We start from the raw sequence: 251,181 nt of genomic DNA, 5'->3' as shown, positions 1-251,181 counted from the left end.
CACCACACCAGGCTAATTTTTATATTTTTAGTAGAGACAGAGTTTCACCATGTCGGTCAGGTTGGTCTTGAACTCCTGACCTCAGGTGATCCACCCACCCCGCCCTCCCAAAGTGCTGGGATTACAGGCGTGAGCTACCATGTTCAGCCCGCAGTTGTCATTTTAACAGATATTGACAAATTGCTCTTTATTTTCTGTAAGCTTTCTGTTCATATTCTTTAAAAAACAAAAATAGTTCAAATTTTTGCGTGTGTGTGTGTGTGTGTGTTAGGGGATTGCTCTTGTTTGCTTTTTTTTTCATTTTTGATTTGTAGAAACTCTACTTAGTAAGGAATTTAGCTCTTTGTCTGAGATGTGGGTAGTAAATATTTTACCCAATTTGTCAGTTCTCTTAACTAGGTTTACAATGCATGAAGAAAACGTTTATTGTCTTGTGGTTCAATTAAACAATCTTTCTATGGCTTCATAATTTTTTTAATCTACAACATTTTCTTCTAGTACTTTCACAGTTAGTCTTTAACACTTATGTGCTTAATTCATCTGAAATTCATTCTGTATGAGGTGTGAGGCATGGCTCCTGATATGGTTTGGCTCTGTGTCCCCACCCAAACCTCATCTGGTATTGTAATCCCCATGTGTTGAGGGAAGGACCTGGTGGGAGGTGACTGTATCATGGGGGCAGTTTTCCCCATGCAGTTCTCGTGATAATGAAGGAGTTTTCATGAGATATTGCGAGGTTACAGCGTGCTGGCAGCCCTTGCAGCCCTCGCTCACTCTGGGTGCCTCCTTGGCCTTGGCGCCCACTCTGGCCACGCTTGAGGAACCCTTCAGCCTGCCGCTGCACCTTGGGAGCCCTTCTCTGGGCTGGCCGAAGCCAGAGCCCGCTCCCTCAGCTTGCAAGGAGGTGTGGAGGGAAAGGCATGGGCGGGAACCAGGGCCCCACACGGTGCTTGCCGGCCAGCTAGAGTTCCGGGTGGGCATAGGCTTGGTGGGCCCTGCACTCTGAGCGGCTGGCTGGCCCTGCCAGCCCCAGGCAGTGAGGGGCTTAGCACCCGAGCCAGCAGCTGCAGAGGGTGCACCAGGTCCCCCAGCAGTGCTGGCCCACCGACCCTGCGCTCGATTTATCGCCAGCCTTAGCTGCCTCCTTGCAGGGCAGGGCTCGGGACCTGCAGCCCACCATGTCTGAGTGTCCCCCCACCCCCAACGCCATGGGCTCCTGTGCTGCCTGAGCCTCCCCGAGGAACACTGCCCCTGCTCCACAGCGCCGGTCCCATTGACCACCCAAGGGCTGAGGAGTGCGGACACACTGTGACAGACTGGCAGGCAGCTCCACCTGCAGTCTCGATGCGGGATCCACTGGATGAAGCCAGCTGGGCTCCTGATTTTAGTGGGGACTTGGAGAACCTTTATGTCTAGCTAAGGGATTGTTAATACACCAATGTGCACTCTGTGTCTAGTTCAAGGTTTGTAAATGCACCAATTAGTGCTCTGTGTCTAGCTGATCTGGTGGGGACTTGGGAGAATCTTTATGTCTAGCTAAGGGATTGTGAATACACCAATCGGTACTCTGTGTCTACCTCAGGGTTTGTAAATGCACCAATCAGCACTCTGTATCTAGCTAATCTAGTGGGGAGGTGGAGAACTTTTTTGTCTAGCTCAGGGATTGTAAATGCACCAATCAGTACCCTGTCAAAAAGGACCAATCAGCTCTCTGTAAAACAGACCAATCAGCTCTCTGTAAAATGAACCAATCAGCAGGATGTGGGTGGGGCCAGACAAGGGAATAAAAGCAGGCTGCCCGAGCTAGCAGTGGCAACCTGCTCTGGTTTCCTTTCACACTGTGGAAGCATTGTTTTTTCACTCTTTGCAGTAAATCTTGCTGCTGCTCACTCTTTGGGTCCACACTGCCTTTATGAGCTATAACACTCACCGCGAAGGTCTGCAGCTTCACTCCTGAAGCCAGTGAGACCACGAACCCACCGGGAGGAATGAACAACTCCAGACGTGCTGCCTTAAGAGCTGTGACATTCACTGCCAAGGTCTGCAGCTTCACTCTTGAAGCCAGTGAGACCACGAACCCACCAGAAGGAAGAAACTCCGAACACATCCGAGCAGTAGAAGGAACAAACTCCAGACACGCTGCCTTTAAGAACTGTAACACTCACCGCAAGGGTCGGCAGCTTCATTCTTTAAGTCAGTGAGACCAAGAACCCACCAACTCCGGACACAATATGATGGTTTTAAAACTGGCAGTTTTTCCTGCTCACTCACTCTCCTGTCTCCAGGTAAGACGTACCCTGTTTCCCCTTCACCTTCTGCCATGATTTTAAGTTTCCTGAGGTCTCTCCAGCCATGCGGAACTGTAAGTCAATTAAACCTCTTTTATTTATACATTACCAAGTTTCAGGTAGTATCTTTATAGCAGTGTGAGAATGGAATAATACAGCTCCAATTTTTTTTTTTCCAACTGCTACCCAGTTGTCCCAACCCGATTTATAGAACAATTTATCTTTTCTCTACAATTTTGAAGTCCTACTTTTTTCATCTGCCAAATTCCAATAAGCATTTTGGTCCAATTTGGACTTTTTATTTAACTCTATTGATATGACTACTCAGTTATGCAACAAATATGTATTAAATGTGTCAGGCATTGTTCTATACATTATTAGTACCACATTTTGCAATGTTTTAGCTTGTAAAACATATTTTACTGTGTGGTAGAGAAATGCATCTCGTTTTATTTATTTTTAAAGACTTTTCCTGGCTCTTCTTTGTTTTCCGTTTGAACTTTAGAATCGGTTTGTCTGGTTCCCAGATAATTTGGTATTTTTATTGGGATTACACTACATTTATAGATTGATTTAGGGAGATTGACATCTTTGTCATGCTAAAATTTCCTGAACGAGAACAATATGGGTCATTTGAAACATCTTTTTTGTGTTTCCTTCAGTAGTGTTTTAATTTTCTTCACACGAATCTTTCACATTTACTATTTTATTTTTTTCAGTTTTTGGTTTTTTTTTTTTTTGAGACAGGGTCTCACTTGTCACCAGCCTGTGCAATGGCGTGATTTCGGCTCACTGCAACCTCCGCCTCCCTGGTTCAAGTGATTCTCCTGCCTCAGCCTCCCAAGTAGCTGGGATTACAGGCGTGTGCACCACTGTGGCCAGCTAATTTTTGTATTTTTATTATTTATTTATTTATTTTGAGACAGAGTCTCACTCTGTCACCAGGTGGGAGTGCAGTGGCACAATCTTGGCTCACTGCAACCTTTGCCTCCTGGGTTCCAGCAATTCTCCTGCCTCAGCCTCCCGAGTAGCTGGGACTATAGGCTTGCACCACCATGCTCAAGCTAATTTCTGTCTTTTTAGTAGAGACAGCGTTTCACCATGTTGGCCAGGATGGTATCGATCTCTTGACCTCGTGGTCTGCCCACCTTGGCCTCCCAAAGTACTGGAATTACAGGCGTGAGCCGCTGCACCTGGCCTTTTTGTATTTTTAATAGAGACGGTGTTTTGCCATGTTGGCCAGGCTGGTCTCAAACTCCTAGCCTCAAGTGATCTGAAGTCCTCGGCTTCCCAAGGTGCTGGGATTACAGGGATGAGCCACCATGCTCAGCCCTTTTTTTCAGCTTTTTAAAAATTATTTTATTGTTTCTGACAGTTTTTCATTTGATTCTTTTTAGTTTTCCAGATAATCATAGCATCAGCAAATGACAATTTTGCTTTACTTTTTCCAATTTCAATTTTATTTATTTCTGTTATCTAATTGTGTTGGCTGAATAACAATAAGGAAGCTCCTTTGCTTATTATTGATATTAATGGGAATGCTACTCTGCTACAAGCTTCTTTGTTGTAGTTAGAAACAAAAGTCTCTGGCCAGGTGCCATGCCTGTAATCCCAACACTTTGGGAGGCTGAGATGGGAGGACTGCTTAGCTCAGGAGTTCAAGACCCACCTGGGCAACATAGAAAGATCTCATCTCTACTAGAAATTAAAAAAAAAAAATAGCCAGACATGGTGGCATGCACTTGTAGTCCCAGCAACTTGGGAGGCTGAGGTGGGAGAATTGCTTGAGCCCAGGAAGTTGAGGCTGCAGTGAGCTGTGATCATGCCACTGTTACTCCAGCTTGGGCAACAGAGTGAGACCCTGTCCAGAGAAAGAGAGAGAGGGAGAAATCTCCAATGAAAAGTTAAGTCGTCAAACGTGGGGTGCTTATCAAGGACCAAAGTCTTTCAACATGAAAAGGTTTATATATAGGCATTTTCTGGTGATGGGGATTTATTATAAGAACGTTTGGGAAAGTGAGGGGGATAAAAAGCCTTGGCAGCATAATTGCTAATTACTCTTCATCTCACTCTTTTTTGCCATCCTAACACTACAGTATCCTCACATTTTTACACACATAAGGTAGTCTGAAATACACTTCCTCAAGGGTTACAGGAAAGGAAACTTAATTGATAGAAATTACACTTTCTTGCTTTGAAATTACTCATTCCTGAATCAATGTACCGGTGAATAATGAAATTCCCGGACAACAAGAATAGGAAAGCACTACGAGATCCAAGTGACCTGGTAGTACCCTAACTCATCAGTCTTTAATTAGCCAAAATTTGGCCTTGGAGACTTTTTCCTCAAACATACAAAAATTTGCCCCCACTTGTCTAATCTATCAATACTCAAGATTTCTTGTCTAATTATATATGGCAGTAGCCAGTGTGCAAAGCTCTTTCAGGTTGCCAGGGAGAGCTTTATACTCAGGGTCTGTCTGTATGGTGATGGAGATTTATTGAAAGGATATGAGAAAGGAAGAAAAGAAACCATGGTAGCAATTGAAAGAATAGGCCTCGGGAACCAAAGCCTAGTGTAAAATATAACAGTGGATTCAGTAATCTTCCATTCTCATGACTTACCAGCTCCTCTCTTTCTCTCTCCACTTTTCCATCCTAGTTCACTACTCCCTGTCTCCTGGTATATATTGTATTAAAAATCCAGAAGGAAAATATTCGATTGATTCAATTGTCACAATATAGAATCACTTTCCTTCATAGGTTAATTCTCACCTCAGATTCCTGGCTATTCTGGGGATCAACATTTATCAGGTATTTTGACCACAACCTGCAGCAATAAATATATTTTACATGTGATCTTATGCATGCATGCATATACTTTTTTTTTTTTTTTTCCATTCTGGAGTGCAGTGGCACGATCTTAGCTCACTGCAACCTCTGCCTCCCAGATTCAAGCAATGCTCCTATCTCAGCCTCCCAAGTATCTGGGACTACAGGCGCATGCCACCGCGCTTGGCTAATTTTTGTGTTTTTAGTAGAGATGGAGTTTCACCATGTTGGCCAGGCTTGTCTCAACCTCCTGACCTCCGGTGATCCACCTGCCTCGGCTTCCCAAAATGCTGGGATTACTGGCATGAGCCACCATGCCTAGCCATTTATACTTTCTTAAGGTGATACTTAGCCAAACTATGTTTTACACTCTGATAATTTCTGTTCTTAATCAGTTCTATCCTGTCCCATTCTACTCTATTCATTTAGCTAGTTATGCCATGCTGAATTGATTTCATAACTGCAAGCTTGTACAACAATGCTATAGATCAGTGTTTCTCAAACTTTAACGTATACACAAGTCACCTGGGGATCTCATTAAAGATGCACATTCTGATTCAGTAAGTCTGAGATACTGCGTTTCTAACAGACCTCAGTGATGCTGACATTGCCAGTCTGTGTCCCACACTTTGAGAAGTAAGCCTTTAGGGAGTTTGTCTTTGGTTCTTGTGGCCCAATCCCTGGTTTAATCAGCCAAGGCCAGAGGCTTAGAATCTCATCATAAAGTGGCTGGGCGCGGTGGCTCACGCCTGTAATCCCAACACTTTGGGAGGCCGAAGCAGGTGGATCACCTGAGGTCAGGAGTTTGAGATTAGCCTGGCCAACATGATGAAACCCCATCTCTACTAAAAATACAAAAATTAGCTGGGCGTGGTGGTGCGCGCCTATAATCCGAGCTACTCAGAAGGCTGAAGCAGGAGAACCACTTGAACCTGGGAGGTGGAGGTTGCAGTGAGCCAAGATCATGCCACTGCACTCCAGCCTGCGCAACAAGAGCAAAACTCTGTCTCAAATAATAATAATAATCTTAGTATAAAGTATGGAGATCTATGCACAAAGATCCTTGGCCATTCTGTTGAGAAAGAGCTGTGGCCATGATAGGCATTCAGAACAGCAGAGACTCTTACCAAGTACAGTGACATTTAGTTCAGATCTTAAAAGTGATCATGTTCATTTAATGAGTATTTATTTATAGAAAATTTACTATGTGCCAGGCCCAGTTCCAGGATAAGACAAAGTATTTCTTTTGTATTTTACATGTTAATGGAGTGAACAATTACATCTGTAATTTCAGGTTATGGTAAGTGAAATGAAGAGAAATGAAGCAGGGTGAAGGGAAAGATCATGGCAATGTGAAGTGTTTGAAGTGTTAGATTAGGTGTTTAGGCAATGCCTTACAAGGCCAGTGACATTTGACAGAGACCCAAATGAAGAAAGACAACCTTGGGAAGATCTAGAGGAAGGACAGCCCAGGCAGAGAGAACAGCAAGGGCACAGGTACTCAGGTGGGAAAAAAGTGATGTTGGAGGGTTCAGCAAGAAGGTGGGGCTGACTAGAGAGGAGTAAGACAGGAAAGATGAGGTCAGTTAGGGAAGCAGCCCTGATCAGGGAGGACGTTACAGGCTGAGCTAAGTTTGGATTTTATTCTGAAGGTGACTGGAAACACTGAAGGGTTTTGAGCAGGGAAATGACATGAAATTGCAGTTTTAAATGACCACTCTGGTGAATTTGTGGAGAATACTCTATAGAACAAGCTTGTCCAGCCCACAGCCCACATGTGGCTCAGGATGGCTTTGAATGTGGCCCAACACAAATTTGTAAACTTTCTTAAAATATTATGATTTTTTGTGATTTTTTTTAGCTCATCTGCTGTCATTGGTGTTAACTTATTTTATGTGTGGCCCAAGACAATTCTTCTTCCAATGTGGCCCAGGGAAGCCAAAAGATTGGACACCTCTGCTTAGGTCAGGAGTAGAAGTATGAAGACTAGTTAAAGCGTTATAGTAATAGATCATATTGACTCATTGTGTCCACTGATTGGATTGTGCCAATTTGTTTTTTTAGAATTGGGGATAGATTGAAGTATTTAGCACTGCTGAAAGACTATAAGATTGAAAATGTAAAGATACTCATTTATATTAAGAGCTTTGTTGATAACTGACATCTAGCAATGCAGGATGCAAAATTCAACAAAGGATAGTAAAAAAATATAATAGATTTCCCTATTTTTCCATAAACCCAGATTTCTAGGTAAGCTCCAAGCCTGCACAGCATCAGCCTGACCTCCATTCCCCAATGTCCAGATACCAGAGTAGAAAATTTCATCTGCCTAGAATAATCAAGTGTTCAATGTCCTGAGACTGACTTATATAACAGGAAATGATATGGTTTTTGTTTTACATAATAAAGTAATGAATATTGGTTAAAGGCACCATCACCCTCATCTCTCATCGGTGGTAACCTTCTCCCTCTGGGCCGTCTTGTTCAAAACTGATTTTGCTGCTCTTATTTCTCATACTAAATCTAAGATGTCATCATGTGGAGAATGATGTGCCATTATTTAGTATAACACAGAGAAAGAAAAAGATACCAACACTGCCAATTAAGTAGACATACTATCACATATAAGATGAACTTCAATTTCAGAGGTGTCAAAATGTGAAAAATATGTCCTTCTTAAAAGTTATGAGGTATGTATTTTTATCATTATCCAGCTACTCAGAAACCTAGAGGTCATTGTAGGCTACCCTCTCTCAACCCCCATATCCTATCAATAACCAGGCACTAGAATTTCTACTTCCCAAATCTCACAAATTCTTGCCTTATCTTTCACCTTGGAAAGCTCTTATCTGTTCTAGCCTGAACAACTTTATTAACTACCAAGTCACTCTCCACATTAAAAGCAGAATGATAATCCAAAATACAGATCTGATAGTTACACTACTAGATTAAAAACTTCATTATTCTCTAGTTTGCTTCTGGGTCAAGTCTAATCTTTTCATAATCTAAACATACTTTGTGACCTTGATCTTGTCTCTACCTTTTTTTTTTTTTTTTTGAGATGGAGTTTTGCTGCTATTGCACAGGCTGGAGTGCAATGGCGCAATCTCGGCTCACTGTAACCTCTGCCTCCTGGGTTCAAGTGATTCTCCTGCCTCAGCCTCCCAAGTAGCTGGGATTACAGGCGCCCACACCACACCCAGCTAATTTTTGTATTTTTAGTAGAGACAGGGTTTCATCACGTTGGCCACACTGGTCTTGAACTCCTGACCTCAGGTGATCTGCCTGCCTTGGCCTCCCAAAGTGCTGGGATACCAGGCATGAGCCACCGCACCCGGCCTCTACCTCCTTTTTAAGTAGGTTCAGGAACATACAAACAAACTAGCATGTAAAAAATGTATTACCACCTTCTGTAGTGGCTTCCCCTTCTCCTTTAATTTTTTCCTTCCTTGAGACAGGGCCTCAATCTGTCACTCAGGCTGGAGTGTAGTGGTGCAATTATGGTTCACTGTGGCCTCGACTTCCCAGGCTCAAGCAATCCTCCCAGCTCAGTCTCCCAAGTAGCTGAGACTACAAGTGCATGCCACCACACCTGGCTAATTTTTGTATTTTTTGTAGAGATGGGGTTTTGCCCTGTTGCTAAGGCTGGTCTCAAACTCCTGAGCTCAAGTGATCCTCCTACCTCGGCCTCCCAAAGTGTTGGGATTACAAGTATGAGCCACCTTGCCTAGCCCCTTCTGCCTTTTCTGCCTTAAGAATGTGTACTTATCCTTCAATAATTGGTTTAAATGTTGCCTCCTTAGTAAACGTTTTTGGTGCCCTCTGTACCTACTCTCCAAGGATCTGTTTTTTTCTTCTATAGTAGTTGACTTATAGGCCCCACTTTAGCCTCTATCCAATGTTATAATTGCTGGCCCTTCTGCACTGTGAGCCCCTTAAGGTCAACAAACATAATCTGTATATCATTACATCCTCAACACACAGCATTGGTCCTGGCACACAAGTAGGCCCTTACCAAATGTTTGCCATTAATAAGGAAATGGTGTGGCCATGCATGGTGGCTCACGCCTGTAATCCCAGCACTTTGGGAGGCCGAGGCGGGCGGATCACCTGAGGTTGGTAGTTCGAGACCAGCCCGACCAACATGGAGAAACCCTGTCTCTACTAAAAACACAAAATTAGCCAGGCATGGTGGCACATGCCTGTAATCCCAGCTGCTCGGGAGGTGGGGGTTGCAGTGAGCTGAGATCGTGCCATTGCACTCCAGCCTGGGCAACAAGAGCAAAACTCCGTCTCAAAAAAAAAAAAAAAAAAAAAAAGGAAATTATGTGAAGCTGAAAAAAAAAATCACCCTTAATAAATAATATGAGGTCTAAAGCTTAAAAATATCAATTACTCCAACTTTGAAGGGGGGGTCAGGGCTAAAGGAAAGACATGGTCCCTCTTGCCTTTCTCAGTCCCCATTGTAAAGTCCACTGCTCTTGCATGGAATCCAGAGTACTATGGGGCCCTGATCCTGGAACCCTGTGTGGCTACAGTGGTCCCTGAAGTAAGTTTGTGAGGCAAAGCAACCTGGGTGACCATAGAATGTAGGGGTGCCTTTTTGTCAGCCACCATTGCATTCAACAAAAGTAGTTTAGATTTATAATCAGTTGATCCATGTGGCTTATCACTAGAAATTATGAAATGAATCAATCAACATTTCAAAAAATCATAATTGGTAATTTTCAAAGTTATTCACCCATATTGTGAAAGGGCAATAGCCCCTGTAAACCTTTTCTCTATAACTCTGCCTTAAGAATAGTTGTCAAAAATCAGAAAATTCCAAGGAAAACTGAATAGTTCAATGGATAAATTGTTCTTTAAATTCTTCTAAGGCCAAGGTGATGATTTTCTTTCCATTTCACATCTTTCTACACCATAGCACTTCATAGAGTGCCAGTACCTTGTGAGTACTTAATACATGTTGATTGAAAAATGTTGAAAGAAAAATCTTACTTTGAAAAATTTTGTAACTTTAATTTTGCCTTGGGCTTGTTTCTTTCAAACTTGGATAAATAACAGGAAAAAACATAATCAGTCTCTAAACCACTAAAATCAGGACTGGCTTCCTTATACCCCTATATTACTACAATATAAATATCACAATAAATATTCAAAGTGATGTTCAAGCAGTAGAAGGTCAGAAAGCAGTAGGACTATACTACAGGGAAGGCATGAGGACCCAAATTTCTTCTTATGTGGTATTACTCTAATTGTGTGGTCTACAGAGTTGTGAGAGGTTTGAACAATAAGAGGGAGTATAAGGACTATTCAGGAAGTAAAGGGAGGAATAAGAAAATAATTATTTTGAGAAAGACAATTTATATTACATCAAGCCATTTTAAAAATGCCATTTTGTAGTAAAAAGTGGCTGAAGGTGTGAACCTGTAATTCCAGCTACTCAGGAGGTTGAGGTGGGAGGATTGAGTGAGCTCCAGACTTCAACCCTGTCTCACACACACAACAAAAAAAGGTGAAAAGAAAGTATATATTTTTTTTCTTTTTGAGATGGAGTCTTCCTCTGTCGCCCAGGCTGGAGTGCAGTGGCGCGATCTCGGCTCACTGCAAGCTCTGCCTTCTGTGTTCACGCCATTCTCCTGCCCCAGCCTCCCGAGTAGCTGGGACTACAGGCGCCCGTCACCACACCCAGCTAATTTTTTGTATTTTTAGTAGAGACAGGGTTTCACCGTGTTAGCCAGGATGGTCTTGATCTCCTGACCTGATAATCCACTTGCCTCGGCCTCCCAAAGTGTTGGGATTACAGGCATGAGCCACCGCATCTGGCCGCCAAAAGTATTTTTTAAAATAAGAGATGCGTTCATGCAATGTTAGTGCCCTGAAGGCCTCAAAAGAAATGAAAACAGCCCTTCAGCATCTGTATCAGCCAGAGACTATGTAGCATACTGGTTAAGATATGAATTTTTTAAGCTGTTGGTTCTTTTCTCGAGAGTTTAAAATATTTTTTAATTAACAAAAATTGTATATATTTATCACATGCAACATGTTTGAAACATGTACACACTGTGGAATGACTACATTGAGCTACTTAATATATGCATTGCCGAACATACTTATCATTTTATATGAGAACACTTAAAATCCACTCTCTTAGCAACTTTCAAGACTATAATACATTGTTATTTACTATGGTCTCCATGTGGTACAATAGATCTCTTGAACTTATTCCTCCTACCTAACTGAAATTTTGTCTCCTTTGACCAATATTTCCCTGACACCCGCGCCCCCCCATCTCTCTCCAGCCCCTGGTAACCAGCATGCTACTCTCTACTTTTATGATTCTGACTTCTGACTTTTTAAAATTCCACAAATGGGTGAGATCTTCCTCTGCCTGGCTTATTTCACTTAACATAATGTTCTCCAGGTTCATCCATGTAGTTCCAAATGACAACCCGGTCGTCCCTCCTTTTTAAGGATGGATTTTCTTGCTTTTAAGGCTGAATTTTATTCCATTGTGTGTACATTTTCTTTATTCATTCATCTGTTGATAGACACTTAGGTTGATTCCATATCTTGGCTATTGTGAAAAATGCTGCAATGAACATGGGAGTGCAGATATCTCTTCGACATACAAATTTCATTTCTTTTGTATAAATATCCAGTAATGCGATTGCTAGATCATGTGGTAATTCTTTTAAGATATGAGTTTTAAGGTCAGACTTCCTTTAATTGAATCTTGCCTATACTACTTACTGTATGATCTTTGTCAAATTCCTTCATTTCTACTGCCTCAGTTTCTTCACCTGCAAAAGAGGAAAATAATATTATTTACTTTATTAGATTTTTATAAAGTTTAAATCGGATAAAGCTATAATGAACTTAGAATGGTGCCTGGCACATACCAAGTTTCTACTAGATGAATGATGTTACTTCAATCAGTCCTCTTCAGTCAGAAAGGAAACTATGAAGTTAGCATTTATATGGGGGCAAATAAGAATTTTGAGTTCCTAATTATTTTTATAGACTATTAGGAGAGATGAAGCTTTGGGATCAAACACATCTGGGTTTCTCTTTGGGGAAATTTATTTACCTTTTCTAACATCATCTTTTTCATTTGTAAAATACGCAAAAGATTATAACTAAGTCATATATTTGTTGTGAAAAGTAAATGAAATTAGTTATGTAAAATCCTCAACAGAAAGCTCACAGAGTGCTTAATAAGTGGCAGCTCTTGCTATCAGTAATAATTAATTACATTGACCTGTATTTTACAGATATATCTTCTTAGTTTCCTAAAATTACCCAATTCAAAAAAGAGCTTAAAATGTTTATTACACAAACGTATTCTTGAATATTCTGTAATAACCATTGCCTACTTAATTTTTAGAGCTAATTAAAATTATTAAAAATATATACATTTTGAAGGTATACTCTATTTTATAATATATGAACAATGTTGAGATTTCAAAATGAGGATCACATAGGAACATTAAAACAATTATATTACTTAACTTGTTTAAAAAAAATCACAGTTTCTAGTTGTGAAGTTCTATGTGCAAAAATGAAAAAGAAAAAAAATCAAAACAAAAATACTGGTAAACAGGCCAGGCATGGTAGCTCACACGTGTAATCCTAGCACTTTGGGAAGTCAAGGCAGAAGGCTCACTTGAGGCCAGGTGTTCGAGACCTGCCTGGCCAACATGATGAAACCCCATTTCTACTAAAAGTACAAAAATTAGCTGGACATGGTGGCACACACCTGTAATCCCAACTACTTGGGAGGTTGAGGCATGAGAATCGCTTGAACCTGGGAGACGGGGGTGGCAGTGATCCAAGATCATGCCACCATACTCCAGACTGGGTGACAGAGTGAGACTCTGTCTCAAAAACAAACAAACAAAAACAACAAACTGGTACACAAAGGCATATTTTGTTGATCAGTGCAATGAAGAGGAGGCAACACAAGGTTGATAGAAGCCTAGTAAAGGGGGTGCAATACATTTGAAGGGATAGGTCGTGTTTTATTTCCCTTTTCATAACCCTATATGGCCTTGACACAGTGGTGTTCTGATTCATAGGCCTCAATTCTAAGGAGATATTCTTCCAACCAGCGTATTCTTATAAATGATATAATTTAAATGATGGTAATAAAAAATCAATGGTAGTTGCTGAAATCGACTTGGAAGATTTGGGAGAGAAGCAGATAGAACATGAACAAGAAAAGATCAGCTCAGATTGAGTCTTCAAATAATTTTAAGAGGCATTTGTTTAGAAAGACACTCCTAGGGATCTATATGTTCAAAGAGAAAAAGAATGAATTTAAAGATGATGTCATGGCTATGCATTAGTTTAATGGAAGGGACAACATTAATGGTTATAGAAAATGTGCTTTTATATAACTTGAAAAGTTAGAAATTGATACACAACCTCAAAACACTTCATTGACTAGGAATGTATTTTCCCCTGAGGCTCGAGAACTTTAAAGCCACATGAAATATTTCATTGTCTTGTGATTCATAATGCTGGCACATCTTACATCACACTCAATTAAAGAACAGGACCTGTTTTTATACATCATCTTCCCAGAGAGAAACTAAGGAACATGAAGGCAAGTTACATTGTCAGAAATAAGATCTTCACTCCTATATTAGACATTTTTGTTCATTTCTTCTATGATATCTCCATACCTGACTTTTAAGTTTCTGCTTCCAATATATCATATGCTCATGTGTTTTTCAATTTCTACCAGTCTGCAACAGTTTCATTTTGGTTGAAATTAGGCAGGTGGTACCTGAAGGCCTTCTACATACATTTGTTCTGATTTCAAAAGGAATGAGTCAGTATAGCGAAGTGGTTAAAATTCGTTATTAGGTTTCAGACAGACCCAGTTCAAATCCAGATCTGACTTATGTACTTCGAGTCTCTAAGCTTCAGTTTTCTCATTTGTAAAAAAAGTATAATAATAATAATATTGATTCCACTTGATTGTTGAGAGCATTAATTGTATGGAAGGAACTACAGTAAAAACTAAAGGCATGATAATTATTTTTGAGCTCTTTATTATATAATGTTTAGAGAATTATAGGACTTAGAGGATGGCATTTACTTATTAAGATGGGAACTCAAGTCTTTCTTGCTTCATGGAGTATCCTTAAGCAATAACAGTCTCTTCGGCATTTAATATTAATTGTATACTTTGAAATACCTTTATTATTATTTTCTATGGCAGATTATTATCTCAATGAATGGAATAAAAAGACTTGAAATGCAACTTCTGCTTCTGGTAAGATGGAGTAGATGTAATTTTCCCTATTCCTTCCATTAAGTACAACTTAAAATTCTAGATATTATCTATAAAACAAACATAAATAGACTATGAAAGGTGGAGGGAAGAAGGCAGACCAGCTAGGGACCTTGGAACCCAAGGAATGACATGGTAGTGAATTATTTAGGTTTTCTTTTTGTTTCATATATCCTGGATTGGGTGCCGGAGAAGGCTATAATCCAAATCCCAACAAGCACAGACCAAAAAGTTAAAGCCCCTCAAGAAGCCTGCTTTCTCTAACTAAAAACCAGGAATAGGGTGACCTAAAAGGACAGAAAACTTTGAGATAATAACCAATCTATTTCAACCAAACACTATAGAAAAAACTGGCCCCATCCTTCTCCACACCAGGAAAGGCCAAATGGGAGGCTTAGACCTCCATCCTTTCCAGGCTGAAATAAAGCACCCCAACTACCCCACCAGTGTGGTGTCAGAGAAGACTAAGTAGGGAGCTGGAACTTTTGTGCCCGTAGGCAGCAGTGAGCCCCCAGCTGCCATGCTTCATAATGACAGTATAAACCATGTGGGGGGCCTGGCCTTCCACTCCCACCAAGTAATAATGAGATGTCCTCCCTCCCTACTGTGGTGGTGTAGAGGAGGGTAGGTGGAGAGACAGGACTTCCGCTACTGCCCAGCAGTAATGAGACCACACTCCTCCATCCCTCTGTGATGTCAGTAGAAACATACAAAGAGGAGTGTTGAGACACTCCTACTCCTCTAAGCCAAGGAGGCCTAGGGTGAAGCCAGAACACATAGCCTTTCCCAGAAAGAACAAGGAGTCCCTGACCTGAGCTGTCAATGAAGGCTGAGTACTGAACTCACCACCCCACTTTCCCTGCTAGAGTGGTATCAGAGAAAGCCAGCTGAAACAGAAAGTTTAAATAAGATTCAGAGTCTCATAACATAATGCTTCAAAAATCCCCATTTCAATAGTAAATCACTTGTCATGCCAAGAACTAGGAAGATCTCAAACTGAATGAAAAAAGATGATATCAACTCCTAGATGACAAGAGAGTTTAGAATTATCTGGAAAATATTGTAAATGAGCCACCAGAAAGATGTTTAAATGAGCAATTACAAACATGCCTGAAATAAATTTTAAAAAATAGAAAGTTTCAGCAAATAGAAAGTCTCAGTAAAGAAATAGAAGACATGAAGAAGAATCAAAGGGAAATTTTACAACAAAAAATATATCTGGTGTAAAAATGAAAAAGCAGAATAGAGAAGACAAAACAAAGAATCAGTAAACTAGAAGACAGAGCAATAGAAATTACCCAATCTGAACAACAGAGTTAAAAACAGACTGGGAAAAAGAAAAATGAACATAGCCTTAGCAACCTAAGGAACTATAACAAAAGATCTAACTTTTATGTTATTAGAGTGCCAGAAGGAGAGGATAAAGAGGTACTAAAAGAAAGAAGACTGAAAACTTCCCAAGTTTTACAAAAGACATAAACCTACAGATTCTAGAAACTGAGTGAATGTGATAAACCTAAAGAAATCTGTAACAAGACATATGATAATCAAACTTATAAAAATTGAAGACAATCTTGAAAGCAATGACAAAAAAATGACACTTTACCCAACATTACTGGGGATAAACAATTCAAATAACAGTGGATTTCTCACTATAAAGCATGGAAGCAGAAGGAAGTGGCACAACATTTTTCAAGTGATGAAAGCAAAGAATCATCAGCTCAGAATTCAGCAAAAATATCCTTCAGGAATGAAAGAACAATAAAGACATTCTCAGATGAAGGAATATCAAGAGAACTTGTTGCCAGCTGACTTACCCTTAAAAAATGGCTAATAAAAATGTTCTAAACAAAAAGAAAATTATAAAAGAAGGAATCTTGGAACATCAGAAAAGAAGAAAGAACAATACAAGAAAGATAAGCAAAAATATGGGTAAATAAAATAGATTTCTTTCTCTTTTTGAGTTTTCTAAATTATGTTTGATGGTTGAATTAAAAAGTTACTGTATGATGTGGTTTTAAATGCAGTTAGAGAAAATATTTAAGGTAATATAATATAAATGGGGGATATGTAAAAGGATATAAAGGGAGATAAATTTCCATATTTTACTCTAACTGTTAAAGCAACACCACCAGTACACTGCGATAAGTTATGTATGTGTAGTGTAATACCTAGAGCAACCAGTACAAAAATAAACATTTTCATTTTAAAACAGTGTAGATAAATAAGAATGGAATTCTAAAAAATGTTAAGTAACCTACAGAAAGAAAGGAAAAAAACAGAGAAATTAAAAGGAGAGAACAAACAAGAAAAGTAAAACAAAATAGCATACTTATGCCCCCAAATAACAATAATTACATTGAATATAAATGGTCTAAACACACCAATTAAAAGACAGATATTATGTAGAATGGATTAAAAACATGACCCAAATATATACTTTCACAAGAAATTCATTTCAAATATAATATAGGTAGATTGTAAGTGAAGAATAGAAAAAGATATATCATGTAGACATTAGTGAAAAACAATCAGTGGTAGCTATATTAATATCAGATAAGGTCGACTTCAGAACAAAGAAAATTACCAGACAGAGAAGGACAACATAAATGAAAAAATGTCAGTTCACCAAGAAGACTTAGCAATCCTAGATGATAATGCACTCTACAACAAAGCTGCAAAATATGTGAAGAAAAAACTGATAGATCAGAAAGAAGAAACAGGCAAATTCATGATTATAGTTGTGGAGAATACAACACCCTTCTCAATAATGGACAGAAAAACTGGACAGAAAATCAGCAAAGATATAGAAGAACTCAACAACAGCATTGACGGACAGTATCTGATCAACATTTATAGAACATTCTATCAGACAACAACAAAATACCCATTCTTTCCAAGTGCCCATGGAACTTGATACCAAAACAGATGATATCCTGAGCCACAAAACAAACTTCAATAATTTAAAATAGTTGAAATTATATGGAATATGTTCTGTGACCACAGTGGAATCAAACTAGAAATAAACAATGGAAGGATAACAGGAAAATCTTCAAACACTTGAAAACTAAACAATGCATTTCTAAATTCAGTGAGTCAATGGGGAAGTCACAAAAGCATTTTATTTTATTTTTATATTTATTTATTTATTTATTTATTTATTTATTTATTTTTGAGACAGGGTCTCTTTATCACTCAGGCTGGAGTGCAGTGGTGCGATCTTGGCTCACTGCAAACTTCACCTCCCAGTTCAAGAGACTCTCCTGCCTCAGCCTCCCAAGTAGCTGGGATTACAGGCACCTGCCACCACGCCTGGCTAATTTTTGCATTTTTAGTAGAGACAGGGTTTCACCATTTTGGCCAGGCTGGTGTTGAACTCCTGGCCTCCCAGTGATCTGCCCGCCTTGGCCTCCCAAAGTGCTGGGATTACAGGTGTGAGCCACCGTGCCTTGTTTTTCAAGGAATTCTTTTATTTCATCTAAGCTGTGGAGTTTATATGTGTAGAGAAAATTAAAAAAAAATTTTTTTTTAACTTTTGAAAAAATAAGCTGAGCAGAATGAAAATTTTTTTAAAAATAAGCTGAGCAGAATGAAAATGACAATATATCAAAATGTGTATGACACAGCTAAAGCAGTACTAAAAAAATTTTAAGCACTAAGTGCATACATTATGAAACAGAAAAAGCCTAAAATCAATAATTGAATCTCTTGAGAGCTTAGAAAGAAAGCAAAATAAAACCAAAGCAAGCAGAAGGAAATAATAAAGATAAAAACAGAAATCAATAAAATCAAAAGTAGTAAAACTGGAGGGCCATATGCGGTGGGCGGATCTCTTGAGCTCAGAAGTTAGAAACCAGGTTGGGCAACATGGTGAAACCTCATTTCTACAAAAAAAAAAAAAAAATACAAAAATTGGCCAAGTGTGGTGGTGCACGCCTGTGGTGCCAACTACTCAGGAGGCTGAGGTAGAAGGATGGCTTGAGCCATCACTGCGGTGGTTGCAGTGAGCTGAGATTGTGCCACTGCACTCCAGCCTGGACAACAGAGTGAGACCTTGTCTCAAAAACAAACAAGCAAACAAACAAACACCTGGAAACAGTTTAGATGTTCTTCAATCCTTCAATGGGTGAATGCTTAAAAATCTGTGACACAGGCCGAGTGTGGTGGCTCATGCCTGTAATCTCAGCACTTTGGGAGGCCGAGGCGGGCGGATCACTTGAGGTTGGGAGTTCAAGACCAGCCTGACCAACATGGAGAAACCCCTTCTAAAATACAAAATTAGCCAGGCGTGGTGGTGCATGCCTGTAATCCCAGCTACTCGGGAGACTGAGGCAGGAGAATCACTTGAATCCAGAAGGTGGAGGTTGTGGTGAGCCGAGATCGCACCATTGCACTCCAGCCTGGGCAACAAGAGCAAAACACTTGTCTCCAAAAAAAAAAAAATCTGTGACATATCCACACCATGAACTTCTCCTTAGCAATAAAAAGGAATGCATTATTGATACATGCAGCAACCTGAATGAATCTTCAGAGAACTATGCCTAATGAAAAAATAAATCCTGAAAGCTTACATACATACGATTTCATTTACATAACATTCTTGAAATAACAAAAATCATAGAAATGGAGAACAAATTAGAGGTTTCCAGGGGCTAAGTAAAGAGTCAAGGTAGGAGTAAAATGTGTGCAGCTATAAATGGGAAACACAGGGATTCTTGTGGTGTTGGAATTGTTCTGTATGTTGACTGTATTGATGTGAATATCCTAGTTGTGATATTATACTATAATTTTGGAAAATGTTACCATTAGAGGAAACTGGGTAAATTTTACATGGGATTTCTGCTTGTTTTTCTTTTTTCTTTTTTTTTTTTTTTTTTTTTACAACTGCAAGTGAATCTCAAAGGAGACTTTTAGAAAACTATTAAATTACCTATCCTTAGTTTACTATTTATTTGTAAAATGGAGAAAATAATAGCTATACTATATCCTGGAATTGGGCCACTAAAGTTGGAAAATGCTTAAGAACTTGGACATAGTGCTACATACTTGGATTTACAGACTTCTGGATCACAGAGTTATTAGTAATTTTCTATTTCATTGGTATCCAAATTATTTTTTTTCTGGACCACAGGCTGGACGCTGAGGAGACTGGTGGGAAGCAGAGCAAAAGGCGCTTCTTATACCTTCTTCTCTTTGCAACATCCAACCACACTTCCCTCCCTTCTCAGTCTTGCTTTCGTCTGTTTTCCATATTAGAATTCTGAGGGATTTTGTAGAAGAAAAGAGGCTTTTACTTACATTTTGAAACCAACTCATCTAGTCCCAGTCTTTCACTTTACTGATCAGGAGATAGAAACCAGAGGGGTTTAGTGACTACTCAAGACACTGAGGTAGTTGGTGGTGAAGCTGAGAACAGAACAAGGACTATTGACCCTCACTCCAGTGTTTTTTCCACTAAATCATGGTGACTTGTATTTTGATTGCTTTCTCAATATTTTTGTCAACGATCAAATAGCAACACCATTTATTGTTGTCTAGAGGCATCACTTTGTGCAGTAATTCTCAAGTATATGGGTAGAATTTTTAAGCATTTTGGTAGTCGTGGTATGGGATATTGTTCAAGGAGTGCCTTAAACATAGGTACATTTATTGTACATATCAGAAAAGCTTATTGGTGCCACCTAGTGGTTTGAGTGACAGGTATTGTAGCAATTAAGAAGACATTTCAATGCCCCACCCCGCTTTTGTTTATGCTTTATCAATAGATATACTAAAAGTCATTGCCAACTACCTCAGCCGCTTTTTTTTTTCTATAACATTTTAGGTGAAAAATGCTTTTCAGAATACAAAAGAAGAGACTTGGTTTTGGGTTAGCTGTAAAGTTTATCTCTGCTAATTAAAAACTTTCTTCTTAATAGAGCAAATTATTTAGATAAATTATTTTCAAACTCAAATTACCTGCTAATTACAGTTCATTCTTAAATCAGAAAAACAGACACTTAGCACAGATCCTTAGGGTTCCTGTAAAATGAACAGTTGGGTTCAGTAGGTGCTTAGAAGTACTAAATTTTTTTTAAATTCTGTGATTCAGATTTTTTCCTAAATCAGGTATTTTTCTGTGTTTAAAAAAAATCTTGTGACCATATAAAGACTATTGTCATAAGGGCTACAATTAGAATTAAGTACTCAATTTAATCATTAGAAGGTTTTAACCATGTGAAGTTTTCTAATGAGCATATATTTCTTTCAATGAAAACTTACACTGAACAGATACAATCCTTGTCCTAACATCAAAGCAATTATTTGCAGATCAAACCCATCAGTAAAACTATCGAATACCTAAAACACTTAATTACATCTTTATTCTCACCATACAATTTTTTTCTCTTATGAGGGGTCATGAAAGGAGTGAATCATGAAATAATTTGTTTGCCCAAGGTGTTATTAACTTTAGAAATTGCTGGTCTTCTGGGCTGGCCCACTTATCAAAGCCATTTTCAGAACAATTATGACAATGATGACTAAATACTTAAGTAGACAAAAGATGTTTGGCAGACAAGGAAAAGGGATGTTGTTAACTAGTCTGTAAAAGGAACCTGAATAAACCCAAGGATTGTAGGGTACAAAGGTGACCACTGAGAGGAATGGGACCAGTGACAGGAAGAGAACAGAAAACGGTTTTAAGAAAAAAATGGCCAGGAGTGGTGGCTCACACCTGTAATTCCAGCACTTTAGGAGGCTGAGGTGGGCAGATCATTTGAGGTCAGGAGTTTGAGACCAGCCTGGCCAACATGGTGGAACCCCGTCTCTACTAAAAATACAAAACATAGCTGGGCATGGTGGCGGGTGCCTGTAATCCCAGCTACTCGGGAGGCTGAGGCAGGAGAATCACTTGAGCCTGGGAGGCGGAGGTTGCAGTGAGCCAAAAGGTTGCAGTGAGCCAGTCTGGGTGACAGAGCAAGGCTCTGTCTCAAAAAAAAAAAAAACAAGAAAAAGAAAAAAGAAAAACATGAGATACCACCATCACCACCAGAAAAGAGAAAAAGGTCTGAGATAATACTTAACAGGGCTGAAAAAGTTTAACTAATGGGAAGAATTTGGAAAACATATTTAAGTGTCCATTTAAAACTCTCAACCCGTGCAAATTATGCTTTCAGGTGTCTGAGACTTTTTTTTTTTCTTTTTTTTTTTTTGAGACAGAGTCTCACTCTGTAGCCCAGGCTCTGGAGTGCAGTGGCGTGATCACAGCTCACTGCAGCCTTGACCTCCTGTGCTTAAGCCATCCTCCCACGTCAGCCTCCTGAGTACCTTGGACCACAGGCGCATACCATCACACCCAGGTAATTTTTGTATTTTTTTGTAGAGACGGGGTTTCGCCATGTTGCCTGGGCTGGTGTCCCAATTCCTGGGCTCAAGCGATCCTCCTGCTTCAACCTCCCAAAGTGGCCTAAGCCGCTGTGCCTGGCTAGATATATTTTAATAATTGAGAAGTTTTAAACCATTGACTAGATTCATATTTTCAGACTAACAATTCAAAAAGATTTACTAAGAAAACATGATGCAAATGTAGTCCACTTTCAAGGGCAAGGATCAGACATGAAGTTTGTGGGTAGCAGTCATCACTCATGTCAGAAAATACTCCTTAAAGAAAATCTGAACATTGGAACACAGTCAGAATTCTTTAGTTCAGTGGTTTAGATTGAACGTTGAAGACATAGGAGAAAACGGCAGGTTTTGAAGGAAAAGTACATGAGAACTTTGGTGTTGACTTGAAATTACATGAAGTAGAATGGGTATTAAGTAAGATATTGTTCAGCTCCTGGCTTCATTGCTCATGCCTTAAGCTCATGAATTCAATTTCTTCCTCTTACCTCAGTCAACTGAAAAATCAGACTGCCTCTTATGGTTGTTGTGAGGATTAAATGATATACTGTGCATAAAGTGCTTATCAATGCTTGGTACATGGTAAGGTATCCAGAAATGTTAATTTCCTTTTTTATTTATGACTAAACATACCAGATAATATTTAGCAAAGCAATCAGCAAAGCCTTCAAAGTTCTTTCCCATAGTTTTTTGGTTTCACTGGTTGCATAGACTTGCAATGGCAAAAAGTCACAAGTTTTTAACAATACTCACATAAAATTCTTAATACCCAAAAAATCTGTTACCACACATAATTATAACAAGTAGATTTTGTGCCTAGTGACACATATTTTTAAATTTTTGAATAATACAAGTTGGAAAACTAACATGTTCCATTTTGACTTGAGGTTGCAAATTTCTTAGTCTGGAGCCAACATGGAACTTCTTAAAGAAGGCAATAATAAGCATGTAGGCTACAAAAAGAACATTTTTATTTTTAGGATCAGTTTCAAATAAATGTGAAATATTGGTGATTTCTTTTTTCTTTTCTTTTCTTTTTTTTTTTTTTTTTAGATGGAGTCTCGCTCTGTCACCAGGCTGGAGTGCAATGGCGTGATCTCGGCTCACTGCAACCTCCGCCTCCTGGGTTCAAGCAATTCTTCTGCCTCAGCCTCCCAAGTAGCTGCGACTACAGGTGCACACCACCATACCCAGCTAATTTTTGTATTTTTAGTAGAGACAGGGTTTCACCATGTTTAACCTTAGCTATTAACATAATTTTTGTCAGATTCCATGAGTATCTTGTTCTATATTGCTGGACTAGTTGTGCTGCGTGTTATACATATTGTTCTTTTGTACTGAAAATGGCCTCTAAAATGGATTTAATTTGTACAAGGATAAAGGGGAAAATATGACTCATTTCAGGGCCTTAGACAAAAATAAGATGTGCTGACTTATGGTCTTGTGGGAGGAACTGATTGATGTACTCGAAGCCAATTATAATCACTATGGCAGAGGCACAAAGTAGTGCCATGAGAATCCAAAGAAAACCCAGCGTCACAAAAGGGGTGCCATGTTAGCTGGCTCTTGACAGCTGCATTGGAAACAAGGTAGATTATAGGTAAAGGCATGGAAAGTTAGAGGCCTGCTCTGAGAGTGAAATATGGATGGAGCATAGAGGGGGGCAAATCAAAGTGTGATTGATTTTAAGAAACAGACCTGGCACAGTGCCTGGCTTATAAGAAATGCCCAGTCGATGTTGAAAGAAAAGAAGATGGATTATGTGACTCTTCTGCTCAAAATCTTCCCACCACATTTGGAATAAAACCTTATGACCATATCCTGGTTCATAAGCCCCTATAATCCCTGCCCCCTTCCCCTCTCACCTTATGTCTTACTATTCTTCACCCTAGTTAGTTCTGCTCTGGCCCACTGTCTGGTGAAACCTATTTCTGCCTCAGAAAGTGCATCTGCAGTTCCCTCTGCTAATCTCATTCTCCTTTCAGATATACACGCAGCTCCACCTCTCACCTCCCTCAGGTTCCTGGTCAAATATCTCCTCCTCAAAGATGTCTTTTTTTCTGTCCAACCTACCTGGAATAGTCACCTTCTGTTATATACTAAATGTTTATGTCCCCCCGCCCCTAAATTCATATGTTGAAATCCTACCCACCCCCCAAAGTGATAGTAGTAGGACGTAGGGGCTTTGGTAGGTGATTGGGTCGTGAGGACAGAGCCCTCATGAATGGGATTCATGCTCTTATAAAAGAGAATCTGAAGGGCTCCTGCATCAGTGGTTGTCTGTGAACCAGGAAACAGGCTCTCACCAGACACTGAATTTGCTAGTGCCTTGATCTTGGGCTTCTCAGCCAAGAACTGTGAGAAATAAATTTCTGTTGCTTCTAAGCCACCCAGTGGCTATGGCAATTTGTTATAGCAGCCTGAACTGACTAACACATCCTCATACCCAGTTATTACCCCTTTCCTCTACTTTGATTTTTTTTTTTTTTTTTTTTTTTTTTTTGTAATGGAGTCTACCTCTGTCACCCAGGCTGAAGTACAGTGGCACCATCTCAGCTCACTGTACCCTCCACCTCCTGGGTTCAAGCAATTCTCCTGCCTCAGCCTCTGGAGTAGCTGGGATGATAGGCATGCACCACCAAGCCTGGCTATTTTTTTTTTTTTTTTTTTGAAACGGAGTTTCACTCTTGCTGCCCAGGCTGGAGTGCAATGGCGTGATCTTGGCTCATCGCAACCTCCACCTCCCAGGTTCAAATGATTCTCCTGCCTCAGCCTCCCGAGTAGCTGGGATACAGGCATGCAGCACCATGCCTGGCTAATTTTGTATTTTTAGTAGAAATGAGGTTTCTCCATGTTGGTCAGGCTGGTCTCAAACTCCCAATCTCCGGTGACCCGCCCGCTTTGGCCTCCCAAAGTGCTGGGATTACAGCTTTGAGCCACTGTGCCTGGCCTAGCCCTGCTAACTTTTGTATTTTTAGTAGAGACAGGGTTTCAACATGTTGGCCAGGCTGGTCTCGAACTCCTGACCTCAGGTGATACACCTGACTCAGCCTCCTAAAGTGCTGGGATTACAGGAGTGAGCCACCATGCCTGGCTTACTTTGATTTTTTAATAGCACTTATCACTGCCCAATATTGCATCCTTTATTGATTTGTCAATATTCTATCTCCTTCACTAGGCTATATGTTAAGTCATCAAGCATAGGGATTTCACTTAGCTTACCACTGTTATCTCCAGTGCCTAGTACATAGTAGGTCTCAATAAATTATTTGGAAAAGGAAAGGAGAGAGCAAGGGGCTAGTTGGTGGGCTTTGAATTCAATGTCCAATTATTCTGAAGGACACTGTCTTCCAGTCACACCTGTTTACTCATTTCCCAGCTTACAAATAAACACTTCATGAATCATCTTTTGCTTGATTCAATGGGACTATATTAAGTACTTAGCATGTAGATAGTATACTATTATGCATGAAGTAGAGACAAAAGAAATAAGTAGATATTCTTTCAGTCAACAAACATTTGTTGGGTACATCTTATTGCCAGGTGCTAGTCTAGGTGCTGGGAATATGGCAATGAATAGGACAGATATACTGTCACAGAGCTTATAGTTCAACAGGGAGAGTTAGAATGAAGCATGATGAGCATATTATATAAGGGAAAAGAGTAGGTACTCTAGTAGATGAAAGTTTATTAGCGGAAAGGCTGCTCAAACTCAGGCCTGAGAGATGAGATGGCCAAACAGAAGAGGAAAGATGAAGAGTATCTCGGAACAAGGAAACAGAATGTGCAAAAGGAAATGTGAGGAAATCAGAGAAGTTGTATATGGTGGAAAGCTGAAGTTCTCAGTCTTCCAGATGCTTACAATCCAGGTGGGGAGATAAGACATGGACATGTGAAACAGTTAGATAAGAATGCAAGCAACACGGATGGAACTGAACATCATTTTCTTAAGTGAAATAAGCCAGGTACAAAAAGACAAATATTGCATGTTCTCATTTATATGTAGCAGCAAAAAAATTGGATGAGATGGAGGTAGAAAGTGGAAAGAGAGACAACAGAGACTGGAAAGGATGAGAAGGGTTGGGGAGGAGGATGAAGGGACGTGTGTTAAAGGGTACAAACATGGTAAGATGGAATAAATTTAATGTTTGATAGCAAAGTGACTATAATCAACAAAAATGTATTGAACTCGGGTGACAGACACCCCTAAATACCCTGACTTGATCACTATGTATTACATACATGTAACAAAATTTCACATGTACCCCATAAATTCGTACAAATAATAAATAAGTAAATATGGGCCAGGCACAGTGGCTCACGCCTATAATCCCAGCACTTCGGGAGGCTGAAGTAGAAGGACTGCTTAAGTCTAGGAGTCCAAGACCAGTCTCACAAAACTCCATCTCTACAAAAAAATACAAAAATTAGCCGGGTGTGGTGGTGCACTTGTAGTCCTAGCTACTCAGGAGGGTGAGGCAATGGAATCACTTGAGCCCGGGAGGCAGAGGTTGCAGTGAGCCAAGATCATATGCCTCTGCACTCCAGCCTGGGTGACAGAGTGAAACCCCATCTCAAAAAAATAAAAATAAGTAAATATGAATGCAAGTACCTGTAAGAAAAAGATCACTGGTTATAGTACTGAGTGAAACAGATTGTGAGTCCTGTAGAAGAGACAAGAGAGGACAGTGTGGGCTGAAGCTGCCTACATGTCCACAAGAAGCAGATAACATGCAGGCAGAATATGGAAAAGGTATCTGGAACGTGGCTAGATAAACAGAGGTAAGAAGCCTTCTAATCAGGAGAATCGGTATTTTGGAGAATAGGATGGGCTAGGACTGCTTAGAGTGTTAACATGGGAATGGAGGGAATAATAAAGTTTGGTAGCAAGGTTACAAAAGGCGGCCCTTGAAAATAAGCCTGAAGAATTTAGACTGTCTTGAGGAGGATTAGGAGAGAGTGAAAGTAAAATGTCAGTGAATAACTGACTCCATAACAAATGCTTATTGAGTACCTATTATATGCCAGGTACTACACTGTGCCAATACAGCAGTGAAAAAAACACATCCCTGCCTTCATGGAGGTTATAAAGAAAACACATTAGATGATAAAGATATGTAGGATAAACTGGGCAGGAAGATATGCCCTTACCAAGAGAAAGGGATGCACATGGAATACATTTGCAAAATAGGAAAAAAAGGAATTGGACAATGGATGAATACAGAGAACAAAGGCAAGACAAGAGTTTTGGGTCTTTCGCTTTACTTTCCTACCTGCCATTCTGTTTATCCTCACAATTGAGAAATTAGCCTGAATTTAAGACTTTTAAAGAACTGAGTGTTGACTGACACCTACTAGATTATTAAAATTTTTGATTTTTACAAACAGCTTTACAATAATCTAAATTATTTAAAATACAGATTCTCTCAGTCTTTCTGTTGTCTTATATGGGTGGCTTACCTAAACCAGTCAGAAACTGTGTAATAAGTAATTTGCAATAATGGTTGAAATACAAATGGTGTATTGCACATAGTAGGCATTCAGTATCTGTAAATGAATGAATGAAGTTTTCTAATTATTTACTTTAATAAGTTAGAGCAGAATCAGGGTTTTCTGATAAGAATGTTTTTCTTACTTACCTGAGTTCTAATATACTTCCCTGATTGTGTAGAGAAAAAGAAGGGTGGTGAGTAACATATTGTAGTCAGAAGGGGAATCTCCCATAATCTCCAGTTTGTCTTATCTATGCCAGAGGCCACCATTTAGTAGAAAACAATGGAATGTGATAGTCATCCAGTATGTGTGTCCCAGGGGGAAAAAGTATTTGAGATCTTCTGCCTTAAAAATCATCCTCAAATGTCATCATTCTACAAATTAGTTGTTTTCCTTTTTTCATATCCCTTTCTGATTTGCTCTAATGCATGCATATTAGTTGTATATGTATAGTATATTCATTTTTATTTAATATTAAGCTAGAAATTTAAAATGAAACATTAAAGGTCATCTACGGCAGATTCTTCTACTATGTAAGGAAATCCGGTAGATTTATAACCCAGGCATTTGGCAATGAGTTGCGGCTAATTGCCTTTGTATATGGTAGAGTTTCCTTGCTGCTGCTTTTATTTCTTTTTTCTTTTTTTCTTTTGAGATGGAGTCTCACTCTGTTGCCCAGGCTGGAGTGCAGTGGTGTGCTCTCGGCTCACTGCAACCTCTGCCTCCTGGGTTCAAGCAACTGTCTGCCTCAGCCTCCAGAGGATCTGGGGTTACAGGCGCCTGCCACCACACCTGGCTATTTTTTTTTGTATTTTTAGTAGAGACAGGGTTTCACCATCTTGGCCAGGTTGGTCTTGAACTCCTGACCTTGTGATCCACCTGCCTCGGCCTCCCAAAGTGCTGGGATTACAGGTGTGAGCCACTGTGCCTGGCCAGTTTCCTTGCTTCTTTAAACTTCTCCACCCCTGCAAAACCACCTCTCTCACCCAACAGATAACCCGAAGATGACTCATGTTCTTCACACACAAACGCACCTTTTACTTTAACTTACACACTTTCTACTCTCTGGGCTGCCTTCGCAGCCCAGAGAGTAGAAAGTGTGTAAGTTAATTTTCAATGCAGATTTCATTCATTGAGAAAAGTTTAATGAAAAAAAAAATCGCTGGCTGTGGTGGCTAACGCTTGTAATCTCAACACTTTGGGAAGCTGAAGTAGGCAGATTGCTGGAGTCCAGGAGTTCAAGGCCAGCCTGGGCAACACGGTGAAACCCCATCTCTACAAAAAACACTAAAGTTAGCCAGGCATGGTTGTGCATGCCTGTAGTCTCAGCTACTTGGGAGGCTGAGGCAGGAGCATCATTTGAGCCTGGGATGCGGAGGTGCAGTGAGCCGAGATCACACCATTCCATTCCAGCCTAGGTGACAGAGAGAGACCCTGTCTCCAAAAAAAAAAAAAAAAAACCCCAAACCAATTACATTACAGAAAATTTGGAATATAAAGAAAAAAATTACCTATAAAGCTAATCATTAATATAAAAGATTGATTTTTAGTCCATCTGTTTTAGCCCTTTGTAAAGCTAGTTTTTAAATTATAAAAGGAATAAAGTAATACAGACGTTTTGTTTTCAGTAATGGCACAGTAGCTTATACTGGACTGTATTCCACAGATAACAATTTTGGACCCTGGACAAAATTTTTTAGAAAACCAAAACACTGGAAAGTTACCAAAAGTAGTCACAAAGTGAAAAAGACTCCACCCTGGTACTGTGGTTTGAATGTGTCCCCCAGATTTCATGCTTTGTAAACTTAATCCCCTAATTTATATGTTGATAGTATTTGAAGGTGAGGCTTTTGGGAGCCAATTAGGATTAGATAAAGTCATCAGGATGGGGCCCCTGTGATGGGAGAAGAGGAAGGGAGACCTGGGCTGGCACACTCCTGCCCTCTCGCCATGTGATGCCCTCTGCCATGTTATGACACAGTATGAGGTCACAGCCAGATGTGGCTGCCTGATCTTGAATTTTCCAGCCTCTAGAACGATGAGTTAAATCAACCTCTTTTCTTTATAAATTACCTAGTCTCAGGTATTCTGTTATAGCAACAGAAAATGGACTAATACACCTGAAAAGAAGGGAACACCACTTAGTAAAATCCATGTTTAAACAGATTAATCCCCGAAGGCATTTTCCAGTTAGTGCTGTGGAAGCTAGAACTCAAGCTGAAGTCTGATTGGCTTTAAGTATGAGAGGACAGAGTTTGGGGCTGCCACAACAGCTGGCAATTGAGGAGGAAAGTTCTGAAAATGAGAGCCATGAAGATGGGATTTCCAAACCTGTGTATTAATTTTCCATCAAATCCTTGGATGATCTCTGAATTGCACATGCATGGTCTCAAAAAAAGTTCATTGTAAAGTAATAGCTTAAAAATGCTCAGCAGAGGCCAAGCGCAGTGGCTTATGTTTGTAATCCCGGCACTTTGGGAGGTTTAGGTGGGTGGATCACCTGAGGTCAGAAGTTCAAGATCAGCCTGGCCAACATGGTGCAACCCTGTCTCTACTACAAATACAAAAAATCAGATGGGTGTGGTGGCACATGCCTGTAATCCCACCTACTTGGGAGGCTGAGGCAAGAGAATCGCTTGAACCCAGGAGGCAGAGGTTGCATTGAGCTGAGATCATGCCATTGCACTCCAGCCTGGGTGACAAGAGTGAGACTCTGTCTCAAAAACAAACAAAAATGCTGAGCAGAGATTTCAGTTGTTGCTCACCATAAGAGAGAGAGATTTTGGAGTTTGAAGGCTACAAAGTCAAAAAGGGGCTTAGTAAACACCTCAAGCTTTCAATAGAAACTTGAGAGGAGCCGCACCTTGGAGTAAAGACTTTCCTAGGACAAAGGATTTATTCTAAAACTAAGGATAAAATTGAAATAGATATATCTTAAAATTATAAAAGCCAAGCTTACACAAGTTCAAAGTCATTAGCCAAAAACTTGGCTGCCTGCTAGAATGAAAACCAGCATTCTTCAGAGGAAGATAATGTTTTATCCACAATATCTAGTATAAAAAAATTAAACGTAATGAAACAGAAAAATGAGACTCAAGATCAAGAGAAAGAGTAGTCAACACAAATAAATCCTGACATGACCTACATTAGCAAGAATTTTAAAGCAGTTATAAATCTTTTCAAAGACTTAAAGGAAAATGTAGCCATAGTGAGTGAACAGGTGAAGGAATCTCAGGAGATACAATATACTATTAAAAAAAGAACTAAAATGAAATTCTAGAACTGAAAAGTATAATATCTGAAATTTAAAAAAATCTCTGCATGGGTCTACCACCAGAGTGAAGGTGGCAAAAGGGTCAGTGAATGTGAAGAGAAATCAACAGAAAATGTCTAATCTGAAGAACAGAAAAGAACAGGATGAAGAAAAAATGAATAGAGCTTTAGTGAGCATTTGGGCAATATTAAGTGTTCGAATTAGATGTGCATGCAGTTGAAGTCTAAGGAGAAGAGAGAAATAATGTAATGGAGAAGAAGGAAAATTTGAAAAAAGTAATGACTGAAATTTTCTCAAATTTGGTGAAAATGTCAACTGAAAATCCAAAAATCTCAGCTTTTGCCTAGCAGCAAAAAGACAAAGAAAACCACACTATGTGCTACCAAAAATAAAGAGATGGTCTTAAAACAATGAAAGGAAAAAATTACATATAGGAAAACAATTAATTATAACTGAATTCTCATCAAAAACAATGGAGACCAGAAGACAGTGGTATGACAAGTTTAAAAGGCCGAATACAAAAAGGGATACAAAAAGATGTCGAAGGCAAATGACATGGTATGACAATTTGGATCTACAGGAGCAAAAGGTAAATAGAAAAGACCATCTATATTAGTTTCTTGTTGCTGCTGTAACAAATTACTACAAAGTTAGTGGCTTAAAACAAGACAAATTCATCCTATGACTCTGGAGGTCAGAATTCTGAAATGGGTCTTACTTGGGCTAAAATTAAGGGGTTAGCAGAGCAGTGTTACTTCTGGAGGCTTTAGGGTGAAATAAATGTCCTTGCTTTTTCCAACTTTTAGAGGCCACCTGCATTCCTTGCTCATAGTTCCATTTCTCTATCTTCAAAGCCACCAATGGCTTTGAAGTCAAGCCCTTTTCATGTTAACCATTTCTATTGGTCCTCTGCTGCATCCTTCTTTTCATTTTAAGGATCCTTATGATTACATTGAGACCTTCTGGGTAATTCAGAATGTCCTCCCTATCCTAACAGCAGTTGATTAGCAAGTGTAATTCTATCTGCTACCTTAATTTCCCTTTACCATAGGACCTAACATATTGAGAAATTCTAGAGATTAGGACCCGGACTTCTTATTGCACAGGGAGGGCATAATTCTGCCTACTACACCAACTTTTTTTCCTCTTAATTTCTTAAGTATAACTGTTATTGCACAAATCATAACATAGTATTTTGGCATAATAAATAAGTATATATAAAATGTATGATAGCAATAGCACAAGGGGTGAAGGGTGGTAAATAGGATAAACTGCTGTAAGTTTACATGAAGTGGTATCATACTAACTTGTAGTAGACTATATTAGGGATGCATACTATCATCCCTAGAGCAAAGTTTCTTAAATAGAGTTCTATGGAATCTAGGTTTCTGCAAGATGTTGCTAGTTTTGAATTACCTCTTGAATTACCTTCTCTAATCTTCTATTTCATGCCACACACTGACTTACATTAGTGAACAAGCTCTGTCAGTGAAATAGCAAATAGGAAATTTTCCTTCTAAAAAAGGAATTTTATTTGATAAGATTTACTTGCACTGTGGCCACTCCACTGTTATAAATGTTGAAAACATAAATTATGTAGGCTAGAAGTAAATTGCATTGTGAAAATTTTGGCTTTTTTTGTGATTTACACACTTAGTTATCATACCCTTTTGTTATGTATTTTATTAGAGTTTATGCTTTATAGAAATGCCTGATGATCTAGTATGGTGACTTTTGAAGAAGAGGTGTGATAAGGATGAGAAGTATTTTAGGCCAACACTTATTTAAAATTCTAATATGTTAGTAATGAATAATTATAATCTTCAGAGTCATTTCATTACACAAGTGCAACAAAGGACATAAAGTCTGTCTTTACAATAATGTTCTTTATCAGTAGGTTTTACATGAACTAGGAATCCAAGTTTTCCTATTCCATTGTGTATCATTGGCATTCGCCAATTTCTAAATGTAACAGTAGTTCCACCAAAAATGAAAAGACACTTAAAAATTACTACCATTTGACGACCAGAGATGCTGATTATTTTATATGGCAAGTTCAACCTCAAAACATAATGAAACTTTTACTTTTGAAAAAAAGTCACATTCTTTGAAGTCTCAGCAAGTTATTTAATAAGAGAACTTATTGCTCAGAAAAGGAAAAGTCACACATTTGGTGAGAACATAATAATGCATCATTCAAAATTGTAGTGAGTTAAATGCTAGAACAAGATGCAGCATAAGAAATTGAAAAGTTCCATTCTCAAATAGTACAATAAGTTGACATATTGATAACATGTCTCATGATGGTAAAGAAATGTTCTATAATAAATTGAAAATTAATAACTTCTCTATCTAGGTTTATGAGGCAACAGATGTCATTAATATACGTCATACTGTACCATTTGTAAGATTTGTAATTAATGGTAAAATATTAAACTTTTTTTTCTGCTGCAAAGAGCTGCCTGAAATAAGCAAAGCCCAAGATACATTTAATGTTTTGTCCTCATAACTGGAAACGAATGGCCAGTCTTATAGAAACTATTGGTATCTGTACTAATGATGCCCCATCAGTGGTTGGCTGTAGCCTCTTGTTAAAACAAAACAAAAAACAAAAAACACACACACACACAAAAAGGAAAGAAAATCCTGTTTTTGATGTCACAGTACTCTGTTTTCTTCACAGATAGATGCTAGTCTTAGAGATGAACGCGGTGGCTCATGCCTGTAATCCCAGCACATTGGGAGGCTGAGGCAGGCAGATCACGAGGTCAGGAGATCAAGACCATCCTGGACAACATGATGAAACCCCGTCTCTACTAAAAATACAAAAATTAGCCAGCTGTAGTGGTGCGTGCCTGCAGTTTCAGCTACTTGGGAGCTGAGGCAGGAGAATTGTTTGAACCTGGGAGGCGGAGGTTGCAGTGGGCCGAGCTCGCACCGCTGCACTCCAGCCTGGCGACAGAGCAAGACTCCATCTCAAAAAAAAAAAAAAGAAATTTGAAAATTCAGATGATGCTACCAAAAAATGGTTAACTGTGTTAAACAAAGATCAAGTCACTCAAGAATGTTTTTAAAAACTGCATGAAAATCTGGAAAATCAGTGAGTAAATCACTTGCTACATACAGAAATCTAGGGGCTTAGTAGAGGAAGAGTTCTCAATAGAGTGCTTGAACTTAAAACCTTGCAGGAGGTTTTTTTGTTTGTTTTTGAGGCAGGGTCTCACTCTGTCACCCAGTCTGGCATGAAGTGGCACAATCTCAGCTCACTGCAACGTCCACTTCCCAGGCTTAAGCATTCCTCCAGCCTCAGCCTCCTGAATAGCTGGGACTACACGCATGAGCCACCAAGCCCAGCAAATTTTTTTTTTTTTTTTAGAGATGGGGTTTAGTCATGTTGCCCAGGCAGGTCTTGAACTCCTGAGCTCAAAGGGATCAGCCTGACTCAGCCTCCCAAAGTACTGGGATTACAGACATGAGCCACTGTACCCGGCCGCAGAAGTACTTTTAAGAAAATAAACTGCCAGAGTTTGCTCAGTGCTTTGAAATGCAGAATAGCTGCAGAAATGAACCTGCTTAGCAAACATCTTTTATCGCATGAAACAGTTGACCAAATCTCTACAAGACCTTGTAGAAAAGGTTTTTATTTCAATTGACAAAATTCTTAGACTTTCAAGGGAATTGAATCTTTGGGAAAATCATGTTGCAGAAGGAAATTTTGAACTGTTTCCACTACTGCTTGATTATGTAAGTGAGGTGAGATATCACTAAGTAGGCTTTTTATTGAAACCACCTGGAAGAACTTCAGTATACAGCTAAACAGTATTCTCCCTCCCTTCTAATACAGGAGGAGGGTCCCTTTAAGATCTGCTCAGGTTGAGAACTCTGAGCTGCAGTCTGATTGTACACTCAAGATGAGAGCTACTGATATGCCTCTAGACAACTTCTGGCTTTCTATTTAAAAGAGAGAGAGAGAGAATATCCTGTCATTCATAGAAAAATAATGAATATCTGGCCAGGCGCAGTGGCTTGCACCTATAATCACAGCACTTTAGGAGGCTGAGGTGGGTGGATCACCTGAGGTCAGGAGTTCAAGACCAGCCTGAGCAACATGGTGAAACCCCATCTCTACTAAAAATACAAAAAAATAGCCAGGCCTGGTGACATGTGCCTGTAGTCCCGGCTACTTAGGAGGCTGAGACAGGACAATCGTTTGAACCCAGGAGGCAGAGGTTGCAGTGAGCCGAGATTGCACCACTGCACTCTAGCCTGGGCGACAGTGTGAGACTCCGTCTCAAAAAACAGAAAGAAAAATAATGAATATCTTGCTGGAGTTTTCATTTCCTTGTATGTGTGAATAGGCTTTTTTACTTCTGGTGAAAATGAAGTCTGTTTACTTTCCCTAACCTATACCCAGAATTGAGCACCCATTAAAGCACATTATAACCAATATAGGCATAGTCTAACAATGATATGCTTTCAATTCTTCCCTTCAATCTTCTGTGCTATTGTTGTTATACAGTTACATTTAAATATGTTATACTCTCAGTATACTGTTCCTATTTTTTATTTAGCCATTTATTTTAAGAGCTATTAAGTATGCAAAAAGTCCTTTATATTTACCTATATCTTAAGCATTTCCACAAAGCTTCTCTTCTTTGCATAGTTCCAAATTAGTTTGATCTCCTATTCCTTCTGCCTAACTTCTTTTAACATTTTTTTGTAGCATATATCTGCTGCTATTGAATTTCCCATTTTTCTCTTAAAAAACATTTGTCATTCATTTTTCAAAAATACTTTCCTGGCTGGGCACGGTGGCTCATGCCTGTAATCTCAGCACTTTGGGAGGCCGAGGCGGGTGGATCACCTGAGGTCAGGAATTCGAGACCAGCCTGGCCAACATGGCTAAACCCCGTCTCTACTAAAAATACAAAAATTAGCCAGGTGTGGTGATGGGTGCCTGTAATCCCAGCTACTCAGGAGGCTGAGGCAGGAGAATCACTTGAACCTGGGAGGCGGAGGTTGCAGTGAGCTGAGAACGTGCCACTGCACTCCAGCCTGGGTGACGGGGCGGGACTCTGTCTCAAAAAAAAAAAAAAAAAAAAAATTTTGCTGTGTATATTATTCAGAGCCAACAGTTCTTTTTTCTTTAAAGATGCCATCCCACAGTTCTTTGGCTTGCGTAGTTTCTGAAGAGGAGTCTGCTATATTCTTACCATCTTTTTCTGTATGTAATGTCTTCTTTTTTTTCTCCACTGATTATCTACAAGATTTTATCTGTATCTTTGGTTTTCAGCAGTTTGAACATGGTGAATCTAGTTTTTTGTTTTTAAATTCTTCTTGGCATTTTCTGAGCTTTTTGAAACTCTTTCATCATTTTTGAAAAATTCTCAAAAATTGTCTTTTTCTAGGATTAAAATTACACGTTAGACCATATGATATTGTTCAACAGCTCTTGAATCCTATTTGTTTTCTTTTGCTTTTGCCACTTATTTTTCTTTTTGATCATTTCATTGACCTATCTTTAACTTCACTGTTTCTTTCCTTGATTGTGTCAAATGATGCATGGATGTGTCTGTATAAGTCACTTTTTATATCTGTTACCATGATTTTAAATTCTACCACTTGACTATCTTTTACCTTCTATCTCTCTGCCGATTTTCCTTATCTGTCCATGCATGTTCTCCCTCTGTTCCATTAAAGGCTAACAATTTAATCATAATTATTTAAAATTTCATATCTGATAGTTCCAACATCAATGTCATCTCCAAATCTGGTTCTGTTGATTGCTTTGTCTCTTGAAAATGGGTTTAAACTTTTTTTGTTGTTTTTTTTGTATCTTGTACTTTTAAATTTCTTGCTGCACAGAGTAGGTAGAACGGTAGAAATTGAGATAAATAGTAGTAAATACTATTTATTACTGGAAATGACATTTCTCCTGTTGGCTTCTAGAGGGTTGAGTCCGTATAGTCAGGAATTGAGCTGGGTTTATCTTTTGCTGTTGCTATGTTTATGTTCCATGTACCACCAGTTTTAGATTTCACTAGATATACCTTGTGCATAGGGTGGGATTTGGTTCCCAGAGGCTTTTTCCTCAATGTCCTGCTTCTTCCTTAACTTTATACCTTCTCTATAAATGTGTGCCTCAGAGTTCTCCATGTTCTTGCCTCTTCCCCAAAAGTAGACTTCAGTTGCTTGTTACCTGGTGCTTGTTAGTTGGCACTTGCTAGAGGGTAGGATGGGGAGAGAGAGGGCAGGATAACTTTCTGTGGTCCTTCTCCAGCCTCAGTCTTAGTCAGACCCTATATCTCTGGGTCTAGGAGTGGAGTTTTCTCAGTGATTGTATCCCTCACCCAAAGGCAGGAAACCTCTCTTGGACTGGATCCAGAATAGTTTCTTTCCCCTCCTCCAGAGTTGCAGGGTTTTGTTCTTGGTATTTCTCCCAGATAAAATGGTATGTCACCTGTGCTCTGGGGGAGATAAGTTTACTGCCCTTACCCTAACAACATAAGTATTTTGTTTCTTAGGGGAGAAGGGTCTGGGTGGAGCTTTGTGTGTTTACCACAGAACTGGCCCTTCTCCTCTCCAGGCCTATACTACAAAAGGAGGCTTCTTATGAAATCCCACCCTGACTCCTGTCTTTCTCATCTGTATCCAGTGAAGTTGGTGAAAACAAACCAGCAAAAGGATGCAAACCATCTTTGGGTCTATGGCTCTCAAGGGTTCCATGATTTCATGCTAGAACAAACTCAGCCTTTAGCAATTTGTTAAATATTTTAGCTTCTTACCTGCTTGTATGGTGGGCTTGCCTTCCTCTTATGCTCTGCCACAGGTAAATCAATGCTTTCATCTTCTCTCCTCTTGAAGGTGCCTATTTTTCCTTAGAATGTCAGGCTATTTTGGTGCCTTACCTCAGTTCTTGAGTGGGGGTGGTTCAAGACAAATTATGATTTTGTACATTATTTTTTCTTGTTGTTAGCAAAATTAAAAATTATTTCCAGCTTTCTAGATCTTAGGCAGAAGCTATAAGCATTCCTAAGGATTTGAAATGTCATGTTTATCATATTCTAAATTCTCATATGTATTTGGATTCATTTCTCAACTTTTTATTCTATTTCATTAATCTGTCAATCTATGCATGTACCAGTTACATGAATTGTAGCTTTATTGTAAACAATGATGAGGGACATTTCATCCATCCTCATTATTGTTATTTTTCAAAAATTTCTTAGATATTCTTGCTAAGTTAATTTTTAAATATAAAGTGTAACATAATTTTCACTTTAGAGCACTGAACTTAAAATAGCCTATGATTAGGACAGCATTCTACAGCTATAGCTCTAAAAGAGACCCTATTTCTAATTCTTTTAACAATTTAATAATGTTTTTCTCTTATTAAATCAAACTTATTCACTATAACAAAATAAAAAATAATAGATAGTTAAATTAAAAGAGTAAAATTACCTGCAATTCCACCATCCAACTATACCACTGTAGCTTTGGACTACAAAGTTCTTGTAACCTTGTTACAGAACTTTTACTACATAAGCAGACACATGTTACACCTATTACGTATAAATGGTTTCACACAGCATTATAATCTGCTTTTAAACTTAAAATTAAAAAAATTTAAATATTATTAAAATTATATATTAGTATATTATCAAAATATTTAATATTAATATTCTTATTAACAATATTTTACAAATAGATACCCTTCTAGAACAGTGATTTTCAAATGTGCTGCTGGGAACTCTAAGGATTTAGAGCTCTAGATTTCTAGAACTCTAGAAAACTTTTCATGGGCTATTCTGTATGAGGTTGGAGAATAGAGATTGCCAAGCTGAACTTAACTCTGGCCCACTATTCTCTCTTCTAGTAGAACATTTACTTGTCTCTTTTAGTTCTTAGGATTCTACATAAGTTTTAATTTTAAAAAGGGCTCTGAAAAGAAAAGCAAGTTTAAAAATCACCATTTTGCACCATCAATTTACTATGAACTACTTCAGGCATACAAAAAATAGAGTATAATATAAAACTTGAACATATATCACTAACCTCAAGAAATGGACATAATATTATTGAAGCTTTCTGGATGCCTCTTTTTCATTCTTCAGAAGCAAGCAATCACTATCCTTTGTTTTATCGTTCTCCTACAAGTTCTTTTATATTTTTGCTACGTATGTTTCTATAAGTAAAATATGATATTATTTTGGGCCAGGAGTGGTGGCTCACGCCTGTAATCCCAGCACTTTGGGAGGCCCAGGCAGGCGGATTACCCGAGGTCAGGAGTTCGAGACCAGCCTGGCCAACATGGTGAAACCCCGTGTCTACTAAAAACATACAAAAAATTAGCCAGGCATGGTGGCAGGCACATGTAATCCCAGCTACTCAGGAGGCTGAGGCAGGAGAATCACTTGAACCCAGGAGGCAGAGGTTGCAGTGAGCCGAGATCCTGCCACTGCACTCCAGCCTGGGCAACAGAGCAAGACTCCATCTCAAAAAAAAAAAAAACCCAACAACAAAAAAAGCCAGATTCCTTTCCAAAGAAGCGGGGGCAGTTTATATGCACATTAAGAATATATGAAGCCAGGCGTGGTGGCTCACACCTGTAATCCCAACACTTGGAGAGGCCGAGGCAGGTGGATCATGAGGTCAGGAGATCGAGACCATCCTGGCTAACACAGTGAAACCCCGTCTCTATTAAAAATACAAAAAAATAGCCAGGCATGGTGGCGGGCACCTGTGGTCCCAGCTACTTGGGAGGCTGAGGCAGGAGAATGTCGTGAACCCGGGAGGCAGAGCTTGCAGTGAGCCGAGGTCGCACCACTGCACTCCAGCCTGGGCGACAGAGTGAGACTCCATCTCCTAAAAAAAAAAAAAAAAAGAATATATGAAAGTTCCAGTTGCTTCACAGCCTCACAGTTATATCCTTTGTGGAAATTCCGTTTTTTTTAAATTATACTTTAAGTTCTAGGTTGCATGTGCACAACGTGCAGGTTTGTTACATATGTATATATGTGCTATGTTGGTGTGCTGCACCCATTAACTCGTCATTTACATTAGGTATATCTCCTAATGCTTTCCCTCCCCACTCTCCCCACCCCACAACAGGCCCCAGTATGTGATGTTCCCCACCCTGTGTCCAAGTGTTCTCATTGTTCAATTCCCACCTATGAGTGAGAGCATGCAGTGTTTGGTTTTCTGTCCTTGCGAAAGTTTGCTCAGAATGATGGTTTCCAGCTTCATCCTTGTCCCTAAAAAGGACATGAACTCATCCTTTTTATGGCTGTGTAGTATTCCATTGTGTATATGTGCCACATTTTCTTAATCCAGTCTATCACTGATGGAGATTTGGTTTGGTTCCAAGTCTTTGCTATTGTGAGTAGTGCCACAATAAACATACGTGTGCATGTGTCTTTATAGCAGCATGATTTATAGTCCTTTGGGTATATACCCAGTAATGGGATGGCTGGGATAAATGGTATTTCTAGTTCTATATCCTTGAGGAATCGCCACACTGTCTTCCACAATGGTTGAACTAGTTTACACTCCCACCAACAGTGTAAAAGTGTTCCTATTTCTCCACATCCTCTCCAGCACCTGTTGTTTCCTGACTTTTTAATAATCGCCATTCTAATTGGTGTGAGATGGTATCTCATTGTGGTTTTGATTTGCATTTCTCTGACAGCCAGTGATGAAGAGTATTTTTTCACGTGTCTGTTGGCTGCATAAATGTCTTCTTTTGAGAAGTGTCTGTTCATATCCTTTGCCCACTTTTTGATGGAGTTGTTTGATTTTTTCTTGTAAATTTAAGTTCTTTGTAGATTCTGGATATTAGCCTTTTATCAGATGGGTAGATTGCAAAAATTTTCTCCCATTCTGTAGGTTGCCTGTTCACTCTGATGGTAGTTTCTTTTGTTGTGCAGAAGCTCTTTAGTTTAATTAGATGCCATTTGTCAATTTTGGCTTTTGTTGCCATTGCTTTTGGTGTTTTAGACATGAAGTCCTTGCCCACGCCTATGTCCTGAATGGTATTGCCTAGGTTTTTTTCTAGGGTTTTTATGGTTTTAGGTCTAACATTTAAGTCTTTAATCCATCTTGAATTAATTTTTGTATAAGGTGTAAGGAAGGGATCCAGTTTCAGCTTTCTACATATGGCTAGCCAGTTTTCCCAGCACCATTTATTAAATAGGGAATCCTTTCCCCATTTCTTGTTTTTGTCAGGTTTGTCAAAGATCAGATGGTTGTGGATGTGTGGTATTATTTCTGAGGGCTCCGTTCTGGTTTTTTTGTTGTTGTTTTTGTTGTTGTTGAGATGGAGTTTCACTCTTGTCACCGAGGCTGGAGTGCAGTGGGGTAATCTTGACTCACTGTAACCTCCGCCTCCCAGGTTCAAGCGATTCTCCTGTCTCAGCCTCCCAGGTAGCTGGGATTACAGGCATGTGCCACCATGCCTAGCTAATTTTTGTATTTTTAGTAGAGACGGTGTTTCACCATGTTGGCCAAGCTGGTGATGAACTCATGACCTCAGGTGATCCACCCGTCTCGGCCTCCCAGAGTGCTGGGATTACAGACATGAGCTACCGTGCTCAGCCAATATTAGCATATTTATAGCTCATATTTTAGGACTAATCTTGGAACTAATCAGTACTATGTATTTCAAATATCTTCTCCCATTATGTGACTTGTTTCATTTTTGTGTATGTTTCTTATGCAGAAAATTTTTAAAGTTGAATATAATATACTGTATCAGTATTTTCCTTTATGGCCATCTTTGTGTTTTACTTAAATTTTTTTTACCTTACCATTAGATCAAAAAGATAGCCTCCCACATTCTATTAAAATGTTAAGGTTTTGCTTTTATTTGGGCTTGTAATTTGCCTGAAATTTATGTTGTGTGTGGTGAGATAGAGATCCAATTTGTTATTTTATTTAGATAACCAACCGTTCCAACCATTCTTTCTCTAATCATTTATGTTACATCTGCTACTTATTAAGTTCTCATAAGTTTGAGTCTATTTTGGAGTTCTGTATGTATTGTTTATTTTTCTGTTATTGAGTTCAACATTGTTTAAAATACTATGATTTTATAATGTCTTGATAGTTTTTAGGGTAAAACTTCACTTTATCCTTAGTCTTCAAAATTGTCTTGGCTATTTTTGGCACTTAGCTCACTCATATAAACTCAAATTCTTCATTTCTAAGCAATAATGTTGTCCCTAAATCATTTAATTTTCCATTTTTGTAAGTATATAGAAATGCAATTGATTTTTGAAATTGACCTGAGACCTTGATGAATTCATTCTTAGTTCTAGTAGTTGTTTTGTGGATTCCTTAGGATTTTTTGTGCAAACGATATGTCATCTGAAAATACAGTTATACTTTTTCCTTTCAGATATTTATTTTTTGTTTTTCTTAATACACTAGCTAGGACTGCCAATACCATGCTGAATGGAATGAGTAAGGGACTAAGAGGGGACCATCCATTACTTGTTTCTGATCTCAGGAAGAAAGCAATTAATATTTCACCATTATGTTGGGTGTAGGTTTTTAATGGAGGACATTATCAGATTGAGAAAGTTTTTTATATTTCTAGTTTGCTGAGAGTTTTACATTACGAATGGGTATTATATCTGTTAAATGCTTTTTCTGGGCCTATTGAAATGCTCATATTTTATTTCCTTTACTATGTTAATATGAATTACATTGATTATCAAATGTTAAATCAACCTCTCAATTCTAGTATAAACGACATTTAATTATGGTGATTTATCCTTTTTATATATTGGTTAATAGTGTTGAAGACTTTTGCATTTATGTTATTGAGGGATATTGGTTTGTAATTTTCTTGTAATGTCTCCCATTAGGTCTTGGTATCAGGCTAATGCTGACCTTACAAAATGAACTGGAAAGTTCTGCCTCCTCCTTAATTTTTTGAAGAGTTTGCATGTAAAATGTTTTATTTCTTCCTTAATTTTGGGTAGAATTCAATATAGAAACCATCTGGACCTTTAGTTTTCTGTGAATCACAGCTATTTTAAAGTTTGTTTCTGATAAAACAGTTGTACTGTCAACTTGGACAAGCTGCAACTACATTTCTTTTTTTTTTTTTTTTTTTTTTGAGATGGAGTCTTGCTCTGTCGCCCAGGCTGGAGTACAGTGGCATGATCTCAGCTCACTGCAAGCTCCACCTCCCGGGTTCACACCATTCTCCTGCCTCAGCCTCCTGAGTAGCTGGGACTACAGGCGCCCGCCACCACACCCGGCTAATTTTTTGTATTTTTTTTTTTTAGTAGAGACGGGGTTTCACCATGTTAGCCAGGATGGTCTTGATCTCCTGACCTCGTGATCCACCCACCTCGGCCTCCCAATTTGCTGGGATTACAGGCTTGAGCCACCGCACCCGGGCCAAGCTGCAACTATATTTCAAAGAATCTCATTCCCTGTTTAGTTTTGGATTAGTTGGCCAAAATCAAAATATGCATGAGATTTGGAAGGTAGAGTGAAATAGTAGCTAATATACTCTGATGGTCTTTGTGGTGAGAAGTGGTGAGATACAACTGCAGAGGTGCTGGTGGGTTCCAATTTGTCCTTGTTCTTCCCTGCTCCATGTCCAACTTTTATTTCTAACTGCAGACCCTGTTGACCAATTATGACCCAAGACTCACTACCAAATGAAGTGACAATATCCTTAAACAACTCATCCAGCTTTCTTTTGCAGGCTCACTTCAGCAACTGGATATGCCTGGCTTCTCAATTTCCCTGACAAGCTCCAATTTGGCCAGCTATACCTGTGCTTCAGAAGGGCTGGTTCATGACTTTTCTCTTATCCACCAACTCACCCTTTCAGATCCTTACTTCTTCAGTTTCTTCCACAATTGTGTCAAATCTTGTTGCTATAAATTCCTTATTTCATAATACTCACACTGGTTCTGCTTCCCTGATTGAACTTTAATAGAGATAACTTAAAAATTAAAATTTTCTATGGGTCTGTTTTAATTATCCTTTTTCCTTTCTGTTTTTACAGTTAGTTGGTTTTATCTCCTTGAATGCCTTGTCATTTTTTGATTGAATGCTGGACACTGTGTATCAAAATTATAATAATTTTAGGCTCTGGATGATGTTATCTTCTTCCAAAATGATGGACTTTAACATCCGACAGTGAGTTAGGGTAAGAACAGATCATCTTAATCTTGTTCAGGATTGAGCAATTTCAGACTTTGTGATGGCTTACTTATTTTGGGTTTATGCTTTTCTTTTAGGGAATAGCCCTTCAAGGATCCCCACTTTAAAAAAAAAGCTGGTATTTAATGCAGTTCCTCCCATTTGGCAGGCAGGCCATGAGCTAAATATTTTGAATCCCCTACCCTGTGTGAGTGATAATATAGCTGCTCAGGTTTTCAGTCTCTTGGCCACTAGTTATAAATTGTCTTTGGGGAAAAGTGGTGCTGAATGTGTGGTTCACTTTTTTTGTGCTCCTCTTCTTTTTAGGATCCTGGTCCCGCAAGGCCTTGCTGCAAAACATTGGAAAAAATTATCTATATTAAACCCAGTTATTTCCCTCTCATTCTCATCTAAACAGGATTTCACCCCTATCACTGTAGTTAAATTGCTTATATTGCAATATCCAGTTGACAGTTCTCAGTGCTTATCTGGTAACAGCAATCATTGCTTCCTAGAAACATTTTCTTCACTCTCTAGGGCCTCAGTCTCCTTATTTTATTCCTATTTCATTGGCTAACCTTCATTATTTTTTGTTGGGTTCCTCTCTTCCTGATCTCTTAACATTAGACGACCCAGGCCCCAATCCTGGGACTTTTTTTTTTTTTTGAGATGGGGTCTCACTCTGTCGCCAGGCTGGAGTGCAGTGGCACGATCTCAGCTCACTGCAACCTCCACCTCCCAGGTTCAAGCGATTATCCTGCCTCAGCCTCCAGAGTAGCTGGGACTACAGGTGCGCACCACCACACCCAGCTAATTTTTGTATTTTTAGTAAAGACAGGGTTTCACCATGTTGGCCAGGATGGTCTTGATCTCTTGACCCCGTGATCCACCCACCTTGGCCTCCCAAAGTGCTGGGATTACAGGCGTGAGCCACCGTGCCCAGCCCTTTACTCTCCTTCAGTCTCATGAATTTCCCTATCATGCATATGCTCAAGGCTCCAGATTTCTATCTCTGGCTTCTCTCTTCTGAACTCAACATCTTGACTTGGATGTTTAACAAATATGCACGCTGATAAGCATCTCAAACTTAACACGTCCAAAACATAACTTCACAGTTTCTACCACAAACTTGTTCTACTGTCTTCTAAGCTAATTGCAATTCCATCCTAGTTACCAGGGCTATACTCCTGAACTCTCCTACTTCAAATCCAATCGTGTGGGCTCTACCTGCAAAATAGATTTAGAATCCTACCACTTCTCAGCACCTTCACTGTTATCTCCCTGGGCCAAGACACTATTATCTCCCATATGGATTACAGTAATAGTCTCCTAAGTAGTCTAAGGGATTCCTTAAAAACCTAAGTCAGATTATATTATTTTCTCAAATCCTTCAAATGGCTTCCAGTCTCAGACTAAAAACTTCAAGTACTTACGATGGTTTATAAGACCATACATAATCTTGCCTCCAAGTATTCCTCTGGCCTCATCTCTCATACACTTGTCCTTGTTTACTTGGCTTCAGCTACATTGGCTTTCTTGCTATTTCTTAAAAATGCTTCTGCCCCCTGCCTTTGGGCGTGCTGTTCCAAACAGACATACTTGGAATGCTTTTTCCCAGAAATCTTGATGGATCACACTACCATTTCCTTCAGTCATATCAGTGATGCTTTCCTTAACCTATTTAAAACCAAAACCCTCCTCCCTAATATGCCTTTCCCCAACATTCCTTAGGCTTTTTCTTATCCCTCCTTTTTCTCCAAGGACTTGTAATTCTCTCTATAATTATTTTGTTTTTCTGCCTACATCCAATAGCATATAAGCTTCATTATGGTGGAGTTTTGTCAATTTTGTTCACTGCTTTATCCCTTGCACCTAGAATAGCACCTGACACATAGTAGCACTCAATATTTGAATAACTCATCAATTTTCAATGGATTCTGATTAAATTTACAAGTCAATTCTAAACAAGTGGTGACATTTCAAGGTTTAAACTTCAGTGATCAGGTTCCTCTTAGGTGCTATTCCTGTCATTGATTTTTTGCTTGCTTTTTGTCCTTCTTCTGGTTATAGCCCCCTTCTTTTTTGGGCGGGACTGTACATCCTTTATATCTTCTGGTAATGCTGCTAACCATAAAACTTTACTTCTCCCTTGCTTAGAGTGGTAAATAGAGATCCAGGACTGATCAATCAGTACTCCATCTCCATGGAAAAACAGATTCGTTCAAGGGATGAAAATGGCTCATTTCCTGGGATTTCATATATTAGGTGTTGGGGTAAGAAATTACTTCTTTCCTCTGCAGTTGTTAGTCATTCATAATCATAAGTTTTCTCCATTTTAGTAGGACAGATGAGGTCACTGCACAGAAGAGAGGTGACACCCAATGGATTCTGTCTTGTCTAAGGACAGCTAGACCTCAACTTCCTGGTAACTTGAGCCAATATATTTTATCTATCCTCCCACCCCTAAATTTCTAGGCAATTTGAGTTTCTTCACTTGTAACTTGATAAGCACTGAATAATATACTCCTCATTTTAATAGTATAACCTTATCTCCCCCCAAACAAAAATCTCTTGTTCGGTTTCTTCTGCAGGGATTCCCTAAAAAAGATTTTTGAAGTGAATCTGCTCAACTTAAAATGAATTCATCTGATTAGGAACTTCTCCAATCCAGTTTTAGAGATTTAAGGTCTTCCCTAGCATTTTTCAGATGGTGGGAGTGGTATCAGCAGTACATTCCAATATAGCTAGAGATTTTTTACCCCACTGATAATTCTTTTCACTCCTCACTAAAAGCCTTGAGAATTTTTTTTTTTTCAACCCTTAGTTCTACTTCAGCCTAGGTGATCTAGATTTGAAACCTATAGGCAAGTAGTTCTCAAACTTTAGCTTGCATCATAATCCCTTGGCAAGGTTGCTGAAAAAGACTGTTGGGGCCAGGTACAGAGGCTTATGCCTGTAATCCCAGCACTTTGGGAGGGAGTCCTCAAGCAAGAGGACTGCTTGAGCCCAGGAGTTCGAGACCAGTCTAGGCAACATAGGGAGACCCTGTCTCTACAAAAAATAAAAAATTAGCTGGGTGTGATGATGTACGCCTGGTAGTCCCAGCTACTCGGGAGGTTGAGACCTGGGTGGAGGATCCCTTGAGCCCAGGAGGCCAAGGCTGCAGTGAGCCATGTTCACACCATTGCACACTACTTCAGCCTGGTAGAGGAAGACTCCATCTCAAAAACAAACAAACAAACAAAAAACAGTTGTGCTTCATCCTCAGTTTTTGATTCTGTAGGTTTGGGGTGTGGTCTGATAATTTGTATTTCTAACAAATTCCCAGATTGATGCTGATACTATTGGTCCCAAGATGACATTTTGAGAATTACTGATAGATTCATATGTTAATAATAAAGTAGTTATTTTCCTTGATCACAAGGTCAGGAAATCGAGACCATCCTGGCTAACACGGTGAAACCCCGTCTTTACTAAAAATACAAAAAATTAGCTGGATGTGGTGGTGGGCACCTGTAGTCCCAGCTACTCGGGAGGCTGAGGCAGGAGAATGGCGTGAACCTGGGAGGTGGAGCTTGCAGTGAGCCAAGATCACTGGACTCCAGCCTGGGCGACAGAGTGAGAACTCTGTCTCAAAAAAGAAAAAAAAAAAAAATCAAGAAATGCCATCCTCAAAGATAATCAAATATTTCAAGCCTAAGTATATAGACTCAAGAAACTTATGCAATTACATGAAAATAAACTATGCAACTAACTGGTATATGAAAAAGAAGTCCTGGATTCAGAGTTGGGAAAAACCACCACCACAAAGTATCAGTTAAGAGTTTTGTGTTGTACCAGGCTTTGGATGCTGAACCAATAAAAGAATCCATAAACCTCAGCTTTCTCACCTGTAAAATGGAGCACTTTAAGGATCAAATGAGATATCCTATTGAAACAGACCTGTAAGAAAAACTGAGAGTGAGAAAGGGGGGAGAAAACAAATCTCTTCTTTTCCACTATCACTCTTCCAGACCTACAACCACCAAGTACATGTTCTATTAGTTATATATTGTTGAGGACAGAATCTGCTAATATCCTTCATTTCTTCAAACTTTTCCCCTTTTCCTTCAGCTTTTTAAAAATGAAAATGCAGTTGGTTTATGAGACCCAGACATTTACTGGAATTTAAGCAGGGACGTGTTGGGATAGCTTGGCTCAAAAGATCTTATTTCTAATAACCTTTAGACAACTTTTAATAATAAAACTTTGAAGTTACAGTAATAAGGCAGAATCCACTATTTATGTTACCTTATTATAGAAATAAATCTCACACTTCTGACTCCTGTATTTTAATTTTAAATTTGGTACTTTTGTAATCTGGTTATTTTATAGGCAAGGAACAGCAATATGATATTCTCCACATCACTTACCTAAGAGAAGGAACACTCGTTTGTATGACAACGCCAGAGAACCTTTCCAAAATCAAAGTCAAGAAATGGATTTAGTTAAAAAGATTAATAAAATATGAAAATAATCAATATTTCACTCTAAACCCAATACTTTGAGAGTTCTCATGTACATTATCCCTGCTGAACATCATATTCAGATACAGAGACCACACACATACAGTGTAAACATGGAACATCAAAGCAGACTTCATCAGCCAGCTTTCATCTTTGCAAACAAAGGTTATCATTACCAAGATACAGCTAATGAATAGTTAATAATTTTTAGTGGAGTTTGCTCTGTGTTCTGCTTATAATGTCAAAGTGAAGGACAATCTACAAAGCCATTTATTATGGCCTATGGGAAATGTGTTGGGATTGGGAGTCATGACTGTCTCAGATTAGCCAGGGAAGATTAAATAGTAATATATTTTTAAGCAAAAGAATAAAGTTAGCATAATGGATTAGAAAATATCTACTTTACTTTTTTATATGAATACTCCTCTAGAGTTCTATAGTAGCTTTTATTTGGCTTTCAAGTATTTGCATGTAAAATGCTTGTTTTTTTTTTTATGGAGGACAAATAACAGTAAAACCTACCATTCTGAGCATGAATAGGTGAAGTACTGGAAATAGAAATAATAGAATCAATCCTTGTTGTATTAGTCAATATTAATTTAGTCAATTGTATTAATTTAGGCGTACTACCAGTCCTCTATCAAAGTTCCAAAATCAAAAGTGCCTTTTTTGTTTTTGTTTTTTTGAGACGGAGTCTCACTCTGTAGCCCAGGCTAAAGTGCAGTGGCACGATCTTGGCTCACTGCAACCTCTGCCTCCCTGGTTCAAGTGATTCTCCTGTCTCAGCCTCCTGAGTAGCTGGGACTACAGGCGAGTGCCATCATACCTGGCTAATTTTTTATTTTTAGTAGAAACGGGGTTTCGCCATGTTGGCCAGGCTGGTCTCAAACTCCTGACCTCAGGTGATCCTCCTGCCTGGGCCTCCCAACCATGCCTGGCTAAAAGTGCCTCTTATTTATAGATGTGTTAGCAGGTTGAACCTTGGACAAATCTAAATTGGAAAATGATCTAATACTAAAGTAAATTGTATGTTTCAATGGAATATTACCTTTATATGTATCACTAAGCCTATGTTTGCAGATAAGAAAAAGCACAGGTTTACTTTAAAAAAAAAAAAAGCGTTTATGGAAGCAAAATCTTGTGCTACAAAGCAACTACCCTGAAACTCACTGTTATTATTTTTTACCCACTTATTATCATAAAAAAACTAGTTCTCAGATTCTGCATACAGACAGCTTTATGTAAAATATATAAACATTTGTCCAAATTGGTACACAGATTGCATAAATATGGCAATTAAGATTGCATTTACAGATGTGCATGTACAATGCTGTGCAAATTATCACAATATTACAATTTCAGAAATTATTCAAATTGGTATCCAAGTAAAGCAATTAGTGAAAAAATACCCATGCAGAATTTAAATATCTCAGAACAAAATTTAAAATGTCTTCATTAAAAGTTCACACATTTAAAATAGTTTTATTCATTTTATTTGTATATGTCAAAATACATTTTTATTTCCAAAATAGTGGGTTTTGCAACTAGTTTCATGCAGAAACAAGGTCTGCTCAATACTACCAATAAAATCAATATAGCACAGTAGCTGTTCAGTTTTAGATACAAAGAATAAATAACCTAAATACAAAACACTAAAATATTAGAAACATGTATTTAATCATTCTTCACAGGCATCCAAACTTCACAAATATAAACCATAGCATGCCTAACTGTTGTGCAACCAGAACATGTTGCGGTCACTCAAACTGATCAGTTATCTGTATATTTTACCTCCACATAAGACCATGGAAATTCTCAATATTCAGACCTACCATTCATACAGTTCAAATATAACCAAAAATAAAACTCCCACAACTATCCTTGTACCTTTAAAATCAAGAATCCTGAGCTTGGTAGTAAGAGCATAACCTTATATCTTCATAAAACCAATCAAGAGAGAGAGAGGACTTAAAATCCTGCTTACCAAAACACCCTTCCCCAACCCCAAAGTAATCTAAAATAGGCAGTAGAACACAATGACCTTTTAAAATGATGGGGTACAAATTCACATTTAATATAGTATACAATACAATCAATAATACAATCAGCTACTATAAGCTTTACAATGTACAATTTATTCAAATGGCTGAACTGTTCAGTGGTTAAGGAGACAGTTATGTGCCAGAAAGATGTAGTATTTTTTGCATGGTTTAATGAAAATATAAAAGTTATTTGTCCAAATAAAAGCCATCTTCACTATGTACTTGGTTTTGCGCTTTTTTTTCCTTAAAAAAAAGGCCACTGAAATGTATAAAATGGTCTGAACATGATGGTGGTATCAAAGTCGATGCCTCTTCACATGGCAATAACAGTGCATTTAACATTAACTCACGTTAATTCTGCAAATGATTTCATAGCATTACTTTGGCTAGCACAACAGTTTTAGACAGCACTCAGATAAATATAGGTATGTGAAATGTAAAGCAATGATCTTATGCAACTTTAATTATGGTTGAGTACTATCAAATGAAAACTGAAAATAAAAGCACTTTACAGTAGGAAACTTTTGTAAAGATAGGGCTCCACATAATGTGTAACTTTTAAAGTCTTTATATCACATTGTTAGCAAATTTTGTTTTTTAACACTATCATGGAGTAGCCTACTCTGCATCAGCAGACATTTGAAATAAGAAATAGTCAAGCATGCCATGTGGTGGTCTAAAAATCAAAACAATACACTTAATTTGTATATACAGCATCACTCAGTACCTGCTAAAATGAATGTGAAGATTACAGAATCTAACATCTTATACTACAATAAAAAAAAGTGACCAATGAAGCAGAAAATAGGAATTAAAAGATCTAATCTCAAATGACTTTAAAGCATTCATATAAGAAATAAATGCATATTGCACAAACAGTGAAAGCATATGTTCCACCAAGCAATTCAGTTCCAGGTGGGAGACAACACGGCATTAGCCTAATACATGACAATAATCACAGAAGAGCACGTGTTCTTTTCTGTAATGAAAAAGCTGTGAAAACATAGAAGACTCTGCCACATGAAGAGTTTAGAAGGAAAAAATACAAACCCAAACTTAGATGAAAAGCCAAAAAATTTAAATATCGAAAAACTGGAAACTGTGGCACATCAAAAAATGTTGAGTAACTGTCTTCTGTGAGAGCTGAAAGTTTTTGTTGACACAAAAGTATTTATGTACAACTAAGGCTTACTGGTTAAATATCTGAGGCATATCTGGCCTTGAACACTTTCCTTATATGCTGGAGCTGTAAACAAGTTTTCTCAGTCATTAAAAAAAAATCTTCTCAGCAGCTGCATTAACATGAAACAATGGTCTTGATTAAAAAAAAAAAAAAAAACCAACAACAAAAACACCCCAGAAAATTAAACAAAATGAAACAAAAATTCTAGATAAGAGGGCATTTGGCAGGATATCCGAAAATGACAGTCTCCAAGGATTCTTCCCAGACTTCCAGTGACTGCCAATTCTGGTCCACTGGGTTACTAATATGTGCAATTCCATTACTTGCTGCTTTTTTTTTTTCTTTTTTTTATTTGGAAAGTTTGCTTATAACTCTGATCAAGGCCCCATTTTCATCCTTTAGCCTCTGGTTGTCTGCTTTTAGGTCTGGTAACATCTATAAAGAGAAAAATTGAAGATCAAGTTTTACCTTCAACAGAAAGATAAAACATTATTCTTAATGTTATATTTTCACCACAAAACACATGATCATCAAGCTTTGTCAGTTATATATATTTCTAGTATCTAAAACATGTATCAGGAAGAAGGGAAAAAACCACACCTGGATTTGTAAAGCTAATTAATTTCATAAATGCTGGAATGAAAGGTTTATTCTCTCCAAATTTTCCATTGAAATTTACTAAAGGATTTTATGACTCATGAGCACACCACATTCCAGCAGCCAAGACAATGAAGCCTGTTTTTGTTAGGATAGGCTCTTAAAAGAGGTTCCTGTCAGCACCTAAACCAAAGACTTTTGCTTTATGTATGTCAGACCTAAAATCATAATACTTAATGTTGTTCCACAAGAAAGCCAAACTACCTAGGAAAACATTGAGGAAGTTAGACTTGTTCTAAATTATTAAAATTCCTTAAAGGATTCACCTATAATACCTCAGTTTAAGATGCCTAAACAATGTCCGATCCCAGATAGATGCTTATTAAATGGTAACAAGCAATTACTATTATTAGAATAGTGTATCATGTTTAAGCTAAAGTAGTAAGTCTGTATCTATGATCCAACTATTACAAAAATAACCAATTTTGATGCAAATAGCCTCATATCTTCAAACAATGCATCTCAATTTTCTGTTGATTTACAGACAAATTGATGAAGGGGGTGAAAATATTACAAGTTAACTGAATATTCTACTAAGGATGATTAGAACTGTATGTTCTTTGCCAGTTTCACTAGGAAATGAAATAGCTCATATTTTTGGTCCTTAAACCATACTTTCCAAAATAGTCCTCTTTCCTCAGTTTTCAAAATGTATTACATTATCTAACTTGATAAAAGTAAAACTTCTATTTGCAAAACTACCTTAAGCAAAATCTTTAGGAAGATTTAATTTTACATGGAACCAATATATTCTTATCTGTGTTCAGAATCTTTAAGATATAAAAAAATAGTAATCTTAAGTTTATTCATTTGAACATTTGTAATAGAAAACTGAATGATTATAAACTAATGTGGTTCTGACTTCAAATGACATTATTTTGAAAAACAGATAATGTATGCTTAATCTTCAGCTTCAAAATATATGTAAAATGTTATATACTGTTTGTTTTCTCTCTAGTTAAGAACTGTAAATAACAGTCATATTTTAAGTCCTAAAATATCTGTATAGCTAAAAAATGTGCAAAAGCTTTACAAAAGTACAGATAAGTCTTTAACTTAAATTCCAAAATCATCCCTAATTTTACTGTAGCTCATCAATTGCCATATACAATTAGTGACAATTTCTAACATTCTAAGAAGCCATGCATAATTAGTTATATGATATGCTCCAGACACAATGGCATTAATTTGTAAAAGTGAGCTCTTACAAAACACGCCTACTAATATAAAAACACCTGCCTGGCTCTACCAAGAAGAAATGATGAAACTAAAAATTATAGGTTCACAGACTGCAGTTGCCTATAGAACCCTGAGCGCTTGGCTACCACTCTTGTCAAGGCCCTATTCTCAGTCAGCAGTCGCTCATTTAACTCCCTCAGAGATTGAATTTGCTTTATTTGGTGCAGGTTCTGCAGGAATCAGAACATAAAGAAATAAGAATAAAAAATAAGAAAATGGAAAAGAGTACAATAAGAATATAGAGAATCACAGGTAATAATTTTTTTAAAATATTACGTCTTAGAAGAATAAGATTCAGAAAGGTAAACACTGTATTCCTAAAATTCTATTTCAAACTAAATAATACATAAGCAAACAAAATACAAAAGATTTGTCTCCAATCTTCAAAGCCATTCAATAATAATGGTCTAATAATAAACCAAACAATTTAATAATGAAACATCTAAATCTTGAACTTCTAATTCTATAGGTACAATATACTATGCATTGGTTCATTAATTCACAATGTGATATTTTATGAAGGACAGTGTGGTAAGAGGTAATCAATTAACTATGCTACTTTTCTTGTGAAGACATTCAAAACATAATTATTTCTATAGGTAGTATGGAGTTTGATAAAATACAGCTCTGCCTGTTCACTCCCCTAATGTCCTTTACTTTCAAAGGAGAACATTTTATAGTAACCCCCTCTACTACTACTTACTCGCCAAAAAACATGAAAGTATACAGAAACATAAAGAATAAATAATAAATCCTACATCCTATTATTATTGTCTAACTTCTTCTATACCTGAACAGCAAAAGTGCTACACAAATTGATTATCAAAATAATTCGGGTTTTATTTTTTATTTTTGCTCCTTCTTTTCATAGGTGTTAAGATTTGGGTTTTAGACCCTCTTCTTGCTCACTAAAACCTGGATTCAGGAAGAAGAGAAGCACCAGATATAGACGGCTCACAAATTGGGTAATCAGCTTTGAGAACAATTAATGTAAACCATATCTATAATAGTATTTTAAACATTAATACATAAACAGCACTCTCTCTCATAAATAACATAGTTTACTTACTTTGAGCTCTTCTTCCATTTCAGATATTCTTCTTTCTAGAGCTCTTCGTTCCTAGATCGATTTAAGGTACCAACGTTATATAATTATTATATTCTTAAGTCTTCTTCTATACTGTGAAATTGTGATACTTCAGAATTAAAGGTCCAATCAGGAGCAGTGTAGAAAAGATGTGATGCCAGTGATATGTAAAGAGCTTTCCAAAATTTGACAAAAATAAAGATCTTTATCCTTAAGAGTACAAGCTCTTAATTTAAAGCTTTGACTTTCTGGGAAGATGCTATATAACATGTTCAAACTACTTTTTTAGTTCATGTAAAACTTAGAGTTAATCAATACTCAAGACTGAAGACTGTACAGAAAAGAAAAACAAAACTCACACAAAGATGCAATCATATTATAGTGACAGAAGCAGAAAAGCAAGAAGCAAACATGCCTAAAACGTGTACTTTGCAATTTCAGAGGAATGTAAGAGAAGCTCATTTCCTCCACTCACAATGTGTACTAGCTATTGTTTATCCAACTGACTTTATAGCTTTGTATTTAGGTTGACATTATGTGTAGCATTAATGCGGTGAATGTAACAGAGAAGCAACTGCAGCATTTATTTTAAACTTGTTTCAAAGAGTGACAGGCAAAGCCAACACAACACATTATTGCAGTGTACTGTTTTATTCTCCCTTAAATGATAAGCATTCTGGGGTGTTATGCAAAAAGCAAGCAGCAGTAATTGATGAGCTGTAAAACTGGTTAGGTCATACCGCCCAGAAGATACTGACTCTTGCCGGTCACCTTTCAGATACAAACCATTTAAATTTAGTTTAATCACACTGAAACTATTTCCAAGACATTCTTTCCCAGATTAATAACAAATGCTGGTATTTAGTCAAGCAGTACATTTACTGTAAATGTTAATGTTTTTAGGGTATGTGATTTTAAAAAGTAGACAGAATCCTACTGATCGTCTTTTAAGTACCATGTTATTCTAACATCGGCATGCCTAAACATTATTGTATAGACAAAAACATTATTTTCAATCATAGATCTTCTACTAAATAATACAGTCATGACAAATTCATACAAATCATCACACTTCTCAAAATACTAGCACATGAAGTGTCATATTTGATCTTTACCACTTTGCAAAATATCAGAAATAGAATATTTCTTCTGAGAGGTAATCTCCCTATGAGCCTCAATTTTATTAGGTGTCTTCAAGATTTTAACTTTGTGGTAAAGTAAGACAAGAAAACTACACCCAACTGCCTGATTCTATTAGCTCAATGAAATTGACATCTGTAAAATGGTATGAAATTTCTTCTGTTTGACAAACATATTAACATTAAAAAATAATTGGCCAGGCACAATGGCTCAAGCCTGTAATCCCAGCACTTTGGGAGGCCTAGGTGGAAGGATGGCATACAGCTAAGAGTTCAAGACCGGCCTGGGCAACAAAGTGAGACCTTGTCTCCAAAAAGAAATTAAAAAAATAGCTAGGTGTGGAGGCATGCACCTGTAGTGCCAGCTATTCTGGAGGCTGATGTGGGAGGATTGCTTGAACCCAGGAATTGGAGGATGCAGTGATCCGTGATTGTGCCACTGTACTCCAGCCTGGGTGACAGGGCAATATCCTGTCTCTTTAAAAAACAAACAGACAAACAAAAAAAAAACACAAGGAAAAAAATATGGTTGAGAGAAAATGCATGTGAAGTGTTTAATTTTGTGCCTGCTTGATATACAGAGAATGATGAATAAATGTTAGCAGTTACTATTAATACCATGATTATAGAGAGTGGATTAGCTACTTTGTAATTTATCTGCATTTGACAAGCAGAAAAAGGTCAGGTGAGCTTGTCAGAGTATGAATGTGTCTGCACCATGTGTATGTTAGAAAAAAAAAATAAGTATCAAAATATCAGCTATCTCTGCATGACAGATTACAGATAATTTAATATTTTCTTCTTTTGCTGAAGTTTCTATAATAAACATGTATTACTTTCATAAGAAAAATTAAATATTTAAAATTGTGATTGTATTTGCAAAATAAATATTACTTTAAGTACAGTTTGTTATCCATGCCTTTCATCTCAACCGTTAGTGTAACAGAGAACTGATTTTATTATTTCTGCCTATCCTGGAGATAAAATTCAGTAACGGTTAAATATTCTAACAGGATATAATAATATTAAATTTATTAAAACAATATTTTAGCAATTATTATGTCCATTTTGAAAACATGACTCAGAACACTAATTTTTAAAACTTGCAGAAAGCATAATAAAATGGTAGCTATTGCAAGGTGCAACTAGCAAATGACACAGACATTAAAAGACTTTTTATATTCTTTTTTTTCAACCATTTCTTTTTTTGGTGAAAAAGGCAAATTGGTTATTTTAAAATAGAATGGAAGAAAAATGTTTTTATATCAATAGCTCCTAAGTATTTACTCTTTGATCATAGCTACCAGCATGTCATTTCTTCTCTGGTCGAAACCCTACCAAGTCTAGCTACCGCTCAGCTACACTGTAAACAATCTTTGGGCACTTTTCCTTTAACTTCTGGATCATTTATACATTCTCAACTGATCAGGCTAAACTTGCACAGTTATTACTATGACTACTCCTAGACCTTTGAGCAACAATAAGTGAAGAGAAATACAAGTGAATGTATTAATCAATAAAAACTTGCAGAAAGACATCAAGTGGCATAAGGATTTTCTTGTAATCATTTTTTTTGTTTAAAATATCCTACTTAAGTTAAATATTTAAACTCAAAATTTAAAAAAATTATTAAATTAACTTTAAAAAGAATTTGAAAATTTGATGTTCCAGATTTAAAAACTTAAGTAATTTTAGGTTTATAAAGAATTAAAATAAATGTATTTATGATTAAAACGTTTTAGGTACAGACCATAAGGCATTTCAAAAATATCAAATTCACTATCAAAATGTGTATAGTACATTTCAGAATCAAGGCAAGATAGTTTTTTTAAATTCATTAAAAGAATTATGTGGTAAATTAAATTTTATTTAACAAGGTCATTTCATACCTAGAGAAACCCCACAGAATTCTATAAAGAAGTTGCTGTAAAATACATTGACTCAATAAATATTTAAACTAATTAAAACTGTCATCCATAATAACAAAACAAAAACGAAAAACCTACCACTGTTTACCTAAAACAAGAAAGAAAAAAAATTATTTAATAAGTGGGACACTTACCCTTTTTTCCATTTCCAACAGTGACCTATCAGCAAATCTTTCTTGTCTCTGCAACAAAGTAAGAAATTATAAGAGATAAGTGCAAAAAAGATTGAGGGGCGACCACAGTAATTCTCTTTTAATGGGTATTAAATCACAATATTCAAGTGGAGTAAAACACAGGTTCGTGAGTAAAGCAAAGAGAAAACAGGATTTGTATTAAAATAATAAAGAGTGAAATGAATGTTTAGAAATAGAATGGTAACCAGAGCTCTCATTTTATGTTCTCTATCACTTTTCCCCAGGAACTTTCGTAGTTTAGTTGGGCGTGAGGGTGAGTGAGTGAGTATGTAGAAGAAAAACAAAACTGTAGCTTTCCTTCTGAAGCCGAAATTCTTTCCTTTCCTACACCATCAGGAGTGGCTAATCAGAATGGTCAGATTCCAGGACCTTGATTGAAATATATTCATTAGCAGGTTGAATGACTCTGTATCCATGCAGCCAGACCAGTAAACTGGCCTTTTTATCTTCTCCCAAAGCTATCTTGGTCTTGGCTCACACTGTAGGTTTCTTTTCCAATCATCCATGCTCCACAATTGGTTCACATCCACTTTCACTTATAAGAAATTCTAGCTGTACAGCTTTCTTCTGCTGGTGAGCTCAGGCCTTTCATTTTTTCCACTTCCTTTACTATCTGACCAGCTCAAAGTTGATAAAATCCTGAGATTTAAGCTTGGCTTTAAGGGATGGAAAAGCACCTTGGGTTTTAGCCACATGTTGTATCCTGTACTGGAGAGCTCTGGACATTGAGCACTGGCACCGTTTAAGAACAAAAAGAAAAAGAAAAAAACAGTGGCATCTTAGATTTTATTTACATTGATCTCTGTACAAACATCTCCCTTGGAATTCCTGGTCAATTTGGAAAATGAATTCCTCAAAAGCCAACTTGCTGAATAACCAATTTTACTAATTTACCAAAAATGGTTTTTGACCACTTTAACAAAAATGCTTTATGAGTACTAACCACAAAATATGCTTTAAAAACATATTGATTAAACACAATTTCACTGTTCAATGTGGTAATTTTAAAAATATTTCTTTACATAATTTTCTTTTATGCCAACCCTTTCAGTATTCATGTTTTAGTATCTCTAGGACTTGTAACCAAGTCACTTTTTGATCCCTCTTTCACAATTTTTACAGTTATGGTGTATAACATTTAAAGAACTAATCATGGCGAGGTTTTCTTACTTCTTCTCTTATTTTAAATGGCTTCAAGCTTTTGTGCTTACTCTTTCTGGAAACATAAAAGTCAATATTCCAATTGGTTCTTGTGAGAAATTCAGTTCAGAGTTTCAAATATGAGGCTGGATGTAGTGGCTCACACCTGTAATTCTAACACTTTGTGAGGCTGAGATGGGCGGACCACTTGAGCCCAGGAGTTCAAGACCAGCCTGGGCAACACGGTGAAACTCCATCTCCATAAAAAAAAAAAAAAAAAAAAAGAAAAGAAAAGAAAAGAAAGAAGAATTAAACAGGTGTGGTGGCACTGCCTGTAGTCCTAACTATCCGGGAGGCTAAGGTGGGATGATTGCTTGAGCCAGGGATATTGAGGCTGCAGTGAGCCCTGATTGCACCACTGCACTCCAGCTTGAGTTACACAGTGAGATGCTGTATCCATTAAAAAAAATAATAATTCAAATATGAGACTGTTTAGTTAATTCTCATTTATTTTTGGTTTTGAATTTAAACATTTAATTGCTAGAAATATAAAACAAAGGCTGATACACCACTTGAGGATTTAAAAATAAATCATAGAAACTCTTTACAAGACCAAAAAAATTTTAAGTAACATTCAAAAGCACCTGAAAAAAATCAAATAGCCAAAATAGTAACAACACATGTAAACTAACAAAACATAGAAAAATAGCATTTCATTGGAGATTTTTTCATATGGGAACATTTTAGCAATTATATGTGGTTTGCCAATTTCATTGATTAGAAAACATCAACATCAGTATAGATAGTATTTTTACTTAGTTAACTTTCTTGTTAAACAATCCAGTTAAAGCTGTTAAACTCACAATGACTAAATCTGGTGAAAATGGTCATTTGGCAAAGTGGTATTCAGCAAACTGGTTCTGGTAAGTTGGCATATTTTTTCCCTTCCTTGGAGATATGGGAAGGAGGGTACCTGGGCTAGGGCAAGAGTCAAGGATTCCAGAGTCTCTTGGCTAAATACTATCAAACAGACCTAAACTTCAAGATTAATTTCATGCAACTATCAAAACTGCCACTGCTATTTGTGGCAAATATCTGATGCAAATATTTGTATATTTGTGAACAGTTATGAAGTCAATCAATGCCCAAAAGAAAAAAAAAAGGTGCAAAAGTTCACAGTAGATTCGGGATAAATACCTGAAAGTTGAACCCCAAAAGTTACTTTAATGCTTATCGGTTTTACTTTTATGAATTATACTTCTCATTATTAACTCAGCATACTGGACGTGATACTCAGAGTACCTGCCAAGGCAGAAGCTGTGATATTTTTTAATCCTATTTCTCTTGCCAGGTAACAGAAATTGGTACCCGACCCACAGGCAACTTTCTGTCCAGTGACCTATGAAATGGTCACTAACAAAACAGGCTGCTCCTGGGTAGTAACAGGCTAATTCTATCAATTCCCCTCTCTCGCAGGGTTTGACAGAGAGACATACAGGAAGAATTACATGACAATGAAGTAGGCAGCAAAGCAGAACACAGAGAAGGCATTAAGTAGTGGAGACACATATGAGGTGAGTCACCATGACAGAACACTATAGTAGGGAGCAGTGGATATTTATTTATCTATTTATTTGAGATGGAGTCTTGCTCTGTCACCCAGGCTGGAGTGCAGTGGCACGATCTTGGCTCACTGCAACCTCCACCTCCCGGGTTCAAGCAATTCTCCTGCCTCAGCTCCCGAGTAGCTGGGACTACAGGCGCCCACCACCACACCCAGCTATTTTTTCTGTATTTTTAGTAGAGATGAGGTTTCACTATGTTGGCCAGGCTGGTCTCGAGCTCCTGACCTCAGGTGATCTGCCCAACTTGGACTCCCAAAGTGCTGGAATTACAGGCGTGAGCCACCGCGCCCGGCTGCAGTGGACATCTTTACTTAGAACATTATAATGAAATCCCTAGATCTGAAGCTATGCTCAGAGAACTCATTATATTTTTATGTATGCAGGCTCACTAAGCTACTAATACAACCTGAAGGATGATGACAAGTTCACTGATTAAAAAACATCAACTTCGGTTTAGGTATTTTTACTTAGTTAACTTTTCTGCTAAACATTCCAGTTTACCATGAAGCCTAAATATAAGTCAGTAGTTTTAATGTGTATGACACTGTAAGTTTTTATGACATCTCACTATGAAACGTATTCCTGTTCTGTTTCACTTTTCTGTTTATCTTTACAAAAACCTCCACTAACATGAAGGAATCTGAGGAGTGGTGAGGTTAGGCTGAACCATGGAAGTTTGGCACAGTATCTACTGTGTACAGACAATCGCTTTACAACACAACAATGGTTAAAAAAAGGATCTGCTAACAAGTTTAAGTTCAACAAACAGTATGAACTTTTTTGGTTTTTGTTTTGTTGTTGTTTTTTTAGAATTAATTTTTAAAAATTAAGAAAAAGATGAGTGTAAAGACTGACCAAAAAAAGTACGTAGTCCCATTCACAGATCTGGATATGCTGTTTTTAGATCCATGCTTTCAGCTGGATTCTAAGAGTTGTGCTGCAAAAATATGTTTATGCTAGAAAGTCCCAGGTTAAAATTGAACACATTTGTTTTCTTAAAAATTACAAGATGCCTTAGAGCCTTTAGCATATAAATAGACCCTGTAAAGTCTCTAACATGTAAAATATGTAGTATTTCCCTAGTTTCTTTGATCACAAAGCTTTTTTTGTTTTTTGAAAGGAGGGAAATGAGGAGAAGATGTACCTATTCCTGTCTCCCAGAACTAATGTTCCATGGAAATGGAAAAGTGGCTTGTGAAACAATTGCTAGATCATATGTACAAGGTTGTGAGTTTTGCTTGGCTGTCCCAATTTTATTGTCACAATTTATCTTCTCTAGACTGCTGCATAGAAGGAACTTACAAAAGGAGTTATGACTAAAATTATCTTCTTCCAGCACTCTAATATAAAATAACCTTTACTTGAATAAACAGAAAATATTTGTAATAAACTAAACAGAAAATATTTGTAATAAACAAAAACTATTATAAAAATTTTTATATGGCTATAAGATGATTCTGTATAGATGCTTTTAATGTTTTAATGACTTGCTACATTTGGTATTCTGGAAATAAACATTTAAAACCTTGACATATCACAACATTGGTATTAAAAGGCTTTTTATATGTTGACTTTTGACTATAAGACTATTTTTTAAATTTACTCCAGAAAAAGTAAACGATCCATAAACAGCATTATCTTCTATTATCAATTATCAAACTTCTATTTAGAGCATTAGAAAAAATTTTAATACCATTTTTAGATGGGATAAATCACAACCATTACCTTGAGAGTAACAAAAAGAAAAGGGTACAAACCTGGGTGGCCTTTTCCAACTGTAATTTAAGATCTGTTAGTTCCATATTTGTATCATGTAGCTGTGCCTTCAGCTTTTCATTTTCAGCTAGAATTTGTTCATAAAGCTATAAAAATTAGGGTAAAAGAACAAATTACTTTTCTGCTCTCCTATTACTTTAAAATTTCTCATTGATTACTCTGCAATTTAAAACAGCTTAATGTAGCATATGAGCTATAAAGGATACATTTAAAAAATCCTTCATGGTTGCAAAGCACAGACTGTTGGTTATGCAAGTGTGTTTGTCCCATATAAAGTCTTAAAATTAGTTCCAGCATTCAAAAATCAAGACTTGACAGAAAAATCGGACTTTTCAGGTTACCTTAAAAAAGATTCAGTTATCTGATAAAGAGGGACCACATACCTGCACAGCAACTGCAGCTAGGGCTAAGGAGTCACTGTGATCTTTATTTGGAGTCCGTGAGATTTTCTGCCCATCACTCTCTCTTGAATTCCCAAAAATGAGATGGAGTACCAGCTGTATTTATCATTATACTTCTACATTGCTTATAGTAAAGTTAAAAGGCAAATGACTTATTTCCTGAAATATTTCAAATCCAGGATAAAATCCAAGACCTTCCCCTTTTCTAATGCTTTTTGTCTTTCTTAACACTGCTTCTTCCTTACCCCTGCTTTACTACTTCCACCATAATTCTGGCTATGATCTTCTCTTACCTAAACTATTCTAATTCCCTGATCGCCCTCCAATCTGTTTTATATATAGGAGCTAAAATTAACTTTTCAAAATGAAAATCTCGTAATTTTCATAGGCCAACCATTCCATTTCCACCCACAAATTAAAAACTCTTGAATGGCTTCCCAATGTTCTTAGCATACAAAAAATCTTACAATGGCCTATAAGGCACTGCATTATCTGGTCTCAGCCTACACAACTTCTGCCTCAAATGAATATTTCTTCCACTCTACTAGCCATAATTAAAATTTAATTATTCCAATGCATCATGTATTCTCCCCCCACCAGGTCTATGTGCTTGTAGTTCCACTCTATTTGGAGTAATTTTCTCACCCATTTTTGCCCGTTAACCATTAGTAATCCTTCCGTTTTTGGCTGAAACCACACTTCCTTTGGAAATCAATCCACTTTCTTTTTTTTTTTGAGGCAGTTTTCCTCTTGTTGCCCAGGCTGGAGTGCAATGGCATGATCTCAGTTCACTGCAACTTCTGCCTCCCGGGTTCAAGTGATTCTCCTGCCTCAGCCTCCCGAGTAGCTGGGATTATAGGCATGCGCCACCACACCTGGGGTAATTTTGTGTTTTTAGTAGAGACAGGGTTTCTTCATGTTGGTCAGGCTGGTCTCGAACTCCCGACCTCAGGTGATGGCCTGCCGCAGCCTCCCAAAGTGCTGAGATTACAGGCGTGAGCCACTGCGCCCAGCCAAGGAAATCAATCTACTTTCTTTTGTTATATACTTTTATAAAATTGCTTTACTACTTCAGGTTAACTGTCTCCATTATTTATTATACAGTCATTAGTATGACTGTGTAATAAGGTCTCTCTCCCCCACTCCATGGAAGATGCCCACGAGAGCAAGATAGTATCTTCATCTCCATTTGCCCATGAGTAGAATCTCTCTACTTAGCATAGTTCAGTTCTTTATTGAATAAATGATGAATCTTATTCATAATGTAAAATGATTCTTTCCCTCAGCCGTTCCCCTAACTTGGCTTTTAAAGAAGTGTGTAATTCAAATAGCTGCCAGATAACTGGGGACATGTACAAATGCCATAAGCTTTCTCCTTCTCCAACAGACTTTATGTTTACCATAAGCACAAAATAAGAAGATACAGTTTCCGGGATTTATTTATTAATTACTTCAATCCTTAATAGCACTTGAGCTGCCCCAAGTTTTTCAGTTACCTATGAAAAACTATCAATATATTCTCTTAGGAAAAGCCATCTTCTCTGTTTGGCTGCTTCCTAGTAACAAAGAAACAAAGTGTATATACATTTGTGTGCACCCATTTACTGAATGCTCCTTTCCAGCTCAGTCATAGCAATGACTTGAGATACTTCAATGTAAAATCATCTTGGATGATTTTCTCTTCCCTTTAATAAACAAACAGCTATTTACATTCTACTTAACCATCACTTGCTGAAAACTGAAAATGAAAATAAGTTATTTCAAAATACTCATTTCATTATGAGTTTTTAAAATATTTGAATATCTCAACATAAAAGATAACTTATTTTTTATTAAATATAACTGAATAACCCAAGTACCTTTTTAAAGTCAGTTGAGTCGTCCTTTTCTAGCCTGCTGCTGTAAGGTTTTCTTTCTTCTAAGTAACTGTATGATCCAGAGCGACCCAGCAAGGAATCGTATCGATCACCAGCTGATGTAGAACTGGTTTCATATCTTCAAAAGATTAATTTAAATAAAAAACCTTGTTATAGGCTTTTACAATTATAATAACATACATCCTAGTACACATATAACTTGACAGTTCAAAAGAGTAGGTCACAGTCTCCCTCTATTATCTGATTAATTTTTGTGATATATAATAAGTAGGAAGTTATTTTATTTTTTGAAATAGGGTCTCACTCTGCTGCCCAGGTTGGAGTGCAGTGGCATGATCTCAGCTCACTGCAGACTTGACTTCTCGGGCTCAAGTGATTCTTCTACCTCAGCCTCCTGGGTTGCTGGGACTACAGGCATATGCCACCAGGCCTAATTCTGTACTTTTGGTAGGGATGGGGTTTCACCATGTTGCCCAGGCTGGTCTTGAACTCCTGGGCTCAAGCAGTTCACATGCCTCAGCCTCCCAAAGTGCTGGGAGACTACAGGAATGAGCCACTGCACCTAGCCTATTTTTTTAATACTACTAATTTCCATTAATTGAGGAAGAGAGTCAAAATTTCAATGTTTAAAAGCCAAAACTGGTTTCACATAATGATTAATATTTTAAATTGTACATCTCCTCCCACATTTTAGTATTTCCAAAACCAGAAAACGGCTTACAATTGATGATGCATTACAGTTTAATTGGTAGCACCTTTCCTTTTTTTCAGTAGTAGGTAACACAATGGTGTTTTAAAATGAGTAATGTCTTAGATTTGATGAAATAAAGTATATCCAAAGTGACAGGTAATGGGTTTGTCCTAAGCAGGAAAAACATATCTTATTGGTAAAGGAGAATTCTGTTATTATCTGGTTCTGAAATTCAGGTTACCTTTTCTGATAGATGCCATTGGCTCTGCATTTCAATTCAATAGAATCATCAGTAGACAAATTTATTATTGGTCTTACAGGGCTGTGGTTAACAATGATAAGAGAAATGGAATGGAGATCAAAATCAAGGATATAGTGGAGGTTCTCTGAAAAGATGGATAATTTTGAATTAGGTGACACTTTCTTTTTTTTAAAGACACAGGGTCTCACTGTGTCCAGTGAGGAGTGCAGGCTGGAGTGCAGTGGCACAACCATAGCTCACTATAACCTTGAACTCCTGGGAGCTCAAGTGATCCTTCTGACTCAGCCTCCCCAGCAGCTAGGAATAGAGGAGCATGCAGTCATGCCTGGATAATTAAGAAATTTTTTTTTTTTTGGTAGAGATGGAGTCTTGATGTTGTCCATGCTGGTCTTCAACTCCTGGACTCAAGTGATGCTCCTGCCTCAGCCTCCCCAAGTGCTAGGATTACAGGGTTGAGCTAGATGACACTTTTTTTTAAAGTGTCTTCATTGGTTCTCTTTTGTCTAAAGCAGGGCTACAAAAGAAGATTCTGAATACTTAATCAAATACATTTCTGGCCAAGTGTGGGTTTTATCAGTCCCTGATGTTAATAATGAGATAGTTGAACTAACTTAAGAAACTTTGGAATACCTTTGTTGTAGAGATTTCGGAAAAAAATCTTACTTGCTCTGACTAGTGATCTTGAAGTAAAGCCTTTAACAAAGAAAGCTAGTAACAATGATAAGGCCATTAAAATTTCTGTTATTTTTTTATTATCAAATAATTCTATAAACTTACAAAATCCATAAATTCCTAGCAACACATTTTTAACAAAGATAAAAATAAGAAAAAATGTCAGTTAAAAAATAAATAAAACATACCTAGAAATGGAATCCGTCTGTAAAGAAAGAGAAAAACATAGGCATACTAAATTTTTATGCTTTCATTGAACTATTAACCTATAAGTAAATTTAATGTAGTATCAATAGCATTTTCACACTATTAAACTAACATCTATTTTCTACATATGCTTTAATTTTACTGAGGTTTTTATGAAGAGGTTCTAGAATACAGAGTCACTGTATATTTTCACAGGCATATCATCATGCAATTACATGTGGCAATTTATGGATATCTCCTCTGACTTCCTACAATAACTACTTACAATATTTTTAATTAAAATAAAAAAGACTAAGAAACATATCTATTACATATACCCACTGAGCAGGAGGAGGTAATATATTTAGATTAAGAAATGTCAAGTTTACTATGATATCTCAAAGCAGTCATTTTACTCATTTTTGTTTCTGAGGCAACAAGAAGCAAATGAATGAACACCTAAGGTTCTTTATGCATAACAGTATATACATATTTTGTTTAAAATTTACTTTCTCGAAATCTAGCTATATACCTTTAAGGTCAGCAATTAGGTGATAGGAAATTTAATTTTCTCAAGCAAGTGGTATGCTACCCTGAAGTTCCAGAAAGTCTTATCTAAATCATGAAATGATTAATAAGATAAAACAGTCTTACTGGGGGCCAAAGTAGTCTTTTTCAGTAGTCAAATTTAGCCTTTTCTTTTTCTATTGAAATATTCACTGATTCTATAATTTATTCAGAATGGTTTGTTAAACTTCTTAAATATTAGTGATTTCCCATTATATTTATCTTTGGAGATACTGTAAAATTACTAGGTCACTTTTGGGATTGTTTAAAGTCTATTTTGGACTAAAAATGTTTTACTAAAGTCTATGTAAATGTCCTCTGCAAAACCAATTTTAACTTTGCTCCTTACATTGTTTTTTAAGGTAATGTTTTATTTTATTGATTTATTCTTTGGTTTAACAACCACTAACTAACAATTTTAAAGAATAAATTTCAATTTTCAAGATAATCGAATTCAGTAAAATGGCCATTCATGAACTAAAATGTCTATATATCAAACAAAAATAATACATCTCACCTTATAGTCTGCACTTATATTCACTGATTTAAATTTTAAAAATAAAAAGTCTAGTCACAGAAATCACTCAAATTCCGTTTGTCTTTAAAAATCATGGTGTTATCACTGATTACTATTACTGTTTTTGAGATGAGGTGTCGCTCTGTTTCCCAGGCTGGAGTGCAGTGATATGATCACAACTCACTACAGCCTCGACCTCCTGGCCCAAGTGATCTTTCTGCCTCAGCCTCCTAGTTAGCTGGCACTACAGGCATGCACCATCAAATCTGACTAATTTCTTAAATTTACTGTGGAGACAGTGTCTCCCTATGTTGCCCAGGTTGCTCTTGAACTCCTGGGCTCAAGCAGTCCTCCCACCTCAGCCTCCCAGAGTGTTGGGATTATAGGTGTGAGCCACCATGCCCGGCCTAGCATTATTTAAAAACTTTTAAGAATTGTGGTAAAAACCACATAATATAAAATTTACCATGGAAACCATTTTTTAGAGTATATAGTTCAGTATTTTTAACTATATTCATATTGTTGTGCAAAAGATCTCTAGAACTTTTTCATCTTGCAAAAATAAAACTCTATATCCACTGAACAAATTCCTTTGTCCTCCTCTTCCTAGCTCTGGCAACAAAGGTTCTACTTTCTGTTTCTATGATACCCAAATAAAATAAGTGGAATCACAGTTCTTGTCTTTTTGTAACTTGCTTATTTCATTTAGCATAATGCCCTTGTTCCGCAAATTTTAAGATTAATTTTCCAAAGTAAAAATATCTTTTTAAAGATAAAAAAGATTAAAACATATAGAAAGATATTCAGAAATATCTTTCTGGCTATGGTATTGAAAAGTTCATATAATGGTATACAAAGTTCCTGTGTAATTCCTTATATCTCCATTCTCTAGATAACCACTGTTACCTAACCAACCTTTTCTGGACACATAATATGTATGTGAATACAGAAAATATTGATCTATGCACATACATTGCACCTTATTTATCTACATCCATTCATTCTTCCTTTTTCTCATGGTGTAGCAGTTACTAGGTTTAGGTGAGATGACACATGGCCCATGTTGGTAGCAAAATGGCTGCAACAGTTCAGTGATAGGCCCTGTCTATCTTAAGCCAACTATAATCCCATCCCTATGAGGTACATCAGCCTGAGGATGAAGCTGACACAAAGGACTGCAGAATATAACTGGAGTACAATACATTCTCTTTGTTTAATCCAGTTTGACTTAGGTTTCATATTGTTATTTGTATTTGTTATATTTATTTATATGTTCATTACTTATAACTAAAAGAACTCTAAACAATCTGAAGTAAAAACTACTTAAATCGAAAATAAAAAAACTTTTCTTCTTAGAAACAATGTTCCTCTTCATCTTAACGTATCTCATATATAATTTTAACAGTAAAACTTAAAATACAATATACATCAATATGCTTCAAAATTACAATTTTAAAAGCCAGACAATCTCCCTTCCACTCCGGCCTGGTGGGGGTTGGAGTCTGCATGATAAGGCAATGAGAGGTGTCAGATGGGGATGGTTTACTAATTTCCTCCCCTCTTGTTTAATAAAGAAGGGACATAGGTAAATTGGAGAGTTCTGATAACTGATAAGCAAAATATTTAGGTAACAGTTAAAGCTTTAGGCCTGCAAATAATTTAACCTCAGAACCAATGTACTCCTCAATGTCTGGCCACCTAAAGATAAAATAAAATTTTGGGGTCAAAATAGGCAAACTTGGCCCTAAAATAATGTTCACAGTCACCTAGCACAGGTAGCCAACTTTTGTTCACTTCACATTGCTGTAGATCCTTGCTGATTAAAAAGAAATGTAATAGCTCTATTAAGGAACTTCAACTCAAAATGAAGAAAATAATATTAATATGACCAGAATGCTATTTCAGGCTAGACAGTGCCAGGTTTAGACTCGTGTTGTTCAGCTCTATCCTCATATGAACAGAAATATTTTAAATATTTTTTAGCTTTCTACACAGCCAAACAATCAGGAAGGGGGTGGGGAGAACTTTCAACCCTTGCTGGCTATGCAGCCTTGTCATTCAAACTTGCTTTAGGTCCTTCATCAGTACTGAGAGGAAAAAAATGTCTTTTAGATTCTCAACATAAAAATCTGTTGGAGACTCTAAATTTCTAAATATATGTAAAAGAAAGTTAAAAGATGCCTATCTTCTCTAGAACATAACTTGAAATAAAATCTATAGAAATAAAATCTGAGCCTACTACTTCTGGATTTCCACTACTTCTGATTATCCTTTAGATATTTTCCTTTGGCCAAGGGTACTATTTCTTTTTTTGCTTTTTCTTTTAACTCTGAAGGTTAAATGACATACAATAAATTACATCCACTTAGAGTGTACAATTTGGTGAGTTTTGGCAGTTCTGTATATCCATAAAACCACAGCTAGGATCAAGACCCAGAACATTTTCATCACCTCCAAAACATTATTTTGTGACCCTTCCCAGTCCTTTTAATCCTGATCCCCAGGCAAACACTGATAATGCATACCTAGCATGTAGGGAGAGTATGCAATAACTGCTTTGCATGAATAAATATAATAAAACACAATTTAAAAGTAATTATTAAAAAATATGAATACTCTTCAATACAAAAGTAATGGTATTTACCTGAGTTTCTTTCTTATTGGATCCCTCTTCTGTGTCTGATTGTTGTTCTTGTTCATTTTCATCACTCTAAAAATAGATTGCCAATTTATATTTTAGGAAATTTTACTAATAATTTCAAAAATTATTTTTTAAAATTATTTTTGGGAGTTCTTCTCTCTCAGAATATACATTGAGACATTTGTAGATAAAATGAGATGTCTCGGATTTTCTTCTAAATAATATGGGAGTTGGGGGATGGGGTGGGAATTTAGCTGAAAAAATGAATACTTGGGGTAGGGCTCATTATACAATTATGTTACTTCTATAAAGTATATGTTTAACTTTTCTATATTAAAAATCAAAAGAAAAATAGAAAACCATTTTCGATTTCCCCATCTCTTCTTCCCTTCTTTGTCATTTATGTATGATTTTCCCTTTTTAAACTTTTTTAAATGGACATATGCACTCTTGATTCATCAAGTTGAATATATATTTTGTCCACAGCATGGACAATGCAAAGATATTAAAACTCTTCAATTCCATTTAATACTTTCCCATATTTTTGTGCTATTGTTTTCATATGCCTTAGCTCTTTATATATTTTAAACTGCATATGACGTTGTTTCATGTAATTAGGTAATTAGTAATTAAGTAAAATTAAAATGGACTAAAACACTGCAATTAAAAAAAAGTTCAGAAAAGGTTGACCTAAATATGTTGTTTATTTAAAAAAACACAAATAAATTGAAAATAACAGAAAAGATATGTTATACAAAGATAATCAAAAGAAAGCTTTTCAAAAAAGCAGAATTTAAGGTCAGATATAATATTAGAGATAAAGAGGAACATATAGTGAGAGATGGGTCAGTTTAACAGGAAGACATGATTCCATGTTCTTTCAGTGAAAGAACAGATAGAAATTTTCTTTAAAAAAAATATTTTTATAACAATAGAAGTAAATGTACTGCTACATACAATAGCATAGATATATCTTATAAACATAACACTGAGTTATAAAATTTATAGTTCTAGTCATATGCTCTTCAAAAACAGGCATAGTTAACTACGGTGTTAGAAATCAGGATACTAGCTGACTTTGAAAATGAAGATGATAGGGATTGAGAGGGAGAACATGGCCGCAATCTACACTGCTGTTTTTATTCATGATTCTGAGTAGTGATTACATAGATATGCTACTATTGTGCTAATCCATTAAGCTATATATGTATGAATTATGTTTCTAAACATGCCATACTTCAATAAAAGGTTTATTTTTTAGAAAATGGAAACAAAATCAATGAATAGCAATGTCAGGCCTACAATCAAGGACCAGGAAAACACTAATTTTTACAAGACTGTTGTAATTTGATAAGCAAAGCACTGTCTCTATTTAGCATGCCTTGAGATGGAAGTAATCTGTAATGTAGATCTTATAATGATATTTATGAAAATGAAATTAAATAGACTCCTTAGAAATTCTTAAAAGATGTTCTTACAAGTACAGAAGCAGTTTACCTATTATAAAATAATCAATATATGCACTCTTGAGCTTCAGACACTATTATTTCTATTCCATAATTAGGTCAGAACCACTCCTTTTAAGTAGTACCAACAATCTAAGTAGTTAACTATCCTTAAAAATAATTTTTCTTATTTAACAACTCAACTCAGAAAACACAGTGATAATTTAAGGAATATAAAATCTAAGGCATGTAAGAAATTATTAGTATGTATTTTTGGACACATTAAGAATACTATCAAGAATACTATCAAATAATGTATTTTAATAGGTTCTCACATCTTGTGTCCAAAATGAAACTCCTGTAGATCTTCTTTTCTCTCTTGGTCGTCGTCGTTCTCTGATTGATTTAGGTTGTGATTTATCTTCTCCTTCTTTCTCCTCTTCTCTTTTTTCTCCCTCTGTTAAGGATTGCAGTGAACGACAATATAGCAATATATCTTGACAATATTTTGCAAGGTAATTATAAAAACAATGGGTAAAATGGGCCAGGGGACTATCTAGAGGGATGGAAGGTAGGCATCTGCTACAACTTAGCTCCAGCCAATTATTGGTATGTGAGAATTCAGATCCAGTGTTGCCAGATCTGCCAACTTTTCAAGAAATGGCAAAAATCTGAAGTTTGAAGTGAGTATCTCTAATTTTAAATGTTGGTTCAACATTTTTACAAACACGATGCAGGCCTCACACATAGCAGTTTAAAGAACTGAAATATCTCAATGATCAACATGAGAAAATATATAGCTGGAAATTGGGAAGAAACTTTATTTTCTGGTGTTTATTCTACATTACTACTGATACTATCATGACTAATACCGTAAGATTTAGTCTTTAAAACATGAAATGCCTATATTTAGTACTTATATCTGATTTAAAGTAGGAATTACTCAGAATTTAAATAGAAAGTTTATATAAAATAGGAAATGGTAATAATGAGTATCAATATGCCAATACATAGTTGAGAAAGAAATGTATTTTTTAATAAGCATAAAAATGTGTTTTAGTGAGAGCATTACATGTATTTAGTAATTTTAGTTTACAACAATTTCACAAAAAACATTTAAATGATATGATCTACACAGTAGGCAAGAAATAGCTTTAAAGCATCTGAGAAGTACTACACTAGTCAACTGCTTCTAGAAATAGTCACCCACCAGTTCAATATTAACTTTTCTTTGTAGGTGGACATGAAGATTTTTGTGAAGTATTAGGTTATAAAAATATTAGTATCAACTGCAGGCCATATTATTTTCTATTTCTGTTTTCTACTTTTCTCATTCTCAACCTTCATATTCTTTCTGTTTAGGTTCAGTGAATCACAAGTTAGGATGCTGTTCCTTTTCTGTTGAATTATTATTTAGGAAACCCTAATCCAAAGGATTATATGAAGAAAGCAAAGTGTTTTCAAAATTTGGTATTCTTACCTCTTTCATTTTCTTTTGTTATTCCTCTGGAGTAAGCAGAAGTTATGCCCACAAGACTATTTGGCCTGTTTAGTTGACTTGAAGCATAGAGTGAACCGCTCATAGTAGAAAGTGAAGAGGATGGAGTGGTTGAACTTGAAGTTGATACTGGCCTATAACGCTGGTAAGTCTGTGAAACATTAAGATCAAAACCCATTTGAAACATTAAAAACAATTAAAAACATATAAAATACTTAAAAATTCATTTCAGAGAAAAGGTAGTGTACTAATCACACCAAAGTAACTCAAATTTCCAGCTAAAATCCTTTACGGTATTTTGTATATGGTTTGTTGGTATATAAATCTCTTGTATGTTCAGGATCATAAAGACCATTCGTACCATTTGACTTAAATGTGTTTTTGATATATTGTTACCTCATCGTATGTTCTGGAGTACTTCTGTTTATATTCGTCTTCTCTAGATGTTTCTGACTCCTTCTTTTCTTCTTGTTTCTCTTTATCTTGTTTTTCTTTTTCCTCTTTTTCTTTTTCTTCATTTTCTTGTTCTCTGGTTCGGGTAGAACGACTTCTTCCTATTGTTTTCTCAGCTTCTTGAAGATCAGTTAATGTCACTCCCTGCACACACAAAAAGATCAATATAATTATGAGATGCATTAAAGCTTGTTTCAAGGAATATTTTAGAAATAGATATATTACATACAAATGCATTAAAAGTCAACTATGCATGTTTAAATTGGTTTGCAAATGGAAACAGCAAGTTACATTCATTCTATGAAGAATCACCATTAGCAAGCACGATAGGTACTGGATACTCTATGCATATAAATGTTCCCCACAAGTTCAAAGTAGAGAAGAATAGCCAATATATGTACTGTTTGTATATTATAAATATTTATGTTTATACATATGTCTGTGTGTGTATATGTATGTGTATATGTATCTATATACACATGCATGATGATTGTTAAGGCTTAAAAGAGATTTTGATAAATTTTTCAAGATTTGACCTTGAAGAACAGGTTAGATTTCAAGAAGTGAAAAGTATAAAGACAGAAAAAGTATATTAAGGCCCTAGCAAATAGTTCAGCTTGAAAGCTAAGTAATGGTAAGGACAGACAGCTGAATCTGGACTGTGGAGCTTCTTAACTGTGGGAAAGCAGAAAGACACAAAAGTATACATCATATACAGCATAATTAGAATGACAAAACAGAGGTAAGGAGATCACCAGCCTGAATGACATTTTTTTCATACTTGCACATTAGTTGTTTATACCTAATATAATATAAGAGCCTATTCTCTGCCCCCCACTTCCAAATATTCATAGAACTTTTAAATAGTTATTAGACATCATATATGATTAATTTATTCTAACCAAATACTCTGTGCCAGACACTGTATTAGGAATAAGGATTTTAAAAATACTCAAAAAGACACAAAGGCATATGTTAATTAGATGAAATACAATAGTAACAGTGTAACCATATAAAAGGCTATAAGCAACCTTTACCTTTTAAGGATTTACTCACACTAGAATTACTAGAATAACTACAGCAACTTTTACCTTTTAAGGATTTACTCACACTATATACTGACATCAATATTTTCACAACAAAATGAAAAAGAGAAAGGTAACTTGTTTTATGTCTGTGTGTATATTTTATATGCTACTTATGTAAGTTTTATATATTAATTACATTAACTATACCTGTGTTGATCTTCTAGATTGTCTTGCTTGTCTAGATCTTGCTTTTCTTTGGGATTCAGACTCTTCATCCCTAACAGGAGTGAGGTATGATCTACAGTAGTAAATTGAAAAATCGTTAGTTGTAAATGCAATACCTGTTAATGTAAATATCTATCAATGTATATGAATAAAACATACAGGTTTAATATCTTAGTAAGTTTTAAGGAAAAGTCTTCAGAAAATGGTCTTTGAAATTCAATAATGCAATCTGATAATTTCTTTTCAGATTGGAACTAGTTATATTTTAACAATTATATTTTCACATCACATTTTAACTTCCTAACTACATTTTTAAAAATAATGTAATTTAATTTTAAGATGGAACCACATTTTTAAAAAGGATTTAGAGAACTGAAGATTAAAAATTTTAGCTCTATTGAAAAAAATAGAAGGATTTCATTTAGCCCAATTAGGCAGAATGGATGAGGAGTAAATTTTTTGTTTGTCTGTTTTTAACTGAGGAAGGTCCTCTTCTCCAGCCTGAAAACATCCCCCAAAAGTGATAATCTAAGCATCTTATTAAATGACCTACTAAAAGGGGCTTTAAATTCTTCTCTACCTACAGTATTTTCAAATATTGGAAGACAGGTATCAAATTCCTTTCTAAATCTTTTTTTTTTTTTTTGAGACAAAGTCTCACTCTGTCACCCAGGCTGGAGTGCAGTGGTGTGATCTCAGCTCACCATAACCTCTGCCTCCCGGGTTCAAGTGATTCTCTCACCTCAGCCTCCTGAGTAGCTGGGACTACCTGCGCATACCACCATGCCCGACTAATTTTTTTATTTTTAGTGGAGACGGGGTTTCAACCATGTTGGCCAGGTTGGTCTTGAACCCTGACCTTAAGTGATCTGCCTGCCTCGGCCTCACAGAGTGTTGGGATAAAAGGCGTGGGCCACCGCACCCAGTCTCCCTGCATTCTTGTCAGTGTGCTTTTACTAATGACACGTCAGACAACATATTATTGTTCATACTTTTGAGTGCTCTAAAAAATTCCAGTGTTTTTTTATATATAAACAGCTTCTAAATCCGCATGTTACTCCTGAGTAACTGATTTTCTGATATAAAGAACAGGACTTGGCATTTATCTTCACTAAATTTCTTCTTATAAATTTAAGCCTATGTTTCCTCTTGTCACGAGGTATGCACCTTTTCAATAGCATGTAATCTGTGTCAAAAGTTAAGTAAGGCTGGGTGTGGTGGGTCATGCCTGTAATTCCAGCACATTGGAAGGCTGAAGCAGGCTGACTGCTTGAGCCCAGGAATTCGAGCCCAGCCTGGGAAACACGAGGAAACCTGTCGCTACAAAAAAATAGAAAAATTAGCCAGGCATGTGGTACATTGCCTGTAGTTACTCAGGAGGCTGAGATGAGAGGATCACCTGAGCCTAGAGATCAAGGCTGCAGTGAGCTGAGATTGTACCACCCCGCAGCCTGGGTGACAGAGTTGAGACTCAAAAAAAAAAAGGTAAATAATTAAAGAGTCAAACAAGCAAAGATATGACAGAGCCCTGCAACACAACATAAAGACTTTCCTCTGATAATCAATATTTCTTGGGAAGTTCAATCATTAACGCTTCATTGAATTACACCACCTAGCTCACATTTCTCAGAGAACACTTACAGAAGTAGAGTACAGTTGACTGCTGAACAACACAAGTTTGAACTGTGCAGGTCCACTTATATGAAAGTTACACCAAGTGTGCCTCTGCCTCCTTCCACCTCCACCACCTCTGAGATAGTAAGCCCAATCCCTCCTCTTCCTCTTCAATGTGAGGACAAAGAGAATTCTGATCTTAATGATGACCCACTTCCACTTAATGAGTAGTAAATATATTTTTCTTCCTTATGATTATCTTAATAACATTCTTTTCTCTAGCTAGCTTTATAGTAAGAATACAGTATATAATATATGTAACATACAATAGATGTGCTAATCAACTGTTTATGTTATTGGTAAGGCTTGCAGTCAATGGTAGGCTATTAATTTAGACTTGGGGAACTCAAAAGTTATATGCAAATTTTTGACTAAACAGGGAGTTAGCACCCCTAACCCTTGCATTGTTCAAGGGTCAACTGCATCTCTATCTTCTATGCTGTTTAAATTTATTAAGTTTATTCCATGTATCCCCCTCTCAAAACCCCAGGCAATGATCTAGTGAGTTTTCTTTTTTCAAATGCTATTTTTTTTTTTTTTTTTTTTTTTTGAGACGGAGTCTCGCTCTGTCGCCTAGGCTAGAGTGCAGTGGCGCGATCTCGGCTCACTGCAAGCTCTGCCTCCTGGGTTCACGCCATTCTCCTGCCTCAGCCTCCCGAGTAGTTGGGACTACAGGTGCCTGCCACCACACCTGGCTAATTTTTTGTATTTTTAGTAGAGACGGGGTTTCACCCTGTTAGCCAGGATGGTCTCGATCTCCTGACCTCGTGATCCGCCCACCTCAGCCTCCCAAAGTGCTGGGATTACAGGCATGAGCCACCGCGCCCGGCTCAAATGCTACTTTTAAAAAAGGCTCTTTCTTGGCTGGGCACGGTGGCTCATGCCTGTAATCTCAGTAGTTTGGGAGGCCGAGGCAGGTGGATCACCTGAGGTCAGGAGTTTGAGACCAGCCTGACCAACATGGAGAAACCCTATCTCTCTTAAAAATACAAAATTAGCCGGGCGTGGAGGCGCATGCCTGTAATCCTAGCTACTCAGGAGGCTGAGGCAGGAGAACTGCTTGAACCCGGGAGGTGGAGGTTGCAGTGAGCTGAGATTGCGCCATTGCACTCCAGCCTGGGCAACTAGAGCAAAACCCTGTCTCAAAAAAAAAAAAAAAAAAGGCTCTTTCTTTTGTTAGCTTTAACATTCTTCTCAATTTGTAATTCATTTTTTTAGCCTAACACTATTCATACAATCATAACAAACCTCTGAATTTACTGTGAGTTTTATGCCTTTTCTCTGTGTCCTTTAAAGCTCTCAGTTCAGCGGGTATAGCACATCTTCAAACATCCTTAGAATCATCTACCATTTTTTCAAAACTGTTTTAAGAGAGCCCTCATTCCTTTTATATATATAAGGAAATCATATTTCTTTCTACAACCCTGAAGTTTTTGGAATCTGTTTCTCTAAAACTAGAATATATGACACTATTCTCAGCATTCACCTCCTTAGATAATTAACCCTAAGATGACCAGGTAATTTCTCATGCAAGATCTTAGTTGCCTCAATTTCATCAATTAACTCTTACTTATTGCTTAAAATTAGTTCAGAAAACTGGTTCTTCTTGCTGTTTCTACATAATTACATTTGTAGCTAAGTCAAGAAATTCACAAGAGGGAGTTTTACTTGAATGGGACATCCAACATACTTATATTAAGATGAAAATTCCATCACTATTATACTTTGACTTTAATTTTATTTAGATATAACAAATACCATGTTTTTGTAACTATTATAGTGAGTTTCCTGGGACAAGTAATTCAAAAGGAATAAGAGAATAACTAATAATCTTATTAAAATTTAAGAAACATTAATTCTGGGATAAAAGAGGGGCTTGTTATAGAAAATGATTGCATAAATTAGGGAAATGCTACACATTCTAACCTTCTCTAGGAAAATCACAACAACATATTGAAAGGTCTGTGATACAATGAGAGATGTAACCTGTATTAACTTGGCTTAACTCAGTACTTCCTAAGACCATTTAAATAGAGAATCCTCCACCCCGACCCATTTTGTGGCATATCCAGTAAATACAGAAAAGTGCTCCTAAGAATATCAGCCTGGAAAATGTCCAATGGCTATTTTTTCCATTCATTCATTTAATTTATGTACCTACTGGCCCTATGCAAGTTATTACTTTTTGGACTTCTACCAAAGGAAGAGAAGAAAAAATAAAAGGAGATGAAACCTAAATGTGATAGTTAATCTGGTTAAACAAAGCTTATAGCAGGCTGGGAACAGTAGCTCATGCCTGTATTCCAGCACGTTGGGAGGTCAAGGTGGGAGGACTGCTTGAGGCCAGGATTTTGAGACCAGCCTAGGCAACATAGCGAGACTCCATCTCTACAAAAATTTAAAAAATTAGCTGGGTGTGATGGCACACCTGTAGTCCCAGCTACTCAGGAGGCTGAGGTGAGAGGATCACTTGAGCCCAGGAGGTCATGGCTGCAGAAGCTATCATCACACCACCACACTACAGCCTGGGTGACAGAGATCCTGTCTTGGAAAAAAGAAGTTCATAGCAAGACAGATAGGGTGCATGCTATCACTTTAGCATTTCATGAGCTGCTCTGAAACTAAATATGAACGTGAACTACTGTCAAATTTGACTACAGTCAAATGTTTCATATTTAGTGTCTAACAGAGAAACTTGCATTGACACTTGGCTCTTTTTTAGTACCATGGCAAATAGTACTATCAACCGTTACACTCTCTCCCAATGAGCCTGGATTCCTTTTCAATAGTTTGAAATTTCCACGAAAGTCAATAAATCTATCATATCTGGTTTCACATATGAAGGTTAGGGGGATAAAAGTTACTAACTAAAAGACATAAAGTCTGCACCTGCAGATAATTTTAATTTTCCATATGACATTCATCCCAAATTAGCATAAAAATAAAGCTTATCAATTTGTAATATAAACACATTTCCTTTATTTGATAATTACCATCTAATATTCAGTTCCTTTCTCCTCCTTTGGGGTACCTATCTAGAGCAGACCTCTAAGAATACGATGTAGAGAAGAAAAATAACTTATATTATTTTATGTACTTTTAATTGCAAAGAGCTGATCATTAAAAGATGATAGAATATACCCACCTAACCCCATTGTTGCCTTTATCATTGCTGTATCACACTGACCTACTGCATTTCTTTCTTAGAACTATACAGGGTATATAATTTTATTCCTTATATGCTTACCATTTTCTGAGCAACCCAAAGGGTATACCTGTGTTGACTTTTTTTGTTTTAGCTACAGTATATTCTCAAATCACCATTTATACATTTTTTAGGCAAATTTTAAATCATACACATTTCAGAACCATTGACAAAATTTAAATAAAAGACAAAGAGGCCAACAATGTATTCAAGATTGCAAACAATTATTTCACATGAACAAAACACAAACATTAATATCACTGCAAACATCATTGAAACAAGGTAAGACAAACAAAAAACCTCTATAATACAGACCAGAAAAAATGTCGCCAGACACATTTTTTTCTTATGCAATTAGAATCTGTTGTGTTTAAAAATATATCCAAGCATTTAATTTTCAATCTTCAGTGTCTTCCATTAAAACTAATTAGGACTAATTCTAAAAGTCAAAACTCAATTCTCTTTAGCAGAATAAACAATCTGTGGGTTAAGAATCATAATTTGTTCTGAAACAACTGAGGATTCTGGGGAGACATTTATTAGGTTTTGTCACTGGAGAAATTTTCAAAAGCACTGAATCTCTATGCTAGAGATAGAAAAGATTCTAGAAGTTAAAAATAATATAAATCAAACACCTGATTTAACAGGAGAGTTTCTGACTCAAAGATAATTCTAACCTTAAGAATCAAGGCAGAGTAAGGAGTAAGAAACCAAGAACTTCTGATCCTTCTTCCTTTCAATAATCCCTCTCAACCCCACCACCAAAAAAAGCAAAGCCCTCAAACTTATTTAAGTTTGATTAAATGATGGATACTAATTTCTGTTGGCTCTGTGGTCTTACTGAGAAGCACTACAACAACCTAAAACTGACTTAAGTTTATAGGAAAAAAGGGAAGATAATTAAAATATAGTATGACCTATACTGGTACTCAAATCACAAAACACTAACCACTTGCAGTGGCATTATAAAAGTACCACTAAATTTCACCATAGAAATAGAAACAAAACCTAAATATAGGCAAAAACTAAAGATGCAATAATAGAAGAAAAAGTTAACACTAACTTATTACTTTTCATATATTCAAACACAAATATTACTGTGAGGCCATTACTACTACAGGCCAGGCACTTCACTAGGCAACAGAGAAAAAGAACTCTGTATGTAACTACTACGTGACAGAAAGAAAACAAAGTTAATCTGGTCAGTATTTTAGTAAAAAAAAAAAATTAGTTACATAGTTAATTTAATTTTGCAAGAATAAAATATAAAAATCAAGCTGACATTTGGTTTCCTAAGGTTTTATTTTTTTTTAAGAGGGAAAAAAAAAGCTAGGGATTATGCATAATATAGCAGAAAGAACTGAACTTCTTTTTCTGCAATCTTGGGGCTAGCCTCAGCCCTCACACCAATAAACCATACAAAAGTAAAATAGTCACATATTATCTCTGGGTCTCAGTTTCCTTCGGTAAAGCAAGGAAATCCCAAAAGATAGTTAGTAAGCTCCTTTGTACATCTATGATTCCATGCCAATAGGCGGCAACAGAAAGAAGTGAGCAATCTTTTAAAAATATTTAAGCACACAAAATAAATTCAGACTCTTTGAAAAAATCTAAATAATAAGTGCTTTCTATGTATCAGAGATAAAACTAAATGAATGTATTCAACATACTCAAAATTATTTGGCTTACACTTATGCACAGAAGTCTTTCCTTACCAAGAGAAGAAATTCTCCAAATCAACAGGAACAAAACAGTTCAACATCCTTCAAATTTCTTAATAATGGGAGGAAACAATGAGAAGAATGATAAAACCTGTTTTGTCATGTTTCATCTAATTTTCCCTAAGTATGTGGTGTTTTCAGTTCTTCATCAAAAAAATTTTTTTGAAATAAAACCACCTTAGAAACTAAAATGTTTAAGAAAACTGTCTTGCTCACTGACTTTAAACAAAAAAACATTAATTCTGTCAGAGGTGAGTCACAAAGCCTAAATATAAATAATTGCTAGTTATATCAATTTACATAGTTCTGAGCTGACAGGGTATTTCATTTATTAGTCTACTGGAGAGATGGGCATCAACCTCACAAGAGCTTTTTTAAAACAAAAAACAACTTTGATCACTGGGCAAGATATATCAGCAGTACTGTTATGACCTTTACACACCTGCGTCTCTCCCTGACCTCTGTTGTGGAGGAGACAGTGCCAGCAGTAGTTGTAGTCAGGGTTGTGGTAGAAGCTGCAGCATTCACAACAGTTGGAGCAACAGGAATGGTCACTGCTGTAGGAATACTGTCCTTTTCTTTTTCAGTACTATCCTCAGCCCACAAACGATTTGAGGTACTATAGCATCATAAGCAGCAACACAAAAAAGAGAAAAGGAAAACAGCTAAACAATGAAAGCACTTTCTAGCAGCTGAAAACACATGACTACAGGGATGGATTTTTTTAAAACGCAAGGTGAGACATCCTTAAATTATGAACCAAAAAGCTCACCCAGAGTTGTCAAAGAGAGAAATTTACATTTTAAGCAGTCTAATTCAAGGAAAGTTCATAGTTCAGGAACTTAAAATTTCCCCCAGACATGCATAATTGCCTCATTTTGGAACCAATTTTTGTCTGCAAATAAATTTAACAAGATAAATGAAAAAATCCAGAGCCCCACAATCTTCTAAACAAAAACGCATGCACATACATAAGCACACAGTAGACCTGAGCACAAAATGTATCTGTGACTTACCTGCTTTGTGTGCCTGCTGAGGAAGAACCCGTTGTAATCTTTGTAGTAGTGCTTGTGCTGGAAAGCAGGCTTTTCTGAAGCCCAGCTGCAGAGGTAACTGTTGGTGTTGATGTGGTGCTTGGAACACTAGAACTAATCAAATCATCTTGTCTTCTACCAAAGGAGCAACTAAACAAAAGAGTCATATCTATATAGGATGTGTTTGTATGTGTATTCTATAGTTAATGTCTATACATTATACAAATTACAAGGCTAGAAAAAAAATTTAAAAACTGTGTTCCTAAATACACCACCAGCTCCAGCACCAAGAGTTGCATCTACAACTTGCTAGAGTTTAGACGATTTCACTAATTCGGTAGTGTATCATTTTAGTGCCTCCTCCCAACTTTCTCAACAAGACAAAGATGATCTGATATTTCACATTTTTGAAACTATTCCACACCATATGGTCATGCCAGGCTGAGCCTGAAAAACACACTTTGGTTTTGTATTACCCAGGGAAAACAAGACGTTGACATTTTTTTGAAGAAAATTATTTCAGCAATGGGTCAGATACCTCGGAAGTAAGCAATGCCTACATGATACTTGTTCACATCTTATTCTTCTTTTTGGTTGCTTTTAGTAAAGAAATTGTTTATAGGGCTTTTTTTCCTCTTCAATATTATATTACCAACATTCCAATTGAAGGCATTTCCATAGCTCTGAGTTGTAGGGCAAGGCAAATCTTTCCAGATCAACAATGACAACTAGATCCATTAAGACACCGGCCTGTTTAAGTTGTTCTAGTCAAGGAGTTCCTTCTAAAGGAGTTCCTTTTAAATATGTAACGATCTAAAAAATATTTCATAATATTTGAAGCTTAATTATATAATAGGCATAAGAACAAATTATCACCTATCTTTAAATATATATCCTGTGTTTAGAGTAAGTTTTAAACAACAAAAACTCATACGTAATAAAAACATATTTGTTTAAAATGATGTTAAACTGAGGGCTCCAAACAAATTGCCTCATATTTTTATAAATGAATACACAGAAAACACTTAAGAATAATATTATTACCTTTTATGATAAGTTGATCCTTCATTAATTGAGCTATTTTTTTTAAGATCATCTTCCCATTTTCTCCTTGTATATGAACTACTTGTTCGCAAACTTGAAGAATCTCTGTTAAAAGAACACCCTTCAGATTCTGGTAGATAATTTTAAAATAGGATTAAGAAAGCTGTACACTAGTAAATATTAGTATAAGCTGAAACTAGAAAAAACCTTTGGGAGGACACTTGGGAATACTTATCAAGAAGATAAAGTAATTTCAGTACTAAGATTATACCCTAAGGTGTAATTTTTCCCCTAAGTATGGGGGAAAATTCAGATATTTATAGAAATATGCTTTTGGATCACAAAATATAAAGTAGGGGAGACGCTTAACCGCAGAAGATCTACTTTATAGTATGTTATGTGCCGATAAAAAAACAATGCTTATTAAAAATATATATTAACATATAAGACTGCTTATGAGAGCTTAGGGGAAAAAAATAAAAAATTAGATATTATAACATGATTACAAGTATATTAAAAAGTTATTGGCCGGGCGCAGTGGCTCACACCTGTAACCCAGCACTTTGAGATGCTGAGGCGGGTGGGTCACGAGGTCAGAAGTTCAAGACCAGCCTGGCCAAGATGGTGAAACCCCGTCTCTACTAAAAATAAAAAAATTAGCCAGGCATGGTGGCAGGTGCCTGTAATCCCAGCTACTCGAGAGGCTGAGGCAGAGAACTACTTGAACCCAAGAGGTGGAGGTTGCAGTGAGCCGAGATTGCGCCACTGCACTCCAGCATGGGTGACAGAGCGAGACGCTGTCTCAAAAAAAAAAAAAATCAAATTCTATAAGCTGAAAAACAGGAAGAAACAAACGAAAATATTTAAACAATATTTAAACAAAAATATTTAAAACAAACTAAAATGATTAAGTAAGGGCTTTCCTTCCCTTCTTCTTTCCCCTTTCCTAAATGTTCCAAATATTTAGAGAACTCGTACTAGTTCGTGACCTTATCTCCTCCCACTTTCCCCTTACTCTGTTCCAGCCACATATTCTTTGCTATTATTTCATGAACATACCAAGCCTGCACCTCCTCAGGACTATGTACCTGGTATTTACTCCTTCAGGAATATCCTCCATCTCTTCCCACAATACATATCCGCACATAATTACAATGCTCATGTATTAACTCTAATGCTAGATAATAAAGATTTTATGGTGAATGCATAAAGGAAATCAAAATAAACTCACCTGTTTTCTTTCTCTTCAATGTCAGATGTACTGGCTAGTCGTCTTGGTATTGTAGGTGCAACATATGCAAGCCTAGTTCCTTTACTATCCTTCTCCTACACAACAGGGAAAAAAATAAGTAAAAATTAATTTGTGTACTAACTATAGGCAATGCTAAAAGTATTAAGAAAAGGTTATTCAATAATGTATAATTACATAGCTATCATAGTTTACAGTATTTCAACAATTCCTAGCTAAACTCTAAAATTAATGTCAATCAATAATCAGCCTGTTGAAATTAGTTTTTTTCCCCTTTTAGCCCAGAATCAGATAATATTCTCCTAAGAAAGGAAAAAAATTTCTCCAGATTTTAATGACTTTTTCTAAAACTTCCATAACAGATTAAATACTGTGTCATAAGCTGAAATATCTTTATTTCTTTCAGAGAAATAAACTTTCAAATATGGTTCACTGAGAGGTCTCAAGCATTTATATTATACAAGCTATTTAGAACCTTGATGATCAATGCTCTCAAATAAATCAAAATAGTCAAAACAAATATTATTTAAATTATATTTATCCAAATATGGCTAAGAGTGTGTAGTGACAATGACACTCTGATACATTCCTAGTAAGCTGGCATAAAATACCTGGAAACCAACTGCACAATAAATTGATAAAAAAGCAAAAATATTAGAATTACTTGATGAGAAATTTCATCTGAATTTCTGATACAAGGAAACATTTCTAAGTAGAGAAAGAAAACTGTATAGGCAAAAAACAGTCCAAGCACTGAATATGCTGTAGAAACACTGGTATTGAATAAACGTGGTACATCCTATATAATGCAGTATTAATACCACCTCTCAAAATAGAGTTATTAAATTTACTCATTAAGACAAAGTTGCTTGTAATATGGTAGATGAAAAATCTGGCATTTTTTTTCAGATACTGAATAAATGTAACTTATGAGTATACTAACATTCTAGAATAAATGTGTTCCTATGTTTTTTAAACTTCAGAAAGCTTCTTGAATCATAATAAACAAAATAAGCCTGCTCCTTAATACAGTTCTATTATAAATTCTCAAGTAAGATAATAGATTCCTTTAACGGAGTATAGTCCCATAATTTATGTTTTAGGCAAATACATCTGATCTTTCCAGTATTTATAATTCTGTATAAATTACATTTGTCTTACATAATTCATTAAGGTTAATTAACTTGATACCTAGATCTAAAGATAACTAGCAGAAAATCTACCAGATTTAATGTTCCTGGAAAAGAAACCATAAGAGTCTTCATAGAAACCAGACTGTGAAATAGATTACCTTTTCTTTATTATCCAAAGAGGAGGAAAGTCTGGGACTTGAAGCTGAACGTGTAACACCTGCAGTATCTTTTTCTTTCTGACCCTCTTTAGATGCTGTGATTTCAGCAAGTGCACCATAGCTGCCCGTCTTTCTAAGTCCTAACCTCCAAGTTGCAGGAGACTCATCTTTCCTCTCTTCTTCTTTGGGAGAAATTTTTGTAGCTGTGGTTGGAAACTGTGTTTATTTTGTTTTTTAGGAAAAGAAAAAAGAATTTTTAAAGCTGATCAGTCCTTAAATTGGAAACAATAATGTTACAGATAATATATTTAAAATTATGGTTTACAGTTTCAGGATAAAACACTTACTAAATAGGTTAATGTCTTAGTAAAAAATGTAAATATCTAAAAATTTTAAAGAAATAGACTACCTTCCTAGGGGTTAGACTTGAGAAAACACACTACACACTTTATATCACACAGAAAAATTATGATGCAAATACAGAAAACAGAAATGAGCACACCATAAGGACTTAAAACCATGCATCTTTGGAACCAATTTATATTAAACTTGTTATGTTGTAACCTAATATAAATTCTTGCACATAGAAATGCCTCACCATAGATTTTTCACCCTTACTGGGCACAAGAACAATGCCAGTTTTGCGCAAGCCCTGCCTCCATGATGCAGGATCTACTGATTCCACGACAGGCATGATAGGAGCAATGAAATCATACTAAAGCCAATTAAAATAAGACAGGTAAAGAGATAAAGATTGAAAGCATGAAAACAGAAAAGGGAAGTTATGAACAAAAAATATTTTCTTCATTTTAAAATAATTTTATAATAAATTAAACCCCAATAATTGGGTAATGATCCAATCTTTAAAAGTCACTGGGAACAAGTTCTAGTTTTAGCATGAGATAATCTGAAAAAAATCTAATAAACTTCTAAAGCAATTAAAGGCATATAGAGTAGATAATATAGCATGTGACTGAACAAACTACTGCACATGAATTTTGTTTTTAATCCATGTATACACTCTGGTTAAAAAATTTTATGTCCAATATAATCAACAAACACTAGTAACTGATATTTTTCCAATTATAATACATTTTTTAACATCACAGCCTTAAATTTACTGATTTCCCCACCAAACATTAACTATTTCAACTGTAATAAAAACTAATTTTACGTACAAATATTTATGCTGTTTTAAGGGCTTTCCAACAACCCTAAAAATGCAACCTCTGTTATCTTTAGATCACTTCATCAACTTCACTTCTAGAATTTCTATACTCAACCACAGTTAACTATATAGATTGGTGAATACAGCAACTAACTAGTTGCCACAAGCATAGGGTATTAATAATTTTTTAAAAATCATTTCTTTCATATCTATTGCCAACATTTGCTATAATAAGCAGGTTAACAGGGCTTGTTAAAGCTCCCATGATGATGCTCGAGGGCCACTTCATGGACAAAACTGTTATAAAGATATACCTCTGGTACTTCCAGTAATGAATTGCTATCAATAGGGTCTAAGCATTCCTCAGTTCCTAAAATGTGCACCAAAGTGCTCCAGAGTGTCACAACAAAATCACGGGGGGCTCTGTAGAATATTTTAGTTTTGAGAGAAGCACAGTGACATCTCACAGACACTGCACAAACTGCCATTTTGATCACACTTGCATCGAACTACTTAATGAGACAAACAGGCAATTCCTTTCGCCAGTGGCACTGTGAAAAAAACCTACCAAACACTAGGGGTTCCAATGACCAAGAAAGTTTGCGAACTCTAATATTCTGTGCAATATGATAGGTACTGAGACAGCTGCTTATTGATTGGTGAGTTTATAGGGCTACACTGTAAATGCTAGGCTTTGTGGAACACAGATAATATTAATACGCAAATGATTGAGTGTGGCTGTAACCAATAAAACTTTAGGGACAATGACTTTTTTTAAATTTTTTTCTCCAACCAGTTTGCTATACAAAAACAGGTAATAGGCCAGGTTTGCCTCACCAGCCATAGTTTGCCAACACCCACATTAGGTCTCCCACCTCCTCAAAAAACAGAAACAAAAACAAACAAAAAACCTGGAAACAAACATTTTTCCCCCATTATAAAACAGCCAGAGATCAGATAACATTTATTGTTATAACTGAAGCTAACATTTAACAAATATTTACTAGTGTGTGACCCTCAGCTAAGTGCTTCACATGGGTTATCCTGTTTCAACCTTATAATTACCCAATGAAATACTACTATTACTGTTATTTTAGAGTTGAGAAAAATGAGGCAGTACTATCAATTTTGAAATGGGCATTTGTTACACTGTAATGGCTGATATACCTCCACTCTGCCCAACATGAATTTGGATTTAAGTACTGCTTTATATGTCTAAAGGCAACTTTTAATTTTACTTGATACATAAATAAACCCTTCCTGAAATACTTAACTATACCTCCTCCTCCATTAAACTCTCTTCTTTGGCTTTTTTTAACTGGATGCTATCTTGACCTTTGTCTTTTTACTCTGACCATTCCTTTTCTTGACTGACTGACTCTGTGTGTGTGTGTGTGTGTGTGTGTGTGTGTGTGTGTGTGTGTGTGTGTGTGTATACAATATTCCTTATACAGGCTCTGTGTGTGTGTGTGTGTGTTTGTGTACAACTTTCCTTGTGCTAGCCCTTCCAGAGCCTGCTCTTGGATCTCTCATATTCTCTTTCTACTTTCTTCTCCTGGGGAATTAGGAGGAGGGTCTTTACTTCCTCAGGCTAAATATTAATTGTGGTCAGCTTATTCTCAAATGTGTTATTCTCCAGTCCAGTCTCCTAAATTTCCAGTCCTAATTTTACCTGTAGAGTGGACAATCTAGAACTATAACTGAAAACTTGAAACTCAGTATGTCTAAAATAAAACACCTTTACTTCCAAACCATCTCTTCTTCAGTTCCCTAATTCTGTTAATGGCACTAAGGTTATCTCTTCAATCTCCTATGTTTCAAACTTCACAATTATGTTAGACCTTCTCTGTCATTTTCCTCCATCCATAAATTAGAGGTCAAGTCTCTAAATCTCCTCTCCTTTATAAGCCCAGAGTCACTTCTCTAGTTCATATTCTTAACATTGTGGGCAACTTCAATGACTTTCTAATAAACTTTTTCTCAATAAGCCTCTCATCTTCAAATCTGTACAGTGCTGTCAGAATAATATTCTATAAAGAATAATTCTCTCATGGCATTGTTCAAACATCTTCCATGACTCTCTACTACTTATCAAATAAATTATAAAAGTGTTACCCTACAGTTGAAGACATCCTGCAATATGCCTCTACTTTTCCTGTTTACTTTGTATATATGCACCCTATAAATCAATCAAATGGAACAATTCATTTTTCCTGCAAAAGTATTCTATATTATCCCCACTTGCTCATATTGTTTTTCTTCTCTCCCTTTCAACAAGTTTTATAAGCTCTTCTTCTCTCAGGTGGAGTACTACCTACTTTAAGATTTATCTAAAATGTCCTGATTCTATTACCTTAAGTCAATTATAATTTCTTCTCCTTTTAAATCATGCTACATCTGTACATTTCGATTGGAATACTTTATATACCCACAGCACATAGCAGTCTTTTGTTAAATTATTAGCTATTACATTGAATTCAATTAACCAGAACACTTAATTCCATAAAAATTCTGAATTTTTACCATCAAGTAAAGAAAATACCATTTACATTTTATTGGAATGTACACCCATATAGAAGAATAGACAATCTGCTTTAGAGATTCCCAAGAATATTTATTTTGACTAGAGAGGCTTATATAAACTTATTGTTAGTTAACAATTTTAAGCACAAAATCAAACTGATGGTTTTATAGATAACATCTCCACAAATCATCAGCTTGATATTGCTACAGAAACAGTTCTTTAATTTCAGTGGAAGGGTTAAGGAATTAAGGAAAGATCATTTAAAGTAAACACATCTACCTTTCACCATAGTTACCCCAAGTTATTAAAATAAATTAAGTGTGTAAAACTGTTTCGTGTGCTTCCATTTTTGTGATCTATCTTGCCATGAACACAAGTGCACACACACATAGTGTAGGAAGCTGGAGAACTTGATAACTTTGTCTAAATATTAGAAGTGAAGTCATGACTGGGAACCTAAAAACAGATAATTGCAAAACCTTTTAAGATGCAATTAGAAATTGATCTGTTTAAGGGAATTTGTATGTTAGGTCACTAAAGTTACAGATAAACTTGAAAAAATTTTTAAAAATACTAATATGCTAAATTAAAGCAGATACAGGAGTATAAGAATCACTGAATATAACACGTTTTAAAAGTCATACAATATTGATAAGACTCCCTCTTTGGCTGGGCACGGTGGCTCACGCCTGTAATCCCAGCACCTTGGGAGGCCGAGGCGGGTGGATCACAACGTCAGGAGATTGAGACCATCCTGGCTAACACAGTGAAACCCCATCTCTACTAAAAATACAAAAAATTAGCCAGGTGTGGTGGTGGGTGCCTGTAGTCCCAGCTACTCGGGAGGCTGAGGCAGGAGAATGGCGTGAACCCTGGAGGCGGAGCTTGCAGTGAGCCTAGATGGAGCTACTGCACTCCAGCCTGGGCAACAGAGCAAGACTCCATCTCAAAAAAAAAAAAAAAAAAAAAAAAAAAAGACGACTCCCTCTTCATTAAAAAAAAATTTTTCAGGCCAGGCACGGTGGCTCATGCCTGTAATCCTAGCACTTTGGGAGGCCGAGACGGGTGAATCACCTGAGGTCAGGAGTTTGAGACCAACCTGGCCAACATGATGAAACCCCGTCTCTATTGAAAATACAAAAATTAGCTAGGTGTGGTGGCAGGTGTCTGTAATTCAGCTACTCAGGAGGCTGAGGCAGGAGAATCGCTTGAATCCGGGAGGTGGAGGTTGCAGTGAGCCGAGATTGCGCCACTGCACTCCAACCTGGGTGACAAGAGTGAAACTGTCTCCAAAAAAAATGCAAAATTTTTACACGATTGTTTTGAATAAAATTTGGTTACAAAACTTTAAGAACAAAGAAACGATATATCTTCAAAGTAAGTTATGGTGCTTGAAACTGAGAATAAAATAGTTTCTAAATATACAAATTTAGAAGATGTTATTATATTAGCTTAATTACAGAATCAAGAGTGATTTTGAATAAGAACTTTTACAGCAAAGAGATTACTGGCCCACTATACTAACAGAGGTTATAAAGTATTTCTTTTCAGTTAGGGCATTAGGTATAAATTGAGAACTAAATTGCCATAAATGTTGGCTATATGTGAGAAAAAGAAAATTGAACACAGGAAGTTTACCGTAATCATTTGACTGTAGTAGGAAAGGGATTACTTAGCCAAATACCCAAAACATAGAGAGCCAGTGCTGGGTGCAGTGGCTCATGCCTGTAACCCCAGTACTTTGGGTGGGCGGATCACAAGATCAGGAGTTTCACCATGGCTAACATGGTGAAAATCCATCTCTAACTAAAAATATAATTAGCCAGGTGTGGTGGAGGTGCCTGTGATCCCTGCTACTCAACAGGCTGAGACAGGAGACTCGCTTAAACCTGGGAGGCAGATGTTGCAATGAGCCAAGATTTTGCCATTGCACTGCAGCCTGGGTGACAGAGCAAGATTCTGTCTCAAAAAGAAAGAAAAAAAAAAAAAAAAAAAGATAGCCAGTTTCTTGCCTAGGTATTCCAGGGAGATGGAATTTCTGATAACCTTATAGTCTAAACAGATCAAAAGATGCAGGCATGAATTTAGTATTCACTGAAGAAGTACATGGGGGTTGTTCTAGAAGTAAAATATACTTTAAAGCAGTTTATAGTGACGCTAGTTATAGGATGATTAACAGTCTTCAAAATTTTGCAGACACACTGCTTTTAGAGAATTTCTTATTAAAGCATACATAATTATTATATGAACATGAGTTCTAACTGAATTCAAGAAGCCCTCAGTTTTGGAATATATAAGGTAAGATAAGTCATTCATACAGTTTCTCAATATTCAAACTATGTACCAATGAAACCAACACATTTCTACCACTAATAATTTACATTACTACCTTGCTTGGGAAATTTGACAGAAGGATTATTACTAACAGCAGGGATTTTTTTTTTTTATTCTGTAGTTTATGATTTCAGAAAGATCTATATTTTGACCACCTAAAGCCAAATCCAAATATTGGCAAGACTAACAACACAACAGAAATGCTGTGAGGATTTAAAAACCAATCAGTTCTTAAACTCATGCAAATAATGTCAAACGAGCAACAAAATAAGAAGTTCAAAGGCAACTAAACACAATTTACAATACAAGTGGACCCCTGATTTTAAAAAACAAACAGACTCAAAGGACAAATGGGAAAATCTGGGTATGTATATTAGTTATTAGTGACATAAATAACAGTATTATACCAAAGTTAAATTTCCTAAGTGTGATTACTTTGAGAATGAAGGATAACAGCCTTGTACTAGGAAATACATACTGACATATTTAGGCATGAAGTGTTATGATTACTGCAATCAATTTTTCAAGGGTTTAGTTAAAAAAAAAAGATGTGTGGACAGAGAGGGAAATGATTTAAAAAAGATTAAAGAAAGGATGGGTGAAGAGAAATTTTTGAAAAGAGACTAGTAGGTAAAACATAAACAAACAAAAACTCTTAATCGTTAATTTGGGTTAAAAGAAAGATAGGTTCCAGAGAAGCAGGAAAATGTGAAGTCTTAAAAAGATCAACACACTAACTGGGAAACACTGCTTTGGTGGAGAGAAGAGACAAGAGGGATGGAGAACAGAAAGAGACAAGAGAAAGAAATGAAACTAACATTTTGAAAACACATTCAGTTTACTGGCTAGGCTATCTCAACCAATCCTTACAATATTAACTGTATTTCTCTTTATTTTATTTTGTTATACAAAAGGAAGATAGTAAGTAACTTGCTCAAGGTCATAACAACTAATAAGGTAGAGTCAGGAGCTCATCTCTGGTTTATCTGACCTCAGAGATCATGCTCCTACTGGCATACCGAAGTTGCCTGCCTAGTGCTTTGTACTATGAGTTTAAAAAATTTAGATTCTAGTTCTCTCATTGATTTGTGGTAGTAGTTTTTGCAACTTACCCATGTGTGAAATTATCAACATGCACACCTCTACTTAATAGAGATAAAGGATATAAAACCTGAGCTTCTCAAAATAAAAGTTCAATAGAAAAAAAAAACTAATACAATCATTGATTTTAATATTACAAAAATCTTTATCTTTCTGCCATTTATTAACTATCAACTGTATGTAATATTTGTTAACTACCAACTATAATATCAACAGTAATACCAATTGCAAAAAGGATAAAAAAACATGATTCAGAAGAAATCTCATTCAACTTAGAAACATAAATACATATTTATATTCTGAAATCTTACATATTTTTGGAAGAGACTATAAAAATTTAGAATTAATGAGTTAGTCCAAGTGGTATATAAATAGAATACATGTATTTTGAGCAAATACAATTTTGGCTTACCTTTTTAACAGGTGATGTAGGTGTTGCTTGACCTGATGACACAGTAGGTGTTGTAACAGCTACAGGAGCTGCTTGTGTACTAGAAGTGTTGGCATTAGTTACAGAAGCCAGGGGTTTTGTCTTATCTATTAAAGACAAACAATTAAGAGTCAAGATTCCATATAAATTTGTTCTCAATGGCTGGGAAAAAATCATTTTATATTCCATTTCTGTTTAAGGTTTTGTTAACTAAAAGTCTTTCCCCACTGTGATTCCTTTATGCAAGTCAGTTTTTCAGGGAGCTTCTAGACTTGTCTCTATATATATGCTGAAATAAATAGTTAAGATAATAAAGATATACAACAAAACTTCTGACAATAAAACACACAAATAGAATCTGACTTCTGTACTTTTAAAATGAAGAAAATAAAAAGAAATTTAAGATTTAAAATTTGAATGCATGAATGCAATGTAACTAAAAACTTAACAATAGCTATGCAATTTTCTAATGGATAAACAACTATTATTACTGATGTAAAACTGATGGTTCCTCTTTAATCAAGGAAATCTAAAAGTGCTTTTGTCAATAATTACCTTACATTCCTGTCAAACAGTACAGTTAAATGTCCCAAAGAGCATGTCTTTCCACTCCTAAAAAGTCTAAAGTTAAATGGGCACAATATCATCTTCTTGGAAAATAATCCACCTAACTGTATAGAGAATCAATCAACAAATAGTAAGTGTCCCCATTCTTCAAGTAGTGCCCTAGGTACTAGGGATATATCAGCCAATGAAAAGACAAAATACCTTCACTTACAGTCTAGTAGGAGATATAAATAAGATAAACCCCATGTACCACCATCCAACTTATTTATTTACTTTGAGACAGGGTCTTGTTCTGTTGCCCAGGTTGGGGTACAGTGGCATGATCTTGGCTCACTGAAGCCTGTTACCCAGGCTCAAGCGATCTTCCCACCTCAGCCTCTTGAGTAGCTGGGAACTATAGGTGTGCGCTACCACACCTACTAATTTTTGTATTTTTTGTAAAGACAGGGCTTCCTCATGTTGCCCAGACTGGTCTTGAGCTCGTGAGCTTAAGCAATCCTCCAGACTTGGACTCCCAAACTGCTGAGATTACTAGCATGATCCACAGCACCCAGCCCCACCATCCAACTTATTTTATAAATGTTATTAATATTGCTATAGTCTTTCTATCCATTTGATTTCAACAAAGAACAAAAAAATCCTAGAAGAAAGAACCCTAAAAGCAAAAAAATGGACTTCTCTTTCTCATTTTCTCAACTACCTTTCACATTTGTAAATTGTTTGAAAGGTAACTAAAACTTATGGTTGCACTCTCATTTTTATCTGCTTTATGAGAAGAGAAAGAACACTGAAGAAAAACTGTTTTGGCAAATAATTTATTTTACAAAATCCAGCAAAATAGTTATTTTACGTCAAATAGTTTCCCAAGGAAATAACCTTACAAAAAGTAGAAAGAACAAATGGTTTACAAATTGTCAAATTAAGCTGTAGCTCTACAGGGAAATGGCTGCTTTCTCAAGCTTTCCAAATAAAGTATGATACAGCCTAGCTGATATTAAAAGAGTGAGAGGAAAGGAACCACACAGCGTTTACATGGATTAATTCTTGAGACAGAGTCAAATTTTCCTGGCACAACTGACCACTAGCAACAGGAAGAACAAAATTATCATAGTACAATGCTTCAGAGGAACATTTAAGGTTAGCTCAGTGAGAAACTGAGAGCAATTAGTACGTTTCAATTCCAAACTGGGAACAAATACAATGCAATTTGATGGTAATTAGTTATATTTAATAGAATACTAGAGTTTTAAGAACGATCCAGGTCATATAGCCCTATTTTTCTCATTTTATAGTCAAGGAAATTCAACCAAAAGATAGCGGAAGATTTGCTGGTTAGTGGTAAAACTGGCCTAAGGTCTCTTGTTTGTTTTAAATACTTTCTTGGTGTCTAACATTGAACAGTGACTTGTATACAAACAAGGGCTAATGAAGAAAAAATTTAGTGAATAAAAACCTAGAAATCTTTGAAAGAGATGCCTGGACTTCTAGTTCTTGAATTATACTACATAAGTAGTAAAGACTTAAAATACAAGTTAGGAGGTCTGGGTGCAAGTCTTGACGCTCTTGTGCACATAGTTTAATTTGTAATGATATACTTGACTACAGACTGAGAGCTAAGTAATGTCTCCCAGGGAAGAGATTAACTGCATAAAAATAACTTTAGGCTATAGGTTGAGCACAGTGGCTCATGCCTGTAATCCCAGCACTTTGGGAGGCTGAGGTGGGAGAATTGCTTGAGGACAGGAGTTCAAGACTAGCCTCAGCAAAATAGTTAACCCTACAAAAAACAAAAATAAAATTAGGTGTGCATGGTGACATGTGCCTGTTGTCCCAGCTACTGGAGAAGCTGAGGAGAATCACTTGAACCCAGGAGTTTGAGAATAAGGTAAATGTTCATCAGAATGGAAACAGACATATTTAATATAACATACACAATAGCTAAAAAAAAATGCAGATAAAGTTATAGAAATAGATTTATGGACAAATATAAAAAACAGAACTTTTGAGTAAAAAAACAAGATGTATAATAATTCCTACCATATTAAAAAAAAATATTATAACTGTTATATGTTACATATGAATACACATATGTAAGAGTATAAAAATGAACTAGAAGATTACAGGAAAAAACTCATGATAGTGATTGCCTTTGAAGGAAGGAAAGGGAAGCAGACTAGGGTGGGTGACTAAAAAAGACATCTATAATGTTTTAACTTTATTTTAAAAATTGAAGTAAATATGATTAAATGTCACAGTAGTTAAAGTCTTAAGTCTAGGTTGTTGGAATATGAATATTTGTTTATTATATTATACTTTTCTGTATCTTTAAAATTTCTCAAAACAAAGCAAATTCCCCCACACCCTCACAGGAACGAGTTTTTACTCCATTCCTACTTTACTATTTCTTAGGGAAAATTTGGGATGCTGTTGGGACTGGCATCCTGGACGTTTGGACCTCAGAAGGAACAGGAGCATTTCTGAATTGCTGAGAACCCACTCACAACCTATCTGTACCTAAGGAGTCTTAGAAGCCTCTGCAACTTCTTTAAATATAGGTCCGCAAAATGCAGAGGTGAACAACAGCCTCCAGATAATTAAATAATAATAAATTCACAACTATATTTAAGTTCTAGCATTCACTGAAAGATAATTTAGTAGCGTGGCAGGTATCTAAACAAGTAGCAAATCAGTCTGAAAAATTTAAAAATTATGTCTGATCTTGTCTTATTTTACACTCCCACAAAATTCAACGAAAATGCATTTATCTTTTAACTTTACCTGTTTCAGCTTCTGATTCCGAGTCATCTTCCTCATCTTCTTCACTAGAGCAGCTAGACTCATCCTTCTTTCCTTCTTCTTCTTCATCGACCTTTTCTTGTTCCAGAGATTCAATACGGGATGCGTTTTTCTCTGGTTCAATAATCAACGTCTCTTTGCTGTTAAAGGAAAACAGTGTTCAAATGATTAGAAACACAAAAGGTTAAAATATATTCATTCTTCCCAGATCCACAATAATCATGCCTGTGGCCACTATGCCAGCTCATTCACAAAAGTAACAAATGTACTTCAATATTTTACTCACTTTTTAAAGGTCTTCTGTGACTGATTATTGTCCATATTTGCTGTTGATTCAATTAGTGGAGATTTCTTGTCCCGTTTTTCACTATGGAGCTTTATACAAAGTTATGCAAAGGAAAATAAGAAAACTATTAAAATACTATTACTAAGATGCAGAGTTTAAAATAATAACAAAGTAGTTTTTCAGACATTAAATAAGACAAAACAAAGAAATAAATAAATTAAGTTTTACCTGAAAAGGAAAGAGCTTGAATAAAGAATGAAATAGACCAGACAATTAAAAAGCTCCATGCAGGACTAAGATGGATTTTTTACATCCCTCCAACTTTACTGAAAAAGTTGAGATAACCACTTAGGCTGGCTGAGGATATTTTACTTAAAAAACCGTTTCTGGCTGGGCGCAGTGGCTCACGCCTGTAATCCTAGCACTTTGGGAGGCCGAGGCGGGAGGATTGCATGAGCTCAGGAGTTCAAGACCAGCCTGGGCAACACGGTGAAACCCCATCTCTACTAAAACACAAAAAATTAGCCGGGCATGGTGGCGTGTACCTGTAGTCCAAGCTACTCAGGAGGCTGAGGCAGAAGAATTGCCCAGACCCGGGAGGTGGAGGTTGCAGTGAGTTGAGGTCACGCCACTGTACTCTACCCTGGGACAGAGTGAGACTCCATCTCCAAAAAAAAAAAAAAAAAAAAAAAAAAAACTGTTTTCTAGTGACGTAACTCCTTGCTTATCTAGGATCTGCTATTGGATATATGAGATTTTATAGATTCTATCTTTTAAGTAAAACCCTCTAATGAAATTATAAAAACATGTTATTCTTGAGGACATATGTAAGTATTCATTTTGAGAAGGGGAGGAAATAAAAATGGGGATAAGCAACACAAAAGGCTAAATATCACCACCCTTTATTCTCTTTCACTATCATCTAGTGAAACTTAAGGATAACTTAAAACCAAAAAGTACAAAACATCACAAGAATACTTTTGTAATTGTCTCAAATTCAAAGTTATTGAGATAAGTAATATAGGCAATTATTAGACAGTCATCAAACATACCAGATTTTGTTTCTTTTGCAACTCTTCTAAATATCCTAAAATGTCTTCATCTGCTACATCAAAGGCTGTTTGGCCCTACGTAGGAAACAAGGGGGGATGGTGATGGTCAAAAGTCAATAAATCATAAAATGCCTTCAGTAATTCTGTATAATTTTATATAAAGAAGTTGGATAACATTTTTTACAGTGGTTATGATACAATAACTACGGTAAAAACATACAACTCTAAGGCAATGTATGTGAAATTTATGTGAGACAGAAGCTGAGAATATTTCCCCTTTTTTTTTGGTAATAGCTTTATTGAGATATAATTCATATATCATACAAATCACTCATTTAAAGTGTACAATTCAATGGTTTTATGGATATTCAGAGTTGTACAACTATCAAAATAATCAATTTCAAATATTTTTATCACCCTAAGAAGTAGGAACATACCCTTTAGTAGTCACTGTCTGCATCCAGCCCAAGGCAACCACTAATCTACTTTCTGTCTCTATAAATCTGCCTATGCTAGACATTTCATATAAATGGAATCATACAATATATGGTTCTTTGTGACTGGCTTTCACTCTACATGTTTTCAAGGTTCATCTATGTTATAGCATGTATCACTTCATTTCTTTTGATGAATAATATTCCATTGCATGATATATACAGTTTGCTAATCTAGTCATCAGGTGGACATCTGCATTTTTTTTTTTTTTTTTTTTTTTGCCTATGATGAATAATGCTATGAGCATTCATATACAACTTTTTGTGTGGACACCTGTTTTCATTTTCTTCAACATCCAGTTAAGGGCGAAATTACTGGGTAATTTAACCTTTTGAGGCCTTTTTCTTTTTGATGACTTCCTAAAACTAAATTCTTGGTAGAGTAATAAAATTAAAAATATATATATATATAAGCTGTTTAACATTCAGCCAGCCACAGGTATGGCTTAATTTTTAAAATTAGTCCAGATGAACATGTGTCAATCCATTTTAATTCACTATGAAAGAGAAAATTTCAAAGAGCTGTTGACTAAACATAGTAAGAATGTTTCCTGCTGCCTGCATTAGTCCTTATAATAGCCCTACTGTACAAGTTTCCAGGATGCTCACAAGTTCATTATTTGGAATATAGTCTTCTTTGTATGTTATCCAGTATATAATCCTTTCACAGAAAAAAAAATGTTTCTAGCAACAAAAAATATAATTCTGAAAGAAAGTTAAAATTTCTTAATAGTATTCCTATATCCACAGCAAGATCAGAATGGATAAGAAATAATAGCTTCTAAAATCACATTAATTTTTCCGTTTAGAAACAACAACCCTCGTTTCTATACCAATATCAGGATGTAAACATCTATTCAGAAAGGAGCTAATTTCCAAACACTATAAAACAAACTATAAGCTAGCCAATATCTGAGCTAGTTTTCCCATTGTCTGTTAATAAAATAAAAAGCCATTGTCTATGAAAGACACCTTTTTTTTTTTTTTTTTTAAAGATAGGATCTCGCCCTGTCACCAAGGTTGGAGTGCACCAGCACGATCGTGGCTCACTGCAGCCTCAACCTCCTGGGGCTCAGGTGATCCTCTCACTTCAGCCTCCTGAGTAGCTGGGACTACAGGTGCACACCTCCATGCCTGACTAGTTTTTGTATTTTTCTGTAGAGATGGAGTTTCACCATGTTGCCCAGGCTGGTTTTGAACTCCAGGGCTCAGGCCCACCTCCACCTCCCAAAGTGCTGGGATTATAGGTATGAGCCACTGTGCCCAGCCCTATGAAGTATATATCTTCAAAGTATATAAAATACTGCTTTTTCAAAATAGGTGAGTATGTATATAAATTTACAAGATTCAAAAATACTTATCATACTTGCCTTTTCTTGCTAGAAAGTCTTTCCAGTACGAATTTAAGAGACAATCTATCCTTTCCCACTCAGTCCAAGATAAAAAGTTTTAGTTTTAATAAACTTTCCTCCCATTTCAATCTTGGGAAATAGAAGCCAAGATTTAAATTCCTGAAGAATAAATAGTTCTGAAATCAAATAACTGGCTCAAAACTTAAGGTGCCCTTTAAAGTAGAAATACATATTAATTCTAGTTTTGCTATATCATATGCTTTATATAATCAGTTATAAAATGATAATAATGCTATACATTTAACGTAAAGTTTAAGATTATGTTATGTGGAAATAATTCAGTGACTTCTTTTTAAATATCATTTTAAGCATTATCAACCCTTCTCATGAATGAACTACTCCACCTTGAAAATGTTTGAACTGTAATTAAATTTTTGTAGCAGTTAAATGCAATGGAGTCACTTTAATAATCAAGGAACTCTCCCCTTTAAGCATAAGAAATTGGATCACCCTAATAATCTTTATTTTCACTTTCTCCCTTGATAAATGAATCTACTTTGCAAACAGCAGCTGATACAGAATCAAACTAGAGTAAAATGTGGGCTATTAGAATTTCTAATTTCAAAAAAAGCACACTCATCAACTTAACTCAGCAACTAAAACATGCTCTTTAAACAATCTGCAGCACAATTATAAAGCTAACGGTCGTGAAGTTATAAACATTATTTGGTTCTTAACTACTATAAGGCTACTATGCTTCACTGATAAAACACATTATAGTATATAAGCAGTGTCACTTAAAGCAACCAGGCAACAAATGAGGACACAATGCTGAGGTATGAGAACATAAGAACTCTATCAAGAGAACTATCTTAAAAATAACTGCTTAAAAGAAAAATCAGTCCAATACATCTACTGAGTCACAAACACACTAGAGACATTATAAGTCTAACTTCATAGTTTCTTCATTTTTCTTTATTCACTTATTCTAACCAAATTTTTTTTTAGGTACAACCTCTTCATCTTCACAACAACGAATAACGTAGCTGGGACAAGTATTAGAATGATTCTCACTGTACAGATGAAGAAACTCAGTCTGAGTGCATGATATTTGCCCAGGGTCATACAGGTCATTAAGAGAAAGTGGGAATACAATCTACGTCTCTACTAGTGTGTCATTCTGTCTTTATCAAAAATAAAAATAAATTCAGATGGAATTAGGGTAAAAAAAATTCTTGTGTCCATTAATAGCAGAAATAGCTTTGTTATTCATTTAAATCTTTATAATGACAGTTATATTAATCTAAAAACTTGTCTGCTAACCACTGTATTAATTCGGTAAGAGAAATTCCAACCAGAAAAGCATTCTAGTCAATATTTAAAGAAAGAACAATATTTAGATACATTCTAGTAAAGCGATTATTTTAATAAAGAAAGCAAATAAAAACCTTTATATTTAAGGTCTGTATCATGTAATTTATAATAATGAATTAAAATGACAGTAAATATGTATTACAGTTTGCAAATAAAGAAATGAGACTGAAATCTCAAAATATTTTTAGACCATTTCTCCCATTTCCATGTAGAAAGAGTTTCAGATTTTCCATATATTTGTTACACTTACTATATTATACATTATTTTCCCAAATCATGTTTTCTATTACTAAATAATTCATCTAAACTCTGGTAGTACCTTAAGTGCACATCTTTAGTATCATTTTTAAAACAATTTAGTAATAATCTTCAATCTGTAAGTACTAAGGAAGGTATCAAATGACAATGTAAATTCACATAGGCAGGCTTACATAATTAAAGTAATTTATTTTGATTGAACATGATGTATGACATTTTTAAATGTAGACAATAAAAACAGTCTAATTCATACATGCAGTTATGAAATTAAAATTTTAAAAATCAAGGTCTTAAAATAGAACTTCTCAAATGAAAAAAAAGGCTTGTATTTGGATATATTTATGACACAAAGTCCTTTAGAATGCTGTAGACATTATGTAGCTCCTCACTATAAAAAGCAGTCTTTAAAATCTTGATTTTTAAAAGAAAAATAATATTTTGATTAAAATTTATATTTTTATAGCTTAATAGTATCTTGAAAAATAAAAGATGAAGAAACTAAAACGAAAAGAAGTTATAGAGGAACTTAGCAGAAAAAAAAGAAAAAACAATTATCAGGGCTTTAGGAAAATATACTTGACTTCTCTGATCATGTTCCTGAACCCAAAAAACTTAATTTCACAGGGTCGTTAAAAGAATTGCATTAGGTAATATGTGTAAAAAAGGTTGAAAACCTTTAAATTCTATGTAAATATGCGGCACAACTGTTTCAGGTTTTTTTTTTTTTTTTTGAGCAGGGTCTCCTTCTGTTGCCCACTGCTATGCAGTGGCACATCCATGACTCACTGCAGCCTTGAACTCCGATCCTTCTACCTCAGCCTCCCACGTAGCTGGGATTACAGGCGCACACCACAAGGCCTGGCTCACAATTCTTTTAAGATCACATAAAGATCTACTGAAATATCGAATGACAGATAAGAGAATAAATAAAATTTAGAGTGACATAAGGAGCTGCTACTATAGTAATGTTTTAAAAAACGATATAAGGCAAAATAATTTTACATGCACTCCTTCTCTGATAGCAAAATTATGATAAATTGTATGGCACAGGAATTAGACAACTGTTGGCCAGATGCAAATAAAATAATTTTTCTCATACATACTATATATTGTGTATGTTTCACTAGAATACTGATTCAGTAGGGGAAACATACCATGTTTAAACTTGTAAGTGAAATAATCCTTTTTGGAAACCATTTCAATTAATAAGCTTCTCTCACCTAGTTCTTATCTGGAGGCTACTGTTACTAAATGAACCAATTATCAGCACTGCCCATATGAATGGACACGTGGTAAAAGGCTCTCCCACTGTTTGGGAGAGAAGAATGCAGACCAGAGTTCAGAGGCTAATAGATATCCGCTAATCTTTTCAGAAAAAAATTTCTGAAGGGGAATTTCTACATTGAAAGAGAGGTAACACGACTTGTGAAGCTAAAATTAGCTGGCCTTTTACTCAAATAGTATCAATATTTATTTGTCTTCTAATGCTGATTACAAAACAACTATTATGATGAAAAACAACAGAGAAAGTAAATTACTGAAAGTTTTAACTAAAAATTCAACCCAAAAAGATTTTTGTATTTGTATATAAGTGCAAACCAATCATTCCCCCAAATTTTTTTACTTTCCTTAAGACTTTTACCAATTCCTATGATTTTCATGCCTGCACATTTCTTATATAAAATATATTTTTAAATCAGTTAATGAAAATAAGATATTTAGAACTCTACTCCAAAAACAGCAAAAGAATTAGATAGCCCTATTTCGAATAAAGATGAGATCATTTTATGAATCTCTGCTACATAACCTATGATATTATCCTATAAAATGCAATATACAAGGAACATTCTATGGAAAGGTAATTAAACTCACTAGCGGAGACATGTTTTGAGTTCTCCATGATATTTATTATCTACCAACACAGAGCAGGAAGAGACTAGCAGGAATACTGGTGACTGGCTATTGACTGATAGTGTATCTAAAAAGGAGTAGAAGAGAGAAGTCTAGTTTAACAAGAAACTTGATAACTTGAATCTTTTCATGATTTTGTGAAAAACGCTTTTATGACATTTTCTCCCCCCCTCCTTCTACATAATTGTGGTATTAAGTATATCATTTACCTCACTCAACTGAACTATTTTCTCATCTACAAAACTAGAAGACTAGATGATGTTGCATCTCAATGATCCCCTTTGGCATAAAACTTTATAGTTATATTCACTGTCATCACCTGCTGTAAGACCTCATTATTCATGTCACTTAAAGAATTCTATAAGCAAACTAAAAGACCATCAGCTAAACAATTAGAAACACACTTCTACATGTGTTCCAACTCAAAGGGGTGGCAGAAAACATTCACATAGGAATTCAACATTTTCTTAGCTTCTGAATTCCTAAGAACATAGTATCAATGCAAGTATCCAAATCTACTCTACATGTATGGCAATCTGATTACTGAAAGAGTAATACTTCTTTCTTTGCAGTACAAGGCCAGAAGTACCTCATACAGTAGCTGAAAAGACTTAAACCATTAATTATTAAGTCAGTTGGCTGAAAAAATGTTTTACACAGTTGATAAAAATACAATTATATAATGTAATCCTTATAACCTTTTGAGACTATATTTCTAAATATAGTTTCTAAAACTATTATTTCTAAAAGTTAAAGTATTAAAATACATTTAAAAGGCCTACCACTTTGTTGACCATCTCCATATCACACAGATTGTCCACTAAAATTCGACATGCTTCTTCTTTACCCCAATGAGCTGCAGCATGAAGAGGTGTCCAGCCATCATAGTCTTTAATATTAACATCATAGCCTGCCTGTATTAAAAGTCTAAAGAAATTACAGTGAATTAGATAATCATTAAAATCTAGAAATAAACGATCATGATCAAAAGCTATCTACCATGCAATTTAACTACAATTTTCAATTAATTTATTTTCAGAATTCACATCCTTCCCCCTCAATGAATTAACTATGGCAAATACAAAGTAGTTCTCAGAAAAAACTCGGAAAAAGAGGATCTTGAGTCATTGCCATAATAATGCAGTTTTAATTAATTCCTAATGACTCTAAGTCTTATGGTTTGGTGTGACACTGATTAATTCTCGTTAATATGACTTGTAAGTGAAATTTTCACAGAACAGCCCATAATTTTTCAAATTAAAATCGAAAAGTGATGAATCACTTTGTATGTAAAACTGATTTATTGCGGGAACTATCATCTTCAGGTTTCCATATAATATACAATCGTGGGCTAAATGTGTTCTAAGAATATACTGGAATCAAAGAAACTTGTTTTGTAATGTTTCTGTTGCCTTGAAATTAAGGAGCTGAAAATTTTCAAAGGAAAATGACAATCTTTAAGAACAAAACAAAGTAAAAAACATATTCCAAGGAGTTGGATCTATTTTTCTGAGCAGTAGAAAGCAGATACTCCAATCATCAACAAACTAAAACAGAAACACATTTTAATACAATGCAAAGAGTTGCATAAATTATGTTAGTATGCCCTTCTAACTACACATTGACAACAACCTTTATTTTATTTAGACATTAAGCTCACAGAGAGCAAGGATGGGTCTATAAATTGCACATAGCATAGCCCCACACAAACAGGTGAACGAACACTAAATACAACTCATGAAATCTAGTTAACCTTTACCTTACTTTCCAAGATGTTGAGCTTGAGAAGGACCTTCTTTTTACCTACAGGAGGTGGTAGTGACAGCTAATGTATAATCCCCCTTTATTTATTTCAGAACAAATCTGGTGTTTCCTAACAATAATACAGCTGTTTCTAATCTCGCCTCCATAACGGAACCATCTGAAGGGCTTGTTTTTTAAAAATAGATTCCCCAGCTCACCCCAGTACTACTCAATCAGCATATGGGGAGATGGGCTCTGCTGACCTATATTCTTAATAAGTTCCCCACCCATATGATTTTCATATCATTGCCTGTCACCTGCCTGCAGACCAACATTTAAGAGCCATTATCTAAAGAAAAGCTGAAAGATATAAGTCCAAAGAAATATCTCCACTGACATATATTATCAGAAACCTTATTAATAGAGGCAGAAACAATACTGGAATATAAGAGAAAAATGCTATTCCCCATTAGGAAATATGAACTATAATAATGTTAAATATGCTGAGCAACATTTTTAAGTACTTAGAAGTCTGTGTGGAGAGAAAAAAGAGGTAAATTTTTTCAACATAAAGACAGTATCTATATTCAAGGAGCTTTTACTGGAAGTGAAACAACAACCAACTCTCAAGGATAGGTTCTGTGAATAGACATGCAATGGGAGTACAAAACTGAAAAGCATCAAAATCAAATTGAAAGGAGTTGCGTGTGTTTGGGAGGGAGAGAAAATGTGAAGAAGGTTACATTTGAAACAGATCTTTTCTATTGATTTTTATTTCATATATGTTTTAATTAACTTTCATAAGTAATATGTTCACAAAGTTTAAAAAAAAAAAGAATGAAAGGATACATAGGGACATCACTCTCTCACTGCTGACCTTTAGCCAACTAGTTTGCCCTTCCTCAAAATAACCATACTATTAATTTTTATTGGATCCTTACACAACGATTTCATGCATATATAAGCAAATACAATTTTAATTTTTTTTACAATAAATACAAATGATACATACTTGGATCCTTGACTTTGACACTTCATAATATATCCTAGTGTTCTTTCTATAACAGTATGTAAGGAGATTTCTCATTCTTGTTTTAATTGTTGCAGAATATGCCAGTGAAAGCGTATACCGTAATTTATTAAACCATTCTCTTATTCCTATTATAAAACAATGCTGCTAGCATGTATCTTACTTCCTATGTGAGTGGGAGTATCTGTAAAAAACCAAATTCCTAGAGGTAGAATCAGGGAACTAAAGAATAACTGTTACTTTGACTGATTTTGCTCAATTGTCATTTCTACTAATAAGAGTGCCTTTTCCTACAACCTGCCAACAGGACGTCAAATGTTTTGATCTTTGCCACTTGACAGACGTAAAAGTGTAACTCATTGTAGCTTTATTTGCACTTAATTATGAATGAAGTTGAGCATTTTTTTTTCACATGCTTAAGGGCCTTTAACTGATTCAAAGGACTGAGCAGAATTTGCCTCAAAGTTGAAGAGATGGTGCATAAAAGCATCTAGACAGAAACAAGGGAGGGCATTAAGACATCATGACAGAACTTCAATAGATATATATAACTGGCACAATTCATGCTTTAGGGGCAATGGTGGTAGCTTAGCTTAAAAGGGAAGACAGTGGCCAGATAATGAAGAATCTATGTGCTAAGTTGAGGAGTTTAAAATTTATCCTGATCCCCACTAAGAACTAATAAAGGATTTTGGGAGCTTGGATAACCTAATTACAAAGATCATTTGGAAGCCATCCAGAAACCTATTTTGCAATATAACCCAGTACTCATATACATGTTTACAGAAACAAGCGCTTTAAGAAACAATTCTTACCTTTATGTAATACTCTTTAATACCTTCTATTCTCAAAAAAAAAAAAAATGCTGTTTGCAACTCACAAAAGTTTTGGATTAGAGAGAAACAGGTGGACAAGAAAACTAATAAAAAGGCAACACTGCCATATTATTCTTAGGAAAAAGGCCTAAATTATTGAGGTTGAATAGAGATTGAAAAGAGGAGGCTGGGCGGTGATGGCTCACGTCTATAATCCCAACACTTTGGGAGGCTGCGGCAGGCAGATCACTTGAGCCCAGGAGTTCAAGACCAGCCTGGGAAACATGGTAGAACCCTGTCTCTACAAAAAATATGAAAATTAAGTGGGCGTAGTGGCACATGCTTGTAGTCCCAGCTACTAGAGAGGCTGAGGTGGGAGGACTGCCTGAGCCTCTGTCACCCAAGAGGAGGAAACTTGGGAAAGGTGACTCATATATTCTTTACTATTTTTACTAATGAGTGTGAATAAGAAAGATTGATATTAGAAGCTCAAGTGAATTAGAAGCAATATATTAATAAAAGGTGCAGTAGATTTTGCTAACTGCTGGTCTTCCTTTCACATACATACAAGAATAATTTTATATATTGAATAATACACAGAATAATTTTCTTCATATAGTTGCCAACGTTTGCATTGCAGAAGTAAAAATATTATTGCAACATAAAGAAGTTTTGTTCCAAGCAAATTTGCTAAACAATATACAGCCCTGTAGAGTCAAAGTTGCTTATGGCTTAATATTTTATAGTGTGCTGATAGTACTAAGTTCCAGTGTTCATGTAGTAAAAAACAAAATTGTATTTAAGATAAGTTACATGTAAATAAATATTCTGCAGGAATCAAGCTCTCAAAATTGATAGTATGTTCACAGGACATTGTTCTTAGACTCACGAACCAGTTATCAATCTGGAACCTCAAAATGACTCTGTAGTGATTTATTAGGCCAAAAGGTAACAGAGAATAGGTAACTGACACTTAAATTCAACTTACTGGAAAATCACAACTGATTAAAAAAATAGTAATAATTAGAGAGTTGAAAGAATTTTAGAACAAAAGCAATCATATTCAAAGTAGTTTTTCTTCCTGAAAACAGGCATTAAAGAACTCTTTTATGTTGCTTCAAAATAACGTTTGCAGGTATTTTAAGAAAAGGAACAATGAATAAAGAAGACAAACTAAAATAGAAAAACAACTCTATAAAAAACAATACTTACTTTAAAACTTCCGTATAGCCTTTCGCAGCTGCAACGTGAAGTGCTGTACCTCCAGATTTTGCATGCCGGACATCATTTATATGACCACTATTTAGCCACTGCCTGGCATCTCTAAGCATGATCCGTTCTTCTTCCTTTCGAGCTGCTTCTATATCAACCCCTGATAAAATAAAAATAATTGTTATTTTTGCTTAAAAATTGTTCTATGTTGGGAAATAAAATTATCCAAAACATGTCAAGTCTAAATAAAATTAAAAATGAAAGTATGTCTTTTTAAAATGGGCTGCTTATAACAAGTCGGTTAAACTAAAAAATGTGGGGATAATGTAGACATTGTATTAACTTTCTCTACTTATTACTTGGTTTTTGCTCCACAATACTATTTTGATCTTATTTTTCCTTTCTGATTATTCTTCTTGTTTTTTAAAAATTTGAACATTTCCTAAGGTATAAGCACCCTTTGGGCTAAATTTTTTTTTAACAATTATAATGAATAAGTCTCAAATTTCTATCTATTGTTTTGATCTGTTCTATGAAATCTAGCCTAGCAGGTACAAATGTTTACTGAATGCTTCAACTTGGAGGTCCTGTCTTCATCTAAAATATATCATACCTTAAAATAGATTATTTCTCTAGCAAACTCCCTTCATTTCCTTTTCCAACATAGTACATTCTTCATACCATTAAAGTTATTTTCACAATTTTAGTAAGTTATATAAATGTTCATTCATTTAAAAGCACTTACTCTAAGCACTACCCTAGGTTGAGGTGATAAAAGTGGAAAGAGGCCAGGAGAGGTGGCTCACACCTATAATCCCAGCTACTTGGGAGGCTGACGTGGAAGGATCACTTGATCCAGGAGGTCAAGGCTGCAGCGAGCCATGATCATGCCACTGCATTCCAGCCTGGGTGAGAGCAAAACCCTGTCTCAAAAAACAAACAAAAAAAGGGAAGAATACAAAAATGAACAGGATCCTCTAATTCCTACCTTCAAAGAGCTCAACACCTTGGAAAAAAAATTAAAGAAAGATACTCTTGAAATTCCTGAATGATTTCATGTGGTCTTATGGCTTTGACTACTTGCTATTTAATAAACAGCACACACCACAATGCATTTACAATCTGCCTTACTCCACAAGTCTATGAGCCTTTTTATCTTTTATCCCCACTGTCTGGTAGAACACCTGATACAAAGCAAAGGGAGATCAGAGCCAGGTGCGTTGGCTCACACTTGTAATCCCAGCACTTTGAGAGGGTGAGATGGGCAGATCATTTGAGGTCAAGACCAGCCTGGCCAACATGGTGAAACCCCGTCTCTACTAAAAATACAAAGAAAAAAAAAATTAGCCGGGCATAGTGGCAGGTGCCCGTAGTCTCAGCTACTTGGGAGGCTGAGTCAGGAGAACTACTTAAGTCCAGGAGATGGAGGATGCAGTGAGCCAAGATCACGCCACTGCACTCCAGCCTGGGCAACGGAGTGAGACTTTGCCTCAAAGAAAAGGGAAAAAAAAAAAAAAAAAAAAAAAAAGCGAAGTACAGGGAGATCAGTAAATGTTCAGTAAATGAACAATGAATGAACAAATATAAAACAAGAACACACACACACACACACACACAAACACACACACTTCCTCAGCTAAGATTCTCCTATAATCCATATCCATGTATACAACTGTTTGGTCAAGATTTTTCATTCATCCATCCATACATTTAATATATACTGAGCACCTACTATTTTGCCAGGTATATCATTAGATGCTACAGGTATAGATGTGAACTTATTATATGGCAGAAGATGATTCATTTGTGAAGAAAAAGCAAGGAAAGGAAACAGAAAGGGTAATGAGAAGGGGTGTTATTTTATATAGGTTGGTAAAAAATAGTTTCTTTGATGACATTACAACAAGAAATAAAGTGAGTGATAGCCATACTACTGGGAGAACATTCCAGGCAGAGGGAAGTACCAGTAGGCTCTAAAGTGGGAGCCTGCTAGGAATGTTCTGTTTAGAAGGACAGGGTCTCTACAGAGTAGTAAGGACAATGAGCGTGGTGACACGATCTGACTTAAGAGGATCACTTAGGATGAAAAGTTGAGTAGATATTGAGATACCCACTTGGAGGCTACTGCAATAATCTAGGCAAGCAATTATGGTAACTTGAACAAGGGTGGTAGCAGTGAAGACAGTAAAGTGGTTGAATTCTGGGTTTTTCAAGGCTTACCAAGAGAATTTGCTGTTAGTTTAGATACAGAAGAAAAAGAGAGGTCGAGAATCAATCAGAGGTTTTCAGTCTCAGCAACTGAAAAAATTAAAGCTTCAATTTCGGAAATGTGAAGTTTAAGATGCCTAACAAATATCTAGTCAGAGATATCAAGTAATCAGTTGGATATCTAAGCCTGTAGGAGAGAGAACTAGGGAAATAATAAAATAATATGCCATGGGCATCTCAAACTCAATGCTAAAATCTTAACCAAATTTTTCCCCAACCATTCTATTTGCTGCCTGTTTTGTTTTCCTATACTAAGTGCCCTCACTTACCTAGCAACCTGAAAGTCATCTGAATTTCTCCCTTTACCTTACTCTCACCCCATCTGTGATTGTTAATTGTGTCAACTTAACTAGACTGAGAGATGCCTAGATGGCTGGTGAAGCACTGTCTCTGGGTGCAGTTGAGGATGTTTCCAGAGGAGACTGACACGGGAGTCAGTGGCCTGGGAGAGGAAGACCCACCCTCAATGTACACAGGCAAAATCCAATCACCTGGGAGAAATGGGCTGAAAAAGGAGGATTTGCTCTTTCTGCTTGCTCTCTCCCTTCAGGAGGAGGATACCTTTTTTCCTCCTGCTTTTGGATATCAGACTACAGGTTCTTCAACTTTTGGACTCTGGGACTTGCACCAGTGGCTCCTTGGGGGGCTGTCAGGCCTGACAGGGACTGCGGTGTCAGTTTCCCAGCTTCTAGGGCTTTGAACTTGGACAGAGACACGCTACTGGCTTTCAGCCAGCCAGATAACCAGCTTCTCTGGTTCTTCATTTTGCAGGTGACCTATTGTGGGACTTTGCAGTGATTCTGTGTCAGTTGCTCCTAATAAATCCCCTTCCATATATCCTACAGGTTCTGTCTCTATGGAGAAGCCTGACTAATACACCATCCTATTAGTTACCAGATTTGGAGTTGCCACTTCTAGACTGTCTTCTAAATGGCCCCCATCACTATCCTAGTTCATAGCTTATGTCTCACACTTTGACTACTACTACCAGCCCTTAACTCATTCAGTCTTTAGTCCCTTCTAATTCATCCCTCAATCGACTGCTGAACTCGAAAAAATAAAATATGATGTCATTTCTTTATATAAAATTTGTCAATGACTGCTTCTGTAAGACAAAGCTCAAGCTCTTTAGTATACAAGATAAAGCCTTTTATGACTTGGTCTCAGTGCATTTTTAACTTCATCTATAGTCTTTCTCTCTTACCATCATCTAGTGTTCTAACCATCTAGACCTCCACATAGGTCCCCAAGTACATCATGGTCTGTGCTGTCGTGCCAGCTACTATCTTCTACCTGAACTGTGTCTTTATTTTGCCTGCTTATTAGCACATTATCATTTTTTCCAAGACAACTAAACTGCTCATTACTCAACTGAAGCTCAGCTTTTAAAAAGCAGGCAATATTTCAGAAATATTTTTAAAACTCCAAGATTACACATGTATAGAAAAAGTCATCTTCAAACTAGAGATTATAATATCCCATTACTGCATTTGAAGGAAACTTGCAATAAGATTTTCCAAATAGACCTTATGAAAACAATAAATTGTATAAACTATATATGTAATGAACACAAACTATAATTTGTATAAAAATCAAATGCCACCATTTCTATAGTAAATCAGTTTTACATGTATCAAAAATTTCCTACCAAAAGATAATCAGCCCATTTTATTTAAGATATGCCTAACGTTAATAACCTTTCTATTAAGTGATTTATCTTAGATTTGCTTTTTTAATGTTATTCTCTTACTGTCTTTTAAAACAGGTAGATTTTCATTATTTTTATCCCTCCTTTCATTACAATCTTAAACATTCTGATTTTTATTGTCTTTTACTATTGTTTCCTTTGAATTTCAAGTTAAAAAAAAAACCTACTTCTTTTGTATTTATCTAATTTCATGCTATCTTTATCTAATGACAAAGCAATTACCCTCTTTAGCTTCCAAATCGTGCTCACATCTGATTCATATATAAAAACAATCCAAGTGTAAAGTTAACGTGAACGGCAATTCCTTATGCTTAAGAAAATTAAATTAGAAAAGAAAAACCTTTCTTTTGTTCTTAAATTTTAAAAATACTACCGATTAGAGTATGTAGACCGTGCTTAGCTCATCAAAAACTTGAGGAAAAGAAATCTAATTGTACTATGTATTAGGAGACTTGCTTTCTAATTTCAGTGCTTTGATTAACTACCAGTGATCCTGAGAAAGCCATAGCTTCTTTGGATATTAGTAAGATAGGTTAAGAAAACAGATACTGAACCGAGACTGGCTGGATTTGAATCTCTGATCCACCACTTACTAGCTGTACTACCTCAGGGTAGACAATCTATGCTATGCTCTGGTTTCATTTGTAAGATGGGAGTGATGACAGTATCTATCCTATATGGTTGTTCTGAAAACTAAATTAATTAATACATATAAAGTGTTTAGATCAGGGATAAACACTAAGGTGTTAATTATCACTATCAGTTTGAAAAGTCTATGATTCTGCTTCTCTTTTCTTGATTTCTGTTTTAAATGAAAAAAAATCTAATAATGCATTTAACTGGTCCTTAACCCACCTACTATACCTGCAAGGTTTTTAAACAATGAAAATAGTACATAATAAAACTAAATTGGATATAATAAAGTGATTAGACTAACATCTGTCACTATGATTTAAGAGCAGTAAATATTAGATTAAAATATAACCAAATCTCTTAGATTAAAATAAATAAAATTAGATTGGAATTTAGTCAGCAACAGATTCAAAAATTAATTTGTCCCCAGATAAAGAAAATAATTACAGCTACTGTTCAATTATTACTACTTTCAAAGGCAATTTACTTAAGCATAACTAGTTACTGATCAAATGTACTAGAATAAGAAAAGCCAAAAGAATGATTAAAAAACTTAAAAATATTAAACAATAATTTTCATACCTAGATAATTTGAGAAATGTTACCACTACTAATGATATGGTTTGGCTGTGTTCTCACCCAAATCTCATCTTGAATTGTAGTTCCCATAATCCCTACATGTGGTGGGAAGGACCCAGTGGGAGGCAACTAAATCATGGGGACAGTTACCCCCATGCTACTGTTCTTGTGATAGTGACGGAGTTCTCACAAGATCTTATGGTTTAGGGGCTTTTTCCTCTTTGTTTGGCACGTCTCTCTCCAGCCGCCATGTGAAGAAGGATGTGTTTGCTTCTCCTTCCACTATGATTGTGCTTCCCCTTCCACTGTGATTGTAAGTTTCCTGAGGACCCCCAGCCATGTGGAACTGTGAGTCAAACCTCTTTCCTTTATAAATTACCCACTCTCAGGTACTTTTTCATAGCAGCATGAGAATGGACTAATACAGTAATTTGGTATCGGGTAGTGGGGCACAGTTGTAAAGACACCCAAAAAATGTGGAAGCAATTTTGAAACTGGGTAACAGGTAGAGACTGGAACAATTTAGAGGGCTCAGAGGAAGATAGGAAGATGTAGGAAAGTTTCGAACTTCCTAGAGACTTATTGAATGGCTTTGACCAAAATGCTGATAGTGATATGGACAATGAAGTCCAGGCTGAGTTGGTCTCAGATGGAGATGAGAAACTTGTTGGGAACTGAAGCAAAGGTCACTCTTGTTATGCTTTGGCAAAGAGACTAGCGCCATTCTGCCCCCTGCCCTAGAGATCTGTGGAACTCTGAACTTGAGGGAGGTAATTTAGGGTATCTGATGAAAGAAATTTAAGCAGCAAAGTGTTCAAAAGGAAGCAGAGCATAAAAGTATGAAAAATTTGCAGCCTGATAATGTGAAAGAAAACCCAATTTTCTGGGGAGAAATTCAAGCTGGCTGCAGAAATCTGCGTAAGTAATGAGTAACCAAATGTTAATCGCCAAGACAAAGGGGAAAAGGTCCCCAGGGCATGTCAAAGACTTTCAAGGCAGCCCTTCCCATCACAGGCCTGGAGGCCTGGGAGGGAAAAATGGTTTCATGGGCCGGGTCCAGGGCCCCCTTGCTGCGTGCAGCCTTGGGACTTGGTGCTCTGTGTCCCAGCTACTCCAGCCCTGGCTAAAGGGGGTCAATGTACAGCTCAGGCCATCGCTTCAGAGGATGCAAGCCCCAAGCCTTTGTGGCTTCCATGTGGTGTTGGGACTGTGGGTGTGCAGAAGTCAAGAACTGAGGTTTGGGAACCTCTGCCTAGATTTCAGAGGATGAATGGAAAGGCCTGGATGTCCAGGCAGAAGTCTGCTGCAGAGGTGGAGCCCTCATGGAGAACTTCAGCTAGGGCAGTGTGGAAGGGAAATGTGAGGTCAGAGACTCCACACAGAGTCCCCACTGGGGTACTGCCTAGTGCAGCCACGAGAAGAGGGCCACCATCTTCCAGAGCCCAGAATGATAGATCCACTGACAGCTTGCACTGTGTGCCTAGAAAAGCCAGAGACACTCAACACTGGCCCATGAAAGAAGCCAGGAGTGGGGCTGTACCCTGCAAAGCTGTCCTGCAAAGGGGCAGAGCTGTCCAAGGCTGTGGGAGCCCACCTCTTGCATCAGCATGACCCGGATGTGAGACATGAAGTCCAAGAAGATCATTTTGGAACTTTAATGTTTAATAACAGCCCTATTGGATTTCAGACTTGCATGGGGCTTATAGCCTCTTTGTTTTGGCCAATTTCTCCCATCTGGAACAGGTATATTTACCCAATGCCTGTACCCCCACTGTGTCTAGGAAGTAATTAACTTGCTTTCGATTTTACAGGCTCACAGGCAGAAGGGACTTACCTTGTCTCAGATGAGACTTTGGACTTGGACTTTTGGGTTAATGTTGGAATGAGTTAAGACTCTGGGGGACTGTTGGGAAGGTATGATTGTGTTTTGAAATGTGAGGACGTGAGATTTGGAAGGGGCCAGGAGTGGGATGATATGACTTGGCTGTGTTCCCACCCAAATCTCATCATGAATTGTAGTTCCCACAATCCCCACAAGTCGCGGGAGGGACTCCGTGTGAGGTAACTGAATCATGGGGGCAGTTACCCCCAGTGCTGCTGTTCTTGTGATAGTGAGTTCCCACGAGATCCGATGGTTTTAAAAGGGACTTTGCTTGGCACTTCTCTCTCCTGCCACCGTGTGAAGGATGTGTTTGCTTTCCCATCTGTCATGACTGCATGATTGTAAGTTTCCTGATGTGTTTGCTTTCTCTTCTGTCATGACTGAGGCCTCCCCAGCCCTATGGAACTATAAGTCAATTAAACCTCTTTCCTTTACAAATTACCCAGTCTTGGGTATTTCTTCATAGCATCATGAGAATGGACTAATACAACTAGAGATATATTTAGGGTGCTTTTTTATAATTATTAAAATCTGTTAGAGATGCCCCTATACTTTTGTTTCTTTGGAATTAAGATATGCTATATAAATTTATGCATTCCCATTATATGTATCAAATGAACATCATGAAGTATTTTCTAGGAGACATTTTAAATAAAATGCAGTATGGTACAGTGGTACAGAATGTGAGCTCAAGATATCTGTCATACTGTTTAGGACAGACCTATAGCACTACCACTTCCTACCTGTACGATCTTGGGTAAATCACTAAGCCTCAATTTTCTCATCTGGAAATGGGGTAACAGTAGTATAAACCTCAGAGAATTGCTATGAGGATGAAATGAAGAAATGCATGTGAAGCTCTTGGCTCAATGCCTGGCATATAATAAGCATTTAATAATAGTTAGCTATTGTCATTACTACTATTATCAGTGTTAGCACTTAGCTTTTCATCTCCAGGGTCATCTCATCTACTAGTTCCCAGAATTCCCCCTCCTTATGGTTCTCCTAGATTTACTTTTCACATCTTTACATATCCTAAGTTCTAACAATGCACCAACCACTGTCATCTAGATGTCCTTTAGTACTACAAACCCAACATATACTCATGTAGTCCCTCAGTCTGTTTCTGTCTCATCTCACACTTTCCTACATGAACTCATCTAATCATCACCTATTCAACTGGAAACTTTAGTGAGTTAGCCTTAATTCTTCCTTCATATCTGCATTCAATTCTTTACCAAACTGTTCTAATTTTACTTCAACATTTCCTCAAGACAGCCTTGTTCTTCATTTCAAATGTAACAGGTTTTGGCTCTTATCATCTTTCACCTGGACTAATTTGAGAATCTTCTTCAAAGAATGCGTGTCACCATATATCCTACATTCTATTTCATCCTCCAAGTTGCCATCAGCTTTATACTAAAAACCAAATCCAATCAAATTAATTTATTGCTTGGAGATATTTGTTGCATCTATCCAATGCCTACAAAAATAGATATCCTTCACTATCTGGCTCTGACCTATCTTTTCAGGCCTCATCTCCTACAAATCCCGCCCTGACTTTGCATCTCAATTCCAGTCCAAAGGAATGTGTCTGTCTTCCAGTCCACATATGCTATGTATGTCTCCAAATCCTTTTTTTTTTTAAGTGATTTAAAAAAAAAAAGAGAGAGAGAGAGACAAGGTCTCACTCTGTTGTCCAGGCTGGAGTGCAGTGATGCAATCGTAGCTCACAGTAACCTTGTACTCCTGGCCTCAAGCAAGCCTCTTATCTCAGCCCCCCAAAGCAATGGAATTATAGGCATGAGCCACTGTGCTTGGCCTTCCAACAACTTCTTTTCTTTGCACGTTTTGTTACCCCGCCTTTTCTGTCCACCAGTTCCCTTCTTTGCCAAGCCAACTCCCTCTAAATGTCATCACTCTGAAACCTTTCCTCACCACAGCTTTTTCTATTCTCACAACATTCTGTTCCTATATATTTTAATACATAGCACACTGTATTGTGAAGCTCTCTTCGTTTGACACTTCTGCTAGACTGTGAAATCCTTAAGAAGGATTGTCTTGCTTTTTTTTATTGTTAACACCCAGCACATAGAACATTTGCTGGCACATTAACCAGTACTAAATGAATCATTAAAACTAAAATCAGCCCTGCTTATAGTTATGCTAACAATTTCCCTTATACAGAAGGAAACCAAACGCAAGAAATTTTCAGTACAACTCCATGCCTTTTCTAGTTTATAACAATTGCTAATATCAGATAAAAAACAGGAGCCTTAAACTTTTACTTTAAAGAGTTACCATTGTTTGACAGGAAACTGTTATCTGAGCTATCTGAGCACTCATCACAGCAAAATGGGCAGGGAAGTTCTTCTTGCTAGGTTGTGATGCTTTATACCTATTCTTTAGTTTACTCAACTCTAGAAGATCCCATGACTCTAAAACACTTGTCTGGAACATGGCTGTTGAAAGCTCTTCTATGTGCTTATTCAGGCTTCAGTTTATAACCACTTTTATACTGCATTTCTTGTTTTTCTTAGGCTCTAATTATCTTCAATCACTTTTTATAACACCTCAATTCTATTTTAGGTATTTATTTTCTCAGTTTTCATGCTTAAGATAGTTTTTTTTTAAAACAAACCCACAGTTGGCTAGATGCGGTCGCTCATGCCTGTAATATCAGAACTTTGGGAGACCAAGATAGGTGGACCGCTTGAGTTCAGGAGTTCAAGATCAGCCTGACCAACACAGTAAAACCCCATCTCTACTTAAATACAAAAATTAGCCAGGTGAGGTGGCATGCGCCTACAGTCCCAGCTCCTCAAGAGGCTAAGGTGGGAGGATCACTTGGGTCTGGGAGGTTGAGGCTGTAGTGAGCCATGATTGTGTCACTGCACTCCAGTCTGTCTCAAAACAAACAAAAACAAAACAAAACAAACCCGCAGTCATTAGGAGTTTTCCTAATCCCAAGGAATAAAAATCTCCTTTCATGGAATTTATTTACCTTCTATTCCTTTCTAATCCTTAGTTTCTATTTTCTGATGAAGCACATTTCAGCAGGAGTCAGCCCTCTACATCAATATTTCATACCATTCCTCTATCATCTGACCTCAGTAAAACACAGCTCTAATAATACCTGTTTGGTCACTGCCTAATGGACTATAACAAAAATCACATGTGGCATTTTGTGTGTGTGTGTGTGTGTGTGTGTGTGTGTGAGTCCTGCCCAAAGGTACTGCAGAAGTAATCCACATATATACATTAATTTTTAATTGTAGTAAAATAAACATAAAAATAAAATTTACCATCTTAACTTTTTTTTGGTTTCAGAAAGGGTCTCACTCTGTCATGCAGGCTGGAGCACAGTGATGTGATCAGATCACTGCAGCCTGGAACACCCAGGCTAAAGCGATCCTCCCCCCTTAGCTGGGATTACAGGTCTTAACTATTTTTAAGTGTATAGTTCTTAAGTACATTCACATTGTTGTGTAACACATCTACAGAGCTTTTTTCATCTTGCAAAAGAAAAACTCTGCCAATTAAACAACTCCCTTTTCTCTCCTCCTTCCAGACCCTGGCAGCCATCATTCTATTTTCTCTATGAATTTGACTATTCTAGGTACCTCATATATGTAGAATCATTTGTTTTTGTTTTTTTTTTTTATCACTGGCTTATGTCACTTACCATAAAGTCCTCCATGCTGTAGCATATGTTTGATTTCCTTCCTTAAGGCTGAATAATATTTCACTGTATATATATTCCACATTTTGTTTATTTATTCATCTATCAATGGACACTTGGTTTGCTTTCATCTTTTGCCTAACATGAATAATCTGTACACCCATGTTTGTAAAAATTATTCAATTTCAAAGAGTTGAGTCGTTTTAAATTCTTTTGGGTAGGCTGGGAGTGCTGGCTCATGCCTGTAATCCCAGCACTTTGGGAGGCCCAGGCAGGAGGATCACCTGAGGTCAGGAGGTGGAGACCAGCCTGGCCAACACGGTGAAACCCCATCTCTACTAAAAATACAAAAATATTAGCCAGGCACAGTGGCAGGCGCCTGTAATCCTAGCTACTCGGGAGGCTGAGGCAAGGAGAATCGCTTGAACCCGAGAGGCAGAGGTTGCAGTGAACCCAGATTGCAGAGGTTGCAGCGAACCCAGATTGCGCCACTGCACTCCAGTCTGGGTGACAGAGCAAGACTCTGTCTCAAAAAAAAAAAAAAAAAAAAATATATATATATATATATATATATATTTTGGGTAAATTTCTAGAAGAGGAGTTGCTGGATTTTTTTTTTTTTTAGACGGAGTCTCACTCTGTTGCCAAGGCTGGAGTGCAGTGGTGCAATCTCGGCTTACTGCGACCTCCGCCTCTCGGATTCCAGCAATTCTCCTGCCTCAGCCTCCTGAGTAGCTGGGTTACAGGTGCCCGACACCACGCCCGGCTAATTTTTGTATTTTTAGTAGAGACAGGGTTTCACCATGTTGGTCAGGCTGGTCTCAAACTCCTGACCTCGTGATCCACCCGCCTTGGCCTCCCAAAGTGCTGGGATTACAGGCATGAGCCACCGTGCCCAGCCTGGATCATATTTTATATATACACACGTATATACGGGCACACAGCCTTATTAAGATATAATTCACAGCATTTACATAGCATTTAAAGTGTAGAATTCAATGATTTTTTTAGTAAATGTGAGGAGTGGTGTAACCATCATCACAATCAACTTTAGAATACTCATCACTCTTGAGTAATGAAACTCTGTGCCCATTAGCAATCACTCTTATCTATAAATGAACACCTTCCAAATTTACATATCCATTTTGTAACTGCAGACTCGCATATTCAACAGTTTGGATATCTAACATGCAAAACAAATTTAACATGCCTGAAAAAGCCCTAATATTTCCCTATAAAACCTACTCTTCTTACAATCTTCACATCTCAAACAGGAACTTCATCTATACATTTGTTCAAACCAAAAACCTTAGAATCTTCTTTTTTTCACACCTTCTAGCTAATGAATGACTCAATAATCCTCTTGGCCAAACCTTCAAAATATATCCATAATCCAATCTCTTCTCATCACTTCATCTACTACCAGTCAAAAATAAATCACCTTATTTTGTCTGGATTATGGCAATTATTTCCTAACCCTTCTCCTACTTCTGTCCTTGTCTCCCTACAATCTATTTTCAACACAAGAGCCAGAGAGATCCTTTCTAAAAGTACATCAAATCATGTCAATCCTCTGCCTCAATCCCTCCATTGGCTTCCTATTTCACTCAGGTTAAAAGCCAAAGTCTTCCCAATGGCTCACAAGGCCTTATGTGATATGACCTCCTGCTACTTCTGTGACCTCATCTCCTTTCTGCCTCTTCCTCTGCTCTGCCTCTCGCTGCTTCTCTGCATATACAGGACACCCTCCCATTCCTGTATTCATTGCTCCCCTTGTCTGGAATGCTCTTTCCCCAGATCAACATGACTCATTCCCTCATTGTATTCACATCTCAGCTTAAATGACCCCCTATCAGTGAGCCTTCTTGACCACACTATTTAACTTTGCAATGTGCCACTTACCCTGTGCACTTTCTATCCCCTTTGCCTGCTTTATTTTGCTCCAAAACTTTTACTTCCACATAATTTTATGCCTGATCCTGCTGCTTCTAACATTTCTTTTAACTTTAAAAATACTTATAGAGTGGAGAATATTTTAGAAAACAGAATCATACTGTACTATTGTTTTGCAAGCTGAATTCATTTTTTTCATTAAATTATGATTGTCCTTCGATGTCAACAAATATTTTTGCTGGAAAAGTATCATATTCTTTCTAAAACATTTTTTCCATTTAGGTTGCTTTTTATTTTACCTTGCCGATTAACTTCATTTTGAAGTAGCTCTTCCATTGCCTCTTCCTCCGCAATATCTAAAGGTGTATCTCCTTCACTGTTGACAGCCCCTACATGTGCCCCTTGACCAATCAAAAACCTGTAAAACCAAAGGGAAAATAGTTAAGCAAAAGCTATTATCATCGAAATAAAACTAAATGCATAACCAATGAAGAAAGTTCCTATATAAAGCAGAAATAAAGGACAGTATACACATTATTTAAATTTTAAAAAACTATCAGGCCAGGCGCAGTGGCTCATGCCTGTAATCCCAGCACTTTGGAAGGCCAAGGCGGGCAGATCACGAGGTCAGATCAAGACCATCCTAACAAGGTGAAACCCTGTCTCTACTAAAAATACAAAAAATTAGCCAGGTGTGGTGGTGGGCGCCTGTAGTCCCAGCTACTCAGGAGGCTGAGGCAGGAGAATGGCGAGAACCCGGGAGGTGGAGCTTGCAGTGAGCTGAGATCAAGCCAAAAAAAAAAACAAAAAAACAAAAAACAAAACTATCTAGAGCATGTTTCTTTTTTAAATTTATATTTCCTAATTTTTCTATAATGTACACGTGTTGCTTTACCAATACAAAAATTTTAATTTTTAATAATTAGAAAGTATTTCATAAAAATGCTAATTTTTAATAATAATTAGAAAGTCTCATAGGATCCACCTCCACTGAGACTTCTCATTATCTCCATATGGACTGGTTTCCTTACTGGTCTCTGTGCTCCCAATCTCATCCCACAAGCAAGAGTTCTTAAGCTGGGGTTCATGGGTAAAATTCAGAAGGTTCATAAAAAATTCAATTGACACAGATACATTAAATTATTGCTTATCATTATTTTAAAATTAGAGTAGTTATTAAACCCACCACTAGGTCTTTTTATTTAATATTTTACTAAAGAAGCAGACAGATAATTATACTACAAATATATTTTTTAAATATTTTGATAAGTGCATTCCAATATAATTGGCTTCTGTGTACTCTGTATTTATTTTAAGCATCCAAAACACAATTCTAAGAAAGTATCTATAGGCTTCATCAAACCTGCCAAAGGTATTCAGATACAAAAAGGTTATTCATCTCTTTAATCATGTCAACAGCACATCTCCCAGAGTCATCTACTGAACGATGTAACTAACCATCTATTACCCAAGTCAATTTCTTTTTTCTCTCTTTTTGTTTTTTTTTGAGACAGTCTCACTTTGTCACCCAGGCTAGAGTGCAGTGGCGTGATCTCTGCTCACTGCAAGCTCCGCCTCCCGGGTTCATGCCATTCTCCTGCCTCAGCCTCCCGAGTAGCTGGGACTACAGGCACCCGCCACTGCGCCTGGCTCTTTTTTTTTTTTTTTTTTTTTTTTTTTTTTTTTTTGTATTCTTAGTAGAGATGAGGTTTCACCGTGGTCTCAATCTCCTGACCTCGTGATCCGCCTGCCTCGGCCTCCCAAAGTGCTGGGATTATAGGAGTGAGCCACCATGCCCGGCCTACCCAAGTCAATTTCTAACTTAAAAAATGTTTGGATGGCTCTACCATGCTAGGAGAAAAGATAACGTACAGCCCTCAGTGATCTGGCCTTGTCTTCTTTTTCAGCCTCCTTCTTCTTCTGGCATCACACTTTAGGCGCCAACAATTTAGAACTACTTGTAGTTCTAGATTAAACCATTTTCTTTGGGTATCCCTGGTTTTATTTTTCCATATATAAAGAATGGGTCTTTTTCTTTATGTTCCTAACCAATTTAGCTCCTTCATATTTAGACTACATAAAAATATTATAATTATAAAATATTTTTTTTTAAAAAGTACACATTCACAGAGGGAAAAAGGAACTCCTTTATTCCTCTCCTACTATTATGTTCCCTCCCCCCAGAGATAAAAACACTATCAACAGTAGGGCAAAAATCTTTCCAGTACCTCTGCCATAAATTTATATGTGTGTAAACATATATACACCATCACTTTTGGGGTTCTTTTTGTAAAGCACAAATTAATGAGATTATTCTAAATGAAGTATAATGTAACTCTTCCCTTCTAACACCTGAAAAATATTCCGTAGTATGTCTGGTTTATACCTTCATTTAATACTATTCTCTTAATAGATGTGCACTTAAATAGACAGTTGAAATTAACAATTTTTAAAAAATTTTCCCAACATCATGAAGATAAAATATGTTGTCATTGCTTTAATTTATATTTCCTGATTACACATGAGACTGAAAATATTTAGATATATTTACTGGCATTTGTATTTCTCCTTTTGTGAACTGCTTATGTACATTCTTTGCTGGTATTTCAAACGTATTCATTAATTCAACCAATATTTATGGAGTGTCTAGTATGCATCTGGCACTACGTTACATACCAGGAATACAAAGGTAAACAAAAAGAAACACAGAACTTCCCTTCAAAAAGTTTATAGTCTAGTAAGACAGTCAGATTAAATGTAAAGCTGTGGTAGGTCCTGAAACAGAATTAGGTGGTGTCTAGGATTAACAGGAAAAATGGACTTAGAGAAGTCAGAAAAGGATTCTCTGATGATTATGTAGGTGCTAACAGAAGAGAACAGAAGGGCAATGTGCTGTAGGTGAGAAAGAACAAAATAAAGTCCTGTGATAGGAAGTATGTATAGCTAGATGGAGGCCCAGTTCATTTTCCTTAGAATAAACGAAATAATTGATCAATCTCTATATCTTTTACACACACACACACACACCCCCTCTCTCTAACAGTGGTTACCTCTAAGAGATAGAGGAAGAGAGATTTGTATTGGTTGTTTTGTGCGTTAACCAAGTTTTCTGTCATAAGTTTGTTCTGGACATGTGTATCTCATCATAAAAATGGCTACTGTATCATTTTGTAGTTTCATGTTTTATATTTAAAAATATGTTGTAAAAGTTTTATCATCTTTATGAAAATTCTACAAACAGAAGTTAGACTTGAGGTAATTTTTTCTGTTTTCTTAGTTTTGAAAATGTATATAAAACTAAAAAAATATTTCCTCATATACTACAAATAAATAAATGAGTCTAAAGCAGAAAGGTAAGATATAGTGGAGTCTTGCTGTGCTATGCTCTGAGAGAGTATGTAATTATTCTCCTAGGCAAAATTCCAAACAATTAGGAATATTTACATAAAAATACATCTATTCTGCTTGGGTATCACAAATCATTCAAAGGACACAAAGATTGAGAATAAAAGGAGTATCTCAGACTAGCTGCAGCTTGAAGTACAGGAAGCAGAGTTTCAAGGAAATACCAGGTCAAAGCCAAATACAGACAATACAGAATTTATATAAACAGGAAGGATGTTAAGAGAAACTAACAGAGTAAAGTACCAAAACTGCTGGCAGGAAGCAGGGCCCAAAGCAATCCTTGAGCCAAAAGATTAGGTATGTGTGTATGTACGTATGTATGTATGTATTTATGCATGCAAACACACAATTCACAAACTTCTCCTGCACTCTAGAACTATTACTTGCAAATGTAAATGTTACAAAGGCACATTTGAAAAAATAATAATAAATAATAATAAACAAAATCTCACGGATTGATTAATCCTATGGTGGATTAATTCTTAGCTACCATAAATAGTCTCCAAAAGCAATTCAAAGGTTGGCTGGGTGAAAAAAGCAGAAACTTTTATGCTCTGCAGACTTCGGGTTCAGTTCCCACCTCTGCCTGTTGACACCTGTATGACATTCAAAGATATAGTTGAGTATAATACATTGTAGTTATATATTATTTAGTTATAAGTTATATATATATATAACTTAAACAACTAAAATCTAATTTATAAAATAACTTTACAGGGCAATGTGGTTTAAATGAGTTAAAAATAAAATTAAAGTACTATCTGTTGTCATATGCAAAATTATCACATTTAGAAAGCAATGTTTCACTCTGGTAGGCCAAGGTGGGCAGATCACCTGAGGTCAGAAGTTCGAGACCAGCCTGGCCAGCATAGCAAAACCCCAACTCTACCAAAAAAATACAAAAAAATTAGCTGGGTGTGGTGGTGCATGCCTGTAATCCCAGCTACTTGGAGGCTAAGACAGGAGAATCACTTGAACCCAGAAGGTAGAAGTTGTAGTGAGCTGAGATTGTGTGAGCTGAGATTGTGCCATTGCATTCCAGCCTGCGTGACACGGCTAGACTCCATTTAAAAGGGGGGGAAAAAAGAAAGAAAGCAATGTTTAAGATAATGTGAAACAAACTACAGGCTATCTGGAATATGAGAATTTCACTTTGAAAGACCCTGGAGATAATGAAAACAGACATCTAGATTTCCTTCAGAACAAAAGCTGGGGTATTAGAAGCTACTTGTGTGGCTGTTAATTAGGAAAAATATGCCATACTTATTCTAAGATTCCTTGGAAGAAAAAAAAAAAACAGATTTTTCACATAGGCGTTCCAAACTGAAAGTTAGAAGATTGGGCTACTTTTCAAATGCACAACCCTATTGAGTGCTTCAGGGTAAAGAAAATCAGGCCTATATTTTCTTAACAATAGTTAACAATTTCCTTAAGCAATTCAAAGATAGTCAACATAAGAGATGCCACCTAGTACAGGATGAAATTCTTTTTTATCTTTATTTTTGAAGAGACAGTCTCATTCTGTTGCCCAGGCTGGAGTGCAGTAGTGCAATCATAGTTCATTGTAACCTTGAACTCTTAGGCTCAAGCCATCCTAACTGCCTCAGCCTCCCTAGTTGCTAGGAATACAGGAACATACTACGACACCCAGCTAAATTAAAAAAAAAAAATTTTAGGGATGGGGTCTCCCTATGTTGCCCAGGCTGTTCCCAAACTCCTGGCATTATGCAATCCTCCTACCTTGGCCTCTCAAAGTGCTGGGATTACAGGTGTGAGCCACCGGGCCCAGCCATGAAATTCTTAACAGATTGTAGAAACGAACAACGGTAATCTGACAGATTTAATTGAGATTTGTAATACTCTAGAAACTCTGATTTGATAATTTTAGATAGATAAATGAGTAAGCTTCCAAATCAAGACATGATCCAAAAGGATTTTTACAAAATTATTTGTGTGCTAACTGGAAAATCTAACAAAAGGTGTAAAGTTAACAAAGCTATTGGTTGCAATGTGAATATGGCATATTAGATAAACGGTGAGATTCTGGGTTAACTGACTTTGGAAGACAAATTTTGATAGTCTCCACTATCTTCTGAGTTTTGTCAAAAACCAAACCACAGAAGCAAATATTTAAGAAAAGGAAACAGCTCATTTAAAAATTTTGATCTTTTAAGAAAAAATTTAAGAAAAACTTTGTCTTTAAATTAGAAGCTAATGAGAACTTAGTGAAGAGAGACAAAGAAAGCAATTATCAGCAAGAGCTAAATATATTTAGTGTCCAAATTTAATGTATATTTTCTTATTCAGTTGATATGGTTTGGCTCTATGTCCCCACCCAAATCTGATACTGAATTGCAATTCTCAGTGTTGCAGGTGGGACCTGGTGGGAGGTGATTGGATCATGAGGGTGGTTTCTAATGGTTTAGCACCATCCTCTTAGTGCTGTCTTTGTGCTGATAGAGTTCTCACGAGATACGGCTGTTTGAAGTGTGTAGCACCTCCCTCTTTGCTGTCTTTCTCTCTTCTTGCTGGCCATATGAAGATGTGCACACTTCCCCTTTGCCTTCTGCCATAATTCTAAGTTTCCTGAGGCTTCCCCTGCCATGCTTCCTGTACAGCCTGTGGAACTGTGAGTCAATTATATCTCTTTTCTTCATAAATTACCCAGTCTCAGGTAGTTCTTCATAGCAGTGTGAGACTGGATTAATACATTATTGTAGAAAAAGTAGTATCAAAAAGTTATTTTAACCAATATACAAAGTTTTAAAAATCAGAAGGTCAGCAAAATAGCATTGTAATAGTTATGCTTCTTGAAAATCTGAATAAATTACTCAAAGCCATCCTAGGAGAAATTATGAAAACTAAACTATCTAAACTATTCAAAGATTAAGCAGAACATTATACTATTCAGAAATAAATGCTATTTTCATTAGCAAGTCTCTGAGCAACAAAATGCAAAATAGTAAATAATCTTATGATTATTTCTCATTAGTAGAAATGCACTTTCCCATTTTCTTTTGAAAGTTCTATATCCCAATGAAAGATACTATGTAACATTATGAATACAAACAAAAGTTCTGACCTCAGACCTTTGAAAGTTTTCTTAAAAATAACAGTTCTTTTCTATCAGTACTTAACAAATGTGGTATGTGGTCTCCATGATTTCTGATGAGAAATCTGCTGTCATTCAAACTATTTATCCCCCCTCTGGTATAGTTTCTAATTTCTTTCAAGATTTTTTAATCTTCAATTTTCAAAAGTCTGCATATGGCATATCTTGGTGTGGACTGCTTTGGTTTACCCTGTTAGGAGTTTGCTAGGTTTCTTAAGCCTGCAGGTTTATGTCTTTTGCCAAATTTGGGAAAAGTTTTCAATGATCATTTCTTTTAATACTTTTCCAGCCATACCCTCTTTCTCCACTTCTTCCGAGAGATCTCATGGCATAGATGTTTGCTCTTTAGTTACAGTCCCTAAGGCTCTGTTCATTTTTAGCCTATTTTCTCTCTGCTGTTCAGATTTGGCAGTTTCTATTGTTCTATCAGTTTACTGATTCATTCTTCTATTTCCTCCATTCTGCTAGTGAGCCTATCATCCATTGAAGTTTTTAATTTAGTTACTGGATTTTTCAGCTCTAAAATTTCTATTTGGTTCTTCTATTTATTTCTTTGCTAAGACTTTCTATTTTTTCATTTGTTTCAGGCATGCTCATTCATAATTGCTTGTTGAGGCATTTTAAGATAGCTGGCTTTATAATCTTCGTCAGATAATTTTAATATCTGTTATCCTGGTGTTCACCTCTATGAATTGTCTTTTTTCACTCAATTTGAGATCTTCTGGGTTCCTAGTATGACAATTTTTTTTTTTTTTTTTTGAGACAGGGTCTCACTCTGTTGCCCAGGTTGGAGTGCAGTGGCATGATCACAGCTCACTACAGCCATGACCTCCCCAGCTCAAGTGATCCTCCCACCTAAGCCTTCCGAGTAGCTGGCATTACAGGCATGTGCCATCACGCCTGCCTAATTTTTTTTTTTTTTTTTTTTTGGTAGAGATGAGGTTTTGCCATGTTGCGCAGGCTGGTCTCAAACTCCTAGACTCAGGCGATCCACGCACCTTGGCCTCCCAAAGTGCTAGGATTATAGTTGTGAGCCACCACACTCAGCCAGACAATTTTTAATTAAAATCTGCACACTTTGGGTATTATAAGACTCTAGATCTTACTTAAATTTTCCGTGTTAGTTGGCTTTGTTTGATCTTGCTCCAGCAGATGAAGATAGGGAGGTGCCATCTCATTTCAGCAAGTTGGGGGTAGATGTTCAGGTTCCCCACTTGTCCTCCATTTACACTACAGATGGGGCAGCTTCTTGATTCCCCTGGGCTGGGTGGGAATCCTGACTCTCCACTCTGCCTCCACTGACATGTCTCTGGCTGAGAAGCTACTGCTCCCATGTAGCCTCTACTAATACCCCTGGGTGCTGGGGGTTGGGGTGCGTAGGTAGAGAAAGGCTTTTTTAGTGCTTAGAAGTGGTGGAAGTATTCATTCTCCAATAGGACTCCTCTGATGCCACTTAGCAGGGAAGGATAGAAGCTCCTCTTTACTCCCAAATAATCGTAGAAGTTTTGGCTTCCCACATGGTCTCCAGTAACACTACAAGTTGGGGAAAGGCTAGTTAACCATTCTATGGGAATTAAAGTCCCAACTCTGTACCTGGCCTAATCTGACACAATTCCAGTGGAGGAGGTGTTAGGGTGCCTCATAACAGCTTGGTGAGGATGGAAATCTAGGATCCCTACTTGGCCTTTGCAGGTATGAGTGTGACCAAGGTTTTTTTCCGTGGTGTTTGGTTGAAGTAGAATGGTTATTCTCAAAAAGTTTTCTGTCTTGCTAGGGTGTCCCTCTACTAGTATTTAAAAGATTGGGCTTTTGCTGGTGCTTTCTTTGTCTGTGGCCATCGCACTTCTGGGTTATCAGCTTCTTCAGCTCTAATTATGGAATACATAAGGCTAAAAGAAAAGGCAGGGAACTACTGCTGTGTCATTATTTGGGTCCTGAGATCCCAAGCTCCTCTGCCTTATTCTCTCCACCTTGCAGTGTCTTCTTGTGTTTTACATATAATATTCAGAGTTTTTAGTTGTACTCAGCATACAGTATAATTAATTTTACCAGTAACAAAGACCAGGCTAACACTTATGAGAGAAATTAATCTATTTGTAATATGTAGCACCCAGATTGTCATTTATAAAAGACAAATTCACAATTAGGGGAAGTATTTACATTTTCTTCATAAAGTAACTCTTAAACATAGGAAACGCTCAAGACAGAATCTTTCTCTCAGTTTTTCCCTAGAGAATTGATTCTAAACCTTTTCAATCATGTATTAACCTTGAAAACCACGTATTTATTAAAAACATTTACATGCCTTAGCATCTTACTTTATTACTGCAACTTCCAATTCTCAGAGGCAAAAGTACTACTTATTGTTTAACAATTCTAAGATGCACATTTCCTACACATTTTAATGTCACTGAAATCTTCTATAATCAATGAATCTTAAAATCAATGACTTTGTATAATTGATGTTGGCCAGGTGGCAGACATGACTGGGTTGTCACTATCATCCACATGTGACACCAGTCACAGCTATTTATATTGTTTTCACTTCAGTTGAGTTATGTGTGTTGTTGGAATCGTATTTGTTGACCTTAACTATTATACAAAATTTCTTCTGGATGTTGTCTGAAAACTTTATGTTGATACTTTATGGTAAGATCAATAAAGTGCCAAAATCAAAGCTTGCAGAATGCCTATCAGTGATGCAGAAGAAAATCCCAAGCAAGCAATGTTATATACTCTAAGCAGCACAGAGAATGACACTGTGTGTGTGTGGCTGGGGGAGGGGGCAGGGGAAACTTATGGGATAAAAATAAATACTGCATCATAATTTTATTTAATTTTTAAAATCGGTATTTATGATGTTACAACGATGGCACCTTAGATCTGCTGAAATCCAATATGTGCATTATAAATATATCCAAAATATTTCTGGCTTCCTACTGTACTTTTTCCATTGATAGCTCAAATTAGACCAATCTAAATTAATATTCTACTACACTGTCTCCCTCTTCTTCAGCTTCCCCTAATTCTGCTCTTTAGATCCCTTAATAAGTTTAATGGTATCATTTTCCCAATGACAAAGGCTAGAAAGAGAGGCAGAATAGTGTAGTGTCTAAAATGCACAATTGAAAAGTTAAGACTGTGTAGGTTCAAACCCTAGCTCTGACACATATTTTGTGTGATTTCTCTCTATGACTCAGTCTCTTCATCTATAATTTTATTTTATTTTATTTTATTTTATTTTATTTTATTTTATTTTAGAGATGGGGTCTCATTCTGTAGCTCAGGCTAAAGTGAACAGGTGCAATCATAGTTTACTGCAGCCCCAAACTCCTGGGCTCAAACGATCCTCCCACCTCAGCCTCCCAAGTAAGTAGGCCTACTGGCATGCACCCCCAGGCCCAGCTGATTTTTTTGTTGTTGTTGGTAGAGATGGGGTAGTTATGTTGCTGAAGCTGGTCTACAACTCTTGGCCTCAAGCAATCCTCCCACCTAGGCCTCTCAAGGTGTTGGGATTATAGGTGTTGGCCATTGTGCCCAGCCAAATAACAATTATTATTATTATTATTATTATTATTATTATTTTGAGATGGACTCTTGCTCTGTCGCCCAGGCTAGAGTGCAGTGGCACGATCTCTGCTCACTGTAAGCTCTGCCTCCCGGGTTCACGCCATTCTCCTGCTTCAGCTTCCCGAGTAGCTGGGACTACAGGCACCCACCACCACGCCCAGCTAATTTTTTGTATTTTTAGTAGAGACGGGGTTTCACCGTGTTAGCCAGGATGGCCTCGATCTCCTGACCTCTTGATCCACCAGCCTCGGCCTCCCAAAGTGCTGGGATTACATGTGTGAGCCACCGCGCCTGGCCCCCAAATAACAATTATTAATACAGGTCTATTATCTCTCGCCTAAACCCAAATTTCAAAATTGTTCATATTTTTTTTCACTCTAAGAGGTCTGAGAAAAACAAACAGAAAGAAAATTCCATGTCTTTGTTACTGTGAATAGTGCTGCGATGAACATATATGTGCATGTATCTTTATGGTACAAATTTATTTTCCTTTGGGTATATAACCAATAATGGGATTGCTGGGTCAAATGGTAATTGTTTTAAGGTTTTCAGAAATCACCAAATTGCTTTCCACAATGGCTGATCTAACTTACATTTCCACCAGCAGAAGAAAAGTAAAAGTTTTTCATATTTTAGAAAGATAATATTATGGATTATGTAACACTCCCACCAGGTCTGGGGCAGCACTCCATAACCAAACACAAAAATATTTCTGGGAAAAAAAAAAAAAAAAAAACGCATTTACAGTTAAGTGAGATAAAGACTACAAATAGCCTCCCATCAGTGCAGGTCATGATCTGTTGCCAAGTGTGCCTATAACAAACTTAAAATTTATGTTTTCATTTTTTGCAGTTTTGGAGGTTTATGCATAAGGACCTGTGGGTAGTAGTACATTTTTATGTGACTGTTAGGATGACTGAAATTATGTTATTTAAAGGACTTAGAACGGTAAAAAAAAAACAAAAAACAAAAAACAAAAAAAAACACACAGTAAGCACTTGGGGTAAATGTTAGCTATTTATCATCATTAGCACCACCTTTGATTTTTCTTCCTACCTTAGTACTTAGATCCAGTAAATCACACCAAGACTTATCAATTCTATTCTCCAAATTTCTTTCAGATCTGCTATACTTCCAATCTCACTGCCACTGCCCTAGTTTTCTTGCCCAACCTCTCTAATTTGTCAAGAATCTTCCAAAGAAAACAGTCTGAAAGGTCATCACTTCCCTAAAACTGCATCACCATCAAAGGACAAACTCAGCCTGGCATACAAATCCTTTACGTTGTAACCCCAGCTCACTTTCCCAGTCTTATCTGCTACCCTCTCCATATTCCACTAATGCCTTCTCTCCAAGAAATTATGGCTCCAATAAGGCCCTTTTGTTTAATGCAATCAGAACCAGTATTTGCTTGGTTAACCAAAAAGGCTGACTGAAATAGGTAATCATAAAATATAACAAATACGCATAAATAATGCATTTATTTAATCATACAAGACATAAATGCATATTTATTTATCCATCCTTTAGTGAAGACTAGTCTATGTCTTCATGACTATAAATCCATGCTGTCTTTCTTGCATAAATGATATCCGTGATGTGTTATCTAAGACTTCAAACTGTCTTTAGAGTGAACCAAAAACTTGAAGTCAAAAACAAAGCAATTTGAGTACACAATCCTTTTAGTTTTTTTTTTTCTTTCAGTCTTTGAGTTGTCTCACCCCCATCTAATTAAACAGCAACCATCCTTTTAGGGCATTGCTATTGAGTCTTTCCAAAGTATTCAACTTTGTTATCTTAGCAACAATATTCTGGTTTTGATAGGTAGAAAACACATACAAATAACTTTCGATAGGTCTGCAATTCAACGTTGGAAACAGAACTGTGAGCTTAGTAGAAGTGGCCTATTAGCTGCAATGTTTAGGTATATGGATATCAGTCAATAAGTTTTAACAAAGAAATGGTAAGTATAAATACAGTGGTAGCCAGTTAAAAGAACTTTATCGTATATTATTTCTCATTCGTGAATGACATGACTTTCCTCAGGCAGCTCAACTCGCAGAAGCAAAAATTATGCTCATCATTTAAAATAAACGAATGTTACCTCCTCCAGAATCTTTCTTTAATTGGCCTAGACAGAATTAAGCACTTCTTCCTCAGAGTTCCTTATATACTGGTCCATTTAGTCTACCAAGTACTGTATACGTGAAGTATACAAGTGACTTCATGTGTATCGATCTATAAGCCTGAAGATGAGAATCTATGTTGCAGTCATTTTCAAATCTCACAGTGCCCAATGCTACTATCAGTTATGATATAATGGAAAAAATATCATCAGAATTTAAGTCTCAAGAATGAGAGTTCAGTTCTGACTGTGAAATAGGAGTAACAGTGAACATTCCCATAAATTTCCATGAAAAACCGAGTTAAGAATGTATATGGGAACATCTATAGCTTTTAGCAAATGTATCTCATTATCATTATACAAGGATATAAATACCCCAAATAAAATTTTAATATTTTCCTAAGATCTTAATTTCTCCAAGACTTCTAATCAAAATACATGATATGCTTTGTACTAATAAAGTATTCTTGACAAGAAATATATAATAAAATTGAAATTCATGGATTTGCCAACTTTCCTATGGCCCACATAACAACATATGAATGAAAATATGACAAATTACTACTTCATTCTCCTCTGCTCCTCTTCTAGATAAGTTTGCCCTAAAACCAAGAGACAAAATGATAGTTTCCTTTGTTAAATAATCTGGGAAACCCAAGAGCTTACCTGTTTTTCACTGAAAAGTGGTAACCAAAAATTGTATTATAAACAATAACAACTAATTCAGCTAATATTTACTGAATAGAAATACTTGCCACATATTGTGTCAAGTGTCTTATACACATGATCTCATTTAATCTTCACAATCTTACGAATTAGGTACAAGTATTAATATTTCCATTTTATGGATGAAGAAATGGAGGCTTAGGGAAGCTGGTAATTCATTCAAAGTTGATGAGAATTACTTAACAGAATTAAGATTTAAACAGAGTTGCCTAACTCCTGAGCCTGAGCTCTTAACTCCTATACTATAATATTTCTTGCTGTGGGGAGGTAAGGTTTATTTTCTTAGATTTGGCAAGAATTTCTGAAATTCCTGAAATTTCTGTTTTCAAAGCACCGAAAATAACAGCATTATTGAATTCCAGACAGAGGAACCTGCAAATAGATGGAAAGGCCGTGAGGCAAGATGCCTAGTCTGTTTAAAGGCTCAACCAAGGGACAGTGTAGGTTTAGCACAAAGCCTAGAAAAGAGTGGAGGATGGAGTCAGAGAGGTGACAAGGCACCAAAGCATACTTCTGTAGGCCACCAGAACTCTGGCTTCTACCCTGAATGCAGCATAAACCCACTGATAGGCTTTCAATAAAACTGTCATGTTACCCAACACAAAATAATTTAAAACGATCATTATGGCTACAACGCAAAATAATTTAAAACGATCATTACGGCTACTGTGAAAAAAATAGATGTGGGAAAGATGACAGTTATGCCTACAAGGAGGCAACTGCAATAATTCCAGTGAAAAACAACAGTGGGAGGCCAAGGCGGGCAGATCACAAGGTCAGGAGACTGAGACCATCCTGGCTAACACAGTGGAATCCTGCCTCTACTAAAAATACAAAAAACATCAGCTGGGCATGATGGCACATGCCTGTAGTCCCAGCTACTTGGGAGGCAGAGGCAGGAGAATGGCATGAAACCGGCAGGTGGAGCCTGCGGTGAGCCAAGATCGCGCCACTGCACTCCAGCCTGGGCGACAGGGTGAGATTCTGTCTTAAAAAAAAAAGAAAAAGAAAAAAAGAAAAACAACAGTGCTCAGGATCAAAGAGAGATGGAGAAAGGTAATGAGAAATAGATATTGGATATATTTTAAAGCTGAGCCAACAGAAATCTTAGGATTCTGTTGGATTTTTATAAAATAAAGGCTATAATGCAGAAGAAAAGCCAAGCCATAAGTAAGTCGCCACACATATTTCAAAGTTATATCCTTAAATAGCTAATTATTTAATGATCAAGTGACAAAGCTAATGAATTTTTTTCCATACTGAAAATGTCACTGGGCCAGGCCTCATGGTTGATTCCTATAATCCCAACACTTAAGGAGGCCGAAGCAGAAGGATTACTTGAGGTCAGGAGTTTGAGACCACCCTGGAAAACACAGCGAGCCTCTGTCTCTACAAAAATAAAAAATAAAAATAAAAAAATTAGCTAGAAGCAGTGGTGCAAGTCTACAGTCCTAGCTACCCCTGCTGAGGCAGGAGGATTGCTTAAGCCCAGGAAGTCCAGGCTGCAGTATGTTATGATCACCCCACTGCACTCCAGCCTGGGCGGACGGAGCAAGACGCTGTCTCAAACAAACCAACAAAATTCTATGAGTATTTTATAATAAGATATGAAATCTCCAACAGCAATGTCTTTAAAATTACTTTAAACAAGAAGAAAAATGTGTTAAGTGCACCAATTAGTAGTCTACTCCATGAACTGTGAAGCCACATAATGCTAGGCTAATATAGGGCTAATTTCCCTCTTACATTGGAAAACTGAACACTAAAGCTATTCAAGATAAAAGTGTGCCTTAAGTATTTGTAGTGGAAGCCTAAAAAACAAATGTGGTGACAAAATTAAATAACAGAAAAGATTATATCCAAATAATTACACCAGAAACCAAAATGTTAATTAATCATTAGATTTTCTTATTCATATACAAAATATTTTACAGATAAACATAAAATTCCTATAACTTACAAGAATACAAAAAAAGGGACAACTCCAAGACTAAAATTACAGTCATTCAATTAACCAACATTCATTGGTCAATTAAGAGGGACACACCAAATAAATGATAAACTATAATGAATACTACACAGTGGAGTACTACAACTGAAAAGAACAATGACGAGTATCTCTATACTCCACTAGATAGTGATCTCCAGAATAGACTGTTAAGTGAAAAAAGCAAAGTGGAGAAATACGTGTGTGATATTCTATCATTTATTACAAAAGATGGGGGGGGTTAATACTTTAATAAAAATAATAATTTTATTAGCAAACTAGAAGATAGTTTTTTAAACTTTTTTTATAGGGTATGGGATGAAATAGGGTGGTAGAGCAGGTATTGCCATTGGAACTAGTATTTTACATAAATTATAAAACAAAATTAAAATTTTTAAAAGTAAACTCAAGTGAATTCAACACATAGTAACCTGATGGTATATCCCAAGTTGAATATATTAAGGACAAAAAGATATGCCAACAAAACAAAACCCTCAAAAACAAAACTTTGAATGATTTCAGTAATCATACTGGTGGTGGTGGTGGTGGCATTATTATACTCAGTGTAATGTATGTGTAATACATGATGAGGCAAATTAGTAATTATGCGTTACTTTAATCCTGTGCTTCCCAGCAATGTATGAGAGGAAAAACAGTGACACAGGTTAGAAGTTAAAGAAAAAAACACTTTGGTGCTGATTTCGACCTGGAAACAATGATCAACCCAATAGCAATGAGCACTCTCAGTAGCCATCCTAAGGAACAGGGTTTCTTGGAGAAATGAGGACTCCAGGCCTTGGGCAGGAATATAAAAGATTAGTCTGGAAAATCTTGCAATACCAGAGAGTAAGGGAACTTTTAAAGACCACTTTATTTGGTCATGTCCCAAGGTCTTAGGAAGCCAACTTCAAGAGCCTCTCAATGATCAAAGATGGTTCAATTTGCCAACTGATAAGGATAATAGCTACAATGGACTGAAACACATCAATATGTTCAAATGGGAGTCACTTCCAAGATGTCCAAATAGGAATAGTTCCAGTCTGCAGCTCCCAGCAAGATCGACGCAGAAGACGGGTGATTTCTGCATTTCCAACTGAGGTACCTGCTTCATCTCGCTGGGACTGGTTGGACAGTGGGTGCAGCCCACAGACAGCGAGCTGAAGCAGGGCGGGGTGTCTCCTCACCCAGGAAGCGCAAGGGGTCGTGGGATTTCCCTTTCCTAGCCAAGGGAAGCCGTGAGTGACCGTACCTGGAGGAGCAGTATACTCCTGCCCAAATACTGCACTTTTCCCATGGTTTTTGCAACCAGCAGACCAAAAGATCCCCCCACCGTGCTTGGCTCGGCAGGTCTCATGCCCTTGCCCGCTGCTAGCACAGCAGTCTGAGATCAATCTGCAATGCGGGAGCTTGGCGGGGGGAATGGGCATCTGCCATTGCTGAGGCTTGAGTAGGTGGTTCTAGGCTCACAGTGTAAACAAAGCGGCAGGGAAGCTAGAACTGGGCAGAGCTCAGCAAGGCCTACTGACTCTCTAGAATCCACTCTGGGGGCAGGGCATATTGGAACAAAAGGCAGCAGACAGCTTCTCCAGACTTAAACGTCCCTGCCTAACAGTTCTGAAGAGAGCAGTGGTTCTCCCAGCACAGCATTCAATCTCCGATAATGGACAGACTGCCTCCTCAACAGGGTCCCTGACCCCTGTGTAGCCTGGCTGGGAGACACCTCCCAGGAGAAGTCAACAGACACCTCATACAGGGGGGTGCCCTTCTGGGACAAAGCTTCCAGAGGAAGGATCAGGCAGCAATATTTGCTGTTCTGCAGCCTCCACTGGTGATGCCCAGGCAAACAGGGTCTGGAGTGGACCTCCAGCAAACTCCAACAGGCCTGCATCTGAGGGGCCTGTTAGAAGGAAAACTAACAAACAAAAAGGAATAGCATCAACATCAACAAAAAGGACATCCACACCAAAACCCCATCTATAGGTCACCAACGTTAAAGACCAAAGGTAGATAAAACCACAAAGATGGGGGAAAACCAGAGCAGAAAGGCTGAAAATTCCAAAGACCAGAGCACCTCTATTCCTCCAAAGGAACACAACTCACCAGCAAGGGAACAAAACTGGGCAGAGAATGAGTTCGACAAGTTGACGGAAGTCGGCTTCAGAAGCTCGGTAATAACAAACTTCTCCGAGCTAAAAGAGCATGTTCTAACCCATAGCAAGAAAGCTAAAAACCTTGAAGAAAGGTTAGACAAATGACTAGCTAGAATAACCAGTGTAAAGAAGAGCTAAATAACCTGATGGAGCTGAAAACCACAATACGAGAACTTCGTGAAGCATGCACAAGCTTTAATAGCCAATTCGATCAAGCAGAAGAAAGGATATCAGTGATGGAAGATCAAATTAATGAAATAAAGGAAGAAGAGAAGTTTAGAGAAAAACCACTAAAAAGAAACGAATAAAGCCTCCAAGAAATACGGGACTATGTGAAAAAACAAAATCAACGTTTGATTGGTATACCTGAAAGTGACAGGGAGAATGCAACCAAGCTGGAAAACACTCTTCAGGATATTATCCAGGAGAACTTCCCCAATCTAGCAAGGCAGGCCAACATTCAAATTCAGGAAATACAGAAAACACCACAAAGATACTCCTCGAGAAGAGCAACCCCAAGACACACAATTGTCAGATTCACCAAGGTTGAAGTGAAGGAAAAAATGTTAAGGGCAGCCAGAGAGAAAGGCTGGATTACCCACAAAGGGAGGCCCATCAGACTAACAGCAGATCTCTTGGCAGAAACCCTACAAGCCAGAAGAGAGTGGGGGCCAATATTCAACATTCTTAAAGAAAAGAATTTTCAACCCAGAATTTCATATCCAGCCAAACTAAGTTTCATAAGTGAAGGAGAAACAAAATCCTTTACAGACAAGCAAATGCTGAGAGATTTTGTTACCACCAGGCCTGCCTTACAAGAGCTCCTGAAGGAAGCACCAAACATGGAAAGGAACAACTGGTAGCAGCCACTGCAAAAACATGCCAAACCGTAAAGACCATCAACACTATGAAGAAACTGCATCAATTAATGGGCAAAATAACCAGCTGGCATCATGACAGGATTGAATTCACACCTAACAATATTAACCTTAAATGTAAATGGGCTAAATGCCCCAATTAAAGGACACAGACTGGCAAATTGGATAAAGACTCAAGACCTATCAGTGTGCTGTATTCAGGAGACCCATCTCACATGCAAAGACACACATAGGCTCAAAATAGAGGGATGGAGGAAGATCTACCAAGCAAATTGAAAGCCAAAAAAAAAAAGAGCAGGGGTTGCAATCCTGGTCTCTGATAAAACAGACTTTAAACCAACAAAGATCAAAAGAGACAAAGAAGGTGACTACATAATGGTAAAGGGATCAATTCAACAAGAAGAGCTAACTATCTTAAATATATATGCACCCAATACTGGAGCACCCAGATACATAAAGCAAGTTCTTAGAGACCAACAAAGAGACTTAGACTTCCACATAATAATGGTGGGAGACTTTAACACTCCACTGTCAATATTAAATGGATCAACGAGACAGAAAATTAACAAGGATATCCAGGACTTGAACTCAGCTCTGGACCAAGAAGACCTAATAGACATCTACAGAACTCTCCACCCCAAATCAACAGAATATACATTCTTCTCAGCACCACACGGCCCTTATTCTAAAACTGACCACATAACTGGAAGTAAAACACTTCTCAGCAAATGTAAAAGAACAGAAATCACAACAAACTGTCTCTCTGATCACAGTGCAATCAAATTAGAACTCAGGATTAAGAAACTCACTCAAAACCACACAACTACACGGAAACTGAACAACCTGCTCCTGAGTAACTACTGGGTAAATAACGAAATGAAGGCAGAAATAAAGATGTTCTTTGAAACCAATGAGAACAAAGACACAACGTACCAGAATCTCTAGGACACATTTAAAGCAGTGTATAGAGGGAAATTTATAGCACTAAATGCCCACAAGAGAAAGCAGGGGTGATCTAAAACTGACACCCTAACATCACAATTAAAAGAACTAGAGAAACAAGAGCAAACAAATTCAAAAGCTAGCAGAAGACAAGAAATAACTAAGACCAGAGCAGAACTGAAGAAGACAGAGACAGAAAAAAAACCCTTCAAAAAAATCAATGGCTTTTCGAAAAGATCAACAAAATAGACAGCTAGCAAGACTAATAAAGAGAGAAGACTCCAATAGACACAATAAAAAATGATGAAGTGGTCATCACCACCAATCCCATAGAAATACAAACTACCATCAGAGAATACTATAAACACTTGTATGCAAATAAACTAGAAAATCTAGAAGAAATAGATAAATTCCTCGACACATACACCCTCCCAAGATTAAACTTGGAAGAAGTTCAATCTCTGAACAGGACAATCACAGGTTCTGAAATTGAGGCAATAATAGCCTACCAACCAAAAAAAGTCCAGGAACAGATGGATTCACAGCCGAATTCTACCACAGGTACAAAGAGGAGCTGGTACCATTCCTTCTGAAACTATTCTGATCAACACAAAAAGAGGCAATCCTCCCTAACTCATTTTATGAGGCCAGCATCATCCTGATACCAAAGCCTGGCAGAGACACAACAAAAAAAGAATTTCAGGCCAACATTCCTGATGAACATCGATGTGAAAATCCTCAATAAAATCCTGGCAAACCGAATCCAGCAGCACATCAAAAAGCTTATCCAACACGATCAAGTCGGCTTCAGCCCTGGGACGCAAGGCTGGTTCAACATACGCAAATCAATAAACACAATCCATCACATAAACAGAACCAACGACAAAAACCACATGATTATCTCAATAGATGCAGAAAAGGCCTTCGATAAAATTCAACAGCCTTTCATGCCAAAAACTCTCAATAAACTAGGTATCGATGGGATGTATCTCAAAATAATAAAAGCTATTTATGACAAATCCACAGCCAATATCATATTGAATGGGCAAAAACTGGAAGCATTCCATTTGAAAACCGGCACAAGACAAGGATCCCCTCTCTCATCACTCCTTTTCAACAAAGTATTGGAAGTTCTGGCCAGGGCAATCAGGCAAGAGAAAGCAATAAAACGTATTCAAATAGGAAGAGAGGAAGTCAAATTGTCACTGTTTACAGATAATAAGATTGTATATTTACAAAACCCCATCGTCTCAGCCCAGAATCTCCTTAACCTGATAAGCAACTTCAGCAAATTCTCAGGATACAAAATCAATGTACAAAAATCACAAGCATCCCTATACACCAAAACAGACAAACAGGAGCCAGATCATGAGTGAACTCCCATTCACAGTTGCTACTAAGAGAATAAAATATCTAGGAATACAACTTATAAGGGATGTGAAGGACCTCTTCAAGGAGAACTACAAACCACTGCTCAAGGAAATAAGAGAGGACACAAACAAATGGAAAAACATTCCATGCTCATGGACAGAAAGAATCAATATCGTGAAAATGGCCTTACTACCCAAAGTAATTTATAGATTCAATGCTATCCCCATCAAGCTACCACTGACTTTCTTCACAGAATTGGAAAAAATTACTTTAAACTTCATATGGAACCAAAAAAGAGCCAGCATAGCCAAGACAATCCTGGGCAAGAAGAACAAAGCTGGAAGCATCACACTACCTGACTTCAAACTTTACTAGAAGGCTACAGTAACCAAAACAGCATGGTACTGGTACCAAAACAGATATACAGACCAGTGGAACAGAACAGAGGCCTCAGAAATAACACCACACATCTGTCAACATCTGATCTTTGACAAACCTGACACACACAAGCAATGGGGAAAAAGATTCCCTATTTAATAAATGGTGTTGGGAAAACTGGCTAGCCTTATGCAGAAAACTGAAACTAGACCCCTTCTTTACAACTTATACAAAAATCAACTCAAGATGGATCAAAGACTTAAATGTAAGACCTAAAACCATTAAAATTCTAGAAGAAAACCTGGGTAATACCATTCAGGACATAGGCATGGGCAAAGACTCCATGACTAAAACACCAAAAGCAATGGCAACAAAGGCCAAAATTGACAAATGGGATCTAATTAAACTAAAGATATTCTGCACAGCAAAAGAAACTATCATCAGAGTAAACAGACAACCTACAGAATGGGAGAAAATTTTTGCAATCTATCCATCTGACAAAGGGCTAATACCCAGAATCTACAAAGAACTTAAACAAATTTAAACAAAAAAGTAAACAACCCCATCAAAAAATGGGCAAAGGATATGAACAGACACTTCTCAAAAGAAGACATTTATGCAGCCAACAGACCTATGAAAAAATGCTCATCATCACTGGTCATTAGAGAAATGCAAATCAAAACCATAATGAGACACCATCTCACGCCAGTTAGAATGGCGATCACTAAAAAGTTAGGAAACAACAGATGCTGGAGAGGTTGTGGAAAAATAGGAATGCTTTTACACTGTTGGTGGGAGTGTAAATTAGTTCAACCACTATGGAAGACAGTGTGGCGATTCCTCAAGGATCTAGAACCAGAAATATCATTAGACCCAGCAATCTCATTACTGGGTAGATACCCAAAGGATTATAAATCATCCTGCAATAAAGACACAGGTACACATGTTTATTGCAGCACTATTCACAATAGAAAAGACTTGCAACCAACCAAAATGCCCATCAATGATAGACTGGATTAAGAAAATGTGGCACATATACACCATGGAATATTGTGCAGCCATAAAAAAGGATGAGTTCACGTCCTTTCAGGGACATGGATGAAGCTGGAAACCATCATTCTCAGCAAACTATCGCAAGATGAAAAAACCAAACACCGCATGTTCTCACTCATAAGTGGGAGTTGAACAATAAGAACACATGGACACAGGGATGGGAACATCACACACCAGGGCCTGTGGGGGGTGGGGTGTCAGGGGAAGGGTAACATTAGGAGAAATACCTAATGTAGGTGACTGGTTGATGGGTGCGGCACACCATCATGGCATCTGTATTCCTATGTAACAAAACTGTATGTTCTGCACATGTAACCCAGAACTTAAAGTATAATACAAATAAAATAAAATAGAAAATATGTTCAAATGCATGAGCTCCTAGTATTATTTAAACTAGAAAAAAAAATTAGTCCTTACTGAAGGTAGATAGCAAGGAAATTCATTATTTAAAAAGCCAGTACATAAGGAGAAATAATAAAGAATATATTCGGTCTCCCCTATAAAAATTGTACGAGGTAATATGGTTTGGCTGTGTCCTTACCCAAATCTCATCTTGAATTGTAGTTTCCATAATCCCCACGTGTTGTAGGAGGAACCCAGAGGGAGGTAACTGAATCATGCGGTGGTTACCCCTATGCTTCTGTTCTTGTGACAGTGAGTGAGTTCTCATGAGAGTTGATGATTTTATAAGGGGCCTTTCCCCCTTTGCTTGGCACTTCTTCCTGCCGCCATGTGAAGAAGAATGTGTTTGCTTCCCCTTCCACCATGACTGTAAGTTTCCTGAGGCCTCCCCAGCCCTGTGGAACTGTGAGTCAATTAAACCTTGTTCCTTTATAAATTACCCAGTCTTGGGCAGTTTTTTACAACAGCGTGAGAATGGACTAATACAAAGGGTAACCAAATAGTAGACATGAGAAAGTTTCTTTTACAAAAATATTCCAACTAATAAATAAAAAAGAATGACAATTAAAATGTTACCATTGTATAGTTCCTATGTGTTCATCTAATTATTTCTTCAGTCAGAGAACTTGGTTTTCAATGCTTTGCACGTAGTAATTCAATTATAATTTATGCCACAGATGTATAACGAATTGATAATTCAAGATTGGAACAATAAATTGCATACATGGGTTCTTGGGCTCTAAAATCATTTGCCTTTTCTAGTATGTCCAAAGTTATACTGTTCCATTTTATTTTTGATCCATAGCCAATGACATTAACACTGTAAGTTTTAAGGAAGAGTATGCCTTGATGTGATAGTGGAAAGTTTATACTGCTTGTATTAGTTTGCTAGGACTACCATAATAAAATGCCACATACTGGGCGGCTTAAACAATAGAAATATTATTTTCTCACAGTTCTGGTGCCTAGAAGTCCAAGATCAATGTGTTAGCAGCTTTGGTTTCTTCATAGGCCTCTCTCCTTGGTTGGTAGATGGCTGTCTTCTTGTTTCTTCACATGGTTTCTTTCCTCTCTATGAGAGGGGCCCTGGTGTCTGTCTTCTTGTTTCTTCACATGGTTTCTTTCCTCTCTATGAGAGGGGCCCTGGTGTCTCTTTTTGTGTCCAAATGTCTTCCTCTTATAAGAAAACCAGCCAGACTGGATGAGAAACAACTCCATCAGCCTCATTTTAACTTAATCATCCCTTTAAAGGCCCCTTCTCCAAATAGAGTCACATTCTGAAGTACTGGAGGTTAGGGTTTCAACTAAGAATTTTGGGTGACACTATTCTGCCCATAATAGTGATTCAGCACCCCAAAGGAAAAGAATGATGTTAATGCATACATTTTAGTATCTGACCTGATATATACAGTAGGGGCTTAAATACTGACTGCATAATTTTTAAAACATGTTAATCAAAGTAATAATATTCTTAAGAATTAAAAACTCAAGGCAGTGAGTATTTATTAAAACAATGCATATGCTGAGCATAAAATCAGGCTCCACAAACTTACCTCATTTATTTGTCCTCCATTCCATTCTGGAGAAAGGACATTACTAAACAATCTTTATTTTTAGTTTACCCTAGGACTTCTACCTTGTTAAGAATAAGCAAAAGTTGAGGGTAATTATTTTGGTGAAAAGGTGAGATAATTGAGCCAGTGTATGAAGAGCCATCATTCATCTACCTATTCGCTTGGCTTCTATTACGCTACAGACCAAATGCAAAATTGTTAAATGCCTAGAAATGAAACTGTAATCTGACATTCTTTGTTCTACTATTTCCAAAAGAGGTTAAAAATTTAGAACTCAATGTATCCTAATCATCCTCAAATCCTCAGAGTAAACTAATCTAGTCTTCACTGTACATATCAATAGGCATGAATTACTACTATTCTGTGCATAAATGCAGTTAGTAAAGAAGCATATAAACAAACAACTGATGTGTTAGAGATGATGATGAATTTGCCAAGAACATCAGAAACACTTCCTGGAAGAAATGACCCTTATACAAACTGCATCTTGAGAGTTTGGTAGAAGCTGTTCAAGTAATGCAACAGCAGGCAAATAAATTATTATGAAGAAAGACACACTGATGTAAACCAGCAGGGAATGTTGGGGAACTAAAAGTAGTCCAGTATTGACAGAGTGAAAAATGTGAAGTGGAATGCAATATGAGAAAAAAGACTTAGGAAGAAACTAGATCTTTCCAATTTTATAAATAATCTTAAGTTACTGAGACTAAGTAGATTGGTCAAGCACGCAAAGCTAGTGAATGGCAGAACTAGGATTTGCAACAAATTTAACTCCAAAATACTTCAGTTACCACAGTGACCATATGCTCCAGTTTCCTATCCCCTGGTTTATAACTATTGTGTCCATTATTATTATTATTAAGTGCTTTCTTTCATGCCTATAAAACATTGATCTGTGGACTATCTTCACCCTATCAATTAGGCCACCAGACTATTATTTTTCTATACCCAAGAAAACTAGGGTTTCATTAATTTCACTTAATCATTAGTGAAATTAACTGCTGAAAGAGGTGTTTTTAATGTATTTCTTTTTTTTTATTATTATTATACTTTAGGTTTTAGGGTACATGTGCACAATGTGCAGGTTTGTTACATATGTATCCATGTGCCATGTTGTTTTGCTGGACCCATGAACTCGTCATTTAGCATTAGGTATATCTCCTAATGCTGTCCCTCCCCCCTCCCCCCACCCCACAACAGTCCCTGGAGTGTGATGTTCCCCTTCCTGTGTCCATGAGTTCTCATTGTTCAGTTCCTACCTATGAGCGAGAACATGCGGTGTTTGGTTTTTTGTCCTTGCGATAGTTTACTGAGAATGATGGTTTCCAGCTTCATCCATGTCCCTACAAAGGACATGAACTCATCATTTTTCATGGCTGCATAGTATTCCATGGTGTATATGTGCCACATTTTCTTAATCCAGTCTATCATTGATGGGGATTTGGGTTGGTTCCAACTCTTTGCTATTGTGAATACTGCCGCAATAAACATACGTGTGCATGTGTCTTTATAGCAGCATGATTTATAGTCCTTTGGGTATATACCCAGTAATGGGATGGCTGGGTCAAATGGTATTTCTAGTTCTAGATCCCTGAGGAATCACCACACTAACTTCCACAATGGTTGAACTAGTTTACAGTCCCACCAACAGTGTAAAAGTGTTCCTATTTCTCCACATCCTCTCCAGCACCTGTTGTTTCCTGATTTTTTAATGATGGCCATTCTAACTGGTGTGAGATGGTATCTCACTGTGGTTTTGATTTGCATTTCTCTGATGGCCAGTGATGATGAGCATTTCTTCATGTGTTTTTTGGCTGCATAAATGTCTTCTTTTGAGAAGTGTCTGTTCATGTCCTTCACCCACTTTTTGATGGGGTTGTTTTTTTCTTGTAAATTTGTTTGAGTTCACTGTAGATTCTGGGTATTAGCCCTTTGTCAGATGAGTAGGTTGCAAAAATTTTCTCCCATTCTGTAGGTTGTATTTTTTTCTTTTTTTGAAACAGGGTTTCACTCGTCACCCAGGCTTAAGTGCAATGGTGCTATCTCAGCTCACTGCAACCTCTGCCTCCCAGGCTCAGGAAATTCTCTTGCCTTAGCCTCCAGAGTAGTTGGGACACATCATTGTGCCTGGCTAATTTTTTTGTATGTTTTGCAGATATGGGGTTTTGTCATGTTGCCCAGGCTGGTCTCGAACTCCTGAGCTCAAGTGAGGCCTCCCAAAGTGCTGGGATTACAGGCATGAGCCACCATGCCCAACCTGCTAAAAGAGATTATGCTGAATAACTGGGCATTTGGAAGGATTTTGGGCTATCATCACCTTAACAAATTATCCAGTACATGCTAGAGTTAAACTGCCTTTTATAAAAATAGTCATTATTTTAAAAAAGAATCTCGTGGCAGAAAGAATAAAAAGGAAAACTTATTCTTCTAATTTTAATCTGGTTCAAGGAAACTCCATAGTTTACAGCACAGTCATAAATCCAAACTAAAGTAATTAGATTAGCAACTATAGTCAACCTTGGCCAAAAAAGGTCACTTTTGTTTGCACAAGTCCTGTAAAGCATATATTCCATATCCCACCCTCCAAAAACTGAAGTCACCCTACTGATAACACTAGCAACTGCAACAAACGGCTTACCTCATACTTCTTATATACCAGCATGTAAAAGCTGAATATGCCAAGATATTTACTTTTCCTAGCTACAACATGGACAAATGACCAGGACCAGGCCAAAAGAAGTCCCACTGTAGGATATCTTCAGAAACTGGAGGGCTCTCTGGGAAAGGTTTTCCTCTTTGATGTACACAGAATACAGAGAGGATATTTTCTACTTGCAATCCATATTTTTATTTGCTTTTGGATGTGGATATGTAAAACACAATTCTAAAGTTGTGGCAATCATCTTGTAACCAAGAGGGGAGAAGGCTAAGAATAAAGTCCATTTTTGGGAAATTCAGAAGAAAAAACTGAAAGATCCCAGGTCCTTGCTGACATCACTGAGTGGCTTAATAAACCTAAATGTCCTTCCTCTAAATGATATTTTATCCTGTATAACAAGTACCATTATTCTTTGGGTCATTTTAAATTGGGTTTTCTATTACTTGCAGCTAAAAGCATTCCAACTGACACAATAGGTCTGTGACCTAATCAAGTCTATGCAAAGAAATTATTCAAGACAATTAATATTGTCTTTTCAAACTCAGAAACATGAATACAAAAAGGAAACATAAGAATTAAACATCTGAAGAAAGAGGTTGAGTTTTCATTTTCCCAGTGTAGACACAAAAGGTAATGGTCAAAAGTTAATATGTACTATTTCCTATGAGCCAGGTCCTACGTTTGATGAATTACTGCAGTTAATCCTCACAACAAACCTAGGAAATACTACTTTATAGAGGAGAAAACCAAAGCCTAGAAAAGTTAAACAACTTGTCAAGGTTATACTCCTTGATAGTGATTGAGGCAGCATTCATATTCCATATCAATTAACTCCAGAGCCTAATCATTAAGTATAGTTAAAGATAAATGCACAATTATCTGTTTTTTTTTTTCTATGAAGAGATCTAAGTCTTCTGTTGAGCAGGAAAAGTCCAAAAAGGAAGTAAAGAACTTGAGCATCATGATTGTTAGGTTTGAACAACCACTGCTGTTTTGCAATGGGAAAAAGACTTCCTCAGTTTATATACAAAGAAATCATGGCAAACAAAGAGGAAACAAATTATGGAAAGATGTCATATAATTAGTGGCAGAGTCAGTAATAAAATTCAGGTAATTCAGACCTTATCGTTCCCAGGCCGGAGCACTTTCCATCTCACCATACAGTTTCTGCCTTGAAATTGAGATATTGTATCTCCAGCACAAGTGGGGAAAAAAAGCAAAATGTATAGAGATAAAACCATGAAGGCTTACTAAGATATTTACAGAGTAGAATTCCCATATTCAATATTTATTCATTGATAAGCTTTCATATATAAGCAGAGAGACAACAAAACTGTTTACTGTGTGGATAGATAGTAGTAAGAAAAATAATTTAATGAAAAAATTATTTTTCAAGATATCTATACTTCCATTGTTAAATGCTTTAAAAAAATCAGAGGTTCTTAGTATGTAACCACACATTAAAGGTAGTAGAGAATACAATGACTATTTCTCATTGAATTTTCTAAAAAATGTATTTTTTAAAAAAGACAATCTTCAGAAAAACTAAGTAAACAGGCTCACTGAAGAACTATGTATCATATTCTCCCTATAGCAATGTAAGCCAGTTGCCAAATTTATGATTATAAAGGAATGAGTTAGGCTGCTAAGTATTGACCCTCAATCATTTGACAATGCTCTAGCTCTAGCTGTACTCAAAAGAAAAAACATGGAGACAGAGAATGTGTACAATTACTAATGTTAATACAAAGTACCAAAGGCCAAAGAGGGCGGGGAGACAGAAAGAAGATCTGATTCTGAAAATATATGGATTCCCAATAACCACTTATTTTCTTTCTTGGAAAGAATAATTTTCATGAATTAAAGTAATGTAAGAGTTCACTCATTTATCTTTATCATTTCAATAAACACTCAGGTCTGTCAAACAGTATTAGAATAAAATTAAAACGCAGAACTGGCTTACTCTGCAATATCAAGATATCCACAGGAAGCTGCTGCATGTAGTGGTATCCAGCCTTCATTATCAGGTTGATTAATATTTGCTCCATTTTCTACCAGAAACTTCACCATATCAACATTGTCATCAATGCAAGCCTAGAAACAAAACAGAAAGCCAGATTGGAAAAAATACGAATTAACACTCCAAATTATACATCAATAGAATAAAATTCCTACTTTGTGGCTTTTATAATATAAATATTCTCTGTAAATAAATCTGCTGCTATCTTGACTATACTCCATCAAACACACTAATGACACTAAATTGTAAGGGTCCTTGCTTAGGTACACATATAACAGTAGTGTATGTGCCTAGACTCTTTATGGCAACCCAATTTGAATAACAAGTACCTATTGAAATGAAGACATTATAACTAAGTACTAATAATAATCTCTACAGCAGTGGTTCCCAAAAATGTTGTCTGCTGGGGGAAGGGGGAGTAGATTCTTTTAGGGAGTTGATTAGGGTAAAACTGTTTTCAAGATAAAACTAAGATGTCATTTCCCTTTTTTACTTTGTTGACATGTACACTTGACGGTATAAAAGTACCAGCTGTAAAACTGCATGCACTTTAGCACAAATAACGGCAGTGGCCAAAAAAAAACCCGCCTCTATTAACAGTCACTGTTTTGACCACTTTGTACTCATAATTAAAAAAAAAAAAAAATTGCCAAGCACAGTGGCTCATGCTTGTAATCCCATCTACTTGGGAGGCTGAGGCAGGAGGATCCCTTGAGCTTCAGTTCAAGGCTGCAATGAGCTACGATCACACCACTGCACTCCAACCTGGGCAACAGAGTGAGACCCTATCTCCAAAAAAAGTGGTGGTTGGGGGGCAGCAATTTTTACTCATACATGTCTTTGACAAAGCAGTACGTATTAAATCTTGGCCCTTGTATACAGGTCTTTTTTATATTCTCTGGAACAAGATGGGAAGTGTATGTTAAAGCACCTCTTCCAAGTATGATGGTTGTCTTGATGAAAAGCACTTGTGACATTGAGATGCAAGCTGACTTAGCCACTTTCCCATGCAACATTATGTCTACTTAAATGACAAACTACAGTTAAACTTTGATTTGTGGTAGATCTTTTCTTGCAAATGAACAAAATGAGCCTGTCACTTCAAGAAAAGCAATTAACGCCACGCACGGTGGCTCACGCCTGTAATCCCAGCACTTTGGGAGGCCGAGGCGGGCAGATCACCTGAGGTCAGGAGTTCAAGACCATCCTGGCCAACATGGTGAAACCCCATCTCTACTAAAAGTACAAAAATTAGCCAGGTGTGGTGGAGCACGCCTAGTCCCAGCTACTTGGGAGGCCGAGGCAGGAGAACTGCCTGAACCCAGGAGGTAGAGGTTGCAGTGAGCCAAGATCACGCCATTGCCCTCCAGCATGGGCAACAGAGCAAGACTCCGTCTCCAAAAAAAAAAAAAAAAAAAAAAAAAAAAAAAAAAAAGAAAAGCAATTAACAGTATATTTGTTGCCAATGATAAACTTTCAAGAAAAAATGAATTAGTTATTTTAATTAAAAAATGTTATTTGGTAACATGGGTAAATCGCTATTATTTTTAAATAGTGTTTTAAATCCTCAGTTTTAAACTCTAAGACTGTAAATATTAATACATACAACCAAGAAAAAATGAATTAGTTATTTTAATTAAAAAATGTCATTTGGTAACAGGGGTAAATCATTGTTATTTTTAAATGAATTAATAGCATTTTAAATTCCTGGTTTTAAACTCTAAGACTACAAATATTAATACATATAACCTACAGAAACAAAAGCTCATGGAATCTTCAATAATTCTTAAGAGTATCAAGAAAATAAAAAAAGTGTATCAATAAAATAAAAAAAAATTTGAGAACTACAGTCCTAAAGTAAATAAGAAGGAACTTTTATCAAATGCTTGCTTTGTGCCAGGTAGTATGAGAGGTGATTTACATACATTATTCTCACAAAAACCCACTCCAAGGTACTCATTGTTCCCCACAACTGTTCCTAAAATCACTGTGTTCCAGCCACAATAGGGACCTTACTATTCCTTGACCAGGTACCTCAGAGCCTTTGTTCTTGCAGTTCTCACTGTCAGGAATGCTCTGCCCCCAGATCTAAGCATGCTGATTCCTTCTCATCAAACAAATCTCAATGCAGATGTTTCTTCTTCAGGAAGGCCCTCCTGGACATCCTTTTAAAGTAATTCCTAGTACTCTATCACATTATCAATAATATCGATAGCCACAATTTTCTTATTTATACCTATGTTCTACCCCTACTAGAATGTAAACTCCATAATTTTCAGATTAGGGATGTATCTGTACATGAATATAAGTACTTTATACCTGTCCTATGAGACAGGCTGTATTCATAAACACACTCCATTTACCCTGGGGAGGCTTTCTGGAATTGGCACTATTCATAATCATCATCATATTGTCCCTCCTGCAATGCAATCCCCATGTATTACCAGGACCCCTGCCCAAGAATGTAAAGTCTGTGCCATGTATTTGACTTGGGGGATTGGGAAGGTGGGATGAAATCCACTCAAGGAGCCTTTAACTTGGTGAAAGGTTTTTTCCCTCCTAATTCACACAAAGCCATTATTTGCCCAGAGGGCAAGTGACCTTTTTTTTCTAATGTGGGTAAAACTCAGTAAATGAACTAATTAGCTCCTATTTCCTATCTATGATAAACAACTAATACACAACTAGGAGTATGTGGGCTGATGACTATTATCTCTGTACTCTAAAAGTGTTTCTAATAAACTGATCAGTAGACATATTAATTTACACTGTCATCTTTGGTTTATTGCCAAAAGATCTTTGTTGGAAAATTCATGTGCTACTCATTTAAATGTATAAAAATCCCAAGTTTATTAAGAATCCAGAAGGATATTTTAAGTAGCTGTTGAAAGTAATAAATATTGATGTATCATTTAAAAAGTGGTTCTAATACATTTTGCTATACATAGACCATTACCTTTATCTACCCATCCCCTTAAAAGAGGCTTAAACACCAAGACAGTACTTAACCACCAAAGGAAGTTCCTGTTTGTTCATATTTGGGGAAAAAAACTATTTTTCAGGACTGAAAACACATCAACAACAACAAAAAAGGATATTAATGTCAAACTATAACTCATGGAGAAAACGAAAGAGCTTCTTAAATGCCACTTCAACCTAAGAAAGAGCAGTTTGGGGCTGGCTGATGAGATATAATGGATCAGCATTATACATAAGCAATGAATAAATAAGGTATGACTGTATCCACATTTCATAAATGAAGTCTTTGCTCAACTCTCACCTTTTTGGTATCGCCTTTCTTGGACAGCATACTAAAATTACAACCCCTTCCCTACCATTTTATATCCTGGGTATCTACTTTATTTTTCTCCATACCATTTATTATAACATATTATATATACTTTGCTTATTTACCATCTGTTTACCCCACTCCCAGCATAAGCGTTTACTGAGAGCAGGAATTCTGCTGCATCCTCAATACCATGCACAGTTCTTGACATGCAGAATTCGGCTGCTTCCACAATACCTTAGTTCTTGGGCTCAATAAATGAATTAATGAATGTAGGAGGAAGCTAAGATTCAAAGAGATTAAGTAGCTTGAATAAGTCACACAGACAGGAAATGATAGGGCTGGGAATCTCACAGAGATGCTCAGGTTCCAGAAACTAAGCTTTTTCCACACTTAACACACTGCTTTCCACAGATGTTCCTAGTTTATCAACACATTTCTCACCTGCAACAGGATATCATGCATTCTAAGGGCTAAGTATTACTTGTATAAATGAAATAAATTTTCCTTAACTACCACAGAAACAAAAGAAATGCTTTTAGCAGCATTTCCCTAAGGAAGAAAATGACAAAGTTTCTATCAAGAAAAGCACTATACAGTGTACCTAAAAAGTTTTAAAGCAGGAGGCTGAGGCAGGTGAATCATGAGATCAGGAGATCAAGACCATCCTGAGAAACACGGTGAAACCCTGTCTCTACTAAAAATACAAAAAACTAGCCAGGCATGGTAGCACACACCTGTAGTCCCAGCTACTCGGGAGACTGAGACAGGAGAACCGCTTGACCCCGGGAGGTGGAGGTTGCAGTGAGCCAAGATCGTGCCACTGCACTTCAGCCTGGGCAACACAGCAAGACTTCATCTCAGAAAAAAAAAAGTGTAAAAGCATTGAGAGGGAATCACAGCTTTTGGTTTTAGGTTCTAGTTCTGGCTCTGCCACAAATTTTGTGGCTGTGAACAAGTAATTTAATCTTTTTGGACGTTGGTGTCTTCATATTTCAAGTAGAGGGAAGAAGTGTGAGGGGGTATTTATCTTAAAAATTCCCTATCATATTTAAAATTATTATGTATCTTCCCTCTAGAACAAGTTATAAGCAAGCTGACAGCAGTTTTCCAAAGTGCCTAGAACATATCTTACATATAAGAGATGATACAAGAATACATAGGCAATGTTGATATAGATATTGCTCAAGAAAAGAACTATTTTTCATAGAGCAGTGGTTAAAAGAGGTTTGAGAATCACAGCTATTTAATGACAAAGAAACATAAAAAGTGTATTGTATTAGAAAGTAGTTTATAGAATGCTGAGATAAGAGAGTGACTTACTGTGACTTGCATAATCATTCACTTTCCTTGAGAAATCATACTGATTAAATTCTTTCTTTTCAGACAGAGTCTTGCTCTGTTGCCCAGGCTGGAGTGCAGTAGCACGATCTCGGCTCAATGCAACCTCCGCCTTCCGGGTTCCACCGATCCTCTTGCATCAGCCTCCTGGGTAGCTGGAACTACAGGTGTGTGCCACCATGCCCAGCTAATTCTTGTATTTTTAGTAGAAATGGGGTTTCAACATGCTGACCTGGCTGGTCTCAAACTCCTGACCTCAAGTGATCCACTCAACTTGGCTTCTCAAAGTGCTGGGATCACAGGTGTGAGCCACCACACCTAGCTGATACTCATTAAATTCTATTCACCTTTTTTCCTCAACCTCTTTTAAATCCCATAGGCTCCAAAACTGTATCCTGATTTTTATCCTCAGTATAAAAATATAAAACCCTACTTGATAATTATATGTAATACAAATATGATTATTCTTTTAAACTGAAAAATATCAACAAGCAAATAAGAAATGATTCTTTATAAAAGAATATGGGGAAATGCCCAAAATATATTAAGAGGGTTTTTTTTTTTTTTAAGCCTACAACACTACAAAATTACACATCTTTGTTGGGGTGTTTTTTACAAAGGGATATACATATGTGAAATTTCATTGAATTGTATACTTAAGAGTTGTATACTTTACCAATGTAAATTATGCCTCAAGTTAAAAAGTTAAAAAAAAAAAAGGCTACCATTTGAGACTACTATGTATCACTTAAAATATGTATTCCTTTAACTTCTATGCCTTGCCTCCTCAAGCTCCACATACCAAATGCAGTTGGTATTCCTAGTAGTCTCCCATCCAAGTACTAACCAGATCCAACCCTGCTTAGCTTCCTAGATGAGACGAGACCAGGTGTTTTCAAGGTGGTATAGCAAGTTAAAAAGGATGCAAATATGGAAATGGAAAAGGATAAAAGAATATAGGAGAAAACACACAATGTATTTTTTTAATGCCTAATATGATTTAAAGTTTTATATTAGTCCATTCTTATGCTGCTAATAAAGACATACCAGAGACTGAGTAATTTATAAAGGAAAGAGGTTTAATTGACACAGTTCCACACAGCTGGGGTGGCCTCACGAAACTTACCATCATGGTGGAAGGAGAAGCAAACACCTCCTCCTTCACATGGCAGTGGCAAGGAGAAGCGCCGAGCAAAACAGGAAAAGTCCCTTATAAAACCATCAGATCTTGTGAGAACTCACTCACTATCATGAGAACAGCAGCATGGGGGTAACTGCCCCCATGATTCATTCAATTACCTCCCACTGGGTCCCTCCCATAATACATGGGGATTATGGGAACTACAATTCAAGATGAGAGTTGGGTGGGAACACAGCCAAAACATACCAACTTTACTAAAAAAAAATTCACTCAAGACTAAAAGAATACATCCTGAAGGTTAAAAATAATGGTTGTGAGACCCACTTTTATTTTCTTCCTTAATTTTTCCTTTCTTTTCAAAATGTCTACAATGAATAGACAGTGTTTCAAGAAAAAAATTCAAGAAGTTATTTCTTAAATAAAAAGCATTAAATGGTAATGTGGAAAAACAACCAAGGCTGGGTGTGGCAGCTCATGCCTATAACCCCAACACTTTGGGAGGCTGAGGTAGGAGGATCACTTGAGGTCAGGAGTTCAAGACCAGCCTGGCCAACATGGCAAAACCCCGTCTCTACTAAAAATACAAAAATTAGCCAGGCACGGCGGCACATGCTACTTGAGAGGCTGAAGCATGAGAATTGCTTGAACCTGGGAGGTGGAGGTTGCAGTGAGCCAAGATCACGCTACTGAGCTCCAAGCCTGAGCAACAGAGCAAGACTGTCTCAAAAAAAAGAAAACAACCGAATTGCTGGTGAAAGTATGAAATTCACACAACCAATTCCTATTCACATAACAGAATTCTATAAATTGATAAAAAAAAAAAGAACATTGAACAAAAAGAACAAAATACTGCTATCTTCAACAACATGAATGAAATACATAAATGAGTAAAGAAGGCAGGTACAAAAGGATACATACTGCAGGTTTCCCGATAAAATAAGATCTGGTGATAAGACTCAGAACCAGGGTTAAATCTGTGGGAGAATGACAGGAGGGGCATAAGGGGGCTTTCTGGACAGTTGGAAATGTCCCTATCTTTGTTGAGGTGATTTTTACATAGAGATATACATATGTGAAATTTCACTGAATTGTCTACTTAAGAGTTGTATACTTTACCACTGTAAATTATACTTCAAGTTAAAAAGTTAAAAAAAAAAAAGCAGGCTACCATTTGAGACTACTATGTATCACTTAAAATACGTATTCCTTTAACTTCTATGTCTTGCCTCCTCAAGCTCCACATACCAAATGCAATCCGTCTTTTAACTGATAACCTCTAAATACTCTGAAAACATTTCTTCCCCAAGAATTCTAGCATATTCTCTGTTTATGGCTAAATATCACTAATTCCTTTAGCTACTCTTCATATTATATATACTAAAAAGTATATATGCCAAGATCGCATGAAAAAGATCACATTAAAATATACTTGGATAGTCCATAAATAACAATGATCACATAAGGGCCATAATAGCAGTGGTTAGAAAGTACTAAAATATCACTGAGAACATAAAGAGATCTTTTTGTGACTAAGAGGGTCCATACGGGTCCCTACATATTTGAGCATAGTTTTGAAGATTCTGTAAGAGTTCAAGTACCAAATCAACTGGCAGGAACCTCACTGAGCAAAGACACTGCTGATTTTAAAAGTTCATGGAATAAACAAACAGTAAGTCAACCAGTGGTAGACAGTATCTGTAAGTTATAAAACAGGATAAGGCTAAGTAAAAGATCGGAATATAATGCAAAGACTGTAGTTGTACTGCAGATGATTTTCAAACTCTTTTTACTTCAACACACGAACAGAATCTGCTATGTTCCCATCAGTAATGGTGGCTCAAGTAAGCAGCAGGAGAAACTAGAAAAAAACACTTTAGAATTTCAAGATGATGCTTGAAAAAGCTATTTAGAGTTTTTAGGAAGAGGGGTGACATGATCAGATCAGTATTTCAGAAAGATCATAGAAGCAATAAGAAGAGGAAAGAGCCTGAACTAAACAACAGCAGATATCGGCATACCTAGTTTTACTGTGCCTCGTGGATACTGCATTTTTTTGTTTGTTTGTTTGTTTACAATTTGAAGGTGTGTGGCAACCCCGTGTCAGGCAAGTGTATTGGTGCTACTTTTCTAAACACGTGCTTACTTCATGTCTGTGTCACATTTTGGTAATTCTCACAATATTTTAAATTTTTTCATTATTACTAGATCTGTTATGGTGATTCGTGATCAGTGATCTCTGATGTTACTATTGTTTTGGGGCGCCATGAACCATATTCATAGAAGACGGTGAACTTAATTGATAAATGTTATATATATGCTTTGACCACTCCACAAACCGGCAGTTCCCCATCTCTCTCCCTTTCCTGAGGCCTCCCTATTTCCTTAGAAATAACAATATTAAAATTAGACCAATGAATAACCCTACAATCACCTCTAAGTACTCAAGTGAAAGGAAGAGTCATGTGTCTCTCATTTTAAATCAACAGCTAGAAATGATTAAGCTTGGTGAGAAAGGTACGCTGAAAGCCGAGGTAAGCCAAAAGCTAGGCCTCTCGTGCCAAACAGCCAAGTTGTTAATGCAAAGGAAAAGTTCTTGAAGGAAATTAAAAGTGCTACTCCGGTGAACACACAAATGGTAAGAAAGCAAAGCAGCCTTACTGCGGACATGGAGAAAGTGTTAGTGACCTGGACAGGTCAAACTAGCTGCAACATTCCCTTAAGTCAAATCCTAATCCAGAGTAAGGCCCCAACTCTCCTGAATTCTACAAAGCCGAAGAGAGGTGAGGAAGCTGGAGAAGAAAAGTCTGAAGCTAACAGGAAGTTGATTCATGAGGTTTAAGGTAAGAAGCCATCTCCATATCATACAAGTGCAAGGTGAAGCAGCAAGTGCTGATGGAGAAACTGCATCTGGAAGATGCAGCTAAAATCACTGATGAAGGTGGCTACAACTAAACAATAGCGTTTCACTGCAGACAAGGCAGCCTTCTACTGGAAGAAGATGACATGTAGCACTTTTATAGCTTGAAAAGAGAAATCAATGCCTGGCTTCAAAGTTTCCACGGACAGGTTGAATCTCTTTTCAGGGGCTAATGCAGCTGGTGACCTTAAGTTTGAAGCCAGTGCTCATTACCCATTCCAAAAATCCTAGGTCCCTTAAGAATTACACTAAATCTACTCTGCCAGTGCTCTATAAATGGAACAACAAAGCCTGGATGGCAGCACATCTGTTTATAGCATGGTTTACTAAGTATTTTAAGCTCACTATTGAGACCTATTACTCAGAAAAAAAAGATTCCTTTCAAAATATTGCTGCTAACAACAATGAACCTGGTCACCCAAGGGGTCTGATGGGAGATGTACAGGATTAATGTTGTTTTCATGCCTGCTAACAAAACATCCATTCTGCAGCTCAAGGAGTAATCTCCACTTTTATGTCTTATTTAAAAAATACATTTTGTAATGCTATAGTTGCCACAGATAGTGATTCCTCTGATGGATCTGGGCAAAGTAAATTGAAACTTTTTGGAAAGAATTCACTATTCTACATGCTATTAAGAACATTGGTGATTCAGGGAAGGAGGTCAAAATATCAACATCAATGGGAGTCTGAAAGTTGATTCCAACCCTCATGGATGACTTTGAGGGATTCAAGACTTCAGTGAAGGAAGTAACTGCAGATGTGGTATAAACGGCAAGAGAACAAGAATTAGAAGTGGAGCCTGAGGATGTGACTGAATTGCTGCAATCTCATGATAAAACTTGAATAGATAAGGAGTTATTTCTCAATGACAAGCAAAGCAAGTGGTTTCTTGAGAGGGAATCTACTCCTGGTGAAGACGCTGTGAACATTGTTGAAATAGCAATAAAAGGTTTAGAAAATGACATAAACTTGGTTGATACAGTGGCAGGGTCTGAGAGGATCGACTCCAATTCTGAAAGAAGTTCTACTGGGGGTAAAATGCTATCAAATAGCATCACATACTACAGAGAGATCTTTCATGAGAGGAAGAGTCAGTTGATGAGGCAAACTTGTCTTATTTTATGAAATTGTCACAGCCACTCCAACCTTCAGCAACCACGGCCCTGATTAATCAGCAGCCAACATCAAGTCAAGACCCTCCACCAGGCCAGGTGCGGTGGCTCACGCCTGTAATCCTGGCACTTTGAGAGGCCAAGGCGGGCGGATCATGAGGTCAGGAGTATGGGACCAGCCTGACCAACATGGTGAAACCCTGTCTCTACTAAAAATACAAAAATTAGTTGGGTATGGTGGCGCACACCTATAATCCCAGCTACTCGGGAGGTGGAGGCAGGAGAATTGCTTGAATCTGGGAGGTGGAGTTTATAGTGAGCCAAGATTGTGCCACGGCACTCCAGTCTCAGCGACAGAGCAAGACTCCATCAAAACAAAAACAAAAACAAAAACAAACAAAAAAACAAACCAAAAAAAACCCTCCACCAGCAAAAAGACTATGACTGGCTGATGGCTCATATAATCACTAGCATTTGTTTTTAGCAATAAAGCATTTTTAAATTAAGGTATGTACTACAGCATTATGATTTTTTAAAGATATAATGCTACATTATATTTAATAGACTGGTATAGCATAAACACAACTTTTATATGCACTGAGAAACCAAAAAAATTTGTGTGACTCGCTTTTTTGTGGTAGTCTGGAACCAAACCCACAATATCTCCAAGGTATGCCTGTACTCATGAAACTGTATTAAGGAAGCTTAGGAGGAAATATGCAAGGTTTAATGAAAGACATGAAGAGTGAAGATGCAGGAAGAAGCCATTCATGAAGATAAACACCACAGCTTTAAGGAGCAGATTGGGAATAGAAAGATGACGATTTTATTTGTTTTGGATATGCTGAATTTATAGGTGTCTGTACATCTATCTAACCATATAGATTTGGAGCTGTGAAAATAAATGTGGGAAGAAAATGTCAATTTGGGAATTATCTGCATTGAGGTAATAAAACAATGGGACTTGAAATCATTCAGGGAAAGAGTGTAGAGAAGTGATTTTGAAAACAGTAAGGAAAGGGGTAAGATTAAATTATGATTAGGATATTCTGCTTGGAAAACAAACATCTGTGATACCTTAGTCGGTAAACAGCTAGAAATAGAAAGTTCAAGACACCATCTAGTACAGAAGACAAATACAAAAATAGATGATTATATCAAAAGGAATATGGTAAGACAATTTCAGATTATGTCCATTGGTTTTTATGAGAGCTGAGAAAAGGAGAATTAAGAAGGAATGGTGGTCGTCAGGGAATATTTCCTGGAGGTGACTCATATACTTGAGTTTAACGTACGCACAAGTGAAAAACAGGTCTGGTATATAAAGATGCAAAGCCAAATACGGTGAGGTAAGCAAGATCCAGAATAGGGTCTTATCTGCCATCTGTTGAGCAATCCTTTGACACTTAAGATAAAAGACTTTCATGACAAATTGGTAATTTTTAAAGTTTCTCCATTTGAAGAAGGTGATTACACTGGCTCTTTGAAAGACATTAACACACAGAAATAGCTATTCTCCAATAAATGAAACACTGCTAATTTTGATTTTAAATGTATATACTTTTAAGTCGACACAAGAAACACCAACAAAATATCAATACCAAAAGCAATTAATGTTAAATCTGCTTGTTCTTTTATGTTTTTGAAATATTTTAATATAAATTAAATGCTAAAAGCATTGCCACAAAATATACATCATGTATCAATCTCAAGTTAGTGGTGTAAATTGTTCAAACTGTTGTCCTCAACATTTATAAAGTACATACAAGAAACTGGCAAAGCATGCCCATAAACATATTGTTGCTAAGAGAATCAAAAGCTAACACATGTAGCACATTAAGAAAAGCAAGACTTGCTGACTTAAATTTCTGACTAAATTTGGTCAGTTTATTGAACCATGTAAGGAAAGAAGCAGAACGGCTCAAATACACTTTCAATATCTTATCTGACATGGTTTACCTTCAAGTTTTTCTTGAACGTAAATGCAGAAGAATTACCAATAATAAATGGCTGTGTGAAGACACTTTTGTCATTTAATTCTAGGTACAGGCAGCTTTGTCAACTTGAGTTGTAAACTAATTCAAGTACATAAAACTTCTGTTTTTATTGTTCCACACATGTTCATAAGGAAAAAATTGAGAAGCCTGCTAACAAAGAGTTAACAAGGTGTTTATACAATGCTCAAAGCAGACAGAGTCCATGACTTCAAGACAGATCTTGAGACATGTGTAGCTTGAAAAAACATTACATTTCATTCCTAAAATAGAACAACTATGTTTAAACAAACATAATTAAATTGAGTAAACTTGCCATCACAAAACAAGTAGCATTTGAAATAAATTCTAACATTGTTATATTCCTTTTCTTGAAAGTATTTTTGTTAAAAGTACAAACTCTAGAGTCAGACTGTCTGAAATTAATCCAGTTCTGCCATTTACTGGTTGGGTGTTCTTGGGTAAACTCCCATCTTGTGTGCCACAGTCTCCTCCTGAAAATGAGGATAATAATAGAACCCACTGCCTCAAAAGTTTACTATGAAAAATACATAAATATATACAGCGCATAAAGTAGTACATGTCAAAAAGTTAAACACTATTGTTTATATAGTCCATGCTAATTCTTCCCCATTTAAATTATTTTCTCCTTTTTATATTATTATTCTAGAATGCATTTTTATCCCACTATGAATTATGAAACAGTTAAATGGCAAAGAATTGTCAAATATTCCTTTTAGTGCCACTTTTGGTAAGAGTCCTACCTGCCAAAAGTTTCTAAGAGGATGGTTAAGTTTTAAAAGATGCCCTAAGAAAATCTTAGGGATTACAAACATCCTTCAAACAAACTTTTCTGCAAACTCATTCATGAGTTTATATACGATTCAGAAGAGCAAAGCAAAAGAAAAGAGTTGCATAAATGTAATTATAACAATTTAGGTGAAAATGAAATTACAGTCAATAACCCGAAATGCTTGCAATTTGTGCCTAATCATTAGGAACAGCTAATTATTGATAGGTAATAGGCAAATTAGTTTGAATTACTTTGAATACAGAAGTTCTCTTAGCCAATTTCCTCTTCACAGAAACAATTCCTTTTTGTTTGTTTGTTTGTTTGTTTGTTTTTTGTTAGAGATAGTGTCTCACTATGTTGCCCAGGCTGGTCTAGAACTCCTGGCCTCAAGCAATCCTCTTGCTTTGGCCTCCCAAAGTGCTGGCATTACAGGTGTGAGCCACCACATTCAGCCAAACAGAAACAATTCTTTATGACTCTTAGGACAAGCTCAACTGGTACAAGCAGAAATTTGTGTATATACTAGAAAATATTTCATGCCCCAAGCATTCAGGGCGACATAAACGTCAGTATGTTTAAAGAGGAACTGAACTGGATACTGTCCAAGCAATGTTTTTGTTCTATTTTAAAGAAAACTGAAGCGAGACATTTCAAAGGAGGAATTATGGGTGTGGTTTACACAAGAAAGACAAAGAAAAACTCCAAGCAGTACTCCTATACTAAATAATAAAAAAGAAAATCCTAGCTCTTGCATTAAAATACTGGCAAATGAAAAGCAAGTACAATTTTAGGAGGCCATCTATATTTAGTTATGAAAACAAAGAGTCCAGCATTGCATTTAAATTGACCTTTTCTCACCTTTCTACTATCTCAGGTGTGAAAATCTAGATGTAAAAACAGAAATCTATCCACATAATAATTAAATATTCAAATGAAATTCAAATGACAAGATGACTAGAACAAGAAATCCAAAACATACACAATGGCTAGACCATAGCGAACTCTTCATTTGGAAAAACAAAAGTTGAGGCTTATATATAGTATCTTAGAGTAATTATAGAAGAACAGTGTCTGACAAAGAGAGATCACAATATATATTTGTTGACTGAATGAACTAGACATAGCAAATACAGGATATAAAAAATCTGACAAAAACAATTCAAGACAAAAACCCACAAAAGTTTCTGAAGAAAAAGTAATTTAATTACTGTATAAATATTCATTCAACAAATACTATATATTTGAATGAGAATGCCAAAAACTAGAACCACAAATATCCAAAGATTAAAATATGCTCTTTATCTATTCTTGTTACATAGCTCTGTTATTTCCTTCACTGACAAAAATCTATAAAGTAGTACATTGAACCTAGATTTTTAGAAGCCAACACTTTCATTTGGGGACTTAGTAAGGGAACAGCATTTCTTCTGGAGTTTAGTCATTAGGGATACAAAATAAATTGAACTTCAAGGTCATTCTTTCATGAATAATTTTTACTGATTGCCTACCACACACAACGTAATGCAGTTAAGTCATGCATTTTGGTAGATACAAAGACCAACACTAGAGGGCATATTTTCCTTGCTTCCTTTGTGCACAATGCCTAGCATACAGCAAATACATAATACATACGTAGTGAACCAAAATACTAACTTCTTAATAAGGAGTAGGCATTTATGACCTACTGTATGTATGTATACATAAAACTGTATTAAGTACCGTGTAAGCCATGCTGACTTTATTAGTATTTTATGTATTTCCACTCTTCTCCTGGCTAGATTATAGTTCCTTAAGAATAGAAACTGCCTTACACATTCCATAATTCCTAACAGTGCTATTTCAATAAATTTTTGTTGATGAACTAAAATAAACAATCTTGTCCACAGGATGCCCAATTAAGAAAAAAAGATAAGCAAGTAAGTAGAAAAATGCTATGAAATTTAACAGTGATATAGCAAAATAAAGGAAAACTCAGTATGTGAATGGAAATAAGTTAAAGAAAACTTTTTGGAGAAAATAAATGTTATGCAGGTCTCATTACTGTCTGAGCTCTGGAGATAGGGTGGAAGGCAGATACAGAGAAAGGTTTCCTTGCTGAATTCTGTCATTTATCAGATGCGGTTCACAAACTGAGCTAGAGGGGTTTAATCAATAAATACACTCAATAAATATACTAATGTGAAAATTTTAGTTTCAGGGAAACAAAAGCTTCTACTTACTATTTACTTAAAAAACAAGTTACAAAAGAATACTCATAAAATGACACAATTCTTGCTGTTGCAATGTCTAATGAAAAGTGTGGAAGAATACACACCAAAGCGTTAATTAACACTAAGTCATTAACATCTTAAAGTCACTGAGTTATTTCCCAAAAACATCTCTATAGTAAGGATATAAAATTGTTAGTCTTCCAAAACAAAACATTAACATAGTTAATACACATAGTTGTTAACTAACTGTTTCTTGATGAAACAGTGTTCAACAAAACAACTGGGCCATAAAGAGAACAGATTAATAATTCAACAATTATTTACTGAGTGTCTGCTACAGCTAGACACTACGCTGGCTGGTAGGAATACAATGTTGAAGTATACAGACCAGATATCTGAATTCACACAGCTTAGAGTCCAGCACAAGACAGGTTAACTAAACACACAAGAACAAAAAGAGCTATGATAAACACTATGGATTTAACTACTTAACCAGTATTTGGGGGAGAAGGGAAATCAAAATCTCTGAAGATGGTGCCCAGAAATTTCCTCTTTAAAGAAGTTGCCCATCTAACTTGTAAAATACATTAGATTGTGAACCACTGATACTCACAGTAACCAAAGCTAGAGGAATAAATAACAAGGCACAAGCAGCATATGTAAAAAGTGATCAGAGAAAGCTGTGTCAGAACCCAGAGGGCATGAGTATTTATGAAAGGGGAAACAACAGAGGGTTGAGAAGCAGTAACTTGAAGAGGCAGGAGGGAAAGAAATAAAGTGCAGTTACATAGAAGCAAGGGGAAAATGGAAAATAGAATTATAAGGAGTTAAGTTCTTCCTAGTAAAAATGGCAGAGTGAAGCCACATTTTACAGAATCCATGTCCTAAATAAACACTAGCCCTTACTTACATAGCACTTTTATATGTGCCAGGGAACTGTTCCAGGTAGTTTACCTATACTAATTCATTTAATCTTCACAACAACCCAGTATGTAAGAACTATTACTACCATTTAACAGATGATAACTGGCAAAATTCAAGATTTTAACCCAGCAGTCTGGCTCCAGCATCTGTACCCCTAACCAACAGGCTACACAACTAAACAGCAGCAGCAAAAGGTAAAATAACACCCCAAAACAATTTGGTCCTATCAAAATTTCAAAGGCACATATCCCTTGATACTGCAATTTCATTCTAGGAATTTATTCTGCAGATACAATCACACATGTGCAAAATGACATGTACAGAATTATTTGCTAAGTTCTGGTAAGTGTAAAACTGGAAACAATTTAAATGTCCATCAATAAAGAACTAATTTATGGACGAATATGAAACAAATTCCTGGATATTTTGCAAAGTGAAAAGAACAAATGTAAAACATGAGTAGTCTCTGACCAATGTGTTATATTTTGTGTGTGTATTTGTTCACATATGGATTATCTCTAAAAAGATACAGAATAAACACTATGGCAATTGTGACAGAACATGTCCAGTTCAACTGAAGGCCCTGTAAGGTAGTAGGAAATAGAGCCCTAGTAAATGAATGTCACAGCAAGGAATGGCCTACGTAGTAACATGCAGAAGAGGAAGCTGATGGGCTCTCCCTTTGCTTCTTTCTCCACCAACCTAGTGATAGAAAAGACAACAACATCTAGGCTCTGAGCTGCTCCCCACTGGGTTCCTCACGCCAAGTGAGCCACGATGACCACCAACACATGAGGTAGGAAGACACTGACTGGGAAATAATATCTCCCATATCCCTGTATCTTTATCTGGTTTACAACATTTGTACTGTTCACTTGCTATTTCGATACAATTCTGTACTGGGTCTAAACTTTTCTTGCCAATCCCTGAATACAAATCAGCCCTCTGTAGTCTAACCTAATTCAGCAACTATGAACAACACATACTACAGGAAGAAAAAATAAAAAAGAAATGGTGGGGTGGGGGTTAATGTGCCTTGGTCTGTTTGAGCTGCTACTATTTTTAAAATATCATAAACTGGGGGACTTATAAGCAGCAAACATTTATTTCATAATTTTGGAGTCAGAAGTCCAAGATCAAGGCACTGGCAGATTCCACGTCCAGTGAAGGTCTGCTTCCTGACTCATATATGTATCCTCACATGGTGGAAGGGCAAGTAGCTCCCTTGGGCCTCTTTTATAAGAGCACTAATTTCAATTTAAAAGGATTCTGCCCTCATGACCTAACCACCTCCCAAAGGTCCCATCTTCTAATACCATCACCTTGGGGTAAGGAATCCAAGATATGAATTTTTAGGCATGACAGAAATATTCAAACCATAGCAGTACATAAGCATGTAAAACTTCAGATAGAGACAGCAGTGTGGAAGAGGACATAACTTGAAAAACCAAAGGAAATGCCCTACATTTTGAGGCTACTTAATAACATTGAATAAAATAAGAGATCAAAGGTGGATGATAAATCTTATTTAACAATAAAATCCAGTCAAAAGAACAAAATAAACTCAGAATTCAAAACAGGATGGTTGAAAAACTCATACAAAGTCAATTAGAAAGGATTTAAATATCATACACTCTAATAAGGTAGAAATAGTAACATGGCTAACAAAATGAGATGAAGATTAAAATGGATGAGTGCTGACTTCCTCATCTTCCCCAGTAAGCAACAAATTGAGTACGTCTAAAATTGAAATGTAGTTAAAAATTATCCTACGCAAAAATATCCACTGAAATGTTTTCAGGCTTATCTTCTAAATCTTAAAGAAATCCTTAAGAAAATACTCTCTCTAGTTGTAAAGGAAAATTTACCCAAATTTGAATCGTTACTTCAATCTTCTAACATTTTTTAATTAAAATAAGCATATGTAATATGCATCCTTTTTAACAAAAGTATATCAAAGGATTTGTATAAAGAGATTCTGAAAAGATGCTTTCTAATTAAACAATGGTTTGTTACGGACAATCAACATTCATTGAACAACTTACTTTTTAACATAAAGCACGGAGGCCTAGCTCAAAACCTTTTTAAAAGAGAGCCAAACCTTGCCTGCAATAAACTCATAGGCCATCAGACATAAGCATACACATAGATAAATTTCTAATATTAACTCTCTAATCTCAAATTCTCCTTACTCCAGTATACATGGGTAACTTCAGAAACCTCAAGAATACACACACACACACACACACACACACTCTGTCTCTCTCTCTCTCTCTCTCTCTCTCTCTCTCTCTCTTTCTCTCTCTCTCTGAGAAAAAGGGGAAAGGTTTTGGAAGGGGAATTTTTTTTGTCATGCCATGACATGGAAAGAAAAAAAAAGTTGGAGGGCGGGGGGGGAACTATATTCCTGAATCCTTTTCAGAAAGAAAGAGCAAAGATATGTCTAAGAGAGACTGAGAACCTAGTAATTGTTCAGCTATATTCAGATATGTTTTTAAAAAAATAAATAATGAAGTTAAGAATATATAATTCTAGGTCCTGGGGATGATGAAGGATTGAAAAAATCTTATATGGTTATCTTAACTAAATAATATTTTCCATTTTAGACAACCAAGTTACTCGCATTTCTGGGACCACTGATAAGGGGAGTTGAGGAAACAGGAGTTAATACTTCGAAGTCACAAAATAAGAGGGGCACTGAACATTTAGATGGAGGGCAGAGGGGAAAGAAGCAAAGATAAAATTGATTCAAGTATCTTGTTGAATAGCGAGAAAGGGAGATAACAAGCAGCTCTTAAGGCATAATAAATAGGAACCAACTGCTAAGTACATGGCAATATAAATTGAAGAATGTAAAATACCACAAATATCATATTAGTTTGCTTATAGTAGGTAGCCTCTAAGGTGGCAATGATCACTACCTCATGGTAGTCACACACTTGTGTAATTGCTTCCCCTAGACTGGGTGACTTGTTTCTTACAAACTTAATGAGACAGAAGTAATAAGATGTCACTTCTGAGATTACGTTATAAAAAGACCATGGCTTCCATCTTGGCATGCACCCTCCTCTCTTGCTCTCTCCTGGATCACTCACAACCTGGGATAAGCCAAACGTCATGCTGGAAGGCAGCCATGTTGAGAGACACATGTGGCAAGGAAGCAAGGCCTGCTAATAACTTAAGTGAACTTGGAAGCAGATCCCCACCCTACCCTACCCAAGCCTTCAGATGAGATGGCAGTCCCAGCCAATAGCTCGAGGAAAATATCATGAGAAACCTTTAGTCAGAAGCACCCAGCTAAGTCATATCCATTCCTGACCCACAGAAAGTGTGAGCTAATGTTTGGTATTTTAAGTTTGGGGGTAATCTACTATGTAGTGATAACTAATGGCCACACTATTGGATTTTGATGAAGGTATAAAGTATTCATACCAGTCTTCACTGCTTAAGCTTATGTGTATCCAAACATTATGTTCTCTTCTGCAACTTAAAATATCTGTCTTTTCTCCTGTATTTTCATCCTTCTTAAATGTCATCAAGTAAGAATTACCTAAACTTAGTCCTCTCTCTCCACTTCCACAAATTCAAAGCTCTAATAACACTAGACCACCCTCCATTTCTTAAACATGCCCAATCTGAAATTATAACTTGAGAACCAATAAATAATAATTGTCTGATGTGGCAGTACTCATGATTAACAAGTAAAAACTGTACAAAACAACAGTCTAACCAGAGTTATTCTAATAAGTAATAAAAATTATTATTCCTTTAATATTTACTTTTGAGGAGACAGGGCAAATAGCAATAATTTTTTTAAAAAAGAAATGTCAACTTTTATACATTTGCATTGAGGGAAATATAAATTTTCTATTGCATAATTCATTCATTCAATCGTTTTCTTCAATGCTAGTACTTTATATTTAAAATTTTAACACCTCTTCAAAGCAGATCACTATCCTGTCAAAAGGGGAAGTAATAGGGCAGAAATAAGAACACCTAAATTTTTAATCTGCCTCCTGAAACAACTGTCAGTATGGAGCCCTTCTGAGACTAAAGTTATTTAAAAAAAAAATTATCACAGTATTTCCCAAACTGTTTCCATGAAACTACTGAACGAAAAATGTTAATAAATGCTCTTTGAGGTCAGGCACAGTGGCTCATCCCTATAATCCCAGTACTTTGGAAGGCCAAGGCGGGCGGATCACTTGAGGTTAAGAGTTCGAGACCAGCCTGACCAACGTGGTGAAACCCCGTCTCTACTAAAAATACAAAAATTAGCTGGGAGTGGTGGCGAGTGCCTGTAATTCCAGCTATTCAGGAGGCTGAAGCAGGAGAACTGCTTGAACCTGGGAGGTGGGGTTGCCGTGAGCCAAGATTGCGCCACTGTACTCCCAGCCTGGGCGACAAGGGCAAGACTCCGTCTCAAAAAAAAAAAAAAAAAAAAAAAAAAAGTAATTAACTACAGTAATTTAGGACTTTTAACTTCTCTGGAGGAAAATAAGGGGTGCCCTGAGTAATGGATGACACACTGTTAGACCCTACAGATTTCTCCTCAATGTAGTCTTTTACACCTTAAGCGTTTATTTCTAATGTCTTCTCCAGCCTATGTTAATGTAGCTAAGGTTAAATAACTGCCTCCCACCATTTTCTGTGATATTATAACATACCTGTCCTAACATACTTTAAAAATTGTATAATTATCTACTCATATGTACTATCTTTACATTCATCCCTTTTTCTCCCCCTTCTGCCTCCACTATACTATGGGCTCTCAAAAGCAAGAACCCATCTTAGTTGTTACTGTATGTACAGTATCTAGAACACATTAGACAGTAATCAAATGCTGAAGGAAAGAAACCTTGTCTACAAGGATGATTTAGCTTCATTAGTAGGACTAGGAAATAGTTTGCCAGTACTTTGTCACCTGTAAATCACTGTGATCAAAGAAATTTTTCTGTATCATAGCTGACTTACTACAGAACGGATACATTATAAAAACCTTTTCCAATTTTCTTTTGTTAAACAGGAAAATAACACCTTCCTTTTTCCTACATGAAAAATGTGTAATTGATACTAAAAATTTTCTACAAACTATTAAACCATCTTGGAGTTAAATGTATAAATAAGGGATACTCATGACCACTCAGAAAAATCATATCCTTCAAGGCAAAAAGATAACTGTACTTAGAGCTAAATAAGAACATACCAGAGTAGAAGTAAGTTATCCTAGCATCGCTTTGTCACTTATCATTGCTGCTCCTGAATGTTCACCTCATTATCATCTGTGCCCTCTATTCAGATAGCAGGAGTTCCATGGCAGAAAGAGGCCAAGGAAGTAATAATTTTGCTTTCACCTTCCCTAGTATCTACCATCAATGAAACCTACACTTCCTAGTTACACCACATGAAGATCTAACCCCTCTCTACCCTTATAGTGACATAAAATAATGAGACTGCTTTTAAGTTTCCTTTAAAAAATTACATAACCAATAGCATATAATGTTCTGTTAAAATAACAGCACTGTAGCATAAAACTACTGCCACAAAAGGAATTCCTCCCTCTAGTAAGACAGACTACCAATGCACAGAAGGTTCTTAGTAATTTAACTACTGTGGTAATAAAGGCAGGCAAAAAGACAGAACTGAAGACTGAGTAAAAGCCAGCTAGTTCGTTTTTTTTCTTTTCTTTCTTTTTTGGAGTGGTGCCTTGCATTTCACTAGAAATCTAAAAGCTAAGTCTTGACCATATAAGGCTTTGGGATTCCCATGGATGGAAAGATGAAGGAAAAAGTCAAATCTAATAATCTTAAAATACACACACACAGGTACTAAGCTGTCACCCGAGAATTCATATTTTTAAATTCTAGTTTCACTTAAACATACTGTCATAGATCCCAAAAATGTTTCTATAAAATATTATGATCAAATTCACAAAAGGGAGTATGCATAAATCGTTGACACTGCCTTAAAAAAAGTCTTTTATTGGAAATCTTCCTAAAATCTATCACACACTCCTTTGTCATTTTAAACAAACACAAAAAATGTAATTTAACTTTTTTCTATTAACTCATTATTGCATCAGTTATTACACTCTGCTGTTACACAACAATGTCCTTATAACCAATAGTTTTATGCAGCTAAAATACCTAATACGCTTTTTGGGAATTATGTTTGCTTTTAACAAGTTGTCTGCCTTTTGTCTTGCTTTCAGCTGTCTCCTCTTAAAACTATCTGACAACTTTTTATCTTCCATACTAATTTGCAGCTCTTAATTTGCCAAAATTTTTTTTTAAAGAGCCTAAAATAAGAGTACAAAAAAATCATGTGAGGACTTCTCCTTAGTAAAATAAAAGTCCTTATGCTTACGTTTGTGGATTCTACAACTTCTGTGTCAGTTCTATGAGTAATGATTATTTCCCAGATATTTTTAAGTCATAAAGTTTCCAATACGGGGGGAAAAGTTTATTAGAGAAATTATGCCCTGTAAAATGTAGAGGACTAGCCCATAAGCCAGTAATGTCGAAACTGACTACTGCTGAGAAAAAGAAAGCTAACATTATTGGCAATGTTTTCTTCACGTGGAGATAATTAAAAAGAGCAATCACATGAAGCAACTCCTGCAGATAATTTCAGGGCTCCTGGAAAAAAAAACAGGAGCAACTCTAAGAAAATGTAGAAAGATTATATGCTAATACTTTATCTTTGTATTATTTACATTTTATTTACAACTCTGCCTACTCATGACTTCAAAATTAAAATATACTAGTAAATCAGTGTATGATGTAATTTTTAAGTACTATAGAACCAAAAAAGGGGAGGGAAATAGAAGCAGCTCAGCTTACAAAATAGCAATATATAAAGCTCAATGGAATAGTTATGTCTGATCCAAATGGAACACTATTTTCTGATACAGCTATTTCATGTTAAGAGAACAGACTGTATACATAAGACATAAAGGTATACCCCAAGCCTCTATTTTATTATAATAATAAACTTCCTCTTCCAGGGAATAGCTTTCAGAAAACCACAGTTTGACTTCAATGCCCTTCACCAGCACTGCTACACTGTTCAGATTTTGTCAACAATTACTATCATCTGTAAGGTACTATATGCTGGGAATACAAAAAAATGAATCATGACGAATACCGAGCCTTATTAAATATATGATTTTAACAGACTCAATGTGAAAACAAAATAATACAGCAAACGCTGTATTTTGTAGGAGCTCAGAGATTAGGGAGTAGCCTAAGTAGGAGCAAGGCTTCTAGGAGAAACCCGATCTATGTCATTAAGGATAAAGAAATGGTGAAGGTTAAAACAATTTTTTTTTAAAAAAGAGGAGTAGTATATCAGATGGAGAACATTTAATATTGCTGAAGGGTCATAAAGTACAAGAAAGAATGGTAGGTGATTAGAGAGAATTAAGGAGAGAGAAGAAGGAGGGGTTGTGACTGGCCTTACAAACCACACTAGGAGGACCTAAATTTATTCCGGTACAACAGAATTTTTCAAATATGAGTAACACAAGACCTTTCTAAAACGACATCCCTAATATTGACTAGAATTATTTTTGTTACAAAGTTACTTAAATAGCTAATAACATAAACCTAGGCCTTTATATATGTTTCAGGTGCATATCTAAACCAAAATAAATTTAATTTATTTATTTATTTATTTTTGAGACAGGGTCTCACTTTTGTCACCCAGGCTGGAGTGCAGTGGCTCAAACATAGCTCACTGCAGCCTCAACTTCCCAGGCTCAGGTGATTCTTCCACCTCAGCCTCCCAAGCAGCTGCGACCACAGACGTGCCACCTTTCCCAGCTGATTTTTGTATTTTTTTGTAGAGACAAGTGTTTGCCACATTGCCCAGGCTGGTCTCAAACTCCTGGGCTTAAGTGATGCTCTCGTCTCAGCCTCCCAAAGTGCTGAGATTAGGCGTAAGCCACTGAGGCCAGCGCAAAATATATTTAGACATTTTCTTGCCATTTTCTCTTTAGTTCGTAAAGGGGTGAGTGATGCCATTTCACTGGGAATTGGCCCCCACTTATTGCAAAGATGATTTAAATCCATCTTGATCTTTCCTCATTTGTGTATGACAATAAACCTATCTGGCACCAACTCACAGCATAAATGCAATTGTATGCAACTGAAATTAAGAAGGAGTGTATCAGTTCTAAAATAGTAATTTATCTTGTTCATCTATCTAGCTATCCATGCTCATATAGTTTAGATTATCCTCACAGCAAAAATTCAAAAATTAAAACAATCTTGTTGAGGTGGAGATGAAGAGAATAAGTTTCAAGAAGGCTTCCTAAAGACTTTCCAAGAACGATCCAGCAATCCCATTGCTGGATCTATACCCCAAAGAAAACAAATTGTTCTACCAAAAAGACACAAGTACTTGCATGTCCATTGCTGCGCTATGTGCAACAGCAAAAACATGGAATCAACCTAGGTGCCCATTAATGATGGACTGGATAAAGAAAACGTGGTATGAAACATACACACCATGGAATTTTAGAGAGCCATAAAAAAATAACGAAATCATGTCTTCTGCAATAACATGGATGCAAGATGCAGGTGAAGGCCATTATCCTAATTGAATTAACGCAGGAACAGAAAACCAAATACCGTATGTTCTAACTTGTAAGCGTGAGCTAAATATTGGGCACTGTATTCATGGACATAAAGATGGTAACAACAGTGGGGAGTGGGGGAGGGAACAAGGGAGAGTGGGAAGAGTTGAAAAACTGTTGGGTACTTTGCTCAGTACCTGGGTAATAGATACATCACATAATATACCCAGGTAACAAACCTGCACATGTACCCTCTAAATCTAAAATAAAAGTTGAAAAAGAGAAAAAATAAAATCAGGTTACCAAAAAGCAAAACAAAGCAAAAGAAAAAAAACAACAAGCCTCCTAAGTTCTAGGTTTATGTGATCAAGTGGAGGATGATGCCAATACTTCCAAATGTTTCACTGTGAAGACCTTAGAACTCTGAAATTCAGCAGAGAAGAACGTGGTACCATATTCTGCATCTCCTCCACCCTTTTTAAACTGAATCTTCTTTTGTCCTCATTGTGAATTCCTGACTCTTGACTCATTCCAACTCTTCCAGTCTACCACCATTCACAGGCTTTACTTGCCTCCTCTTTACTTCAACTACACATTCACTGCACCTCAGGATTCTTGGTGACCCTTGCCAATCTCTAGGACTGGGTAATACCATTAATTTGCTCTGTTCTCCCCCACAGATGCTGTCAAACAATGCTAGGAGAATTTAGAAACTATGTGGATTTGGTCCTCAATGACTTCACACTAAACTCAGCGTAATACTCTACCAGCAGGTATTTTTTAAATGTCTACTGCCAGAATTCCTAACACATTCTATTTATCACCTCAAATCTCTGACAGTTGCCTTAAGATCTCATTGGTATCAAATCCCACTGATCCACAATCCCACTTATAATAAATATCCAATAGCTGGCCAGGCATGGTGGCTCACACCTGTAATCCTAGCACTTTGGGAGGCAGAGGTGGGCAGACTGCCCGAGCTCAGGAGTTCAAGACCAGCCTGGGCAACATGGTGAAACCCTGTCTCTACTAAAATACAGAAAGAAAAAATTAGCCAGGTGTGGCAGTGTACACCTGTAGTCCCAGCTACTTGGGAGGCTGAGGCAGGAGAACTGCTTGAACCCGGGACGCAGAGGTTGCAGTGAGCCGAGATGGTGCCACAGCACTCCAGCCTGATGACAGAGTGAGACTCCACCTCAAAAAACAAATATCCACTAGCTATACCCTTACACTACCAAGAAAATGGAAATGGTCAATGGCTATTATCTAAAGATTTCATTCTTTCCACATAAGTTTTTACAGTTTCACACTCCTCATCTTCCTTCCCCTTTGGTGCAAAGGAAGAAATAGTCTACCACTCACAAAATGAATTTCTAATGATTTCTTACACAAATGCCTTCTACTTTTCCATCTTCATGTTGCAGTATTTTGCCCTGTACTTTAGCCAAACAAAACTAATCACTAGTCCAATTCTTAACCTGGTATTTCTCCTATTGCTACTCCCTCCTCCTATAATGCCTTTCCGACATCTCTCCCTATACCAACTCACACCCTCCCTCAACCAAAACAAATCTCTTCCATCCCTCTACATCCTAAGATCTACTTAAATAAAAACATTTTTAAAATTTCCTTATGCTACCTTCCATATATATACTATTCCTCTTTTCCTTCACATTTTATTGTATGAAAATGTTCAAACATACAGCAAAGTTGAAAGAATTTTACAGTGAACACCTATATAATCACCATCTAGATTCTACTATTAACATGCAACTACTTGCTCAGCACACTTATCTATCCACAGTCATTTATTTACACATTAATACAGCTACTTTGAAAGTACCAAAAAAGTAAAACTGTAGAGTACATGTCTCCCTAAATAATTCAGCATGTTTGTCATTAAGTAGAGTTCAATATATTTCATTTTCTTTTGATGCAAAATTTAGATACAATGAAATGCAGAGATCTTAAATATATATATATATATATATATATATATACACATATTCATGTGTCTTACCCATGCATAAACCAGTACACACAACCTAACCTGTATCAAGATTCAGAACATACCATTACTACAGAAAGTTTTCCCATGTCCCTTTCTGGTCTATCTCTCCCATTCAGAGTCAACTACTGTTCTGGGTTTTTTTTTCCACCACAATAAATAAGACGAGTGGCCATTCTAAAACTTCATGTAAATGGAATCTTAGAACATATCTTTATTCTGTGAAAGGCTTCTTTTAGCAAAATGTTTATGAGATTCATTCATGTTGTGGTTATCAAGTAGTTCATTCCCTTTTATTGCTGCATAAATATTCCCTTATATATCTATACCATACATCATACACTCCACCACTGATAAATACCTAGGCTACTTCTATTTTTTGACTACTAAGAATGAGTTGCTAAGTTGCTATGAATAAGACTTCTTAGAATATATGTTTTCTTTTTCTCTTGGGTAAACATAAGGAGTGGAATTTCTCAGCAGGTATATGCTGACTTTTATAAGAAAATATCAAACATCTTTACAAAGCAATTGTACCAATTTACATCACCAACAATGAGAGTTCCAATTGTGCCACATCATCGCAGGCATTTCATGATGCTCACATGAAAGGTTTTTTCATTTTGGCCTTTCTGATTAGTGTAACATCTCCCCTTTTCAAATACAATAGGCATTGTGTTGTACCATTCATGTTATTTTGCATATTATTCATGTATTTGTCTTGTATCTATTAAACTATATGCTTCCTGAAGTTATGAACTGTGTATTAGCCATCCTTTCCACCCTGCAATATTTACAGCAGAATGCTCTGCACCTGCTAGAACAATAAATACAACTTTCATTCAATTGTTTAATAAAACTTCTTTGCCTTTCCTGTTTGGATAAGCCAGGGCAAAAAAATTCAAAACGCAGATCTGTGAAATAAGGTAACAGATAATGAAGAGTTAGTAATGGCCCTCCAATTTTATCCTAGTCCTCCACTAAAATACAAAACATCCTTAAAACAATTTATTATGCTGCCTATCCTATAAGGATGTCATATCTACACGCACGCATACAGAAACATACAGAGGCAGCAAATAAGCTCCATGTAAACCCTACCAGTGCAAGGATTTTTGTCTGCTTTGTGAATTCATTGATGGATTCTAGGGTTCACCACATAATAGGCACACAAATATTTGCTGAATAAATACACAGAAAATACACATTTCCATAAATGTGCCTTTGAAACAAATGGCAGGGAACTTAAATCATGAATAAACTTTTCAAGGCTATAACTTTAACATCCTTAAACCTAATACCCATGAAGATATATCCTTCGGATATACATTTCAGTTTCTGTCCAGGATTTTAAAGTATTTCCCAAGGTGTATCTTCACACCATCAGAATGGTAATTCTCTGTAATGTAATTACATGACTTTGGGGTGTATACACAATGAATTTTAAGAGAAGAAGGCTCCTAAATAGTCACCCCAGATGTACCAAAATCAATGCAACAATCAATGACGTCATAAACCATAGTATAGAAGGATTGTCCATCTATTAAAAATCTCAGTTTAACTATTCATCTGGGTATCTATGCACCAAATAAATCAGGAGGAGAATTTCCAAGTGTCCATTCTCTTCAAGGCCCGAAGATGAAGTCCTTGAAACAGGTTACTGTGAAGAGAATCCTTCATACCATTAAACATTTCCTGAATATCTAGCAATCAATGTTCTAGGTACTATGTTAGGTGAGAAGGCTATAAAGACAAAATCAAGAAACTTCTATTTTGGGTGGAAGGAACGTTAAGTAAATAAACAATTACAGAACCCTTACAGAAATATGTAAGAATGTAAGAACACACAATAGAGAGCTCTAACCAATTAGGATAAGCTTTTTGGCAGAAGTAACTGTTTGAGATGCCTGATTACATGAGCCAGCAAAGTAAGGATCAATTCCAAAGGAAAATTTTAGTAGTAATCACGCTCAAACACCAGCTTGCTCCAGACCAGCTGATCCCTTTCAGGAGGGCTCCTTTGATTACTGAAGGGCAGCTGAAGGACATTTGGGTGGTTGACATGACAGCTGAAGGGCATCTGAGTTGTTTTTGGTTCTTGGTTATTATAAATAAAGCCACTATAAAAATGTACATAAAACTTTTTCTGTGAACATGTTTTCATTTCTCTGGATGTAAAAAAGTAAGCTTACTGCAACTTAACTTGGTCCTTGTTTGTGAATGGTGTCATTACAAAAAAAAAAGTATGTAACAAGTGCACAGCTTCCTTAAAGGTAAACATTACCATGCAATAATCACAACCGTTATTAACTGAATATGCACCCCAAAAAGATAATGAAGGAAGCAAAAGCAAAGCAAAAATTACATTAAGATCCAAAGAGAAGTTACTCAATATTTTAACTTAATTGCTCAACAATTATTTACTGAGAACTCACTATGCGCCAGGCACTAGGATAATGCTTGGGTTCACTGCTAGACAAATAAACAAACAAATAAATACATAATTACACCCTACGAGAAGAGGCATCAAAGAACAGGGTCCTAATAGGAAAAGACAGGTTTCTGGAGAATAAGACATGGAGTCAGGGAAAACTTTCCCTGTTTCCCTGTTACAAAACTTAAAGAACGAATAGGAGTTAACAGAAGGTGAGGATAAGGGATGGAAAGCCTGTTCCAGGCAAAGGGAAAATATAAGAGCTGGAGATATGAATGGGCTCAGGATATTTAAGGGTCTGAAGGGAAGTGTAGCTAGAATACAGATGAACAAGAGAAGAGACTATAAAAGTTAGCAGATCCTGATAAGTCTTGTTAAAGATATGAGATCTTATTCCCTAACAGCTTGGTTCAACTTAGAGTGTCAACTACTTCATATATCTCCAATTATTTTGAGAGATGTAGAATTCCGAAGCAGATTTCAGTATCAAATCTATAATAAGTGTTTCTAACAAACAACACCATTTCCTCTAAGCCTCAGGTGTTACTAATAATATCAGTACCGATGCTTAACCTGAAAATATGACATTTCTTCTTAAGCCCTTTCATTAGTACTGCATTTTATATATTATTTTATACATACAGTATTTCATCTAATCCCCACAATAAATTGGTCCAATTTTTCTAGCAATTTTATGCTAGAGTCTTGAAATCTTTGACACCTCAAATTGAAAAAAAGTGATATTTTTATTTTAAAATTAAATGAGATTCAGTTCAACAAACATTTACCTGATAGACAAGTTACCAGTTTTCAAAGAGATTTTTTAAATGGATATTGGCCTTTCAAACTTCAAAAAAATTTCAAACTTCAACAAACATTTACCTGATAGACAAGTTACCAGTTTTCAAAGAGATTTTTTAAATGGATATTGGCCTTTCAAACTTCAAAAAAATTTTTTTTCATTTTAATTTTTACAGGTACCTAGATATATATATTAAACTCACTCCTTTTTAAAAGAAATTTCCTGCTTCCATGCTGTTTACCTCATAAAGTCATTTTTAACTAATTCTACCAAAAATAACAATCAAGGAGAAACCTACATTTTTATATTACAGGTTGAGCATCACTAATCTGAATCCCCAAAATACTCCCAAATCCAAAAATTTTTGAGCACCAACATGATGCCACAAGTGGAAAATTCCACACCTGACCTTATGTGACAGATCAAAGTTAAAATGTAGGTACACAACATATAATTTATATAGGATCCCCCTTTCTTTAGATGCAATTATCATTCCCGTGCATGCCCCAATTCCCCCATGCAGGCATACCCACAAAAGGTTAAAAAAAAAAAATTCAACTACACACTGTCCACATGAGTGACTGAAATAGCGACATCTTTGCTTTCTGATGGTTCAAGGTACACAAACTTTGTTTCATGCACAAAATTATTAAAAACATCATATAGGCCGGGCATGGTGGCTCATGCCTGTAATCCCAACATTTTGGGAGGCCGAGGCGGGTGGATCACAAAGTCAAGAGTTCGAGCCCAGTCTGGCCAACATTGTGAAACCCCATCTCTACTAAAAATACAAAAATTAGCCAGGTGTGGTGGCGTGTGCCTCTAATCCCAGCTACTCGGGAGGCTGAGGCAGGAGAATTGCTTGAACCTGGGAGGCAGAGGTTGCAGTGAGCTGAGATCATGCCACTGCACTCCAGCCTAGGCGATAGAGCAAGACTCCATCTCAAAAAAAAAAAAAAATCATATAAAATTACCTTCAGGCTATGTGTATAAGGTACACATGAAGCATAAATTAATTTCTTATTTAGACCTGGGACCCATCCCCAAGATACCTCATTAAATACATGCAAATATTCCAAAATTAGAAAAAAGGTGAAATCTGAAACTCTTCTGGTCCCAAGTATCTTGGATGAGGGACACTCAATCTGTATTCTATATAGCACAATCTGGATCTTGATACTGTAAGTCCATGTCTTGCTTTCTAGTTTCATGCATAAATGCTATCTTTTATCTATTTTGCTTATTACAATTAATTCTTTGAGAAAATAAAGGTAAATATAAATACAATCATGAATTCACAGCTCTTCAAAAAAAGAAATATATGTAAAACCACATTATACAACTATTACTGTCTAGCTGACCCATTTTTCCCCCTACTCAATAACTCTACCACTCCCTCCCAACACATTAGATATTTTCCTTGAAAATCTGCCTGTTGACATCATCTACAATCAAGAAAGTTTACTTTTATGTAAGAGTGTATCCCTTTTTCACCTGAGGTCAGGAGTTTGAGACCAGCCTGGCCAACATGGTGAAATCTCGTTTCTACTAAAAATACAAAAATTAGCCAGGCATGGTGATGTGCACCTGTAATCCCAGCTACTTGGGAGGCTGAAGCAGGAGAATCGCTTGAACGCAGGAGGTGGAGGTTGTGGTGAGCCAAGACTGCACCACTGCACTCCAACCTGGGCAACAGAGTAAGACTCAGTCTCCAAAAACAAAAAAAAACAAAAAAAAGGAGTGTACCCCCTTTTTTCTCCCAATTCTGCTTGACCGGAATAAAATGATGGCACTTATATGTGGTGCTTAATTAAACAGAAAAAAATGTTCTAAATGACTAAAGTCATTTCAGATCCATTCATTTTGTATCCCCGAACAGACTGGAAACTCAAAGGCAGATATTTTCTGTATGTGCCACACTACCTAACAAAAAATTTTGAATGGAGTGGTAACTCAAATATTACCTCCCTTTTCCCTATAGTGGGAAAGGCTATGCTAGGTACTTTCACATATCCCTCTCATTTCATCCTCACGACGAAAACCTTGCTGCAGAATATTATTATCATTTAACAAGCTCTGAAGAGGAAAAGACTCTTATATAAAGAGTAGAAAGTAGCTCATTCCAGTGGTACAAGTTCCCTCTGCATTTTTTACTTGCTCTCTATTTCTTTGATACCTATAACACCCTACAATATAATGTTTTATTAAGCAATTGGCTGCTTAATATACGTGAAAGTATCTGCAGATTTCACTTGCTCCATATTCAACTCTGAAAGGCAACAGCAATAGGTGACTGCTTACAAGGGCCAAAAGGTGATCTATTCTCAGTGAAGGTGTGTGTGGTGTAGAAGTAAAGTGGAGACCAAGAGGGGAAAAGAACTGTTGTTCAATTATTCAAAACACACTAAAGCATGTTCAACTCGGAAGAGAATACCAAAACCACACAAAGGTAAATTTAAATATAAATACAAAAACATTTCTAAAACCTAAAATAGTGAAATTCATGTCTGAAAATCTATTTTAACACGTTATATTGTAATTCAATTCACCCATGGCTTGGTTACTCTTTCTTCCAGCTGCTATGTTACTAAAATACCTTTCTTCACTAATTCTATTCACGTTTTACTATAGCTATTATTTTCCTTCTTAGTATACCTAACAGCCTTCAAACAACTTTGTAAAGTCTATTCTGCAAAATTCTGTGTAAACATTCTAACAAAATAAAATTGAAAAGCCCATTAAACGTAAAAATAGCACTACTAGAGCTTAACAACAAATTAATTAAATTAAATCTAATTAAATTAGAGCGTGAACCACATAAAGAAAAGTTGTTCAAATATCCTATTCTAGAATGTTTTGTTTTGCCCCCCCCACCCCCTTTTTTGAAGGAGAGGCATCCAAATCTGTTTCCCTGTCATTTCTGGCAATCATTTTACACTCTTATGCCATTCACATTTCACAAAAGAGTAAACAAACTCAAAGGGGTTAATAAAAACAGCGAACTAGTAAGTGGCACAGAAGGATTTAAACCTAAGACACAGAACCAGTGTTCTTTTCAGTTGCCTTCCTGCTGAAGGCAGGATGCTGCAGATACTTTCTAATTTAAGGCTACCTATATATATAGCCTTAAATTTGAGTCATTTATTTGGTATCATAACTATCTTTCCAATTAGGCATATTTTTATTTGTACATTTGATAGTCTTTGCTTCACTCTTAACCCATGTATGTATTTTTAATTATGATTTTGAATCAAGCATCTCCTGTAGAAGAAATCATTGAACTGTGGAACAAACTGACACGTATTTTTAAAATTAAATTTTAAAATTAAAATTTATATAATCCACCTGTAATACATTAAATGTGGAAAACTGTCCATATCTGTAATAAACTGAAAGAAGTAAATGATTGTGTACAGTGCAGGTGAGGACAGAGTAAAACAGACTCACATTCTTAGTGGTCAAACTGGTGTGAAACTTTGAAAACAATTTGGTAATGCTTATAATGAGTGGATTAATACATTCCTTCATTTTCACCCAAAGAGTCAGTTTGGAGATGCTCAGCTAAGGAAATCATCCTACTTTCACTGAAAAAAATCTTATGCATCAAAATATTCATCAAAATATTAGCACCAAAGCAAGCATACAATAAATATTTACTATTTGAATGAATAAACGAATGAATGAGTGAACTGCAAATAATAAAAACCTAGAAACAGAATTGGAATGGTTAATAAAATTATAAACATCCAAATTAATATTAATGATAAAAACTTTAAAAATCAGCTATATGATAAGTGGGATTAAAAAAACTGTATAGTACAATCACAAGAATGTTTTTAACCCACAAATATACAAAATACATTTAGAATACATACAAAGTGTATAAAAATACACACAAACACATAAAAATTAGGCAAAAGGAGTATACCAATATATTAACATTGAGTAAAGGGCTGATAGTAATTTTTTCTCTTATTTCTTGTTTTCTAAATGTTCTATACGGCAGATATATTACCATTAATATTTTTTAAAAAGCTAAAACACATCAATTTTATCAATATTTAGCCAGTATCAGGAAAAAAGGCGGCTTGCTTTAAATTGCTTATTGTATACAAAGTGCTGGTTTATTTATCCATTTATTTACTTATTTATTTATTTATTTATTTATTTTTGAGACAGAGTCCCACTTTGTCATCCAGGCTGGACAGGCTGGAGTGCAGTGGCACGATCTCGGCTCACTGCAACCTCCGCCTCCCAGGTTCAGGCAATTCTCCTGCTTCAGCTTCCCAAGTAGCTGGGACTACAGGCGCCCACCACCACGCCCAGCTAATTTTTTGTATTTTTAGTAGAGAAAGGATTTCGCCATGTTGACCAGGCTGGTCTCGAACTCCTGACCTCAGGTGATTTGCCTGCCTCGGCCTCCCAAGGCAGGCAAATTACAGTGCCAGGATTACAGGTGTGAGCCACCGCATCCGGCCTACAAATTGCCTATTGTACTGATTCTACATAAATTATCTCAGTAAATCTGTTTACATCCATGCATAAATTTTTTAATGTACTTCATTAATATATAAATACAGATTATAATAACTCTATCTCCCCTCACTCAAAAGGTCTCTTAGGTATATTAGTATGAGAGAGAGGCAGGTGGGAAAGGTACAGCTGTCATCTACAAGAAAGTCCCTGTGAAAAAGATTATAAGAAAATTAAAATGTCTTTTAATATATTTTCCAATCATCCTAAGATTATTAAGAAGAGGCAGACCCTGTCCTTCTTTTAGCTCTACTAAAACTCATCTGCTCATGATTTCAATTTACAATAAACATATTTTAGCTTTCAAAGACAACTAGAAAGATACAACGGAATTCTGGAACTTCTTTAAAAATTGGGGGGGGGAAAACTTCTGAGTGTCCAAAGAGATTTAGCCTATACTATCATCAAGGTTAAAACATAGAAAAGTTAAACAAAATAAAAATTAAAGATCAAGTGGTATATTTTCTTGGTAGGGAACGAAAATTAAGAAATTGATAAACAGAGAAAGTGCCTACAAAGATGAAAGTTCACTCTACTATTGCCTACTTTCACTATCTGGGCTTAACCTAACTTTATTACTGTTTATAAAAATAACTCTGTTCAGGCATGGTGGCTCATGCCTGTAATCCCAGTGCTTTGGGAGGCCAAGGCAGGAGGATCACTTGAGGCCAGCAGTTCAAGACCTGCCTGGGCAACACAGCAAGACTCTTATCTCTACAAAAAATTTAAAAATTAGCCGAGGTGGTAGTGTGTGCCAGTAGTCCCAGCTACTCAGGAGGCTGAGGCAGGAGGGTTGCTTGAGCCAAGGTGTTCAAGATTATATTGAATTATGATCCTGCCGCTGTACTCCAGGCTGGGAGACAAAGCAAGACCTAGCCTCTATATATTAATCTATGTATCTATCTTTCTTTAAAAATTGGAAGACTGCTATACTGTATTCTGTGGTATATAATAGTGGTTCATAGTACTTTTAATGCAGTGACCTCCATTATTAGCCTAAGGAACAATCAGATGGCTTGCTACACACACTAAATTTCTGAAGAATAGATTTCTTCATAAGAATGGGTATCTGGGGTTGAAAACTTTTAGTTAGGATACTAACAATTGATCTTTCCCATATAAAGCTTTCTTTAAACAATGTTAACTCTTACAGTGTCTTGCACAGTAATTAAAGAGTAGAATCCTTTCTGAAAATTCACTTCTATTTAAAACAGGGTGAGGATCCAAAGCATTGTATTTAATTATTTCAGATCTTCAAAGAACACACTGTAGTAGTGGAAGCATCTATGATAACTACCATACCTAAACTAGACTCTAGCTTTACTTTTATTCCAAAATAGGAAGAGAGTAGTTAATAATAGAAGACCCAAATGCCTTTGAATTTTTTGCTGAAACTAGGAACTGCTTTTCTTGTAGTCTTTTCATTTTTTATCTCCCTGTCATCCACAGTCCTTTAAAACACAGAAGTTCTAAACTTGGAATCAGATTATCCAACAAAAACAAACAAGATTTCAGTAATGGAAGAAATGACTTAATATGAAAGCAGAAGCTAGGAGAAAAGCAGGTATATAATCTCATATAGTTAAATTGAAAATGAAACAGAAGCATTTAATAAGGCTTTTACACAATGTCTTCTGATATAGGAACATTTTAAAGAAGTTAATGGAAATATAAAATACTAACAGAAGACCTGTGACCAGCTAGTTTGGTGTTAGATTTTAGTCATTATATGTTAACAGTGTTCAGATAAAGGTATTCAAAATCAAAGGCTGATTAAATAACCATATGCCAACAGGATCCTCAATTTCTTGTTATTATAAACAGTGAGCCCTGGAGCAACAGAACACATTAGCTGGCAAGAGTAAGACCTTGGTGTACCCTGGATGCATCCAAGAAGTTTCTGGAACACCCCATTGGGGTAGCTTTAGGAGATAACTGACCTACCAGATTTGTTCTGGCCTATTAATTGTCCTATAATTAAGACCCAGGGATTCTTAAGGATACCATGAGGATGGAACCTGGTGATTCAAGTAGTCCAGAGGCACTATGGCATAGTGTTTGTGAGAACAGTGTTCAGTCAAACTTCTCAAGTTCAACTCCCAGCTCTGTAATTTATAAGCTTTGTTGTGATCTTGCAGTCACATCTGTACCTCATTTTCTTCACAGGTCTAATGGAATAATAAAATGAATAATACCTCAAATGATTAATGTGATAATGTAACCGCCTAAGGCATGTCTGTTATATCCTTAAATACTATTATGTAAGTGTTTACTATTTACTATTCCAACCAAATAGGTCCCTCTGAAGTCTCAAAGACGTTAATTCCCAAATAGGTCCTTCTGAAGACTCAGATATTAATTCCCACAACTGTTACTAGAATCTGTTACAGTATGAACTTAAAAGTTCTGCACCCCAGCTGGGCATGGTGGCTCATGCCTGTAATCCCAGCACTTTGGGAGGCCAAGGTGAGCGGATCTAGAGGTCAAGAGATGGAGACCATCCTGACCAACAAATACAGTGAAACCCCGTCTCTACTAAAAATACAAAAATTAGCTGGGTGTGTTGGTGGGTGCCTGTAGTCCCAGCTACTCAGGAGGCTGAGGCAGGAGAATCGTTGAACCCGGGAGGTGGAGGTTGCAGTGAGCTGAGATCGCGCCACTGTACTCCAGCCTGGTGACAGAGCTCCGTCTTAACAACAAAAAAATCTGCATCCCAACTACAGCCTCTGCTTAATGTCATATTGGTTTGTTGTTGTTGTTGTTGTTGACGATGTTTTGAGACGGAGTCTCACCCTGTCGCCCAGGCACCGTATCCGGCTAATTTTTGTATTTTTGTAGAGACAAAGTTTCACCACGTTGGCTACGCTTTTTTAACTCCTGACCTCAGGTGATCCGCCCGCCTTAGCCTCCCAAAGTGCTGCTGGGATTACAGGCCTGAGCCACCCCACCCAGCCTGTCATATTATTTTTATAATAAAAAAGGGGAAGAATCATTTTGTAAACTGACAACAAATAACATTTATCATTTGGATGGGGATAAAGAAGAAAGCAGTTTACTGGGTGAGAAAAGAGCCAATCTGAATTAGTCTAAAAGACCTAATTCAAACATAATGGGATGGGATAACTACAACATCTAATTAAAACCAGGCACAGTGGCTCACGCCTGTAATCCCAGCACTTTAGGAGGATGAGGCGGGAGGATCACCTGAGGTCAGGACTTCGAAACCAGCCTGGCGAACATGGAGAAACCTTGACTCCACTAAAAATACAAAAATTAGCTGGGCTTGGTGCTAGGCGCTTGTAATCCCAGCTACTCGGGAGGCTGAGGCACAAGAATCGCTTGAACCTGGGAGGCGGAGGTTGCAGTGAGCCGACATGGCGCCACTGCCCGGGCAACAGAGGACGACTCCATCAAATAAATAAATAAATAAATAGAACCTTAAAAAGTATACTTCAAAGTATAATCCCCATGACTTTATTCTAAAAAAAAAAAAAAAAACAAAAAAAACAAAAAACTTTTCCAATCTTATAAGAGCTATATTAAATTAAAATGTTCTAAATCTGGTTTATTCTACTATGATTTCACTCCTTAAAGTTAATGCATTATTAGAACATGCATGTATATATGTATACAAACACACATAAACACATCTAATTTCAAAGCCTAGTCATAACATAAAGATGAATACTAACAGTTCAAATCATTTAGTAATTTACTAGTTTAGTGTTAAGTATATGTAGCTATTAAAATACAGAATATAGCTAGTGGCTAGAAAGTTAGTATTACTGATTTAAAAAGGGAAAGTAGAAAGTAAAAAGCCCTAAATTCTTAATTTCTAACACAAATCACTTGAAACTTAAGCACAGAATTCTGAAGATTAATATAAATTAATGACCAAAAAACCCCCATAACTTCTTCGGTAAACAGAACACTTACAGCATCAAATAAAATCAGAGAATGGAAGGGATATTTTTATCTCTAAGGTGAACTACTGAAATGGCTTGCTAGCAGCCATGTCCTAACCTATTTACCCCTACTACCAAATTAATCTTTCTGCAGTAGCCCTTAGTTCATTTAATTTACTGTTAGAAATTCACAATTTATGAATTAAGTCTACACCTCCAGGCTTGCTACAATCCATCCTCCCACTCTTTTTTCACACAGCTTTTTTCCATTTCCTAAAACCAACAACCCTCCAGGCGCAACACCCTGAGATTCCATTTCTATCACTCGGCTTCAGCTCCTTCCTCAGCCTCTCTCCTCTTCAGTGCATTTTATCCTAAGCGAACTAACACAGGAACAACAAACCAAATACTGCATGTTCTCACGAGTGGAAGCTAAACAACAAAAACACATGGACACAAAGAGGGCAACAAGAGACACTGGGGCCTACCTGAGGGTGAAGGGTGGGAGAAGGGAGAAGATCAGAAAAAATACCTATCGAGTACTAGCTTATTACCTGGATGACAAAATAATCTGAACACCAAACCCCCATGACACACAGTTTTAACTATATAACAAACCTGCTCATGTACCCTGAAACCTGAAATAAAAGGTTTTTTTTTAAAGACTATTAAAAATTCTAGCAAAATCTGTTTTACCTTGTTTAATGGAGCATCTCCCAAACATATCATAATTTTTTTTTACTTAGCATGCCTTTTAACATCTTGTAAAGCACCAGCTTTCGACTGAAAAACCATCTGAGAAAGAGCTCTTGACTCTACTCCTGTATTAGCCTCTGGAACTGGCCTCCAGGCACAACTCTCCTCTCCATCTCCCATTCCCCCCACCCAATCTGTTCTACAGCCAGCAGCTGTCTCTTAAAAATGCAAATCTGATTAGCACTAAAGCAATTAAAACACTTTAATGCATTTCTAGGGGTCTAGTGTGAAAATGAGCTTATCAAGGTCTCCTGGATCCTGCTAGATCTGACCTCAACCTATCTCTATACTGTTTGCTGTACCATTCTTCTCACCCACTGTGCTCCAGTCACACTGGCCTTCTAGTTCCTCAAAGGGCTCTGCTCTGACCAGAACCTATTTCTCCACCTTTCACCAAGACTCTATCTCTCCACCCTCAACCATCAACTCTTTACCAAGTTACAACTACTGGTCTTTCAGTTCTCACTTCGATCATGACTTTCACAGAGACTCCATCCAAACTCTCAAAACCTTCTGTTCTTGTATAACACTTTATACTTTTCCTTCAAAATACTTAATACAACTTCCATTGATACATTTAATGAGAAGAGGGTCTTGTTTTGCCAATCTCTGTATTCCCTAGCTCCCAGTATTATGACTGGGAGCACACACAAGGCAGGCAAACATTTTTTAAATTAATGAAACACTGCCAGGCATGGTGACTCACACTGGTAATCCCCGCATTTTGGAAGGCCAAGGCGGGAGGATTGCTTGAGCCCAGTTCAGGACCAGCCTGGGCAACACAGCGAGACCCCCAACTACAAAAAGAAAAAAAAATTAGCTAGGCATGATGGCATGCACCTGTAGTCCCAACTACTCAGGTGGCTGAGGTGGGAGGATTGCTTGAGCTCAGGAGGTCAAGGCTGCAGTGAGCCATGATTGTGCCATTGCACTCTAGCCTGGGTGACAGAGGAAAGCCTGACTTAAAAAAAAAAAAAAGAAAAAAGAAAATGAAAGAATCTCTGATAATATAATTATCACCTAATCATAATAAGAGAATCCCTACTAACTATAAACATTTTTATAACCAATCACTTTAACAAAAACCTTCAGCAATCTCCTGTGGAATTTTAGCTTTAAAATGTGTATTTATCCATAGAGTACGTTTCCATTGCTACTGCATATGTACAACCAAGAAAGAGATAAACAAATTTTAAATATATTTGAATATATTTGAAACCTCACATACTTCTTACACTACCAGTGTATGAGAATTCTAGTTTCTCCACATCTCTTCCCAGCATTTGATATTATCAATCTTTTGTAATTTTAGCCATTCCAGTGGATATGTGCTGATATCTACTGTGCTCTTAATTTGCATTTCTCTGGTGAATGAGATTGAATAACTTTTTGTATGTTTATTACCAATGGAATATTTTCTTTTGTGATGCATCTGTGTATTTTTGTTGTTTAAAACACACATGTGCACACACCCGTGCACACACAATCTTTTCCTTTATGGGTAATAATCTTTTTATGTCCTGTTTAAAAATCTTTTCCCTACCTGAAAGTTATGAAGATATTCTCATAGTTACCTTCTAGAGTATCTATTACTTTTGTATTTCACATTTAGATCTACAATCCACCTGGAATTTATTTTTGTGTATGGTATAAGGTACAGGGAGAGATCAAGATGAACTTTTTCCCCATATAGACAGGTTGACAAGACTCTCTTTTCCCCACTTTTCTGAAATGCCACCTTTATCATAAACCAAGTGTCCATATCTGTCTGGATCTTTTTCCAGACTCTATTCTGATCCATTAGTTTGTTGTCTAATTTTGCACTAACACCACGGTGTCTTAATTACTGTGGCTTTATAAGTCTTAATGTCCATCAGAGTCGGTCAGTCCTCTCACTTTCTTGTTCCTAAAGACTGACTTGGCTGTGCCTGGTCTTTTTCATTTTTATATCAATTTGCCATTTTTCACACATGCACACACAAACACACAATGCACACATATCTGGGATTTTGTTTGGACTTGTATTGAATCTGTGATTGGTTTCGGAAGAACATCTTTACAATATTCACAGTCTTTCAAGCCATGAACATAGTATATCCCCTCAATTATTTAGCTCAGTGTTTCTCTTAGCCCCTTACAGAAGTCTACAAGGTTAATGCTCTCATTCTCTTACAAGCATATGGTGGAGTTTTCCAGGAGCTTGTATGTGACATCACAATAGGCTAGATGCAGAAGTGGATATGAGAATCCAGCTGTCTTAATTAAGACATTTTTAAAAATTTCCAAAAATGTAAAACGATGCCACTCTTTGTTTTGTAAAATACATCTATTTTTCATAAGCATAATATTTATGTTGGAATGTAATGGGTTATTATTTTAAAATAAATATTTAAAAGTTTTTTCAACTTTATTTTGTAATTTGGTAAATACAGACAGCCAACATAAACAAAAACTTCTTTTTTTAGCATTAAAATAACAGACAAAAAATTAAAAATAGTATTTTATTGCAGTAATGTGCATTCACATGAAGTTTTAAGAAATAATACCAAGATATCCCTTTGTCTAGTTTCTAATGGTAAAACTTTGCAAAACTATAATATAATATAATCAGAATATTAACATTGATATAATATACCAATATTCATATTTACCCAGTTTTTATTTATTTGGATAGTGTGTCCTTGATTTTTAATATAATAAAGGGGGTCCTAAAACCAAAAAGCCTGATAACTGCTGATTTAAAATTTCTTTAACATTTGTTTGTACCTTTTTATTTGTACAGACTGTACAACTACAGGTTGGTCTAACACTGTGGGTAAGTATGCGGCTTTGAAAATTGATTCCTTTTTGTTTTTCAAGGGGCTCATAAGAAAATAATTGAATTGATGGAGTTCTGGAAATTTTAGGGCATTTTAAGACTCCAAGTACCATACTGTGAAGTATGTGTGCTTGCTTTTGTGTGAGAATGTATGCATGTTTATGTATAAATTTGTTAACAATTCTAGAAAAAAAAAATTGGAACACAGGTATGTTTTTCTCTGTAGAACTAACTTTGTTATATGAAGCCATTCCCTTGGCAGGTCATTGGTAAGATCTGCTGAACAGCAAACAAATCTAAAAACCTAGACACATTCTACAGATGTGATCTTACAATGCAGAAGAACAGATTTTTTTTTAAATCTAGGCTTAACACTATTTTTGCTTTACATTAAATTGGTATATTTTAAAATTATTATACTGTTGTCAGACACCAGGCTTGCTGTTAAACTTCCAGTGACTTATTTCTCATATGTCTGTCAAAAATGATCTCTACCAACCTACACTCATCCATTTTTAATGTGGAATTTTAAATTAATACCCATTATCTTTTCATCTTATTACTTAAAACTCATTATTTTATGCTTTTTGAAGTTCTCTCTCAGCTCCCACAGCTTTATCTGCTTAAATGTTACACAGGATAGGGTCAAGATTAAGAACACAAGGACCACTATGTTAGTCTTCCCTTTGGGTTGACACTGAGTGATCAATCAGCAGGCTGACATGTATACAGTAGTTCACCCAGCAGTTAGCCTAATCCTGATAATATTCATGCCAAATTTTTGTCATGTTAACCGTAAAGATATAACAAGAGTCTTTCCGTGTGCTTTACAAAAAAAATCAAGCTATACTGTTTGCAACATTTCCCCCAGTTATGTTTCTAAACCTTGACCAAAAAGGAAGTAAAGATAAGTCAATATAACTTGTTTTCAGAAAACTCAAATTGGCATCTAGTGTTCAACACAGTCTCTTCCAGAACTATCTATTTAATAGTAGATATTAGAATTTTACCAGTGTAGAGTAGAAGACCATTTTAAACAAACGTACCTATAAACAACAAATGTGTATGTAAATTAAAAGCCATTCCATCAGTTGCCTTCCATCCTCCTATTCTTGTTCTGGTTTATAAATTTTAAAAGTCCTCTTTTCACTGCCTTCAAAAATATTTTCACAAAATTCACGTAACTATGGGCTTCAACATTCCTAATTCTAAGAGACTTGGGGCTGTTTTTTCAATTCATTCTTAGACGGATATTCATCGACAAATGCTTTATACATTCATAAAGAATGGGGCAAAAGAGCATACTGTATAAAAGTGCTTTTCTAATTCTTCACATCTCCTATTGGAATTGTTTAAAATTCTAAAATCCAAATTTTATCTTTTAAAACCCCTTTGTCCTTCAAAAATGACTTGCCTTTTTGGTAATTATACTTAGGTTTTCTCTGCACTTTCTGTAGTCCACTTGTAAAAAGCTACAAAATACATCTAACCATATCCAGAATTCCATTATTTGCTTAAAATACTCTCTTCCCAAGGTGTTCATCACATCGTCAAGCAGTCATTCCTCATGAAATAAAAGGTTCAGAGAAAAGGCAAGTATAATACAGAAATACATACTGAACCATCAACACCAGCTTCTTTGAGTGGCCAAACACTAGCAAACTAAAATTCATTAGTTATATTGATGTTTCTATATTTAATCCATAAAATATTACTAGGAATAGCCATTTAGGCATTTTTCTCCAATTGAGATTTTTCTTTTTTTTTCTGCTTGTTGTAAAAGATCCAAAAGTGACATAATTGAAAATCTATATTTCCCTCTCAGAGACAACCATTGTTAACAGTTGAGGTATTTTACTAGATATTTTCCCTATGCAAATAACCCCCCAAAGGGCTCATATCATACATACTGTCTTGCAATTAACATTTTTTACATTTGAGTGTTTTTAAAGTGAGAAAAACTTATATAGTATTCCCAAATATAAAGACTGGCTGTAAATGTCAAGGATGGGTTGAAAAGGGAAAAAGATGCCATGTTATACAGAGTTAAGAGTTTAGGCTGGGCGCGGTGGCTCATGCCTGTAATCCCAGCACTTTGGGAGGCCGAGGCGGGTGGATCACGAGGTCACAAGATCGAGACCAGCCTGACCAACATGGTGAAACCCCGTCTCTACTAAAAATAGAAAAAATAGCTGGGCGTGGTGGCACATGCCTGTAATCCCAGCTACTCGGGAGGCTGAAGCAGGAGAATCGCTGGAACCTGGGAAGCGGAGGTTGCAGTGAGCCGAGATCGCGCCACTGCACTCCAGCCTGGTGACAGAGCAAGACTCCGTCTCAAAAAAAAAAAAAGAGTTTAACATATAACAATGATTTCCTATTTCATTTAAGCTGAAACAAATCTGCTGATGCTTACTCAAAGTCAAAACAACCCAACCTTTCTGTACACTATTACTTTCCTCGTTAACTGCAACTTTTAAAAATATTAAAACATGCAAAAAAAAACCCTCAATCAAATACTCAAAGCAAGTCCTGTAATATTTGGAGCAAAAAAGAAAAAACATTAAATCTATTAGGCATAAAAAGTGTATAAAGGTGTTAAGTTTCTTAGTTGTAACTAATATTTTACCGTTATTTTCCCTGAAAAATACCATTTAGTAAATTTAGAAACTGAGAGAAGTTAGAGATTGTTAAAATTCTTTCACTATACAATTAGAAAAATCCAACATGCTCTGAGAAAGTGTACTCTCACCTATTTTAACCTGTGACTTTATTTTCATAGCGTACTATTTCAGTCAATAAAAGACTTGTAGATCGTTACTACTACCACTCCTTTATTCCTCTCCAACAGTTCTGCGATCCACTCCTCCCCATACAACTCTGCCACATACATAATATCATAAAAGTAAATTTGGCTTTACTTAGAAGTTCTTTACTAATTCTTCTGAACTGAAAAGTACAGAAAAACAAAATTTTGCATATTATTTTTAGGCAGTTCACTGAAACCTTAAAAAAAAAAACATAACCACAAATCTGTATCCTGCGTTTTTCTGTATGTTCATAAATTGTTTTCTACTTGGTTTTCACATTTCCAGGGAATCAGAGGCACGTAAGAGAACAGACTAAATCCAAGGAAAAAATACACTCCAAGCATGATCTCCATGTATTAATTATAGTTAGGCCACCCCTCCTCCATGTGTGCACAACATCCCCTATAGATAGCCTTCAGTGTACACTTTACACTTGATTTTCATTTCTTGTTTACTTGACTGTCCCCTCCAGTATCATTCTGCAATATCAATACTCTGCTGCTGACCTATACAGTAAGCACACAATATTTACTGCATGCTGTGAAAAGCACCTTCATCACCTAGTTGTCCAAACCAGAAAACAGGTGCATGCACATCTTTAAATAATCCCTCAAGCCAATCCACCTCCAATTCCTACCAAGTCTATTTCGTAAATATATTTTAAGTCCATCTACTATTTTCCAACCCTCCTGCCACTAGGCTAGTTCATCTCATAGTCATCTCTCTCAGACTACTCAACTTCCTCAAATGTCTCTCTACCTTCAGCTCTGTCCTCTCTTTTCAGTGCCTTGTCCACACTGCAGCCAAAAGTGATTTTTCTTAAAAAAGAAAAATTGGTTGTCCATTTAACCTGATTAAAATCCTTCAACTGGCCAGGCACAGTGGCTCACGACTGTAATCCCAGCACTTTGAGAGACCAAGGCGGGCAGATTACTTGAGGTCAGGAGTTCGAGACCAGCCTGGCCAACATGGCAAAACTCCGTCTCTACTAAAAATACAAAAATTAGCTAGGCGTGGTGGCATGTGCCTGTAATCCCAGCTACTCAGGAGGCTGAGGTGGGAGAATCACTTGAACCCGGGAGGCAGAGGTGGCAGTGAGCTGAGATCATGCCACTGCACTCCAGACAGAGCAAGGCTCAGTCTAAAAAAAAAAAAAAAATCCTTCAGCACTTCTGTTCACTTCCAGGTCTTCACACATGCTATTTTCCCTCTCTCTGAAATAGTTTTCCATAATCCTCCCTCCCTAACAACCTTGACTAACATTTACTCATCACTGAGCAGCTCAAACATCAACTTTATCCAGAAAGTCTTCTCAGCCGGGCACGGTGGCTCACACCTGTAATCCCAGCACTTTGGGAGGCCGAGGCGGGTGGATCACGAGGTCAGGAGTTCGAGACCAGCCTGACCAACATGGTGAAACCCCATCTTTACTAAAAATACAAAAATTAGCCAGGCATGGTGGCGCATGCCTGTAATCTCAACTACTTAGGAGGCTGAGGCAAGAGAATCGCTTGAACCCGGGAGGTGGAAGTTGCAGTAAGCTGAAATCACGCCACTGCACTCCGTCTCAAAAGAAAAAAAATCTTCTCCCCTCCCCCAATCTAGGTGAAATATGCCTTCATAAGCTTCCATACTGTATTATTACCATTACATATCATTAAACATAACTGATTTAAATTTATAATTGCCTGTGTGTTATCTATACACTCCAGTAGACTACAAGCTGTGTTGGGGCAGGGGCAATGTCTGGCTATTCTGTTCACCATCATAATTATAGTGACTAATACCAAGCCTAGGCTGAGGCTGGGGGACTGACAGAAGATAATCACTCTGGCTCTGTCAGTGCCTCAATTTTTAGTAGTAAACACTGACAAATATATACGTTCACTTTTTTAAATGTTTGATATATCATTCACATACCATAACCCATTTAAAGTGTATAAACAGATTCACAGAGTTGTGAAACCGTCAGCACAATTTTACAACATTTTTGTCACCCTAAAAAGTTGTACCCATTAGCAGTTATTCACCAACTCCCCTCAACACCTCCAGTTTCTGGTAACCATTTATCTGCCTTCTTGCTTCATACACAGATTTGCCTATTCTGGACATTTCATATAAAGGGAATCATACATCATGTGGTCTTTTGTGACTGGCTTCTTTCACTTAGCATGTTTAAGATTCATTTTTGTAACAATTATCAGCACCCCCTTTTTGCTACTGACTAATATTCCACTGATTCCAGGGACAAAACATATCACTTTATTCATCAGCTGATAAGACATTTGTGTTTTCATCTTTGGCTATCATCAATAATGCTGCCATGAACATTACTATACACATTTCTGTATGGACACGTTTAATTCTCTTGAGTATATACCTAAGAGTAGAACTGCTGGGTCATATGGTAACTCTGTTTAACCTTTTGAGAAAATGCCAGACTGTTTTGAAAGTGGCTGTACCATCTTACTACTACCACCAGCAGTGCATGAGGGTTCCAATTTCTCCATATCTGCTGTGAGTTAAATATCCCTCCCAAAACTCATGCTGAAACTTGATCCCCAATGTGGCACTGTTGAGAGCTGGGGACTTTGGGAGGTAACTGCATCAGGAGGGCTCTTCTCTCATAAATGGATTAATCCACTCATGGATTAAAGGGTTAATGAATTAATGGGTTATCATGGGAGTGGAACTTGTGGCTTTCTAAGAAGAGGAAGAGAGACCTTGAGCACGTTATCACACTCGGCCCCCTCACCATGTGATACCCTGTGCTGCCTCGGGACTCTCTACAGAGTCCCCAACAGGCAAGAAGGCTCTCACCAGTTGACCCTACAACCTTGGACTTCTTAGCCTCCATAGCTGTAATAAGTAAGTCTTTTTAAATAATCCAGTTTCTGGTATTCCGTTATAAGCAACAGAAAACAGGACTAATATAACATCCTAGTCACTACTTGTTATCTCTTTTTTATTATAGCCATCCTAGTAGGTATGAACTAGTATCTCATTGTGGTTTTGATTTGCATTTCCCAAATGGCTAATTTCATTTTACTGTCAACTCTATGAGGGTACTGTTGGTATATTTTTGCTCAAAAATGTGTCTCCTCAGCACTTAATAGTGTCTGGCACAGAAGAGACCTTTAATATATGTTAAATGAATATATAAAAGAGGACTTTTTTTTTAGGTGTGTGCATGGCAGAGGAGATGGACTGTATGCAAGTGAGGAGAAAACAGAAAAAGACCCTGAGATTCTAGCTTAGTAAATGGAAGACTGATATAAAAAATAAGATATGGATCATGTAAGAAGGAGGACAGATCATATAAAAAGAAAGTTGAAACTACATAAATAACACAAAAAAGAAAAATAGACATATGAAAACCTTGGCAACATTCATCTTCAAGAAAGAAACTGACAAAAAGGTACACTGAACAGGGGCATTCAGAAGACAAACCAGTAGTGAATAGGGTCATAAAAGGCTCAAGACATCTGCTGATAAGTTATCTATAACTTACAAAGCTTTCTCAGGGATGTCTTCCATTGACACTCTGGGTTAAGCCCGCCTAATAAAGCCTTTAATTTCACCTTGTATCTCTACTCTACCACTTATTTACATTGTAATCATCGGCTCATGCTGCCACCTCAACTAGATTGTATACTACATGTAGCCAGGGACCATTGTTTTTAGAGATTAGTACTGTGCTGGACATATGATAAATGGTGATCTATGTTTCTTGCATGAATGAGTTATTCACTAATTTAAATGAATAACAGCATCATATAAATGAATATAGATATTGTTTAATATTTTAATAACTTCAAAATTTTCAAACATTAGAACTAAAACTTACATAAAGAAAAAAGGAAGAACACTTTTTACCTTGTCTTCCCCAATTGCTTCTCTGAGTGAAATACAACTAATTTTATTCTCACAAACACACACACACAGGGTAATAAAGCAATAAAATAATTTTCCTCAGCTGGGCATGGTAGCGCATGGCTGTAATCCAAGAATTTTGGGATGCCAAGGCAGGAGGATTGCTTGAGCCCAGGAGTTTGAAACCAGCCTGGGCAACACAGCAAAACCTTGTCTCTACTACTAATAATAATGATTTTAAAAGTTAGCCAGTTGTGGTGGGCACATGCCTGTAGTCTCAGCTACTCAAAAGGCTGAGGTGGGAGAATCACTTAAGGCCGGGCAGTCGAAGCTGCAGTGAGCTGTGTTCACACCACTGCACTCCCAGCCTGGGTAACAGAGCAAGACCCCATCTCAAAATAAACAAACAAAAAAAAACAATAAATAAAACAAAAATCTGCCTATGGGTGACATATAGGGGATATTATCGCATGAATTTAACAGGTGTGTCAACATGAGTACTTTCATGGTTAGTTTTCCATTTTCAATATACTAGAAACTTTATTAAAAATGTCTTTTGCAGACTTAGAACCCAAATCTCCATCAATGATGAACTGGATAAAGAAAATGTAGCACATATACACCATGGAATACAGCCATAAAAAAGAATGAGTTCATGTCCTTTGCAGGGACATGGATGAAGCTGGAAGCCATCATTCTCAGCAAACTAATACAGGAACAGAAAACCAAACACCTCAGGTTCTCACTCATAAGTGGGAGTTGAACAATGAGAACACATGGACACAGGGAGGACCATCACACACTGGGGCCTGTCGGGGGCTCGGGGGCAAGGGTAGGGAGAGCATTAGGACAAATACCTAATGCATGCGGGGCTTAAAACCTAGATATGAGTCGATAAGTGCAGCAAACTACCATAGCACACATATACCCATGTAACAAACCTGCATGTTCTGCACATGTATACCAGAACTTAAAGTAAAAATTTTTTTAAAAGTATTTTGTATAAACAATCATTTAAATGGCATGTAATTTTGAGCAAAACTAAGATTGCAGGTAAGATTTCTAAGAAACAATCCCAAGGAATACAATGTGATGAGCGAGTAAAGATGTACATGGTATAGGCCAGGTGGGATGGCTCACACCTGTAATCCTAGCACTTTGGGAGCCCGAGGTGGGTGGATCACCTGAGGTCAGGAGTTCAAGACCAGCCTGGCCAACATGGTGAAACCCTATCTTTACTGAACTACAAAAATTAGCCAGGCATGATGGCGGGTGCCTGTAATCCCAGCTACTCGGGAGGCTGAGATGGAGTGCAGTCAGCTGAGATCGCACCACTGCACTCCAGCCTGAGCTGCTGAGGGAGACTTCGTCTCAAAAAAAAAAAAAAAAAAGATGTACATAATATTCACCATATAAATACTAAATGTTCATCAGGAAAAGACTAGGAAAATAAATTCCAAGATGTATACGCACACGCACACACAATGGAATACTATATACTCATTAAAAGGGAAAATGTATATGAATATTCATTAACACAGAAATGTTTCTTAAAATATATAATGTTTCAAAACCGGTTATAAACCAGAAAATTAGGTATGATCCCATTTATAGAAAATTACATACCTGTATAGAGATATTTAAAAGGATGTTCAACTTTTAAATGGAGCAAATCCAGTCCCGAAATTTTGGATAACATTTAATTTTTTACATTTGTCTTTAGTGTTTTAATTAAATAATTATTCTTAAACTTTTACAACTATTTTTATTTGGGATAAAATTCACATACAACATTAAATATACAAAAGTAAGCCATGTTTAAAAATAAAAAGGAGAGGCCAGGCACGGTGGCTCACGCCTGCAATCCCAGCACTTTGGGAGGCTGAGGCGAGTGGATCACCTGAGGCCGGGAGTTTGAGACCAGTCTGGCCAACACTGTGAAACCCCGTCTCTACTAAAAATAAAAAAAATTAGCTGGGCGTGGTGGTGGATGCCTGTAATCCCAGCTACTCGGGAGGCTGAGGCAGAAGAATCACTTGAACCTGGGAGGCGGCGTTTGCAGTGAGACGAGATTGTGCCATTGCACTCTAGCCTGGGAGACAGAGCAAGACTCTGTTTCAAAAAATAAAATAAAATTTAAAAAAAGGAGATGGGGACAACCTATATAAAAGCAAGACACTGAAGACTTAATAATTACTTATTAAATTTTCATGTATATCAAAAAATAATGGAAAACACTGAGAAGATAAAAAATATAAAGGCATTTTAACTGTAAAAAATGATGGTTCAAAGAGTTAAACTGCAACAGGCATTTTAAAAGAAAAAAATCTTGAATATGCTACAGAGTTCTTAAGTAGATTCCATGTACTTGGAAGGAATACAGAAATTGCTGAATATGTCATCTGTCCAAACCTTTTAAGAAAAACTGTAGAAATTAAAATATCTTTGAGAAAAACAATAGCTCTTAATGAATTAGTGTCATGATCTAGAGACAGCAGCATCACAATCTTTTTTTAAAATGTGAGACCTGGTCTCACTCTGTCATTCAGGCTAGAATGCAGTGGCGTGATCACAGCTCACTGCAACCCCAACCTCCTGGGCTCAAGCAATCCTCCTGCCTCAGCCTCCCGAGTAGCTGGGACCACAGATGCGTGTCACCATGCTCAGCTAATTTTTAAATTTTTTGTAGAGACAAGGTCTCACTTTGTTGCCCAAGCCAGCTCAAGCGATCCTCCCACCTCGGCCTCCCAAAGTGCTGGGATTACATGCATGAGCTACTGTGCCAGGCAGCACCAAAATCTTTTGCAGAAAACGCAAACATGCACAAAAAAGACTATGTTCACCAGCTATAACATTGACTTGTTTCATCAAAATCTAGAACACAAATGAACAGTACTTTAGGTTTACAAATTCTGAAGCATACTCAAATCCAGACAATGTAAAGAGTTAACTTAAATCCAAGGTGACATTTATGATCATATTCCAGTTAAGAATAAGCTTTTTAGAAAGTATCATGTAATCACAGATATTTATTAACCATGATTACTACATGATCCACCTTTATTCACTAGATACATCTTCGAATGATATCATTTTCAAAATTTAAAAACTCTCCTGAAAGAAAAAAAAACTCTCAACACTGAGGATATTTTAAAAAAATGTTCTGGAGCTGAAACTCCTATAGAAAAGCTCTAGAAGTGTTCCACGCAAGAATATAAATACTCAAATAAGTTTATAACTATCTAAAACAATTTTGAAGGCTAATAAAATATATATAATTTGGGATGTTTATTACAAGTAAAGGTTGAGTGCATACGTGTACGTGTGTGTGTGTGTGTGTGTGTGTATAACAGTCCATGAAAATATACTTTCCCACATGGTTATTAATCTTTAGGAGGGTGCCAAGTGACATCTCACAAAATGTATTCTCTTCTGCACTATGCAGTATTCAAGAAAATGACACGAACTTTGTACAATCTTATGATTTTAGTGTTAGAGATCATGTTAAACTAAGAAAATAGTAATTTCAGCTCAAATGTGAGTTAAATCATCAAGTTAAAGTAAAGCGTTTTATTAAGTGAAGCTCTCTCTGCAGAATATCTCACTCAATATACATAACATTTAAATAGACTACTAAAAAAGTGACAGCTGAGGAATGCTTTCACTTCTTTCCATGGTTTCTACTGAATGTCATTTCAGAAATGCCTATGTAACACATGACAATGTGGAATGTCTCCTCCCATGAAAGAGCATTTGAGTTGAGCAGCAAGCACACTTGGAGCAGTAACACAGAACTCAAGCGTGTCTTTTTATGGTTAGCCAGCATAACAATGCAAAGATAAACAACCAAAACACTAATAAGGTCAGAAAATACTGACATAGAGGGAGCCATAGTAAAAATGTTATTTGGAAAAAAAAGTATGAGTAAAATAACTAGAAAATATGCATTATTTCTAATATTACCATACTAGAGATTTCTTTTCTCTTTCTCTTCTTTTTTCTTTATTGGTAGAGACACGGTCTCCCTATATTGCCCAGGCTGGTCTTGAACTTCTGGGATCAAGTCTCTTGCCTTGGCTTCTCAAAGTGCTGGGATTACAGGTGTGACCCACTGCATCCAGCCTAGAGATTACTTTTCTAAATGAACACTCAAGGATTTGTTTAAAGAATTTTTAAACTAAGTTACATAAACTGAAGCATCTATTGATAATCAGTAATAGATCTCATTTCAAAAATAAATCTAACACCCCAATAATTTTTTTCTTTAAGACAGAATCTCGCTCTGTCACCCAGGCTGGAGTGAAGTGGCATGATCTCAGTTCACTCCAACCTCTGCCTCTTGGGTTCAGGCAATTCTCGTGCCTCAGCCTCCCGAGTAGCTGGGATTACAGGCATGCGCCACCACGCCTGGCTAATTTTTATTTTGTATTTTTAGTAGAGATGGGGTTTTGCCATGTTGGCCAGGTTGATCTCAAATTCCTGAGCTCTGGTGATCCGCCTGCCTAGGCCTCCCAAAGTGCTAGGACTACAGGCATGAGCCACCATACCCAGCCACCTAATAAATGTTTTGATGGTAATAATGGCTACCTTTACATTGTAAGTATTATAAAAGTAAGTGGTTGATATAAGCTTTTTTATTAGGACATTTTAAAAGTTTGTCAGTGTGTTATATTTACCCAATTATTTAATATTCTATGAATTCTGCTCTTCAAAATATTAGTTTACATTGTGTCCAATTTTTTTAAATCATTAAACATTTATTGTGTACCTACTAAAACAAAATGCAGATACAAAGGAGATTTAAAGAAAAAAGAATCAAAGTCCCTACCTTAAGCGTACCTAAGGGACTTCTCCCCCCCCCAGTATGCATGGTATTGTTTCCTACAATTTGTCTCTAAAAAGAATCAAATATGTACATGTATGTATGTATAAGAAATTTACTGTAAATGCCAGCTACTCGGAGAGGCTGAGGCAGGAGAATGGCGTGAACCCGGGAGGCGGAGCTTGCAGTGAGCCGAGATTGCGCCACTGCACTCCAGCCTGGGCGACAGAGCGCGACTCCGTCTCAAAAAAAAAAAAACAAATTTACTGTAAATGATTAAAAAAAACTAAAACAGGCTGAGTGCAGTGGTTTACGCCTGTAATCCCAGCATTTTGGGAGGCTCAGGTGGGAAGATCACTTGGGCCCAGAAGTTTCAGACTAGCTTGGGCAACACAGGGAGACCCTGTCAAAGAAAAAAAAAAATTAGCTGGAAGTGGTGGCACATGCCTGTATTCCCAGCTGATCAGGAGGCTGAGGTGGGAGGATCACTTGAGCCCAGGAAGGCTACAGTGAACTATTTTCATGCCACTGCACTCCAGCCATGGTGACAGAGTCTGTCACCGTCTCAAAACACACATACACACATCACACCCACACACACACCCAACAACTGAAACAATATAAATCGCTATTAGGGTAGAGAAAAATAAAGGTAGTTAAAAATTAAATTCTATGTCCTGAAAAAAGGAGTGTTTCTTGTTGCTGCTGATGTATTCTGCACATAATGGTAAGGCAAAAATAATCTTGGCACTTCCTAAAATTTAGGACAATTTCGAATTCTGAGATTAATTTAGATACAGTACTATTTCACTTCAATTACCATAGAAAGGTCTTAAAAGTATGGGCTAGCTAAAACAAAAGTGGATGAAGAAAAAAATTATATGTTTCACTTGATTTTCAGCTAATTTACAGAGAAGCCTCCAACTACTAAACACCACCATAATGATGAAAAGATTTAAGAATATTTTCTTCTTCAGACTTCAAAGAAGATACCTGGCATAGGGTAAAGTTTGAGCTTTGGCATCAAACAGACCTGCATAAGAATTCCAGCTCTGCCATTTATTTTCTTGTTAACCTTGAGCAAGTGAAAAAGCATGTTGTGAAAATTAAACTATTGTTTGGAAAAGCATTGCTCCTCAATAAAACACTGATTAAGTCATGTCTACTACCTATCTGACTCCAACTGAGAATAAACTTGCAATTGTTGGAGTTCTTCAATCTTTCAAAGAGGTATACCAAAATGCCAATACCTCATCATCTTTTCAACCTTACTGTGGAGCCCCACAAACTTTCAAAAGAAGGGTGGAGTAAAAGATGGCAATTTTTTGCAGGCAGAGGCAATGAAAATAGCAACTTCATATAGTGTCAAGAAGTAACACGTTATGATAGTAACAAAACAATGTTTTATGCCTCCTCCTATTAAAAGGTTTTTAAATAGTTTTCTTTTAAAAATCATCTAATAAGATTTTTAAAATACTTTTCTTATGTGAACTGTAATTTTTAAATGTGGTAATAACAAATGGATGATGAAAAACATTTCCTCTATTCCATCCAGTGTTTCTACCTGGCTACACTAGAAAATGCTCAGTCACAGCTTGCAATCATACTGTAGCTGAGGCACATGAAAGATGGTCTTGGTTATGACACCTCAAAGTCAGACCACAAAAGTGTTGCCAGGAAGCACAGAGGCAGCAACTACAGAAAAAGCATTATACCAACAGCAGTGTGGGCACTGGTGCCCTACCAGCACACGCCATACATGGCTAGGGTTGCCCACTTATTTGTAGGAAGTGAGGGGCCAGTTTGGGGTTGGGAGGGTTTTATTTGTTTGTTTAGGTAGGTTTTTAAAAATGGATTTAGGATGATTTCAATAAAAACTTTTGAAAGGCATGAGCATAAAGTGTTATAGCTTTTCTAAAAAGAAAACTATGTAGAGAAATATTTTACACGCACATTCTTTTAGACACAAATTTTAATGCTCTTTAAAAGTTATCCAAGAGGTCTTCCAAGATCTTAACATTCTCCATCAAAAAAAGGGTAAACAGTTACAAACTATAAACTCTTAATTCAGATTTTACATAGTAATCAAACTATTTGCTAACAAGCAACTCAAAATTAATTGCTTCCAGTCTCTTTTACACTTCACATCTTAAGACTACACAAAAGTATTCCTTTTGCTGACGAGAGGATCACATATTTTACAAAGATACTTAAAATGGCTCCCTTAGAAGTAGATCAAATTTGTATTTTAAGATCAAAAGGATTTCATATTAAACCTATCTGTATGTCTGTATTGGAAAGTAAAAGAAAAACTTTTAAAATTGTAATAGCATAGAACATGGAACTAATCCTACTTTGTATTCCTCTAGAAGTGGTACCCAACCTTGGCATCAGGAACCAGTTTCGTGAATGACAATTTTTCCACAGATGGGGGTTGGGGAGTGGGGCCAGATGAAACTGTTCTACCTCACATCATCACCAGGCATTAGATGCTCATAAAGAGCACACAACCTAAATACCTCACAAGCGCAAGTTCACAATAGGGTCCGCGCTCCTATGGGAATCTAATGTCGCTGCTGATCTGACAAGAGGCAGATTTCAGGCAGTAATGCTAGCTTGCCAGTGTGTCGCTCACCTCCTGCTGTATGGCCTTGTTCCTTACAGGTCGTGGACCGACCTGTCCACGGCCTAGCGTTTGTGAACGCCCGCTCTAGAGGATCTAGCTCAGACTCTTACAAAGTGAATAATTAATTAATGACTCAACTGGATATAATATTTTTCTACCACTTAACCAATATCTAGACTGCTTTAGAATTTAATAGAAAGAAGGTCGATATTAAGAATTTTTTAGGCCGGCCACAGTGGCTCACACCTGTAATCCCAGCACTTTGGGAGGCCAAGGTAGGCGGATCACTTGAGGTCAGGAGTTCAAAATGAGCCTGGCCAACATGGTGAAACCTCATCTCTACTAAAAATACAGTAACAATTAGCCAGGCATGGTGCCACGCACCCGTAATCCCAGCTACTAGGGAGGCTGTGGCAGGAGAATCACTTAAACCTGGGAGGCGGAGTTTGCAGTGAACCAAGATTACGCCGCTGCACTCCAGCCTGGGTGACAGAATGAGACTCCATCTCAAAAAAAAAAAAAAAAAAAGATTTCTTAAAAATCTCAAGATATTAAAATATCTTGAAATCTACAACAAAGTTTTTAATTTGTTTCATAATCACACAAATTCCATTATGTGCAAGAACAATATGCTAAGTATCTGATGTGAAGGTTTCAAAAATGTATCTCACAACATACAAATAACTTAAAACTTCCTATTGATGATTTGAGGTAAAAAAAATAAAATTCAATAAACCTTTAGTGAGCATCTACTATGTGCTAGGCTCTGGAAATACAAAAATTGTGGAAGATTAGGTCCTCAGAGGCTACAAGGGAAGACAAACACAAACACTATTCAGTAAAAAGTGTTTTTATTGCAGGAGAGGCAGAATATAAGGTACAGTGAACACCCCAGAAAAGAGAATGTGAATCTTGAACAATGACTAGAATTTTAATTGGCAAACAAGGGAGAGAAGATAAAAAGCATGGCTAAAGGCATGGAAATAAAAAATGTAAAGATCTAGTTGAAATGTAAGCAAGTTAACCAATTTCTATAAAGGATACAACACAATGGAGATATATCAACCATAAGTTAAATGATAAAATGTACTATATCCAAATTTAGAGAGAGGAGTAACACCATCAGAATGATACTGTTCAAAGATTAATATGACAGCAATATGCATGCTAGATTAAATCAGGGAGAGAATAGAGGCAGGAAAAACAATTAAGCTATTACTATACTCTAGGGATAAAAATAAGGCTAGGTGCGGTGGCTCACGCCTGTAATCCCAGCACTTTGGGAGGCTGAGGCAGGTGGATCACCTGAGGTCAGGAGTTCAAGACCAGTCTGATCAACATAGAGAAACCGCATCTCTACTAAAAATACAAAATTAGCTGGGCATCGTGACACACACCTGTAATCCCAGCTACTAGGAAAGCTGAGCCAGGAGAATCACTTGAACCCGGGAGGTGGAGGTCTCGGTGAGCCAAGACAGCGCCACTGCACTCCAGCCTCGGCAACAAGAGCGAAACTCCATCTCAAAAAAAAATAATAAAATAAAGTAATAAAGGTATGAACTAGGTTGCCAGTAAAGAGTGGCAAAGAAAAGAACTGATGCCAAGGTAACTGTAAAGAAAAGACTGAGCTAGAAGATAGACTGGATTATGCATAGACAAGGGGAATGAGTAAACAATAACTAAAATGTTTAACTTGATTCTAAAGATTAATATATCATTAACAGAAACAGAAACATCAATGAGAAGACTAGGCTTGATAAGGAAAGATAGACCTGTTTTAGGTGAATTTAAAGAATTTCTGACGATGTAAAATTGTCTTATAATTAAATTAATAATACTTTTAAAATAATTAGTTAAAAAGGATGCTGGTAAAGTCTAAAGATAAGTATCTCTAATGTTAACGGATAAACGTAAAATTATAATACTGAATTGCAATTATGAAAATCTGTATTTGAACAATAAGAAATCCTTTGAAGAAATCACAAAGGTTAACGTGAATACAGTAGTTGCCATTCTATGGCAAAGGGGATGAACTTGTATTTACTGTATTACTACTTAAAAGACATTATTAAATATAAAATTACAATACATTTAATATTTCATTTTAAATCAATACATAACCCAAAAAAATGGAAATGAGGCTTGGAGCTTTGCAGAAATGAGGGAACCGTAAACTGACTTGGAAGTCACTGGCACAGAGGAAAAAGAAAAGATTTTAAAGTTAAAATCAACAGGCTAAACTCAAAACTGCTGGAGAAAAATCTCAGCCCTGTATTTTATGCACCGCAGTATCAGTAAGAATCAGCAATAAGGCATTCTATGTATAACCTTATTAATCTCCTTAAATCTTTACGAAGTATGCTAAAATAGAGATATAATCACATACTGTAAAACTCTACCAGGTAGCTATAAAATCAGAAGCTGATTATTGCCCCATTGGTAATAATGAAATTCTACTCTAGACCTCGGTTCTAGAAAAACCAGAAATTTATATCTATGGTTAACTTTGTGCTGTTTGGTAGCTTTGGGGGTCAGGTCCCAGGAGGAGTGGATGGGTGAGAAAGGCTATTCTGGAGACTAAGATAGGAAATTTGACAAGAAACGCTTTTTCTTCCATATAGAAGACTTATTTCTATACAAAAAGAACAGCTGAAGACTGGATATCTTTTATAACTTCTAATGAGGGAGCACATTCAACAAATAAAAGCAAAATATTCGATTTTTAAAAGTATATTTGTGGGTTGTGATGTTCCTAAAACTTTTCTCTTGACAATAAAATTTAGAACACTTGATCAAAACCAAAAAGTAAATGAATATTCAAAAAAGAATAAACAATTAACCCGGTTATACATTTTAGGTATTCTACGATTTTTTGAGAGGTTAAAGTTTTAAAGAACTATTCAAGAACTATTAAATCAGTGATTTTAGTTTTTATAATTAAGTATGGAAAACAAGCTAAGTTCAAGAGATTTCTTAAAAGCTTAAAACTTTGTGTGTGTGGTTTTTAATTTTGTTTATTGTCTTTCACTAACTGTTGTCCTAAATTTGCCCAAAGTGAACTCCCTGTTTTCATAGTAACAATGGGAAAAAAGTACAACAGTTGATAAATAAGAAATGAGAGTGAAGAAAACATAACAAAAATTTTAATGCTTGATATTTTAAAGACTGGCTTCACTGATTTAAGGAATTTGCAGATAAGGAAAAATGTTATGGAAAAGGGGAGGCGGTTGGAGATTATCGGGTCAAACGCACACAGTGACAAAAAGTGACAGAAAGATATTATGAAAATGGTGTAAATTTAGAAACTTCTGTTTGTCAACTAAAACAAAATACCCAATAAAGATATATCTACACAACACCAAACTGACCACTGAATTCAGTTAATCAGGAAGACAATGGTAAGTCTGATAATTCTTGTAACATGGGAATATTGAGAGGAGAAAAAAAGATCTTAAGAAGGCAGTTAAATGTATTTTCTCTTCCTCCCTAAACCAATATTACAATAATGTAAATATCAAAACTTTTTGTCTTCCTCTAGGCCAATACAATTGGGTTCCTCCACGACAATAGTAACTTTAAATTTCTATCTGACAATTTGAATAAAACATACTGATGCGAACCATTATCCAATTATCCTGACCTCCTACAGTAATAATCGTCTTTCAAATCTGTTTCACACTAAAACGTGTAAAGTACACTTGAAAGAAATTTGAAGATTCATCTTATATAATTACATAATCATTTTTAATGCCAAAAGTTTCCTTCATTCTCAACACCATGGTTTTAAAATCTTAACAGTTATGGTATGCCTTAAATAAACTTCACCCAAATAAAAACTTTGCTATGCATTAGAGAATCTAAATTAATGAAATTGAGAAAGAGCTAGATACCCCGCTATATTTTTACTGGGTGCCACATTTTTAATTCCATATTTGTCCTGCAATTTGTCAATCATTTCAATGTATCTAGTCAACTTTGTAAACAAAGGCTATACTCCAAATCTGATATGATAATTCCATTATATAAAATTTAAAATGGTCATCACTCCCTTAAACAGTAAGCAGTACAAGGAAAAATGTCACTACACACGTCTTTTAAAAAGGCATCAAGTTAATATTCATGAAATACAAAGCCTTGTTTCAACCAAGGCAACTTTGAGATAGCTTACAATTCTTTTCATTGTAAGGGGAAGCTATTGCTGCAAAGTCATTTTCTATTACAGTTATTCCAAGTTGCCCGCTAAGAAAGTAGAAAAAGCCTATGCCTTGTCACCTATTACCATCACTTAAAAACTGCTTTTTATGCAAACCTCTAAGTGGTTGTGTTGCTTTTGGCCTGTTAAAGGCAAGGCAACATTATCTCTGGATTGCCAATAGTTTCTCCTTATTTGGCTAACACTGAGAGATCCCAATCAGACTACTATAAAACTTTAACATGCACAAAGCATCCATTTTGAGAAAAGTTTGTGACCAGCTTTCTTTTTTCCCACCCCCAAAAGAAAAACCAGAGCTTGGAAACGGGCTTTGAAAACAGTGTCCCCTATTTATTCTTCTCTTTCTAACACCAGTGCACACCCCAGGACCTGGGGCTCAAGGATCTCTGACACTGCGGCAAACTTCGAGTATCAGACTCAACACGTTCCGGTCCGGAGGTGGGCAAGCCCTTTAGAGGGCTTCCTTACTCTGCCCACTTCCATCCCCTTCCTTTCGGCCGGTGCAGATCAGCTAATTACACCCTGTTTTCCCCTCCCCAGTGACCAAGAGTAATAAATGAGAAAACAGGAAATCGTTCGCTCAGGGCACACGGCTTAGGGCTCTAGATTACTATTATTATCATCATCATTTGTAATCAAGTCCTAAAAAGTGCAACAAATCCAATGCCCACCTACAAGTCAAAGATGTTCATCTGCCTAAGCGTTCCTAATGCCCCTTGTTAGTTTTCTTCCTTCAGCATCCAACCCTCCGAATATATCACTGACACGGGGGCCCAGGCACAACCCCACTACACCCCTCCTTGTCTCGACCCCAAATCCCAGACTCATGCACGAATGGCCCTGGGGCCCCAAGACGACCACAGTTCCTTTTCCCCTATGCCCCGGAAATCACCCGGTTCCCAACTCCACCAGCAACTGTTCTGAAGGGGGGCCTCAAGCCCAGCGCCCTCCCCTCCAGCAGCTCTCCCTCCCGCCCTCTCGGGAAACCGCCCCCTCACCCCGCAGCAGGGAGTCTCCCGCCGCCCCCAGCCTCAAGAGGTGGAGAACTGAGGGCAGGCCCCGGCAGGAGGCCGACGAGAACCCTCAGGGTCAGGAGAGCCGGCGGCGGGGCGCACAGACCTGGTGCAGGGCAGTGAGTCCGTCCACATTGGCGTAATTGATGTCGGCGCCGCGGTGCAGCAGCTTGAGGACCTCGTCCGTGTCGCCGCTGGAGCAAGCAGCCAGGAAGACGGCGCCATCGTCGAACTTCACCTTGGTCTTCTGGCGCTTCACCACCGGAGGCTCGAGGTCCGTCTCGGAGCCGATCCAGCGCTTCAGCTGCTCGTTCCGCTTCTGCTTCGCGTCCGCCATCTTCATCCCCTCTCCTGCCGCCGGGTCTTCTTATCGCGAGGGGGGGAAGGGGGAGGCGGAGAGGGAAGAGAGGGGAGGCAGGGGGTGTGTGAATGTTTCTATGAGTGCGGGTCAGAGGAGGGCTGGGAACCGGGAGGAGACGCTCGAGACTTCCAGTATCCCACAGAGCACTGGGGCGGCGCGCCCGGCCGAGCGGACCTCCCTTCCTACCACAGAAGCCCTCCCGCCCCCAGCACGGCCACCCGTCATCGGCGGCCAATCTAACGTAACTTCGCGAGATCCGGACTGGGAGGTGCCCTTCGACCAGTGCGCATGCGCCCTGGGCCTGCGCCCGCCCCAGGAAGAGCGCTCCCGCGAACTTTGGCGGGGGTGGCTGGGCCACCGGAGGGAAGCGGGTGTGGCCCAGGCAGCGGGGGCTGGGACAGACCTGGAAAGGAGGAAGCGGGGAAGGAAGGTTGTCCTGTCGGGCTGGGGGCTCCCGGGAATCCGGAGGCCAGCAGTGGAACCGCAAGGCTCTACAGGGCAGAGCTGCCTCCCGGGTTGTCTCAGCTACGCCGAGTCGTTGGCTCAGGGCGGAGGATTTTCCTATTGGCTGCGTTATTTGAATGGAATGGAGGATAGGTCGTGAAGTAGGTGCTGGTGGTTGCTCTTTCTAAGGAACTCAGATGAACTTGGGCAGGTCAGAATTAATAACATTTTAAAAGTGGGGTCTGTGTAGCCGAGGGTTTAATGGTAAGTTCTTCAAGTGACCACCTATTGACAAGGGTTGACCTGCGGTAATTGCGGTGGCTTCCTGCCAACCCCCACTTTAGAAATGTTTTTCCTCCTCTCTTTGCTTGTTTTGTTTTGCTTTCGCTCACGCTTGGGTTCTTTTCGTTCTTCCTTCAGTGCTTTAAGCCTGTCTCGTACTACCCATAAGCTTAGCTCAGCCTTACTGGTCCTTACCTTTTAAGGGATTTCTGGTTACAGCTCCGTCTCTTTCTAAGGTGGGGTGAAGACCTAGCTGCGTCTAGCATTTAAACGGAACGTTAATGAAGGCAATTAATTAAACCACTATTTATTGAATACCTACTGTGAGCCAGTAACTGTACTAGGCACTGAAGATACAATGAAAAATATGACATTTATTTGAACCACCTCCTGAGTTCACTCGCCCAAACAAGACTGTAATTTATCATCGTCATAAAAAAAAGACTTTAAATTTGCCTTGTATGACTACACGCGCACACACATAGGATTTGTAATACTGATGTCTTATGAGCCATCTATCTACAATCTCCACTAATTGATTTTACTGAACACTACATTGTTACCATCCACTACTATTTTTAGAGCATTTAGAAAAGCCAAGATAAAAACCACAAAACCTTACCATGGAAGTTTAGGGATCATGTAGACTGAGTCCCTCAAGAACTAGTTAATTTACTTAATTTTACCCAGAAGTAGGATTAGAATTCACTCAGCAAATACTATGCACCTGTTCTGGGTCAGGCATTGTTCCAGGTGCTGGAGATAGAGCAGTGAACAAATAAGCTTTTCTTACTCTCAGCATGATGCCTTTTCCAGTGGACTACTTCACAGCCTATCTTATTGAGAAATAAAATAATTGAGTAAAACATGATTAGGAAACTGCCTGCCTGTGAGACAATTTTCTGAACCACAATTATTAGGATAGCGATAGAATCCAGGTTAGGATAAAAATATTTCGTCTGAAAACATTGTAGAAATAGAAAATTAAAGTAATATTCATAAGTGTACCACTGTATGTTCCTTACATAAAGATAACATCAGACCTTTGAATACTCATGGTGTTAGGTGCTGTAAAACATTGTTAGCACTAAAATACAAAATCCCTATCCACAGAATACAGCTGTCAGAATAAAAGAAAGGAACTTGAGGATTGCCTTGTCAGCTCCTGTCTCTACCTAGGCAAACTGACAGCATATACTGTTTTCCAAGAACGTTGTGGCCTATTTGGTAGCTCTTAAAAGTGCCCTTGGAGTATAGATGGGAATCTCAATATTTCATTCAGGCAAAAGGAATTTAGTGGGAAGTATGCTATTCCTGATTCAAGCACTTATTTCAGGATGCAAAATTAATAAAAATTTATTAATAAAACATAATTAAGTTCATTCAGTTCCCAGAAGCTGTCAGGAAAAAAACAACCAACCAACGAGGGGTGTTATCATGTGCAAATTTCACTGAATTTAGTTTTTCTTCTTTTGTGGCTCTAAGGGTCAAGACGCTCTGTGTTAATATTGAAAGTACTCTGAAACTGCCACCTACTTTGTCTTTAGGGAGGATTTTTTTTAAAATTGTTGTTAATGAATTAATGGTACTGAAGACCTTGGGTTAATTCCAGAACAAGCAAAATTTTTTTATTGACACACACAGTCCCAGCACAGTGGCTCACACCTGTAATCTTACCACTTTGAGAGGCTGAGGCGAACTCTGCCCAGGAGTTCGAGGCTGCAGTGAGCTATCTGCACTACAGCCTGAGCGACAGAACTAGACCCTATGTTTACAAAAAAAAAAAGACACACACACACACACACATGCTTTTATTACATATTTGTCTAAGCAGAACAAATGGAAAAAATGCAAATATTTTCACTTCCTAATGGCTTCTAAACAGATTGGGATGTGAGGATACATTTTAGCTCCTTTAAAGCAAATTAAGCCTTAAAATAGCAGTACAAATAAAACTATACTTACTAATTTGCATATATATAAGAATATATTTTTGGCTGCACCAAATCAATCATATTGGACGTTTTTGTTTTTGAGACAGGGTCTCACTCTATCGCTCAGGCTGCAGTGCAGAGGCATGATCTCAGCCTTCCAAGTAGCTGAGACTACAGGTGCATTCACCACCAGGCTTAGCTAATTTATTTTTTAAGTTTTGTAAAGATGGGGTCTACCTATGTTGTCCAGGCTGGTCTCAAACTCCTGGGCTCAGGTGATCCTCTGCCTCGGCTTCTTAAAGTGTTGGGATTACAGGCCTGAGCCACTGCACCTGGCTGGGGGTTTTATTTACTACATGCACAAGATTGTCAGAATGAGATCCGTGTGTATCTTTTTCAAAGTTTAATCACACTACAGACATTCCTTATCATTAATTTGCTTGCTAATTATGATCAACTTAATTTAAATTATAAACATATTTGAAATGCTGACATGCACAGCTTAGATTTGTTTCTGCTATTATAATCTCTGTTAAAAATGTACATAAGATTAATAAATACGTTGATATATTTATGTTCTCCTTATCCCTAATTTAAACCTGAGATACTAATTTACATTTATACACTTGAGAATAGAACAGTCAACAAGGACCTTGTTTCTATCTCCTGTATTGTACACCTGGGCCAAACTCTCTTCCATTGCTTAATAATTTCTTTCCAGTGTTTTATTTAAGAACCTGAAGAAACGGCTGGGTGCAGTGGCTCATGCCTGTAATCCCAGGACTTTGGGAGGTCAATGTGGGCGGATCACCTGAGGTTAGTAGTTCGAGACCAGCCTGGCCAACATGGCAAAACCCCTGTCTCTACTAAAAATACAAAAATCAGCTGGGCGTGGTGGCATGTGCCTGTAATCCCAGCTACTCGGGAGGCGGAACCCGAGAATACAGGAGAATTACTTGAACCAGAAGGCGGAGGTTGCAGTGAGCCAAGATTGCGCCACTGCATTCCAGCCTGGGTGACAGAGCAAGACTCTGTCTCAAAAGGAAAAAAAAAAAAGAACTTGAAGAAAAGTTTACAATCTGTTCACATCATAATTTATTTAGTCCTACCCAGGGAGTTGACCAGAACCAACATGGAACCACCCGAACTTGCTTCAGACTCCATTGCTAGATCAATCCTGATTTCTAGATCATAGCATCTAATCTTTGCCTTGCCTCTGGATTACAAGGTGAGTTTCTAATTTACTTTAGGGTAAATTTTCTGCCACATTTGACTTCATTTCAAGAAACTAACCCTATCACAGTACTAGTAGTGGCTAATATGCTCATAAAGCTTCTTTGGTCCCCCAAAACTAGGACTCAGATGAGTGTCTGGCAACAATCCAAAGTGCAGTTATACTGCTAAAGAGATAACTCACCTCCATTGCACATGACTCCCAACCTGTATCATGTGACAGAACATCACATGCCCCTTTCATGTGAATTAATTTAATGTTTCCCAAACTTTATCAATTTTGTTGCCAAATTCAAGAACCACAAATACTAGTATTTGCTTAATGTTTTCTTTAACCTTTTTAAGACAAATTTATTTTAAAGTAACATTATGTTGCTTTGGTAAGTGAAAAACATTTCCACTTGACATAAAGAAGACTGTTAAAACAAATACAATGAAAACAAAATATTAGTTAGGTTGTCTGTCAAGGGTCTGAGCCCAAGCCGTGCTCTCAGTTTGTTAAAAAAGGGATATTGGTAAGGGTTGGACATGTGAGCATCAACCTAAGATTTTTCAGTTTAGCATAATCGGAAAGATTAAAGGTAGTGAAAAAAGAATATTGTGCTAAGTGCTTCACTGTTGTTTTAATGTTACGTCTACCTTATAACATTACGTCATGTACCACCCGTCTACATGTCCTACACTTTAGGAAACTGACTGACTTTAATTAGTATGTGTAATAATAATTATGACTAATTAAGTGAAAGTTACAGGATAGGCCTTAGTGGCACACCCAGCTCCAGGTATCAAGGCAAGGCATTGGCAGGAAGGCCAATTTGTATGAAAATATCTGTGTGCTGAAGGAATTTCAGAAATAAGGGTCATTCTCCATGGCACTGAAATTACAAGAATAAATTACAAGATCTGTATCTGGAAGGCAAGTTTAGGTGCATGAGTTCTATCTTGGATCACTAGTATTTAGTTGAGGGATCCATTCAATTGTCCTTCAAATCAAATCCTAGGAAAAGCTTTAAAATTCCTTCACAGACCAGAGTGCAAAAACAAAGTATTCATGAGAACCAAAACATGCTGACCGTGCTCAATTTTGACAGGTGGGAATATCAGCTTCATGTGGTTGTCTTAAAGATTAAATGAATAATGTATGTGAGAGAGAAAAAAATTTGAGATTTTGTTTGTGTTCTTGTATTTGCCTTTTCCTTCCCTTATTTAAGCTGATAGCAACTCTGCTTCCTTGCCTCAGGGCAGGTTTGTGGCAAGGAAGAAAGCAGAAGTTGCTTTCAAAACGTTTTCCCTCCTAACTTGAAATGTCCACACACCAATTTCTATTTAATAAGAATTTAGGGCTAGTGATCTGATTGGAATTAGTATATGAGGTTGCTAGAAACTTATTTAAGTTCTATTTGCATAGCATTATAAATCAATAAAAATAGCACTGTTTTCTAAATTTGCCTTTATTTTCACTTTACAAAAATTTTCACCATAATTCCATGGAATGTTATTTTTATTTAGGGTGGAACCAAGCAGAGGGGTTCACCCATGCCATCCTTGGGTGCTTCCATGGGAAAGAAGAATTTCACTGAGAATAGTAAGTGACACCAAGGCTCAAAAGAATGAGAGAGAAGTCTGTTGGTCTCTTGAACAGCAGGGATTTGCTCACAGATTTCTGGAAGTAGCCAGAATGTGACAGGATCTCAAAATGAATGGCTGCTTCATGGAGGCTGGAACGTAAGCCTGTGACTCCCACTAGCCAAACATAGCTGTGCCACAAACATGGCTGAAATGTAGCAGTTTGGTGGATCTGAGGTCAGTCACTGAAAATGTATTGATTGGCACCTATTCTTTGTCAATCATTATTCTGGGTTCTGGGGTCACAGGAGTGAATGAAACAAATGAAGTACCTGCCATCAATGAGCTTACATTCTAGTAAAGAGGGACAGAAAATGAACACATTTTAAATGAATAAATTCAAATACCGCTAAATGTAGTGAAGAAAAAAATTGGGCTAAAGAGAGCGAAAAACAATTTCTGAAGTTACTAGCAGTAAAGGGTGGGGGAAGAGAAGAGATGGATTTAACCAGGAAAGATCTGAGCTGAGGGTGTATCCAGGTTTTCTGGAACCTGATGTTATTACAGTTTAGAGATTCTTCTTTAAGAAAAAGGATTTAAAATTACAAATGATTAACTTCAGGGCTTTGGAAGGGGTCCACTCAAGTGAACAGAAAATTATGTGCTCCTTATAAAATATATGATTTAAAACTACAACAGTAGCTGGCCATGGTGACTCATGCCTGTAATCCCAGCACTTTGGGAGGCTGAGGCAGGTGGATCACGAAGTAAAGAGATCGAGACCAACCTGGCCAACATAGTGAAACTCTGTCTCTACTAAAAATACAAAAATTAGCTGGGCGTGGTGGCGCATGCCTGGTGTCCCAGCTTCTTGGGAGGCTGAGGCAGGAGAATCGCTTGAAACTGGGAGGCGGAGGTTGCATGCCATCCTTGGGTGCTTCCATGTCGGAGCTTCCATGTAGGAGCCGAGATTGTGCCACTGCACTCCAGCCTGGCAACAGAGTGAGACTGTCTCAAAAAAAAAAAAAAAAAAAAAAAAACTATAACAGTAATTGTAACAGTAATATAAACCCTCAATTTGTTTCCTCAGCTAGAGCTATAACCAAGGATTCTAGAAAATGTGTGTCAAAACCCAGCTCTCAGTTTTGTTAGCTATCACTTAACATCAATTTAAATCATTCATTTATTCACCATTCATTAAGCCGGTATTTATGAGTACACTATTGGTACTCCGTATGTACTAGTGCTAAAACTATAATAATGTAAACACTCATTCCTTGCAATCAACAATATATACTGGCCAAAGATTCAATTCCATGATCAAGCATAGCAGCATTAATAGTAGAGCAACCTCCATTATGTGCCTAAGCATTACCTAAATTTTAGCCTGAGTTTAACCAGGCATTTTAGATCAGCTATCACTTTACTAGAAAGATGGGAGATAGAAGAACATGTTAAATGATACCACACATACTTAATCAGACAAACCCGAAATGTAGAGTAATCTCTAGGGCACTGGCCTGGTCTCTTTTAAAAAGTCAGTGTTGACCAGGCGCGGTGGCTCACGCTTGTAATCCCAGCACTTTGGGAGGCCGAGGCGGGCGGATCATGAGGTCAGGGGATCAAGACCACGGTGAAACTCCGTCTCTACTAAAAATATAAAAAAATTAGCCGGGCGCGGTGGTGGGCGCCGGTAGTCCCAGCTACTCGGAGAGGCTGAGGCAGGAGAATGGCGTGAACCCGGGAGGTGGAGCTTGCAGTGAGCCGAGATGGCGCCACTGCACTCCAACCTGGGCGACAGAACGAGACTCCGTCTCAAAAAAAAAAAAAAAAAGTCAGTGTTATAAAAAATTTTAAATAAAAATGTTCTAGATTAAAAGATACTGAAAACCATAATGACTAATTAAGCTTGTAAATTTTGATTAGGTTCTGGTTTGGAAAAAAGTTATGTGTAATTGATTATTGGAAAAATTGAATATGGATTGTGTTTTAGATGATATTAAGGAATTTTTGTTATTTCTGTTCTAAGATGTAATAATAATGTGATTATGTAGGAATGTATCCTTAATTTAAGGAGATGAGTATGTTAAATATGATGTTGACAACTTCCTTTCAAATGATTTCATGATATAAAAAATAAATAAATACAAATGCATGTAAGTAGATAATGCAAGTTTGGCAAGATTTTAATTTCTGAATTTAGGTAACAGGTATCCAAGTGTCTTTTACTGTTTTTTCAACTTTGCTGTTTGATATTTTTTACAATAAAATATTGAGGGAGAAAAACAATGGATTGTGGGGAGACTGTGTTGCGATTCTCTAATAGAGTCAATGCCATTATTCCAGAGATATTTGGACATGTGAGTGAGGTGTTTTTGATTATCAAAATGATTGTGGAACACTACTGTGGTTTAGTGAGGAAGCGAGTAATAACTAAATAACTTGCAATGTGTGGGAATTTTCCAAACAACAACTAAGTACCCTTCCCAAAATGCTAATAACTCCCCTGTTGAGAAATACTAAAATTAAACCAATAAATAGCTCATACAAAAAATATTTCATTGACCTTATATACAACTCTAATGTTTGTTCTCTAATTCACAAAAAAAGTACTCCTGATAAAGAGTCATCTATATTCATGGCTTCCATATCCATGTTTTATTTCTTTTTTTTTTATTATACTTTTAAGTTCTAGGGTACACGTGCACAACGTGCAGGTTTGTTATGTAGGTATACATGTGCCATGTTGGTTTGCTGTACCCATCAACTCATCATTTACATTAGGTATTTCTCCTAATGCTATCCCTCCCCCAGTCCCCCACCCCCCAACAGGCCCCAGTATGTGATGTTCCCTGCCCTGTGTCCAAGTGTTCTTACTGTTCAATTCCCACCTATGAGTGAGAACATGTGGTGTTTGGTTTTCTGTCCTTGTGATAGTTTGCTGAGAATGATGGTTTCCAGCTTCATCCATGTCCCTGCATCCTTTTTTATGGCTGCATAGTATTCTATGGTGTATATGTGCCACATTTTCTTAATCCAGTCTATCACTGATGGACATTTAGGTTGGTTCCAAGTTTTTGCTATTGTGAATAGTGCCACAATAAACATACATGTGCATGTGTCTTTATAGTAGCATGATTTATAATCCTTTGGGTGTATACCCAGTAATGGGATCGCTGGGTCAAATGCTATTTCTAGTTCTAGATCCTTGAGGAATCACCACACTGTCTTCCACAGTGGCTGAACTAATTTACACTCCCACCAACAGTGTAAAAGTGTTCCTATTCTCCACATCCTCTCCAGCATCTGTTGTTTCCTGACTTTTTTTTTTTTTTTTTTGAGATGGAGTCTCACTCTGTCGCCCAGGCTAGAGTGCAATGGCACCATCTCTGCTCACTGCAAACTCCACCTCCCGGGTTCATGTCATTCTCCTGCCTCAGCCTCACAAGTGGCCGGGACTACAGGTGCCAGCCATCACACCTGGCTAATTTTTTTTTTTTTTTTTGTATTTTTAGTAGAGACAGGGTTTCACTGTGTTAGCCAGGATGGTCTTGATCTCCTGACCTCATGATCCACCTGCCTCGGCCTCCCAAAGCGCTGGGATTACAGGCATGAGCCACCACGTCCGGCCTGTTTCCTGACTTTTTAATGATCGCCATTCTAACTGGCGTGAGATGGTATCTCATTGTGGTTTTGATTTGCATTTCTGTAATGACCAGTGATGATGAGCATTTTTTCATGTGTCTGTTGGCTGCATGAATGTCTTCTTTTGAGAAGTGTCTGTTCATATCCTTTGCCCACTTTTTGATGGGGTTGTTTTTTTCTTGTAAATTTGTTTAAGTTCTTTGTAGATTCTGGATATTAGCCCTTTGTCAGATGAGTAGATTGCAAAAATTTTCTCCCATTTTGTAGGTTGCCTGTTCACTCTGATGGCAGTTTCTTTTGCTGGGCAAAAGCTCTTTCGTTTAATTAGATCCCATTTGTCTATTTTTGCTTTTGTTGCCATTGCTTTTGCTATTTTTAGTCATGAGGTCCTTGCCCATGCCTATGTCCTGCATGGTATTGCCTAAGTTTTCTTCTAGGGTTTTTATGGTTTTAGGTCTAACAGTTAAGTCTTTACTCCATCTTGAATTAATTTTTGTGTAAGTTGTAAGGAAGGGATCCAGTTTCAGCTTTCTACATATATCCACGTTTTCTATTCATTCCTCAGTCCACTCAAGTTTGGTTCAACAACCACCTTCCTTAAAACCAGTTTTATCAGGATTAGCACTGATACCTTTGCTAAATCCAAAGGGTGTTTTACATTATTTGACCACAGTGAATATTTCCTCCCTCTGGAAATTTTCTCCTTGTCTTCCATGACACTACTTTCTTCTGGGTTTTCCTAACTCTCTAATTTTTTCAGACTCCTATTATAAGCCCCCTTTTTCTCTGCCTACATCTTATTTCACAGGATTTCATCTTTAGCTCTCTTTTCTATTTAATTTTTCTCAGATCCCCACCTCAAGGCAAAATATTGCACCTAAGTCCCATACCTATTTACATGACTGCCTACTGACATGAAATCTTCAAGCCTAACACACATGAAATGGAACTTAATATCCCCCCACATACACTTGCTTCTCTTATAGTCTTTATTTCAATTAATGACTAGGATCTACTTAATGCTTTAGGGACCTACCCAAGAGACATGGATTCCAAATGGCAAGGGAGGAGAGTGGTAGGGAAAGAGATGGCTTCCAGGAGGAGGTGACACTTAAGCTAGGCGACTAATCAAGGGAGAATTGAATGAGGTGTTTGGAAGTGATGCAGTGTGAGTTAGGGAAGATGCTCCATGTGCAGAAACAGAAGCAAACGCACAAAGGAAAATAATGCTACACTTTTTTTCTGAAAGTGGAGAGCAACTCAGAATTGATGAAGTATACTTTTTTTTTTTTTTTTGCAGAAAGAATAGGTAAGAGATATAGTTGGTAAAGTAGGCAGAAAATAGATCATGAAGAATCTTTTATGCCATTCTAAGAAGTCTGGATCTTATCCTATCAGGTCAGAGTTCACAGGTTGATTGTTCACAGACTACACAAGTGGCTTGTTTGGCTTATGCCGTGCTTTAAAACGTGTTGAATTATTTGTTGACATTTAAAAGCTAAACCATTTCTCATAAAATCTGGATTTCCAGTCTCTTTTGAAGAACTGGAAGTCTGGCCACATTTTCCCACATTTGACAGGCTCTAATGTCACCACTCTGCAATAGTCCCCATCTGATCTACTTTGTTCCGTTGTCACTTCTGCTAGCTGCCTGGCCCCTGAGAGCTTTGGCAGTTGCTACTTCGGCTTCAGATGATGAGAAATTATTGAAGCAAGAGAGTAATACCAGATATTTGGGTCAGAAAGATCATTCTGGAAGAAAAATAGAGGACAGGTGCTGAGGCATAGGGAAGAGTGCCCTAAAGAAATGAATGCAAATTCTGGAGTAACAGTGGATGTGTTTACAGCAGGAGAACAAACACATCACTTTGTCTTAGACACCATTTATCCTCCAAAACCACTGGATAGCTCAGAGGAGACAAGACTCATGCAGTACTGAGGTGACAGTTGAAGATGGCCTCAGCTAGAGCAATGACAGTACAGATGGAAAGGAGGGGCCAGGAATCAATAAAGCTTAATGATTGATTGTATGTGGCATGTAAAAACTGGAAGGAATGTAAAATAATTTCCAAGTGAATGATAAGAGAACAAGGTGCTAAAAATCCTCACTTATCACACTAATAAAAAAATTCTTCTGTATTGAACAAATTTGCTTTCATAGTGATGAGCTTACTAGATCTATTTTCACATATGCCTAGTAACTATAAATTAGTCAATTATACATCATTTCTAAGTAAAACTCTAGGAAAGATAATTAAATGCAAAATGAATGGAAATTTTAAGAACTTAACAATCACTAGGAACAACTAAAGTTTTTTTGAGAAATGAGCCATGCTAAATTAGGCTCGCTTATCATTTTGTTGCTTGTGTGTTTGTTTTGTTAAGAATGCTAGGCTAAGTCAGGATCACGTAGTGGTAGAGTCTGAGAGAGTAGGCACAATTAATAAAACTTCTCTAAGCTGCTTTGTCTTGATAGGTACATGGTAGTCATTGCATTTCTTAACCTGAACACATTATTTCTCATACTATATCAGCTTTCCATTTTTCTTTTTTCTTTCTTTTTTTTTTTCTGAGACGGAGTTTTGCTCTTGTTGCCCAGGCTGGAATGCAGTGGTGCGATCTTGGCTCACCGCAACCTCCACCTCCCAGGTTTAAGCGATTCTCCTGCCTCAGCCTCCTGAGTAGCTGGGATTACAGGCATGTACCACCATGCCTGGCTGATTTTGTATTTTTAGTAGAGACGACGTTACACCACGTTGGCCAGGCTGGTCTCAAACTCCTGACCTCGTGATCTGCCCGCCTTGGCCTCCCAAAGTGCTGGAATTACAGGCGTGAGCCACTGCGCCTGGCCAGCTTTCCATTTTTGAAATGATTCTCCACATTATCCTAGTTTCTCTTTTTCAATTTTACTTTCCATTTTTAATTTTTTCATTTCGTTTTCAGTCACTGAGTGACAGTGTTTTCTTCTACCTATTGAACTTTAGATATTTCTAGTTTTCCCAAACTATATGACTTTTATTTAAATCCCAATATTATTACACCTATTGTATATATCTTTACCTCTCAGACTCATAATCTCTCTCACTTCTCATACACACACGAGTACACACATGCTATATGTATATATATATTCTATAGTATACTATATGTAAACTAATTATTTTACTTGCTTTCATTTTTCATTATTTTCAAATTCATCCTTTTGAGTTTTATCCATATGTCTTATTTTTATTATTATAGATAAAATTCTATAACTATTACATTCTTTTCATATGTTTTTTGTACCCTATTATGTAGTTACTCCAGTAACTACAGTTACTCCAGTAATTACATAACATACATATATACATATAATGTACATAATAGACATATAAAAATAAAGAAGCTTGTATATGTTTCATTCACACCTATGTTGGTAAAGGAAGATATGAAAAACATACTGAGAGGAATAAGGGTTAGGTTTGCCACATGCATATAGATTTGTAAGACATGAACGAGTTGAAATTATAAACGAGAATGACTTTATTTTTAATTACATCCAAGTAGGCAAACAGCCAAGATCTTTCTGTCTGAGAAAGTAATTAATTTTCACTTTTCTTTAGCATAGGTTAAAGAAAAATTTTAGAGTGGATAAGAAAGCCGTTCCTCTGTTCATTTTCATAAAAATCATTGCAATATCTAATCTCCCAGGAATAGGAAATGTTTATATGGTATTAGATTAGTTGAGATCTGAAGTGAAAGCTTGAAAACCTGTCTCAGTAACATTATTCTTGTACTTTTATAGCTATTCTTGTGTTTTTTACCGTGACACCCTGTCTGGTTTCCTTTATCTCCACATTCCTATTACAGATCAACCCTGTTTACTTCATTTCTAGAGGTAAAAGTTGACATAGTGTGGTTTTCTCAATTGTAAAGGTTTCTGGTATGCTATCGGCTTAATTCTGAAGGCAAGACAAATATAAGAAGAAAAGAGGAAACAACTAATATTTTGGCACGATGAAGCTGTTTTAGATATTGATTATGGTGATGTTTATATAAGAGTATACATTTGTCAAAGCTCACAGAACTATACATGAAAAAAGCTGAAGCTTACTGTGGGTAAATTATGTTTCACTAAAAAGAGAGACAGAACCTAAGACTGTCAGTCACAGCCAGGAAAAACTCCTATGCCATATTCAAATGTCAGATTCATATTCAGATGAAAAATTGCCTGTTAATATAGTAAATATTACTGATGTGATCTTCTATATAAATCAATTTTAGCTTATCTACTTTCATCTTCAAAACTTTGAAAGAAAACAGGTTCTCAAAAGCCATTTTACACGTTAATCATTGGTTTTTCAGAAGTTTACATTTAAATATAAGTTAACAGTACTAAATTGGTTAACTAAGTAAGTGTGGTTGATGGCCAGCCTCCAGGATGGCCCACAGTGCATCTTGCCTCGGGGTGTTCACACCCCTGTGTAGAGCACTTCCACAGTGAAAGGGGGTGATATATGTAAGGAACAGGATATTGAGGAAATGACAGTGTGACTTCTCAGCCTAGGCCATAAAAGCATTAAAAGTTTCTGCTTTGCTCTCTCAGGGTAACATACTCATTGTGGAGGAAACCTACTGCCTTGTTGAAATGATACTCAAGCAGCCCTATGGAGATGTCCACAGAGCAAGGAACTGTTCCTGTGAGGAAGCCATCTTAGAAGAGCATCCTCAAGCCTAAGTAAAGCCGTCACGTGACTGACGTCTTTTTTTTTTTTTTTTTTGAGACGGAGTCTCACTCTGTACCCAGGCGGGAGTGCCGTAGCAGGACCTCGGCTCACTGCAACCTCCGCCTCCCGGGTTCAAGCGATTCTCCTGCCTCAGCCTCCCGAGTAGCTGGGATTGGCTAATTTTTGTATTTTTTTAGTAGAGACAGGGCTTCACCGTGTTGGTCAGGTTGGTCTTGAGCTCCTGACCTCAGGTGATCCGCCCGCCTCGGCCTCCCAAAGTGCTGGGATTACAGGCGTGAGCCACCGCTCCCGGCAGATTGATGTGTTAAATGCTACCTTATGATAGACCTAGAGCTATGCCACCCTCAAATTCCTGACCTATAGACAATGTGAAATAATAAATGCTCATTGTTGTTTTAAGCTGCTAAGTTTGGGGAATATTTTTGTTATATTGCAATAGACAATAAATGCACTAATATTTTATTTTTCTGAAACATATTCAAACTCATATATTCTAGGACCAGCTACACTGAACAGAATACTATTTGCTGGAATTTTAAGATCAATGATATTAATTAATAAAGTGAGGATATTGAAATATGTAGACAACGCATTGAGTCTAACTTCTAATACAAACAAGATGGTGAAGAAGTGATAGTTGGGGATTTTTTTTTTTTTTGGTCAGAGCCTGTTTATTTGCAAGGAGGTGAAACCTAATCAGAGTAGTTTAAGTAAAAACAGGCTATATTGCCAGGATAAAACCTCGCAGAAGAGAAAAAGCTGAGTTCTTGGAAATTGGAAAGTTGTCAGGTGGTACTGTTCTCTCCTCCCTCCTTCACTCCCCTTTTCCCTCTCATTATTTTCTCTCTTCTGTTTCTGTGCTTCTGTTTCTCTGCCTCCTTCTCCTTGCATCTCTTTTCTCTTTCTGTGTCTCTCATTCTCTCCATGTCTTTTCCTCTCCTCCCTGCTTTAATTTTCTCTACTCCTCTTTTCTTGTTCTCCTCTATTTATCCCTCCTTTCCTCCTTCCCTCTGTCCTCCTTCCTCTCTACAGCATTCCAACTTTCCTTGCCCTCTCTTCATCCCTCATCCCGTTGTCTCCTCTTCCCTCTTTTTTGCCTTTCCTTCTTTCTTCCCTTCTTTTCCTCTCCCCTTCCCTCTGCCTTTTTTATATGTCTCCCTTTCTTTTTCTATTTCTCCATAATCTCTTACCATTTTTACTATGTGTGTGTGTGTGTGTTTTTTTTTTTTTAACCCTTCTCTTCTGAAGGATGCCTACTTTTTCCCCCTAACTTCTCTCTTGGGCCGTTATCAACTCTGGCCCCAGTTCTAAGTGGCCTTTAACAGGTTCAGGCCTACTATGTTTATAGGAGAAATTGCAAAGTGGCTATCCATAGCCGAATTTGGCTTACAAATGTGTTTTGCTTGATCCAGTCTCTGATTCTCCTAGGTTTAATTGTTGGTCATAAATTTAAAATATAAAAGAAGTATAGGTTGGCTCAAACAAAACAGTTTTCTACACTTCAATAGTCCAGAACATATCTTTGCATATTACAGAGTAGTCTCAAAGTGGATATTCATTGCAATGAATTATGAAGAAAATATAAAACTTTATTCAGGTATTTCAGAAGTCAGAAGCATTCTTTATAAATATTTTAATAAAATACTTTTTAAAGATGCTTAAAATATAAGCTCTAGACAAGTAGAAAATTTGGATATGAGGAAAATCACATTTCAGGGAATTTTAATGAAAAGTTAATTAAATAAAAATAAAGCTGAATTGTTAACTTTCTTTTTTTTCTTTTTTTTTTTTTTTGAGGCGGAGTCCTGTTCTATCGCCCAGACTGGAGTGCAGTGGCACGATTTCAGCTCACTGCAACCTCTGCCTCCTGAGTTCAAGCGATTCTCCTGCCTCAGCCTCCCAAGCAGCTGGGATTACAGGTGCCCACCATCATGTCCGACTAATTTTTGTATTTTTGTTTTTTTTTAGTAGAGATGGGTTTTTGCCATGTTGGTGGGGCTGGCCTCAAACTCCTGACCTTAAGTGATCCGCCTGCCTCAGCCCCCCAAAGTGCTGGGATTACAGGCATGAGCCACTGCATCCAGCTGAATTGTTAACTTTCTTTCATTGTTTTAGAAGAAACATAACATAAATATAAGATGCCCAAACATAAATATAAGATGCCCTAGCTTTTGATGCAGTAGAATCCAACAGATCCTAAGACACTAACACCTTTAAAATTTGAGTTTTAAATGATACAAAAAGTATTGGAGGTCAGCATCAACATCATCCTATACTAACAAGCATGAAACTGTTTCAATAAGTAGCTAAAAGACAAACTTCCTTCTGTCCATGGACATAAATTAGCAAGTTCTTTTTTTGTAGAGGGGTGGGGGCAGGGTCTCACTCTGTCGCCCAGTCTGGAGTGCAGTGGCACAATCTCTGCTCACTGTAGCCTCAGCCTCCTGGACTCAAGTTATCCTCCCAACTCACTCCCTCCCCTACCAAGTAGCTGGGACTACAGGCGTGCACCACCACACCCAGCTATAAATTAGCAATTCTTATATTCCTAACTAGTTACTTGTAAGAATGAACAGTATGGATTTGTTTTCATTCTCCAGCTAGTTCTAATATCCTTTAAGGCAGACTCAAATTTCTTCTGTCCTCCTGTATTGTGAAGCATCATATTTTTCACATTATGCATGCTCAACAAATGCTTATGATTAATAAACTGGCTGATACTGTAGTTTGCAAGTGGGACCCTATCAAACATAATTCTTTCCAAATGTGCTGCATACATGTAAATTGCAACCATTTCTTTGGGCAAGAATCATAAATTAAGCTCCCCCAAATATCCAGCTGAGTAATTTTTAATAGTTTTTTTAAAATTATAAAGCTAATTCATTATCTTTGCAAAATTATCAGGAAATAAAAAATATAAAGAAGAAGATAATGTCACTTGTAATATCATTACCTGGAGATTTACTAATTTTTTCGTACACAGAGTATCTTCTAGATTTTTTTCTTTGAAAACACTTCTAAATACATGCAGTTAATTTTTTTAATTTTTCATCTTGGATATAATTGACAAATATAAATTGTACATATTGAAGGCTTATAACTTGATGTTTTGATATATGTATTCATTGTGAAAATATCATCGCAATCAAATTAGTTAACATAACCATCACCTCATGTGGTTACCTTTTTTTGTGTGGTGAGAGCACTACCCTCTCAGTACATTTCAGTTATACAATATGGATTTGTTAACTGTAGTTACCATGCTGTACATTAGATCTCCAGAATTTATTCATCTTCTATAACTGAAACTTTGTATTCTTTGACCAGTATCTCTCCATTTTCCTCACCTTCCATACCCTGGCAACCACTGTTCTACTCTCTGCTTCTGTAAGTTTCACTATTTTAGATTCTACATATAAGTATGATCATGCAGTATTTGTCTTTCTGTGTTAGCTTATGTCATCCAGCATAATGTTCTCCATGTTCATCCATGTTGTCCCAAATGAGAGGATTTCCTTCCTTTCTAAGACTTAGTAATGTTCCATTCTATACATATCACATTTTCCTTATTCATTCATCTTTGGATAGACACTTAGGTTGTTTCCATCTTAGGTATTGTGAATAATGCTACAATGAGCATACAAGTGCAAATATCTCTTTGAGTTACTAATCTTTGTTTATTTTGGATATGCTTTGGTTTGAAATGTCCCCCAAAATTCATGTGTTGAAATGTAATCCCCATTATTGTGGTATTAAGAAGTGTGACCTTTGGGAGGTGATTAATTCATGAGGGCTTTGACCTAGTGAATGGGATTGGTATCCTTACAAAAGGGTTGCAGGTTGAAGGGAGTACTCTCTTGCTCTTCTGTCCCTTCTGCTACATGAGGGCATAGCAAGCCTCCTCTCAGGAGGATGTAGCAACAAGGCACCATCCTGGAAGCAGAGAACAATCCTCACCAAACACCAATCTTACCAATGCCTTGATCTTAGATTTCCCAGCTTCCAGAACCATGAGAAATAAATTTCTACTGTTAATAAAATACTCAGCCTGTGGTATTTTCTTATTCAAATGGATTAAGACAGAATGTATACCCAGAAGTAAGACTGTAGGATCATACGGTAGTCCTATTTTTAAATTTTTGAGGACCCTCCATTCTATTTTCCATAATGGCTGTACCAATTTCTCTTCTCATCAACTGTGTACAAAGGTTCCCTTTTTTCTACATCCTCATCAACACTTGTTATATTTTGTCTTTTTGATACTAGCTGTCCTAACGGGTATGTGGTGTTATCTCACTGTGGTTTTGATTTGCATTTATCTGATGATTAGTGATGTTGAACATTTTTTCATATGCTTGTTGGACATACGTATATCTTCTTTTGAGAAACATGTATTCAGGTCTTAGTTCATTTTTCAATCACATTACTTGATTTTTTGATATTGAGTTTTTTTAGTTCCTTATATATTTTGCTTTTAACAATTTTTTTTAAAATTAAAAAAAATTTTAAATAGAGACAGGGTCTCACTTTGTTGTCCAGATTTGTCTCAAACTCCTGGGCTCAAGTGATCTTCCCACCTCAGCCTTACAAAGTCCTAGGATTACAGGTCTGAGCCACTGTGTCCAGCTGAGTTTCTTATATATTTTGGATATTGTACCCTTATCAGATATTTAGTTTGCAAATATTTTATTATTGCTATTGAAAATGGAATTATTTTCTTAATTTCCTTTTAGATAGTTCATTATTTGTGTATAAAAATGCCACTAATTTTTGTATGTTAATTTTATATCCCACAACTTATTTAAATTTGTTCTAACAGTTTTTTGTTTAGTCTTTAATGTTTTCTACATATATGATACTGTCATCTGCAAACAGTGATAATTTTTCTTCTGCCTTTCTTATTTGGATGTATTTTCTTTTTCTTTCTTCCTTTCTTTCTTTCCTTTTTTCTTTTTTTTTTTTTTTTGGTCTAATTGCTCTGGCTATGACTAGTATATGTTGACTAGAATTAGTAAGAATGGGCATTCTTTCCTTGTACTGGATCTTAGAGGGAAAGCTTCCAGTTTTTCCCCCATTGATTATGATGTTTGCTGTGGGCTTTTCATATATGATCTTTATTGTGTTGACATAAGTACCTTCTATACCTATTTTATTGAGTTTATTTTTTATTATGAATGGATGTTGAAATTTGTCACATGCTTTTTCTGTATTTATCGAGATGATCATGTGGCTTTTATGTTTCCTTCTGCTAATGTGGTATACCATACCAATTGTTATTTGCAAACCAAACATCTGAACCATCCTTGCATCTCAGGGAGAAATCCCACTTGATCATGGTGTATAATCCTTTCAATTGCTGTGGAATTTGGTTTGCTAGTATTTTATTGAGGATTTTTGCATCTGTGTTCATTGGGGATATTGACCTATTGTTTTCTTTTCTTGGAGTCTTTGCTATCATGGTTATCCTGGTTTTGGTAGTATGTTGATGCTGGTGTAACAATTCCTGTTTTCTTTTGGTTACCATTTGCATGAGATATCTTTCTGCATCCTTTCACCTTCAGCCTGTGTGTCCTTAAATCTAAAGTGAGTCTTTTGTGGACATCATGTAGTTAGGTCTTGTTTTTATTTTTGTTTTTAAATCCACTTAGCCAATCCATGTCTTTTGTTTGGGGAGTTTAGCCCATTGGCCTTTAAAGTAATTTTTGATAGGCAAGAATTTACTCTTGCCATTTTGTTAATTGTTTTCTGCCTATTTTGTAGTTATCGTTTTCCTCTCTTCTCTTGTTGCCTTTCTTCTGTTGTGGTTTGGTAACGTTTTTGTGGTGGTATGCTTTGATTCTTTTCTCCTTATTTTTTGTCTATCTAGTGTACATTTTTTCATGGTTACTATGGAGTTTACATTAAACCTTTTCTAGATATAGAAATATGTTTTAGGCTGATAACCACTTAACTTCAATCACATACATACATACTGCATATTTTATTTCCCCTCCACACACTTCATGTAATTTATGTCAGATTTTGCCTCTTTCTACATTGTGTTTTCATTACAAATTTTTGTGGTTATAGTTATTCTGACTAGTGTTGTATTCTAATTTATATATCAGTGTTAACAGTAATTTTATTGCCACAGTTACAGTATTATAATATATGTTTGTGTTATGTTTACCTTTATAGTGAGATTTATACTTTGATATGCTTTCATGCTGTTGTTTAATGTCTTTTTATTTCAACTTGAAGAACTTCCTTTAGCACTTTTTGTAAGGCAGGCCTAGTGGTGACAAATTCCCTTAGTTTTTATTTGTCTGGAAAAGTCTTTATCTTTCCTTCATTATTAAAAAACAATTTTGGCAGATAAATTCTTCTTGGTTGGCAGGTTTTTTTGTTTGTTTGTTTCAGCACTTTTAACATATAATCCCACTCTTTCCCGATCTGTAATGTTTCTGCTGAGAACTTTACTGATCTGTAATGTTTCTACTGAGAAGTCTTATTTGGGTTTTTTTCTATTTGATAAGTCACTTTTCTCTTGCTGCTTTAAGAATTCTTTTTTGTTTTTGTCTTTGGCCTTTGACAATTTAGTTATAATGTCTCATGGTCGACCTCATTGGCTTCAATCTATTAGGGGATCTTTGGGCTTCATGAATCAGGATGTTCATTCCACTCTCTAGGTTTGGGAAGTTTTTAGCCATTATTTCTTTAAATAGGCTTTCTCTCTCTTTCTCTTCTCCTTCTGATAAGGCCATAATGTGTATATTGGTTCACTTGATGGTGTCCCCTATTAGTTCTATACTTTTTTCATTATTTTTCCTTTTGTTCTTCTAACTAGATATGTTCAAATTAGTCCTTGAGTTCATGGACTTTTTCTTGTACATGACTGAATCTGTTGCTAAACTTTTTATTGAGCTTTCATTCTTTTTGCTCCAGGATTTCTATTAGGTTCTTTTATATAGTTTCTATTTTCTTTGCTGCACTTCTTATTTTTGTTCATATATTGTTTCCCCCAATTCATTTAGTTGTTTATCTGTGTTCTTTTGTAGCTCATTGAGCTTCTTTAAGAAAATTATTTTGAATTCTTTGTCAAACAGTTAATAAATCTCCATTTCTTTAGGGTCAGTTACTGGAGCTTATTAGTTTACTTTGCTGGTATCACGTTTGCTTGATTCTTCATGATCTGTGTAGCCTTGAGTTGGTGCCTGTGAATTTGAAGAAGTAAACGCCTTTTCCAGTCTTTACAGGCTGGCTTGGCAGACCTCCTTCTACTGTGGCCTTGAAGTGATGGGACTGTCTCCTAGGATCGTGGTTTATTGAGGGTAGAGTTGTGTCATGTCATTGCTGCTGAGTCTGCAGTTAGGTCTGCCATTGGTGAGCCTGATACTGGGGACATAGGCAGGTGTCGATCCTGAGGAATGGGACTACCTCTGTAACCATGGTCAAGCAGGGCTGGAACCAGGTCATGAGGCCACTTCTGGTCTGCAGTTGGACCCACAGATTGCAAGACTCTACCAGAGGGTTGTGGCTCCTGCTGCGTCCTTGGGTGAGCTCCTGTTGGGTTCTGGATGGGTTGCTGAGTGGGCAGGACTGCTCTGGGACTGCAGTACAGCAGAGTTGGATCTAGGTCACAGGGCTCCTTCACAGTCTAGTTAGGTCCGTGCTTGGCTGGCCTTTTACCAGGGGCACAGATGAGTGTGGCTCCTCCCTTGATGGTCCCTTGGTGGAAGGGGCTAGTGGCAGGACTGTGGAAAAGTGGGGCTGGAGCCAAGCCCACAGGGATACAGGGCTACTTCTTGTCTGCAGCCAGGACCATGGTCACTGAGCCTACCATTGGGATGTGAGCCTGTTTTCTCAAAACAACCCTCTTGGTCTTGGGTTCCACCAATGCTTTGCAACCTTCTACTAGGATCCCAAAGTTCTCTCAAAGGCACTTTTGTCCATGGATGACTGCCAAATTATTATTTCTCTTGGTGTGGAGGGCGGGCATAAGCTGGGGTCTCCTGTCATCTTGCTCTTTATCTCTTGGCATACATTTTTAAAATACAAAAATGGGATCACTTTATACATACAGTTTTATAACTGTCTTTTCCATTTAGCCATATATTAGGGACACCTTTCCATGTCAATGAATACAGGTCTATATATTCATATAATATAAATATCATTCCATGTACTATATTTTATTTAATCAATCCTTTTTTGTTGATTTTAAGGCATTTACATGTTTTCTATTATAAACAATGTATAGTTGAACATCATTTACCTTTCTTTAGAAAAAAATTTCCAAAACAGAATTGCACAACAGAAGTTGAAGCTCCAAGCATGAGATCAATAAATACTTGTTGAATAATCAACTATATGACTAATAATGGGGACACAACTATTGTTTAACTCGTTTGAAATGGTTAATCTTTTAGACATATGAAGATATATTATAAAAGTGTGTATACACTTTTGCATATAGTAGCTGGGACTATAGGCGCACACCACTCTGCCTGGCTAATTTTTCTGTTTTTTGTAGAGACAGAGTTTCGCCATGTGCCCAGCTGGTCTCAAACTCTTGAGCTCAAATGATTCGCCTGCCTTGGCCACCCAAAGTGCTGGAATTACAGGCATTAGTCACTATACCTGGTCTATAAAAGTATATTTTTGAAGTCTTTCTAATAGCTTCACTGACAAATATTTTGAGATGCTTATTCAGAGAGAATATTTGTGTTCTAAAGTTTGGGAGAGACCTAATACGCTGTTAATCCCAGCACTTTGGGAGGCCTAGGCAGGCAGATCATTTGAGCTCAGTTCAAGACCAGCCTGGGCAACATGGTGAAACCCTGTCTCTACCAAAAATACAAAAACTTAGCTGGGCATGGTGGCACACATCTGTGATCCTAGTTACTTAGGAGGCTGAGGAGGGAAGATTGCTTGAGCTCAGGGTGCGGAGGTTGCAGTGAGCCAAGATTCTGCAACTGCATTCCTGCCTGAGTGACAGAGTGAGACACCATTTCAAAAAAAAAAATATATATATATATATACACACTGTTAACTATCAAATATTAATAGCAATATTTACTGTGGGGAAATAACAAACCACAGTTGTTCTTGTGGTTGATATTAGCAGCAGTGTCATACCATTAATAGTGTCCCTTACCAATGATTTAAATATTTTAAAAATACAGATAATAATCTCAGAGTTGTTGAGAGGGTTAAGTGAGATAATCCAAGGTGCTTGTCAATGGTAAGCAGGTAAAAAATATTTGTATTATTTCCTAGCATTCCTAATGATGCCCTACTCCTAGCAGGTACTCATTAATGCTGTGGAGATACTGGAGTGTTTAATCGTGACATATTAACAATGACCATTAGACTTTATTTCATATTCAGATAGAGTTTTGTATACTTTTGAGTGTAATCAAATGACTACATACAGCTACACTAATTTTATTGCTTGTTAAAAGGAAGACAATCATTGAAAAGTATGAATTACAGGTTTTTTAAAAAGTAAAGATAGTTGTATTTCTTTCTTTTTTTTTTTTTTTTTGGATGGAGTCTCGCTCAGTCGCTCAGGCTGGAGTGCAATGGTGCGATCTCGGCTCACTGCAACCTCCGCCTCCTGGGTTCACACCATTCTCCTGCCTCAGCCTGCCGAGTAGCTGGGACTACAGGCTCCGGCCACCACGCCTGGCTAATTTTTTGTATTTTTAGTAGAGACGAGGTTTCACCGTGTTAGCCAGGATGGTCTCGATCTCCTGACCTCATGATCCACCCGCCTCTGTCTCCCAAAGTGCTGGGATTACAGGCGTGAGCCACGGCGCCCGGCCGATAGTTGTATTTCTTTTAAATTCATCTAATAACTATAAATAATCTAAAATTCAATAAATTCTTTGGGGGAATATATTTTGTCATATAAGTAACACATTTTTTTTTTTGAGACAAAGTCTTGCTCTGTCGCCAGGCTGGAGTGCAGTTGCGTGATCTCTGTTCACTGCAACCTCCGCCTCCCAGGTTCAAGTCATTTTCCTGCCTCAGCCTCTCGAGTAGCTGGGACTACAGGCGCCCGCCACCACGCCCAGCTAATTTTTTGTATTTTTAGTAGAGACCGGGTTTCACCGCATTAGCCAGGATGGTCTCAATCTCCTGATGTCGTGATCCACCTGCCTCGGCCTCCCAAAGTGCTGGGATTACAGGCATGAGCCACTGTGCCCAGCCTACTACTGTTTTTTTTTTTTTAAACTTACCAGTTGCAAGTAAGTTATCGTGTGCAACTAAAACTTTTTGAGATATCTGCACAACCTGCACAAATAATTTAAAATCCTTTTTTGGCCAGGTGTGATGTCTCACACCTGTAATCTCCGCATTTTGGGAGGCTGATGTGGGAGGATTGCTTGAGCTCAGGAGTTCAAGGCAAGCCTGGGCAGCATAGTGAGACCCCTGTCTTTCCAAAAAAATTTTCTTTTAATTAATGGAGCATGTTAGCACATGTCTGCAGTCCCAGCTACTTGGGAGGCTGAGGTGGGAGGATCCCTTGATCCTGGGAGTTTGAGGTTACAGTGAGCCCAGATTACACCACTGAACTCCAGACTGGGTGACAGAGTAAGACCCTGTCTCAAAAAACAAAACAAAACAGAAAACTCAAAGAAACCCCTTTTCCCTCTGAAATCTTATTCTCTTAGAGAATCTTTTACTCACAATTAAAGGCAAAATTTGTCAACCCAGATTCTTTAAAGTATAGTCGACTTAATGTGATTTTCTCACTGTGTATGTTTTTGTATAAGCTGGATAAAAGAAAAATGGGAAAAAAGCTATCTTTTCCTTGAGACTATTTAAATTTTAATTTTAAACCTCACATGGAAAGCAATGTTCAGTTTGAAGTGAAACATTGTAAAGCAATGTATTAGAGATCCTGGGGCAAGTTCAATCTAATTCAACTAATAAATATTGAGTGCATATTATGAGTTCAACACTGTGTTGGGAATACAAAGACTAATTTAATTTGGATGTTAATGCTGGGAGAGAATTTAGGAATAATTTAATACAAACCTTTCAATAGATAGAGGAGGAAATTAAAGGTTCTGAGAGATGAAGTCACTTTCTCACAGTTAGTAGATAAGTAGTAGAGCCAAGATTAGAACACTTCCAATTTGGTATTCCTTGCGTTGCCTCACACTCATGCTCCAAGGTTTTACAAAAGATACAGTTTTTACATTGGCTAGAACTCATGTGGCTGGGCTATCCCAACAAAGCAGGTCGGGAAAATTTCCATGATAGTCAGCATCTCAAAATAGCAGCTAGTCACTGCAGCTTTGTTCCCAACTCTGCAAGAATGAAAGAAATTCTAATTATACAACTGGCACTGGACAAATAGTCCCTCTCAACAAACATTTGAGAGCTAACTATGTGCCTGGTTCTGTGTTATACCTTAGGAATATAAAGTAGACCCCAAACAATCCTTGTCTTTAAAAAACTAATAGTGTATTGAAGGAAATAAACCTATGAAGAGATAACTTCAGTAACATTACATACCCAAAACCAATGCCTAGAAAAATGCATTTCAATTTTGTTTTCTTTTTTTCATCATTTTTGGTTAAAATTTTGTTATAGTGAGAGTGTTTTGGCCAGAACACAAATACCCAGATCTTTCTTCAACACCCCTCCAAGAAGTTCCTGTGGCAGAAATGTGCAAAAGAAACAATGGCAAAGCAAAGTTAGCACTTGACTCCAAACCTCAATGCAGAGAAATAGGATAGTTATAGGGGAGCAGCCATTACTTTGGTCTAGTTGGGTTTAAATGCCCTGGCCAAAGCACCATGTTACATTCAAACCCAGATTTTAGATCTTATTCTGGTTGCATGGAACAAAAATATGTATGTGAGAGAGGGTGAGCTAGCTGATTCAGCCTCTGCCATTGTGGGTCAGCTCCACTCTTAGTGCTCTGATGGCCTGAAAGAGAGAATCACAGAAATTCTGCTGCTGATATTTTACACTTGGAAATCCCACCACTAGCAAATGTGGCCTCATCAGTGACTTTAAATGCAATAAGCGCCTCCTCTCTACTTTGACAGTTTGGTGCCTTTCCATAAGACATTTCTTCCCTAGAGTATTCTGCTTTGTTTTGTTTCCTTTTTTTTTTTTTTGAGATGGAGTCTCGCTCTGTTGCCCAGGCTGGAGTGCAGTGGCGCCATCTCGGCTCACTGCAAGCTCCGCCTCCCAGGTTCACGGCATTCTCCTGCCTCAGCCTCCCGAGTAGCTGGGACTACAGGCTCCGGCCACCACGCCTGGCTAATTTTTTGTATTTTTAGTAGAGACGGGGTTTCACCGTGTTAGCCGGGACGGTCTCTATCTCCTGACCTCGTGATCCACCTGCCTAGGCCTCCCGAAGTGCTGGGATTACAGGCGTGAGCCACTGCGCCCGGCCTTGTTTCCTTTTTTTAGTGCCAGATAATTTCCTTGAAAACTTCACTTAAATTTTATTTAAAAAAACATTCTTTTCTTTTTTCTTTCCGAGACTGAGTCTCGCTCTGTTGCCCAGACTGGAGTGCAGTGGCACGATCTCTGCTTACTGCAACCTCTGCCTCCCAGGTTGAAGCAATTCTCCTGCCTCAGCCTCCCAAGTAACTGGGATTACAGGTGGTATGCATCACTACTCCCAGCTAATTTTTATATTTTTAGTAGAGAAGGGGTTTCACCATGTTGGCCAGGCTGGTCCCGAACTCCTGACCTCAAGTGATCCACCTGCCTCAGCCTCCCAAAGTGCTGGGATTACAGGCATGAGCCACTGCACCCAGCCAAAACTGTTATTTTCTAATGCCATCAAATTTGGATCAGTCCTTTTCATTACATCCTATCAGCTATTATACCCAAGCTAAACATTAGTGGCCATCCTGTGAGGTGCAGATAAAAACAATGTATACTTTTAGTTTGCTTTCCTTGAGTTAATAGAAGAGTTGAATATTTTAACAGAGGGAGCTGATCATTCATATAGAGCTTTAAGTGTTTTTAGATGAGCCATGAGAAGTAAAGCAAACATTTTGAATGATTACAGCTCTACAATTCTAGTGTGAAATGATTTTTATTTTTTAAACTTGTTTGCCCAGTTAACTTTGGCATTACACAAGAAATGGACAATCTGACAGAATCTGATGATTATCTCATGAGGAAGTACAGCTACATACATTAGAAAGCAACAACATGGCAACTTTCTTCTTAAGAGCTTTTCTTTTAATCTTACCTCTCCATAAATATGATCTGAAGAATCTATAACTCTAGATATTTGCTTTTTAAAGCTTATTGCTTTTAATGACATTGGGCTCATAAATTTTTGCATGTTAAACATCAATGGATCCCCCAAAACACGTTTTTATTCTCCCATAATAACATGCATTTAATGAGCTTGTTTATCAGATACCAATCTGCAGGAAAATTAATCATTTTATTTATGTACTCAATTCAATCCAACATACATCAATTGCATGCCTACTATGTGCCAGACCCTATGCCAGGTGCTGGAAGTACAAAGATGTGTAAAACACAGTTCTTGATTTCTGAGAATTCAGTGTGTAAGGGTAAATAAACTAGATATCTATAATAAAAGATTGAAAAATGCTATAACAGCAGTAGGTGTATAGTGCTGAAGGAGACAGTGCATAGAGGCATAATTATTCCTGGGTAAAAGGGAGAACGGGGCTGGAAAAAAGCAACTGTTGGGATTGGCACCGCTACAATACGGCATCCAAATTTCAGCTGCACCCGTGATGATTTTGAGATTCTGATTTGATGTGCTGGTCTAGCTGCTTCTTCTCTCCCATTCACTGACGATTCCAAAATTCATAATTCTTCATGTAGCTCAATGCTTTTTTTTAATTATTATTTCTTCCCATACCCCTTGCCCTCTTCCTCTTTAGCAAACCACCTTTCTTCCTTGTTCATAGAGCAAATTGTTTCTCTCATATGAACAACCTCAATTTACTGCTCTCCTTCCCCATTGCATCCTCCCACCCCCAGTGTTTTCTATGAAGATATTCTGGCCACAAGCTTAAAGTTTAGACACATCTTCCTGTGCTCTGGATTACATGAATTCTTGCTCCTTGGAAGAATTTACTGTGTCAATGATTTTCTCCTTTTTTGTATTTTCATCCTTTCCCTTTGGCTTCTTCTTTGCAGTCAGATGTCCTCAAATGTCTCCCATCTTTAAAAAGTAACACAAAACCTCCACCTCATTTCTTACTTTATTTTTATTTATTTTTGTATATATTTTTTTCAGATGGAGTTTTGCTCTTGTTGCCCAGGCTGGAGTGCGATGGCACAATCTCAGCTCACTGCAATCTCCACCTCCTAGGTATAAGTGATTCTCTTGCCTCAGCCTCCCAAGTAGCTGGGATCACAGGCATGCACCACCACATCTGGCTAATTTAGTATTTTTACTAGAGATGGGGTTTCACCATGTTGGCCAGGCTGGTCTTGAACTCCTGACCTCAGGTGATCTGCCCACCTCAACCTCCCAAAGTGCTGGGATTACAGCCATGAGGCACTGCACCCGGCCATTTCTTTCTTTCTTTCTTTCCTTCTTTCCTTCTTTCTTTCTTTCTTTCTTTCTTTCTTTCCTTCTTTCCTTCCTTCCTTCCTTCCTTCCTTCCTTCCTTCCTTCCTTCCTTCCTTCTTTCTTTCTTTCTTTCTTTCTTTCTTTCTTTCTTTCTTTCTTTCTTTCTTTCTTTCTTTCTTTCTTTCTTTCTTTTTCAGATGAAGTCTTGCTCTTGTCCCCCAGGCTGGAGTGCAGTGGCGTGATCTCGGCTCACTGCAACCTCCGCCTCCCAGGTTCAAGCTATTCTCCTGCCTCAGCCTCCCGAGTAGCTGGGATTACAGGCACCTGCCACCATGCCTGGCTAATTTTTGTATTTTTAGTAGAGACAGGTTTTCACCATATTGGCCAAGCTGGTCTTGAACTACTGACCTCAGGTGCTGCGAGGTCACGGCCTCCCAAAGTGCTGGGATTACAGGCGTGAGCCACCGTGCCTGGCCATTTCTTACTTTAACAACCCTGTCTTTCTCCTCTCTATCAACCTCCTTGACAGAAGAATTTAACTACCATTTATTTCAATGCTGACTATTTGGATACTTCTTCCATACTTCACTGAAACTTCTTTGACAAAGTTCATCAATGCTTTCTTGTCAAATTCAGTGGTCTCTCTTCAGTACTACTCTTACTTATCCTCTCTGTATCCTTTTATATAATTAAATATGCCTTTCTTCTTGAAATTATCTTTAACTTTCAGTACACAGCTCTTTCTAGATTTTCCTTTTACTTTTCTATTTTATCTCCTTTGTTGTTTTCTTTTGACTTCCATTTACATCTCAAGGAGTGATTATTGGCTCAAATAGTGAAGACAGATAGTATTTTAATACCCCCCAAAACACATGGACTAAACATGGGAGCAGTGTCGCCAAAAGAGAGAGGAAATGATGCTAGGTCAATTCATCCATCTTATATCTCTACATCTATTTAATTTTTTCTTTTGTCTGCTTAGCACCATGGGGTGGTATTAAGCTCACTCCATAACTCCAGAATTGGGCAGATGATTTCAGTTTGTCCAATCAGAGTTTTCCACTTCCTAGTTATAGTAATTGGACTAAGGATGAGCAACAAGACTAATTTCTGAGTCTTTTATTACAGCTACAGGGAAAGAAGGTAGCACAGTTCTGCTGTACCTGAAGTTTGGGTAATGTATATGTAGTGTTGCCAGGTGTCACTGTAAGGAATAAGCCTGCTTGACTGAAGAGCAGAGTCAGAAAATAGAGAGAAACTAAATTCTTACAATATCATTTGAGCACCTGGAAAGATCCAGCTGTCCTAGGAGCCAATTATTAAACTGGTCTTTACAGTCACTTAAGATCACAAATGGTTATCATTATTATGATGATGATTCTCATCATCATTATTGCTTAAACTTGTTTGAGTGTCTTTGTATTTACAAACTTGGAATCACAAAGGAAAGAAAAGGTCCTATCTAATAAGATTTTCCTGACTTCTAGGCCCTTGCTACTGTGTGGTCCCAGAACCAGCAAGATTGTATTGCCTGGGGTTGCATCAGAACACAGAGTCCCAGATTCTACCTGGATGTAATGAATCAGAATAAGCATTTTAATAAGATTCTCCAGGTGATTACTTGTACAATGAAGTTTGAGGACTACTGTTCTTGGATTTGACTGAGTTTTTCTCTCTGTTTTTGGTTCTCTATGACAGTCATTTTCAGCTGGGCAGGGAGAATGTATCCCAGAGACAGCAGAAGAGAATCTTCCTGACCAATTGACAATCACTGCTTCACATGTCCTGCTTCATGTTTTTGCATCCACTTCTGTGGTTTTTGCTACCACCTATAGAAGATTGATTTCCAAATGATGCCTACTAGAAATGTGAACCTGGATGTTCCACAGTGTCTGAAATGCAATTTCTAAATCTCAGTTCTCTCACCCTCCCTCCCTTTCCTCCTAAATTTTATTCTTAGTAAATGACACCTATTTCTCTGGTTTTAATTTCCTTGCCTCTCTTTTCCCCTCCACTGCAATAAGCTCTCTGGCACTGAAACTTGAACTGATGTGATCACCAATGAGCTCCCTATTGACAAGTCAATCGTATTTTATTAAACTTCTCTGGGTATTGACAATTCTATGCTTCTTGAAGCTGTTTCCTTCCTGGTCTTTCTTGTTATGATCCACTTTTTGTTTTCTTGCTATGTTTCTTACATGACCTTTTCATTTTCCTTTGTTTATTTTTCTTATATGACCTGCCCCTTCACATTGGTTTGCCTAGAACTGTGATAACAGCTCTTTCTTATTCTACAGTCTCTGGGCAATTTTATCAAATCTGTGGTTTTTATAATATATTTAGCAAATGTTTCTTGAACATCTACCAAATATCAGTGCCTAGAACCAAACCTAACATATACTGGTGGTGTCTTTTTTTGAATAAATGCATGCATGAATGAATATTCCAGCCATTATTTGTGGTAGATGCTGGAGATACATATGTCAATAAGATTGGGTTTCTTCCTACCCTCAAGCCAGCCACAGTGGCTTCACATCTGTTACTCCAAATTATGGCTTACTCGAGCTCCAGACCCACATATTCAACTACTTTTTTGTATTCTCATCATCTTGTCCTCCATGTACCTCAAGTTTAACATGTTCAATGTTGTACTTCCTTACTGTTATATTCATTCATGTTATTTTACCTGACAGCATCATGTGTCTGATGGCCCAAGCCAGAAATCTGAGGTTCTAACTAATCGCTAACAGCTATCTGCACAATCCTCTTAATACTGTCATTCCTTTTTCTCCACCACCTTTGCTATTGTTTTAGGACCCTTATTCATTATCTCTTGCTTGAATTATTACAAATGCCAGCCTGGAAGTAACTACTTTAAATTCTTTCAGTTAATTCTTTGGGTATCAAGCTTTATATCTTAATAACACATTTATTTGCTACTTTCTGACTTTTTCTGATTTAGGCTTTATTTATTGATTTGCCACTTTTAAAGATAAAAATTTAGCCCTGTTTTTATCTTCCCCATATTTACTATACACAGGAATTCCTTCTGAGCACTCAGTCTAGCAATATAATTATACTTTTATTTTTATTAGATCAATAGTGTCTACACTATTATGACAATGAAAATGCTAATAACCAACTGAGCTGTAGTTAGTACCTATTATTGTATTTCCTTTTCTGTACATTTTTCCCTGAGGATAATTTTTATGATTGTTTTGATTCCTTAGTTGTCTACTAAATTGAACAATATGAAATTGATAGTTTTATAGGACAAAATTATTGAAAATTGGCATTATGTGGTTCAAACTGGCATGTTCTTTTTATTAATTAACACCGAATTCTCTCCTAGTTACCCACATATCTCAATATTTTTAGATGAAGTGTTCTATCACTTTCAATTTATTGATACCTTCTGATGAATCAAGTGTTTTTTTGATTTTCATCTTCCTTAAGAAGACTCCTGGAGCCTTCTGACTTGCTCCAATCTGAACTGGTTGCCAGCAGGGACACAGCTGTCATCCTGGGATTCTTTCTTATGTGTTAGCATCCTAGAGATCTGTTTCTTATATCCTATGGCTTCTTATTTTTCAATTTATTCCTCATTTTGAAGGATCACATTTTCTGAGAGCTTCCTGAGAAAGAGTGAACTAAAGGTAAAGTTTTGAGAACTTGCCTATTTAAAACATCTTTATTCATCCTTCACAATTTGTGGCATGGTATATCATTTCTACGTTAAAAGTAATTTTTGTTAGAATTTTGAAGGCACTGCTGCAATGTCTTTTAGCTTTCAGTTTGCTAAGAGGTCCAAAGCCATTCTGTTACTTGATTCTTTCTTTCTGATCAGATATTTTCCTCCAGAACCTTTTCTTTTTCTTAGTATTCTCAAATGTGATGATGTTATGTCATGGTGGATATCCAATAAGTGTCCTGTTGGACTGAGTACTCCGTGAATACTTTCAATCTTACTGGCCTGGCTTGGGTCACATGCCTACTCCCAAACAGATTGTGGTAAACGGGAGAATGCTGTACTCTGGCCAGTTCTAGGTAATTTGTCCATCCCTGGAACTGATAATTGGATGGAGGTACATGGACTGACAATACAAGAAGGGAAATTCGGGGTGCTGTTATGAAAAGAAACACAAAAGGTTGAGGAGACAAACATAGAGGCGTGCACTGTATAATGTAAACAAACTCTCTATGTGTAGCTTGATGGAAATCTGATTTGTAATCAGGATGCTGAGTTTTGAATGACTGAATTTGCTGTTGTCCAAATGATCTAAATGACATTCAGTGATTCACAGTCACCATTCCAAGCATGCAATTTATAATAAAGAGAGAAGTAGTATCTTATATTTTATGGAAAGCTTAACTTTCATTCTTTTTTAGAAATTATGTGAAAATGTCTGATTAAATGGATTCTGTAGATGCAACCATAAATATATTTATTTCTCAAAAGCCTGAACATATGTGCCCATTTATGTAGTGCTAGTTGATGAAGTAGCCAGGAGCCAAATCATTTGTTTGAAAGAAATGGGACCATGTTCCCAGAATAGACCGGTAGCATGTTTACCACTGTCTCTTTCTATTCCCTGTCCTGGCAAGGCCCCGGTACAATGGCAGGTTTGAAGCTCTGGATCTGGTTGAGTCACCCAGTGCATCTTAGAATAAAATTGCCTCTAGGGTTTTTATGGTTTTAGGTTTTACATGTAAGTCTTTAATCCATCCTGAGTTAATTTTTGTATAAGGTGTAAGGAAGAGGTCCAGTTTCATTTTTCTGCATATGGCTAGCCAGTTTTCCTGCACCACTTATTAAATAGGGAACCCTTTCCGCATTGCTTGTTTTTGTCAGGTTTGTCGAAGATCAGGTGGTTGTAGAAAACCTAGGCAATGCCATTCAGGACATAGGCACAGGCAAAGACTTCATGACTAAAACACCATAAGCAATTGCAACAAAAGCAAAAATTGACAAATGAGATCCAATTAAACTAAAGAACTTCTCTACAGCAAAAGAAACTATCATCAAAGTGAACAGGCAACCTAAAGAATGGGAGAAAATTTTTGCAATCTATCCATCTGACAAAGGTCTAATATCCAGAATCTACAAGGAACTTAAACAAATTTACAAGAAAAAAGGAAAACACCCCATCAAAAAATGGGCAAAGTATATGAACAGACATTTCTCAAAAGAAGACATTTATGCGGCCAACAAACATGAAAAAAAGCTCATCATCACTGGTCATTAGAGAAATGTAAATCAAAACAACAATGAGATCCATCTCATGCCAGTTAGAATGGCGATCATTAAAAAGTCAGGAAACAACAGATGCTGGAGATAATGTGGAGAAATAGGAACACTTTTACACTGTTGGTGGGAGTGTAAATTAGTTCAACCATTGTGGAAGACAATGTGGCAATTCCTCAAGGATCTAGAACCAGAAATACCAATTGACCCAGCAATCTCATTACTCGGTGTATATCTAAAGGATTATAAATCATCTTACAATAAAGACAGAGGCACACATATGTTTATTGCAGCACTATTCACAATAGAAAAGACTTGGAACCAACCCAAATGTCCATCAATGATAAACTGGATAAAGAAAATATGGCACGTATACAACATGGAATACTATGTAGCCATAAAAAGAATGAGTTTGTGTCCTTTGCAGGGACATGGATGAAGCTGGAAATCATCATTCTCAGAAAACTAACACAGGAACAGAAAACCAAACACCACATGTTCTCACTCATAAGTGGGAGTTCAATAATGAGGACACACGGACACAGGGCGGGGAACATCACACAATGCGGCCTGTTGGGGGGTGGGGGATAAGAGGAGGGAGAGCATTAGGACAAATACCTAACACATGCAGGGGTTAAAACCTAGATGACGGGTTGATGGGTGCAGCAAACCACCATGGCACATGTATAGCTATGTAACAAACCTGCACATTCTGCACATGTATGGCAGAACTTGAAGTATAATAATAATAATAATAATAGAATTACCTCTCTATCTCAACAGGGAATGAAACTCATATTTGAAAGATACAGGACATGTTCTGAGAATAATAAACTTCACAGCCCATCAATAATCTTTATTAGAAAGGCTAAGGTAAAAATAATTACTAAATTTGCACATAAATCCTCCATGAATACAAAGAAATTACATGATAAGGATTTATTACCTCTATTCTATAGGCACATTTAGTTTTGCTTAGATAGTATATAAGTCAAAGAGGAAAGCCTGCTGATTATAACTATAAAAAGCATTTATTAAAACTTTCTGTAGACAGACACTTATGATATGGTTCAGCTGTGTCCCCACCCAAAACTCACCTTGAATTGTAATAATCCCCACATGTCAAGGGTGGGTCCAGGTGGAGATAATTAAATCATGGGGCCAGTTTCCCCCATACTGTTCTCGTGGTGGTGAATAAGTCTCATGAGATCTGATGGTTTTATAAATGGGAGTTCCACTGCACAAGCTCTCTCGCCTGCTGCCTTGTAAGATGTGACTTTGCTCATCATTTGCCTTGCCATGATTGTGAGGCCTCCCCAGCCATGTGGAACTGTGAGTCAATTAAACCGCTTTTCTTTATAAATTACCCAGTCTCAGGTATGTCTTTATTAGCAGTGTGAGAACAAACTAATACAACTTAAAACAACAGTAAACATGTATAAATGACATAAATTAGTAAACATTAAGGGTAAGCAAAAATAAAGTGTTTTTCCTGTAGGGTTGCCAGCTGTAACATAGGACACCCCCATTCAATGTAAATTTCAGGCAAAAATAAACTTTTTAGTGTAAATATTTCTCAAGTATTTCATGGGACATACTTATACTAAAAAGACTTGTTATTTATCTGAAATTCCAATTTAACTAGATGCACTGTATTTTTATATGCTATATCTGGCAACTCAGCTATCATATCATAGTGATTTAATTTCATATAGAAACACAAGATTATCAGAAGTTTTATGTTTGTGGAAGTTGAGACTGGAAGGAATTTGCTACAAAATTTCCAATAGGTTAGGCAATATTTCCCTTAAATGAATCAAATTCAATTTGAGCAACATTTATAAAAGAGAAGATGAGAATCCACTTTTTTTTTTTTTGACAGAGTCTCGCTGTGTCTCCCAGGCTGGAGTGCAGTGGCGTGATCTCGGCTTACTGCAACCACCACTTCCTGGGTTCAAGCAATTCTCCTGCCTCAGCCTTCTGAATAAGTGGGATTACAGGCACACACCATCATGCCCAGCTAATTTTTTTTATTTTTTTTTTTGTATTTTTAGTAGAGACAGGGTTTCTCCATGTTGGCCAGGCTGATCTCAAACTCCTGACCTCAAATGATCCACCCACCTTGGCCTCCCAAAGTGTTGGGATTACAGGCATGAGCCACTGTGTGAGGCCTCCCAAATTTTTATGTGAAATTTCCTCATCTTCGTGTTCAAACTTAACTAAACTTAAAATGCAATTGTCCCTCAGGGGAATTGGTTCTAGGACCCCAGCAGATACCCAAATCTTCGGATGCTCAAGTCTCTTATATAAAATGGTGTAGTGTTTGCATATAATCTATGCACATCCTCCCATATACTTTACATAATCTCCAGTTACTTATAATAGCTAATACAATGTAAATGTTATATAAATAGTTGTTGTACACTGTATTGGTTTTTAATTTCTATTTTTTAATTGTTATAATGTTATTTTTGTTTTTTCTGGATATTTTTGATCATTGATTTGAATCTACAGATATGAAAGGCTGACTATATTGGTTAAATAAAACAAACGTAAAATGACTGAACAAACAAACACACACATTATTTCGGCCACAAATTTGCTCCTGAGCAAATTTTGTTCCCAGTTTGTCACTTCTGCTTTAAATATATTTTATTTTATTTTATTTTATAAGCTAAAAAGAGTAATTTTAAAAATCAAAACAAAAAAAATCATTGAGCAACACGTATTACGTAATACCAGACCCAAATAAGCATATGTCTAGACCAAGAGACTACATTGTAGCAGTATATGACTAATACGTTAAATGTAAAAATTGAGTAGCCATTACTCAAAGAAAACAATTGTTCCTTTCCTATAGAGTAGTGTTTCTCAAACTTTTTGATCAGTTTATCTTAAGAAGTTAATTTTATGTCACATTTAGTTATTCTTACAAATGTGTGTGTGTTTATAGATACAAATATTTGCATGAAATAATACAAGCCTTTACTACCTATGGTGCACTCTGATACTTTTTATTCTATTCTATTTCATGTTGTTTACAACAGGCTAAGTTGATTTCACAGCCCACTAATGGGGTCATGTGCAAGTTAAAAATCTTTGCTGTAGAAAACAACTTTTTCTCCATAAGAGAAAAAGATCATTGGCTCAAGATCATAATTGCATTATAACCCTTAGCATTCTGAGTGATGTAAAGTGTAAAATCTATCAAGTACTGCATATCCAGTTCCTATTCTGAAAACTCTGGTAGTAAGAGAAACAGCAACATTTAAATACAATCTATTTGTTTCCTTTGCTGATTAAACTTGCCTCCTTCAGGAGATTAGGGCAGGACAACTCCTTTTAGTAACTCATTGAGGGCAAGAGGAGAATATAGTTTTTTAAATTCTCCCGTAATGCCCAGCTCAAGGTAGTGGCTCAATTAAAACTTGCTGCTTTGATTAAACCAATATACTATGGCTATCAAAATATGGATTATTGGTTACCAACTCTAGCTGATTATTGGAATTTTCTGGAAAACCTAAAAAAAAACAGAATCTTATTCAGAAAAATGATAATTTTATTTATCCTTTGATCCAGCAATCCTCCTTCTAGGAATCAACTCCGGGGAATGGTTGAATAAACTATGATGTTGCCGAATTTTAAATTATTATGCAGTTATTTAAAAAATGAGGAAGATTTCCATCATACATGGCTCAGTAAAAAAAAAATCAAGGTGCATATGTTCTGTTTACTTTTGCACAAAGAAACACAGGAAGTATAACAAGGAACTAAAAAAAGAAAAGGGGTGATTTTTGAAATGGGGTGAAGGGGAAAGGGAATTATGTGAGATTTAGAAATCAGGCCGGGCACAGTGGCTCAGGCTTGAAATCCCAGCACTTTGGGAGGCCGAGGTGGGCAGATTGCCTAAGCTCAAGAGTTTGAGACCACCCTGGGCAACATGGTGAAACCCTGTCTCTACTAAAATATAAAAAATCAGCTGGGTGTGGTGGCGGGTGCCTGTAGTCCCAGCTACCCTGCAGGTGGAGGCAGAAGAATTGCTTGAACCCAGAAGGTAGAAGTTGCAGTAAGTCGAGATCATGCCACTGCACTCCAGCCTGGGCGACAGAGGGAGACTCTGTCTCCAAAAAAAAAAAGAAATCAATGTATGCTTTTTTATATAGTTTTGGTTTTGAATCATGTAAATATTTGACATATTAAATAACACAAGATTAATTTCAAACCAAGAATCTCTAAAACTGAAAAGATAAGTAAGTCTTACTATATGTCAAATTGCAAACATAACCACACAGAGAGAAAAAAATATATTTCCAGGGAATGTAATACTCTGTGCATCCTACTGAGATACAATGAAATATAATCTAAGGAGTAAAAAAACTTAAAGAAAGAAAAGGCCGGGCGTGGTGTCTCACGCCTGTAATCCCAGCACTTTGGGAGGCCGAGGCGAGTGGATCACCTGAGGTCGGGTGTTCGAGACCAGCCTGACTAACATGGAGAAACCCCATCTCTACTAAAAATACAAAATTAGCCGGGCATGGTGGTGCATGCCTGTAATCCCAGCTACTCAGGAGACTGAGGCAGTAGAATCGCTTGAACCTGGGAGGTGGAGGTTGCGGTGAGCCAAGATCACGCTGTTGCACTCCAGCCTGGGCAACAAGAGTGAAACTCTGTCTCAAAACAAACAAACAAAGAAACAAAGAAGAAAAAACATCTCTCTGAGTTTTATTGTTAGTATAATATTGCTGTTATAATTTTTAAACCATTATTGCATATTTTTGGGAAAAATACATAAATATTTAAGGAGACAAGATTTTCAGTGTAAGAGAAGGATAACACATAAGTATGAAATCAAATAACTTACAAAAAAAATCATGTAATGTTGAATTTGAATTGGAAATATCTCTGAAGGAACTAGGTTCCCTTAAAGAAATGGCTAATTCAAAGACTGAGGCAGTTAGGTAAAAATAGAGCCTGCAGTGCCGGGGGCCAGAAAGCAAGGAAGTCTTCAAACAAAGGAACTAGCTTGAAGCAGCTTCCATTGACCAAATTTGGAACAAATTAAGCATCTCTTAAAAATAACTAAATGATTATAAAACATTGAATAAATAAAAATCCCTGAGTTCTGAGGACAGAGAGAGAGAAAGAGAGAGGGAGAGAGAGAGAGGGAGGGAGAGAGAGAGAGAGAACTCATTTGCTATAAGTGGAGGAGATATTTATATCAGCATCTTATTCTGGAAATAGGTAAGAAATTATTTACCATGTCATTTTTTGAAAGAACTGTTGAAACCAGTTAATGTGTGAAACCTCTTTTTTACAAAAGAATGTCAGCTTTTTAATATTGAAGAAATAGTAGAATTAGAAAAATCATCATTTTGGAACCTCCAATGAAATATCGATTCAGGCAAAAAAGCCTAAATCATTAGGTGAGAAGCTGATGGGGAGGAGGATACTCACATAGTGTGTCCAAGTGTCACCTCACATTACCTGTTAATTGCAAAAGGGGAAAAAACCTTGCCTTTACAGTGGAGATACTGATCACATAATATAGTGAGCAAACCTAGTGTTACTGACAGACAAGTTGAAACTATGTGACTCCCGGTGTGATCATTCAATTATAGCATCAGTGTGAAGTATCTGTGAAGTATCCCCAAAATGCTTAATCTAAATCTAATCAAGCTCTTAGACCCAATTCCCAGTTTACAGGAAAAAGAAGAATAAAAAAGAACCAGCTAAATGACACTAGGAGGAAACTGTTCAAATTGCTAAAAAGTAGCTTTTTTTTTTTTTTGTAGGTAGCTAGCAAAGAGTTTAATCAATGAAGCCTGCAGGATCTTTTAGCTTTGAAGGTAGACGCATGGGTGTTGCTTCCCTCAGCTTTTACTGTGAGCCTTATTCTTTCATAAAGAATATGCTGCTGCTGCCGCCTCTGCTGCTACTGCTAGTCTGGCCATTATGTCCAACTGTAAAGGAATATTCTTATACAGAAAAGCGATTCCAATTTCAACATAAAAAACCAATTTAAACTTGAGAAACACTGAGCTGCACCTAGAACTGATGTCCTTTTCTAAATAGAAGAAGAAATTGTTCTTGTCTAAACACGGGCATTTTGATTGCTTGATTCCACTGATCCCTATTAGCTGCTTGCTGCATTAAATTCTCATTGGATGTGCACTTGCCTTCTTTGTCATGGAAGTAATTTAATCTCTAACATTGATTTTTTAAAATGTTCTTTGGACTTCTAACTGGATCACTTCTCATTGATGCTGTTACATTGCTATGGCATTTTGAACTTAGCAAATGACATTAAAAATCACCTTTCTTAAATTACGTTTAAGCTTAGGCGAAATAGCAGAGAAGCATATGATTGTTCCTTTCCTACAAAATGAAGAGAGCTTAAACTAAGGGCTCTCTTTGGTTTGGAGGAGAGAAAGTCGGGGAGATGGCAGAGCAGCTGTGTCTTGTTTTTGAGAGAGGAGAAAATTCAGGCTCATACTTTTAGAGCTGCCAGGCAGCAAAGCTTCTGTGCAAAACTGCCCTGTTTTTGCCACTGGCAACTCCACCCTTGTTGTTCCCAGAAACACCCTCCAGTTTCCCTTCCTTTAAATTATCATTTTCCTCTCCCACTAGTTAGCAGAATCATTACTGTTAAATAATAACCAAGTAGATTTTCTTATACAGTTTGAAGAAACCAATTAATTTTATAGTCTTGCTACATTCATGTTAAATCTTAGGTAGCATTTCTATATTTTATATGTGGGTAGAAGAACTAGGCTAAAGGTAGAGAAACATGTTTACTTTACTGCATATGTGAATAGAGCACCTTATAGTCTTAACAAGAATTCACCATTTTGGTCTAAGCTAGTAGTCCTCAGTGTGTAGTTCCTAGATTTACAGTAACAGCATCATCTGGGGACTAGTTAAAAGTGCAAATTT

General features: G+C 36.9%; 1 protein-coding gene across 2 annotated transcripts; it reads right to left on the bottom strand.

Annotated features, from left to right (window-relative positions):
• Positions 1 to 49,459: 49,459 nt before the first annotated feature.
• On the bottom strand, positions 49,460 to 210,897 carry PPP1R12A (protein phosphatase 1 regulatory subunit 12A). 2 transcript variants are annotated; one of them, XM_003259586.3, is made up of 25 exons: positions 210,394 to 210,897; positions 149,319 to 149,449; positions 121,323 to 121,441; positions 108,379 to 108,538; positions 104,361 to 104,505; positions 98,190 to 98,264; positions 97,138 to 97,226; positions 96,834 to 96,991; positions 93,471 to 93,595; positions 85,932 to 86,147; positions 84,623 to 84,717; positions 83,392 to 83,496; positions 82,330 to 82,497; positions 81,756 to 81,932; positions 74,696 to 74,786; positions 73,404 to 73,604; positions 72,990 to 73,158; positions 71,845 to 71,966; positions 70,068 to 70,133; positions 66,342 to 66,358; positions 64,511 to 64,646; positions 62,232 to 62,336; positions 57,650 to 57,697; positions 54,431 to 54,481; positions 49,460 to 51,900 (listed from the first exon to the last, which is right to left on the bottom strand). In XM_003259586.3, the coding sequence occupies exons 1-25, from the start codon at positions 210,628 to 210,630 to the stop codon at positions 51,814 to 51,816; spliced, it is 3,093 nt and encodes a 1,030-aa protein (XP_003259634.1). In that variant the 5' UTR covers positions 210,631 to 210,897; the 3' UTR covers positions 49,460 to 51,813. The 2 variants fall into 2 exon arrangements, with proteins under 2 accessions (XP_003259634.1, XP_012355575.1); XM_012500121.2 differs by lacking the exon at positions 82,330 to 82,497 and having other exon boundaries at positions 49,707 to 51,900.
• Between the last annotated feature and the right edge of the window lie 40,284 nt (positions 210,898 to 251,181).

Source organism: Nomascus leucogenys, chromosome 10 (assembly GCF_006542625.1).
Source record: "Nomascus leucogenys isolate Asia chromosome 10, Asia_NLE_v1, whole genome shotgun sequence".
NCBI classification, from domain to species: Eukaryota; Metazoa; Chordata; class Mammalia; order Primates; family Hylobatidae; genus Nomascus; species Nomascus leucogenys.
This window is presented reverse-complemented; position numbering and strand designations above follow the sequence as displayed.

What these genes read in the sequence shown, in the direction of transcription:
- PPP1R12A (XM_003259586.3), bottom strand. Translation starts at nt 210,630, where the DNA reads ATGAAGATGGCGGACGCGAAGCAGAAGCGGAACGAGCAGCTGAAGCGC. An exon ending in GGAATCAGAAGCTGAAACAG is followed by an intron (nt 93,596 to 96,833) that starts GTAAAGTTAAAA and finishes TGTCTTTAATAG; the next exon opens with ATAAGACAAAACCCCTGGCT. An exon ending in CTACATCACCTGTTAAAAAG is followed by an intron (nt 86,148 to 93,470) that starts GTAAGCCAAAAT and finishes AAATAAACACAG; the next exon opens with TTTCCAACCACAGCTACAAA.